The sequence below is a fragment of the Rhinolophus sinicus genome, linkage group LG12 (assembly GCF_036562045.2).
Source record: "Rhinolophus sinicus isolate RSC01 linkage group LG12, ASM3656204v1, whole genome shotgun sequence".
NCBI lineage: Eukaryota > Metazoa > Chordata > Mammalia > Chiroptera > Rhinolophidae > Rhinolophus > Rhinolophus sinicus.
Genome location: NC_133761.1, coordinates 4,630,299 through 4,910,318, shown reverse-complemented (window position 1 = coordinate 4,910,318; position 280,020 = coordinate 4,630,299). Strand labels below are relative to the sequence as shown.

The window sequence follows — 280,020 nt, the reverse complement described above, 5'->3', positions numbered from 1 at the left end:
AGCATTGTCACTGGTTTGGCAGCCAGCAGTGTCTGCCACAGAAGCACGGTTTAAAAGTGTTTTATTGCTCTTTCCTGTTTCGCGTTTATCGTCTGCTGATGTACACACGTGTATGATCAGTTTAGGAAGGGGAAACAATTACTTATTACTTAGGAAATAAAATGTGTCTGCTGGAAACACTGTCAAAGCCCAGAGTCAATCACATTTCTTCCACTGAGCTTCAGCGTTCTTCTCTAAGGATTCTTCCTATTGGTCCGATTCCTACCTGGGGCCGTCCAGAGAGTCTGCATAATAACACGTTTGATTCGAGGAGCCATAGGGATGGCTAAGGGGACATGGGTTGAGGCACTAGGAGAGAGACAATTGACAGAAATATTCCCAGCATGCCCTGCTGTCCAGATGAGCTGGCAGCTCTTTGTAGGTGAGGCCAGTGCTGTGGCCCCCACCCCATCCCCCAACCTCTGTCCCCACCCCTGACCTATCGTATGTTACCCACAAGTTTCTCCTGATGAAGATTAGCTCTGACTCCAATTTTCACACCAATTTCTACATGCAGGACTGGCTGCGTGGGTGGGGTGGCAAGATGGGGTTTCACCAAGTGAAATTACGTAATAACTAGGTGACACAGTTTTTTGAAAATGTGTCCCTCATGCAAAATGCAAGAGGTGGCAACTTTCCTGCACAGAACTGCCCGAGAATTGAGTTTGTTATTGCTGAGAAAGAGATGGTTATTTTGTTTTCTGCTGGACTTTTTAATGTCTTGATGCTTGTAAGTGGATATAGATTTTTATTTGTTTATTTTTTATTGCCTCCTTTGAAGTCCTTGAAGACGGATGTGCCCATTCTGAATTTATTCTTTGCCCTGTGCAATGAAATGCCATTTAATTTTATCTCTCCGAATGTGTTCTGTTCTTCCTGTCCTCTTTGCTTTCTTGAAGGTTTGCAGGGATGGTTGTCTCTGGCCCATATAATCCCAAATTATCATGCGCTTATGGAATTCATGCCTTATCATATATACATTTGGCAGCTGGTTTTCACTTATCGTTTGATTCCATTCCTCTAGTTAATAGCAAGGGCGCATGACTTTTGAGAACGCCGAGGTGTACTTAATTCTTGATCGCAACTTACACATCAGGAATCAGTTGCCGGCTTCCACTGGGTGTGGCATGATCAGGCATTTTTTATTACAGACAGGGATGTGTGTGCAGTGCTTGAGTGAGGAAAACACATAAAAGAGAGAATGCAGCTTGTTAGCAGGGCCAGCGTCTGAGGAACTGAGAGCATTTTCATTTACTGAATTGGTAAAATTATTGGCAATATGTTGCTTTCAGAGAGGACAGAGAAGACGCAGGTATTTCTCGGGCATGTGCTATGACGGAAACTAGTTTTCCTATGAGGTCAAAGTCAGAGGGAATGGGTCCTATTTACTCTTTCCCTTTCAGGAAGCCTGTTTCTGGGGAAGTGGGAAACAGTCCTTCTGTAGCTTCAGCCCCACTGGCCAATTCTAGGACAAGGTTACGGGGGCCAAAACACCCAGGAAAGGAAAAACCAGAGCAGCCATTCAGTGGTGTCCTGAAAAGAGGGAGTGGTCAAAACACCTTGGCCACAAACCTGCCTTGACCCCACCTCCACCCGTGACCTCACCCACCACCCAAATGTACCTGGCGTTGTCTGAGACATTTCAGTGGTCCAGGGCAAGCCCAGGGGCAGCTGGTCTCTTTGTTTGGCTGAGAGAGGTACAGGGATATAGGCAGATGGGATATGGAGTGGGAAGAGGGTTCCAATGGCCAGAGATGTCAGCTGCCTTAAGAAAGGGACGTTTGAGAAAAGAAAAAGATGCTTAAAGAAATAATTCAGGTGTGGGCATGGGTATGTGTGATTTATTCCTCTTCTTTGTAACTTTGAATAGCCTTTGGAAAGAATACTTAAAGCAAATAAACAAAAACAAACAAAAAAACTACATTTCTCTTCCAGGTTTTAATTGATTTGGCAGAGGAGGGGGTAGTTTGGGTGCTATATGTGTGATAGCTTGGTTTTTTTTTGTGGGTTTTTTTTTTTTTTTTTTTTTTTTTGATGCTTATGGGGTGAGAGGAGATTTAAGTGCAGATGGGGCAACCAGGGTTTTAGTTAAATCCAGGTTACAGCGATAGACGGAGCTCAGAGCCCTTGAAGGTGGCTCAGGTGAAGGCGGGCAGTGGAAGAGCTGTCCTCGCAATTTTCTGACCTAGATGTGCCCCCTCCTGAATATCCTGGGGCTTTGCACGACTGAGCGCTCAGCCTTAGCTGTGTTTAGCTGCTTAGATTCGGGCGTTGTTTGTTGCTGCAGCATAATGTAACCTATGCTATCTAATACATAGGTGAAACATTTATCAAACATTTGCTATGGCTAATTTTACACAAGGCCATTAGGATAAATGATGGCAAAGATACTTGTGAGCCCTGTTTTCATTTAGCTAACTAATGATGATACATACTCAAGTACAATTTGCTCCGGGAGAATCGAGCAGGGACATTTAATATTGTCTGGGGTCAAGAAAGCCTTCCTAGAGAAAGTAACATCTAATCGGAATCTGGAGAGTGAATGCTAGTTAGGAACCACGCAGACTGGTTTTGAGGATTAGGTGATACGCTGTATGTGACGCTCCTGCCAGCTCAATAAACAACTCCATGTCTCACTTTAATTTTTCCAAGTGCTTTTACCTAGATCTAGTCACCATCTTTCCAGAATAATGCAAAAGTCACTCTCCTTAATTCTTAGCACACAAAATCGTCTCTCTATTCTGAATCGCTATTCCCTCTACCTGGAATTCTAGAATATCCAGACTTACTTTAGTATAGCCATCTGTATTTTACGGGCTTCAGTGATAGTCCAGACCAGGCATGAGTCATTCCATCTTGTGATTTAGAAAATATGTCTTAGAGACTGAGTAATAAACTCATAAATGCATGGAACATTTGGATGAGAGACCCAAAGGAGGAAAAATCAAGGTTCCTCTTGGCAAACAAATCATCTTGATACAAATCTGTAATAAGGTGTAAAAACCAAAGGCTCTGATAAGCAGCATGAAGTAATGGATGAACAACTCAAAACCAGATCCCCACGTTTGGGATTTGCAAAGGAAATGTCAGAAGACCTAGCTGAGGGCTTAGGGACCTCTTCCTCACTGAAGGATGGAAGGAGGGAAATTATCAAGGTGAATTCTTCAGAGATGCCGTTGTATTTTCGGGGCCAGCTAAGGTTTGTAAGCATCTTCAATGAAATCTTTCCAAGAGGTCTGAAGTGTGTCCCTACGGTTGAGTCTGATTCCTAGTCAGGAAATGCAGAGGTCAGAGAAAGGCTGCTGTGCTGCTTTGGGGGGAACCTGGGGGGCCCTGCTGTGTGGGGACCCTGCTATGCAGGTGTCTGGAGTAATGTCGGTGCAGAGACGAAGCTGCTGAGGGAAAGGAGGGAAAGGGGATTGCCCTTGTCATGGCGGTTTGCAGTAGGAGAGGCTGGGATTCAGAATCAACAACTATCGGTGTGTGATGGGTTCTGAACTCACGGCCCAGTGCTTTCTGAACTTAGCGTGGCACAATGGAGGGGGTGCTGGCTTTAGGATGCCCCAGCCTTATCCCCCACTCCTCTGCCAATCTGTTTTGTGACCGAGGACACTTTCCACTCTGAGGCTCAGCTTCCCAGGAGCTAGACACCTGGGAAGCAGGCACGGCAGGATGTATTCTCCTCACCCCGAGGACCAGTGTCAGGGGAGTGAGGAGAGAATGTTCTCATCTGAACGTTGCAGTTGCCCCACGAGATCGGTTATTGTCACCACCCTCGTTTCGCACATAAGACAACATGCTAGAAAGATTACGTTATTTCCCCAACCTGCGCCGCTGGCTTAGGTGAGAGCAGATTCCAAACCATGCCGCCAGCCTCCAGACAACGGATCTTTCCACTTCTGCTCACACATTTGCGGCACAAAAGCTTGGGTGTGATTTTCAGAAAACGTGAAACATCATCTTCACCAGAGTGAAGCCTTTTCATACTGTAAAAAACGTGTAAGCCATTCTGCTTCCTGTAGCATCTGTCCAGCTGAGGCCACTTCACAAAGGGAACGCTATGCAAAAGGCCACCAGTCTTTACCTCCCCTTGCCTTTCAGGAACCAGTATCTTCCCCCCTTTCTAAAGCAAATAAAATATTCCATCAGTGTAGCATAATTGAATCAAACTGTGAGAATTCAGCTCTGCCTCTCATTAAAGTGAGACCACGCACTTACTTTGTCATCATTTGGGGACAGTTTCCCGGGACATACCGGATCCTGACCCACCCCAAAGCCTTCAATCAAAGCCATCTATTAGACTCCCAAATTCTTCTTTAAATATTATTAAGTTTATAAAATTTTGAGTGGGATGGCTTTGACCTAGTATTCCAATACAGAACAACCCCATTAACTGAGGTGGGACCAATCCACAAAAAATGGAAACCTGGGCTTGAGGTGGGCTGAAGTTGACTTTGTAGTGTGTATTTTTCTAAAAGTCAAATGTTTACAGTTACGTGAACTCATCTTACTTCTGACGTTAAGTTCTGTTGGCACTTATTCCCAGTTTTCCCTCGGCTTGGTCCCCCTTCTCTCCATCTTGACTGCTTCCTCAGGAGCTCGGTCACCATTTTGGTCCAATTGCTCTAGCCTCCGATTTTGCGATGCCCAGATCAAACCACGAGCTGTCCTTGCCTATGAATTTATCTGTGTCCCTTATGCGAGCATAAGCTCCTATGAGGTTGGAACCATCAGAAGGTGTTATCAGGAAAGTACCTGTCAGTGCAGAGTAGATTCACAGTCTGTGTCATTTGGAGGAATAAGTAAACAGCGGGACGCACCATGATGAAAGCACACGTGACGTTGGAGGAGGCTGCAGCTCAGATCATAGTGACTGTCCCAGCGAGTGGTTTCTAACGTCACGCCATGCTTGATCCAGCTCTGTGACTCCAGCACGGCTACGTGGTACCTTGGACGTGCTAAGTGCTCGGCGAATGTTTTTACACCAATAGTGAACGGTATGGGACATGCTGGGTCTGGCTATGAGCACGTGGTTTTCTAGGAGCTAGAATCAAGTGTGGCCGTGGGGCTGCAGAAGGATTGCTCGGCAAGTTCCAGTGACCTAAAAGTGAGTCCCACTGTCTCCGTTTTTGTCCTCTTCTCTAGGGTCACCTCATGCAGGATTGGGAGAGAATCAAAACAGCTGGGTGATTCCATTAACCACCAATAATCTGGGAATGCTGCTGAATGCTTTTGAAACTGAAGTAGCAATAACTCCCCATGGGTCCATTAACCTGCAGCCGAAATTTGATTATGTAGAAATACCATTAAATAAAGAGCCACAGTCCTCAGTTAATTGAAAGGCAAACTTGTGAATTATAAGATCATTCTCTTTGAAAGGCTGAATATTCCATCGCCCCAAGACCATTGGGACCACTCCTGAGTGTCCAGCTTGAGGTTCATTTTAGAGAAAACACATTTCCTATAGGGGTACTTTAGAAATCTATTTGTCCTAGAAAACAGCTTGAAATGGGAAAAATTAAAACCTTTGGAATGAGACCTGGGGAAGGCGTTTTAACTCTTGGATCTGCCACATGCTTGCTCTGTGACCGTAGGGAAGTTACTTAATGTCTCTGAGTTTCAGCAGTCGTGTCCGTTAGCCGGAGCTGGTGGCGGCGGTGGTGATAATAATATGGTCTTCCAGTCTGTGAGGAAGGTGGGCACATAAATAGATTGTTGCCGCACAAGGAAGGGAGTACACTGAGGGAGAGAGTGCTGTGGGCGCATCCATGGGGACCACCTCACCTGGCCAAGGTTAGGAAGGGCTCCCCAAAGAGACACCACCTGAATTGAACCATGAAGCATGAGCAGGTGCACGTAGATTAACGGGGGGCCACCAGTACTAGCCCTGACTATATTTATTAGTACTAGTGCTGATCACTAAACAAGTGAGGGGATGGAGGTCGGGTTCCTGGTCAGAGTCCCGCCCTTCCTCTCTCCCTCCCCGACTTCTTTCCATGCTTCCATATTTATTTCCCTCCATCTTTCCTATGAAAATTCCCATAATCCTTCTCATCTTGGCATCAGTAAAGCCTGAAGCAAACTGTTGGCGGCATTTCTCGCAGGGTTGAGGGGAACAGATCTTGTTCCGTCCCTTCCGGATGGTGCCAGTTCCTGCAGAGGACAGGACATAGTCTCCATATGCCTCCGCCTCAGGCAGATGGCGGGGAGTATTGTGTGTTCCCACTGGGAGCTCACGTTCCCTCCTCCAGAGTCTCTAAGCGCCCTGTTGTGGAAGGCATCCAGCAGCCTTTGGAATACCTGCCTTTTCCAAACACAGGAGCATTCGTGAGCCACAGAATCACAAAGCTGACCCATGTCTGGGTGGGTCTGAAGCACTAGGGACCAAGGTCCTGTGACAAGTGGCTCCTGAGAATCTCTTCACCTCGTGCATTGTGGGTGGGTGGGTGGGGGTTACCACTATCTCTATGGATTAGGAAACTGAAGGGCAGAGGGGCCTGGTAATTTTCCTAAATTACACAGCAAGTATTGGGTAGACAGCGACCACAGGCTGGGTCTCCTAAGTCCAAATCCAGTGCTCTTTCATTACGATACATTGAAACATATTTACAAATATCTAGATTTTGACCAAGTGTAGATAAATAGTCCAACAATTTGATTATATTTTTACTTTCAGTGTTGACTTCACTTCTATCTAAATTAACAGCCAACCTCTTCAATACAAAATCTCTGTCATTCTCCATCTTCGGTGGGGGCACAGCTATCAACCCATCATCCAAGCAAAAACCTAGTAATCATTTTCAACGCTTCTACTGTTCGTATCCACCCAATCCTCTGCCCACTGCTTACAAGGAGCTCCAGGTCCCGTAGCTTTGGCTTTACAAATACCTCTTGCATTAATCTCTCCTCTCCTTTTCCCTCCCCCGATCTACTGCCCTACCTTAGGTTCTTGCTTGTCCAGTAAAACACAAGGACCTGCTGACCTGGCTGCCTTTCTGGGGAGTTTCGTGAATCAGTGCTCTGTGCATCTACAAGGTGGTATTTCAACACCACAATAAACCCTTTAAATGACCACTCATTTCCTAAGAAAAGCAGCTCTTTACAGCAGAACGTCCCCGAGCCAGACATGGTGCCACCGTATTCAGACACATCTCGAATCTGCACAACTATACAACAAAAGTTTTGTTATCCCAAATTCCCAGTGAGAAAGTGGCAGAGCTGGACTCCAGTACAGGAGGATATGATCTGTCCAGTACAGCACACCAGCTACCAGATAAAACCAATCTCTTTCGCGTCAAATGTGGCCTTACTTCATGCCGCCAGACACCCTTGTATGCTCTGCAGACATACCTCCCTTTCCTGTAGTTCTCCAGTCTCTCCACATGGTTTTGTGTTCTGTGGCTCCCCACGTGCTGTACCTCTGCCTGCAGAGCTGTTTCTTTCCCACTGTCCTCCCCCCTCAGCAGCTAAGGTTAGAACTCAGGATTTTCCCACTCCAGGTTCTTTCCTTTTCCACCATGAAGACCTGCCTCCCTCCCATGTGGACCATTTTCACTTCCTTCTGGGTCGTGATGCTGTAACTGGCATGAATGCGAATGGAGAAGGGCTCCTGGGCACTGCTTCAATTGGTCGTTAATGTAAAGGGATAGGCCTCTGTTGGCTTCTTCTGGGAAATTATTTCAAGATTTAATTTTTAAAATGTGAAGGAAACAGGACTTGATTCCCTGGTCAGACTAATTATTGCACTCCTCAGTCACGTCAATGCAATGGCTTCAGACAAACCACGTTTCTCCCACCGAGCCCAGATCAGAGGGGGCTCCATGTTACTTTGAAGGGGAGTCACTGCTGGGCTGTGCTGTTTCTTGAGGAATGAAGCCCTCAGAATTAATCTGTTAAGTATTTCTGTGTGGTGAATGGGTCTTGTTCCCAGCAGTGGATGACTCAGAGAAAGACAGGACATATGTGGTATGTGTGTACCACGCTGTCAGGCTTGTTGATACCAAGTTCAAGGACCAAAAAAAAAAAAAAAAAAAAAAGCTCAGTGAAAAATAAGTTTGTCTTTACAAAGTCATTAAAAGTGAAAATGCTGGCTGCTGACCAAGGCGCCTGAGAATTTAGAACCCAACGTACTCCTGCTGTGTGATGGAGAAGGGACCTGGGTGTGGAACCCGGGTGCTGTGCCTCACAGGTGAGCGGAATGTCGCGGTACTGACCTACAGCGAGGGCACCTGATTCTGGTTCAGGTCTCTGCAGAGCCACCAGGGGACCTTTGGGTTGTCCCCTCTCCTCTCTGGCAACCACATTTCTGTTCTGTGAACAAAGGGGAGTGAACTGTCTTCCTAATTATCGCCGTTGAATCTACCCACACGCTACTTGTTTTCTAATTTAATGTTTTTCTTTTAATTTAACTTAAATCAATCCGATTTAAAGGCTTTCCTATTTCCTAAGGAATAATATCCATAAAATCATGGGTTTCATTTGCTAATTACATGTTTTCACATTGTATCAGTTAGAAGGTCCATGGGGGAAAGCCATTGAAAATCATTCCAGCCGTCTTGAGCAAAGCAAGTTTTCAGTGGAGGGATACTGGGGCCTCAGGTAATTTTCAGGAGGTTGGAAGGTCGGGCTTGACGGCGGTAGGAATCAAGGAAGCACTGATTGACCAGGCAGAAGCCCTGCAGCACAACCACCCTGGTCCCTGCAAAATGCCACCACCATACCAGGGCCATGGCGTAGATGAGACCATCAGCCACCCTCCAGCCACCACTCTGCCTCACCTGCTCAGAGTTAACAATCCTGGCGAGAGTATGTGGTTGGCCAAACCCAAGTCACATCTACACCCTACCTACGTTAGGACAGGGGTGGGGACAATGAAGGTGCAGTCCCTTCAACTTCCGGAGGTAGCCAGTGACCCCCAGACAACTCAAAACGGGAGATTCCCCGGTAGGGAGTTGCTAGTTGGAAGGGAGATTGAAAGGTGAAGAGTGGAAAAGAACACAAAGCTAAAGAAAACACCAAAAACAAATATTGATTATACTTATTAAAATAAACAAATAACTGTGAACATAGAAAGTCCATTCCTGTGTCATCACATCATAAACTTGGGTGCCAACTCACCCATGTACCAACCCTCAGGAAGCACTGTGCCAGTTCCTCTCTAAGGACTGTGCAGCTTTGCCCTTTATTGTGTACAAGTGAGCACCATTGTATTAGAAAACATAGACTCTTCTGTACCTTTCTGCAAAAAAGATGACCTTTGGCTATTTCTGTGTGCTTTGTTTGGTAGCTACTCTTTATTTGCAGCTACAGAACCTGTATAGAACCTTTCGTTAACTCTCTCTTTGACCTTCCACTTCCATTGACAATTTTCTGTAAGGATCACGCCCAACCATTAGTAGTAGTTTTTTGGGGAAGGGAGTGGGTCGAAGTGGGCGAAGGCACGTTTTACCTTTTTATTTAGGTAGGATTTAAATTTCTCTATAACAACTACATACTTCTTTAGACACTTTAAAAACAATATTTTTAAATGATGGGTTGAGCTATATATGTACCAACTAGTCCTGTTTCTAGCTCATCTATTCTGTTGTTTTCAAATCTTATCCTCCAAGCAATGGGGAACCATGGATGGTTTCTGAGAAGGACGTTGACCTGGTTACAACTATAGGAATTCTTGACTGAACATCTACTTGTCTTGTTCTGTCTTACTTTCCTCACCTACCCTTCCTAGTGCCTTCATAGTCCCTTCTTTTCTCCCCAGCAAGCAGGGGTTTTCCTTTAATTTTCTCTTAGTCAAACACTCAACACTCAAGTTTATTTCTCTCTTAAGGTCTTTGTTGTTTTCCTCTTTTCAGACAAAAATTGTTTTCTGAAGACATATCTTCTCTGTGGCTTGCTGAGCCTCCGGAGAGGTTGCTTACAGCAACTTACAGCTAAAAAGATTTATCTCCTCCTCCCTCCCCCAAGGTGGTGAGGGTTCATGAGAAACACCAAGCCTAGAACTAGGAGAGCAGGCTCCTGGCCCTGACCTGGGGCTGGCCTGGGGTTTCACCCTCTCTGAACTCCAGTTTCCACACTGCCTATGTGGAACCGTCAAAGCAGAGATCCCGTCTAGTCGTGTTCATCTAAGATCCCAAGGCCATTATAGGACATTGCAGCCCAATTGATCATAGAGAAAGAACTGTAATTGGTGCCTCCATGTCTTTGTATATCGTATCCCTCTACCTGGGATGTAGTTCTCCTCACCTTCCACCTAGCCAATTCCTCCTCATTCATCTAATGATTCAGCAAATGCTGAGCACCTACTAAGTGCTAGGCGCTGCCCTAAGCATGGCAGTACAACACTGGACAAGACAAATACGGCTTCGTTGCAGCTTGCAATAAATATAGTGGGAAGACAGACATTACTCAAGTAACCACAGAAATATGACACTCGTGTATGTGTAGTGATGGCACTTATTTGGCACAATGAAGAAATGTAAGTGGTGCTATGAGGCAGAATCAAAGGGTGTCCTCCTCTAGGGGAATCAGGAATGTGTTCCAGGCAAAGGAGGGGCGAGTTTGACATGTCTGAGGAAGAGAAAGACAGCCACTGTGGTTGGGGCACGATGAGTAAGGGGAAGATGGTGCTAATGAGCCCGGGAGGCAGGCACGTGGGCAGGGGACTGGTCATGAAAAGCTCTGCGGGACGTGGTTCCGAATCTGGGTTTTCTGATAGTGCAGTGGGATTTTAATCAAGGAAGTGACTTATGCTGGTGCACATGTTTAAAATATCACGTCGTCTTCTATGTGATGAATGAATTGGGGGTTGCAGTAATAGGAAACGGGAAATTATTTACAACACTCTTGCTGTTGTCCCAGGAGAGGAAATGATTGCTAAGACTAAATCATGGTGGAAAAGATAAGGGAAGTGGACGGACTCAAGAGGAAACCAAGATGTACCTTGCATCTCAGGTTTTCAGAAAGCCTTTTTGAAAAATGCCCCCAGCATTTGTATACACACATGTGCACACACATATACATATACTTGTATATACACATGCCCTCTGTGCCAGATAGTGAATCCCTTGTGGAACTTGGGGCCGCCATGGCCAGAGCATCTGCTTTTTTTTTTCAAGGAAACCCATTTGTGTAAGCTATACTGTGTGTGTGTGTATCTCTCTGTCTCTGTCTCTGTCTCTGTCTCTCTCTCTCTCTCTCTCTCTCTCATTTTATATATATATATATATATATATATATATATATATATATATATATATATATAGTATATATATGGCACGACTCAGTCCATGAACCACTGGTTTATAACCCTTCACCTAGACAAGCCCCAAGAGGTCACACAGAGTCCACTGGAGAAGGAAAAAAACGGAGACCAAGGACACAGCTAAACATTCCACAACGCACAGGATAGTCCAGAGCAAAGAGTGACCCGCTACAAAATGTTGTTAGTATCCAGGTTAGGAAACAAGAAGCCCCGCCCTAGAGGTCGGCCCTGCAAAATGGCGTGGCAAACGGTGTGAATATGGATACTTGTAATACAAGGACAGAGTGAGGAGTTGGGGACAATGCAGCCTGGTTTGCCACGCTCCCAGCCACTCTCCTTAGCCAGAGGAAAAACTCACATGGTATCTTTCCAGCCCTCTGCTTACAAACCTTTAGTGGTTCCCCATGACCTCCAGCCTCCAACTTGGAGACTTAAACAGATCCCATCATGAGCTTGTCTTCTTCACCAACCTCGCTTCCTGTTAGTCTCCTCATGATTTTATATTCTGGCCACACACACACACACACACACACACACACACACACTCACACTCCTTTTTTGATTTAACAACAGGCAGCTCAGATCTTCACTGGAGCTGTTCTCAGCCAGTTTCTCCCGTTTGCCCTCCCCCTTGCCTGTATGCACCTTGCCCTCGTCCTGAGACCGTTCTGTCAGGGGTCTCTTCCCCGCTGAAGCCCTGCGTGCCTCTTCCAGGCAGGTTTGCCCTCCCCTCCTACATTCGTCGTGTGTCCTTTAGTTAGTTCCTCGCTCACACTGGGCTCCAGTGCTGGTTTTCCTTCTCCATCTCCCAGGCAAGAGGGTGAGCCAGTGGAACAGAGCCTCGCCTTACGCGTGTCCACAGCAACCGGCACAGAGGGAGTGCTCAGGGGACAGTTTGACATGTGCGACTTACAACCCCATACTCAGGGCCGTGGGAGCACAGAGGAGAGGATGTACCCATGGCCGGCTCCCTGCATTTGTAAATTCCCTTGGGTGTGGAATGCCTGCCTGGCGGGGGCTGAGCACCGTGCTGTGCACAGGTCATTTTTCTCCTAATGATAAATGAGGCACTTCAGATGTAAGTTGTTTCTATCAGTCATTTACACCTTAGTATGAAGCAGACCCTTCCTGGCCTGCCTTTTGGGGATGTTGGCATCTTCAGTTTCTTTCCGTGTGAACTTAAAAGCTTGTTCAGGATCAAGCATCAATGAGCAGGAGGGGAGGGGAGGACAGGCAAAGGGGAATCAGCTTCTCTGAAAAGGTCAGGTTAGCCCCTGGGTCCATGCTGGCCTCTCTTCCCAACTCGGGGTCTTTCCTTGCACATTCTACCCCTCTGATCCTCTAGGAGACCAAGAAGCTCAGCAGGGAAGTTCCCTCACAAAGTACTCCATCCTGGGCCTGCCAGAGGCAATTTATTTAGTTGTTTATGTGCTGACACACAGCCCTTATTTGGAGGGAAGTGTGAGCAAACAGACCGGAGGCGGTTTCTTTCTTCACAGCCTCCCACTGGAACAACTGTCACTCCTTCCCCCGCCCTCCCCCTCTCCCTCAGTGTGCTTTCGTGCCAGAACCCCAAGTGGAGATCACAATTCTGGTTCTGAGTCCTCGCTTCACTACTGGCCTGGTTTCTTCATCTGTGAACATGGGCCAGAGTCCCCGTCATCTCCTGCACTAGGCAGTAAGTTCAAGTCCATGTATCCGTTCAGATAATGAGTTCAGATAAGGCATCACAGCTTTGTTGATGGCAGGCCCTGCAGAAATGCCTACGACAGAGTTTGTGAAAAGCATGAAATGAACAACGTGGAAGAGTGATACAGGTGTGGGGTGTTATTTCAGAAGACACTGTGTTCCTGCTCTGGACCTAAACCTTGCTAGTCCATGGGGGTGGGTTAGTTTCCTGGAGAGGATTGTGGTGCAGGGGTGACATGTGTGCTTCTGCTCCAGCCAACCCCGTGGCAGACATGACTAATCAACCCCAGATGCCATCTCAGTATTCTCAACACCAGCTACCTGGGAGCCACTGACCAGCAGCCAGAAGCTGAAATCTATGTGCCATTATAGGAAGAAATATCAAGCAAATTCAGCATTTTCTTTACAACTCAGTGGCCCGTCACATCTGTAGAAAGAATATATTTTTACTGACCTCACAGATTTCCTGTGATAATTAAGTACCATTAAATGGTAAGGGGGATGGGGGGTGGGAGATGAGGGTAAGGGGGAGCAAATATATGGTGATGGAAGGAGAACTGACTCTGGGTGGTGAACACACAATGGGATTTATAGATGTAATATAGAATTGTACACCTGAAATCTATGTAGTTTTACTAACAATTGTCATCCTAATAAATTTAAAAAAGTATTGTAGAAACTATTACATGGCACATAGTAGGTACTTGATCAATACTCATTTTAACCCCTTCTCTTCTAGTTCTAAATAGACCTTCCTTCTGATCCTTAGTTTTACCATCTCTAAAATATCATTATGGATGCCATTCTCACAAGGTTACCTTGGGGATTCAACATGTTGCCCCCAGGTCATACTGAGGTAGGAGGTCTGAAGTCGGGACTCTGTTGTCCCAACGCCCCCCTCATAGTTTACTTTCCTCACAGCTATAGCTGTTGGGTCCCAGCTGAGAGTCCCCCCTGCATCAGTTTCCCCGCCATCCTCTGGCTTGTTTGGAGAATCAGTCAGGGTGAGTAGGGGAAGGGTCATTTTCTCCAAGCAAATGAAAGTGCTAGATCTTGGTCCAAAGTGTGTGTGTGTGTGTGTGTGTGTGTGTGTGTGTGTGTTGCTGGGCATGGAGGCCAGAATCCAGATGCTACTTTGAACTCCTAGGTGTCTGTCCTTCCATCAGCCCCCTCAGGCTCTTCCCTACCCCAGGGAGTAAATGGCCCCACTTCATGTCCCTTTGGGAGGAAAGACTGGAGAAGAGGCCAGCCGTTCTCAGCCTTCTCACCTCTCCGGTTATTTCTTCCTCCCTAATGGACCCCGCTGGGGCCAGAGCAGGGGGGTTAGCAGAGACTCCAGGGCTCCACGTTTAAGGAGGCCCTTGCTCTCGGGGCTGTGTGAGGCCCATCCTGCCTGTGGGAGTCAGCACCTCCTTAAACGGAGCACAGGCAACTCCATGCTTGTCACAGACTAGTCCCCTAGGTTCCGTCAAGTAGGGAAGGAATGTGATAAAAGCATCATGTGCCAGAGGAGAGCATTTGAGGAGTCAGGCCTTCTGTAGTCACATTCCAACCCCACCGCGAGAGTTGCGGGATTTTATATAGCTTAACGTAACTATATACATATATGTTTTTCCTCATTTGACAACTGGAGATAGTCAGAGATAGTCAGAGTGGTGTTGGTGTGAGGATTAAATGAGGGGCTGCGTGAGTGATGACCAAGGATGCGTTAGTTAAGAATAAAGGCACGGTTTTTATTAGACTGCGTGGTATTGAAAATAACAGGGACACTAAGAAAAGAGAAAGGGATCAAAATCCTATGAGATGTTGGTGCTATGTTGAGTGTCTTATATATGTTTTCCCATTTTAAGCCTCAAAACTATTCTGTAAAGCACAGTGATCCCCACTTTACATGTTAGGAAATCAAGGCTGCAGAGGGTAAGGAACATGCCCCAGGATGCTCCCTTGGTATGAAGAGGGTGCAGTATTTAAACCTATGTCCCCCAAATTCTTTGCGCTTTCCTTCTACCCTGAAGCCACCTGTGAGTTGAAATCCACGGACTAGCTATGTGGTTCCTTCAGCTGCCTGTTCATTAGAATCAACTGTGGGGCTTCTTATACAGACACTTGCCGGAGCTCCACTGTTTGCTAGAGTTGGCTGGAAATCTGTGTTTTTAACAAGCAGCCCTGGGTTAGCATGAGCTGCCAGGTCTGGGCTCCCCGCCGGCCGGGTGACCTGGGAGGTCCCTACCACCGCACACTGCCTGATGCAGCCTCAGGAGAAACTAAGATGAACGTGATGATCAAATTGCAAGAATAAAGCGCCTGGCTAAGAAAAGACTGGCACTTTCTAAGGGACATATAATTAAAGCCCAATAGATTAACATTTCTTTAAGAAATGAGTAGTACAAAGATTAAGGCACATCTGATAACGGCTTCTTGAAGGGCTGCTCAAAGATTTATAGGCAGAGGATAAATCAGCCCTGACTAGAGAGAAAGAAATGGGTCTTATCGCTCAATCTTGCAGTGGAGAGGGAAGCGTGCAGGAAAGGAGAGCTGGAGACCATCAAACAAGACACCAGAAGGGCTCTTGCAAGTGTAATCCTAACAGGGCAACAGAAAATCCCTTTCAAGGGAGCGGGGAAGCTTTGATTGTCAGTCAGGAATCGAGTGGCTCGGGGCGTCAGATCCCGTTCTTGGGCGGGCTTTTTATCACACACAGAAAATGAGCAAAGGAACTTAGAGTAATTAGGAGGTAATGAAGTTGTCAGAATAAGCTATTGACCAGAGAGCAGACAAGGGAATAGATGAAAAATTTAAACGTTTCTAATTTAGCCGACCTGGAAGCTTCGCCTCCTCTGTCCGTATGGGAATTATCCTCAGTGTCTAATGAATGAGCTTTTCTGGGCAAAGCGGGGAGCAGCCCAGAAGACAAAGGAAGAAGGAGTGAGAACCAAGGTCCAACATGGTAATAGTGATAGCAATAGAAATGATAATTAATCCCTTACATTTTTATCCCTCTTTACAACGCACTTGAACACATACCTTGTTCAATTTGCACAGGAACCTAAGGGAGAAACATCTACAGATGTAAGTATGGAAACTCAAGGTCAGAGAATGCTCCAAGGGTCACACACTTACATTTACTAGAGCAGGGCTGAGACTTGAATTCTGCTCCTTCCAGCACAAATCATGTGTTCCATCCAGTACAAATGAACCCGGGGGCCACAGAGGGTATTGGAATATAGCAATTGATAGACCAGTTAAATTTGACCTGTGTGGCTAAAATGTCAAGAACCATGGCTCCTTGCTTTTTCCATCTTTCCTTTCCTGCCTCCCTGGTTCCTTCTTTCCTCTCTTCATTGTTCAAGAATTTTAAACGAAGGAAGTGATTTTGTCTGAGAAGAACCTGGCTGCCCTCTGTTTATTCTGGCTGGTGCTGTTAGTGGGGAAAAGAAACCAAGAGAATAATCATTTATTCAGTCCAGGTCCTGTGCTCTCCCCAAAGGATCTCACTGAGTCTCAAAATCGCTCTGCAAGAGACGGATACGTGTCTTCTCTGTAGCCGGTATACTAACCAAGACCCTGGAAGAGTAGGCGGTGCCCTAATACAGCCGCTAAGCTGTACAGCCCCACTGGGGCTCTCCAGTATGCAAATCCTTGTTCTTTCACTGTTATTTCTACTTGCCAGACCATCGTGGCTGGAGGACAATAGGCCACAAGGTTTGTAAGAGGCTGCAGGAATACCCTATTATGCGCTGCTCACTGCTCACCCCCGCGTGGTATTTTCCAGGCAGAGTGTGGCCAATGGAAGCCATTGTCAGGAGATTAAAGGGCAGAAGGACAGGAGCAGGCAGAGGCTGTATCTCCTCTGTGGCTCTAGCTCTTTCCAGAAGGCTCTTCTGCACTTTCCGTTTTTTGTAAGTAGAGTGGGCTTTGCCAGGTGGGCCCAGCCGCTGTGCTGTAGTACACGCCTCCCGGCTCTGTCCCTCCAGCCAGGTGATGAGAGTGGCTTCCTGCTGTTGCCCAACAAGGTCCCAAACTTTCGTTTTCCCCAATTCTCCCATCAGTGGTGTCATGTATGCCCTACATGCAATTCCCTCTGTGGACAATAAATAAGTAATTTCTGTGATCTTGGTTGGATCCTGAGGGATACATCAGGGGTTACAGTCAGTGAATGACCCCTGTTCTCTTTTCCATGCTCATTGTTTTGCTGTGCTCTCGAGCCCCCATCAGAATACAAACATAGGCTCATCCCTGGCCGCTGGCCCCTTCTGACCTCTCTGATACCTCTCCGCACTCTCTCATCAACTCTTCACTTTGCCCCAGGGCCTTTGCACTGGCTGTTCTCTCCCCTCCTCCCATCCTCTGCTCAGGTATCACCTCAGTGAGGCTCCCCTCCATCCTACTTAAAGCGTCAGTGCACCCCTGCATCTCCTCCTATAGTTGTTTTATTCCCCATAGAGCTTATTGTTTTTGAACAGACTCTGTCATCTTCTTGTTTGTCATGTTTATTATCCATCATCTCCTCCTCCTACACCAAGTTCCATGAAGTCAAGATCTCACTTCTTCTGGTCACGGATTTATCCCAAGTACCTCGAACTGGGCTAACACACAGTGGGTGTTCACTGAATATTTGCTGAATAAACAGGTGAATGTTTTATGCAGAATCTCAACGTCCAAAGCAGAGCAAAGCTGAACCTTTCTGGCTGAAGCAGAAGACAGGCGCTGAGACCTCATACTGCTCACAGCCCACCCTTCTCTCTGGGATGCGCTGTTTTGGGCCTAATGGACTCCTTTTAAAACCCACAGCCGCAGGGGCCCCAGACAGCCCCAGGTTGTTTTTGTCTGCATTCCTACTGTGGGTTCATAACTTGTTATGATATGCTACAAAGTTTGTCTCACCAACACTTCCCCTGACTTTTAAGAGGCGATATCCCCAAAAGATGGTTTGGTGGGCAAATAAAAACATAGAAACAAACAGATTTCTTTCCTGCAGTATTTCTCAGTCTTTTAATATACTCATGGGTGTGGCGAACTTCCAGGAGCTTCTTAGAATATGTATATTTGAACACAGAACCTTCTTTCTGTGGAACGTCTGGTAGGACACACTTTGGGAATCTGCTGGCTGTTAGTAGCCTCCAACTTGTTACTGTGGTAACTTAATCTCCATAAATATTTAACTCATAATGCATAACTCAGTTTCTAATACAGTTACCGTGTTTCCCTGAAAATAGGACCTAGCCGGATATCAGCTCTAATGCGTCTTTTGGAGCAAAAATTAATATAAGACCCAACATTATTATATTATATTATATTATATTATATTATATTATATTATATTATATTATATTATATTATATTATATTATATATATTATATATTATTACATTAATTATATTAATTATATTATATTACATTATATTAATTATATTATATTACACTATACCTGGTCTTATGTTAAAATAAGACCGGATCTTATGTTAATTTTTGCTCCAAAAGACACATTAGAGCTGATTGTCTGGCTAGGTCTTATTTTCGGGGAAACACGGTAGTAACTTGATATTAATCTCACACCTCCATTCATGTTATCACAATTAGTAACCATCCATTATAGAATGATTGACTGTAGGTGAACCTTACCACACGTTAGTTACATTTCAGTCCTGAGAAGATGTCGAGATGCTGGACATGTGGGATGACCGTTCCGATCGGATTCAAACAATCTGCTCCTAGTCCTGGCTTTGCCACAGTCGTGTGACAGGGGACAAGTGACAGACTCCCGAGCCTCAGTTTCTTTTTGGTTAACTGAGCTGTTTAGACCCAATCTGGGTGTTGAAGCTAATAAGGTCCCTCAGACCCATAACAAGGCTGCTCAGAGACGCACCCCGAGTAGCTCTGCTGCCTTTACCTGGTTCATACCAGCTGACATGCATTGTTCTCTCGCTGTCTGCCTGGCCTTATCCTGATGACCGTCATAACACCCACAAAAACTGGTGACACATGCGCTAAGTAAATGAAACAGTAATGAAGTAGAGACTGAATGGAGATATTTTAGTCTATGTAGTTTTTAACATTCTCTATGTAGCAGCATCCCTACACCCACAAACACGCCGAATGTGTATGCGTGTGTATGCCCATGTGTGCACGCCCGTGAGAGAGAGAGAGAGAGAGAGAGAGAGAGAGAGAGAGAGAGAGAGAGAGAGAGAGAGAGAGACTGTGTGTCAGGACTGAAAACCGATATGTTACAAAAGCTTAAATGAGAGTGTGAGCGCATATAAGCTGAAGATGTTTGGAGAAAGAAGAGACGACCTTCCTGAGGAATCTCGTCAGGTCAGCGGCTTGAGGGTGTCCCCTCCTCAGCCACAGTTTTTCCATCTATAATGAGAAGCAGTTCCCAAAGGGTCAGAGGAAGTCAACAGCCCAGAGGTAAAATGTCAGTTGGATTGGCTTGGTTGTTCAGAGCTCAGACTAGAAAAGTGGCAAGAATATTTCCTTCTCCAAATTTTGCCTCGAGTCCCTGACAAATCAGATACTAGTTTAATGTCCTCACACTCTGGGTCTAGTCCTTCCATGTGGTGGCAGCTAATAGCTGAGCCCATCATTTTGTGAAGGAGAAACAGAGCACTTGAATTGAAGCAGGTCAACCCACAGTATTTCCGATCTTTGAACCTCTCTGAATCCTATAGGTGACATATCAAATACATCTAGAGATAAGAATCTAGCGTCTATACTTGACTCATCTGGAGATTATAAAGATGCTTCCACAAATATTAAATCTAATTGTGTAGATGAAACAGCATCAAATAGAGACTTGTCCAAATTCTCTTTTCAAAACCTAATGAGGTTCTGACCTAGCAAGATGGAAACCAAGATTGAGTTCCAGCACTTGAGGAGAGATTCTGAGCTAAAATCCTTAAAAATGTGCCATATGTCAAAGCCAAGGTTGTAAATCTTAGTGTAACAGGCAACTGCAGGGTCACGAATCTGAACCCCATGGTAAATGGGAACGGAGAAAATAGTACAGACAAATCAAGAAGGATCCTTTAGGCAAGATCCGGCCCTCCCACTAATTCCCCATGACATTCAACAGGTCCTTTCCACAAACTAGGCTTCTGTTTGCCATTTGTAAAGAGTTGGAACAGGATAAAACATGGTAGATGCATAGCATGGATTCCTCTTGTTGCAAAGATAGGTCGTCATCATTCAATCAAAGCACTGCCCTCCACCAAGCTCAGATTGTACCTCAGCATCTTTCTCAACACTTTGCTTCAAGAAACCATGCCAGAGGTGGCCTGGGCATCCCTGAATCAATTAAAAATTCCTTCCAGTGCAAACATGCTTTTTAATTCTATGAAAATAGGCTTCTTTGGGTTAAAGCACTCTGGTAATCGCATTTTCCTTTCACCCCATCACTGCCTCCTCCGTGTGCTTCCTTCAGGTTTAGAATTGCTGCCCCAAATGTCCTCACCATGAGCCATCCATCTCACGGCATTTTCACCTGAAGGTCACCTACAACCCAAAGTCCTCGATGCGATGAGCAGTCTTCCCGATGAAGAATACATTGTGAAGACAAAGTCATGAGTGTTGACAGGCATCTTAATGGCTAAATCGTGGCTGCTTTTACAACCAAACACATTTTTAATTGGACTTCCTTGGAGACTACCTCCTCTGTGATGTCTTGAGGAACGTTCTTGCCTGGCATCCTTGTGTGAAGGGCACATCACAGCTCTCCGTGCTAATTATCCTCTGGAGGAAAGAGGGGAGAGACCTGGCCAGCAGCTGGTTTCACAATCTAGGTCACCTCTCTGGAGTTGGTATTTTGTTATTTCAATTTCCTCCAGTTCATTATCAGGAGGAACCTATAAACTCCTGATTAATCGTGCCCTCACTGAACAGAACACTTGATCGCCAGTGAACTTTTCAGAGCTCTCTGCTCAAAGGACAAGAAGCAAAGGAGAGCAAAATGAGTTGATCAGAAGGAATTCAGAACAACAAACGATGTGTAGGGAAAAAGCGTATATGACCTTATGGCATTTGTTGTGTTATTCTGTAATTTTTTTGTTTTAGTTGCATAAAACATCAGCCATGTTTTTGCCCATGCTTCTGTGGGTCAGGAGTTCAGGCTGGGCTCAGCAGAGATGGTTCATCTCTGCTCTACATGTTGTCAGCTCAGGCAGCCTGACTGGGGCTGGAGTATCCAAGATGGCCTCATTCATGTCCGGGGACTTGGTGCTGGCTGTTAGCTGGGAGCCTCACTTCATCTCTGCCAGGTGTCTCTTTCTCTCCAGATGGTCTCTCATCAATCAGGAATCTAGACCAAGCCTTTTAAATATGGCACCTGGATTCTAAGAATGCACACCATTTTCCAAGCTAGCATTTGTACTCTCCCTGAAACATCAGTCTCAGAAGGAGCATCAGGAAGTTGTGGGCACCAGTAACCATGGGAAGGAAAAAGAGTCTTTGGTCCTTACTCTTCCCATTGGGATCTGATGACTCCCACCTCTCAGGCTTCTTCCGGTTCAGAGATGCAAAGTAACTAGGATGCTTAGACAGGGAAAGTATTGCGTAGCCTTCATTAATTTGTTTTCTTTGGCATATTGTTAGAGCAGAAATCTCAATGTGTGTCAGTGTGAGCTTTCTCCAGATTTCTCCCCAGTACATAGTATTATGGGGTGTAAACCATATGTCAGTGAGAAGTCCATCCTTCAAATCCACTGCCCACATGTACTGTCTCTGAGTTTATCTCATTACCCACCTGGCTGCAGACTCCAACAGCTGTTCAATTTCCCCTAAAGAATCCACTTGTACCAAAGCATTAGTGAGCAATGTGGAGTAACTGACAATTATGGAATGGAGAAAATTTACATAGCACAACCCTCAGCAAAATTACGAAAATATATGTATCCCCTGTTATGCATTTATCTTTCCCAAATTCCCTTCTCCACAGGATCCCTGGGAGCCCTTTCCCTCTTCTGTTTCCTCCCCCTCTGCCCACGCTCCCTGGATCCTCTCTCTTCTCGGCCATATGTTACCAGGTCCTTCAAATCCATCTTACCTCTGTCATCTAGAACAATGCAGCTCTTTCCTCCTAAATCCCTTACCTTTCTCAGTAAAACATTTGTTTTTCTGTTTTGAGAGCTCAGCCCATGAAAACCATAAGGTAGAAAAGTGAAGGCCTTCTGGCCCAAGTCTACCCACCTATCCCACCACTGGAATTACCACTCACGTCACAACTAAGATGGCAGCAACATCCCATGACACTAGGAGCTGGTTCAGTGGCCCACATCAGTTCATTTAGTCACTTAATCAACAGACATTTTTGGGGCGTCTTCCTCTGTCGGACATTGTGCTAGTCACTCATACAAAGGTGCACAGCACGTGTCTGCATGGATCTCACCTTCTGGTACATGGAAATGAACAATGAAAGCACGTAAACAGAATAATGCGTATGTGCATGTAAGTGATAGGAGCGAAACAGAGTGCTGTGATAGGAAATAGGAGACATTCTGTAAATGGGGATTAAGAAGGCCCTCATGAGGATGAGACATTGAGTCTGAAATCTGAAGGAGGAAAGGAAGCGTCCCTTCTCTTGCCAAACTCTTGTCTCCATCCTGCCGTCTTCTTCTCAATGGAACAAGCCCAAGGGATGCTCAAAAAGCATAAAAAGATAATATCAACTTGAAGGACTTTAAGCTGGAGAAGAACTTGGCGTGTTCTGAGGAAAACGGGTGGAGGGACCTGGGGAAATGGCTCAGAGTGAGGCTGGAGGCAGGCCGAGCCCCGACTCCTTGGAGCTTTGTGGGCCAGGCGTGCCTCCCCGGGTTTCGTAAGGGAAGGAGAGGCACCGCAAGGAGTATGGAAATGGGGATTTATTATAGGATTAGACCTTGCACAAGTGTGGGAGGTGCTGGCAAGTGGGTGCCTGGAAGGAGGGAGTTGAAGGATCAGAGAAACAGTCACTAAAGCGCAGGCGTGGTGGACACATCAGAGCTTGCTGGGAAACCCCAAACCACAGGCACGTCAGGTCCCAAAGTGGAACTGTGTGCGAAGTGGGAGCTCAGGAGCGGTCTCTGGAGCTGGCACCTCTGGGCAGCTGTCAAATTTGTATAACTGTTGTTCCTGTGAGCAGTAGCCAGGTAACTGGGTCATGCTCAGCTGGGAAGGTGAGCGGTTTGCAGAGGAGAGCGTGGACAGGTGGGGCCTGCCGGCCTTCTGTGTGCCTGTTCACTGCCATGTATACCCATGACCGCCCGCTGATAGTAATGGCTCTGCGTTCCGTCCCCCCTCAACTTCCTCTCTTGGCCAACTTGAAACCAGAACCACAGACCGTGTTTCCCTGAAAATAAGACCTAGCTGGACCATTAGCTCTAATGCATCTTTTGGAGCAAAAATTAATATAAGACTCGGTATTATATTATATTGCATTACATTATATTACATTACATTAGACCTGGTATATTATATTATATTACATTATATTATATTATATTATATTATATCATATTATACTCAGTCTTATGTTAAAATGAGACTGGGTCTTATATTAATTTTTGCTCCAAAGGATGCATTAGAGCTGATGGTCCAGCTAGGTCTTATTTTCGGGGAAACACGGTAGCAAAGGGGATTCTGGGAAACACAGGTGAGGGTGTGGAATTCATTCTCATGGAGAGGAAAGCCCACTCACCTCTAAGATCCCAGAGCCTTTATAGAAAACATCAGTCCTTCTCTGCCACGTACCTGACCTCCCTTCTTTCTCCACTACCACGTACATCCCTTCTACATCTGATTGTTAGTAATAAAGATCCTAAGACCCAAACCCTTTGACTCTATGGTTGGCTGTATTATAGTTCCTAGATATTGGCTACCTTCTCCATGGAAGGATCATACCTTCTCATCCTCTGAAAATCGACCGGGTCATGTGACTTCCTTGGACCAATAAAACATGAGAGAAAGTGGTGATTGCCACGACTGAGCTTTAGGAGCCACGTGTGGCTCCTCCACACTTTCTCCTCGGCTCCAAAACCAAGCTGGAGGATGCTGCTTCTGCCCATGCCCTGGATGAACAAGACCAACGAGCAGAGACTCAGCTCGCTTGGAGCTGATAGTAACATGAACAAGAACAAGATGTTTGTTGTCAGCCACTGAAATCCGGGGGTCATTTGTTACTGCAGCTTAAGTTACCCAAGTGAAGGTGTTTTCTTTATAACCTGTGGAATAGAGTCAATGCCAGTGGGTAGAAGATGAAACATCCCCTTTCAATATGCAGAACAATTTTCTGTCAATGAAAACGGTCTAAAAACAGAAATGACTGCCTCGGTCAGTACTAAGCTCCTTAACAATTGGAGTATTCAAACAAAACTGAATAAGCACTTGTTTCCAGTATGACACAGGGTTATAATAAAGAGTCTTCTGAAAGTCAGTAATTCTTGGTATTTGGGAAGAGATGTGTTCTGGAGGCAAACAGGCTTATCAGAAAGCGTATCCCAGACTTATCAGCTAAGTCTGGAATTCCTTTTCTGTTCTCCTATGCCATGGTTTTGAACCTGTTGGAGTCTGCCTTCTCTGAATATGTGCTAGTTAATAACAACAACAACAATAGTAACAACAACTGGCAACTATAAGCACGTGGCTATGCTCCCGTTTCCCGGCACCATCTCTTACCACCCTCACAACAGCCCTGGGGCAGTTATCACTGTACCCATGTGCAGATGTACAGATGGGGAAACCGAGGCTCAGGAAGCTGAGTAACTGAGCCAAACTCACACAGCTCGTGCCTGGCAGAGGCTGTCTGGCTGTAAAGCTCAGCTCTTGACCTCGCATGCACATGCTGCCTCCCTGTGTAGCTCTGTTCCCTGGGTCCGTAGGAGAAGCTGAGCGTGAGTTGACCCCTTTCTAGTCTTAAGAACACATGCTGTGGGCCATAAATGTCCGAGAGTGAGATAGAAACTGTGGGAGTCACCATTTGAAGCAAGGATAAGACTATGTTGGCACATCTCTCAGAAGCGCCGTGTCTTCCAAGCACCTGCAGATCCAGTGTGCATTCAGTGTCTGTTAAAATCATCTGTGTAGCCTTGGTGCGGTGACCAACAGCGTAATTTATGGACATGATCTGGGTCACAGATGGAAAAAGTATTTTACTTTATAGGTCAGTTCTGGTTTTTTATACGTGCCCTCCTTGCGGGCTGTGTTGAGAAGGATCCTGAGGGATCCTTAAGAAAGCGTGGCATCATCAATAGGCAACATCTGCTAAAAGAAAGTAAAAAAGAAGCTGCTCCATGCCTACCGAGCATCTGTCATCCTATCCTAGGGAAAACCACCCATACGATCCAAGGAACAGAGCTTCTTGGAAAAATACTAAACTAATATTTAATTCATAAAAAGGAACGACAAAACTAATGTTGTTCTAGCACCTACTATTGGGCATGACTTATTTCACTACTCCTTACTGCACAATGGAAATTAGTGCTCCCATTTTGTGGTCTAGAAGATGAAGCCTTGCAGATGCCAACCAGCTCTTCGTGACATCCCAGCTAGTGATGGAAGAAGCAGGGTCCCGCTTTAGGTCTGATGGACTCTTGATGCTACACCCCACCTGGAAGCATCCCACCTTCTAAAATGCTCAGAGCTCAATAAAATGTCCCACTAGTTCAAGCCGTTGCTTTGCCACCATGTGGCCCGAATCCAGGATATCCAACACCTTTCCGTTCCTGTGTTTACTCCTTCTCACTGGCAGAAGCCTCCCTCCTCGCAGAACACAAATGGCTATGAGGCCAGACACTTGGCGTTGGGGACAAGATCGTGCCTCCCAAAGGTGGCAGGTTTGCATCACGACTTTACATATGCTCTTGGCACTGACAGCAGGAGGCAGGCAGGAGTGTGCCTCTGCCAGGTGACAGATATAGAGCTGCTGTCCTTAAAACTCTAACAAGAGACTAACCCTCCAGGGAGACGCCATGCAATAAATAATTTTTGCCATAACACATTCCTTTCCTTTGCATAAATTTAACACCCCGCTCTCTGTACAATATGTGCTCTTCCTGCTAACTCCCCATAGACAGAAATAGCTACGGTAAGATGTGATAAAAGACAAGTGGCAGAAAGGAAGGGGGACACGATGTATTGGAGAACTTGGCGTTAGTGCTGGCTTCTCTACAGTGGTTGTTATTTTTTGCATTCTTCACGATGAACGACATACAAAGGACGACGACAATGGGGCAGATCGGCAGGCTGATGGGACACCCAAAGCATGACATGAGCCGTAGTTTGGGACTCGAAGAGACTGGTTCTCTGTGTCCTCTGCCACATGTTACCGGACTGCCAGCCTCTGCCTCCCTTCTCTCCGTCACAGCAATGGTTGTGGGCTACTCCCCTCCCCCTAAACATACAGACCTGGCACGAGCCTCAGGAGCCGATCCTGCCTCCAGGGTTCTGAGAAAGTCTAGCAAAAGTTATTATTCAGTTAGTATATCTCTGGGGTTTTTTGTTTGTTTGTTTTGTTTTTTGGGGTTTATTTGGCTCAGTTCAGGTTGTTGTGAACTTCAAAGGGGATAGACAAATACACATGGCATGCTTTCTGGAGATGAGACCACTGATGCAAAAGTCTGCCTTCTATGTTCCACATCTACCTAAACAATCCGTCCTATGTTTCCTATGCCCCAAACAGGGCCTTTTGGCACCTGGAATACCTTTACCTGTTTGGTGGTACTCTGTGCTCCCTTTGCTCTAGGTAGCCTGGTCTAGTACGTTGGTGTTCTAATCTCTAGGGAGGTAGTACTGTGTTTGAGAACAATCCCTGGTCCCTGCAGACAAAGGCAGCTGATTGGGTAAGAGCATCTGCTCCATATTCCCTCACTGCCAGAGTCCTGGGAATGGCATCTTTTACATTGTCCTTCTCCCGTCCCATGCCATTCAGTTTGGGAATGCCACTTATATGAGTAGTAACCCATCCTCTACCTCTAAGCCTCAGTGTGAGCACATAATCTGTACACGCCATGCCCCGAAAATCAGACGACAAGGACGTCTCCAAGGGACGAGCACACGACTAAAGAGGAATCAAATCACTGGCATGGAATTGGCCAGAAGGTTTTTCAGTTTCAAGTGACAAAATCTTCAACCTGAGCTTGTTTAGCTGCAAAACAGAATATATGGGACTATGCAAATTGAAAACCAAAGGTAGGTACAGTTTAGAAATCGCTAAATCAGGGCTTTCAAATGAGGACCAAGGTATCGGTCTCTCTGCATTGATTCTGCTTTTCTTCACTCCCTTGTCCAGTTCTGCATTTCCCTGTGTTGGCTTCACTCTCAGATACCCTCCCACTATGTGATACAAAAGGCGCCCACCAACAGTTCCAGTCTTAGGTCCTATCACATTGGCTCTCTTTTCTCATTCCTCCACACAAAGGCACTAGCCACCTAACATGGGACATGTAGGAAGTCCTATGAAGAGTTGCCTGGCGTATTGTGTGCCTCTCTCTGGTGATGAAGTGCACATGGAGTTTGAACATGTGTAGACGTTGACTCCTGAGCCCTGAGCTTGTTACCACACTGCCTCTTACCACAATGCTGGTTGGCATCAACGGTCAAAAGAGTCTCCTGGCTACAGCTCTCATTATCTCAATAATCCAAGAGAAGCCATACATATTGATGGGTAACACTGATAATGAAGACTCTGTTGCATTCCCATGATCTGGGTCCCCATTCTTATCACGCAATTCCTGTCAAGGTCATATATGTGTGCCAGTTATGGTTGTGGCTGCCGGCCTGGTATATCAGTCCCCAAAGACTTTGTTTCTTTAGAAATTGAAGCTGTATGCTTGAGCCGCAGCCAGTGTTGGGGTTGTTGTGTGCTGGCCTCGCTGCGGGACGGTCATAGTCTGCCAGACTGGTGGGTCATTGAGTCCCAGACCCAGCTACTGAACCCCCTGTGTGACAGCTCCCCTGACCTCCCCTCTAGCTCAATGCACCCAGATCGATTACACTATACCTCTTCTCCCCTATCCACTCTTCCTCCCATGCTCTCATTTTCAGTAGCTGGCATCACCCTCTTTCCGTTTTCCCAATCCAAAAATGCAGAGGTCCCCCTGACTGTCGGCATCCCTTCACCCCCATATACAGCCCATCACCCAGTCCTGGTGATCCCACCACCAGTTGTTCTCAGGGCCACCCCCTTGTCTCCAGCCCCACGTCCAGCATTTGTGCCTAAGCTTCCATCTTTCACCCCAACTGCAGGTCTGTGTGTCTCCATTCTTGCTCTGTTCCAGTCCATTTTTCACACAGCCACCAGCGCGTTCATTTCAAAGAGCAGGTTGAATTGTGTCATTCCCAAACCCTGTGTCCTCCAGTTTCCCCCCATTGTCTCAGCCTTTGTTCATCCCCTAGGTCTTAGATTAAGTGCAACTTCCTCAGGTCACTTTTCCCTGATCAATTCCATAGCATTTAGCTTTAACCTTCATAATGTTTATCAGAACTGGGGTGTATCTGTTGTTTGTGCTGCTCCTTATTTACCACCTGCCCTTCCAGGTAAATGAGATTCTACAGAACACGGGTGTTGTGTCTAGTTTTCTCCTCCTATTCACCCAGCACCTGGTTCCCCACATAGCTGATGCTCAGCAAATATTTAGTGAATCAGTTTATGAATGGATATCACGGCACATTCAAGCAGTGTCTAAGCAGAGTCTAAGTAGTTATCATTCTGGAACGTTGCAAAGAGAAATGTCTGTTTTGAAGGTTGGACTAGATAATTCCTAAAGCTCCTTCCAAGTAACCCTTTTGGGTTCTTTCTTAGAGCCTCATTGGTCCTCATGCTAAAAAGTAGTCACCACTGCTCAACGTCACAGCTGCAAATGCAGAAGATACAAGAGTAATGTCCGCATTTACTAAATTAACCCGTCATAGGAGGTACCATTAGTGGTTATATTATGTCATTCAGTCAGCCTTTTCCCATTCTGTTTTCAAGCATTTTTCTTCTGAATATGGGAGAGGGGACAAAATTCTGATTTCCCATCATCTGAAAAAAATTAAACCTACGAACCCAATAAATTAGAGGATGGTTTTAGGCCTTTTGTAAAAAGGATTCACCAAAGAGGCTCCTTGAAACAGCAAGTTCTCTGAGGGCATTTAAAATTGGATTTGATTTACCAAAATTTGACTTGCACATAACTATTCAGGAACATATAGATTGCTTAAAAGGAGGTACATAGGGGCATAACTACCTTTAATCTTTTATAACAAAGGCAGCAATTAAAATCGCTTTTGCTAAGCAATTTTTGAAATGGAGCCTTCGATCCGTTTGCTGGCTTCCCCTCCCCAGAAGACTCCCCCTCTCCCACTCACTCTTCTCCTAATGAAATGAGGTAACCGTTTTGGATTCTTTGTAGAATGCAGTTTCTGACAGAATTGCACTCCCGTCTTATGGATACTGAAAAGACCATGCGAGGGGCTTAATTTTATTTCCATCGCTCATTGTTAATACAGTCCCTTCTTATTCTCGCTTCTCGGAAGCATTGTTAGAGAGAAATCGATTTGTTGGTTATTAAAAAATGGTCTATTACTACGGTATTAGCTGGACTGTATTCCCCAAACACAGTGTCATTTTCGTTGCCTGAAAACGTTTGCCCTTTGTGTGCGTGTCTGTTTGTCTGCTTTATTTAGCTGGTGGTGCGCAGTGCCTAATAAGGAACCCTGACGATAGTTTGTTCCATCTCCAGATTGAATTTCTTTATAGATCAGCCTCCGTAATTCATTTCCCAACTGGTTCTAATCAATACAGCTTGACTCGGCTTAAGGTTAGAGAAACTAACAAAACCACGGTACTGATTGGGTGTCTCAAAGCACCTACTTCATAACGGCTCTCTCTGAGGATGACATGTCACACTGATCCACAGCCTCTGAGTAGAGTCGGGCCCGGAGCTCTGCCCAAGTCCCAAAGCTGTCATTGTCTTGATTTCTTTGATTTCATGAAACCAGAGGCCAGAAGGCTTTTACCAATCGGCATGGTGAGGGAGAAAGATGAGGAATGGTGCCTCACGTTGTGCTAAGAATTTGCTGTCAAGCTTCAGTGGGTGGGTCAACCATTCCGAGATTCCATTTCATATTTACAGAAGGCGACAGCGGGACCTGTTGTTATCTAAGGCCTCACTGAACTCGGAAGTGCTAAGACTCTGGGGAGTCAGAAAGATGTGCTGTATCCCCAAGCATATGCCTCACTTTTCGAAATGCACCCTAAAGTGACTGTCGTTTAGATAAAGGGATGGAAAACCATTGTTTCTAGATCATGGAAAAAAATCCTTGTCCTCTGCTACGAAGATTCCAAACCTAGCTCTCGTGATTTCTAGCTGTGTGGCTTTGGCCAAGTCACATTCTCTCTCTCAGGCTCTGTTTCCTTGTCTGTAAAATAGGGACATGCAATTGTGCCCTTTATCCATTCAGGGGATACCATGAGGGTCAAATGAGGTCACAGATGTGAAGCACTTTGGAAAGGAAATCAGAATGCATGCAAGAGACTATTAATTGGGTGGCCATGGAATTGGTAGGAAAGAGGCATGTACATCACCCCGGAGCGTCATAGATCTGGCTTCCACCTGCTCCTCACTCTCCCAGCCTCCCCACGATGTTGTAGTTTATGCTGGGTCAGAAATCATGGCTGTTTACAAGCAATGTGAAAGCAGAGCTCATCAGTGCAGGGAGTGACGTCATCCTGAGGGAGTGCCGCAGAAATTCAGCCAAGTCAGAGCACAGCCGGCCTGTCCACCCTGCCAGGGCGAAGCCCTAATACCCATTGGTCAACCAATGAGTCAGCCAGTCACTGCTCTGCCTGACAAACCAAGAGAGCAGGGCGCACGAATGTTCCAGGCACGGACTCAGCAGTGACGATGAGCTGACCCCACAGCTTTTATGTCAACGGTGGCATTCATAGACTATTCAGTGAGGTTCTAACATGAGGCCACTTAAGCTTTTTCCCTAAAATACTACTTATTTTTATTTCTTAAATGGGATATCTATTGTCCCTGGGACCTAGAAATATAATAATATTGAGCCATTATTTCTTTTAAGCACCTATAATGTCCTGGATCCTTACTTTGGGCCAAGTTTCGTACTGGCCATATTGCATAAATGATATAATTTACTTTTCAGAACATCTCTGTGAGGTAGGTGTTCACTTAGTAACATTTCTTGAATGAAGGATGTAATGAGTGAATAGAGTTACATTATAAACATGCCGAGTGCTTTCAAAAGCTAGGCATTGTGTTGTCATTGGAGATTGATAAATTAGCATAATAATCAAGGTAGCTGTCGTCACTGAGCATATGTTCTAAGTATTATGATCTTCGTTTTTAAATAAACAAACTGAAACACAGAAGATGAGTTAATTTGACCAAGGTCACACAGGAAGCTAATGTCAGGTCAAGAGATCAAAAGTAACACTGGCTCTGCCACAACAGAGTAATAAATATAAACTTACCTTTCTGCCCAAAATAATGATAAAACTATATAAAGTGTATGAAGCAACTGTTTTCGGGCATTGGTCACCAAGCTGCGTAGGACTGATCCCTAAGCAAAGAGAATCACACAAGATGAAACTCATGTTTGACGTGGCTCTCTGCTTGTTAGTGCTTCCCGACAAAGAGGTGGGAGCTGCAAGGGATGCACGGCAAGTTGTATGTGTGTGTGGGGGTTCCCCCTGCATGTGCAAAGCAAGACTCCACAGACTGTAAGAGGGAACAGCTGTTGTGGGCTGACAACTGAAGGACAATCGTACAGGTCATGAAGAACAGGGAGGTGTTGGACCTCACCGAGCCCCCTGAGCATCCAGTTAAGACCTCAGAAAGGCCAAGCAAGGGTCAATCCCTAAGATAAGGGAAAAAATGAAAACACACCAGCCTTCACAAAGTAGAAAACCAGGCCTGGAAAGTTGAGAGGATCTCCCATAATTTAATACCCCTGAAACAAACAAACAAAAATACTCTTTAAAAGAAGACAACGTGATCCAGATTTCCTATATCTTTTTAAATGGACAATGTATATTAAAAACTTGATAAACATGTAAAGAAGTAGGAAATCATGATCCATAATCTATAGAAAAATAGGTCAGTAGGTACTCATACATCGGAATTAGCAGACTTTATAAATACATTCAAGGATGTAAAGGGGAAGATAGACAAAATGATAAAAAAAAATATAAGGAATCTCAGTAGAGAAGTGAAAACTATTAAAAAAAGAACTGAAAATTGTAATACTTAAAAGTTACTTAATGACAACATATTAGAGACGACAGAAGAAAATATCAATAAACTTGAGATAAATCAATAGCAATGATACATTCTGAAGAATACAGGGGTGAAACATTGGAGTAGGTTAGCTCTGAAGCCCCATATGCCTCTGCCAATCTGTGTTTCTATGATCTTTGTTTCTGTGTACTGATCTAGATTAGATATACCAAAGTAGCAAGGTCTTAAACAAGATTGAGGTATATTTCTGTCCCTCCTTTATGTCTGGAGGTAAGCATTCGAAGGCCAGTAAGAATTCCCAGCTGCTAGAGACTCAACCCCCATGCTTGCTGACTAGCCGTCCCTTGGCCATGCCTCTTGTCTGAGTAGATACTTCCCTACATGGATGGATAGATGTTCCAGGCAGCAGAACTGAGACAGGGGAGAGCTAAGTAAGGGGGGATGCCTCCTATATTAAAGGACATAAGTGTAAATGTCACATGACATTCCTGTTAATTTCTTATTGGCTACATCTGGCTGAAAGAGAGGGCAAAGATTCAGACTGTACTCTGGGTGGCCACGTGCTCTGCTAAAAGAGAGATTCTGATATTTTGGAAGACCAGGGTACTAAAGAGTCTGCCAAAATCAGAGATTCTACATGAGGCTTCAGTAAAGAGATGTGTCAGAGATGTCCAGTATGACAAGAGCTATGCTCTGCAAAGGGGCATCTGGCTCGTAGGCTCCTCTAATTAATAACCACAGAATATACAGAACCTGGACCATCTCACAGAATCTCAGGTTGCAAGAGAACTTAAGTGTTGTGTAATCAAGCCCTTTGTCTGCATAATTTCTATCGCGTCCATTGTGATTGCTTCCTGAATTCCATGTACTTACAGGCAGAATGGGTACCTATTGAGCACCTATGTCGAAGGCATGCACAGCCCTGTATCAAGCCCTCCATAGCCACCCTGCTCTCAGGGAGTGCACAGCCTCGTGGGAGGAAGAACAGACCTTCCCGCGCTGGTCTCACGATTGGTTCTCACAGAAAACAGTGGGAGCAGAAAGAAGGGGACCCTACTCAACCTTCTTGGGTTCAAGAAGGGCCTTTTGTAGGAGGGCCCCAAACTGAGTTTTGAAGGATGAGCACCAGGCATAGTGTCCGGCGTGGAGGAAACAAAGGCGGTAGTCACATCATCTCCAAGGGATGATTAGGAAGGAAAGAGGGAAGGAGGGAAGGGAGGGGAAGGCAGAATGTATTGCACTGGGGAAAAAGATCACTAGAGGCTTTCAGATTGCTAATCTGGGAATAATTAAAACTGATCTTAGGCTGAAAATATATACTCTGTACCCAGTCGTCTATCAAAGGACACTTTGGTTGTTTCCATGTCTTGGTCACCATAAATAATGCCGCAATGAACACAGGGGTACATATATCTTTACGGATACATGTTTTCCGATTTTGGGGGTAGATACCCAGAAGAGGGACTGTTGGGTCATTTAGTACCTCTAGTCTTAATGTTTTGAGGAACCGTCATACTGTTTTCCGTAGTGGCTGCACCAATTCACATTCCCACCAACAGTGTACGAGGGTTTCTTTTTCTCCACAACTTCTTTAACTCTTGTTATTATTTGTCTTGTTGATGATAGCCATTCTAACAGGTGTGAGGTGGTATCTCATTGTGGTTTTGATTTGCTTTTAAAATAATACCTTGATCATTAGTGCTTCATAAATGTTAACTATTGTTAATAGATGACGATGATTGATGATGATGATGGTGATGATGGTGATAGATAGATAGATAGATAGATAGATAGATAGATAGATAGATAGATAGATATAGATAGAGATATCTGTGTGATTAGTTGTTTATGGTATGTCTAACCCTACCACATTATAAGGAAGGGGCAGGAACACATTTTACAATTATGGAGGTAGCCTGGAAGAATGTCTGGAATGGAGAGGTGCTCAATAAACATAGATTGAAAGGGTGAAAGTGGAAGCTGTCGCTGGAGAGGGAGGCAGGAGACAGACCACCTTATCAGCTGTGCTAAGAAGCTTGAACTTTTCCTTCAGGTCTCATCTAGGCTCCTGAAGGGGAAATAAAAGTGATCTGATTTTCAGCATTGCTGAGGCTGATCTGGAGGGGAACAGCCTGTGGGAGGCCCAGGGACCTGTCATGCCAGTTGAGTGAATAGTTGATGAAAGGTGAGATTGAGGAAGGGGCAGAGTGAATAGTTGATGAGAGGTTAGATTGAGGAAGGAGCAGCCCAGAAGGAAAAAAGGCAGCACTTCCCTGCCTCCTCCTTATCATGAACACACCTTTCCAGGACCATCCCTGTCCCCCAAACACATGCACCTAAATTTCATTGACTGACATTTAGAGAAATATAGCCTGATCTTCTAACTGTAGACTCTGAAGAATGGAAGAACCCTTCAATATCAATCAGGTCTACTCAGAGATGTTTAGAAACAGGAAAGATCTTAGATCCTAACTACTACATGCTCGTAACTTGTCACGCAGTTGAAACTGGAGCCCTGATCTTTTCTGAGTAGTAAACTGATCTTTCCACTCCCCCATGGATCTCAATCAGGGGTAAGTTTGCCCTCCCAGGGCTGTTTTGCAGTGGCTGGAGAGATTTTTGGTTGTCACCACGGGGGGTTTCTGCTGGTAGGTAGACGCCAGGGATGCTGCTAAACATACCACCGTGCTCACGACCTGCAGAGAGTCATCCAGCCCAGAAGGGAAACCAGGTAAACCTGCTGTGTGTGAGAAGTCACGCTCTACTCAGCCAATCTCAGAAACAGTGTATTTTGAAGCAAGGAGTTTGTATTGGAAATGATGTATTTATTCACTCTTCACACATTTATTATTGAGTGTCTACTAAGTTCCAAGGGCTGTTTTATTTTCCAGCTTTATTATGGTATAATTGACAAATGAAAATTGTACATATTTAAGGTATACAATGTGGTTTTGATATATGTGTACACTAGTTAACGTGTCCATCATGGCACACGATTACCATTTGTGTGTGTGTGTGTGTGTGTGTGTGTGTGTGTGTGTGTGGTGAGAATACTTTGCTAAGATCTACTCTGTAGCAAATTCCAAGAATACAGCACAATATCAACAACCATCGTCACCACACTGTACCTCAGATCTCCAGCACTTACTCAGCCTGCATGACCAAAACTTTGTACCCTTGACCACCATCTCCCCATTCCCCTCACCTCCCGCCCCTGGAAATCACCCTTTCACACTCTGCTCTCACGAGTTCTGCCTTTGGAGAGTCCACATTCAAGAGAGATCATGCAGGATTTGTCTTTCTATATTTGGCTTATGTCACTTAGCATAATGTTCTCCAGGTCCATCCATGTTGTTGCAAATGACAGGGTTTCCTTATTTTTTAAGGATGAATAATAATTATATATATGTGTATATATATATATATATATATATATATATATATATATATATATATAATCAAATATATGTATATATATTTATATATGATCAAATATTATCTATATATAATAAAAAAGACAAACAATAACAACTTAACAACTGTTGGTGGACACTATTGGGGGGAATGTAAATTGGTACAGCCATTATGGAAAACAGTATTGAGTTTCCTCAAAATATTAAAAATGGAACTACCACGCAATCCAACAATCGCATTTCTGGGCATATATTCAAAGGAAAGGAAATCCAGGCACTGTTTAGACTCCGTGGATACAGAATTGAATAGAACAGTTGAAATCTTTCCATCCTGAAATTTATTTTCTAACGACAATCCTGACTATAAGTAACATCAGCGAGAAAGTAGACACCATGCAAAGCCATCAGACTAAGTGAGCTTATCTAATAGGAAAATATACAAGGAGAAGAGTGATAAGAGCAGAAGAGTTTAGAGAAAGAACAGGAGCCAGCCATGGGTCTGGAGAGGCCATGGTATAGGAGGAGAACCAGGAGGGTGTAGGTTTCTCAGAAACCGAATAGAGAAATTATCTCAAAAAGGAGAGAGCTCTCCACTGGATCAGGAGCTGTGTTTACAGATTCTGGCTTTATTGCTGCCCTCCAGTGAGATTGGGTCACTAGGCTTCAAAGAATCTCAGTTTATCATCCAGAAGCTCCATTTGTTTGTCCTGACAATGGGACCCCTTAATGTTGTCATGACAATACAATCAGTGAATGAGGATGGAGTCTCTCTGTAAATTGCTTTATGAATGAACTAGACCATCATGCTGCTACCCAGAAAAACTGCATGTCTAGATATTGGTTTGATGTTTTGTTTTTGTTTTGTTTTTTCACTTGAAACCATAACAAAGTGAGACTACTGATGGGAACAGAAGGCAGATCTTTTCTGATATGGCCCATATGACAACATCACCAGAAACAACTGATAAAAGAGTGGAGGGGATTTTTTTTTCAAGTTCACCCAGAATGCTTTGGCCAATTATTATTTTTTAAATTTATTTTTTAACAAATTCATTTAATGATTTGTTTCCTTGACATTGGAGTAGATTCAGCGTGGTCTGCAATACTCCTCCATTGTCATGCAGGGGAAAATTTGAGGGTATTTCTCCAAAGGAACTTTGGGGGGCTGTTGGGAAAGGGCAAATGGATGCTGGGTAGGCAGCCAAAAATATCCACGAAGGTGATGACTCACCCTTCAAATCTAGGAGTAACCTTAAATAGCAAATGTTTATGTCACACTTACCATGTGCCAGGCACTGTTCTAAGCACTTTACACATATCTATACATTTAATTTTTACAACCTAATGAGATGGGTACTATGGAGATCCCCATTTGCAAATGGGAAAACAGGTTGAAAAACTTCCAGAGGTCATTGGGCTGCTAAGAAGCAGAGCTGGCATGAACGCAGAGTCCGTACTTGTGATCACTCACCTATGTCCCTTCTGATCGTAGAGATGAGCTGACAGTTATAACCTGGTGAAGGGACTTAGCCGAGCTTCATCAGCTGGTCAGTGATGGAGCAAGGACAGGCTTTCAGCTTCTCTGTCTCAGCACTCAAAATGATCAGACAATTTTTTTTTTAATTAAAGATTTTAGGAATTTTTAGGAAATACATGAAGACATCTGCGAATGGAGGAAAAGGGGAGGGATGGAGGTAGGGCTGCCACTGGAAGCTGCATAATCCTTACCCCAGCAAGCCTCGGTTGGTGTTCCTCTGCCTTACCTTGTCCCTGGGCTTCCAGCTTCCGGGGGTGAAACTGCATGGACTGGTCCGTGCCTCGGAGACCCTGTCAGCCTGGCTTTGCTGTTGTCCAAAGGCTAAGCACCCATGAAAAGTGAACGCCTCTGCCTCCAGCCACTCTGCTCATTACAATTCCCTGAGTACAGCCTCTTGGGCGATCGTGGGGAAATCAGCCACTGAACCAGACAGCCAGACAAGTGTGTTTCCCTCTGGAAACCACATAGGCTACAAAAGAATTAACGAGGACGAGTTAGAGTTGTCAGAGCTTGGGGAAGTCAAGCTATTTTCTACCCTGGAGCAATCTGTTAAGACCATAGAAATGTGGACAAGTAACTGGAAAGCACTTCTCAGGGAACAATTTCGGACCAGTGAGCAATACAGAATGATTGTATGGCTAAGCCTTGTCCAGCCTTATTACCTCCGATCCTATTTCTGGCAGGTCTCTGTAGAACCATCTAGTGAATACCGACTCTCAACTGGGCCCTACGTGGGTTCTGCCTGGGGAGTTAATCCTCTTTTCTTTCTCTGATTCCCGCTCCTCCCACTTTGCCCAGGAAAACTCCAAGATGAAGTGGGCCATCAGCAAGGCATTGCAATTCTGACCGACTCTGATTCATAACAAACAAGGAAATGTATGTCTATGCTCGGGCCGACGGGAATATGTAGGCAAGCGTGGAACTGTTTCTGTATCTTTGCCCTTTAAACCAGATCTTGGAACTTACATTTCACACTCAGCAAAGAGAGAGTTATTTCTTATATACATTATTTTGTGCTTAACAACTGAACAAAGAAGATCACCAGGCTCACCTACTTAATAAGAGAGAGAGAGAGAAACAACTTTATTGTTGAACATTTACCAAACTATATGGATGGATGGATGGATGGTCAGTATATGTGTATTAAGCTTGAGGTTTATAGAAGTATTGAAGGCTTATAGTGAAGCAGAGAAGACTTATTAGAAGGTCACTAGAATTATTGTTTAAGGTATATTGAGAACCTACTATGTGCCAGACACTATGTGTACAGCTCTCAACATGACAGGTGGGCCCAGATTCCTCTTTTTGCCTAATTTCCTAATTTCCCATTCTCACTAAACTACCTGTCTCTCCCTGTTCAATAAATGACAAGTGCCTGATCATCCATGGTTAGACATTGCCTTACATTGGACACGGTCCCTTGTCTCACACTCATTCATTCATTCATTCATTCATTCATTCATTCATTCAACGAATATTTATTGTGCATATACCATGTGCCAGGCCACTGGGAATAGAGCAATGAACAAAAAGATAAAAATCCCTTTCTTTTTGGAATTTACATTCAAGTGGGAGGAAACAGACAGTAAAGAGACAACCATGACAATTATAAAATAATAGTAATAATAAAGCTAGGTAAGTAGAGTGGGTGAGTCCTACATTCAATCAATAAATAGTTATGGGTGCTGACTGCGCAGGAGATGCAAAAGGAAGCTGGGACTCATCTGGATTTCAAGGGGTGAGGGGCTGGGAGGAGAGGAGACCAGGGGCTGTGCCCATTCAAGTAAGGCCACCTAGAAAGGTGTGGTCACTTCTACCGAGAGGGCAAGGAAATGGCATAAGAAGTTAAGAATCTCGAAGAAGGTCTTTGAGATTCAGGGGATCCTTACGGTGAGTCTTGAATTCATTCTCTGAGCAGACACCGCAGGAGACTACATGCCAGGTGGTAGGATATTCTAACGTACAGCCTTGCTACTCGAAGTGTGGTCTACAGGGCAGCTGTGTCAGCGTCACCTTACAGGAAATGAAGACTCTCAGGCCAACCCCAGGCCTTCTTGTACCAGAATCTTCATTTCAATGAGCTGCTTGGGTGATCCCAGAATCTCTCTGGATGGCGGCAGACACCATTAACTTTAAAACCCCCGAGGGGAAAGTCCTCCCTTTCAAGGGTTCTTACCCCTGAGCTGTGTGGGGTCCTTAGTAAATATTCAGCTGTCACACAAACGGATTAATTTTTGACATTAGAATTTTTAACTCGAACTTGACAGATATGGCTGCCTTAGTCACAAAGCCCGGAAAGCTTAATCAGAGAAAAGAGAACTTCCAACTTGTAAGTGAGGAGGCCATGGAATGGATTTCCCCGCCGGGTGACAAGTTGGCAGGTCTGGCCTCCTGCAGATGGCTGGCTCTCACAGACACAGCACCACCTATCTCACACGTATGTGTTGGGCTTAGTGTTCTTTCCCGAGGCAGAGGAGACAGATTTGGGGAGAGAGGACAGCGGGTCTTCAGAGAGAAGGAGAGAACAGTGTCCCAAGTCCTCGTCAACAACAGGCTCTGTTCTTGAGGAGCAGCCAAAACACTTATTTCTCACCAAAATTGAGTCATACTGAAAAAGCAAGAAGTGGAGCCAAGATGCAAACTTTTCCCAAGAACTTTCTTCCCAGACCTTCAGGCGGGTGCCACGTGCCCAGGTATGTCCTGTGAGCCATTCCTCCTTAAACGCCCACCCCCAACCCTAAATCTATAGCAAGGAGCACAGTCAGAAGCCAGAGGGAGGAAGTCTCCCCGGACTGGGGTGACGGAGCCTTAGATGGAGGCCCTGAAACTGGCAGTAATTGTCTTATGCTTTGATGTAAATCTCTGAAGCTCATGCCTCGGAACCTTGTGGAAATACCCATCCTCGGCAATGTGCACTCTTTGCTCGTTCTCCTGTTCCCTTCCTCCGCTGTTATCAGGGCTGGGGGCCCGAGATCTACTGGATCGTCTGAGGTTGCTCTAATGGACGTGATGAGGGACAGGTCAACGCCAGGAACTGGGATTCGTCATGAGTCACCCTCTCTACCTCCAGCGCTCTGTGGTCCTTGCTTCTTTATTCTCGTCTCCTCTAGTTGATCTTACCCACTCTCCTGGATCCACCTATGTCTCTATCCTGCTGACTCACAGGTTTGTGTCTCCATTCTGGGCATCAGCTGCCAATTCAGGCCACGTGATTGATTGTCTCAAATGCAGAGCGTCCTCAACTAAACACGGTGGCACCTCTGTTCCATAGGTATACACACGTACATGCACACGTCTGTGCACACATCACACTCAACAGAACTGGAGGTTTGTCAGGTGTGTCAAAGCTCAGAGACGGTCATCCAGTTACTCCTGCTCCGAACTTGGCCTTCATCTGTGTGGCTTCCTTTCCTTTTTTCCCTACGAGAAATGGATTGCCAGCCCACCCTTCTCACAGCAGCCAACTGATGTATCTGGAATGAAAATCTGATCCTATCACTCCTTCCTTTGGGCATTTTGATGGCTTCCCATTGTGCCTAGGATAACTACCCCTGTCCCCTGCTTTCTTTTGCCCCACTCTGCATGCCCACACTTCTGTCCTTCTACCTTTTGGTTTACACAGCTGTCAGCCATACAGGAAAGGACCAGTGCCTGATTCCTCTTTTATCTCCAGCACTGAACACAATCCCTGGCACATGGCAGGTATTCAGTAAGTGTCTGTGGGGCGAATGAATAAGAAGTTAATGATTTCTTAGTTTTTACCAGGAGTTGAGACCTGAGATAATGGGGTACAGATAAGTGTGATTAGTAGAGATGGACAGAAAAATGATGCAGAAAAGTGGTGCTCCTGGAAGAAGGGAGGGCTTGTTTTTATCCCCATTTCACAGGTGGGAAAACCAAGGTTCAGGAGATTCAATATATGACACACATCGAAACAAGACTAATAAACGGAATAAGAATTTGAACTCAAGCCTAGTTGATTCTAAAGGCCCTGCAATTTCCTCTCTAATAATAAGATGATGCCTGGTTATTAGGCCTGGTTATTAGAGCTTGGGTTCAAACAAGTTCTAGCATGACCCAAGCCTCTGCTCTTAACTATTCCTTGAACGTTTCTTAACCAACCTCAAAATAGATGACTGTAAAGCTTTCTCTTTTACCTTCAAAATACCTTAATTCTTGGGACTATAAGCATGGTCCTGGGGCTAAATGCATTTCCTAATGAACCTTGCTGCTGGTTCATTAAGGCTCATTGAGGCTGGATGCCTTCTCAAACTCCATTTACCTTACGTGCCTGAGGATTGAAGCAGGGGCTGCAATGGGAGTTTACTGTCTTAAGTTCCTTCCTCATAAGCAGGCCTGCAGATGACCCTGGGAGAGACCAGGGGGGAAAAGTGGAGCACTTGGTTTGCACTGGTGTTGATGCCGGATGCCAGGGGAGGGAGGATCATTGGTGCAGCATTTTATTGATGCACTCTGCAAGCTACAAATAACCGTGTCTAGAAAACTGACGGCTTCTTCAGTGATTTCTACAGTGTGGAGATTTGAGGACTACCTATCAAGAGATGATGCCTCAGACAGAGCATCTTTTTCCCTGGGGGGGCCACTGACTATGGAAATGGTGTGGTTGGTCCACCATTTATGTGAGACAGATGATATCCTGTCCAGGTGGCAGAGGCTTGATCCAAAACTCCATTTACCCCCAAATGCCCTTTCCTCACCTCACCTCCTTCAGAGACATGAGGACGCTTCAGTGTTTGATCTCATGCAGAGGCTGAGAAAGTGATTGACTCACTGGTGTGATTTACCCCTTAATTTTCCCCACAGTTTTCCCACGAAACCGAAATATTGTCATTAGAGCTACAACTCGAGTTAGACAGCATTGTAAAATTGAAAGATTATGCTCTGTCATTAAATGCTTTGCAAATATGACATTTAATGAATGCATGCTATCCCACTGAATATTTAAATGATTAGAAATTAAGATTATTTCTGTTTTTCACTACTTTAATGCTGCACTAATTTAATACTTTTATATGCATATATCTCTGTCAAGGTCTATTATTATTTACTTAGGAGAATGTTCTGGAAATGGATTACTAGGTCAAAAGTCCTAAGGCTGGTAGAGATGTACATTACTTAAATTTTTGAAAAACATGTGTCCAACCTCTAAGATTTTTAATTTTTTTCAAATACTTCACATTTGAGTTGCTGTAAAACCAGGTCTCCTCTGCCCCCTTACCTGTGCCATTGATTTTTTTGTGCCTCTAATAATTCAGCACATTGGGTTACCCGTATTTCCCTATTTTAAAAATGTTTTATTGTATTTATTCGGGTGACATTGGTTAGTAAAATTATATAGGTTTCAGGTGTACAATTCTATAATACATCATCTATATATTGCACTGTGAGTTCACCACCCAGAGTCAGTTCTTCCATCACCATGTATTTGACCCCCCTTTTCCCTCTTATTTCCCTATTATATGTAATCTTGCTAATGAGTCTATAATTACATGCTGATGTCGTCTTTTAGAATTTTGCAACTGCCACCAAACATCTGATCTGTCCCTTTCAACACTGGGTCAAAAATCAGTATGTCTTCTGAGCCTCTAGCTGGGTCACAGTTGGAGCAGACCACGTGGAGCCTCTCTCTCTCTGGGTTGAACTGAAGCAGCTAATACTCACAAGCACAAATGTTCAACCAGTTCCAAGCCTATGTCAGTGCATCATGGGTCAGGGGCTGCCCATCAGGATGTATGTGAAAATGGTGTGAGATCAACCCATTCATACTATTTCAGCAACAGTGTCCAGAATGAAAAATTACCTGACATGGGGTGGGGGGTTATGTTAGCTCCTGGGCATTCCCACTTCTTCCAGGCAACCCCCTCCAAAAAAACTCTGGAGAACACAGTGTCCTAGGATGTTTCTGGACAAGCAGTGATGTCCACTCAGAGGAGATGATATTTCAGCTGAAGACAGAATGACAAGGACGGTCCCTCAAGGAAGAGCTGTGTGGAGGACTTACAGTCTCCTGGGTGCAGGGCTGAGGGGCTGAGTGGAGAATCTGCCAGATTGCAAACAGGGCCTGGAAGCTGTGGCAGGTGGAGCTGAGGTACCAGCTGGCCGGAGCTGACAGGGAAGCAGAGTGGAAACAGCCAGCAGTGGGCGGATGCTGTTTTTATGACATTTTCTTCAAGTGGTTTTGCTTTCCGTTCTAAGATTTTGTTCGTCTTCAATCCAACTTAGAATTTGTTTTCCCATTACTGATGATGTTCTCTGTCATATATTTGTTTATCCCTTTTAGCTCATGCCAGAAGGATTCTTACCTACTACAAACATAGGGGCGTATTTGTGTATATGTGTGTGCTCTTTAAGAACATCTGATGCTACTCAGGGTCTGGGTGGGAGATGATTTGCATGTCCATTTTGGGGCATTTCAGGAGAGCAAGGCTGTCCCTACTCCCCAGTGTGTGATGCAATGATACGGAAGGGTCATGGGGGCTTTGCCAGATTTGGTCAAAAGATGCACCCTGTTACTAATGAGTGAGGCCTTAGGAGTCAGGAGACAAGGGTTCAAATCCTACCTAGCTCAGCCGCTGTGTGACCTTGGCCAACTTCCTTTAGCTCTACAGGTCTCCATTTTCTCATCTGTAAAACAAAGATTCTCTAAACAAGTCCAGAAACCCACTATGATGTCCGTCCTGGTAATGGAAGCAAGCCCTCTGCTACAGCAGACATTTGAGTCATCAGGCTGAACCCCTTCTCCCACTCGTCTCCCATCCCCGTTGTCATCGTGATGAGACCCCACTCCCGCTCTCCCTGACTCTGAGCTCCGGACCTCTAACCCTGTTCTATATGACTGCTTTCCCCCGCAGGTGTCTCCATCCTCTCGAGTTCCCAGGCAGATGTACTGATGCTTTGGAGCCAGCGTGCACGCACCTCTCTGGCAGAATCAGCCCGAGAAAGGAGCCCCGCGGTTTGAGCGCAAATCCAGGTGGGTAGGTCAGAAAGTTTACATATACTTCCTGAATTCTGTTTCTCTGCCTGTTGCTCAACTTACTATCTTTTTGGAGCTTTGGGGAACATTCCTTTGTGACTCAGCTGAGTTCTGAGCATAAAACTGGAGTTTTATTCAGCATAAACTAAAGCATTGAAGACAGAACAGCAGTCACTTGGGACTGAAGTTGGGAACACTTACTCCCATTCTCTGAGTTTCTACTGGCGGCATCTTTCTAACTCTCCCCAACACCAAGCCCTTCCACTAGGGCACTCAGGAAGGGAGAAGCCACTGAGCCTCCCGGCAGCCCCAAGAGACCCGTGTTTTCTGCACGTGATCAACTCAGAGAAGTAGCAGACGCCTCCCCCTGCAGAGAGGCTGGAAGCTCCAGTCCACCACGTTCAGCGTGGCGGAGGTGGTGGGGGGCGGAAGCTCAGGTTGTAGCCGCACGTCTAAACCACAATTTCCAAGCAGCCAGTTCCATCACAGAGGTGATAGTGTATTTCCATTTCTCTGACTCTTATGTATCATTTCTTAATTTGTTCCAAACTCTGAGGATACACAGGTGTTATTTTTTGCGCTCCTTGAGATCCCATAGATTAAAGGGTTTGCCTGGAACCTTCAGAGATGGGCACTGCAATTGTCACTAGGAGCCAACATACTGCAGAGACATTGCTTCCGCCATGGCCAGCGAAATCAGTAAGCTCTCCATTTGCCGGGTGTCCACCTGTGGTTTGGAGCATTTGCTATGGTGGCTGCTCGGATGACTGTTAAATAACACTGGACCCAGACATTAGCACGTCCTCCTCAGGCGTTGCTGGCTGCCTCTGACTTAGCCAAGTCCAATGAGGCGACGCTCACTGGTCGAGGAGAGTCTTCTAGGCAGAGCCTCCGTTGAGGGGCTTTTTAGTCGACAGTGGGAGGAATACATTTTTCCTTCTTTGACTATGTTTCTCAGTGAGGACTATAAGCCAGGACTGAAACTAGGAAAAGTGACTCAGTTCCATGTGGGCTACAGAGGCACTAATGTATGAGGGTTAGACCTTAAAATGGCCCTGCTGGGCAGGGGTGGATCAGCCAGCCCACACCCTCAGAATCAGTCGCTCCCACACTGATACACGCGCCCAGTCATGACTTCCGATTGCAGAGACCCAGACTGCTGCTGCATCCACCCATGACAGGGTGGGGGAGACCTCACTGTGAATGTCAAAGGGAACCTGTCACCGTAAGCTTCCACTTCCAGCTGCCCTCTCATTCCTCAGTTTCCCTTTCCAAGAGAGGAACAGAGACTCACCCAACCAGGGAGACTGAGGGAGGGGCCACCGGCATCCCATGCTCTTGTGCCACCCGCCCTACCGTTGGGGGTGGCCAAGTTCAGTTCAAAGGGAGATGGGTCAGGAGCCCAGGTTGCTCACACAACCAGTGTCCAGTCTCACACCCTGATGTCTCCATAATAAAACACATATAGTTTTGTAATTTTCCAATTTGCAAGCAATTAGAGACTGAGGCGGTGGCATGGGCTATTGCTGCTTCGGACCCCAACAGTGGCTTAGCGAGTATCGGCAATTATGAAGGGACATCAGGGAAAGTGCACCTCGGGGGCCGCTGCTTGGCCCACCTGCTTCTACACCCAGAGACCACTTTTTATTCAATCCCTACAACTTGAGAAACTCTATGCGCTGAAAGGTTGAAGGGCGTTCCTCTGACATGATATAACATTATATGATAATTTAGCTTTGTGTCGTATATGAGGCTACGTGCTTTATTGGCACCGTCCTATAAAAGCTTCACCCAAGTCCTACGCGAAGTTTCTATTTTATCCCCATTTTACAGATAAGGAAACTGGCTCAGAAAGGTCAAATGACTTGTCTAGGGCCACAATAAAAGGAGGCAGAGCTGAGATTTAACCTTATCTCACTCTGACTCGGAGTTCAGACCTGTACCCATTTCACCTGAGGCCTTTCCTGAAAGGCGAGTTTTAACACTACAAAGAACAAAGGATGAGGTCTCCACTCTAACACTGAAACCAAACCCACAGGACGTTCCAACCAACATTGAAAGGGTTGATGGCAGAAGTTAAAACAATGGAGAAGATGTGGTTCATACGTACAATGGAATATTACTCGGCCACAAGCAAAGATGAAACACTGCCATTTGCTACAACATGGACGGATCTTGAGATTATCACGCTAAGCGAAATAAGTCAGACAGAAAAAGTCGAGAACCGTATGACTTCACTCATATGTGGGATATAAAACTGAAAACAACAAAGGAACAAGACAAACAAACAAGCAAAAACTCATAGACACAGACAATAGTTTAATGGTTATCAGAGAGTAAGGAGGGAGGGGGATGGTAGAAGAGGGTAAAGGGAGTCAAATATATGGTGACGGAAGGAGAACTGACTCTGGGTAGCGAACACACAATGCGATATATACATGATGTATTATATAATTGTACACATGAAACCTATAGAATTTTATTATCTGATGTCACCCCAGTAAATTTTTTACAATACTATTTATGTTAACACACACACACACACAAAACAATCGAGAAACTCCATGTCGTCAAGGGCCAGGATAAACAGGAAGGAACTCATATACGTGATTATAGAAATTTAAGCACTAACTTTACAGAGCTCCATTTATTGATGTGTGGGAATTTGTACTAGGAAAATAACTATAATAGGGCACAAAGACATATGTTCGAAGCAGCTCACCAAAATATTATTTGTAACATTAAAGACATAACCCAAACAAACATAAATATCCACCCCTAGGAGGGCTGGTTAAATGCACTGGGGTAAATCTACCTGACACCCTGGGCCTCAGCCATTACAGTGATAATATGGATTTGTACATATTGACTCGGAAAAAATGTTAAATGGAAATGTCACGTTACATAGGAGTGTGCATAATGGAATCTGATTTCTCTGAAAAATATTTAAAAAGTATGAGTCTGCTTAGGAAAAGGCTAAAAGGACCTGCCAATCAAATCTCAGGACGGTTAGGAATGAGGACCCTACAACCAGGGGCCCCAGCTCCTGTTCTGGCTCTTGCCTGAGACCCTGGACAAGTTCCTGAACCCCCCCAGCCTCAGTTTCCTCACCTAAAAAGTAGAGACTGCTCCTCTTCCTTATGGTGTTGACTTGAGCATGAAATGTGCTGCTGAATCTCCCGAGTAAGCAGAGAGCATGGCACGTGCTGGGTGCTTGGTAAATGGTAGCTATTTTGATATTTCTGCGGGTACCTGTTCCAGTTATCTAGTGAGGTGTCACTACCCCAAACATAGTGGTTTTAACAGTAACCATTTTATTTTGTGTCATACATCCAGTGGGTCCCAAATTTGGACAGAGTTCAGCTGGTTCTTTCTTCTCGGTAGCATCCCCTGGGGTCGTTCTTGGAACTTGACTGGTTGAAACGTCGCACATAGCTCCCCTCATGTGTCGGGAACCTTGGCACGTGTGGTTGTAAAGCTAAGGTCATCTGAGACTCTTGATCGAAGCCCCACACATGGTCTCTCAGCATGGTCCCCTCAGGGTGACTGGACATTTTACATGCGACTGGCTTCCCCTAGAGCCAGTGTCCCAAGAGAAACCAGTAGAAGCTGCCTGGCTTTTCCTAACTTATCCACGGGACACACATAACTTCACTTTCTATTGCGTGAAGTAGTAATAAGCCTGTTCTGATTCAGCGGGAGAAGACATAGACCCCCTGGGTCAAAAAGAGGAGGGTCAAGGTCTCATTGCAGACAAACATATGGGTTGGGAGGTATTGCTATTGCCATCTTTGGAAAAGATAACTCTACCACAGAACCTATATCCGTATATCTTAGTGCTTTGCAGACTTATAATATGTACCTCTATAGTCTAGTACATGTCTGTATATACAGTGCCAGAGGCACACTTTATATAACTAAACACTTGAGCACAAAAATAGATATGTGTAAATTCTGTATCGGTTTGAGGAGACAGGCCTGTTGCATGTGAAGTCTGAAATGTTTGTGTAGGAAAGCGACGGGAAGAGGGAGGAGACGCTCGCTTGTATATATAGCGTAGGTTCTGGCCTTTGCAAGAAGATGATGTATTTTATTTTGCTTCCCCTGTTGCTATGGTATCTGTCACTTTATTTATAACCGTATCTGTTCAGCTGCACCCATGCACTTGAGAATCTTTCCTGCGAGAACTCCAGTAGGCACAGGAGACTCCCTCCCCCTGCCCCGTCCCGCCCCAGGTCAGGGTGGGAGGATGCAGGCCAGGGTGTTCCTGCGTGTTCTCTTTCACTGCTCTCCCTGGGTTGCCGCCCCAGTTCCCCACACCCCGCAGACAGAGAATTCTGCCCTACACTGTCTCCTGAGCCCCCCTGTGGATTGAGCCACTGTCCCCTCCTTGGGACACTGCTTGAATTCACTCATTTGCTTGGTTTCCTGCCTGTCCCTGTCCCACTGACCCATTTCCTCACCCCACCACCAGATTCCCCTGAGAATACTTGGTAATACAAATGCTCCTCTCGGGCTCAGCTTTGGGGTACCCAACCTGGCTCACTTTTGAAATGAGAACCCTCTGCAGTGTTGCCTAACTCTGTGTCCCGTTTGTTTCTAGCATGGCACATCTCCCAATTCACAACACTGATTGTTTATGAATCTCAGCCCCTCAGGCTGTCTGTTTTATGAAGACAGAGGCTCTTTCTGTCATGTGCATTGTTTTCTGTCGTAATATAGTCCTTGGAAGAGGAAATATGGTCACGAATTTTCTTAGATGAAGGAATCATTGCATGAGTATTTCTCTGTGATGCCCACATTGACAGCTTCACTTTTGCTCTTGGTGTTGCCTAAGATATCCTCCCTATCATGCTGCCATCTAAATCCATCACTTCCTGTAACCAGTAACTACATGCGTGGAAAATGGCCAACCTCACTGATTATCAAATTGAATGAACATTAAATCAAGCACATAAAGAGCTCTTGCAGTTCCCTGATGAAAAGACAAATAACCCAATCAAAAATGGGTAAAGGACCTATATAAACTTTTCTCCAAAGATATACAAATGGTCAATAAGCACGTGAAAAGATGCTCAATGTCATTAGTCCTTGGGAATATGCAGACCAATACCTCAGTGAGATGCCACTTCACACTCGCTAGGATGGCTGGATCGGAAAGTCAGATAATAACAAGTGTTGGCAAGGATGTGGAGAAAACGGAACCTTCATACACTGCTGGAGAGAAAGCAAAATGGTGCAGCCACTTTGCGAAAATGCCTGGCAGTTCCTTCAAGAAAGAAACAGAGTTAATATTTTCCCCAGCAATTTGCTCCTACATGCACACCCAAGAGAAATGAAAATGTGCCAACACATAAACTCATACACCATTATTATTTGTAGCAGTGTTGTTCATAATAGTGAAAAGGTGGAAAGAATCCAAATGTTTATCAACTGATGAATGAATAGACAAGTAAATGTGGTCTCTCCACACAATGGACGATTATCCGATCCTAAAAAAGAATGAAATGCTGATGCATGCGACACCATGGATGGTCCCTGAAAACATTATGCCGGACCAAAGAGGCCATTCACAAAGGCCACATGTTGTCTGATTCCATTTATATAAAATGTCCAGATGTTGGAATCTCCCCCTCAGTCTCAGTGTTCCAGTTACATTATGTATGCCCCTTCCCCACCCCCTGTGGACTTGTCACATGTGCAATGGAGGTCTGGACCCCCTTTAGGAGGGGGCTGCCTGAGGACAGAGACCAGAGCACATGCCAAAGGTGGATGAACCCATGAATAAACAAATGAGTGAATGAGCTTCAGAACCAACAGTCCCCAGCCATGAAACCCTCCGTGTGCCATCCAACCTCTCCAAGGCTCAGTTTCCTCGGATAATTAAGGAAGGCAACAGAATCTATGATATTGTTTTTGAATCTATGTTTTTTTTTTCACCCGGCCTCACTGGCCTCAAAGACTTTATCCCAATGTACTCATTCAACACAAGTTCATTAAGTAGCTTATGTGCGTGGTATTGGGATAGTCTGTGATCAGTGTCTCTGCTCTCATGGAACTTACCAGTCAACAAAGAAGTTACCTGGCAAAACCTGGCTCCACGGCTGTGACCATGATGGAGCTGACATTGACTGAGAGCTTGTGTGGCTTCAGGCCCCAGGAGACGGGCTCTGCGTGCAGCATCTCATCACGTCCTCCCGGGAGCCACATGCATCAAGTACCACCGCGATTCCTGTTTTCCTACTATGCAAACTGAGGGGTCAGGCCATCCGTGTAAGGCAATGGCTAATAGCTAGTGGGCCTGGGATCAGACCTGCGTCGTCTGTCTTCAGCCTATGTCCTTTCTCTCTAGGCTGTTTCGGGCCCCATGGGGAGAAGCCCAGGGAGCTGTGGGAACCACTCCACACAGTGCAGTGCCCCAGGGCCCAAGAGCAAAGCCCATCTGAGGACGGTCACTATAGCAGAGCGCCAAGTGCAAGGGGAGGACAGGCCAGAGACTGGCAGGCACTCTGCCCTGCCGTGGGTTTGGACCTGGCCTGAGTAGACCGAGAACTTCTCTGGGGCAGGCTCAGCCAGTCGGGCCTGGAGCCGTCCTAACCCATTACCTGCAAGTACACCTTCCTTTTTACCTCCTGCCTCCTGGTCCCAAGGCCACTCTCAGCTTAGCGATTGTCCTCTCTTTAGGTTCCCCCGCCACCATTTTTATTAACCAGACCTGACAGTCACAAGAATGGAGCCATCCCTTGTTTCCATAATCGTTTGATGAGCACATAATGAGAACCGCTTATCAGATAAATATGCTGCAATTAGCCTGGAACCACAATGCCATCTGTGTGTTTTTAATGCCCAAATGCAGTTGAAATCGATGGCAGGAGCTCTCCTGATGATGTGCAGAGAGAGGCAGGATGGCACCTGGAGGGGGTCTCAGGCTAAGATGTGGCCAGGTGGTCAGGGCAGAAAGCTACAGTCTGGGACCTCTCCTGTGACTCAGTTGGGGGGGCTTTAAGGTCAGCTCTGGCTGGGGAGGAGCAGAGAAGAAATTGTCACCTATTGAAGTGTGGGGACCCTCGGGAAAGAAAGGTGGATACTGACACATCTGTTCTTTCTCTAATCACTTTGTTAATTGGCCCTTGAAGGGGAATCCATTGCATTGGATGGAAACACAGTGAGTTGTTTGTGGCAGGCACTTGATAAATATTTTTATGATTGAATTGCATAGAGGTTCCTAAATCCAGACTGGCTCTCGAGAAGTCTTGGGCAAGATGCCTGAGCTCAGAGAGTTCCTTCGAGCATCCCACATAGAGAAGAGTGGTTGGGAAGTAGAAATGATCCAAATTTGGGCGGCATGGTTTTGTTAAGCTTGATTTAGGACAATTAAGTATTAAATTGTATTGGAAGATTACTTCGATCCCTGGGCAAAACCGCGAAGCTGATGTAGTTTGTCCTTTGAGACACCCCCTCCTCTGTTCTTTACTTCCTCGCCCAGTTCCCTCTTTCTGAGTCCCAAGGTATTTCCTGGCAAGCCAGTTAACGTGTCAAAAATGCCCCTCCCTTAGCAATGACGTTTGGCTGCATGTAATAAAACCCCAACCAGGGCGACTTTGCCAAGTGGGCATCTGGAAAGGGACACACCCTACCAGAAATCAGAGAATTGAAACTATAAAACAAGGAGATATGTTTCCCACTCAGCAGACTAGTAACGACCTAATAATTGTAGACTGTGGAGAAACGAGAACTTGCACAATCACTGTCGGCGATGTAACTTAGGGAAATCACTTAGGAAAGCGGTTGGATAATATCTGCTAGTGTTGAAGGCGAGACACTGCACAGAGCTGCTACTCCTCTGGTCAGAGTGCCCTGCGGGGAACCAGGCAAGTGAGCAGCAGCCTTCATGCCCAGGGTGGAGAAGCCAGCATCCTTTGCAACAACAAGTGAAAAGAAAGAATGAAAGAAAGGAAAGAACACACCAATCCATCAACAGATAAATGGATAAATTGTGATGTGCCTGTGAAATGAAATCACTCCCTCAACAATTAAAATGAATGAACAAGGCATTTCATCAACATCATGGTGAATGAGAAAAGAAAATTACAAAAAGAGCCATGTATGAATCCCTACAAACGTATGTAAATGCTTTATTATACACAAAGCAAATATATGGATTGTTTATGGAGCTATATATGTATAGCCAAAACCTAAAAAACGAGGTTTGATAAGCTGTGCACAATTTTTGGATCCGGATAACCTTGGGAGAAAAGGAGAATTGAATGGAGGGGCTTCCATTTTGTATTTCTTTTACTTTTTAATAATTTATGAAGAAAATATCTGGATGCAGGGCTTTCTATTTTTTAGCATGCTCTGTACTTTTCAGTACATTTCATAATTTAACCATCTGAGGGAGGTAGGCAGATGCTTTCATGTTGGCTGTAAAAACCTGGGCAGTGGGAGAAGCTGGTGGAAACAAGACCCCCGTTGGCAGGAGGAAGTCTCCAGCCTCCTCCAAGGAGCCAGGTCTGGCCTCTCCTGGCTCATGAAGCCTTTCCCTAGGTCTCGTGTTTCAGATTTCAGATGTAATCAGCACTTCCACGTGAAATCCCACATATTTCTGATCACCTGGCACTTTCTGGAAACAAGACCAGCTTCTCTGGCGTTTAAAGATGTTGTTTTGCTTTAACTTTTACATACCAGGTGGTCTGGATTCTTAGCTAATACCTTGAAAGGATGTACAGAAGAAAAATAGCGGAGTGCAACAGAAGTGTTCTACAGCAATGATGTGGAAGGGAAAAAGAAAAAAATAGGAAAGTTTTTATGCAAGTGTCCGACCCCTTAACCTACTGTGTTTTAAGTGAAGTCAAATCTCTGACATTTGCAGTGCAGCGGGGAGGGGAGTCGCAAATACTTCCTCCCTGTCTGCATGGCTGACTCCATCCTGTTTGAAAAGTAAACTTCCATAAGCATAATCTTCTCAGGACGACTAACCTCACCTCATAGATAAACTCATCTGCATTAATATTACTAATAACGGCTGTTGATATAGTGCCGACTTGTCACGCGGTGCACTTGACATAATATACATTATCCCTTGTGATCTCCACAACCGCCCTTGGAAATGTGTATGTTTGTTCTTATTCTGTGAACGCAAAGAGGGGAAGACATGTGCCCGAGGGCACATGGCTGGTAAGGGGCAGAGCTGGGACTCAACACACAGCGCGGTTTTGCATGTCTGTTTCCCCCTTGTCCTGCTTTCTTCGTAGTAGTGACCTCCATCTGGAGTTATTGTATTGTTTCTTACATGCTTGTTATTTGAGTTCTTCTCCTAGAGGGTAAGCCCTCTGGGGAGCAAGAACTTGGTACTTATGACTAACACTGAGTAGGGACTCATGAATGTTGGGGAGGGAGGGAAGGAGACGGAGGGGAGAGAATGGACCAGCCCTAACCCAGGCCCCTCTGACGCCAGAGCCCTCATTCTTATCCCAGCATCACTTGCTGTCTCCTAACGAGTCCTCCACGCTGCCCACAGTCTGACCCCTGCCTCTCAGGAAACAGCATCAGAGAATCGTCTCTGCATTTTGTAGGTTTTTACCAGCAAGAACCTGCCCGTTCTGTGTCCCCAGATGGTGGCCTCCCTGAGCAGTGCACTGTGTGTAGTCCACCTGCTGACAGAATTCCGCTGGTAATACCACAGTCCGTCCCTGATGCGGCCTTGTGTGGGGATGAGCGACATTTCCCGCAGGCACCGCCGTCCATGTGGGTCCCATCGAGAGTCACCTGACCCCCAGGAGAAGGCCCATCATGTACCGCTCTCCCTGAAGAGTGTGCTCTGATTCCTCCGCTGATTGACAGATGAGGAATCTGATCCCTGCCCAGGCATTTCAGCTCGCTCTTCAGCAACTACGTGGAGCACAGCCGAGGTCTGGAACGCAGCATCTGATGAATACTGCTTCTCCGTGAATCACGGACCACCCGCTATAGGCAAGCATTGTCATGTGTGAGAAGCACCTGTGACTGGGACGTGGAAAGAGCTGTAATCAAAGGAAGAATAACATGCCGCAGGGTGCAAGAAGGGGCTGATTAGTTCTGCCCCAGAGGAGACATGTGAGTGGGGTCTCGGGGGTGTCTAGTGTGTGCCAAGTGGAAGGGCAGGCATCCCTGGCAGAGGGAAGAGCCATGGAAAAATCTGGAGGCTTCAACTGCCCAGGGATCTCCACAAGCGTTTTCACAACAAGCCCCTGAAATTGGCAGAGCAATTGAAATCATCCCCGATGTACAGATGAGGACACTGAGGCCCAGAGAAGTCAATTAACTTGTTCAAGGCCACACAACCATGCGTGACAGAGCCTGGCTTGCACTCCTTGTAACAAGCTTTGTCAGGTCTTCCCGCTCATCTGGAACAGGCCTACACGGGTTTGTTGGTTCCTTCTGAGGCTCTGTTCCAACTTCAGAGCTTATCATGAAATGAACTGAGCTGGAGCGGATGCTACTGCAGAGAGAGACGATAGCCAGAGGAAGAGAAGTGATTCATCTGAATCAGTGGCATCCTTAATTGGCACATAAGCAGGAGAAAGAGGTCTGAACAAGTTTAAAATTCTGGTTTGAGCCCTGGCTCTGGCACTAGCTTTTAAAGTGGTGTCTTAGGTCTATTGTTTGCCCTCTGTCAGAAGGGCTGAAATCTGTTGTCTTGACTCTTCCAGCTTCTAGAGCTGCACAGTCCTGTACCCCTGGGCTCCTGGTCCCCTCCTCCCCTTTCAAAGCCAGCACGTGGCCTCTTGCTTCAGTCATCACATCATCTTCTCCTGTGGTCACATGTCCCTCTGATTCCCTCTTAGAAGGACGCTCACGAGTACATTTCAGGCCCAGCCCGATAACACAGGATAATCTCCCCTTCTCAAGATCCCCAACTAATCATGGTTTCAAAGTCCTCTTCTGCCGTATTAGGGGACATGCACAGGTTTCAGGATTTAGAGGTGGCAATCTTCGGAGCCTACCATAAGTAACCACCAACTTTTCTGAGCTTCAGTTTACTTAAAATTGGGATAATGGTGCTTACCTGATAGGGTTGTTAATATGAGTTATGTAAATGAAACTATGCACTTGAAAGCATCTAGCATGAGGTCTGGAAAAGGGGAAGTGAGCAATAAACACTACTTGGATTTTGGGAATCCTCTTGTGTGGCCTACGTGAACGTGCCTCCTGGGTAAACCCTCCTACAGTGCTGCTTCTTTAGGGGTTGGCCCATCTCCACCTGCTTCCGCTGGGGAAAGCCTCTCTCGGGGTCAAGAAGAGCCTTCAATTTCCAACACGCAACCCATGTGACTCTATGACAAACCAGACTCGTCTTTCTCTGGGTCTTATGTGAAATGGATCTTGTACTTTCATTTTACCAAATAGGAATTGCTTTACTCTTAACTGCTCTTTCAACCTTTAGGGAAAAGTAGTGCTATTTATTTTTTTTTATTCTCAGAACCTTTTTAATATGAATCTGCCAGCAGATACCCATGGCTTCAAATAACTCTCTAACATCAGATCTTCTTCTTTGAATAGTCTCTCTCTCTTTCTCTGTCTCTCTCTCTGTCTCTCTCTCTGTCTCTCTCTCTGTTTCTCTCTCTGTCTCTCTCTCTGTCTCTCTCTGGAATAAATCTTCATTCCCTTCATTTATTCTTGATTCATTCCAGTAGACACACTTTTCGTACTGCATTCTTTAATCAGAATTGTGCTGTTGACCTATTTTAATTAGATCGCTGCTTAGAAATGTAGTCAGCACATTATATAACCTGTTTTCTTCTTCCAGCTGGGATTTTAGCAAATGCTGTCTGTCTGTCAAGGTTGACAAGTCAGCTGTGAGCCTCATTGCACCAGGTCTCCAGGAGCAATATCAGGTGTGGAGAATTTTCACAGAGAATTTCTCAGGACTCGGATCCACTCAGTGGTCTGGCTAATGCAGGAGGCTAATGCAGGAAGGGGGGGGAGAAGCTGTCAGAAGAGCCCCCACTTGGTGGCCCCACCAAGCTGTGCTGGCCGCTGTGTTCTAACTAACGTGCAACCTTGGACAAGCAACTCAGCTTCTTTTGTCTCAGTTTCCACATCAGTAAATGCAGGGAAATTCACTTTCCCCAATACTGCTGTGAAAATTAAACTAAATAACATACACATAGTGCCTGGCACAGTTCCAGAGATGCCTATGTATGGACACGCATCTATTTATTTATCTACTTATCTACATATTTATCTACATTTAGACCTATATATACCTATCCAGATATACGTCTAGGTCTCAGCATAGGTATAGCTATATATAGATACAGATGCAGATAGATAGAGAAAGACATAGAGAAAGAAATAAAGACAGAGAAAGAGGTAGAGATAGAGAGATGGAGGTAGAAATAGACAGAGAGATAGAGAGCGCGCACACGTGAGAGAGAGAAGTAGCTGTGGCCATGGCTATAGATGTTTGCTCTCTCCCATCCTAAGAGTAGGTAAATCATCACAGGACATAGTAATATACTCATCAACCATGTATTTACTTGGTCAGTCCATAACCATTTATTGAGCGTTTATTGTGACCTAGACTCACTCTCAGGGATGTAAAGATGGGGCCACGGTCTGGCCCCCCCTTTCTTGCCAGCCCTGCTACTTGTCCGGTGTGGCCCGTGCTGTCAGAGCCCTGCCCATACCTCTGGTCTCACTTCCAACCGCCAGCATCTGTATTTCTTTTCCCGACTGACGTCCCTTGTGCTGGAACCCTCTTCGCTGATGACATGGAAGACAAAGTCTGTGTACCTGAGAGTAGCTCCCAGCTGATGATGGTCGGGAGCTGGTGTATCAACCCCAGCAGTCCTGGGCCTCCCCTTGAGTGTGAGAGCTCCCAGGTGCGTCCCTCAGGAGCTCGAGGGGTGACTTCCCCTATGGGAGGAGCTGTGTTAGGCACACTGGTGATGTGTGGACGACACTCTCTGTATCACCCGCCTTGCCTTCCCTGTCTGCCTTCTCCACTCCCCCACGATTGTTTTCTTTGCCTCCCACATAAACTGCTGGCTGTCAGATGCTGCTGCAGGGTCTGCCATGGGCCCCTTCTCACTGGTTGACCCTCTGTGACAGTCGGCCACTCAGATACCAGTGTGCTAAGGGAAGGTGGAGCCACCGACTGGAAGGGCCCCTGAGACACCTGTGGGCCGGGCCACCCGGTGCCCCTGGCCGGCTCACCTCACTACTGCTCTGTGAGAGAGAAACTGAGATGTGTAATTGCGTCTGTTTGCTACAGCAGCCTAACCTTTAATTCTAATTAGCATGCACTCCAGGAACTCTCATTGAAATGTGGAGAAAAATATAATGCCAACAGTTAGTATCCAATAAATGCTAAAAGTGTGTACAGGTTCTTTCTTTCACACATTCCCTCAGATAATGCCCTAGCTCCATGAGATGGGTGACTAGCTCCCCTTCACAAATGCCTGTCCGCTAAGCCCTTGCCAGCAGGCTTCTTTCAGTCCCTGAATGTACCCGAATGGACCGGCTTTCCTTGGGCTTCAGGTTTTCTATCTGCCTGAACCTTCTTCGGCCACTACCAGCCCACCTTCCCTGTCCCAGCCCAAGCTGACCTCAGGGATCCTCGGGTCTCAGCACACAGCCCTCCAAGAGCCTTCCTCATCCCCACATGACGTCTGCCCTCCTCGGACTTCAGAAAGCACGCTCTGTAAGCTTCTTGCACTTGTCTTTCCTGTCCGATGGATTACCTCTGTCTTGCTCACTGCCTGGTAGACAATAAATGCTCAAAACATATTTTTTTTCAGTGACTAAAGCTCAGAGAGATAAAGAGATTTAGTTAAGTCACAACAGGTGAAAAGCAGAGAATGCGACCTGGCTACCTGTAGATCCAGGACTCAATTTCATTTCCCGCTTCCCACTGACTCCCAAATAGGGCAGGATTTTCCCGGAGCAGACGGCCTCCCATCCCATTTCCTTCCCTCTCTCTCATGGCGCTGACCATATCTGCCCCAAAGGTACTGTGTGTGCCTGTGTCTTAGTTCCTCTGCTAGATGTGAGCCCCTTGGGCCAGGGGCGGTGTCTTTTATATCCTCCTACCCCAGGGCAGGTGCTCAGTAAATGCAGGGAGGGATAGAGGGAAAGACGTGAGTGAGAAAGGGAGGGACGGAGGGGAGGGAGGGGTTAACGAGGGACATTAGTTCCCTAGGTACCATTTCTCCAAATTAATGAATTCTCCCATTCTAGGTTTTTCATGCTCATCCTCGCTTTAACAAACGGTGATGTTGCTGTCAGGCCCGCACAGTGAGGGGGGAAGGCTTTGAAGCTGACAGTTGCAGGTTCCCGTCTTGGCTGTGCCACTCCCAGAGGTATGCCCTCGGCAAAGGTTCGCGCTCTCTGAGCCTCAGCGTTCACACTAGTACAAAGGAACCTCACAGGGATGAGAGACTCCCAAGAGGGCCTGTAAGCGCGTGACAGCATCGTATCAGAGCCCTGGGATGGGCCCTGTGTCTGTCATTCACAAACGGGGCACATTGGGGAAAGCCCTTCTCTTAGAGCCACAATGAAACAAAAGGGTGAGATTCTGATCTCTAACTGAACTCCAGGCAACTCTGCTAAACACTCGGTGGCACTGTGAGCTGGCAGAGCGGCCTCAGCCACACCCACCATCTCAGTCCTCACCTCCCCACGGGAAGGGCGCCAACATCCTTCCCAGGCAGGGGACCTTCTTGTCCTTCTTGACCCAGGACTTTGTCAGGTTCAGCAGTGAAAGGTCTCACTTCCTGGTGAAGCCCTAGTCCCCCAAAGCCTCCAGCCTGAAGGCATAGGTGACGCCCTGTAGAGTTTCTGAATCAATGAAGGAATGTCCAAACAGGCATAAGACAAGATGCTTCCCTCTGAGTGTGAACCTGGTCAATTCTAAACTTTATAAGGAACTCTCTGGGACTAATACTGGGCTGGAGTCAGCCATACCCAAGCCCAGTTAAAGAATGCAGTTGTGTGATCCCAGGAGAATCACAAAGTCCTCTGTACATCGGGAATTATGAGTTGACTGTACCTGCCTTTCTCAGAGGTTGATGCTTGAGGATCAGATACATGGGGAAATGCTTTGCAAACAGCAGAGGCTACAGAAATGGTTGTGCTGATGACTGATGGTTTCACATAACTCACGAAACACCTTTACGGGAGAGTTAGGTGTGAGATTTCAGCTCTGCATGTTCGTTCGTTTTTACATTATTGACTTTTGTTTAGGGAATGTGAGCTAAGCTGAATAAGGTTAACCAGGAAACAACAGAAGCCTGGTGACAGATATACTAATCCGGGAGAGAGGAAAAATCTAAATCTGAATGAGGAGGAAAGTGCAGTTAATGAAAAGTCTGCAGGTTATTTATTCTGGCGGTCAAGGTGGCTGATCTAAGGACCAGGGCCCGACTCTGCCTTAGAGCAAGGGTACATGCCAGTCTGTGACACACACTGGGAATGCCCTCTCTTTATTTACATAGCCAAAATGCAGCATAGGGCTCAATTGTCCTCTAACCTGAAAAGACTCGCTGATGTTATCCTAGAATCACTGAGTAAAATCTGAACAGGCCTTAGGATACCACCTGGAGCAGATATGTGCTGCCATTTCCCCCTCTTATGGTGCTCACAGAAAATTGTTGGCCTGCTAAATTTAGATAGAGCCTCTGAATCCTTCTCAACACACCAACGTTTTATTTTTTACATGAGCAAGGGAGACCCAGTAAGTTTATGTGACAATCCAGCATAGTTTTCTCCTGTGTAAGCTTTGTGGAAAAAAAAGGATCCAAGAAAACAATTTTAAATAAGAATAATATATATTTATTTAATTGTAGTACTATATAGTTAGTCAAATTTTAAAAAATTATAGGCAAAAAAAATTAACTCTTCATCATTCCAAAATTGTCCCTAATCTTCGTGAACATACAAATTTCTATTTTATCTAGTTGTAATCAGCATGTAGTTTTTATTCTCCCTCCTGTCTGCTTTACTCACCATCACTCAGTGCATGCAATTGTGTGTTTCCTCTAGAGAATTTTTATTTTAATGGCTGTATATTGGTTCATTACTTTGCTGAACCAAATTTTCTCTGTGGTTATCGTTGCTAAAATCTTCTGTTGTAAATTGCATAGCTTGTGAACAACTTTGTACGATGGCTTCTGTGTTAGTTTGCTAGGGCTGCCATAACAAAGTCCCATAGATTGGGAGGCTTAAACAACAGAAATTGATTTTCTCATAGCTTTGGAACCTGGAAGTCCAAGGTCAAGATGTTGGCAAGTTCGGTTTCTTCTGAGCCCTCTCTCCTTGGCTTGAAGATGGTCGTCTCCTTCCTGTCTCTTCCCTCTGTACCCATTACTGTCCTAATCTCCTCTCAGAAGGACACCAGTCACATTAAGGTCCCCACTTTAACATAATGGCCTCTTTAGAGACCCCATCTCCCAATGTGGTCATATTCTGAGGTACTGGGGGATTGCACTTCAACATATGAATTTTGGGGGAATAACAATTCAACCCACAGCAGCTTCTTTTTCATTTGGGGCATTTAGACCTGGAGCAGATGTCATGTGTTTCCTGTCTTGCAGCCTCTTGCCCTCTACCCATGGTGCCTCTGTGATGTGACTGGAATATAGGGAAATTGATACCCAGTGGGCAGCGCTTACAGAAGGAGTGATGGGAGATGGGGCAGTGCTAGCAAAGAAACCCTTCTTTTTCCCTCCCCAGTAAGCGGTTCCCATCTGCAGTGTCTGGAAATCAATCCAGCTGCACTTTTTTTGTGAAAATATAGCTGCCTCAGTAATGTGCCACTTTGCACTTCCCTCTCCATCTTTCTTACCTTATTTCCCACGTTCTTGCTGTATTATTAACCGTGTGTTTCTGATGCTTTGACATCTGGGAGCTTGTTGACCCTGGATGGTCGGCCAATTTCTAGACATACAAGTAAATGACTCATCTGTAGTGAACATGTCTTTCATATGCAAACCAACCAATCCTGAGCCCACACGCACCCCCTTCTCCACTCTGTTGGATTCTTACACTCAAGTCCATTATCCACCTGCCAGAATCGCCCCAGGGCCCGGTGCTAGACAAGCAGAGGCAGCCCTGATGCCCCAGAGCCCAGGGAAATTATTCAGACTAGCCAATCCTAAACCTGCATACCCTACCTCACCTGCTCCTTCCCATAGAAACCACAATAAAGACTTCTGTCCCCACGTCCCCCCACTCCTTCTGTATCCTGACCAACACTGGTGCTTCCCTGTGTGGCCCTACATTGCATGGTGTGGTCACCCCTGCCCCCCACCTTCTTGGGAACTGTGAGTAACAAACCATGGCAGTCATCTCCTCATCCGTTGGCCTCACCATACCTGAATAATAATAAAACTTACATTTTCAAACACCTGCCTCTCACTATTCTGGTATTCTTATCCCCCATAAACCATTTGCCCTCAGGCTGTACCTCAGCTGTTTTTCTAGGAAGACTGAGCTTAGGCATTACCCAAAGGAAAGAGGACATAGTTTCCTTGCTGGCCTACTAAGTGCCAAGCAATGTACTCAGACCTTTATTGGTTTAATTTCATTTGAAGCAATCCCAAGTAACATAAACCAAAGAAAATAGTTTTACAGATCTGGTTGCATATCGCCTTTCTCCAGGATAATTGAGCGATATAAGATTGTGTTTCTTTCCATTCTTGACAACCTTTGTTGCTGTTTATCCAATAGGTGTTCAGTGTTCAATCGGAAATTAGAAGTTACTTTTATTTAATGTTACCTTAATTGCTAATGAAGCTATGCACTTTAAATAGGATTTATTTTGTTTGTTTGTTTGTTTTACTGCCCACATGACACATCAGGCATTCACTTCTGCCCCAACCTCAGGCCTTGGGACACGGCACTCTTATGGGGACTTACCTTGCTGGTGTACTGGAGTCAGGCTCTAGGCACTGGCCTCCCAGAAATAGTAGGGGCCCAAATCCTGACCTTTGTGCAGCCAGAATGTCATGCCTGAGTGTCTCTGATCCTGGGACCTGCCCCCCAGCCTCCAGGCCCTTTAGCAAGGTGAAGCTGATAGAATCTCACCACCTGCTCCACCTGAGTGCCTCATTCAGGACCAGGATCTCCTTTACCCACCACTGACTTCATCCTTAACCTGGGATGTGAGCACCTACACCTGGGGTCCTTTGAGCTCCCCCCCTCCTGAAAAATAATGCTGTCAGTAAAACGCTTTGAGATTCTTCCAAGAATCCTAGATTTTCGGCACAAGGTGTTATTATTTAGTTGATGAGAAACAAATATCCACCTAATAACCATAATTATATTGTCAAAACTCCTTAAAATATCCACTCTGCTGGGACCACAGGGATGTCAGGAGTTGTATGACTTGTAAATTGGAACATTACGGTGAAATTAAAAAACAAAAGTTACGTTACCAAGTAATTCATTGGAATCATCTGATATTTCAGCGATAACCACCAAGCAATTTCAGGAACATGCAATTATTTGTTCACTTGCTACTCTATGGTGCGTTACTCAGTAGCTGCGTGGTTGACTGGGCTTTTGTAAATGGAAGAATCGTGAATAACAAGTCATTAACAGATCAAAGTCTAGTGGGACTTCAACTTGCTTTGTCTGGATCCTCTCCTGCCTTTGGAATCAAAAAACTCAACTTGACAACTGGCCCTCTGCACGTCTGATGGCTGAGGCCGCTGGAGTGTGCCAGGCACATAACGGAGGCTCAGTAACACTGATGGGTGAGTGGTTCCCTTGTTATCTGATGTCGCAAGCCTCTGTTTTTGTACGTTTACCTCTGTTGCTGAAATCCCACTTTTCCTTCTGGCAAACCTTTAGTTATCCATCAAATCAGTCCAAGCGTGACCTCATCTGCAAAGCCCTTTCTTACCTCCCAGGCAGATTTCAGTGTCCATTCCACAGTGCACTGCTATCCCGGATACACCCCTCGCTTTAACTGAAGAGAAGTTGACCGCTCCCATTCCGTTTCCTTACCGTACAGGAAGCTCTCTGAGGGCAGACATCACCTGCCTGCCTGCCTTCTTTCCTGTCTCCCATGAACAGATATTGACTAAGGCCCTTCATGGGTCAGGCGCTGTACTGGTCTCTGGGGATAGTGGCAAACAAGCTAGACTTGGCTCCCGCCCTCATGGACTTCTGGTTTAATGAAATGTTATTGGACATTGCAGTGTGAATTCCTGGTACAGACTCTGCTTGGTTAAGTCAATATTTGAGGAAGGACTGATAGAAAGATGGAAGAAAGGATGGTTGGGAGGGAGGAGGAAGGGGCAGGAGGCCTTGGAAGGATCTGTGCAGTGATGCTGGCAGAACACGACATTTTACTTCACGTTCTGCAGGTGGTTATATGGTGGCAGAACGAGGACCAATGGCTGAGAGTTACAGGAAAGCAAATATGCCCATTGTTCTGTATCAAGGAATATAGAAACAAGAAGCTGAATAGTATCCCATTGAAGATGTAAATGCTAGAAGGTTGCTTATGCTAATGCCTGTCCATAGCAGGTTCCAGAAGAAAGGAAAAGATGGAGGAGAAAGTGAGTCCCAGAATGTGATTGTAAAGCTAGTGCAGCAAGAACTTAGAAGTACGTAAAAAAACAACTCTAGTTTTTAGTTTACTTCATGTTCACTTAGTAAGGAAGACAACTCAATCGGCACAGGCATCCCTGTGGTCTCTGCCTGCCTTGAGAGTTTCTGGCCATTGTCCAGGGAGGTGACGTGACTACAACACTGAAATCACAGGCATCTTACGACAATAACTGACTAAGAGTAAAGACTCAACGAGATTTCCCAAGGTCAACGTGGGGATCCTGCTGCCTCTGAAGCTGCACTTCTCCCACAGCCAGTCCCCTGGGTTCCAGGCTACGGGAGCCATGACGCAGGACGCCACAGCATTAAACCCGCCCAGAGGCTACACAGCTGTCAATCAAGACACCCTGAGCAGCTTTACAGGAAGTTTCATATCACTGCTTTGCTTGTCTTTTCACACACGGCCTGATTCTAGCCCAGTCAGAGCAGTGATCCTGCTGTCATATTTGCCCATCTTCAGCTTCAGCATGCACACAGGATGGCTCCTTTAAGAGCTCCAACTGTGCGTCCCCTCCCCGCCCCCCACCAAATTCATATGTTGAATTTCTAACCCTGGCACCTCAGAATGTGGCTGTATTTTGAGATAGGATCTTCAAAAGTAATTAAAATTAAATGAGGTCACTGGGGTGGGCCCTGATCCAATGTGACTAGTGTCTTTATAAGAAGAGGTTAGGACGCAGACATACCCGGAGGAAAGGTCATGTGAGGACACATCTCCAAGCCAAGGAGAAAAGCCTCAGAAGAAACCCGACGTGCCACCATCATAGACTTCTCTCCTCCAGAACTGTGAGGAAATGCATTTCTATTGTTTAAACTGCCCAGTTTGTGCTATTTTGTAACTGCAGCCCTGGCAGATTAACACAGGCAGCGGTGCTGTGTTAACCTGTGTTAACACAGGAACACACTTAGTCATCGAGCATACGTGTCCCCTATTATCTGCTTCACTGGAAATCCCTTGCTATTGGATTTTCATTAATGACTTCATTTGAAAACACTACCACTTCTTGCCAAAGGTTGTACCAGGAATCAGCTATGACCAATTCCCAAGAGAAATACGGTTTCTAGAAAACAGGCGCAGGGATTGCCTCCTTCTCTGGCCTGTAGAGTCTCCTTGTGTTCTAACACGTCTTTCTGGTACTCAGTTCCTATTGACGTGTTTATCTCCCCCACTGGACCACGGCTACCTATAATGCAAGTGTTCTGCTTTTACTATCCTGGTGTGTGCTATATCACACACACACACACACACACACACACACACACTACAGAGTTCCCACTGCAATAAACATTGGCTGAATGGATGAATGTCCACCAAACAAGTTCCTGAGAATAATTTATTTTCCAGTGATCATCTTCTTCCATGAGAGAGAAAGGAAAAAAGGCCAGGGCCCACAAATCTACCTGTAGTCTGGATTCCTGGACTGGAAGCAAGTTTTCTCTATATCTGAATCAGTTGGTCTTTGGTTTTCGCTGTGCTTTGTGTCGTGCCCGTCAGTCCCCTCTAAGACTGGATGAGCTCTGTGTAGACTCCATTTTAAAAGGGAGCCTCTGAGACGTTTAAGGAGGAGCTAGCCTGAGACCAGACCTTGATGTGTGGTGGTCGCAGCCCAGTACTCTGTCCCCACCAGCCTCCCCAAAACAGCGTCTCTCATTTCTGTCTCTCTTGTTGCTGTAATGTCTGAGTCTGTTCCCGCTGCTATAACAAAAACGCCACCAATTGGGGAGGTTATACACCAGAAACACTTGTTTCTCACAGTTCTGCAGGCTGAGAAGTCCAAGAAAATGGCTCCAGCAGCTTCAGTGTCTGGTGAGGGAAGATCCACTTCCTGGTTCATAGATGGCCAACTTCTCACTCTGTCCCCGTGTGGCAGAAGGGGCGAGGGAGCTCTCTGGGGTCCCTTTTACAAGGACACTCATCCCATTCCTGAGGGCTCCCCCCTCATGACCTAATCACCCCCCAAAGGCCCCGCCTCCTAAGACTGTCACATTAGGCGTGAGGTTTCCACGTACCAATGCTGAGGGATACAAACCGCACAGTCATCTGGGGCTGGACCGCTGACGGCCGGCGCTTGCTCCAGTCCAGCTCAGAGAGCCCTGCCATGCACATCTGTTTCTGCTCAAAACCCTCAGTGGGTCTCCCAACAATTGTTTTCAAAACAATGTCTGAAATCAAAACCATGCTTCGCACAGTAGCTTCCATTTTATTTTAGTTACAATGCATAATTTATCTTGCAATTTTCAACAGCGTTAGAGGTAGACATGCCATTTTAATGTTTGTGGGTATAAAGGAGGTTAAAAAAGCCAGTCCTGTTTCACAAAGTTCCCATTTCTTGGGATGCCTCCCAGCCCATACGACCTCGTTTCTGCCTTCCTGTCTCAGCCTCAGCCAGGACACTCACGTTCCCCAAGCCCGTGCATGCCGTTCCCTCTACCTGGAACGCCCTTCCACCCCTCTCTCTTTGGTCAATCCTGGTTATTCTTCAAGGCATTACCCTCATCACCCGAGCAAAGCTTGCCAGGTTTCTCTACCAGCATCTCTATCGTGTCCCTGTGATACGACCAGGTTTGGTCTTTGCTTCTCCAGCTGTGCCGCCCGCCAGGCCTCGTACAGAATCAAATACAGGGTGGGCTCTCCATGGTTGTTTGGTGCATGGAGGCCCGGGAGCCAGAGTGAATGGGGGACACATTGGAGCTGAGCGTCCCCCTGGCACTCCTTGAACCATGCAGTTCCACTTGCCTCACAAGTCTTCTGAGGCCTCTGGAAGTTCCCTGACCCGTGTTTTATCTTCCAGGCGGGATGGCCCATCAGGGACTCCCTGTTGTGAGACATATGCCTAATTCACTTACGTCAGCTCAAATGACTTCCCTGGGCGTGCTCCGCTCACCGAGCCTTTGTGCTTGCTGTTTGCTTGCCACGTCTATCAATAGTGTCTGTGATTTAATCAAGATATATGGGCTATAAAAGAATTTACAGTATTGGCGCGTGTATGTGCTGGGTACAGAGCAGAGCCATCAATCGTGCCTGAAAACTTGTCAACACGGTGAAATGACCAGAGGTCTTATTTTCACAACTTTGTAATTCTCTTTGAACAACCATCAGAAAAGTGCTCCATCCAGAAAATATGTTTCTCTTCTAATGTCAACTCCAACTACTACTATCTACATAATAAAATTCACCAACCAGGTGCCCTCGGGAACAATCCCTGCTAGTGTGGACCCAAGCAATGGGACACAGGGAAATGGAAGGGATGGAGACAACATCGGATGGAAGCGGGAGTAGCACAGTCATGACACAGAAAGCACAGTCTGTCATATGCAAATGGATAAGTCGTAGCTGCATATTTTGTGTACTTTGTGTACTCCATGGCGATCATGTTCCTGGATCTGGTCTTCCACGCTTGACCCAGAGACTCCACTGTTGGGGTTCCTTTCAACGTGAGGAACTTCCGAATGGTGCAGTACAAAACAGTGGACGAAGAGATATGGTTTGGATTCAGAGATGACCTTGGGCAAGTGACTCAAACTCCCTGACCTTCAGTGTTTTCATCTATTAAATTTGGCTCATCATAGCACTTATCTCCTAGAGCCGCCATGGGAATCTAGAAGAATACTTCCGGGAAACACAAAACGAAGGGCCTGGCATGTAGTCAACACATTGTGATCATAACCCACGTGTGTAGATGCAATAAACAACAAAACAATTGTTTATAGTAGGAGAAAGATCAACAATGTCCTATAGTGGTTCTCGGTAATGGTCAAACTATAATTAGTAAGTTAAAAAAGACTTTCCGGATGAAAAGTAGAATATGCAAGATTCTGCAGACAAGCAGACCTGAGTCCCAGACTCGCTACATTCTAGTTTTGCAAACGTCTTCCCACCTGTAGACTTAATCTTTCAAATGGTGTAATACACTTCTCCTCATGGGCTTCCTGTGAGAATTAGAGTAATGACATACAGAAAGCGCTGGGCTTCACGGCTGGCACATGCTCAGTAACGGGCTGTTGGGAGCACTATGCATCCTATTAATATATTAATAATATTGGTTTTTGCTAAAGGCACAGAAGGAAGAACACTGCACGAAAAGGAGACCCCGAGTTGGAATCCCGCTACTTTTGCTACTACAGTTAGATAATTATTTAATGTTTTAGCGTCTTCAATTTCCTTGAGGAAAAGCCAACATAAGAGTGAGCTATTGGGTCTGCTGCTGTGGGCATCTGTGGCTGCGTCCTGCCTGGGCACTTCTGAAGGGTGCACAGAATATCCCTTCTCACCCAAAGACCAACTAGGAGAAACAGGATCCCCCACTGTAGAGAGCTGCGCCTCTGGGCATTGACACCCTGGATTTCCAGGTTGCCCATGGGAGCTCGCTGAGTAGAACCACCCCAGCCTCGGGGCATCAGAGTCCACGAGAAAGATGCATGACATGAGTTGACAGAAGCACCAGCAGGAGGGGCATTCATTCTGTATGGCACCATCCCCCTCCCCGGGGCCGGGACGAGGGACGAGGGCAGGAGGACGTGACCAGAGCACAAGGGGGTCTGACCCTTTCTATGGAGCAAGGAATCTTGAATTGACTCAATGGGTTAGAACCAAAATGTTCCCTCCCAGTTCTACAAATTTGGTTTGTCTTACCCTGAGTGCTTACAGCAACGAAGACCAGGTGTTAGGCGAAAATGTCTTTCAATCAAGAATGTGATGACAGATTTCTGAAAACATCTGGATGCTTGATGAAATTTATATTCAGTTTGCTCGCCTTCACAGACACAGTTACATACATATACAGAGAGAAAGAGAATGGGATGGAAGACAGAGGGAGAGAGAGAACCCCTGAGTAATATCAACTAGGGATGCTTGTGTCCCCCTAAAATCCATATGTTGAAGCCCTAATCCCCAATGCAATGGTATTTGGCGGTGGGGTCTTTGGGAGGCAATTAAGTTGATATGAGGGAACTGGGGCTCTTGGAAGAGGATGAAAGAGACCAGCCAGTGTTCCCTCTCTCCCCACACCATGTGGGGACACAAAAACAGGTGGTCATCAGTAAACCAGGAAGAGGCATTCCCTAAGAAGCCGACCATACTGGTACCCTGAGCTCAGACTCCAGCCTCTGGAACTGTGAGAAATAGGTATTTGTTGCTTAAGCCCCCCAGTCTATGGTATTCTGTTACGGCGCCTGAACTGACTGGGGCAGGGGAAGCCCAACCTCCACCTGCCTCCTCCCACCTGGCAGAGTGGAACTCCCGCTTTTAGGCTGGTGGCGGGAGGAAGCCCCATGTTACAGACGCTGTGGTATAAGGGTCGGGAGAAGAGACGTCTGTCTATTTATTGATCTTCAACTAAATCATCATCCAAAGGTCTTTGAAGTCTCTCATTTCAAAGCTTTGAGAAACCCTCTCTGTTAGAATAGGCGCACAATTGATTTCACCTTCGGAGCAGTCTGAACTTTTGTCGTAGGAATATCCCCTTTCAGGTGAGAAAAGAGGAGCGCTGCCCTTCAACTCACCCCTTCCTTTCTCGCTGCCCAGATCTACGCACACTTAGAGCAAAGACCTTCTTCTCCAGTTGAGAATTTTAAGCTGCTCTTGATCCTGGAAACTTGCTGACTCTTCATGAAAAGTTGCTTGTATCATGAGCAGAGCTAAGTGTCTGCAACTTGCATTTCCTAGAGAAAGGTTTCTTTCTTTGTGTATATTAGAATTTAACATTTTTCATTTGTTCTATGGTATGTGTATATGGGGTCCGTGTGATCATTTTCTCACTGATTATCAGGAACTAAGACCCTGGAGCTTCAGAGATGACATGGGATCCTGACCACCATCTCGGGCTGTAAGAGAACCTACAGTTAACCCATAGCAGATTGCCAATGTCCCACACATAGTAAAACAGACTCAGGCAATCCGAGAACACGCTCACCGGCCGAGCATTGTGCGTGGTGTTTGGACATTCTGTTCTGATGGGATTGTCCTGCTGGCAGACACAGCACAAGGCCAAGGCATATGAGACATGGAGGGCACCTCTAGGGAGTACTGGGCTTTCTCTGTAAAGAGCAAATCTGAAATCAGAGGGGACGCCTCCGCAGTTAGGACACAGAGGGGACTCTGTGCCATAGAGGGAGAGGTACTCAGCGTCTCACCCGGCTGTTGTGGACAGGAAGGCTGACATCTGCTTAGTGAAAGGGCCCAGGAATGTCCACAGGCCACTGAAGCTGGGGCCAGTCCCTGGGGAGATGTTCTTCCTGCAGAATATGAAGGTGGGTTGATCCTCTTTTCAGAAAGGCAGTTACCCAGAAAGGTCGGTGCTTCCCGAGTTAAGTACCCAGTAGAGACATGTCCAGTGAAAACCTAGGTAAGTGAGAGGTTCCACCCCAGCATGGGATGGGATAGCGCTCCACTGGGAACCCCCAGGCGGCCTCACACATACAGGAGGGAAGGACCCAGGATGGCAGACGGGGCAGGGGAACCCGGCGGTCACCCCAGCGGGGCTCACAGGCAGGCAGCCGTGATTAGGATTTCCTTCTTTTCTTTCAAAGTACTTACCAGTCCCACTCCTTTCATTTGCACACTGACCTCTCCTTAGGAAGCTGCCAGAATACTGAGGGCCAGGGTCTTCCACTGCAGGCCGATGTGTGGTGTGTTAGCCTTTTAGTTGAAAAGGGAATAGTTAATGAAACCCGTATCTCCGTAAACATAAGTCATCTTTTTCATCCTTCCCATCTTCCTCTATGCCATTTAATAGAGAAATTGAATCTGAGATAAGCTTTTAATTAAAAATCTCATAATAATATACAAAATCCAGGAGATGAAGAAATTAAATACTAAATATGGATTTCCCCCCTTTCTCCCTTCCTCTCCACGTTTCCTGCTTTTGGGCATGTACAAAGTTTATGAGAATAAGAAGAAACAGAGGAACTTTTAGCTCATAAAGGTCAATGCTGGGGAGGGTTAGTGTTGTGGGGTGAATGTCTCATGACCTTTGAACTCCAGTCCAGGACCAGGCCCAACTGAGGGGTAAAGAGGCAGACCTGCCGCTTATTCTCGGGGATCATCCACCATCCCAAAGCCCACCCACACCTCCCACCACACCCACCTGGCCTAGGTGTCCTCTTGGGAAGTTGGTGCAGCACCCTGCTCTGCTTACCATTTTCATGGTCATCCCCACCCAGCTAGCAATACCCAAGACCGCTCTGAAGGCAAAATCTGCCCCTTCTAGCGCTCCCTTCCCAGCCCCAAGCACATTCCACAGTAAGCTTTCAACTAGCATGTGTTGCATGAATGGAATGCATGCACGAATGAATGCAACATATCTGGGTAGGTAAACCTAAGTGCACCAAAGGCCGAGAGCAGGAGTTGGCAAACTTGCACTGCGGAAGGCCAGATAGTAAATATTTCAGGCTTTGCAAGCCATATGGTGTGTGCCGTAGACACTGCATGTGTGGGTGGGTGTGCTGGGTCTCCATGGCACCGTTTACAAAACTGGCTGTGAGTCAGGTTTGGTCCAAGGGCTATAGTTTACCGACCCTGAGGCCTAAAGAATTGCCTTTTTAATTTGGACGAAGGATCAAGTTTGGTTATTTGTGTTTTATGTTTTTTAGAGTGACAACCAGTTGTTTTGCTGACTTATATCAGGTCTGCAAGGAGTACTGGGTAGAGGGCTACTTTACTTAATCCTCTGGAAAATGAGGATGAGATCCGTCCACTTCACATTTCTTGATTCAGCCTCTCACCCTCCCACCTGAAGAGCAGTGCCCTTCTGTGCGGAACCAAAACTGAGACCAGCTTGCCGTGCAGACTTGACGTTGGTTCACCCGCCCAGCTCTTAACTTTCTCCTTGGCTCAGGAAGCAACCCTAGGCCAGGGCCCCAGCTCAGAGAAACCTAATTTCCCTTTGGGCTCGTTAGCGCAGGCCCAGCCCACTCTCACTGGCCAGGTGGCTCAGGTGGCTGTAGTCAAGAGGGACTGACAGGAAAGAAAACTCGCTGGTAGAGCAGTGGACGCCCCCGATGTTCTTGGGGTAGGTGAGGCAATCTGTCCACGCTCCTTCCTCGCCGTCCTCCTGTCGTCCCCTGTTAGAACACCTCATCTGCCTGGAAGACGCACTGACGAGCGAAGTGACGTGACGGCTGCTAGGCAAGGTCCCTTGGCTTCCCTGAGAGCGTGGCAAGAAGCTTAACAGGCTCACAGATCGTACCTTCTCGTCCAACTGTTCCCAACAGATTGGCTCCTTAGGTGGAAGGATTTCGCGGCAGGCGGCACGGGACAGACAGACGCCTCCCCGTTTTAGTGCCAACAACTTCAGTCGAAACCCTGCATTCTCATCAAACACTTGTCACTTCGCACGTTTTTCATGGGGCCTTTTCACCTACCCTACTGTTTCCCAGATCCGGACCAGTGCAGATGGGTGAAGTTGTCACCTGTCCGAGGTGAAATGAGGAAAAGAGGCATCTGAGAGCACTCTCTTCTTACCACCGTAAGTGCAGCCTCCATTGTTCCTATTTCTCAGAGCGCGTACCAAAATCTTAAGGATAGAATGATGTGTATGTCTCCCTAGAAGCCTGTCTTTTCCATGAGGAAAGGACCATGTTTATGTTGTTCACCTCTGAACGCCCAGCGTGAGGGATAAGTTTCAAAATATGCCCCAGCTGGCAAGGCACAGGGGGTCCCCGCCACTCAGAGCTGATGATGGTCACACATTGTACCAGTGGGTCTGTGCTGATGGTCGGCCTGCCAAAGTCAGGTGCGGGGCCAGAGGGAGGCGAAACTGTCCGTCAGCATTTTTGGGAGGGATGAATGGATGCCGTGTGTTCTTCATAAAGCTAATTAAGGTTAGTCAATTTAAAGAATTGAGTTTTGTTCTAAATGTACGTCCTCTGCATTTTCTGATGTGGGAAATCACTTCAAAAAAATTATGGTGGAAGTAGAGAGGTTTTTATTTTATTTTATTAATTTAACATCTTAATTAGAAACGTTTTTAAAAAAAATTGGAAAACTATGTTAGTCCAAAATTATTTTGAAATATTGAAAGTTTACCAAAGCCAGGATTTAAGGAAACTCTGTCCTACATTATCCTTATTATTAGAATAATTATCATTATTAAGATATAATTCACATGTCATGAAATTCATCCTTTTAAAACGTACAGTTCACTGGCTTTTAGTATATTCATAGACTTGTGCAGCCATCACCACTATCTAATTCAAGAGCATTTCCACGCCTCTTAAAGAAACTTGTTACCTCCTCTTAGCAGCCAGTCCCAATTTCTGCTTCTCCCCAGCCCCTGACAATCACTCGTCTGCCTAAGAGCTCTATATGTTTACTATTTGGGGCATGATGTATAAATGGAATCATAAACTATGTGGCCTTCTGTGTCTGGCTTCTTCTAATTAGCGTAACATTTATGAAGTTTATCTATATGATACCATTACTCACTCCTTTCTATGGCTGAATGTAATGTGTTTGTATGGATGTAGCACATTTGTTTATCCATTCATCGATTGTGTTGTTTCCACTTTTTGGCTGTTATGGACAATACGGCTGTGAACATTCATGTATTTGTTTTCAATTCTTTTGATTATATAAAGAAGCGTACCATTGCTGAGTCATATGCTAACTCTATGTTTAACTATTTGAAGAACCGCCAAACTGTTTTACAAAGTGAATGCACCATTTTGCATTCCCACCAGCGATGTCTGAGGGTTCCCATTTTTCCAGATCCTCACCAGCACTTGCTAGTGTCTGTGTATTATAGCATCTGTGTAAGTCAGTTAGGGCTGCTATGACAAAAGCACCATAGACTTGGGGGCTTAAACAACAGACATTTCTTTCTCCCAGTTCTGGTGGCTGCAAAGTCCAAGGTCAAGGTGCCAGCAGATTCCGTGTCTGGTGAGGGTCCTCTTCTTGGTTTGCAGGTAGCTGTCTTCTTGATGTGTCTTCACATGGAGGGAAGAGAGCGATCAGCTTGTCAATATCTGCACTGCACTATCTCACTGTGGCTTTACCACAATTCTAATGTCTCTGAACAGAGATGGCAACACAGGTCAGGACAGTGCACGACAGGGTACTCAGCATATTCCAAGACCAGCTCTTTGTCTGGCAAAATGACAGAAGAGCTGGAGACGCACACTGACAATGGGGCTCCTCACCTTGAATTCTACTTGTTACAGAGCTTCTGGTCCCCAAGTTTCCAGGGCCCTGTGTTCCTGGTCCCTCTGTCCAAGGAGCAATACCAGTGATTGCCAAAGGATCGTGCTCCCATGGGTGCCGGAGCACCCTGGGGTTGCCATCATGGCCCTCCTTGCACTGTCATCACTGGGTAGTCTTTTTGTCATTTACCGTAAGCCCCACAGAGCAGAGTCCACATCTTGTGCCCTCTGGACTGTTTCTGGCCTCTACCCCAGGTTGATTCCCCACTTGCTCCAACAATCACTGGCCTGCAAAGTAGAAACAGTGTTCTTGCCCCAAATCTCTAGCCAGTCGCTGACAAGCTTCTATATTTAAACCTAAACTCATGACGGTGCAATCACAGGCTAGATCCTCAACTCTGACAGCTCCCTCTCCCTATCTCCAAAAAAATCATTTTGAGTCTGTGCTCCCCGAAACTCCAGACTGCACCTCTCCCAGCTTCCCCTGGACCCAGCCAAGCTCAGACAGAGCAAGTCTCCTTTCCAGCTCTTCAGAGTGTCTGGCTAGACCAGCCACAGTCCACCCCACCTCGCCATCAAAGGGTCACAGGTGATTGTCCTGGGGGTGGGGGTAGACTGGAGTAAGTAGAGGGCCAGTGGGAGAGTGATGGGTGCATTTGGGAGGTAGCCACAAGGGGGAGCTAATGAAAAGTACAGGGAAGGAGTGAGTGGGTCATGGGATCTGAGTAGGAAGAGCACAGAAAAGTGCCATAACTTACAGAAGACATTCGTTAACCACCTAATTTTGGCCATGCACTGCGCTTGCAAGTGTGAGAATGTGGAGGCTGAGTATCCAGTATTTTAAAAACTAACACAAATCATCTCTAAATGCAGCAGAGAAAAAGCTCAGATGCTATTAGAGCTCATATGGCAGGCATTGTAGTCTGGTTAGCCCCATGGCTGTTCCCACCACACCCCATTTTCCCTCACCACCTTCCATTGTGGAGACTGGAGTGCCAGCTACACCCCCAGACTCCCTTCTAGCTAGGAGTGACAATGAGGTGTGCCGGCCAGTAGGATGTAAGGGGAAGACTGCTAGGGGTGTTTGAAAAAGCTTTGCTTTCCTAATAAAAGGAACATCACCATTTGGGATTTCTTCTGCTCCCTTAAATATGTCTATGACTGGAACTGTGCCCTCCACGTTGCAACCATGGAGTGACAAGCACGGACATGAAAAGATTGATGGTGGAATGGAAAGATAACAGAGCACGGAATTTCTGAGGGCTTCTTTGAGCGACCAATCAGCAATCACCAACCTCGAGAAATAATCGAACTGATCTATGAGTCCTACTGGGAGGACTTATGCGGAGATGGTCTCATCTGTGCATCCACCGGCATTCTGTAATGGCTGGCACATCAGAGGGATTTGGTGACAGTGTGATCCACTGGTTAGCAACCCCTTGCACCTCATACAGCTCCCAGCACTCAGTTAAAACAAAAACTGGCTGACGTGCCCAGGCTCGGAGAGGTGAGGACCTGCCCAGCAGAGTAACAGTGGATTGGTTACTGGCAGAGCCGGCCACAGAGGTGCTTTTGTTCATCATGACTGCCCTTCAGAAACTGTCCTTCTCTGGGCTCAGGCAAACAGCATCGCTCTTAACGTACAGCTGCATCCTTGCGAGGTCCCGGGATGCTGCCTCCTCCCAGCATGCACGGCAGTTCTGCGGCAGGGAGGAGATGATAAATTCACAGGATATCAGTGTGCAGAGATGTCCTACACTCCTCCTGGCTCGGGACTATAAATTGGTGTGACCAGCTTTGCAGAGCCCCTGGGCCACCTCTAATAGAGTGTATGCATAAACCGTTCCCAGCCATCCACTCGGACGCTCAGTGTGGGCAGAGAAGACGTGCATGTACAGGCTCACTGTTATGGGCTTTGGGAAAGCGAACACCTAGGAAACTCGCTACCTGTCCTTCCGTAAGGGACTGTGTCAATGAAATACCACACAGAAGATAAAGCAAACGTCCTGACAGACAAGTGGTGACGCAGGCACGTCTCCGAGCGTGCTGCTGGGAGAATAAAGCGAGTTATAGGAAGACAAGAGAGGCTGGACTGCTTCTTTAGCCCACTCGGGCATAACGGTTTACCAGGGACTGGGGGCTTACACAACCAAAATGTATTTTCTCCCAGTTCTGGAGGCCGGGAGTGTGTAATCAGGGTGCCAGCATGGTTGGGTTCTAGTGAGGACTCTCTGCCTGGCTCGTAGACCTCCTCCTGCCTGCTTTCCTTCGCTTGGCCTTTCCGTGGGCATTAATCCCCACAAACCAGGGCTCTGCCCCCACGATCTACTCACCTCCCAAAGGCCCACCTCCAAATACCATCACATTGCTGGTTAAGCTTTCAACTTGTAAATTTGGGGGAGACAAGTAATCAGTCCATATCAACTACCAGGTCCTGTCCCCCACTTGGCAGATGGGGGGACTCGAGTGTGCAGGAAGTCATAGCTGGCCTATGGCCACCCAGCTGGTGACAGTGGAGCAGCACTGTGTTCTCCCCACACCGTGTTGGTCTTCAACACCCATTCCTTTCTGCCCCCATGCGTGTACGAATGTGTAGTATTATTACTTCTTCCACAGCAGTGCAGCTGCTCTCCCCACCCCACGCCCCATGCTTGGGACTCAACTGGGACATTTTTACTCTGCATCCCTCTTCTATCCTTGGGAGGAACTTTTTCTGGTCCATTAGGTGTGCCTGTGCCTTCTTCCTAGAGTTGTTTGCTCATGTATTCATTCGGTCTACAAATGTTTACTGAGCACCTACTATGTGCCAGTCACTATATCAGCAGTGGGGATTCCAAAATAAGATATGGTCCCAGGTCTAAAGGTGTTTGGAGTTTAGGTGTAAAATCCTTACTATGTGCCAGGCACTGTTCTAAGTGCTTTACTGAAATGGATTCATTTAATCCTTACAACATCATCAGCCCCATCTTACAGATTTACAGATAAACAGAGGCAAAGAGGTTTAGGTCAACCTCGCAAGGTCACACAGCTAGCAAGCTGCAGAACCAGGATTCAATTTCAGGGAGTCTGGCTCTAGAGTCTAGCTGTGACGAAATGCCCCCAGACAAAGACAGAGTACTGTGGGGAGGCATGAAACACAAAGCTCAGGAGGCTGTGGGAACTCGGAGGAGGAAGTGTTCATGGAAGGCTGCCTGGAGGAAGGGACCTTTGAGCTGAGCCCTGAGGGTGATTAGAATGTATCCAGGCGAAATTGAACAGGTGTTCTCCAGACAAAGGGAAAAGCACATGCAGAGACCCCGGGTGAAGTGGGTAAGTGCGTTCAGGGCACAGTGAGACGTGATGAGGCAGGGCTAGGAGGATTGAGAGGGCATTACACTTGATCCATTTCAGAATCCTTCACCTTTTTTTTTATGAGGCATCATAATGTAGTTAGTGGGTGAAGTGCCCACTGTTGGACTCAAGGCCGCTTCTTAGCATCTGAACTTGATCTCATGGTATCATTTCCTCATCTGTAAAGCAGGGGTAATGATGTCTCTGCCTCATAGAGTCAGGGTAAAATGAAAGAAGTTAATGCAGACCCTTAGCGCGGAGCTTGGGACATGGTAAGTGGGCTTTGTCACTATCGCCCTTTGGTTCATTCGTTTGTTTGGCATCGTTTTTATGTCTCAGGGCCGTGTGATGGAGGAGGGAGCTATGAGGGGCAATGCCTGCGGCTCATGTTTAGAGCTGTTCTCACCAGAAAGTGAACCCAAGGCCAGTGAGGGGAGGGACGCCCTTCTAGGCTGTCACTTGAAGTAACGCGAAACGTCCCCACATGTCCCTTTCCGATGACAGCAGAGAAGGCCACTGCTGAAAGACAAGGACTGCTATTAACGAGGAGCACAAAGGAGCCAGGCGTATTACCATTTGACTTTGAAGGGGGACAGCCAAGGGCGCTGAGTGGGTCTCAGAGGCAGACATGGCCCGATCACAGACCCTGCTCACGGTCAGCAGAGAGCTGCTCCCCAGGGGCCTCCTGCAGCAGGTGACCCCGGAGTCTGAAGGAAGGACCCAAAGAATGACGATCTCAACGTTATCATCATCGTTGCTGTTTTTGACAGTTGGGTCCTAACTTACATTTCTAGGATGCTTTGCTTTCAGTGGGTATTAGTTTCAATTCATCAGTGTCTTTGAACCTCAGCAGATGCTTGTGAGTCAGCAGAGGCTGGTCTTTTTCTTGCTATTTAGCTTGTACACTGAGGGCCAGTTGTGTGACCTACTTAGTCTAGAATCAGAATCAAGACTCTCCCCCATTCAGGGTCAAGATCTTTTTACAATAAATGCATCCCACCCCTTCTCCAATTGGTCCTGAAGTGCAGTCAAGAACCAGGCTGGTTTCTGCTCATCGTAACGGGTAGAATTAACTCGCTGTCTATGCCGAGAAAGCTGCTGAGCCTGATTGCCCTGCATCGGGGATGCTGAGTGAACGGAGGAGTTACATCCCACCCAGGGGTTCCCAAACTTTGGAATTTGATGTACCAGTGAAAATTTGAAGACTATTTTGAAGATAAGCAGAGGGTGGTCAATTTTGTGTTTTGCAAAGTGAGAACATAAAAAAAAAAAAAGAAAAACTACCATATAATATCACAAAGAAAGGGTATTTCAGCATTCCCTCAAACCACCATCACTACCGCCCCCTCTCCCCCCCAAGGAGGAAGAACTCAACATCAGATCAAGGACTCTCCCTGTAAAACAGGCAAGGTGGGGACCTTAGACAAATGCACAGCCCATTCAGGACTGCTGTGAACAATTGCCCAGGTTGTGCACTGCACAACTCCAGGGTTGGGAGTGCCATTCACAACAACTATTCTGCTTTTGCCCTTCTTTCTCATCTCCCCACAGACGAGGAGAATTTTCTTAGGAGGTACTGTCAGATCAGAGTCGCTTCTAGCATGTCAGTTCTATAATTCACGATATTCTAAGGGAATAGAGACACCATCTGGTCCACAAACTTCCAGGTGTGCTTTGAGGATCACGATGGAGCCCACCGCGTCTTCTCAATGTTCTCTTAGTCTAAGCAGAATGATGCTCTAATTCCCTGGTATGGAGTGTCCTTCCATGCAAGCATTTGTCAAAGACCGTGATTGCAGTGAACAAAAGTTGGGAAGCCTCTGGTCCTATCCATGCACCTCATTTTACAGAGTAAAACTAAGTCCCTGAGATGTCATATGACTTGCAAAGAATATGCAGTCTGTTAATGGCAAAACCTGTTTGCAAGTGGCTGGAGGTGGGGAACCCCTTTGGGCTCTAAGAGCTGACGCTTCAGTCTAACCCCCTTCGTACACCCATCTCAGCACCTAGGGAGCTGCCGTTTACTCCTGGGTGTTTCTTTAAGGAGTGTCTCAAAAAACAGTTTGATCCCCATTTAGACTCCGCCTGAAACGCAAGCCATACACATTTACGTATTCCTGACTCCGTAGCAGGCACTGGGCTTGGGACAAAAGCCTCCTTGTTTAGAGCTGCCTGATAATGAGAGGTGGACTCGTTCTTCGCTCTGATTCTGTGAATCCTTGGGCACAGTTTCCAGGAGTCTCTTGTTCATGTCGCTTCAATGGCTCTATTTAATGACCTCCCTGCATCCGTGACCTTTGCCTTGTAACTCGTGGTTCCCTCCCATTCTCACGATGAGCTCAGCCGTGTGACTTACTGTGTCCATCGGGAATTGGAAGGCTTTATGCAGAGTTTTACTTACAGCCAGCTTTCTGGGGGGATGCGAGACACAGGAAGATTGCCAGCCAGTCTACCTGAGGACATGGTAGATTCGGGCTGCATGGGACAAATAATTGTGTGGGACATAACTTATATGACAAATTATTTGTTGCTTATCTGAAATTCAAACTTACCTGAGCATCCTGTATTTTTATTTGCTAAATCTGGCTACTCTATCCTCGACATAAAGCCTCCAGATGACTTGTCACCTGACTGAAGACTCATGTGTGAGCCCAGGCACCTGGGTCAGCTCAGCACCGCTGCCCAGCTGATTCGCGGGCTCATGAGAAAATGAAATGTGTGTTGTTTTAAGCCCCAGCATTCCGGGACGGTTTATTATGCAGCATTTGCTGACTAATACATCCAGCACAGCCCCTTAGAAGAATCTCTGTTAATATAATGAGCTGTAACAGCAGGAAGCCAGTGTAACAACATCACCAACAAAACAGAACAAACTTGTATGTGCACACACAAGACTTGCCTCAAAAACAACCTTCCGATCACTGTGCCTTTTCTGAAACCTGACACTCCATCGTGGTTTGTGTTACCATTGCCAGCAGTACATTGAGGAGTGCAATGTGTGGTGTGCGAGCTCCCACATACACAAATCTCCAGATCCGGGGAGATGTTGTCATTTTAAATAAGTGTTCACTACTGATCTCTGAAATATACTTTTGAAGCCGAACGGTCAAACGTTCTAGTAAACCATAATAACAAAAGTCAATTGTGCTTCAGACCCTTATGACTTGTAAAACCTTGGCTGGAAAGGGCTGATTGAATGAGAGTCTCTGGGATGACTCTGTTCGGGGAGAATGAAATGCACAGTGACCTGGCCCGCCTTCCATCCTTCCTTCTACGGTAGTTTACTTTTTTCCTTAATATCACAAAGTATATGAGTACATTTTCACTGGGAAAAAAATTCCAGAAATACCAGAATACATAGAAAAAGGCAAGAAAGTCCCGCTTATCCTTCCCCCCCCCCAAAAAAAAAATGGATCTGACCTATTGTTGTGTGCATGTTCCACCAGTTCTTTTTCTAAGCCCTTAAACACATATGAATCTGTGTATACACACACAGGAGAAAATAACATAATCATGGTTGTGAAAACTGCTGTTTTCTCTTAAAATATTTCTTAGGAATAGTTCCACGCAGTGCCTAACCCCTTTTGAATGGATGGACACTTTTTCTCCAATGTGCTGAGAATTGTTTAATCACTTCCGTTTTAGTGGGCATGTAGGTTGTTTCCACTTTTCAATGTTAAAAATAAATTTCTAGCTAATATCCTAGCATGGACATGCTTGTGCGACCAAGAATGAATATTTATTTTGGATTTTTCAGAGCAGTAGAACTCTTGGGCCAAGCATACATTTTAAATTTTGATAGCTATTGTCAAATTTCCTTTTAAAAACTCTTTGCCAGTTTATTTCCCATCAACGTTGTATGAAAGTTCACATTACCACACATCTCCTTGGCTCAGGATTATCAGTATTTAATCTTTGCCAAACTAGGAGGTGAAAAATGTTAATATATTTTTATTTGAATTTCTTTAGTAATTGGAGAAGTTGAGTATTTTTCCATGTTTATTGGCCATATATGTTTCTTCTGTGACTTAGCCCATTTTTCTATTGTACTTCTTGACGTTCTTAATGATTAAAAAAAAGGTTGTTTATATATTCTTGATAAAAATATTTATAATCACTTATTCCAATAATTTTATCACTTCAACATTATTTATTGTGTTGAAACATAAGCTATTTTTGTCACTTTTTAATTGAACGTCTAAATTTAGAGTTTTAGATTTATGGAAAAATTGTAAAGAAACACAGAGAATTCCCATATACCCCACACCTGATTTCCCTTAGTACTAATATCTCACATTAGTATAGTTCATTATTACAATTAAAGCAATATTGTAACATTATCATTAACTAAAGTCCATACTTTATTAACATTCCCTTACTCTTTACCTAGCGACCTTTTTCTCTTCTAGAATCCCACCCAGGACATCACATCACTCTTAGTCTTCATGGCCCCTTAGACGTCTCTTGGCTGTGACAGTTTCTTGCTTTTGATGACCATGGCAGTTTTGATGAGTGCTGTTGAGGTATTTTGTAGAATGTCTTTTAACTGCAATTTGATATTTTTCTCACGGTCAGACTAGGGGTATTGATTTTGGGCTGGAAACCCAGAGAGGAAAAGGTCCATATTCATCAGATTGTATCAAGAGGACATGAAATCAACATGACTCATGACTGTCGCTGTCAACTTAATGCCCTGGCCGAGATAGTTCTTGTAAGGTTTCTCCACTGAAAAGTTACTCTTTTCTGTCCCCTTTCCATATTGTCCTTTTAACAAGACAGTCACCTAGGCACAACCCACACTTAAGGAGTAGAGGCACAAAATTATTTATCTATATCAATTATTGGGAATTCTTCTGCACTGAAAAATGGTCTGTTCTCCCCCACTTATTAACTTATTCAACTATTTATTTATATCGGTATGGACCCATAAATATGTACTTTATATTTTGGGTTATAATCCAGTAGTACTTTATTTTTTTTTGCTTGAATTGTTCCTGCTTTGTCTATTGGGAGTTCTTTTGTTTGGCTCTTGTGTCCCATTGATAGATTCACCTCCATCACTGTGGCTTTTTTTTTTTTTTTTTTTTTTTTTAACACTTCCTTACTTTCTGACATTATAAGACTCATTTTGTATATTTTGTGTCACTGTCTTAGAATCATCTATTTCTCCAAGAAATTGTGGTTCTTTTGTGGGAGAATGGTATTAGCAACCAAGATCTGGGTGGTAGATATGCTTGCTGCCAGAACTTGGTATTGTTAGGTTTTTATTGGATTTTAACCACTCTAATAGGTATGTAGCAGCATCTGTTGATTGAGTTTGAAATTCCCTAATAATGAATGACATTGATCATTGTTCCACATGTGTGTTTGCCATCTGTATATCTTCTTTGGTGAGGTATCTGTTGAGATCTTTTGTCCATTTTTTAAAAAATTGTGGTAAAATATACATAACATAAAAATTAGCATTTTAACCAGTCTTAAGTATACAGTCACATTCATGTGCAACAATCAAATAATACTTATCTCCTAATTTTTTTTTCATTTTCCAAAACTTAAACTCTACACCCATTTAACAATATCTCCCCATTTCTTCTTCCCTGCAGCCTCTGGTAACCACCAGATCATACTAGGTTGCCCAGCTGTACAATCTTAGGGTACTCCAGAACTTCTGCTTATGTAATTTGCATCATCATTTTAAATAAGTAAACACAGTTATAATTCAACGTCTAATTCCCCCTCTGAGGGGTTGGATGAGGGTACAGTGGATTCCTTGACTTTTCCTCCCCTGCACTTTCAATGACTAAGAAAGATTCCAATTGCCTGTACTAAATCCCTTCCTGCTCAGACCTGGAGGGATTTCTCTTTTCCTGAAACACATCCTCTTTAGTGTATTCAGAAGCATATCAGTATTCAGTACAGGGATGGATTCAAGAAACAGGACATCTGATGTGGGTTCAAGTTCGATCTGAAGGTGGTAATGGCCTCATCTCCGGTGGAAAATCGAATATTGGGAGTGCTTGGCAAATACTGGCTGTTTGACAAGGCATTACAAAAACAAGATGCACCCAGGGGGCCATTAGCTGGCTTATTAGCAAGAATGGAAGGGAATAGAGAGAATCCAGAAATGTGGACCCTTGAAGTATCAGAAAAACTGACTGATTCTAGACTCCAGATGGTAGAAAATAAAATTTAGGAAGTTTTTATTTAAATAAGCAAACAAACCTTGCAACAGAGATCTGATTAAGAATGTGGTCTTCCCACTTAACTCCTGCAGAGTCACATACCACACAGTTGAGAGAAAAAGGCATGGAGGTGAGGAAGCAAAGAAATAAAGTCGATGTGAAAACTATATCCAGGAAACATCTTTGGGTATGGCTATTGGCTCATAGAACTGTCTGGAAGCAAAAAGATCAAAAGTCTACTAAGGTTTTAGGAGAACTGTGTTACCCAAGAAACCACAATTTCAGACTAAAAAGATCCTGGATGACTTGAGACTCAAAGCAACTGTTGGTCCTACGACTTTCCATAAGCAAACAGCAGGCCCCAAAATCTGTACAGCCCCCCAGGAGAGCTTCTACCCCACACCTACTTCAGATGTGGTCTTGGAAGAGAATGAGCAAGGAAAAATCCCCCAGAGGCTAAAGCCAGGACCACTGAGGGAAATGGGTGCTGTAGTTCTGCCCAAAGAGCAGAATGAAAATCCAGGGATGACCCCTGTGGTAGGGCCAGGAAGCCTCACAATGCCTGCACTGCAGGATCCCCACCTTACTTTGGATCAGCAACTATTATGTGCCTTCTTTTCTCTCCTTTCGTGAATGGCAGGTTCTACTGTGGAATCCCTGTCCCTGCCCCTCCACTGTACATCAGGGAAAAGAGATAATGTATCATTTTAGTTTACAAGTCCCCAGACCCCTAGTGTCCCCTGTGGTCCTCCACACCCTTTCTCTCTTTCCCACCTCCAGGTTGGACGCTAATACCTAAGGTGATGTTGAGAATCATGTGCTAAATAATGGCAGTATGTCCATTAGCCTGGGTCCCTGAATGATTACGTGGAGCAGAGCCCGCTGCTGACCCACACTGCATGGTGATGCCAGAGAGAAATAAACATTTAATGTGTTAGGATACCAACATTAGGGAGTTATTTGTTACAGCACCTTGAGTTAATTATCTAACTAATAACTTGAGTGCTTATCTCAGGCCACACAGTGACTCAGGAAAAAGTAGACCCAGAGCCCAGGTCTCTTGACCCTAGTCCAGTAAGTTTTCTACTCTTGGGATATGTCTTGTGACGAATATAAAATGGCAGGTCACTCCCCCAAAGCCCACCTGTATTCACTAGAATAATGACACGGCCCTGTTGTTTTTCAGCCGACCGATCTTGTCTAGGTTAGCAGGCATGATGGAGGCATTGTCGGCTGACTCAATTTCTCTCCTTCTCCTGTGTTGACAGATTTTATGAAGGACTGTAACTACACAATCGCCCTCCTCCTTCGTGAGCTCAGATATTTCCCCTGCTTTTATTACATGTACTGTCCTTGCTTGCCAAGGCACTTTTATGACAGTGGGAACGATTGCCTCACTCTTGAGAAACTCAGGAATATCCCTCAGTGCTCCATATAACGTGTCACAATATTTTTAACAGCAGTTCTTCTTGTGTTTTTCCTTGAGAGCCTCTCACCAGCAGCTCCCCTGATGACACTGTGAGGGACTGGAGTGCTCAGACAGTGGGAATCGTCCTTCTCGGAGAAACAGCAGCGATTTCCCAGGGCTGTGCCCATGGCTAGCTTCTCCACTCTTTATACCCACGACTCACAGTCTCCTCGTGAATGTAGAGGCTTGAGGTTAGGGTCTGAAGGTTCGGTGTTTGAAACAAACCTTCCTGACATAGGCTCTGGGCTCAGAGGAGCAAGGGCAGATGTACAGCCTTATACAGAGGGTATTAGCAACAGTGCTAAGTAGTCTCAAGCATTTGTTTACAGTGCACTGTCACGTGTGATCCATTTGGACCTGCTATGGCAGTTTGGAGAGGCACTGTGATTTGGTATGTGATCCTTGAGATTCAGGTCTTTTGGGCCACCCTGGGAAGACTCTGGCACCCCCCACCATCACCCCATTTTATGAGGATGCCTTTGTCTTTCCTTTGTCCTCCCATAATATTCTAAGCTTATTCCTTTTATAATATCTATCAGTTTTGAGAATGGAAGAGCCATTCATCTCTGAATCTCAGACCCCTTAACCCATACCCGGCACATGGGAACAACCCACATGCATTAAGCCAGCATGAAGCCCCTCTAGTCCGGGACCTGTGCTAGGCTCTGGTGACACAAGGGTGGCCGGTACACACAGGGCACCTGATCTCAGAGAGGTCAAGGGCACAGACCAGAAACAAGGTAAAATTACAAAAAAGGGGAGCCAGGAAAGATCTGGGTAAAGAAAGGAGCAGGCAGAGGGGACAGCCAAGTCCTTGATGTGCAAGAAGAACAGCAAGGAAGACGATGCTGTTGGTCGGGATGAGCGGAAGATGAGGTTGGGTGGGCAGCCAGGGACCTGGCCAGGGAGGGACCACGGACTCACTCTGAGAACAGTGGCAACTTATTGGAGGGTTCCAGCAGGTGGGCAGCATGATTTAGGCCATCTTTTAGGAAGACACCTGCAGACTGCTGGCAGGGATGGGATGGCAGTGTTGAGTACGGGGACATCTGGGGGTGTTCACTGCTCCCAGCAGGGGCTGAGGGTTTGGACAAAGGTGTATCAGTGGGGCTGGGCTGTACTTTCCAGGTAGAGCTGCGGGGAGCAGAGTTACCCATTGAGATGTGACATTTTTAAAGCAAGTGCTTGACGTGTGTTACCTCATCCCTGCATTCAGGCAGTGTTTCCGGATCATCCTGTGGCCCTGGCACTAGAAGGAGATGGTAGTAGCTCCATTTCAATACGTGGGAAACTCGATGGCAGAAAGATAAAGGGATCTAGCTAAGGTCTCAGAACTGGGAACATGATACCAGTGTAAGTCCCATGTCCGTGCCATTGCTATTACACGGAACTATCTTCCTCCCGCAGCTCTCAGAGAGAAGAGAGCGTCCAGGGCTTTTTCTGCTTCTTCAAAGTACTGTCACTACGAATACTCATCACCCCTGACATTTCTTGAACTTGTACTATGCCCTGGTCGCTGTGACCAGAGAATGACGTATGTCATCTCATTGAACTCTTGACGACCCTGTGAGGCATCGAATGAAAGTGAGGCTCAGAGAGCTGATGAGCCCAAATGAGTGCAAGTAATACAGAATGCTTACAAGTGTGAGCAAGCAGCGCAGCCAGGTTTTAAAACCCAGCTCTGTTGAACTCTTTCCCACCACGGTTCTCGGTCTCCAGTGAAACACAAAGGCACTTTTCTTTATAGTCTGTGGAGCCCCTTCAGAAATCACATCAACTCTTGTAGGATTTAAACTGCGGGCCAATTCAGGCTCCCGTGACCAAATGACCCAGAGACAGAAGGAGGTGGTGCAGACCCCGTGTGTGCTAAGTTCCTGTTCTGCTTCCTTGTTTTCTGGGAGGAGGTCAGTCTCCCAGCCCAGCATTCACCCCTGGGGGCCAACGTCCAATAGGCACATACAAGCACCTGGAAATATAGCCCAGACTGGTCTTTTCAGGGTGACACAGGAGAAGCACCCCAGAAGGTTATTGAAAACATTGCCCATAAAAGAGAAGAACCATGTTTGCAAGTGACCCAAGACTAAACTTTTTTCCTTTTTTGCCCAGAACGGCGTCCCCTTCATCTGTCTTATATTGTAATCAGATACAACCTTGATAGAATGAAAGCGGACATCACCCTGAACAAACTGTCACTTTACGTGCTTGGAAAAAGCTTCCTTTGTAAAAGGGAAATTACAGCCTTTCTATAGAGGATTTTTCTTAAAAGGACAGGCTGCTTTGTTCCAATGGTGCTGATCTCAGCGCTCTGAGCAGAGGGCTCTTGTAGATGGATGACCTGCTGAAATCTGTGGGGTGTCTTTTGTTTGTAGAAACCTGCATATATTACAGGGAGTGTGTTAAACCTGAAATTGTAAACCATTCCTAGGCAATGTTTCGATTGTCCAAAAATATCAGACAAAATGTCAAATGGCCCCACTTTACATATTGCTTATACACGGTCAGATGTCAGCTGAGCTCTGTGTAAAACACGGTCCCCCAGCTCTTCGTGGGCCCTGAGTTATGCTTCCTGCCCCTGAGCATGGGGATTGTGTTGGGAAGAGTGCTGACATTTTTAGATGGGTATTCCAAATCACACTATTAGACTTGCATTTAAAAGGAGGAACAGCAGCAAAACAAAATTCTTGAGTTAGGTAATGTACTGTAACTTGGACCCGTGGTATTCTGCGATCAGCTGGAGCCTGGCCAAACTTCAGGCAATCAGATTGCAAAGCCGAGTGTGAAAGTATGAAACGTGTTTGAGCAGAAAAACAAGGTTTTGTGTCAATCGAAATACCAGGCATGTCATGTCTCAACATGTAATGTTATCAAAAATTAAGCAAAGTGTTTCATTTTCCTGGTGTCAATTTTAACACTTAACAATATTTTTTGGCGTCGTAATTACTGTTTTCATTCCATCAGGCCTTCTGTGTGCAGGACTGTTTGTCCGCTGTTTTAATGATCACTTATACTTTTGTAGGAGCAGATGGATTGCTTCATTAAACCTGATTGTTTATAGCTAATAATACAAGTTTTACCAAACCTACTAAACCACATATTTGTTTTTCAAGCATTTCTTTCTCACCCTCTTAACATGTCATGAATGAAATCCGTATTGTTATTTTTCATGAAACAGCTATATTTGTGGTGGGGTGAAATGAGACTTCTAAGCTCTCCTCAGTAATAAAAAGAGAGGAATTCCAGTGTGATTTTCTTTAATTTCATTCACAGTGTAGGATGCTTTGTAATCTAGGTTCCCTTGGCATCATGGGGCCACTGTATTGTTTTCTATGAACTAGAATAAAAGTTTCATTAATAGGAAAACTAGGAGTGTCTTCTGTTTTCTTGACCCTAAATAAGGAAGAAAGAATCAATCCTAGAGGTAGCAAGCTGAGTTTGATATTGGCTTAGTAGGAGAGACTTAACTACAGCCAAGAGACTGAAGACCCCGTAATGCGTCTGCTTTGCAGTCCAGCCAGGATTTGCATGACCCATAAACTTGCATTATGAGAAGCTGCTGAGATTTCAAGGTTTATGCCTTCCTGTAGCAGAGACTCACTATTCTAATAGATACTTGCTTCCCAGGGTCGTCAGGAGGATGGGTGAGAGATGTGTGGGGAATGCCTGGGGCGGCACCTAACATCTGGCTTGGCAGCCCCTCCCTCACCCAACCTTCACCCACACCTAAATTGGGTCACTAGCAAAGATGAGAAATGAAAGGCTCACCTGTGGCCCAAGTGGCACGTTGTTCTTGCCTCACTTCTCTGAATGTCACCAGCCTAGAAAATGTTACAGAGCCTAGGTGGGCAATGAGGTGTGGACTGCCAGGTTTCTAGAACGTTGGTAATGGAGCTGCTGGGCTAACAAAGGCAGCTCTGGGGTAAAAGGCTGGAGTGCATTTTGATGCAAATGTATGAAGAGGTGTTTTTCTCTCCCTGTCAAGCCTTCTTTGGCTGAGATAATGAACAATTGAAGCAGCCAGGTCCTGTCCTGAAGCTGCTAATCAGATATGGCACTCAGCGGAGATGGGGTGGCAAGTCCTTCCTGGCTCTGGTGACTTGCTCTGCCTCAGGAAACACCTCCATTGCCACAGGGGGAAACAGATTCTTACGGGAGTGGACCCATCACCTTATTCCCTTCTGGGCGCTAAGGGCCGGTGCCAGGTTCAAGGCCCTTTTCCGCCTCAAACCAGCTGTGTGCTTTGGGGTGTTTGCTCTCTTGAGGGAGGGCTTCCTTGCCTCCCCTGCACACAGGCGGATCGGAGCAGACCTGTGCTTAGCAAGTTTCATGCAGCAACAGCAGACCCCACTTTTCAAGCACAATCTTATGCAGAAATCCGACACAAAGAATGCAAAAGTCGATTTCACTCATATGTGGGATATAAAACTGAAAGCAGCAAACGAACAGACAAACAAAGGCTCATAGACACAGACAACCATTTAGTGGTTACCAGAGGGTAAGAGGGAACGGAGGTGGTAGAAGAGAGTAAAGGGGGTCAAATATATGGTGATGGAAGGAGAACTGACTCTGGGTGGTGAACACACAATGCGATATATAGAACATGTATTATAGAATTGTACACTTGAAGCCTATGTAATTTTATTAACTAATGTCAACCCAACAAATATAATTTTCTTTAAAAAAAAAAAAAAAAGAAACACTCCCTAATAAATAAGGCTAAATTTCTAAATTAGTTAAAACCTGTAGAAGTAGACATGTTTAGGTTGTAATAGAAGCGAGGACTGAGAGATGGCCAGAGCCACCACACCAGGCAGCCCCATGTCACCCCTTGTTCTGGGGGATTCAGTTTGAAAACTTGGGGCACAGATCACCTTGTAGGTCCTTTTGAGCTCTGATATTCTGCGACTCCCACCATTTCTTCAACATGTAATTCCCCCTCCCGCAGTGGGGCTGAGCTGCCTCCTCTCACGGCTCTGGCTTTCCAACAGTCAGTTTTGTGTCTGGCTTTTCTCAGATCTTAAGATGTGATTCTTTTCTTTGAAGGATCCAGAAAGAAGTTCTTTAACAACTGGAAACCAGCCTCCTTTCCTGAGGATCTGGCTCTCTCCTTTGCTCCACTTTGGAGGAACAAGATAATAATATGAACCATTTCCTGTGTTGTTACAGTACTCAGAGTTTGTGTACGTACTTTTAAAGCTTTTACTCAGTAAAAAAAAAAATGCAGAAAAGGGTGAGAGGAAGTGAGGCCACCCCCTTCACCTACAAGAAGGTCCCCAGTTATGGCCCAAAGAATGACCCTGAACTCAGTGAGGTGTGAGGCCACTCTCCCAGCCCCACCACTAAACTTGCTCTCTGAACCCCTCTTGCCTGCATCTCTACTACCTTCCTCCTGTCTAAGGTCTGACTTTCCTCTCTCTGGATGCTGCTTTCAGCTGCAGAATCTCCTTGACTCTCACTTGTGCCCTGGACACTGGCTCTGGTGTCTGTGGGGTAATCCCAACCCACTCCCACAGAAAGCAGCCCAAATCTGGTGTCCTGTTCATCTTGAGAGAATAGGAGGCCCCCTGCCCCCCATACTCATCCTGGGCACCATGTACATTAGATTCTGCTTCATCCTTACAGGCACAGCCTACGTCCCAAACCCCCTAGCTCTATCCTGCTCCAAGCTCTCCCAGTGACTGAGGCACTGCCCCACCCTCCTTTCTAGTAGGACAACCCTATTGCATCCACAACTATGACCTTAATTTCCAAACAGTCTTTGTCATTTGCTACTCTTGAAATAAGCCTTGGAGAGTGTCAGTTATCTGTCAGTTATCCTCCTCCAGTGTCAACCTGCAGATGAAGCGCTCAGCTGGTTCTCCCTGATTCTGTCAAGAAGAAAGTGGGAGAATAGAAGTCAAGAGAGGCAGTTAAAAAGAAAAGAAAAAAGGTGATTTTTTTTAAGTGTCCTGTAGCCTTTGAGATGTGAATCTCATTTGTCCCTATTCTTTTAAAAGGAAACTGGAATCTATGAAGAGGACAGTAGGACACACACATTGGTGACCCGGTATTGGACCAAACTGACCACAGCAGCAACATCAGGTCAGGAAGTACACAGAGGCTACCTTCTCCCAATATAGGAGAAGACAAAAGCATCCCTGCCTACCTAGACAGTATCTGGGAAAATGAATGGTGAGAGGAGAATAATGAAACATGGGAGGAATAGTTCTGAGAGAGTTTGGACTTAGAATGGATGGAGTATTTTCCCAAGAGAGACTGAATTTAACTGAAATAGGCTGTTTTAGATTGTTTTAGTTAGGAAGGGACTGAATTTATATTCTCCCCACCACCCACTACCCCTTACTGTCTCCAACAGCTGGAACAAGGAGGGCTCTAGAGCAAGATGAAATCATCTACAGAGAAAAAAAATTAAGCTCTCATTTTTGCACTTCTGACTTGTCACGTGTACATTTCAATCCGACTACATAAACAACAGCAAGAACGAGATGCTGAGGGAGAGAATTATGGGAAGGGGAGGTTGACATTCTTAGCAGCTAGTGTGCTCAGGGCAGGTCTTACTAAGATGGTGACATTTAAGCCCTGAACCTAAAGGGCAAGAAGGAGAGAGACACACAAAGACCCTAGAAGGAAAATAAATAAATAAATAAAAAGAAAGAAAGAAAGGAAGAAAGAAAAGTAAAGGATTCCTGGCAAAGAAAACAATATGCAAAATGGCCCTGGGGTGGGAAAGAGCTTGTCATGAACTTCAGGAGGTGGAGGAGGAGAGGGACATGACATGGGATCAGAGATGGAAGCAAGGAACAGAGGCAATACGTCCTTGTAGCTACAGTGGAAAGTCACTGAAAGTCTGATGGCATCCAATTCATATATATTTTTTTAAAGATCCCTCTGGTGATATGTGGAGGATATTGTATAGGAACAAGGGAGGAACAGAGGTTCTGTCTGGAAGCTGTGGACATACCCCATGCAAGAGATGGTGATGGCTCTGACTAGTGCAGTGGGGGTGGGGGGAGAGAGAGAGAGAGAGAGAGAGAGAGAGAGATGGATTTGCAAATATTTTGGAGGAAGACTCACCCAGATTTGCTGATTGCTGGTGGGTGGGATATGGAGGTGAGGAAGAGGGAGGAATGAAGAATGAGTTCCAGGTTTTTGGCTTGAACAGCTGGGTATAGAAGCAGCTGTCATTTGTCAAGATGATGAACACTGGCTGTGGAGGTATTAAAAATATGGCTGCAAATTGTTACCCCCCTGCCATCAAGAAATGACTTCTATATCCTCTCCCCTGGAATGTCCTGATGGCACTGAGCAAAAGAGTACAGCAGATGTGGATATGTTGTCCAAGGCCAGGCTATAGAAGAACAGGAAGTGACCTTCTTCTTAATTGGTGCACACATGCTCTTAAGTCCCTGGATTGCTACTATTCCAATTATTATGGCTGCAAAACAAGTTACACAAAATTTTTGTGGTGTAAAGCAGCCACTGATTATGCTCATGGATCCTGAAGAAATTTTACAAGACAGTGTGAAGAATTCTCATAATGCTCGTTTCCACTTGGCCATGCTGGTGATTCAAAGGTTAGTGGCTGGACTGACCCGAAGCTTCTCCCCCTCACAGATCGGGTGCCTTGGCTGGAAAAAGACATCCAGGGACTGGAGCAGCCAGGCCCTTGGGATATCCCTAGCTCTGTGTAACCTACCTGTTCTCGCTAGCATGACAGCATCAGAGTTGCGAGGCTAGTATGTATTTGCTCGGTACTTCAAGGCCCTTCCTGAGAGAATGAGCCAAGTAAAAACGGTATCACCTTGTCTAACCTAGCCCCAGATGTCACACAGCGTCACTGCCACTCATTAGAAGCAAGGCACTAAAGCCAGCCCATATTCAAGGGGAGGGAATTCGACTCAACCCTTTGGGGAATCTATGTGAGGAGACCATAGCTATGGCCAGGTAAGACGTTTGACTGTCTTAAGACCACCATCCTGGAGAGGTCACGTATGGATGCACTCCAGCCAACAGTCCCGTTGAACTCAGGGTTCCAGCTATGCCCACCAAGCACCGGACATATGACGGGCCCTCCAGATCTGCCAACTAAATGCCGACTAGCAATGGAAATCAAAGACACACGGAAGAGCAGTGTCCTTCACCTGAAACCTGCTCGAATTCCTGAGCCCCAAATCATAAGATATAATAAAACGATAGCTGTTTTACAGCATTAAATTTCGAGATAGTTTGTTCCACAGCAGTAAATAACTGTAGCACTGGGGGAGCGTCTATTTTTGGACTCAGAGATGATCAGGGATTGAGAATCAAAAGTTTCCTTGTAAACCTGTTAAGCTTGGGTTACTGTTGTGAAAGGCAGTTAGAGAAGTGAGACTGGAGCTGCCGGGCGGCTGTGAGGAGGTTCTCAGTAGACTGAGCCAGGGCAGCTGCGATTCTGGGGGAAGTGCTGACGTGCACACTGGACAGAGCATGCTTAGACCCAGTTCATTCATTCATTCAGTCATTCATTCAGGGTTTCAGCCTGGGTGAGGTGTTTACCCTCTCTGAGCCTCACTTTCCTCATTTAGAAAATGGACAGTTCTTGTACACATGTGAACCAATATTGCCAGCACCAAGACATTCAACAACCTCTGTGCCTCCACCTTCCCACTGAGACTAAAGAAACAGCATAAACTGAGGCCCAGTATGAAAATGGAAACCCTCCTACCCCCGTGTGATCTTAAGGAAGTAGGAAAGATGGCTATATTATAATTATCTGGTATAATACCTTGAAAAGAACAGTGTCCAAAAACAAAATGTAATTTCTAAATAAAATTTAAAATATCCAGGTCTCAGGTGACTTCATCCCCTCCCCCACCTCCTGTCTTACATTAAAAAAAAACACAACAAAACAAAAACAAACAAACAAACAAAAAAACAAAAAAAAAACTAGGAAGCTCAAGTTATTTATTTATTTATTTATTTATTTATTTATTTATTATTCCAAACATCTGAGAGAGAAAAATCATTTTCTTCTTTTTTACTCCTGAACCCTATTCGCATGCCTCCTGACCCACTGAGACTTTTTTTTTCAGTTGCCATTGACAAATCTGAAAAGATCTCCCCTCCCACCAGAGACTTTGTTTCGGAATAAGGAGGAATGGGGGCCCTGCTGTGTCCTCCTGTCTGTGTCTTCATTTCTCTCCTGCAGGCAACACAGGAAGAGAGGGAGGGAAATGACACATCAGGAAAGGCCCCAGCACGAAACAGCAAACACGCACACTGAAATAAAGTGGGGACAGCGACCTTCTTTCCAAGTTGGGTCCTTGATGGAGAGTGAAAAGCGAGGGCGCTCTGTATTGAAATTTGCTGTGGCTTCTGGGGAGTACCACATGTGCCATTATCACCACCAGCTCCCTCCTTCCACCCCAGAAAAGAACTTCTCTTAGAGAAAAACAAGATCGTAAGGCCAGGATTGTTATTTTCCAGAGGTAAGTCAAAGATGATAAATGCATTACAGGCATTTTGGGGAAAGGGGGAGTTGGCCAGGGCCCCTGAAGGGTGGAGGTGGATGCTAATTTCACATTCTCTGTGAAACCCTCCAGGTCCTAAACATTGCCTGCTCCCTGGCAGAAACACCACAGAGTTTTCCAGGCTGATTTGAGGCTCTTCAGAGGCGGGGAGACACGTTTTTGGAGCCCAGGTACAATGATCAGAGTTTTGTCCCAGCCCCACAGTAACGGGGCCACAGTGAGCCTTTTTTCTATAAAAGAGAAAGGTAGGGACTGGGGCAGCTGGGTGAAGGAGCCGCAGGAGGCCCTGGCGGCTGCCCTGCCAGCCGGATCTGAAGCTCACAGAGGGCTGCTCACAAATGAGCTCAGCCCTGTGAGGTGCCTTTCACCCAACAGCCACTGACGGAGTGTCGGGCATTTTGAAGTAAGATGAATTTATCTCCCAACAGCCTGGAATGGAGGGGGGGAAGGTACAAAGACTGGAGTGACAAAGCAAGACATTGAAAGCTGCTCCCGCTGGTTTGGCAAAAGGGAGGGTGGGGAGGTTCAGGGGAAGAGACAAGTTAAACTTTACAGGCGCCGTTGGGGAGCGTGACCTTCCCACACCACATTCACCAAAGCAGGGAGCTCAGGGTTGGAAGGGACCTTGCTGCCAGCTTGGGCAAGTCTCCTCCCTGAGGGTGGCACCCAACCAGTCTCTGCTGGAGTTCCTTTGCAAAAGATAATGTGTGTGCCACATTTCCAGGGTTCTGAACCCTTTTATCTGCCACCTGCCACCCTTCGGACAGAGGAAGGCAGTGTCTGAATCGTCCCCGCCCTGCCCCCATCACCCTGTCCTCTTCAGGGAATCACTGTCATGTTGCACTGTGATTGGCTTTGCAGAGTGAGCTGCCCATGGGCATGAACCTGGTTTGTGCTGCTTCCAGAAAGAAGGCGCTCTCATCTGGTGTCGGGAGACTGGGGTCTAGTCAAGTTCCCCTCTGCTCTGCACTTCAGGCAAGTTTCCCCTGTCTTTCAACTTTAGTCCCCCACTTGTCACACGAAGGGAGGGACTGGGTGACTTCTGCTGTCCTTCCTCCTCCCCTACCCAGTGAATCTTCCCGGGCTCCACGACCAGAAACTGCACATGGGCTGGTGGGTTGGACCCGCGTGGCTCTTCTGATGCCTGTGGCATTGGTGTTGAAGGGGAATGAAAATGCTTACTCTAGAGGGGCTCAGGGAAAATGAGAGCACAGGGAAGAGGAGACAGGAAGGAATTCCACAGGAACAGAAGGCTCTGGAGAGCGAGAGAGCTGTATGAGTTTCCGATTGCTGCTGGAACATGTTACCACAAACCTAGTGGCTTAAAACAATGCAAACTTATTATCTTATAGTGCTGGAGGGTCAGGAGTCTGAAATGGGTCCCACCGGGCAAAAATCAAGGTGTCAGCAGGACTGCGTCCCTTTGGAGAGGCTGGAGGGGAGAATCCATCCCCTTGTCTTTATAGCTGCGAGAGCAGCTGTGTTCCTTGGCTTCCGGCCACTTCCCTCATCTTCAAAGCCAGCATCATCGCCTCTTCCAATCTTTCTCTCACTCTGACAGTCACACTTGGCCCCGCCTCTTCCACGTCAAAGGACCCTATCATTGCTTTGGATCCCCCTGACAATCCAGGATGATTTCTTTCTTTTAAGGTATGCTAAGTATCAATCTCAATTCTATCGGCAATCTTAATTCTCCTTGCTGTATAACATATGTAGTCACAGATTCTGGGGGATTGGGCATCTTTGAGAGGCTATTCTTTTACCTACCACACCCCAGCTCTTAGACAAGAAACTGTGTAGGCCTGCAGCCTCATTTGTGGCTACTGACCCCATAAGTGGGCTGAGGTCTCCTGCTATAAACTCCCGTAGCCCCTCCCCTGCCCATCAGGGATCCTTGACCAATATATTGTAAATACTTGTGTAATAGCTCTGTTTCTCCTCGGGTTGCAACTTCCATGAGGCAGGAAACAGTGTCTGTCTCCTTCAATTTTCTCCCCCAAGCACATTGTGTATTAGTCAGTGTTTGCTGTGTTAACAAACAAACCCCCTACCACAAAACCTCCATGAGTTAGCAATGATTTATTCACTGCTACAGATTGAATTCAGGTTCATTCCATGTGTTTTCATATTCAAACATCCAGGCAATAGTGAGGACATATTATTTTCTTACAGGGGAAAAAAGCAAATGATTGAGAAAAATAATACGTTCTATCCCATCTAGGATCCAACAAAAATATTATTTAGCATATTGACTAAATATGGTAAGTGAGCTGCATCTATAAAAGAGGGAATGGGCACTGACTGAGCTGTTCCTATATATTACTATCTCTCTTACTTTTCATAACAAATTTACCAGGAGGTCTTATAATTTCTATCTTCAGATAAAGCAACTTTGTGCTGGAGTAAGAATTAAATCTGGTTCTCTCTGTGACCCTAACGTCCGTCCCTTCGTTTGACTTATGCTCCTTGAAGAATTGTGTGGAAAATAAGGCATGCTAAAATGTTGTCTTAAAGGACTGACATTGAGCATCTGAGCATAAATTATTGTTAGTGGTGGGGAGTTTGATCAAGATGAGTATGCACTGTGAAAACACGAAGGAGCTGGTTTGTAAAAACTCTCAAGTCCTGTCTTACAAGCGATGCTTGTAGCAGGAGCTCGAATCCAGGTTTCTCATCCGTTCAGATCCGTCCCCACTCCAGCTCTTTGGGACAAAGCTTCTTTTCCCTGGCAACATGGAGTTGTTGACACGTAACTGGCAAAAATTTCATTTGCTTTTCACCATCTACCAGGATGTGAGAGTCAACGATTCGGTAATCCGATTGTCTGGTGCCGATTTCATTTGAAATAATTGCTGATAAAATCAGAACGAAAACTTCAGCAGATCTGAAAACAGATTATGGCAGAACTCAGTGGCACGATGGGCCCACATGAAATATTGTTTCAGTGCTTGAGATCAGACTTCATATTGAATCTAGATGAACACTGGGTCATGGGATTTGGATTCAAGCCAGGTAGAGTCAAGTCTCCCATTATTCATGGTGCTTGGGAGCTGCTTCCTGAAGCAACTTACCTGTCTTCACCTACAATTCATATTGATTAAAGATTTGGATTCAAGGATGACATCACCTGAAATTAGAGTAATCCTACTGAATACGCCACTTACATACACACGCCATCAGTCATAAACCTCACATCCTAGCAAGTGGGTATTAACTTGCTATAACAGAATAATTTGATTCTTGTTCAAGTTCACAGAATTAGCGAGGGAAAGAGCTAGGATTCAAACTTAGGGGTTTGTCCGGGGAACCTGATCGTCTCATTGGACCATGCCATCTCTTAATCTGTCCTGAATAGCGGTAACCATATCACACAAGTGAGGCTCAACGTCTACCTTGGATAAGCCTATCTGGCTTTCGACACTGATTAGTTTAATTATATTACTGCCACAGTCCACTTCATAAATGCCACACAGAAAAGGCGGAATGTAATTAAAATAACCAGCTATTCAAACAGATGCGCATCTATAAAGCTGCGCACAAATTGAATTTTTAAGCAACATATCATGTTTTATATGCAAAAACATCTCCATTAATTTGTTCGCTCAACAAACATTTGTTAGTCCCTTGGTGCCAGCAGGCACTATAATAGACGCTGGGAACTCAGAGATGGATGTGAGCCAGCATCTATTTTGAGAAGCAGGTAACCTAATGAGGGGCGATGGACCAAGGGAATCAGTGTTATGAGGAGGCGCCCCTCTGCCTCTCCTCTCCTCCCCACCCTAGACCCTCCTTCTCACCCTACAGGAAGCCTCTGACCCCTTAGGATGGAATATTCAACAGCTGCTTCACATGATGCTTATATAGTTTTTAATGACGCAGGAAAATGCTTAGATTTCCATAAAGGATCCCAGAGCAGTAGTACGTGGTGGCAGTGACAATACTCTCACTGATTGCAAACATGCCTTGGACACCTACCATGGGTCCGACCCTGTAGGAGACCCAATTATGATCTTATCTATGATCCTCCCAGGATTCTGATGAAGTATTATTATCCCTCTTTTAAGATGAAGAAAGGGCGGCGATGAGAGTTAGATGATTTGCCCAAAATCCTACCACCGCCCTGAATCAAAGTCAGGATTTGAACCCATGTCTCCCCAACACTTTTCATCGACCACGAAAAGAAAAACCTTATTGCCACTTGACTTAATATTTCCTCGTTGGCCAGCAGAGCATGGTAGAACCAGATTCAAGTTCCCTAATTCTCAGCCAGCCGGTCTCGATTTAATTCAGTTCAGTTAGCTTAGTTGTTGGAGCCATCAAAGGGCCTCAGGCACTGTTCCATACCTGTGCAGGGGTGAGGAAAACGCCCACTGCCATGGCTGTCCTATTGTCTGGTGACTGGGGGTCCCAGAGTCATCCTGAGCCTACAGGTGCTTTGCTGGCCCTGAGTAGACAAGAGACGGGCGAAGGTGCCACTGGTCCCTAGTCCTACTTCAACCAGAAATGTTGAGATCTTTTAGTATTTCAGGGCAGAGGGAGATAGGGACTGAAGAATGAAGGGATGAAAGGAAAGGAAGAAGAGAGGGAGGAAGGGATAGAAAATGTGTTGCTTCCACCAAGAATTTCTGTTCACTTTAAAGCAAAGCCTTGGCTAGAAAGAATGAAACCACGTGGTGAAATCTCAGAGAACCGAATTTGGGGACCTGTGACACATTCCATACATAACTAAATTTCTGTGATGAGGACTCTGCCTATTTAAAGAATTTCTTTGTAATCAAGTACTAAGGAAGGAAAAAAAGAGGGGTCAGATGCATTATGGGAAAAGCACTTTGTATTAGAAAAATAATGGTGTTGATATCCTTTCGACAGATCTTTAAATATAATTTGTCCCTTTGCTTAATTAATTGCAGATTGCAGTGAACATATACTGTGACAAGACTTTTTTCAATTGACACTACGATCTAATGAAATATAGATTATTTTGGACTATTTCAGAAAATGTCTTTTGCATATAGATTCTGATTACACGGGTATTAAAACAAGCCTGGATTATCTGGGTATATTTCTCTTTCCCCCCAATTTCACCCCCGTGGATTTTCAATCTTTTTGTGTCTGTACATGTTAACACATAGTTCCACTTCAGAGTTAAATTATGTAAGAAGAAAGCAGTTTTCAGACATTACGAGAAACATTTAAAAAAGGAGGTGGTGATAATAATCCCCCTAATGGAATTACTATAATTGGTTTCGTCAATGATTCATAACAGAATCAGAAAACAGAAAGAAACATTCAAAGGGTGTCTATTTGAGCAGATTTAATCAAATAAGATCAGACTGTGAGAGATAGAAAGGTAGAAAGACCTTAGCAATAAGTGAGCCTTATTCCACATTCGTAAAGATGAACCAATTATGCGTGGGAATGCTGTGACCTGTACACGTTGAGCTAGTGGGGAAAACTCGGGCTTTGGACAGAGAAGGCCTGAGTTCTGCCTCCAGTCAGCCCTTGGCCTTCAACAAGACTTTTAAACGCTAGGACTCCATCTCCGCACCTGTAAAACTCAGCACAAAGTGACCTAGTCTAGCCTGTCACTTTCCTGACCACCCGCCCACTGTTGTTCATTCACAGCATGTATCGCCATTTGTAATTTCCATATTGGTGTCTGAGCATATTTGTTTAATATATGTCTTCCCCAGGGGAGCAGCAGACGCCATAGCCCCCTGAGGCCACAGCCACCTCGCTGTCGCCCCCAGGGCCCTGCACACGGCGCTCAGCCATTTGCTGAGTGGGTGAAAGAGTGAACGACTGGAACACAGTCTGATCCTCGTGGAGGTGGAGACCATGACCTGGATTTTGTGAATACCAGTCACGGGAATAAATCCAACAACAACACAAAAATGTACACAAGCTTTTTTGGTTCATACAGATTTCAATTTTATTGAAATGGATGTGGATTTTTTTTTTAAATTTTATGTAATTGGCTTTTTAGACCTGATATGTGACAAACTATTAAGTAATTTAACACTTTTTTTCACACTCTTAGCTGCTAAAACCCAGAAACTTGATGCTTTTCATTAGGACAGGAAAAGAATGTTCTATATCTGAAGCCCTCCCTCCTCCAAATTCTCTAGATAATATCTCTAAGTAATTCTCCAAATAATAGTTATAGACATTTTTTCCCCCTAAATGCTGAACCTGGTTCTCTATAACCAGTATTTTTAAATTTTTAAATTTTCTATAACCAGAAACTGTCACATCTCAGAACAAAGCAGCCCAGTATAAATGCATTGGATATGAAATGTATGCAGATGGCTTAAGTAGCACATATTAAAATGTATTTTTCTAAACTGATTACATGGAATAACTTGTTACAAATTCATAGCTGCAACAGAGATGAGTCATTTGTTCATCGCTCCAGCTAAAATTGACTGAGCACCTACGGCCTCAGGAAAACACAGCCCCCAGGGGAGATGGGTGCCCAGCTGGCTGCCATACCATGAAGAAGGCCGGTGCTTGGAGTCCAGTGGAGGGGCGTCCAGGAAGGGCGTGTCGTCAGGATGAGTTCTCCGGTATGAATTGGGGAGCCCTCGGAGGGAGGACAGTTGGGGAACAGGAAACATGAGCCTTTGCAATGTAGAACACTCGTGAAACAGACAAGGTGTCATGCAGCTCACAGCCCTGGGGGCCAGGGACATGTACATAGGCAATTTCATTATCATGATGAATATTTTGACAGCAGAGGTTCAGAGTATGAGATGGCGCCTGAAATATGACAGGGGTAAGTCGTGGCCATATGCAGACCGAAGCTCAAACGATCAGTTATGTAGACCATGCGAGGCTTGCGATGGACCTGGGAAGACAAGATATAAACACATATAGTGATGATTCTCAGGAGAAAAGGGTGTCACCATTTAGTTCAGCGTTCCAGTGGCTTAGAAGCTGAATGGCCTTTGGCCTCAATCTCTTTATCTGTGAAATAGGAATGATAATATCCTTTGGTAGACTCTGCAAAAAAATCTAATTTCAACTACCACCCCAGTCCTAACAATTCCAATGCGTTGGCCTTTTAACATCTCCTCAACTTCCTTCTCAGAATGTGTCCTAATTCTTAGTCCAGAAAATATGGCTTCCTCAAGAAAAGTGCTGTCTTAATTCAGAGATAATTCAGACAGCACTTCCAGCTGGGAAGACACAGCGCAGTTCACTCATGCCACGATCACTGGAATCAGTTTTTCTCCTCAGTCTCCCATCCCTCTTGGCCAATGTTGTCAGGACCTGCAGATTTAGCAAGTTCCCAGACCTGTGCAATGGACAGAAGGAGAGGAAAGATAAAGAATGGAAGAGGAGGAAGGATGGAGAGAAGAAAAGAAGGAAGAAAATGAGGGAGAGAAAGAGGCAGGCACAAGTTCAGCCTCTTGAAGAGGTAAATCTGTCACAAACTAGCAAGAGGGGATCTAGGACTAAAGGTGGCCGAGGTCCTGTTTTTTCCAGATCAGTTCATATCAGATCACTGTGGCCTGGAACAATCCAGAACCTTCCTGAAAGAGGTGAACACTAACCAAGAGCAGGATTGAACCTGACAGATGGAGGGATCCTGAGAACACAGGAGAATCCCTCCGCCCCAAAGGAAGCCCATGCATGGGGCAGGGGCCTGGGGACAGGCTGAGGGCATCTGGGCCACCTCCTCCTGGACACGCTGGACACGCGGCCACATCCTTACGTTCCCTCTTCCCTGTAAAATGAGGGGAAAGAATAGAATCCTCTTTACTGAAATACCATGAGGACTAAAGAGAAAATTCATGAGAAAGGCCTGGGTTAGAATAAGTGTTCCACCCATGTGTTAGCTCCATGATGATTCTGGATTTGACGGAGCGGGTGAAAAGGGAGGGACCCAGGGTTTGCAGTTACCTTAGCATGGCTTTGACGCCTGACTTACTGGTTATGTGAACGGTCCAGGAGGTAATTATTAATTTTGGAAGATACTTAGCGTAGGGGAGCAGGGACACCGTGGTACTTGCTACCTGCCTGCTCTGCATGAACCTCTCTGCGTGGTGACTTACATGTTACTGAAATTTCCGGCACAGACAGTACCTTCTTCCTTGGGTTTCCCTTCAGTCTCTTCATTATGGACACTGTGATTTTTGTTCTGTAGATGAGAAAGCTGAGCCTCAGGGAGGGGCTGTGGCTCACCTGAGACTCACGGAGTGGCAGAGAAGGCATGTGGACCAGGTCCACGTGGCTAGAGGACCCGTGTTGGTTCTGGCCTTCCACTCGGCCTGGCCCGCCCTGCCTCTGTGATGCTCATTACTGACTCCTTTATGTCCTAACAGGTACCTCTTCGGAGGGGTGTCCCCTGACCACTCCACCAGGTGCGTCCCCTGCGTCATTCCTTACCACAGCAGAAGCCCTTTTCCCTTCGGAGAACTAGTTCCAATCCACAATTCCCACTCCCTGTTCACGTCGGAATGGTACAAAGCTGTCATTTCTTGAATACATATTAGCCTGATCGTGTTCAAGCCCTTTTCTTAGATGATCTCATTGTATCTCATGTCAGTCTTACAAAGTCAGCTCGAGCAATTGACATACGCTATATTTCATTAACAGCACTGTGAAGGTGTTTTCATCTTATAGATGATAATGGAACTAGAACACAGGGAGGTTAGTTAACCAACTCACGGTCACAGCGCTGGAAGGTGGCATGTTTGTCTCCTCTTCTAGATCCTAGGCCTTCTGAGGGCAGGGACCCTGTTCCCAAACCGGAAAGAGTAACTGACACATTATATACATACACTCACTAAACACTGAGTCAATAAGGAGATGAATACCAAGAACAAAGAACACAAAAGGGTCATGACCTGGTGATGAAATGTTTCCTCTGTGTTTAGAAACAGCTGCTGTGTCTCTGACCACAAGTATTTATTGATTGACAGTCCAGGTACTGGCTTAGGTGCTATAGTTTGGGAGCAGTGAGTGAGTGTGTGTGTGTGTGTGTGTGTGTGATAGGCTGTTGGATTGAGACTGTAAAAGGTCAGTGGATTCTTTCCTACTTCCCCACCGTGAAGTTCTGGTGGAAGGACCAGAACTTAAACCACCTCTTGCACCCCATGGAGACAGGCCAGCCGCAGAAGAGGTGTTGGGCTCTGAGTGCAAAGAGGAGGAGAGGAAATGATAGAAAAGGGGTAAAAAACAAACAAACAAAAAGACCAAAAAAATGAGTAAATGGGTTAGTAGTCCGAGTCAGAGGAATGTTAAACTCTGATGCTAGAGCAAAGGGGACCATTGGAGGTTATGGAGCACCCACTCAATGAATTTATGGTACATTTTCCCAAACCCCAAGATCAGTTTGGCTGGAGTGAGAAGTGACTGGCAAATTGGACAGGGCCAAATGGAACTGGTCTTGTTGGCTGGATGAAGGATTTTAGCCTTGGTCTGACCCAGTGGCAGTGGAGACCATGGACGGGTTCCCAGCCAGGAAGAAGGGAGCAGGCATGCGTCGTTTGAGATGAGTCTGGTGCAGTGCAGATCGTGGACAAGAGGGAGGCCAGAGGGCAGAAGAGTGTGGAGAGGACAGGGAAAGGAGGGAGAAGTGGGGACTTTGAGATATTTAGGACGGAAATCAATAGGAATTCTGGCAGCGTCACGGTGGGGCTGAAGGAGAGGGTGGTGGTATCCAGGTCTGTGGAATAATGGAGAGGTCGCTCAATGAGAGAGAACAATGAAGGGGAAGGAGAACAGGGGGCTGCGGGAAGAAGAAGAAAATTAAAGCTGATTGGAAGACAATAGACAACTATTTTATGAAAGTCAAAGACGCACATGTAAAATAAGGCCACAACAATCCTTTACTCAGAGATTCATTTGTTATAAGGGCTCTTAGGCTAATCCGAGGGTCCTGTTATAAAAGCAAAGTTGACATCTTGGAGAAACTGTTCAATGTCTAACACAGCTGGTGCCCACGCAGCCTCAGATTCTCAGTTAATTTTAAAGACCTCTTGAGATGCAACTTCTTAGCATTAAGCATCTGCATAGACTTTCCTTGACGTGAATTGTCCTCGTGTCGTTACAACTTAGCTTCTTCAGCAGAAGTGGCATTATTTCTTGGAGCATAATATTCTGTCCTTCCTTACATTTTAGGAAATCTGGAAAATAAACCATCAGAGAAAGAGGCAATTTCTGTGGATTTGTTTTTGTTTGATTGGATGAGAACCTTAATTTTATTTGAAGAGGGACATTAACTTACTGTAACAGTTACCATTTACTGAGCCCCTACCTAGTGTGCCAGCCAATTTACGTATGTAATATTAATCAATCTCAATATTTCTGAAAGGTAGGTATCTACAATTGAGGAACCTGAGGCTAAGAGAACTTAAGTCAGTGGTCTTGACTCTTCAGAAACTAAAAACACTTTAATATTAAAAAAGAAAGAAAGAAAAGACAAAATTTAAGTCACTTGCTAAAGACTATCACACATCTTGGCGTTGAAAAGCTGGTTCCAAAGTCTATGTTCTTTCCATCACGCTTCTGAGGTCTCCCCACTTCTTTCATTCAAAGTAAAACAACAAAGCCTCCTTTTGATTAGCACAGGCGAGAAGCATCACTGTGTATTACTTAGTTAAAAACAACCCAAAAAACAAAAAGACAAACTGTTACACATTGGTTTCAAATTCCTTAAAGCTTAAGTAACCGATGCCATCTGTGAAATTCAGCCTTCCAAGGTTATCTCCCAGACTTCCTCGTTGTCCATAGACTTTCAAAGATAAAACGTAGAAGGAAATCACTTCCATTTACTAAGTAACTATTGTGTGCCTGAAGGGATATTTTCCGTAGACATTATTATCCCCATTTCACAGATGAGAAAATGGAGGCTCTAAGAAAGGGGAAAAGACTTGACCAAGTCACACATACGAGCTAGTAAGGGAAGGAGTAAAGATTTCATTTCCCATCTGCTAGTTCTGTTGTTGGTGATGGGGAAATATTGGCAGAGCTTTCTTTTGTTCAAAAGGGGAAAAGAAAATCATTCTTAGGCTGTCGCATGCTGAACAGCGGAGCTCAATGACTTGTGTCCGTGAATGGACCTCTCGATTTTGCTGACTTAAGCATTTTCTGTCTTTTTTTCATGGACAGATAAACACAGTTTCGATTTGCTCTCAGTCCCAAGGGAGGGCAATGTCTCAGACCAGTACCCAACACTGAGGAAATCGACTGGTCAGAATTTATTTATGGGACTGAGATGATTCTATTTATTCAAGAAATGTATATAAAATACCTGCTATATGTCTGGCCCTGTTCTAAGTACTTTCAAATATTAACTGATTTCATCCTCATAACAACTCAATGATGTAGATGCTACTATATAATCCCATTTTTTTATATTAAAGTTTATTGGGGTGACAATTGTTAGTAAAGTTACATAGATTTCAGGTTATAATCCCATTTTTACAAGTGAGGCAACTGAGGCTCAGAGCGGTTGAGTAACTAGCCCAAGGTCACACAGCTAGAGAGAAGCTGGCTTTTTAGATTGTTATGATCTTAACCACTGTACTTGGCAGCCCTATACATGAGCTAAGTCTAGGTATTTCCTGGGCAGAAGCGTGGGATGGTGGCTTCTGTGCTGATATTCCTTTTCCTGGGGACAGGGATCCACCACTCATAAGCCTTGTTATAGATTTTGTTCCTGCTTAGATGCCCAAAACGATAGCCTCTGTTACTACTAGGTTTGCAGGGTAAAGGAAGAAGTCCCGCCCTCCCTCGTCTCAGTGCAGCGAGGGCGCTGTCCACGCTCTTGGTGCTGATCTTCCTTGAGCTTCTGTTGCTGGAAGGATGAGGCCGGGAGTTCGTTCATGATGGAGGGAGCACACAGTCTCATCTCGATGCTTTACTTACAACAGGCTGTGGGCAAGTGCCGCACAGTGTTCTGGTCACGTTTCATGGAACAGATCATTTAATTCTCACAACAACCTTGTGTGGTGGGGACAATTTTCCTCCGTTTTGTGGATGAGAATTCTGAGACACTAAACAGTTGAGGACCTAGTCCAAGGACATGGGGTTTAAAGTGGCAGAGCTGAGGTCTGAATCCGTACGTTCCATGTCTAGAACCTGCGCTCTCAGCCGCTGTGTCTTCAGCTTCCACAGGGTAGCAAAGGCATAGGGAACGTGTGGCATTTCAGATGGTCGCAACTAGGCAGTGAGACAAGCGTGGGTCCTCCCGTGATACAGATTAGAAAGCGTGGTTCAGGGTGCCCTCTTAGCTTGTGCTGGGTCACTGGCTAGTGAGTGGGAGAAGCCTGATGTGAAATTCTGAGTAAGTGACTCCAGAACGTGTGGAGTCAACGTGATGGAGCAGACTCTGAACCAGAAGCCATGTGTACACGTAACCTGAACACAGATCCCAGACACCCCACGCAGAAAACAGAATTAACCACAGTGGAAATCCAGTAGGTCTGATCCACACATTTAAGGTGAAATCCTTTTCTCTAGTGCATTGCAAAGGGGTTTGGTCATGCTTCTGTTGCCCACTGGGCCCACTCCCCATCGCTTTCAACACCGTTCTCTACTCTGGGAGGTTGACCTCTAGGAATCGCATCAATTGGGCTTCCCCAACCTCTGGCTTCTGTTTGGACTCAGCCCGTGGAGATGGAGAAGGGAGGGTGGAAAAGTCAAGGTGTTTAGTGCCCTGGCTCGCTCTGTGTCCCACTGCTGTTTGGTAGTGGCTGCGTTCTCTACCTGCAGCCACAGCCGCTGTTGTAAGTTTTCCCCTACCCTTCATCTCGGGCAGGTTCTGGGCCTGCTCTCCCCCTTGCCTCTTCAGACTGGCAAGGCTTCCCACTCTTGCTCCACACTGCGTCAGTTCCTTTTGTTTCCCTTTGCCTCACACATACCTTGTAAATAGCCCCTTCATGAAACCCTGTCATGACTCCTGTCCAGTGCACCATTTGTTTCCTGACAGGATTCTGAGCAATGTGTTAACAGATAGGGTGGACAAAGGAAAACACGACAAGCACTCCAGCATGAGAAAAGAAACCCCAGAATAAAAAGTGTTTGAGCCCTTTCTCTGTGTCTGCATGCATTAGCTCAGCTCACCCTCACAAGTGGCCTAGCAAGGGTTGCTGTGATTGCCCCATTGATGATGAAAGGGAGGCTTAGACTTTAAGCCACTCTCCAAGAACAAACAAGGTTGTCACTGTGATGGGTGATTTTGACCTTGGTAGTACATCTGTTCCTGCACCATGACGAGCAGGGACAGACTAAGGAGACCAGACAGTGGAAGTCAGCGTCCCAGGAAAGATCTCCAAGCTGTAGCTGAACCCAAAGAAACATCTTTTGTGCCTGTAAGAAGAAGGGGGCTCTGCCCGGTGCAGATAAGGGTGACCGTGTGTGACTCAGCTCTGCTCCATGACACTTAAGCAGAAGCCATTAGATGGGGCTTCCATGCAAACTCCCTCAGAGTTGAGCAGACCAAGCCAGTGGTGAACATTTCCCCTTTAACCCCTCCCCTCTCACCTTTCTCCGACCTACCTGGAGTGAGGTCGGATGCCCAGTGTGGAATGGGGAGAACCTTTCCTGTCACTCTAAGGTTGATGAAGCAGCAAGATTGAAGGAGCCTGTCACTCTGGTGACATCCTGTAGCCACTGCACCCACCCTGGGCAGCCTGTTTTGGACTCCACGTGGGGTAGGACCAGGAGACAACTGTCTGGGAAGTCATTGACAGCTGGGTTTTCTATTCTATGTCCCCAGATCTCTTCTTCTGACACTGTACGGCCCGATACCATAGCCACTAGCCCCATGTGTCTAGTGGGCACTTGAATTGGGGCTAGCACTAGTGAAGAACCATTTTAATGTATTTAATTTTAATCAACTGATTTAAATCTAAAAAATGGAAGCAGTGTAAGCTTTTTTCCATTAGATGCAACTTTGTCGTTTTATAATTTGGGTAGGACCACATTTTACTTGAACCGTTGAAGTTTTGGCATCTGGATTGAGATGGGCTGTGGGTACAAAACATACATAACAGATTTCAAAGATTCCGTATTTTAAAAAAAAGAGAGAAGGAATGTAAACTATGTTATTAATATTTTTAAGTTATTGATGGCAGGTTGACGTACCCTTCTGGATATATAGGGTTAAATAAGCAATCTTACTAAAAGGAACTTCACCTGTCTCTTTTCACCTCGTTAATGTGGCTACTAGAAAATTTAAAATCCACATGTAGCTCACACATGCCTGTGGTCTGTGGCCACCCCACCCATTCCGTGGGCTCTGTGCTTCATGTTTTACGTCTGTTTATCTCATGGGGCTCTTAAATGACCCGTTTGTGGGGAGTGGTGTTGCCTTCATTCTACAGGTGGGGAGAGAAAGGCCGGAAGAGGCTGCTTTGCACAAAGCACCCAGCTGATCCGGGACAGGCCCACAGCTATTTGGTGCTTCAGCTTGTGCTTCAGGCAGCATGTGCTCCGGGGAAACTTAACACGTAGAACTGAGCACCGATCATTTGTGTGTGTAAGTTGCTGCAGCTTTGCAGACCTGTTACCAGCAGAGGGTGGCTTGGACGACTGGGAGATAATTGATTTAAAGGATAAGATTTGACAGAGGAAGTGGGAACTTCCCCACGTACCAGCTGCCATCTGTGGCTGGATCCTGTCCATCAAGAATACCTGAGTGTCCCTGGGACTCTACCCCATCCCCATCAACAGCAAGCACGGGATTGTGAGGTGTGATATGTCGCCTGGCATAAATCCACACAGGGTAGTGCTGAGGGCTCAGGGTGTGGGAAGGCTAGTGTCGTATTATACAGAACCCAAAGAAGGAAATCCATGGGAGACCACAGGTGGGTTACCGACAAAAGTTCCTTTTGTTTGGAGAAGAAATGTTTCCTCATGTAACTCACTGTCCGTGACACACAACTTCCACGTCAGGTCCGTGCTTCTTTCACAGCCATTTCTGTTAAGATGATCTCTTCATTGTCTAACTCCAGAAAAACACAAGCTGGCATTTTTATATGTGACCTGGATGTGTTTACATTTGCAGTAGATTCTAAAAATGCCATCACCCCCCTGGGTAGCTGTTTGGACACTAAGGTGACTTGGCACTTCCAAAACGATTTTGTTTGTGACCGTTCTGCCAAACTCAGACATGTGCAGTTTTATTGTAGAGCATGCTGCTAATGTGGGCGGAATTGTTTTGTGCCTCTGTGCATACTGACAAGAATGACGGGGTGAGGAGATGGGCATGGACCTCCCGACTGCTGTGGCAATCATGTTTTACATTGCAACAGCACCTTTCAAATCACAGCATCTTACAAAGCACCAGAGGTCATGACAACTTGATGCATTGTTGAAATATATCAAGTCCTTTGGCAGCCCAGCGTCACATATCACCTTTTAGTCTGGGAAGCAGAGGATGGAGGGCTGCTGCATATAGGAAAATAATAAAACACATTTCGATGATGGTTACATCTGGGAACTCAGAGCACTTTCCAGCGTTTCCTCAATAAAATAGGAAGAGAACAACTGCTGTTAGCTATCCTTTTACAAGCTCAGAAATAGAGATCCAGGAAGATTGAGGTTCTGGAAGGATTACCAAGTCATGGGGTCAACTGTGGGTTCCCTGCCCCCCATCCTCCCTGGCTTACCTGTACCCACAAGATTGCTACAGCGCGGCCAGCCAACCATGGGCCTGTCAGTTCTTATTATTTTCCATTACTGTTATCTTGAGTGTTTGTCTTTGAAATAGAGACAGACTTAGCATAGAGAAGCAGCCCACTTCTTTATGCTTCCCTTATTCTCTTGCTCTGTCTTCTTAGTCTATATGTATTTTTTTTCTCTTCCTTTTCTTTTGTTCTCTTTGTTTTCCTCCCTCCCTCACATTCTTCCTTTTCCCCCTTTTATTCACCTTCTACCTTTTTCACTCTCTCTTACCTAAGATCATACTTTACGATCCTCTTTCCTGGGAAGGAGTTGAAATCATAATTGAGATTCCCTTTTGGTGGCAACCAGGTCCAACCCAAGCGGTTATCAGTCTGGTTCAACATGAACTTTTGGGGGCATGCATTTCCACAAGTGGCCACGAGGGGGTGTATGCGCAATATCTGTGGTTTTATTAGCTGCTAGTGCCAGGATGGCTCCCTTCTTGGTGAAAGACGAGTTGGCTAGAAGGCCTGGAGTTTCTATCCTTAATAACGAGACGAGGGAATAAACTTGTAGGGAACATGGATACAGAGACAGGATAGGTGCCTTCAGGTATGTGAGTGACCGGGCTGAAAGGTCGGCTTCCATCCATCCTTAGACATGGGAGGAGTGTGTGTGTGTGTGTGTGTGTGTGTGTGTGTGTGTGTGTGTGTGTTTGCACGTCGGCACGCACACACATGCAATTATACAGTTACTACCTTTGGGTCGCTTAAGTGTCTTGAGCAACAGTTTCTTCACCTCCAAAAGCTAGTGACGTGTGAGCTAGCTGATCTCTGTGCTGCCTTCCAGCTGTATTTCCTTCCGTGTGTTGAATGCAGGAGGTGTTTGGAGGTTGGTTGAGTGAAACAGAAGAGAACCACTAACAGACCAACTGGTCCTCAGTGAATGCTCCCAACTTTGAAGCGTTTCTCTGTGTCCTCTTCCACCTGTTACGCCTTTCCAGTCAGACCGAAGGTGGGAAAATGCATTTCCTGCCGTCACTGACTGGAGCCAGGCTTCAGTCTGAACCTCTTGGTATCTTTCTCCCTGACACAGAAATGACTAATTTCCAGGTCAGGCTGTGCCATCTTTTTGTGCTTGTCTTACATGACAAACTCATTTGTCTCTGGTACCTGGGAAGCTGTGCTATTGGGGGACAGCAGTTTGGGAGAAATGGACTTGAACGAGTGCTGAGTGCTTTCTGTTAACTGACTGCCTGGCTGGGCACTGGGGCTGTGGCGGTGAGCAGGCTCTGAGAACATTCTGGAGGCAGTGGGGTCCACAGATGCCCAGACCCCGTTGTGCTAAGTGTGAAAAGGAGCACAAACAATGTGTGGAGCCCAGAGGGGGGAGGGAGAGTCAGCAGCTTTAAATGCAGTCACTTGATGCTGATGATGAGCTCAACGCTTCAGTTTAAACCTGGCAATGACCGTGGGAGGCAGGTATTTTCTCTCTCCACTCTCAGAAACATCACGTAGCTGACTCAAGATCACATAGCTAGGAAGTAGGCGAACCGGGGGCCAAGCAGAGGTCTCTCTGGCCCTCGGTCCAGTCATATTGGCACTTCACCCCCCATGACACTGCAGGGTCTGGGGTAACTGGGGTGGGGCTCCCCTTTCTCAACAAAAGGAATAGGAAGCTTGTAATGTGAGCAGCAATTTGTACAAACATGACAACTGCCTCAGAGACATACCCCCTCCACATTGGTATATTCTGATGACACTGAGTTTTTGCAGGAGGGTCTGACCTACTGTAGTTAGTGTCACGAAGGCGGAAGGGGGAAGGGATGAGTTTGTCCTCTCTTCCGGGCAGGGCGGGTGGTGAGAGGAGACAGGTGGGGATTCTGACAGACAGTGCCATGCTGGTACTGGGCTGGGGCTAAGGGACTTGCTGTGCGGCAGAGTGGTTCCTGAGAGAGCCGCGTGACACCGAGTGAGGTTGCTTTGAGAAGTGTCCTCTGCCTCTGGCGTTCGAGTTGAATCCCTGACCTGTGGTTCTCAGGAGGAAGGACAGCCACTTTCTTATTGCAGCTGAGGACCGCCCACCCAGGGCAGGTGCAAAGCACCTGTGGCAGGAGTGGCTGTAAAGAAGCCTGTTTTGTCTATGACTCGCCCCTCGTACGTACCCAGGGCAGCCCCTACATGTGGTTGTGTGCTCAGTGAGTACTGGTATGTACCTCTGGTCTAGAAGTCCGAAGACCTGAGTGGGGGTGCTGCTTGTAGGAAAATGACCACCTTTCCCCAACCCGATTTGCTCATTTTCAAAGGGCTCCCAGGATGGCCATGGCATGAAGATCAGAGAGTCTGCAGGAAGGCGTGGAGGTGCCCCCCAGCCAGCAGCTCAGCCAGGTTGGTGGGTGGGGACATTGCCTGAGCATCTCACAGAGACATTCATCTCCTTCCTCCCTGGGGGGCCCACATGGGCGCTCACGGTGCTGGGTACCTGCCCTCTTGGAAGGTTCTGTGAGAAGGAGGGGAGAACAGAAGATTCAGTGCCTTTGCTGTCGACATCCTGGTGCACAGCCCTCCTCCCCAGCTGTTGGCGAGACGTCTCTGCCAACTGTTTAGATGAAGGCGGGGGATGGAGCCAGTCACCAGTGTCACAGATTGCTACCTGGGAGGGCAGAACTCAGGAGGCGAGTCCGTGGGCCTGGGATCCTTTGCTGACAGCTGTGGGCCTTAAGTAAAGTATCACACTGCTCTGAGCCTCGGTTTCCTCATTGGTAAGTGGTGATGAATAATACCTTCCCTACAAGGTGTGGAGAAAACGGAAAATCGTGAATGAAAGCCCCTGGCATCATGCCTGGCACTTAGTAAATGCTTAATTAAAACAGTGATTACTCAAGGTTTGGACTGTCACTGGGACCGAAGGTCCGAATGGAAAGGAGAGTGTAAGATCAAGTGGAGGGGGGTACACCTGAGCATCTGGTCCCCAGTCTTGTCTCCTGGGGCTCATCCACGTCCCAGACACTGTCCTCTCTTCTTCTTTTTACAAGGTGCTGTCAGAAACTCAAATCCTAGAATGTAAGTCCTGTAATGTAGGCATATAAGCCAGAGGTATATGCATTCCATTCTGAAGTGACGGGAGGAAACGTTTCCCCACACATCCTTCCAACTGCCCTCCAGGACTGCTGGCGTAACCCTGGTTTTGAAGATGAGGCTCCAAAGCTCAGACAGGTTAAGTAGCTGAGGTCGCACAGGGAGTCAGAGAGGAACTGGAACTGCAGCCATCCAGGTTGCTGTCCAAGCAGCCCCACTCGGGGCCCCACGTCAGAAACAGAGTCATGTTGTCCCAGGCCCTTCATCAGTCCGCTGGGGCAACACAGACTGTCCAGCAGTGAGGACCCCAAGGGGAAGGGTTTGCTAAGGGCCCTGGAAGCTACAACCCAGGGGAAGGAGAGGTTCGAGAGACCTGGAAAGCAGCCATGCAGGGGTGAGGGGTGGGGAGGGGTGAGAGGGGAGGAACCCAACAAAGACCACCAAGCATTTACAACGTGCTGGAGACTGTTTGGGGGATTTCATTGCGCGTTGATGTGTTCAATTTTCACGATTCTCTTATGAAATGGGTTCTACTATCATCCCCACTTTCAGATGAGGAAACCGAGGCACAGAAAAGTAATTTGCCCAAGACACACAGCTAGTGAGCAGCAGAGCCGTGATTTCACATTCAGACTATCTGTCCCAGAGGCCACACATTTAACTTTCCGATTTGACTGCCTCTTGCACGTTTAGACCAAAGACAGACAGAGAGAAAATTCTTACTGGGGACTCTGAAATGGCACCTTAGGTGGGAGCCAGGTCAGTCTAGGGGTGGAGCAGGGCATGGGGTGTCTGAGAGTGAGGGCAGCTGGGGACTGGGGACTGGGACTCAGAGCAGCTTAGAGCGCCTTGATCTCCACTCTCAGCATCTTTGTTTGAAGAGTGGTCTCTATTTGCATCATTGAGTTGCCTGGGGGACTGGGAGGAAGGCTCAGCCCCGGCAGCTGGCCAGAGTGGCATGCCACTGGCTTATTGTTTCAGCAGACATTTCTGGTGCCCCCATACCTGCCCCAATGCACAGGTGCTGAAGATCCTCCCTGCAAAACAAAATTCCAGCCCTGCCCCGAGATGCCCATGGTCTGATGAAAACAGAATGACAGCTTTCTGTAAGTGAGGGCTTACCAGCCCTGGTGGGTGGATAGAGCCCTGACCAGCTTTGTTGGCTGGGGGGGGGGGGGGGTCCGTGGGGATCTTGGAAGGCTGTCCAGGGAAGGTGACATTGAAGCCAGGACTTGATGTGGGGGTTTGGTAGGGGAAAGAAGGACAGCCTCAGAGACCTTGGCCTGCTGGGGGATGGTTACTCCACAAGCTCAGGAAGTCTGAAGACGGCCTGAGAGCGGGGGAGGAGAGGGACAGAGTACATCAGCGTACACGTGCTTCCAAGGGACTCTCCCCGCGAGGGGATGCGCTGTGGCGTCCCCAATCCAGGCACAGCCGCCTTATGGACGAAGAGAATGACAACCCGGTCGCAACTCAGGATGACAAAGACGCCCTGAAGGACACGCGCTTTTATGTAATCGACCTCGGCACCGAGGGTCTGGGGTAGGCGCTCACAGCCCGGCGCCCAGCGGGGATCGCGAGCCTGCGTTTTTTCCTTGCAAACAGGAGGGGACAGCAAAGCGAAATAAGTTAGGCAAGTCCTGGGAGCCTTAAAGGGCAGGGCGGTTCGCCCGGCTGCCTTTCCCCTGAGCGCGCTGGGCCGAGCCTGGGCTCCCCTCCCTGTCTTCTGCTCCATTCTGACCCCTGACCCGCGGGTACCACTGCACAGCGCTCCCATTGAGGTTGCTCGCTGAGTGACCTTGGACCGGCCGCTTGACCTCTCTGGGCCTCAGTTTCTCGGTCTCTGCCCCTGGCAATGCTGTAACAGCATCGCGGGGCTCTCCCAACGTCCCCAGGGCTGGAGGAGAGCGCGGGTCAGGCGGGAGGCGGCCCAGGCGTCCCCTCCCCGAGGACCGGCCGCGCAGCCGGGAGCTGCCCCATCAGGCGGCCGCGGAGCACAGGGGGCCCAGGGCGGGGGCTCAGCGCGCAGGCGCGGCGGGCTGGGCCGGCGGGGCGGGGCGGGGCCGCCGGGTGGGAGGGGCCGGGCGCTCGGCGCGGCGGCTCAGAGCGCGGGGCGGCGCGCGGAGTGCGGGTCGCGTCTGAGCCGGCGGCGGCTGGCGGGGCTCGCCCGGGACTGCCTGAGGCTAGCTGAGCGCGCCGCCGGTCCGCCCGAGGGCCCGCTTGATAGCCCGCCCGCGCCCGCTCCCCCTCTGCCCGGTGCGGGAGCGCGGGGGCCGCATCCGGGGGGAGCGGCCGCCAGCGCGGGGCACTCAGCGGGCGCCCCCCCCCCCCCCGGGACCCGGGCTGCGCGATCGGTTCCCACCCCGTGCCGCCTCCGCCAGGCCGACCGCCGGGCTTGGCTCGGCTGCGGCGTCCGGCTCGGGTTCCGCGCCGCTGGGGCGCGGGCGCGGGCGCGGGTTGCGGGGCCGCCGCTGCCCGCCCGCCTCGAGTCCGCGTCCGGGGCCCGGGCGGCCCGCGAGCATGGAGGAGAAGTACCTGCCGGAGCTGATGGCGGAGAAGGACTCCCTGGACCCCTCCTTCACACACGCTCTGCGGCTGGTGAGCCAAGGTGAGGGTGCGCGCCGCCGGTCGTTAACTGCCGCCCGAGGCCATTGGGGGCCGGGAAGTGGCGATGGGAGGGTCAGCACCGGGTGGGGATGCGGCGGGCTCGGGAGGCAGCACTGTGAGGATGGCTGGGAATAGACCTCGGGGAGGGTGGAGTGCCCAGGTAGCAATCGGGGGGCATTTGGGTGGGGAGCTGGGGGATACGGGACACCTGGGGAAAGCCAGAGATGTGAATTCGGGAGACTTGGGGAGGAGAGGGCTGGGGCATTGGGATGACACTTGAAGGCAATCCTTGGGGACTGGAGGATACCCAAGGGAAACTTCTGGGTGGGGACAGCGGACATCTGGGGACTTTGTGGGGCGGGGGTTGCATTATCTCATCGGAGGGGAAGATTGGGGGTAGCTCTGGAAACTAGTGTGGTTAGTCTCAAGAACTGGAGAAAGAGCTGGATGAAAATGGAAGGATTTGAGGAGACCAGATGCAGAAGATGCAAAGGGAACAGGTGCTGGATTGTTAGTGAAGTTTGAGGAGCCTGGAGGAGGTCTGGGGGCAGACCCCAAGCCCGGGAGGGCAGGACCCAGCTGCCCTAGTGGCGGAGCCCAGATCCCTCTCTCATGTCTGTATTTCTTCCATGCCCAGGCTCTAGCAGCCCTGGTGGGGCAGTCTGCCCTCCCTGGGGGGTGAACAAGTCATGCCAAGCCTTGCAGGCTGGCTGTTGGAGGGATCCATAGGGGAGAAGAGGTGACACAAGTGCCCCTTTTTGGCTTTCCTGTCCTCATTTTGGGAAGAGCTGAGTGGGCGACCCTCACTGGTGGCTGGCTCAGGGTTCAGAACACTGGCCACGGAGTCTGCTGCCCATGCCATTTTAGCACTAGTCCAGCCAGCTCAGGGTTTGAACAGTCCTGGGAATTGCAGGACAGGGGCACACGGGGGCGAATGGAGGCGTGCCTGCCTGGGACAGCGTCCACTGGCTTGTTCATCCTCCAGCTTCCTGAATAATCTTCTGGGATGGAAGGTAAATGAAGTCTTCTTTCCCGGGAGCAGTCCTGTTCTCCTCCTGTGTCTGGAATTCATGTTGCAGATAATGATGGGTCTGGGGCCCACTTGTCTGCTTTTCTTCTGGGTTATGGCAGAAACATTATCTGGTCAGATGTGTTACCTTTTGCATGGCTCACTCTGTGCAGTGACAGTTTGTCGTCCCCGAGATGAATCGGGTCTGCTGGTCTCAATGCTGGCCCTGGCTCTTTCACTGTCGAAAGTGAACAATGAGGCAGACATATTCTATTTGTACATAGATATCTATATTTTAAAACAGCAATCTCCGGTATTTGCCTATTACAACCAGTTCCTCAGACTGATGGTGGTGGAGAGACTCACTGTCTCCAAGAATTGAAGCATGATATTTGAATTGTTCAGCAGGCATCAGTTTAGAGAGCTTTCCCATTTTGTTTTAATTTTAGGCTCATCTTGCTTTCTTTAATAAAACAGGCTTGTGGAAAGGTAATGGACATGTATTCTTAAATTGTATTCCCGGGCTCTTCTGAACAGTCCTGCAGTTAGGTTTGTACTTCTTGCTCTTTATGATTTACATAGATCTTTTGTTGCCTGCTGGGCTGTCATCTCTGTGAAAGAAATTTCTTTGTACATTGTATGAGATGAGTGGCATTAGAAGTATTCTGGACTGTAGAATCGAGTGAATTTTTCTTCGTAGAGAAGCTGAATCAAACTTACGTTGTACTCAGTTAAGGAAACAGTTTAACTAAAAGTTTAATGAGTTATTTTAAAAGTCAGATTTTTTTTGTGTGCCATAGTATTGTGTTGCTAATACATTTAAAGTTCTTTTGGTGTCTATGTTTTTACTAGTGTTAATGGCCTCCCGTTATTTGAAATAGATAGTGGACAATATTGCTATTTAATGGTTTTTTAGATGTTAAACCTGATTACCTTACTTTTCCATCAAAAATGTAATTCTTGTAAGAAGTGCATTTCTCTCTCCTTCCTTATGTGAAGGAATAAAAGTGCTACTCATGTGCTCTTATTAATGTCAATTTAGATTATTTCTGACTGAAACGTTTTTCCCTTAAGTCAGGGGCTGATATCCAGGATGCAAAGTCCTATCGTTTACAATATTAATGACGCTATTATATAACTCCAAAATTACAAGTGCATTTCTAAAAGTGTCTTAAATCTGAATTTGGATGGTTATTAGGAAGCTTTGATTTTAAATCTGATAACCATCTTATTATTGACTTGAGGAAAGCTTTTTTATTCTTAGCTATGTTTTTTGACTCTGCCTCTAAAGGAAACTGGATTTTTTTAGAGGTTATTCTGAATCTCGATACTAGAATTGGTATTCCTGCGCTAACTTGTACAGAGATGATGGTTCTGCAATGCAAATCTTCATTGTATTGTGGAATGGGTGACATGTCCAAATGCTAACACTACCTTATGTCTGCATAGTATTTTAAAGTTTCCAAGGCTCTTTAAGGCGTCTGCTATCCAGTTCTGTTCTCATGCTTGTATCCTTGGGAGGCTCACATAGATGTCTCCATTTCTCAGGAGAGGGAGCTTTGACTCAGCTATGCAAGCTATGGGCAACTGACATGGATTGCCTTTGAACTCAGGTCTGTTATTGCTACCTGTGACTCCCCCAAAAGGTGGAACAAAACACTTTGCACGTGCTAATTTAAAACCCTGCAGAAACCAGGATAATTAATATGCTTGCTTCTGGGTGACTTGATTTTCTAAATAAAGTTTCTTCATGTGTTTCTCCAGAGGTCTTCCTTGCAGAAGTAACCATTCGTGGTAGATTTAGCCTACAGGATTTTAATGCTCAGGCCACAAGGCACGTTTGCATTAAAGCCCTCCTGTGACCACTGTATTACTTTAGTAATCAACACATTATGATAATGAAACAGTTTATAAATGAGGTGTTGCCACTATTAAAAAAAAATAAGCATTTGTTCACGTCGATCAACATCCTAGCTGAATTACTTTTTTTCTAATAATCTGTAAATAAGAACTTGAGCTGGTGTGACATCAACACAGGCTCCCACACTAATATAGGTTGGCGTTTTATAGGTTTCCAGGCTTGAGTTTTATGGTGGGCATTAGTTGCTGACTTTTATTTTTATTTTCTCAGGATAACTGGTTCTCCTTCCCTCCACCCCTGAAATATTGAATACTTTTGTTTCTTTACCAAAAGTAATGGGTAATGTTTACTTGATGTGAAATCAAATCAAAGAAAATAGGCTTTGGTATATCCCCCAGCCCCCCTATACGCAAGTGCTTATGGAGCGAGTGAATTGACATTGTAGTTTCTTGCCAAGGAGGTTAATTGGAGATGAAAGTACCGTTCCATGTTTCATATTATATTTGCTAGTAGGGGATGTGCTGACTCCTACTAAAAACCATCTTCAGAAATGTCTTACGCATTATAATTTAATCCCGCACTCTGGTATTGCTTTGGATGGTTTTCAGTACAAGCCAAGTAACCATTAAATAAGATTACATAACCCTGTATTTTTAATTATCTGATATAATATATGGATTGGTGGCTGGTTCGCTGCCAAGTTATATTTAGTGATCGGTTACAAGAGGAAGGTCTATTTGTCTCCAATTGATAAAGTTTTTGTTGTTGTTGTTGTTGGTATTTTAAAATGTAATACTCATATTACATCAATTTCTCTAATATTAGGACTCAGCGTTACTCAGGTTATACGTGAGGGGTAAAAATGTATAATGTGAGCATCGTCACTTTGTCCTATGTGCAACTCTGTTCAACAAAACCTGATGGCTTCAAGTTTCCCTTTTGGGGAACTCCTTTTGGAAAATATTTCTAATTTGCTTGAATGTTGTCAGATGTATAAAGTAAGAGAGACAAATGAGACTGAAAATTGCAGAATTATATTACGGGGGGGGGGGGGTACCTTCACACTATAATGTGAGATTCTCTGCTTTATCCAGAGGAAGGTGTGGTTATTTAGATTGTAATTGTATTTCTTAGTGTTACCAGTTTTTGGTTTTGGTGGGGGAATGGATGTGATGACTCACACTTTTAGAGAAACTGTTTCTAAATTTTCTTTAGTGTGTTACAATTCAAAGTGGTCTGTGAGTTACAGTGTTTCGGTATCTGGACGTTAGTTACCAAGTTTAGAGACCCTACCTGCCAGGTCTCAGTGCTGAGTCCTCAGGTGGGGTGGGGAAAACATGGTCTCTGTTCCAGAGAAACTCGTGCGCCCATGTGTGTTAGAGAGTGAGTTTTAAGTTTACAGACGCCCTTTTCTTTCCTAAGGAATGTCTCATTATCCTTCAACTCTCCTTTTGAAATATTTAGTTACTCGATGGTTCAGATTTAACTAAGTCAGCCTAGGAACATTTTCGAGCCGCTTCTCTGCCTGGTCATGTCTGTAACGTCAATACTGGTAACAGACCAGAAATGTAGAGGTTATTAGTGTAATTTTTTAGTTGTAGACACCGAGACGCCAACAACTAAAGTGACTTACCAAGGTGACATTCTTATAAAATGTCCAGGTGGAGGTTCAAACCCATTGTTCTTTCTTCACGTCATACTGACCCGCGGAGGGCTAGAAGGTCAGACTGGGATGGGACAGCCCGTTAATGACAGAAGGAGAATGAAAACGCGGGCCTCATGTGTGCTGTGTGTTCTTTTCTCTCCAGCCTGTGAGGGAATTGAAAGAAAAGTTTCATAGCATCCAATGTTATACTTCCTCCTTCCAATGTCTGCTCTATAAGGTGTCTCCTCTGACCACTTTTCTCCCCGCCATGGGCTCCATTGCCCAGTTTCTAGTCTCCCAGCGGCCAGTTTTCCCTCTGATGGTGTGGTGCCCATCCCTCTGGGGTGCTTGGATGTCTGTCCTCCCTGGGAGAGAGCTTCTTGGGAGGCAGGGCCTGGTCTTACATCTCTTTGTGTCTTCCTCACCCCTCATAATTCTTGGTATGTAGCTCTTTCGAACTCCGATCTTCGACTCCCCCATCCTTTCAGTATTATGTTTTAATTATCATAAAGGAAGAGGAAGAAATGTATTTGGAGTCCAACAGTCGGAAAGAGCCTAGCTCATTACCAGGTTAGAGCACTCAGACTGGGGGTGGGGCAGAAGTCTCTAACAGCTCCCAAATATACAAACGAAAGCTTGTTCCGAGTGAAATGCAGTGTTCAACCAGCGGGAGGACATCCCATGTTCTTTACATGTGGTGGAACAGTTGTGGCCTTTCTCGGGGAGCTAATGAGAAGGTGATGTCAGATCTGCTGTAAATAAGATGTTTATTTACTTTCGTTCTTTCTTGAAGAACTTACCAAGCCAGTGAACTCTAATGCAATTAGCTCTCCTTCCCTACACTCCTAATGGGATTTCTTATGACAGATCAAACCCAGAAATTCAGAGGCCATTGTCACAAGCCAGATAAGCCTTCTTACCTGAAGGACTTGGTCTGCTATCTCAGGTGCCAGGCAGATACCCAAAGCCAGAGGCGCAATTGAGGTGGCAGAGCAGATGCCAGCCGCCATTGGATGTCACAAGGCCCTTTGGCTTGTTGCCATCATTCCTACTGAGTGAAGATGGATAGGTTTGCATTTTTGTTTTTTTACCAGAAAATAGACATAGAGTGTTCCTTGGTATTGGGGGTAATGAACATACTAAAAACTGCCAAGTTTGGGCCTCTTCTGCACCACATGCATCTCGTGCGTTATCTCTGCCCCCCACCCACCCCATGATCTGGCCAGGTAAGGGTTTTAGTCCCCTGCCTGCCGCCTTTGCTTTTTCAAATGAGGTCTCTCAAGCTCACAAAGGGAAGAAGGTGACTTGCCCATCAGATGTGCAGCTCGAAGCAGTCAGGCCGAAGTTTTCAACCAAGCCTGCCACGCTTTGACGGGGACACTAAGAAAAGAGATCCCAGGACAGAAATGGACATTGCCGTTCATTCCGAATAAAAGGTCCATTGTAGCAGAAGCTGGGTAGGAATTTCCACTGGTGATGATGGGGTTTTAAAAGACGTCCCGAAAACGCGTTTTCCCAGAAATGCAAGCTCGCCTTTCCCTGTGCTCTCCAGCAATACTTCTCAGTCTTGAGCAAGCATTCAGGGCAAGGAGTGTTAACTGTGTGCATTTCAGTGTCAAGGAGGAAATAGGAAGACGGGCTGTATAGGAAGTTAATAAGTCAGATTCCTGGTAGAGGTCTGTCTTCGTAGATGTATGGTATGTTTCACGATTCTCAATCTTCTAAAAATAGGCTTAAAAAAGAGTAGTAAGAGCATACAAAACACACACAGCAGTGTTGACTCTGAAGTGGTAGGTGTATTTGAATAAACTACTTAGCTTGCAATTGCTAATAATACTAGTTATCATTTATCAAGAGCATTTTCGGGGTTAGATGCTTTATGTTGATTATTTCATTTAATTATTCTAATAGTCTTAAAAGAGTAAACCATTTTACCTTATTTTACAGGTGAGAAAACTGAGGACAAGAAGGTCAAATAATTTGCCTAAGGTCAGACTGCTAATAAGCGGAAAGCCAGGATTCAGACTCTTACCTGCCCACCTCCAGGACACTGCACACTTCACCTGTGAGCCGTAGGTAGAGGTGGAAGCTTTCAGGGTGGCTGCATTTTCGTGTTTGACTTTGTGGAAATTCTCTGTCATGCAGCTCTTACAATTAATTGCCTGGTATTGGACAGGTGACCTGTGACCAGGCAGCCTGCATACTGCAGAGAGGGGCGCGGACGGTGGTATGACAAGATGGAGAAGAAGCTTGGTGACCAAACACAGCATGAAAGTCTGGTGGATGGCACTTGCATGGCAAACGGCCTTACTTAACAAGTGACGAGGGGGTGCGGAAAGGGCCATGTGATGATAGGGAGCGACAACTATCTAGTCTGTAATCCTGTATAGGTCCATTTCTCAGAGCCTCAGTTTCCCCATCTGTAAAATTGGGGGCCTTATACCTCCTTTGTAGGGTTGTTTTACATGTGAGATAAGTACAGAGTCTAACACACTGTACGTCGGTAAACATTGGGTGCTTAATAAACGTTACCTGCCCTCTTTACAGAGTGGCCTGAGACAGATGTGTGTGTATTAGCGTCACTTTCCAGACTTTAACACGTAAATCGTCTACTTTCATTTCTTGGGAGTAATTTTATGTTACTAGAATGATTTTGGTTTTCCAATCCTGGAACTATGGAAGGACAAACTCATTCTTTAGGAAGCTTGTTTTCGTGAATACCGTGTGTAGAGTTAGCAGCAGCTCTGACTGATTTTTATTATGCTATTCAAGAAGCGGCCCCTGAAGCTTACATTAACAAATGGAGCTTCCACAAACAGTTTTACGACTGTGCCTCTTAAAGCATGTCTGGACATCCAGCAGCCTCTCTTCACAAGCACAAGGTATTTTACTCTGCATTCGTAAGCTTTAAATTTCCATAATTTTTTTACATTTCCATAATTTTTCACCAATCGGCCCCTACTGCTAGAATACCCTTTCTGATCTCTCTTTTTGATGTAAATCTTACATTTGGGGTCACTGTTGGTTCAAGCGCCCGTGGAGAAGTTATAAGGGAGAGGAGAAGGGGCACTTTCGTTCTCCTGGTTTTTTCCTAGTTCTTCATCTATTTCAGGATTTACGCCGTTTGTACTCTGCTCTTTGTCCACTAGATGGCGCTCCGCATAGCTACGTTATCCTCTGTCCACACTGCCAGCTAGCTAACTACTCCTGAACCAATGTTGGTCGTGATCAGTCAACAAGCTTGCATTGCTTTAGATTTTCAGGCAGTGACATTAATTTTTCATAATTCTGATATTTTAAGAGGAATACTCTCTGATGAGTATTTGCAGAAAATCTTGACTCGTTTTCGTTTTGTAGCCATCATGTCTTGAGTGTCTAAGGCGTGCCAGGCGCTGTGGCTGGGTTCTTTTTCACATTTTGCATCCTTTAATCATGGTGACCGCCCTGTGACATTGCTTTGTTGTTCTCATATTACTGTTGTTCTCATACTACTGATAGAGAGGTGCAGGTTAGAGGGAGATAAAACTTCTTCAGGGACGCGCAGCTAACGGGATAGGGCTGACTGTGCCCTAAAGAAAAAATATTCCAAAAGCATCGAATTGCAAAACTTTTCTCAAGGAAAGTGTTAGGATAGTCTGGCTTCTGGCTACTGGCTGTTGTAATCTGTTTATTTTGTTGGGGAAGATTATAATCCTGACAAGTTTTTGCATTGGCATATGACGGTCTGACAAGTAAGTTGGCAAACTTGTTGCAACAATGTTACTAACCTTTTCTGATATCAGAGGGATCATTCATTATGAATTTGTACCAACTGGACAAACAGTTAACAAAGTTTACTATTTGCAAGTGCTGAAAAGGCTGCGTGAAAAAGTTAAACGACGTGGATTTTTCGCCAATTCATGGTGGCTTTTGCATCACGACATTGCACCAGCTCACATGGCACTGTCTGTGAGGGAGTTTTTAGCCAGGAAACAAATAACTGTATTGGAACACCCTCCCTACTCACCTGACCTGGACCCCAGTGACTTCTTTCTTTACCCGAAGATAAAGGAAACTGAAAGGAAGACGTGTTATGACATTCAGGACATCAAGGGTAATATGATGACAGCTCTGATGGCCACTCCAGAAAAAGAGTTCCAAAATTGCTTTGATGGGTGGACTAGGTGACCGTAGTGATATTCAGCAATGAGGTATGTAGCACTTTTTCTAGGATGAGTTAGCGAACTTAGTTGTCAGGCCTCATGTAAGTCAGGTTCTCTGATTTATGTGAGGAAGCGAACGACAGTCACAAAAGCTACTGTGGTCCTGCTTCCTCCTGCCTTCCATAGTCCTTTGACTCGGGTGGGTGAAGGGACTTGATGAGGACCAGATACAAAGCCTGGGAGAGATTGTGGACAGAGCCATGCTTCCGTTTGTAGTCATTTCAGCAGGGCTGACTATGGGATGGGGCCCGTAAGACTCTAGACATTTATATTGAGGTGTCTCATTTCATTCATTTATTGAATTAATATTTGTTGAGTATCTTCACTGCTAAATTGAACTGTTTGCTCGGGGCCAGCTGCTTCTCTGAGCCCGTGTTCCCTTATCTGCATGTGATGGTAATGCCTGCCTCTTAGGTTGTCGTGGGTGAAATGACCGGGATTCATATTTGTTTCGTTTCACTCTAAGTTTTTAACATATAGAATATAATTGTCATCTCTAATATGAGATCATTACACATTTATGTCTTTCTTCCTCGTATGTTATCTTTGATATTTGAATTTCATACATTAGCTCTTGGTTATCTTTAGTGTGGGTGTCGTCAGTGAATGTAAAGAGAAGCAAAATACTTAGAAAACTCCCTCTCACCTTTTGTTTACCTACCACGTGCAAGCCACAGTAATCTAAAAATGATACTGAAATTAGATTGACTATTGGCTAAAAAAATAAAATAAAAGTCGTTAGGGACACACATTTTCATGTCAGGTGAACTTGAGTTCACATCTCAGTTTGGCCACTTCTTTGCAATGTGACGTTGGGTGTGTGAACCCCTCTGAGCCTCAGTTCCCATGTCCACAAAATGGTAATTAAAAGACAAGCCCCTTTGGAGTTTTTGTAGCGTTCAAATGAGATACATACGGAGAGTTATTTCATGTCACGCCTGGCACGTACTAAGTACGGGGTAAATAGTTGCCTTTCTCCATCATCATGAGCGGCATCCTCTTTTATCAGGAATTTGTAATCCAGTGTGGGAGATAAACACGCAAAGGGAACAATTGTAATGGTGTGCTAAGAGAAGAATGCCTCGAGTGTTTAGGGGCTCAGAGATGACCCCTGGCTTATCTCAGGACCAGAAAGGGCTTTCTTGAGTCTGTTCCAAGAGGAATTAGCTGAAGGCAGAAATCCTTGCAGGCGGGGAAAGGACTGGGGCAGGGACGTTTCACTTCTGATCCCTCCCGATTGTTAATTCCAGTCTCCCATATGTTTCTGTAACGTCTTCATATTCCGACTTGTCCTGGTGTATTGTGGTTATTTGTTTTTCTGTCTTCCCCTTTCCAGCCTCCCCCCTCCCCCGCCTCTCCCATTATAAGACCTTTATTGCTTCTTCCATTAAAATACTTATTCGGAAAATGTTTAAACTTAGAGAAGAGCTAAAAGAACAGAGCTAAGAGCCCCTATATGCCCATTTGTCTGGATTCTCCAATTGTTAACATTTTCCCTCATTGGCTCTACCATTCTCTCTGTGCACGTGTGTGTTTTCATGACTCATTTGAGAGAATGGTGTGTGTGTGTTATCTCCCTCCCCTTACTCCTAAATGCTTACATGTCTTGATGTATGTTTTCTAAGAATAAGAGACTTCTCTTACATAACTGCAATTATAGACAACAAGGGTCAAAATTAGGAAACTCATGATTGTTTCGGTCGTGTTACCTAATCCACAGTGCCCTTGCTAATCGTGCCCATTGTTCCAGCCTTGTCCTTTGTAGGGTCCAGTTCAAGGGCACACATTGCACGTGGTGGTCAGGTGTCTTCAGTCTCTTCGTTGGGAAGAGTTGCCTCTGTACCCCTTTGCCTTTCTTGACATGCAGTTATGAATACTACACAGGCCAGTTGTTTGTAGAATATCGTTCCATTTGCGTTGTCTAATGTTTTCCCTGAAATTCTGTTCCGCTCCCTTTTTGGCAGGAATCCCACTAAGGAGTTGGTGTGTCGTCCTCTGTGCATCCATCGGGAGGCACACAGCCTCAGTGTCACTTTGTTCTGTGACTGGTGACGTCATTTGATCGCTTAGTTAAGGGGGTGATGGTTATTTCCACTGTAAAGTTACCATTTTCCTTTTGTAATAAATTCATACTTTTGTGGGGAGATACCTTGGTACTGTGTAAATACTCTGTTCCTCATTACACTTTCCCCCACACATTTTAGTACCCAGTAACATTCCTTAACCTGAATTAGTCATTACATGATGGTTGTAAAATGGTAATTTTCCACCTCAGTCATTCTGTCTACATTTAGTGTTTGACATTCTACTGAAAAAGGAGCATTTTCATTTTTTTTTTTTGCTTTCTTTCCTGCTTCTTCTCTCCCTCCCTCCCTCCTGCTACCTACCACCTGTCTGTATAAGTTCAGGGATTCTTCTTTAATTCAATTATTTGTTCTAATCCTTTACTGTCATTATAGAAGTTAATGCTTAACTTGTCCCAGGTTTGTCCATTGGGAGCCCCTTCACCCTGGGTCTGGGGTCCTCTTGGCACGCTTATACTATATGCTTTTAGAGTTCTTTTTACTTTCTGACAGGATTTCGTTCCAGGCCCATCCTGCGCTGGCTTTGCCCAGCCCTGGAATCAGCCATTTCTTCCCAGGTGCCTGGCTTCTTTCAGGATGGAATGGCGTTTAGAAACCAGGAGGTGGGCTGCTGTGTGCCACTGCTGCTAGGCCCTTTCATCACAGAGCTGGGACGTGACTGGATGTCTGTGTTGTGTGGCCCCTGTTTTCGTGTTAAACTCTAAGCTGAGGGCCAGCCTTTTTTTTTTTTTTAATGAAAGGTCAAATAGTAAATATTTTGTGGGCTGTACATTCTATTCTACTCAACTGTACTGTTGTGGCCAGAAAGCAGTTCCAGATGATATGTAAACGAATGATCATCACCAAAGAACTGTTTAGAAACAGCCAGTCTGCCTGCCCTGCCCTGCTCCCAGCTTCTGGACAGCAGGGACCAGGCCTTAGCTCTGCCCCCCAGTGCCTCCCACACTGGGACACAATCACAGTTATTTGGATGAATGACTTAATGACAACTGTTAGCTGTTTCTACTGCAGACCATTCATTTCTCTTAAGTGGATCTTTTAGGTATTGACTTCTTGTGACTTGCCGATTTGTTGAGGTCCTTATTGGCAAGTCAAGAGCCCTTTAAAAGCATGACGTGCACAATATACAAAGCAATACTGAGAAAAAATAATTTCATAAAGCTCCCGAGAGTGTTTTTCTTGTCGTGATAAAATGGCTACCTTTTTCTTGATCAAGACAGAGCTGTCATGTGCTGCCATCAGCACGGCCCCTGCCCTGGGCCAGCATAACTCATTCCATGTGGTCTCAGCTGAGAGGCACCACTCCAGTGCCAATCGACTGGGTGAACAATCTCAAAATTATACTCCTTTTAGTGTCTCAGAATAGATTTGTTTTCTCACAATATTTTTAGTGTAATGTATTGCTCTGATTTACTCAAAAAAGGGCTTCATTACAGCAGGGAGTGAGCCTGTTGTCAGAGGAAGCACATCACCTGTTGGTGAGGCACGTGGCTGTGACCAAGGTCACCTTGGATGCTGAAACAGACCAGGCGCCTGAGTGATCACGGCAAAGAGCAGGAGCTGAAGCGCAGGTGCATGCAGAGCCGATTTCAAGCGGCTCCGATGACTTGGAAGCAAATCCGACTTTGATTGCTTACATTTTTTTTAATTCCCAAAATTCATCAATTGTAAACTTGTTGCTGAGCAGTTGTCCTGTTTGGAAACAGGCCGGCCATCTGATTGTCTGTCAGAAGCTGCATGGAGTTTCGCTCGGTCCTTTGTCTAGAATCCAAACGAGTGGTTTTCAAGTTATGTGTTCCAGAGAGGCCAGCGTTCTGTGGAAAGTCCTCATCTGGCAGTAAAGGAAATGGAGCAGGCTGCCTCCTTCCCCACCCAGCTTTTATCTCCAGGTCCTGAGGTGCCTGTAAGGTTTGCATTTGCTTACTGAGTTTTCCTGTTTATTGCTTTGTTGTTAAGTATGAAAAGTACTGTGATAAGGAAATTACACTTCGGTGTCTGTCTGTCTCTGACTCCCTCAGAAACACACACGGAGAAAGGAATTTCTCCACTTATTGACACGTGGTCCGTCATTTACTATAGCATCAATCTAGAGCAAATAGGGAACCATCAGTCCCTGCCCTATATTTACATGGTCTACAATGATTGAGAAGCACAAGGGGCCAAGAAAAAAAAAAAGCCACGTTACTTAACAGCCTGTTCATTATATTCTGTCTTGTACTGTCTTCTAGCTCCTTGAATGGATCAGTGGATGTGTTACTTGGCTAATCGTAAGCTGTATGAGCTTCAGGGCCTTCAGCTATGGAGTGCTCATGAGCGGATCTGTGCAAAGTGCCTGCAGTATTGCATGTTGTCAAGAGGTTTGTGACCTCTTGCTCCAAAGTTCTGGAGGCAAACACACCACTTTCCTTCTCCTGGAGCCCCACACAAAACACTCGGCCTGGAGCGGTGCTCCTAATTCTTATTGAAGCATTTATTTAGCAAACTGTCCGTGAAGTCTTGGCTCCCCAGTCGTTGTTAAGTACCACATGACTTCCAATAAAGGATGCAGAGCCGGAAGTCATCTTTAGGCTTGGGAGTCAACAGTGTGGCGTAGGAATAGCGAAATTGATGAGTCAGATTTCAGACTTTTAGACCCTTTCAGGAAATCGCTATCTAGACTTCTGGGCAAAAGCCTTTAGAGAAGACTGTCAGGGTGTGTATGTCTCCATGGTCTTTCCCGCTGGACGGGAGCGTGTTCAGTTCCATTCAATGAGGATCCCTGGGACACCGAGCTGGGTAATACTTGATTTCTGCTTAAAGGGTTTTCAGCTCAGTAGGGAAGCGGCCCCATTAAAAGGCATTTCTACTCGGGGTGGTAAGTGCTGTGATGAAGACCAGCATACAGGGTGCCATGGCCCCGCGTGGGGCTGCTGCGTCATCCCGGAAGAGGTGCCCAGGTGTGACGCTTGGTGTACTCCCAGGGACATCCTGGGCTGCAGAGTGAGCCAGCGCACGTCGCGGAGTCTCCTTCCCCAGCGTGAGATCGGGGGCGTCTGCAGACAGCGGGGCTCTGTCTGGCGCCCACTGTGTGAGGAGTTGAGTCCTGTGTCCTCCCCTCTGTGTTCCCAGCACTTCCTGCAGCCCATCCTCCTGCGTCTGTCACCATTGATCACACTGTCGACGATAATGATTTGTTGGGAGTCATTTCTCCCTCTAGAATCCCAGGTCCTTGCAGACAGGAAATCTGGCCTGTCTTGGATTTCTTCTCCAGCGCCCAGCACAGGGCCAAGGAGACAGCAGGTCCTCAGTAAATGTTTGTCGAATGACCAGCCAGTGGCTCTGGTTTTTGTCCTGTGGGTTAGAGCAATGCATTCCCAACCTCAGGATGCTTTCGTGAAGGAAGAGTGAGTTTCCAGCTCCTGGTTTTAGGGAGAGACCTGCCATTTCTCAGGCAGGCGTGCCAGGCCTGTGCACCTGGCCACATGGGCACAGGCCTTGGGTCTGGGACTCAGACCTGAGGGTCTCCCTCTGCCATTGAAGAATTTTCGGATCTGCCGCACGCCTTCACTTCTCTAAACTCCAGTGCTTTAGTTTGTGATGACGGGAATAATACTACCTACTTCCCAGACTTGTTGGGAAGGTTCCAGGACTACCTGGAGACTGTATATAACCAAATGCCAGCTTTTGAGACCTGGGGCTCTCATTCCCTTCCTGCTGAAGCTCTAGTGCCCAGAATTGTGTCTGATACACAGTAGGCACTCAGTGCTTGTTGAATGAATGATAGACGTGAAAGCACCTCCTGTCCGTCTGTCTGGAGTGTAAGGTAAAAGCAGGACTGGATTGAGAAGCGGGGCTAGAAGGGTAGGCAGGGGTCAGGGCATGGGGGGGCCTACAGATGGCTAAGGAGCGTGAACGTATTTTAGGCTCCTGGAGCACAACCGAGGGAGGTGATGCAGGAGACTGACGTGGTTAGCTGTGTGTTTTAGAAAGATCGTGTGAGGTTGAAAAGTTTTTGAGTTAGGCACTTCAGGGTTATATGTGGTCTTTCCAGACATGTGCTTTCACTAAAAATGCATCCCCTTGTGTCAAGCCATGGTCAAGGATGGGATCCCCCAGGGAGAGTGTGCAGAATCGAGTGAGAGGAGGGCAAAGGGTGGACATGGTTCTTCATGGCTGTGTGCTACTCCACGGGACGCCTGTCATCACGTACCTCGCGGGTTCTGCACTAACGAGCATTGCCAGTGTGTGCGGTTAACACTATGTCCGTTTCTGCCCAATAGTCTGAATTTATTTCTTTGCCACCAGTGTTCTCTTCTCTTTCAAGATGTGTGTTTTAAAAGTAAGCAGTGCCAAATGCAGGTCTTTCTAAAGATGCAAATCCAGTCAAGTCATTCCTTTGCTTACAGCTTTTCAGTGGTGCATCATTTCCTCAGGCTGAAATCGTGTTTCTCAGGATGGTATTCACTGCCTTCCTTACCTGGCCACTCTCATTCCTGTCGCTCCCTCTTTGGTCCTGAGGTTATAACCACACTGGGTTTCTTGTCTGATTCATGAGAGCCACACGCTCTTTCCTGTAAGGCATTCTCTGTGCTGTGTTTTGTTTTGTTCTGTTGTTTTGCTTTTTTTAAAAATGCAAACACCCTTCTCTCTCTTATGTGATTAACTCATGTGTATTAGGGATTCAGCTGAGGTTTTACCACCTAGAGGAAACCACTTATCCGCCCACTCTCGGTTCTGGATTGGATCCTCTGTCTGTCCTTCTCTGATCTCTCAGAGCACTGTGTGTACCTCTGCTGTAGCCTTTATCACCCTGGATTGCAGTCTCCTTCTTCCCTAGGTGCCCTCCCCCCCCACACACACACATGGGGTAAGCTCCTCGTAGGCAGGCAGGGACACAGTAGGTATTCAGTAAGTGTTTACTCAGTGAGTGCTGCAGGGAACCCCTTCAGTTACTCCCTGTGGGACCGTCTCCCAGAAGTTGGATGATTGGTCCCGGTTCCTGCACACCTGAGGGCCCTCTCACCCACATGGTCAGGTTGACTTCTGCCAGCAGCTTATGTGAATGCGCTTAGGTGGGCCTTCGAGATCACCTTGTGAGCTAATATCTGTTAGGATCATTTGTGTTGTCTCTGCGTAGGCGTGGCTGTTTTGGGAGAGACCGAGTAGAAAGCATTGATTTGCTGGACGCTCAGCAGGTCACCGATTCTGAGTGCTTGGCAATGGGCGCGTAATGTACTGAACCAGAAAACTGGGTACTTGGGTTCCGTTTCCCAGTCTGCTGCACGGTCCCTTTCAGGTGGGATTTGTCGTTCCTTGATGTCGCAGCTGGGCAGAGAGCCACTCTGACACTCGGCATCATGATCCAAACAGGAAAGGCACGCTGCCAGAACAAATGTTTTTTTTCAGAACCTGGAGAAGCTCTTGGAAGAGCACTTTTGTCTGGTCTCCTGACGGTTTTACCAAGTTAAGAAAAAAAGATGTCATAATGCCATTGAGTATTACATTAGGTTGGTGCAAAAGTCATTGTGGTTTTTGCAATTGTTTTGACCTTTGAAACCGCAATGACTTTTGCACCAACCTAATATTAATATACAAGTTCAGAGTTGCTGGTCGGATTGGTGAATGTACAGTGGCTGAAGTCGTCCAGAGGACTAGAGAAAATTAATTAGCAACTGCAGCATTTGGATTTGCATCTACAGCCTATAATCAAATTACAAAGCACTGCACAGGCTGCCCTGGGAAGTAGGAACTGGTTGGATTTATACGGCGTAATATAGAGACGAGGGGAGATAGAAGTGAGCTTTCGGTTACCAGGCCCATTTCTGCAAGAGAATTCTCTGTTATAATGCCTGGTTGTCCTGAGCTTCCAGAGTCTCCAGTGCATCTCTCGCTCTCTCTCGCTCTCCCTCTCTCCCTCCCTCCCCCTCTGTCTCTGTGTGTGTGTGTGTGTGTGTGTGAGTCTGTGTGTGTGTGTGAGTGTGTGTGTGTGGTGTGTTGGGATGGGTGAGAAGTGGCGTTAGGCCCTGGCAAAAGCCTGCTGGTTGAGATTCCGATTGTGTGGACACGTGGTGTGGCTTAGTAGCTATCAGAGCTCTCTAGGTAAGCCGTCAGCTGTGAGGCCCTGGGCAAGTACATCCGCTCTGGAGCACTTTCCTCATCTGTAAAGTGGGCTAACACTGCCTGGAGTTGCAGTGAGGTGAACGTGGAGGTTGGGCAATAAAAGAAATATTTGTGAAAAGTTGGTGCCCCATCAATGTTTATTCCTTTCGCTTTCATAAGGCTCTTCCGATCAGAACACGTAGAAAAGAATTTTGTGCATTAAATGACAGGTGTTGCTTTGTTGCTGTCCTAGTGCTTATGCTTGTGGATGATATTTTTTCCTTCTCTCATAGCATTTCTAGACGTCCTTGGTTTTCTTCCTCTCTTCCCCTCTCTGACTTTCTCTGTATCCCCTTTCCATCAAAAAGAAAGATCAACACTGATGACTTTTCTCTTTTGAGTTGTTGTGTTTACTAATTAAATCCTCTGTGCACCTGGCTCATGTTTGAAAGTTGCTGATTATATTTTATGGACCCTTTTCCCCTCCACATTAAACATGTGGTACAATGGTTGGACCTGCCTGGAAGCATCTTCTTCTCAAACCAGTAATTATTATGGTTGCGTTGTTGTACAGACCAAACCCGAAGCGTGATGGATTGTGGCGAGTCCACGCCTTCAGCTGCCATTAGTGCATGTGTTGTGGTCGCAGCTGCCCACACTGGCTGGTAATTGCTGTCAGACTGTGGTGCAGTGAAACCCCGTTGTCATGGCTGCTGGGGGACAGAGAGGAGGGCGTTTTCTGTACTTTAGAGTCTTGGAAGCTAATTAGTCTTTGGAACAAAATAGTATAAAGTGTGTGCATCAGATTCAAGCTCTGAATTTGCATGACTTTGAACTTCTCCTTTATCCTTCAGAGTGCCTTGCTGTGGAGGCATCCTGTTCCGGTGCCTGGCTGCCACCGCCCTGGGTCCCTGAGCTCACCTGCTGTCCTGCGAGCTGCGCTCAAGTCTCATCCCAGAGGCAGAGAGCTGCAGCCTTTGAACCCAGCAGAGACCTCCGCATTGGTGTCCCTATCCGGGGCTGCTGCCGCTCTGTTTCTGGGTCAGGACAGGATATTTTTACACACGCTGTAGAACACAGATGTACAATTCCAGTTTGGTCTGATGTAAGATGACTTTGAGTGTTCCGTATTTTGGAAGACAGTATTGGGTAGTGATTAAGACTGAGGTCTCTGGAGTCAGATTGCTTGGATTTAAATTCCTCCTGTCACTCCTGCTTGCTAGCTGGATGCCCTGGGGCAAGTGGTTTAACCCCTCACTACCTAAATTTTCCAAGTTGAGGCAAAATGTTGACTACAGTAAAAATACTACCGCAAAGGTTTTGTTTTGAAGATGAAATATGCAGACATATGTAAAGCATTCGTTACCTGGTAGGTAGTTGCATTCAGTTAGTGTTAGCTGTTATTATTTTGCTGTTTGGATTTGTCAGGTGCTGTGCTGACAGCTGGGGGTGGGTGTGCGGATGAGTGAGAAGTAGTCCCTGAGCTAAGAAACTGCAGGCCCCTGGGTTTCCAGTGGGACTGTATACAGTGTGACATGCTTTGCATGCAGCATGCCCTGCCCCCGCCCCCGGTTATGCTCAGTTTTGTTCAGAGCGCTCCTTTGCTGTCTGGTATATGATCCATGTATCACCCGTCTTTCCCTACTGGAGTGTGAATCCAGGTAAGCAACGTGCTGTCTGCTCACTGCTGTACCCTCAGCACATGTAACAGGACCAACGTGTGGTACGTGTTCAATAAAAGATCCTGGATGAATGGATGCTGAAAGTGCTATGGGAGCACTGAAGAGAGAACAATGAATTAGACTGGATGGGACAAGGAAAGACATGGAGGTGGTGGTACTCTTTACTTTGGACTTTGCAGGATGAGTAAGAGTTTGCCAGCTGTTTACCAGGTGGACAAGGGCATTTCAGCCAGAAAAGCAGCGGTTTAGTGATATGAAAGTCTACAGTGTGAATGAGGGGAATGGGTTACCTGTTGTCACATAAGATAATCTGATGGGTAGTGCACATGGAGATTAGAAGGATTCACTTTCTGTTTGGTTACTTACTTAGTGGTCAATACCATGTTCTCATCTAAACTCTTGCTTTGCCTATTGCAGGAAATTAAATTTTTTGTAAGATTTCGTATGGTAGCTTCATCTTTTTTGGTGAAGTTAATTTCAGTGACTTTTCATTGGCATAATCAATACAGATACAACTAAATAATGATGGAGAAGATGATGATGATGATGGTGGTGGTGGTGGTGATGATGGTGGTGGTGATGGTGATGATGGTGATGATGGTGATGGTGGTGATGATGGTGGTGGTGATGGTGATGATGGTGATGATTGTGATGGTGATGTGATGGTGGCGTTGGTGATGATGGTGGTGATGATGGCGATGGTGATGATGATGGTGGTGATGATGGTGATGATTGTGATGGCAGTGATGATGGCATTTGCAAATCACTTTCAGTGCTTTTACCAAAGATTTTCACTTGTTACTTCACTTGAGACTCTTCATAGCACTGTAAGGTACATAGAATTGATTGACATCCTGGTTTCTGTATTTGTTCACTTGCCTAGGCCCTCAAAATATGTAATTTACAAAGATACACCAGCCAAGGATCCTTCTATTACTACCAAAGGCCTTGGCTTCTGAGGCCTACCTGGTCTCTTTGTCCTTGACCTGTGCTGAGCAGTCAAGCAGCCCTGGACCCTGCCGGGCCCGGAGAGGAAAGAGTGACATTCCCGAGAAATGTGGTTCGTGCACCCCATTTTGGTTCCCACTTAACTTTCCAAGGGTGGCGATACTTACAGTCCAGAGGCCTCCTTGGCCCATCGTCACATGTGACCTCAGGGTTTGAGAAGCAGAGCAGAAGAAAAGATCAGTGTGACAGTGGTTGGTGAGCCCAAGTACCTCTCCAGTACCATTTATAATCCTTTACTTTTCTCTCTAAAGGCATCATCCTTCTGCAGAACATAAGCTCAGTGAGGGCAGGGTCTTTGTGGTATTCTCTCCTGATACCCAACAGTCAGAGCGGTGCTTGGCACCTAGAAAATGCTCAGTGGACCTTTTGGATAAATGGTTATTAAATGGGTGGTAGTCTCATTTTGTCTACAAGAAGTCCCTTTGCCCTAGGCCCTTATCTGAACTCCTGTTTGTGGGTGAAGGGGAAAGTAGGGAAGTTTACGCTCCTCCCAGAAATTAGAGGTTTGCTAGTAGGTGAGGTGGATGTTATCTCCATTTTTTAAAACAGGTTAAATAACTTGCCTAGGGTTATGTGGTAGGTAAGTAAGTGGCAGAAACACATTGAAACCCAGGTCTTTCCAATGCAGTTGAATGACTTTCTGAGCTCCATTAGAAAGAAATATTAAGTTATTTATATGTAATTTGTGCATATTTAGATATGTTCATCTTGTGTATTGTCTCCCTGATGTTTTCAATATATGAACACAATTTGAATAAAAACAATGACGTTTACCTATGTAACAAAACCCATTCTTATTTGATGTGTATTCATTATAAATGGGCATGCTTAATTGTGGCAGAAAGTGATTTGCAGAAATACTGTTATCAAATCTGATCAAACATGAATCATACTGCACACAAATCTTGTTGTCAAAAGCATCTCTGATGAAAGAGCAATTTGATTCTTTTATTTTCTCTCTCTTTGTAGAAGAGGATGGTTTGAGTTAATCCGTTTGGATGGCATGATTTTTTTTCTTCTCTCTAGTATTTTCACCTCGAACCTTTAGACCTGTGGGGGGAACGATTCTTCCTATATTCTTTCCTTTATGTTTCTCTTGAATGTTTCAACATTTTAAATCATTTAAATATTTGCAGGCAGTGTCTCAGTATATTTATATTTGACCTCATCTGTCAGTGGTGGTTAGTGTATTTAACATTAACTACAGTAAAAGGTCCAAGAGGCCATGTGACGTGTCTCCTTCTGCTCATTGTTGATTTCCTAGCACATAGCGGGTTTCAAATGTTTGTACAATAAGTGAACTTATTAAATACCTGTGGTATTAGATACTTCCTAGAGCTGGACAGAGGAGAGCGGGGAATAAAGACAGTACTCTGCTTTCATGGGGTACATAGGTATGAAAGAGACATGACGAAAATAAAGTGTTACCCACTGTCACACGATCACGTGGGGCCCGAGTGCTGGAAGAGCCTGACTCCTAGGGACGGTTGGAACACCTGCATTCACGGGGACGGTGCAATGGAGACCGGATTTAAAGCTTAAATGGGATTGAAGGAGAGGAGAGGGAAAGCTAGGAGCACATACAAAGTCACAGAGCCCTGACAGACGGCAGTAGTTCTGGAATGGTGAGGAATGCTGGGTGCACGGTTACTGCAAGGAAGGCGGACAGAACGAGGCAGAAGAATCAGCTTGCCTTACTTAGTTGCATCTGAGTATCTGTACTGATCGATGGAATATGGATGCTGCCCCAACAGTAATTGGAAGAATGTTTATTACCCTTTAATGTTAGGCTTAAAGGATTGTTTTAACGTTGTTGGACCTTGTGACACAGAAGAAATAAATACATGTATTTATATGTAATGTATGTTTTTATTAACATATAGTTTTATATAAAGATATGTATTTATATAATTATATATATTTGACTGACTTGTACACTTGCTAATACTTTCATGCTTTTACCATTTTGATCTCAAAAACAGAACTAAGGAGGGAGTGAATTTTTCAGATCCTTTAATTGTTATTGCCAAACTCTCAGATATTCGGCTTCATTAGGTACATGCTGGCTTGTAGGAGGGATCGTGTTTCTCTCAGTTACTGAGCTATGAAAACATTCTCTTACTGGGACTAGATCCTGCCGCCTGGCAGAGACAAGTGGTTGGGAGACCCATTCTAAATTCAGCTGACTAGGAAAAACGCTTCCAAAAAGGATTACATTATTTGGATGCAACATCTGGAGATTAGAGAAAGTTAAGGATATCAAATGTCAGGCTACTGCCAGGCATCGTCTTGAAAAATGATGCCCTCCTCAACCGTAGAGAGAAATGGAGCAAATGAGGAAGCAGGGCTGCTGAGCCACAGAGTGATTTTGTGTGCAAGTGGGAGTCTGGCCATCACCAGGAGCACAGAAAGAGCCCATGTTCCGTTGAGGCCCCTGGGCAGCACTGTGGTCTGACTGTGTGCATGGCAGGCCACTTAGTGGGACAACGTGGGCTCGACTCGGCCTGTGGGCGGTTCTTCCTCGTGCTTAGGAACTGTCTTCTGAGTGGAAGTGGTTGAGTGATTTTGCCCTGCTCATCCTGGGTTAAAAACCCAGCCGTGCCGATTGTTAGCTGTGCATTAGGTAAGTTACTGAGCGTCTTTGAGTGTTCTCCATTGTGCTGACAATTAAAGGAGATACCTGTGTAGAGGCCCCGTAAAGTTCCTGCAGATAGTGGGCTGCTCAGCCAGTGGACGGAAGCGGCTACTGTTATGATGGTTAATGTTTTAAAATGATCATGATCACATTGTAGCTAGTAATGCAGTGAAAGGACTGCTTATATTCTGTGGTCATTCTGTCCACCCCTCCCCGCCCAACCCCTTTACAAAGTCTGTCTCCCTGGCTGGACTGTACTCCCCAAGCAGTCAGGGACTGTTTTTGTTTTATTGCCCACCGCGTCTCTCCCCACGCTGGCCAGGTAGCAGGCAGGTGTAGGGACGGTGGACGCACTGACTCCCTGGCGTGTGGTGGTGACACCCTTGCGGTTCCTTCTCGGGACTCCCCACCGCTGTCTTTTCGCCTCCGTGCTGTCTGCTCCGGGAGTTTGAAGGCTGAGTGCATTCACCACTCTTCGGGGAGAAGAGCTTTCAGTCATAGTTGAGAAGTGTCCCGGCACCAGTCACCTGCTGACGTGCTCCTTCGCCGGCACACCTCCTCCCTGGGGCAGCCAGACTGCTCTTGTGGCCGCCAGACCCGAGCACACAGGGCTTGTGGGGAAAACTTTTCAACAAGTCTTAGCCTGCAGACCTCGTCTTTGACCCGGCGGTGGGAGCCTTCTGCTAATGTCTTTCGTAGCCTGTGTGCCCGCCTGGCAGAACGCTCGCCACCCTTTGCTCTGATTATCTTCCCAGTGCCTGCCTTCCCTTCTCTACTTTAAGTGTCTCAGTCACCAAAACTTCCTCTGCTGTTTCTGGAAGAACTCTGCAGCCAGCGTAGTCCCTGCCAGGTAAAAGGTATTCAATTAGGAGATGAATGGCAATGATTTGGAAGTAACGGGTAAAAGTTCGCTGTTTACTTCTTCTGCTTTTTGAATATAATCAGTACACATACGTTAATCATCTTTCCATTTGTTCGTCTAAAGTATATTGAGCATTTACTCTGAGGTATGGAGGATTTGGAGTCAGAAAGACATCAACCTGCCTTCAGGCTCACAGTCTGGAGGGGGCGGAAACCGGCAGTGACACTTGTGTACCTGCCGTCAGTGCAGTGTCTCTAGCGCTCCATGGTCCTCTGTCTGGGACAGCACTGGAGATCGTTGTAACTTTGGGACAGACCTAGCACATTGTGCTTTCGCTTAAAATGGGCTTGCTTTACTATTTCTCTTTCCCTATAAGCACAGGTCCGTTTTGGTGCCTGCTGCAGTGGGCAGCCCCTGATGGTACAGGTGAAAGTGGGAGCTAGCACAGACCACTGGCGATTTCAGTGGATGGGAAGCGTGGGCATTTTCAGTGTCTTCTTGGGGGTGGGGGTCACTTAGAAGTACACAGATGAACTGTAATGACAGTATTAAAAAGTAATGTAAGTATCTACTGGCCGTGAGGCATTGTTCATATTTATTTTCTGTTTTAGTTGCTTACAACAGTCGTGTATATTAGATGTCATTACTACATTTTGCCAATAAAGAAATAGCATATCAGAGATTTGACCAAAGTCATCCAGCTTCTAAGTGTTGGAAATGTAATTTAAAATCCACTTCTGCCTATTTTTAAATCAGTCGTTCTTCTGATCCACCTTGATGCTCTTAGACCTAACGCACTTGTCTCTGTGTGTATGTGTCCCTTTACGTGTACAAAATGGGAGCTGAAACTCTTACCTGGGACTTGGTCTTTCATTATAATTTCCTCTTTTTGAAGATATAAAATCTTAGGTACAGGATTTAGGCACAAGTCATGTTTTTGTTCTGACACAATATCCACGCAATCTTAGTTTTTTAGTTTCATTGCATTTTAAAAAATTATTATTAATTTTTACTTTAGGGAACATCCAAGTCTTTTCACTTGATCTTAGTCAAAAGGCCGAGAAGTGATACGTCCAAGTCTTTTAAACTCATTTATCTTCCTTTCTCTTCCTGAGTTTTTATCCAGGGCGGGGACTTACTCTGGATTTCTATTTCATCAGGCAGACTTTGTGTATTAGGTGGCAGTGAGAAATACTTTTTAAACAGTTTCCTTTCATATGGTCTCCTCCTGTGCTGGAGTTTTTAATCCCCCTTACACTGTCACAAAGTTAAAATATTTGTTACATTGAAAATAAATTTTACCTTTGTTAGTTTTGTGGTGGAGTTAAAACTGCTATAGAATGCCTACAATTCCCTCAGGATTTTTTTTTAATAGGAAGTCATGTTTTCATATTTAATGATTCTGCCTCTTCACTTAATTGAGGAAAATCAGTTCAGCCACCGAGGTAGGTCAGACTTAGTCCTAAAAACATGGACAAAGGATTTCAAGAAGAGGTAACAGTTCAGTGAGAAGTGGTACAGTAGCCAGCGGGAAAAATGCAGTTCATTGTTGTGGATCTGGTAGTAGATTGGTTATAATCCTTTTTTTTTTCTTTTTTAAGTAAAAGGTTAGATGAAAAGAGGTAATATTGGAACACTTACTATGTGGGGGAGACTGCATTTCACACTGTGTCACTCACAGTCCTTTGTTTCCAAAGAATAGAAACGGACCCTGAGTAACCAACAAAACTTGAATTTGTCAGAAGAATTTGAGGAGCTCATGGGTTGATGGAAGATTCTAGAAGTCGGTTTTGAAATGGGCAGGAAGAAAGGCCAATCTGAAGAGGAATTGTTTGGAAAGGAAACAGAAGTCACCCCACACTCTTCTTAAAAGGCAGTTAGTTCCCAATTATAGGCCTTGGCTGGGGTGAGAAGAAGTAAAGAGCTCAGGAAATAGTTCCTAGAAGAAATGAAAAACTTGTATCATTGGTCAAAGTCACTTAACTAGTTCATGGCAAAAACCAGCAGGGAACTCAGATTTTATGATTGTTTGAGACTCTTTTTTTTTGGGTATTCATTTTTTTCGTTGAATACTTGCTATAAGCAAGGCCCTATCCTGAGTGTAGGCGTTGGGCCGTGATTAAGACAGATGGATGCAGTTATGGTACAGGCGACAGAGTAGCGGTGAATCAGTGATTCACCAGGAATTGGTGGGGGCTGATATTAAGTATATTGCATTTGGATTGAATATTCCCCCTGAGAAATGGAATACGGTGGCTGTACCCAAAACACAGACTTATAACCAGAGGTGGGTTCAGTACCTCTTACTTGCCAGCAGAGACCGTCCTATGTTTCTCGACCTCCCTGGAAGAATAATTAAGACAGCATCTTTAAAAGTGCCTAAAAGATGAATGCATTTGCCTGATATTCAGTAGGTACTCAATAAATGCTGACTCCCATCTGCTTCTCTCCTTCAGCTGTATCCAGCATAGCTTATGGCCAGACAGATGTTTAATTTATAAGACAAACAAAACCAAAGCAGCACTGGCTGAATTCTGAGTCCCTTTTCCTTTATTTTGTATTGTTTTCTTTCTTAGAATTGAGGGCCTCTGCACACACACCTCATAGGTGACTCATGAGCGTGTATAAGGGCGTGATGCCCTGACATTTAGACTCTTAAAGGTCCACATAAACTATCAGCCACGACCTGGTGCTTGTTTTCAGCAAAATTTTTTGTCTTAATATATCATTTCTATCAGTTGTAAAAATTATTTCTGGAAAAATCAAATATAGCTATTGAGCAAGAAACTTAAAAGGTATAGAGACTATTTAAGAGATCTGAAGGCAATGGGAAAAAATTCAACAGATCTGAGATGGAAGTAGATTAGGGGAAAATAAATAGGAAATGATACATTTGTACCCATCCTTCAGGAAGATTTATATCTATTTTACCAGTTGTCCAAAAATGTAGCTTATCAGTCCTTTTGCTGTCTCATAGAAAAGTTGTATTGTAGGAATGTTTTTATTCTTTCACAAATATCATGTAACCGAATTTTCTTTAATGTCCTATTTTTCGTCTCAGAGTAAAATGACCTTGTGCTCACACGAAAACATTTTGGGGTGCTATTGTGTAGTAATTCCTCACCGTTTGATGTCTTCAGCCTCTGGCCTGAGACTGAACATGGAACGTGAGTCTTTTCATTGAAATTCTTCCCAGCACACCTTGTACACTTGACGTGACTGAACTTCATATCGCTTCACTCTTCTGATGTGGGTAGTTACAAGGGCCTGTGGGGGGTCTCAGGAACCACTTTCTGGATCATATATTCATTCCTGGGTAGCCTTCTGTGGCCTCTTGGTTTATTAAAGCAGTTTCACCTTACTGCCAATAGCAGCGCAAGAGAAGAGGCCGGGGCAGGGCTCTCCTGCGTTGTGAGTCTCCCTGTCCCCTGCCTGGGCGTTCCAGGCTGTTGTACAGGACTGCCAATTTAGTGAGTCCTTCCAGCCTTCTCCAGTCTGCCCACCTCTTCAGCCTTGTCCCCAGGTCCTCCCCGTGCACCTTATGCTTTTGCACACTGTTGCTCTGTATTCTTTGCAGACACTCCCATGGATATGTCTAGAAGCTTTGTCTGAGCTGTTCCCATACACACATCCAAGCCCATTCATTTAGCCTCAGCTAAAATGCACTTATTTTGAAGTTCCCCTTGAGTTTTTGACCGAGAAGTGTTTACTGCCTCCTTTAAATTTCATAACACTGCATTTGTACGTTTCTTAAAGTGCTTCAAATATATACGTTGCATTGTGACCACCCGTGTGCAGTCTTTCCTGAAGTGTGTGTATTTCTTGAGAACTGGGTCAGTGTCATTGTACTAGGCAGGAACGTACCCACCATTTACTGAACCCAGGTTGACTGTCTCCAGAGCCCACGTGTGGCTGTCTGGCCCGTGAAACTCCTGCGCAGAGCCGTCAGCTGTGTCAGGGAGCGTGGACAGCATGTCTCAGGCACTCAGTGAATTGTTGTTGAATGAAAAAACAAGTGTTTAAGCTTCAGGGCCTCTCTTTCTGCTGGTCCCAATCCTTTTCACTTCTTAGTTTTTGGCTGTATTCTAGATCTGTGAGGTGGTAGCTTCTAGCCACTTGAAGCCATTTAATTTTCAGTCTTAATTAATTAGTTAAAATGAAATAAAACTAAACATTGAGTTCTTCAGTCACACCAGCCACATTTCAGATGCTCAGAAGCCGTGGGGCGAGTGGCTGCTATATTGGATGGCGCAGACATTTACATCAGCACAGAAAGTTCCACTGGCCAGTATTGGTCCCGGTGGTGTTGGCTGCCTTCTGGGTTATCCTTGTGCACATGTGGCATGACTGTGAGACGTACGGCGGGGACAGGACTACCCTAGAGGACATACAGTGCCATGGAAACCTACCTGTATGTACTGTAATGAAACACTGTCCAATTCGGTGTTTCCCTCGGAGATCACCGCAGAAGCAGTTTTCTGTGGCTATCGTGCCTCTGCACAGTCTGCTAGCTGTTCTGGGGAAACTCTCCTTCACCCAGTGAACCGCCTTCACTGCTCTTTGGAGGGACGCAGATATGTTTTTCCTCAGAAGCCCTGAGCCTGGAGAGCTCGCCAAGGCCCCGCCCGTGGCTCCCAGGTAACTGCAGCGGTCACGCTCCTCATAGGTAGTGACGTGTGGTTCTGAGGCTTCCGTCTGCTGCCTGGACGGTGTCTCCCACCTCCCAGATGGGAGCCGCGTTGGGGCACTTGCTGTGGCTCCGCTGATGTTTGGGTAGCTCCTTCAGACTGTGAATGGTTTCTTCTGCAGGGTCTCAAGTGATTCTGCCTCAGCTAAGTGAGGTCGGGTAATGCCCCCGAGTTTCAGAGAGGATAAGTATCAGGTCGGTGCAAAAGTAGTTGCGGTTAAAAGGTTAAAAATAATTGCAAAAACCACGGTTACTTTTGCACCAACCTAATAACTTACCCACATAAACCATTATCAAGGGGTGAGTTAGGACAGAAGCATCTGAGAACCTCCAACTTGATGCTCCAACTGTCCTAGTTGAACCACACCCGGGTCCTTCCGATGGTGGCACTGCCACAGCTGATCATTTTTCTAACCTCAAGAGGATCGGGAGTTATTATACTATGACTTTTGGTGATCTTTATCTTTAATTCTAATTACATTAATATTTAAAATTGTCATTAAATTTTTATTAGCCTTCTCTTCATTATGTGTGTCTGCTGGCATTAATATGCAGAAATATCGCGGCTTGGCACTTGAGGTCGCTCATTAATCCTACGACTAGGAGTGGTCTCAATATGCCTAATTGTTAGTCACGGGGGCTGAGAGGCCTCTGACCTGCTTTTTGTTCTCTAGCATCATACTAGAAGGAAGAGCTGGGCTGGAATTTGAACCCATGTTTTTATTAGTTTCCATTACTGCACATCTCACTAATTAAACTCTTCTTACCATGTTGTCACTAATTTATACTCTTGTATTGCCGGTGTCAAAAAGCTAGACAGTTGTGCTTGTCTGGGGGCTATAGGTTAATATGCTGTTCTGGGAGTGCCGTGAGCGAAAACAGGTGACCAAATAACCCAGTTAAGCATTCACTTAGGGCTATTTTTGAATTTTCCTCTAAGCAACTCAATTTTACATTCATTTTATGCTTATGTTTTGGCTTCATTTGTTCCCAAGCTTGAGATCATGGAATTTAAAGGACTTGGCTGGCTGTAGTATTTGCACGTAATACCTGTAATGCACTTTCTTTGTCAGAGGCATAATTAACAATATGATTTGTACATTTACTGCCTTCTGGTATTCACAACACAGTTTGTAAACTTAATTAGTTCTTGGAATAGCAAATGTTTTAAGATGATAAACACTTTCCCCCTGAATAATGCGTTGAATGGTTATATATTCATAGACAGTTACTCTGTGCTACTCAAATTAGAATGCCAGTTGGTCGGTTTGCCTCTCAAGGTAAACATCACCTGTGGTTGCCTGCTCCCAGATTATATTGTCTTCCTGTCCTTTCACAGGGGAAATCAGAAATTTAGCTCAGGCAGTTCAGCCTCCGGGATATTCATTATGGTTCCATTGTATAGCAAGCACCTATGCTAATGTCATTTCGCAGGGGCGTTTTTTGCACAGTCCCGGTGGGGTGGGCTGCCCCAGGCACAGCACTGCAGCCTTGCTCCAGGTACCCCCTCCCCACTACCCAAGCACCTCTGGGGCTGAGGGAGCCAGACAGTACACTCAGCAGGTCAGAGACTCTGTCTGCCCAGGAAAGCTGGCCTGGCCTTTTCCTTAGAGCCTTATGACCATTCATAAATCATGGCTCTAACACAGTGTAATTATTTGGGTTTCCAAGCAACATTGCACTAGAAAAATCAAATCAGAAGTGGCCGATGCCGTTAGTTTCGTGGCTCCCAACCCCGAGTCTGGGCTGAGTCACACAGCCTGGGCTTCCCCCCACTTTTACACATGAAGAAATGACGGCTCAGTGGGGCTAAGTGACTTGCCAGAGGCTCCCTAGCAGAGGTCAAGCTCGCCCCCCCACCCCATGACACCCATCCCCCCTGTGCCCTTTACTGCCCTGTTTGTGGCTGGGACCCGCGGGCGCCCTCCCTGAGGCCTAGCCTGGTCCCCGGTTCACAGTGCTTACCACTTGCAGCCTGTTGGTTCCCTGGTACTTTCCAGTCGACTGCCAGGGGATTGCCAAGGTGGCCTGTCAGTCGGGGCGAGTCAGGTAAAGGAGATCACACCAGTTGTTAGCAGGGGACGTCGTGTAAAGAATGTGTTACACGGGTGCTGGGTGACTGAGAAGCCAATGGGGATTAGGAAGTGACACAGAGACAGTAACAGTAGGAGCCATCGCCCTCAGGGCTGAAGGAACAGGGAAGGGACCTACAGGACATTCTCCATGGAGCCGGACCGAGGCCTGTCAGCATGGGCGCTTGGGGAGGGGCTCAGGGCTCTGGGGAGGGGTCCTGGCTTGCTGTGGAGGTTCAGTGAGTGTGGGTCTGGGCGTGGGGGGGGGGGGGTCACTGTCACTGCCAGAATGTGGAAACCCCAGTTTGGTTTGCTGCCAGGGACCGGACACAAAATGGGAGGAGGAAGCCCCCATCAGTCTCCCAGTGCTCCCCAGTGCAGAAGCCATTAGGGACCGACCGGCAGAGGGGATGCATGGCTTGCAGAAGCCTGCCAGCATGTATGGAGCTGAGAGACAATAGCTTAGTAACTGGCATGGATGGTCTGTTTGCGGAAATGAGAGAGAGATGACTTCCGCTTTGATTAATTGAAACGTTGGGTATTCTTAAAAGTCTACCAAGTCTTACTGTGCCTTTCCATGAAGAATATCATCCTTCACTCAACAAATAATTTCTGAATGCATGGCATATATATTCGTGGTGCTGAGCTCGGTCCTGGGGGTGTGGTGGTGAATAACATGGTTTTATGTATGTAGGAGCTCACTGTAACATTCTGCTACCTGAGGCCATCCTGCTCCGCATAGGACGCTATGGATGAACTGAAACGCTCTTTAAGGGAGCTCGTTCCATCTTGGGAAAATGCTGTTGTTGGCATCTTTAGCTCCGTCATTTGAGTGGGAACTCCTTTCTCTAGAATCTCTACCTTTTAGTCCTAATTCTGTCATTGGCCTTTTTACTGACAAAATTGAATCTGGGTTTTGTATGACATACAAAAGTATTTGCATACGAGTTTTATTCTCTTCTGAATCATTCATCCTTTAGGATAAGACTTTTCAGCTGGTTTTCTTAAACTGCTTTTTAGCTTTGTTTCACATTATTTCCTCCCTTACAGAACCTTGTTAGACATTTTTTTCACCCCAATCGTCTTCCCCGGCCTCCAGCCTCCCATGAATAGCGATACTTCAGTTATACTGCATCTCTCTGTGTTGGGCTCCTCGGTGGGCCAGCAACCATTGCTGCTGTAAACATTGGTAATTTCTGGAAACTGGTCGAAGGGGACAGTTTTCTGGGTTCCAGGCCATGTGATTAGTCTTGGTGTTCTCATCTGGGTTTGTTACTCGTTCGTAGACTTGAACGACAAATTATCCTACCTCCTGTGAGTATGTTAAGACAAGCGAGGAGAAGACGCTCAGACATCAACCTAAGATACTTCTCAGTAGTTTTGGTCAAAGTAAAGCTCTGTATTTATCCTTGGACTTGGTCTCATTTGCCCCACGTGGCACAGTTCTGTAAAGTAACCCGTAATCGGTACATTCAGCCTCAGAGTAGATCAGCCAGTTGTCAGCAGATCTGACAAGTGGAATCCACTAGAGTGCATAGTTGTTTAAGTAACTTCTTTATGATAGGAGGACAAAATGAAAACAAACGCATGCTGTTGACTGGCCCTCGTGCAGTTGCTTTTTTGCAAGATCCCTGGATGATTTGAATGCACAGCTTGACCTAGAATGTGAAGCTCTGTACCTAACTTGACAGATCCCGTTCAGAAAACCCCAGGGGAACGTCCACTGTGGACACTGACTCAGAAGGAGAAGCAATGTGTACAGTGACCTGGGATGGGTAACTCTGCCTGGCTTTAAATAGATTGGAAGTTGTCCTCATTTTCAGTGATTGTATGTGTTGAGATGTTTCCTGTCCTCAAAGGCTGTGATGATTAAAGTGTGTTCAGATTATTTTCTGTCACTGTCTTAACTTTCTATGATGATTAAATCTGAGTGACAAAATCTACGTTTCTGTTGTAATTGTATTTTGTTTTTTTAAAAAGTGCTTTATGCTTATTTGGCAGTTTTCAGGTAGCTTAGAAGAACATTGAGTTATGAGGGAAATATGGTATTTTTAGGCATTGTGTATGGTTTGTACTGATATTAACTTGCATATTTGTTTTTTTAAGCCACGTTTTTTATTCTAGCATATCTCTTATGGTTTTGTTGATAGGCCTTTTAAGCAGCAACAGAACAGATCTGTTCTTTGGGATCTAGTTGCAATCCTTGATCATGCTATTTATTTTTAGATTCTTTGTAGAAAAGTGACCCTCTAGATAATCGTGATATGAAAAATATGCTTTACTGTCTTCAGGATTATTTCCCATGATTACTCTGACTCTTTGCTGTATAATGACGGATTATAGTTATGGAACTGACCTATAAATATATACCCATAGCATGATTGTGTCCTGCTTTGAAATCATTTTGAATGGTCTGTCACACTGAGTATGTATTATTGTATACCTAACCAATAGAAAATACTCATTGGTACTCTTATTAGAGCAAAATGCTCATGTTATATGGTTGTTATAGAATATCATTAGTACAGTCGTATTTCTATCTCAAAAGTGTGATAATGCCAGCGGGATAAATGAGAAAGACATTGACTCTTCACACAAAGGAAGTGGGTTTTATAATGAGTGCAGTCTACCCAAAACTATTCTCTGTCTTGGATCATTACTTCAACTAATCATAAAACTTTTTTTAATTCAAATCCTTGCAGGGTTCTAATTGGTGACCTCTGGAGTCTGATAATTGTTGAAGATAGCTGGTCTTTTGCTGTATGTTTAATCATGTTTGCAATTAAAAGTGAGAAATGTGGTTTAACTCTTAGGCAGGTATAACTAAAAATTCAAGTTTTCTTCTTTCAATCCTTAGTAGTTATTCTCAGGCTACCTTCCAATAGTTACTCAAGTCATTCTTACCTTTTTTTTTTTTTTTTTTTTTTTTTTTTTTTTACTGATATTCTCTCTTTTCACTGATTTGTGATAGTATACATATTTTTTCTTTTTTTTTAAATTTATTGGGGTGACAATTGTTAGTAAAATTACATAGATTTCAGGTGTACAATTCTGTATTACATCATCTATAAATCCCATTGTATGTTCACCACCGAGAGTCAGTTCTCCTTCCATCACCATGTATTTGATCCCTCTTACCCTCATCTCCCACCCCCCATCCCCTTACCCTCTGGTAACCACTAAACTATTGTCTGTGTCTATGAGTTTTTGTTTCTCATTTGTTTGTCTCGTTATTTTGTTGTTTTTGATTTATATACCACATATCAGTGAAGTCATATGGTTCTCTGCTTTTTCTGTCTGACTTATGCAAATGAAAACCACAATGAGATATCACCTCACCCCAGTCAGAATGGCTATCATCAATAAGACAAATAGTAACAAGTGTTGGAGAGGCTGTGGAGAAAAAGGAACCCTCATGGGTTGGTGGGAATGCAGACTGGTGCAGCCGTTATGGAAGGCAGTGTGGAGGTTCCTCAAAAAATTACAAATAGAATTACCATATGACCCAGCAATCCCTCTCCTGGGTATCTACCCCCAAAATCTGAAAACATTTATACATAAAGACACGTGTGCTCCAATGTTTATTGCAGCTTTGTTTATGGTGGCCAAGACATGGAAACAACCAAAATGTCCTTCGATAGATGAATGGATAAAGAAGTTGTGGTATATTTACACAATGGAATACTATTCGGTGGTAAGAAAAGAAGATATAGGAACATTTGTGACAACATGGATGGATCTTGAGAGTATGATGCTAAGCGAAATAAGTCATTCTTATCTTGAATTAACCTAAGTTACTGTTTTCTTTATTTAGTTTTTGGGTTCACCAAGTCTTCATTTGACAAATGCCTTGGGTTTTGTTAAGAACAACCTTGAGTTATTTCGAATAGCCAAGGGATTGATTGGTCTATCTTGAAAGGCAAGAACTCCTAGCCTCATTTTCTCTGTCCTCTAGGTCTGTCTTCCTGCCCATCTTTTTTTGGGTGATTTATGTAGAAGCTGAGGCATTCTTTGCAACCAGTTTCAACTGGTTTCAGAACCTTCCTTACTACCAGAGGAATTTACCAGTATTCACCCTTAGGACTGGTAACAGTAGGTGAGCCTGAGCCCCCATGATGGTTGGTCTGCTTCACCACTGTGCCTAACCGCTGGCTAGAACGTAGTTTGCATTGTTGTACATTTATTATACTTCCTCTTTTGCTTCTGCTACATCCCTCAGTAAATAGCAGATACTCAGTGAAGGCAGGTGACTGATTAGTCCTATAAAATTCTATTGATTTATTGGAAGTGGAATTTAATCTGTTAGGTTTGCCTGTTGAGCTGGAAGGTTTTGTTTTGTTTTGAAGCCAGTTGTTTGGTATTTTGGAGAAGCAAAACCCTTGAGTGTCAGACAGTCTCGCAATCAAACTTTAGCCCTGCCACTTGTTAGGAAGAAGGAAAAAGGGGGATGACAGGTCCTCTCGTAACACTCTTGAGAGTTTCTGAGGACCGAATGTGTGGAAAGCCTCCTGTAGAGTGTCTGGCATAGACTGGTCAATATTCAACTTGCTAGAGTCCTTCTTCTCCTTTTAAGGAACATTTCATCTCTGATTTCCATTATTTGGTCTTTATGGTTTTAAAGTTGTAAAAAAAATATTTTGCAACTAGAGTTTATTTTGAAAATTGTTAGAATTTTGTACTAAAATTCAGTAACCTACTCATTTCTCAAGATCTTTGCTCAATTCTCTTGGTTTAAATGATACGATGTTTCCCCGAAAATAAGACCTAGCCGGACCATCAGTTCTAATGAATCTTGGAGCAAAAATTAATATAAGACCCGGTCTTATATAATATAGTATATATTACTAATATATCATATTATATTATACATTATAATATTATTGTATTATATGTATTATATTATCAAATTATATATAATATATTACTATATATTATATTATAACACATATAGTATATATAATATAATATAATATAATATAATATAATATAATATAATAATGATAGGTATTCTCACAATGAACTCATCTCCCCCTAGGTTGTCTGTGTCCCAGGAGAGGGTCTCAAAATCTTTCTGCATTCTGGTTTCCCTCCTCTGGAGGAACTAAATTTGTGTTGTCCTTAATGTGATGCCTGAAATGGATCTGGTCTGTTTCAGGTATAATGGGGCTACTTCATCTCATGGTATTTGTTATACTTCTAATGAATTATACAAAAGTATGTGCTTTTGTAGCATCTGTGGGACTTATGACTTATATTATACGTGAAGCCAACTAAAGCCCCAGATCTTACTGCTACAGCCATCATCCTGGCCCGGGAAGAGGGTGTGTCATGGGAAGGCACAGAGGGAGAGGGAGAGCCAAGCAAGGAAATGCCTCTTTGGCTAGGGAGTTCTCCAGAACAGAATCTGGGCCTGTGGACAGAGGCGTTGTCCTGGGTTTGGGGGCCCAGGGTAAGGAGAAAATAAAAAGGGAGTCCTAGATGAGGGCAGGCCGGAAAGTTAGAAGTGTAACACCTAAGGAGCAAGTCGAGCTAAAAATAAATCATAATATAACGTAATATACGACCGGGTCTTATATTAGTTTTTGCTCCAAAACACACATTAAAGCTGATGGTCTGGCTAGCTCTTATTTTCAGGGAAACATAGTACACTTTTATTTCATCGAGGCAGTGAACAATCATGTCTTATCTTTGTGTTTCTTTTTTGCCATGATGCCTTTTGTTTGGTGAATGGCATATTTAAGGAGAAACTAAGGTACCAGCACACTAGAAGCGCTTTTTTTTTTTTTTGAAGAATTTGACAAAATTTTTACAGTAATTCTGAGTAGCACTCAAAATTTTTTTATTATCTGGATTTTATTCTCTAGAATCATATTGCTTTCAAAAATTCTTGAAATTCATTCTACAATGAGATATCATACATATAAATAAGTCATCACAAATTAGGCATTGTATTAAGAAAATGATGACCTATATTTGCATTATGTTACAGTTTTCAAAGAACTTTGACAAACGTTTTTTTTTTGAAACTTGCAATAACTTGGTTAGTTTCCCCCAAATGAAATAATGATCCAAAGCATCTTTTTCCCCCACTCAAGATCAAATCCCTTTACTATAGTAATACTAAGACAATGGAGGGAGCGGGTTTATGAGTCAGATAACCTGGGGTTAGAATCCTGAATCTGGGGCTGTGGGGTCTCAGCCAAGTCACCGGATGTCTCTAAGCAGCTGTTTCCTTCTGAACGTATCTACTTGGCTGCAGAGTTACAGGGATGAGACACCTGGAAGATAGTAAATCAACTCCAGCTGTCAATATTATTGTTACAATTCTGTTAATTATCCATGATGGGTAGAATTAATGCCTTCCTTCTCCTTTCCCTCTTTATCAACCTTCTTCCTTCCTGAAGGAATTTGACTGTCATTTCCTTGTGTGTATGTTTTAATCTTACGTGTTGTATGTATAGTTAAGGGTATTTTGTGCACAAATATTTGCTCTGCCTTTATAAAAACAGTTCACTTGCAATCGTTCTTAATATTTAGAGTATTGCTTGTTCTTGCTTCCTAGATGGTACATTTGTGTGTATTTATGATGAGTATGTTTGTTCTTATTAGACAATGATATGCATTTCTATTCTGCTGTCCCATTTATTTCTGTTTATGGAAGATTATTTGCAAGATCATGAGCTGTATGAATCAATCTAGTCTGGGCAGGTTTTAGTGTATTCAGCTCTGGTTTGAATCTAATAGGTGTTCAGTTAGATTTGGATTGCTTAAATAAAATAATTCCTTAGTGAAAACATTTGTCATGTTAGAGGTTAAAAAATTTCTTTTCGGGCCAGCAGCCGCAGTAACATTTTAGTAATCTGTCAAATAGAATTTACAATGGCTGTGAACACTATTTATATATCTTTTAAAATCAATTTAAATCCTCCAACTGGGCTGTTGTATTATTTTGAGATAGATTTCTGAATGTTGAGCATGTAGGTATTACCATTGTGACATGGGCTTCTCATTTCATTATGGATCCGGGCTGAGTCCTGTGCTTTAATAAGTTTGTACAGAGTTAAGGTGCCTGGAGAAGGGGGGTTCTGTTTACTGTGTCACTATCCACCCTGGTACTGTATTGTGCAGGCTGATTGGCAGTATTCAGTTATACTTTTCTATCCCTTTTATGAATTTTTATTAAATAGCTCTGAACAGCTAATGAGATGGGCTTTGATGTTGATACAGTTCCGTGTGAACCCCGACTGCTTATTACTACCTGCCTGAGCTTTGGCAAGCGGCTGCCATCCGCATCTTCAGGGTCTCACTTTGCAAAGTGGAGGTGAGAGAGCATAGATTTATTAGAATACAGAGAGATTTGAAGTCAAACACACAGTCCTATACTTGGTGAATCATTGTCAACAAAATAATAATAGTAATTACTTAGCACTGGTGTAATAAGTGGTCTCTAACACAACGTGCATTACTTTTCAGTATTTTGCTGTGTAATATCATTTGCGATAAGCTCCAAGGGAAGCTCTTGGATATAAAGGAGGCATCAGAAACTCTTTAAAAAAAATCACCTTACAAGTCATGGGGCTGTGATATACAGCATGGGGAATATAGTCAGTAATATTGTGATAGTGTGGAACCGTGTCAGATGGTCAGATAAGTTGCTGGACTTATTATGGTGATCACTTCTTTAGGTCTATAAATGTTGAATAACTATGGTGTACGCCTGAAACTCACATAATAGTGTATGTTACCTATATTTTAATCAAAATCTTGAAGAAAAAAGAATCAGGTTACCAAAGGTGCAGGGCTGCAGAGCTGCGTTTTACCATCCCGGCTCCTCTTTCTAACCTCTCTACGCTGCCCTGAGCCCAGGATGCTGACAGGGACGACCCCAGGACTGGATCAGCAGACACCCCCACCCCCTGGCTGCTAGGTGGGTCAGTGCCTACCCAGTGGGGTCACCAGCAGAAGGTTGGCAGGACGGGAGACATTCCTTCTGTTTGGCTTCCTCCGTTAGGTCACCACAGACTGGCTCCTTCCCTCTGGGGATGTCTGTGACCTCTCCTGGCCACCCAGCCTTGCTTCTCCATTCCTGTGTCTTCATTCTTCAGGCCTTGGGGCCGTGACCCCTCCCTTTCTAAGTAACCCCAGAGCAGTTCACCGTTCTTTGTTGCTATTGTTTTAGGCTATCCATACCTTTATATAAGGCCCTTCATTAAACTCCTTTCAGATTACCCAGTTTGAATATCATCTGTCTCCTTCCGGAATCTCCTTCCTTGGATCATTCACCCAGGGAAAGAGCAGACTGTGTGTTAGTTACCCCCTTTTAATTCCTTTAATAGAAGCTCCAGGAATAGGCGGAGTGGCAGAGTATCAGGGTTCCCAGCTGACAGTTTCTGATACTAAAGGATACATTCCTTATGGGCTCAGTTAGGGATTCACTGGCTCGTTAATACATTCTTTCCTGGACCTGTTTTGTCCAGGACATTTATTTTCCCTTACAGAAGCACTGTGTAGTGCAGGCTTGATTGGGTTGTTAGCTAGACAAAGTATTCTATGACTTTCGGTGGAAAGTGCTAGGAAAGTTGGGAATGTGTTGGAATTGGAGTCCCGAGTTGGACTCTTGAGCGTGTGCATGTGTGTTGTTGGTGATGGTGAGTCATTTCCATCATTCGTTCTTCCAGCATGTGCTTGTGGAGCCCTTACCACGTGCCAGGCCCTGGCAAAGGAGTTAAAGGGGGTAACTAACCATCTGTTGGAGAAGACAGACATTAAGTAGGAAGTTACACCTGTGGTGAGTTTCATACTATGTAGAATGCTGCGGTTTTTGGTTAGTTAGTCTGGGGATGCAAAGACAGCCTTTCTAGGAAGTGAAATTTAGGAAGAGACACCAAGGAGAAGGAAGGATATTGATTGCTAAGCAAAAAGTCCACAGATGTGTTTGATCTTGGAGAACAAATTCAAAAGCCTCAGGCAGGTGAGGATGGTGGTTTAGAGCCCATCAAAGGTCAGGGTTATGGGATGGAGAGTGAAGGAGGGAGAGGGACACAGGTGTGCCCCTCTGCGTGCGCTCTCATTGGGTATCAGCAGCAGCCGACGCTTTCTCTTCACCCGTGTGTGACGGGCTTGCATCTTTATACCTTTCTCATCCATCTTCTGTCCATTTCCAATACAGATAAACCCTCTAGTTTAGGGCCTCGCTGGTTGTTCGTCTGGATTGTTTTATTATCCAGCTGTGTTTTAATCTGCTTTCTCTACTTTCTGTCCACTTCATTTTCTGCTCAACTGCCAGACTACCTTTCCTTAAGGTTCTCCCTCGTCATGTCACGCCCCTGCTCATGGCTCTGGGTTACCTTCCTGTTAGTACCTTACTGAACTTAGTATCTCAGTTTTGACATTAAGCCCCTGGCCTGCCTTTTCATGTTTCTGTCCTCATTTCTTCTCTGCATTGGCCAGAGAGAACCACGTCTTTCTCACCTATCACCTTGAACCTGTTCAGTCTTTCTGCTAGAACCTAGGACTTAGGGTCAGGTCCTATGCAGAGAAAGCGGCAAACCTGTTGACCACCCAATGGTAGCGCATGTCTACGCTTGTTCACTGACTGACTCTGTGATCGCAGGATTTGCCATCATTACTTGTCTGGTTTATTTCATTGTATATGGTTAAAAGGGAAAAGGAACAAATCGGTTATGACATCTTAATAAAACCCCATGTATCAGCTGTACAGTCTCATCAGAGGAATGAATGTGAACTCGTGTTCCACAGGGTTACTTCACTGCAGAATTAGTTCCTCACTTCTTTGCCTGGCAAACTTCATTCTTTACCCTTCAAGAATTCAGCACGTATTTGCTAGCTTTTTGAATCCTTTTCTAAACTCCAAAGCTATTAGTCCCTCTTCTGTAGCACTGTGTACAGTGTATTACATTTATCTGTTTATATGCCCCAAATCCCCTGTATTCTAGTCGCAGCACCTAGTAGGATTTCTTCAGTGTATCATAACGTAATCATAGATTTTTGGATAGAATCTAGTCCTCCCTTCCCCGCCAAGTGAACCCTATTGCATTTAAAATATCACTGCATTCTCAAAATAAACCATTTTACATGGAATTTTTAGAAACACATCTGTTGCTTCGAGTGAGGTAAGCAGTGCAGGTAAATTCCCCCTCTCAGTTTCGGTGAAAGAACAGTGTAATGAAGAACTTAAAATGGATGATCGAGAGAGAATAAAGTTCTGGGTTTTTCAGCCAAGATGCAGAATGTAAGCATGCACTCATTTTTATTTTATTCTGTTTCAAAAAAAAATAAATCTTCGTAACTGTTTAAAAATTGATTTTTTTGTAAATTTAAAGGGTAAAATATTCACATAGTTCAAAAACTTAAAACAACGTAAAGAGAGACACAGTGAAAATTCTTCTATTCCTGTTTCATAGCCACTGCATTCCCCCCCAGGCCAATTAGACAACCACTGTTATTAGTTTCGTATATGTAATTAGGGAGATATTTTCTGTGCATATTCAAGTGACTATGAATATATATTCTTATACTGTTTAACACTGTGTATGTGTGTGAACGAAACAGTATATTTGGTGGAGACCTTTTCCTATCAGACCATGGTTTCCTGATCCAGTAAAGTGCTCTCTTACTGTGTGGATGATGGACATTTAGAGATTTCCAGCGTTTTGCTATTAAAGACCATGTTGTAAACGGGTAACTTTGTACGTATTTCACATCTATCCAGGTACTTTATCTGTAGGGTAAATTCGCAGAAATGGTGTGGCTCGGACAAAGGAAAAATGTCAGTCTAGATGTGCTTGATTCTGTGAGAGAATTTTAGCAGGTTTAATGAAAATTGACACATTAAAATGTTTTATGTTGGAAATTTAATTCATTTAAATCCAAATATTATTTGGCTGCCTTGCGAGTATTAGTAGATTTTAATATAGTCAGTAGGCTAAAAATGTAAGTGGCCTTTGCTTAGAAGGCTCTGTACTGGACCAAGGCAAAAACAAAAAAGAAAGGGAAAAACAAAAGCCAAAAAAGACATTGTAACTGACACTAGATTTCTGAGCTGACAGGAATTTGGTGTCCGTGGTTTGGAAACATAGCATTTTGATCCCCTTCATTATCTAAAACCTAACCACCCATTTGCTTATTATTTCTGAGCTGAGGGATGGCATTGGTACATTAAACTGTCTGGTAACAAACATAATCTGGGGATTAGTGAGTCCAATTCCCTATGTGTTTGCCCTTGAAAATCTGATTGGAGTTTTTCTCAGGTTGGCTTTCATTTGCTAACCCCATTAGCTAAAGGGTTATATCCACCTTGGTGGGTGTCAGGTTCCTTCCCCCTTCCCTAGAGAAGGTCAGAGCTGTGGGTTTTGGAAGAGGAAACTCCCTGTTAGAGACAGGCATAAAAATTAGAAACCTATTTCCAGATTTCATAGGTCATACTGTACAGTTCCCCCCTTTTTTTTTGCATTGCCGTTTATTGCAATTCATGGAAACATCAAACTACTTAAAATCCTCAGTCAAGTAGAAAATACAAAATTGTCGATTGAACAGCACCTAGAAAAATAAAAATTTTGACCAGTTTTGAATTTTACAGCTGGAGGGCACAGAGGCCATGATTGAAACCAGCTCTGTTTGACTCCAGTGACAGAATTTGGGACCCCTTCCAGTTCCTGTGGTGTGTTAGGGCCAGTGCACGAAGGAAGACCCACCTACGTTTAATGTGACTTCAGGCTTAAAAAATAAATAAGTAAATAAATAAATCTTAAACAGTGAAATACTATATTTCAGCATAATTCAAAGTGCATTTAAGGTAACAACAAGGTATTTTAGAACGTACGATTTGCAAAGTTGACTGTTTATCTAGAAAGGAAATTCGTTTTTTATATATAGTTTCTTTTCATTTTTATTTTCCCCTTTAAAAATCATAAACATAGCTAAAACTTTAATGTAATATATGGTAAAATACAGATTTTTTTCTAATTTTTTAAATCTTATCTTTGTGACTGTACGTGTTACTTCAAATGTTAAATGTCACTGATGCAAGGAATAACATCTTGAATTCTGATTATGGAATTGAGTATTAAATTGTGCATATGTTATAAGTTCTCAAAAATCATAAAATGCTTGTTACTTGAGAAGAAAATAGGTAGTTAAATTTTGACAAACATATACGTTCATCAAAATTCCTTTCTTTTTTTCTAGGAAGTTTCAGTATACCAAATTTTGTTGAATCTTCTAACTATGCTAAAGGTATTTCCAGAAGCTATTTCACCTCTGCTTTTTACGTTTTTTTTTTATGGAGTTTTCATTGTGTGGATATAGTTGATGAAATCATTATTCACTGATGATTTGAACTCCGTATCTAGCTTCTCCTCTTCCCGGAGATGGTGGAAGTACTAGGTGCTGAAACTTGCAACCTTCTAATTACAGGGTTGATTTTTCTGGCACCCAGACCCCCACTTCTCCAGGAGTCACTCTGTGAACATAAACTCTGATGTGGGTCAAAGGGGCTTATTATGAATAACAAAAGGGACTCCTATCACTCAGGAAATCCCAAAGGTTTTAGGAGCACTGTTCCAGGAACTGGGGATAAAGACCTAAAATATGTATTTTTCATTACATCCTACCTATATACTGACTTTCAACCATGCATTGTTAAAGACAAAATTATTCTGGGACTTGGTAAGTAAGACTTTTTTCAGCACTATTATGATGTATGCCAAGATTATCACTACAGGGGAAAGAAATCAGGCTCACATTTGAATATAGGAAAGGAGGTTGGGGATTCAGAGCTAATGAGCATAATGAGGGGGTCCGTGGATGGGAAAGACACATCAAAGCCCACCCAATTCTTCAGTGGTGACTGAAGCCCAATGTCAGAAGCCTCCAGCTTTAAACATACTCTCCATTTATCCTAAGATGCTATGAAAATCTTATTTTCTGTTTGATGTGACATTAAAAAAAAAAAAAACAAAGCAAAAAACAACCCCAAAACGGTGGAAGAGACTCCAGTGTCCCACTATATTTAGAGTCAGACAAACCTGGGGGTAAATCCTACCTTTGCCATTTATTAGCAAAGGGTTATTATCTATGGGATTTATATATCTATATATCTCTATATACCTATAAGCATCTATCTGTCTGTCTATGTATCTGTCTGTCGTCTTTCAGGGATAACTGGAGAATTCAAGAGTTTAAGTTCTCAGGCTAGTTAAAACAAGAATGGAATCATTTTTTTCATGCCTCAGCCTACCTGATTTTAGTAATTTAGCAGCTTGACCATAGCAACTCCATTTTATTTCTTCACTCTTCTCCTCAGAACTTAGGTACCTTGTGGTCAGGCTATGGAGGGATCAGTCCATGCACGCATTCTTTCAGTCACCTATTTGGTTACCTCTTGTACAGCCAAATGCTATAGGCGATAATGTGAGGAAACAGTATACTAATGTTTTCCAAGATCTGGAACTTGCACACAGTCGGTGCTTAGTAGATGTTTTTTGAATGAAGAAACAGATGTTACCTAAGAGAACAATTTATGTTCCGGTGAGAGAGTATCTCAGCCCACTCAGGCTGCTGTAACCATGCCATAAACTGCGTGGTTTATAGACAACAGAAATGTATTTCTGGCAGTTCTGGAGGCTGGAAGCCCAAGGTCAATATACCTGTAGACTTGGTGTCAGGTGAGGGCCCACTTCCTGGTTCATGGATGGCAGTCTGCCCGCTGTAGCCTCACATGGCAGAAGGGGTGAACATGCTCTGTGGGGTCTCCTTTACACGGGCAGTAATCCCACTGTTAGGGCTCCAACTTCATGATCCAGTTACCTTCCTGAAGTCCTGTCTCTTAATCCCATAGCGTTGGGGGTTAGGATTTCAGTATACAATGTGCTGGGGACACAAGCATTGTGTAGCAGAGTTCCAGTAGAGTTGTGCGTAAGTGCTGCGTGTCTCAGGGTGGCAGGGATCGATTCTCCCATGCCTGCTGACCCCATCGAGGAAAGGGACAGTCGCACATAAAGAGTGGCATTTAATGTGGTTGAATCTTAGAGATGTATGCAATTGAAATAATCAAAATAATGTCCAGATAGAGAAAAGTGCATTAGCCAAGACATGGACCTATGGTTGATCCCTGTCACTTGTGAGGAGGGAAGATGTGGTTGGGAGGTCATCTAGCACTTTTAATGGCATCCTGAAGCATCCATTCTTGATGGGATAAGCCTTGGAGAGCAAGGCAGGGTGATGAATAGAGATGCCAGTGCTTTGTAACACTGAGCTGACAAACCATTCTGCCTTTTCTTTGCTCTTTGGTCAGCCTTTCTCGGGGATTTCAGAAGGCCCCAGGGAACTTATTTTTATGTTCTTGTGTGTTTGTTAGCTAGTTCATTCCCCGTCATTAGCGTGGGCACTTGAGACTTGACTTTGTAGAGACATGGTACATGCATTTCCCCCCACTGAACTGGTGAAGAATTATTGATGAAATGGGAAATATGTCATTACTTGAAAGAATTGTAGCAATCTAGTAGTCCGTATTTTCTATGTTTGATTTCATGCCATAATAGAACTACCGAAAACTCCCAGCCTCTGGAGTTGTAAGCCATACACTTCATGGTTATCTTTTTTTTTTTTTTCCCTCCACAGAAATAGAAAAGTTTCAAAAAGGAGAAGGAAAGGACGAAGAAAAGTACATTGACGTGGTGATCAATAAGAATATGAAGCTGGGACAGAAGGTGTTAATTCCTGTGAAACAGTTTCCTAAGGTAAGACGGGCTGCTCGCCACTGCAGGTGCTGCCGGCTTAGTCACAGCGGAGTCCATGTTTCATTTATGTTCCGTTGCTGTTTTCTTGAGGGGTTTTGCCTTAGCGCAGCTTCCCCCCCAACACCCAGACTTTTACAGTTAATGGAAAGCTTAGTTAGTGATTCTGTTTTTTCTGTTTGACTTTAGTGTGAGTTATGGAGCCCTAAAAAGTTATGCTTACAATGTCAACTATAATTTCATATATATATAGTCACAGGATGTGGAGCACAGCATAGGGAATAGAGTCAATGGAACTGTAACAGATAGATAGGATATCAGAGGGGTAGTAGATTGGGCGAGGGGGTTAGCACTTTGTGAGCGGTGTACATGTCGAGTGCATTGTTCTGTACACCTGAAACTAAGAAAAAAATGAAAAAATAAAAAGTTGTGCTTACAAATCATACTAGCAGTGTGACTTTGGACAACTTTTTTTAACTTCTTTCTTCTTTAGGTTCTTCATTTGTAAGAGAGATTGGATTAAGAATTAAATAAGATTATCGACGTTAAATGCTTAGCACAGGGTTTAGCACATACATGTTCAAAATATTATTTCGCCTAATTATTCTACATAAAGAGTTGTATTTTTCATTCATTGCACATATTATTTTGTGTCACGGCGCACAATTACAAAAGGTGCTTTAAAGCCTCTAGTTTTAAAATCTTGCTCACCTGGGGTTTGGCGTGAATTGATACTCCTTTTACCTTGTTTTTCTTTTTTATTTTCTTTCTTTTGAGTGTCCATCTCCATGATCCATTCATACTGTTGCATGTATCAGTAGTTCATGCCTTTTGATTGCTGAGTAATAATCCATTACCTGAATATACCACAATGTATCCATTGCCTGGCAGTTGTGGGTTATTATAAGTTAAATTGCTGTGAATATTTTCAAGCAGGTCATTGCTTGACCATGTTTTCATTTCTTCTGAGTAAATACCTAGGATTTCAATTGCTGTGTATTTAGTTTTACAAGAAATTGCCATATGATTTCCCCAAAGTGGCTGTACCTTGTGACGTTTCCCGGAACAGTGAGTGCGAGTTGTGGTTGGTCCCTGTTTTCATCATCGTTTGACGTCATCAGTATCTTTAATTTTAGCCATTCTGCTAGTGTATTGGTATTTCCTGTGGTGTTAATTTGCATTTTCCTGATGATTAAGGACTTTGTGTCCTTTTTCAGGTACTTCTTGGCCATTAGTCTTATGCTGTGAAGTGTCTTTTTAGATCTTCTGCCTGTTTCTAAATGGGTTTTATGTCTTCTTATCATTGAGTTGTAGAAGCTTTTTTGTATACCCTGGATACAAATCTTTTGTGAAAGATGTGTTTTGTGAATATTTGGCTCAGTCTATGGCAGGGGTGTCCAAACTGCGGCCCGTGGGCCAACAAATTCCAAAAATGTATTTAGTTTACTTAAATAAACCAGGTGAGGCAATACGTACTTCATCTCAAGTGAGTGGCCCGGCTGTTTGTGTATTTTACCGCATATGGCCCTTGGTGAGAAACCTTGAAAAAAGTTTGGACACCCCTAGGCTGTGGCTTGCCTACTATTTTCTTAACAGAGTCTATGATAAGCAGAAGATTTTACATTTGATGATGTCTAAAGTATCAAGTTTTTCTTTTATGATTACTACTTTTTACCAATTAAGAAACCTTTGCCAACCTCAAGGAAATGTTAGAGTCCTTTATAAAATACAAAATTAGTCTCCTGTGTTTCGTCTAAAAGCTTTATCATTACAGTTTTTACTCTTAGGTCTATGATGCATCTCAAAGTAATTTTTTTGTGTGTTCTGAGATAGAGGGTCAAAATTCATTTTTTTTCTCCATACGAATATTCAGTTTTTCCAGTACCATTTGTTGAAAGATGTTTCCTTCTCACTGATTGTGCCAGCACCTTTGATGAAAATCAGATGACTATGCAAGTAAGGGTATATTGCTGCACTTTCTCTTTCATTGCACTTGATCAATACTTCTGTGGATCCTTATGCTGGTATAGTACTGTCTTTATTCCTGTAGCTTTTTACAGTAAAACGTGAAGTTAAGCAATGTAGTTAGTACCTTCGACTTTAGCCTTCTTTCTCAGGATTTCTTTGATATACGTCCTTTGCAATTCCGTATAAATTTAAGAATTATTCTATTAATTTTCCCAAAACCTTGTGCCCGGATTATGATTGCCATTGCATTAAATCTTTTGATCAATTTAGGGAGATTTGACATCTTAACAATATTGAGTCTTCCCTTCCTTGAACATGGTATATCTTCCCATCTATTTAGATTTTAAGTTTCTATCAGCAACATTTTGTACTTTTCAGGGTAAAGGTCTTATTTGTCTTCTGACAAACTTATTCCTAAGTATTTTGTTTTCAACATTGCTGTAAAATGAATATTTTAGTTTTTTTCCTATTTTTTCTTCTAATATAAAGTTTTGTGCGTTGACCTTGTGTTCTGCTACCTTGCTAAATTCACTTGTTCTAGTAAGTTGTTTTATAATCTTTAGGATACGCTATGCACATAATCGTATCATCTGCATAAATAGTTTACTTCTTCCACTCCAATTTGTATGCTTTTTATTTATTTGGCCTGCATTACTGTATTGACAGAGATCTTAAGTATAAAACTCAAATACAAGTGGAGAGATTAGGCATTCTTCCCTTGTTCCCAATCAATGTGGAAAACATTCAGTATTTTATCATTAGGAATGGTAAGAGCCATAGGATTTTTTTGTAGATGCCCTTTATTAGGTCGAGGAATTTCTCTTCTATTTCAGTTTTGCTGCTTTGATCCCGATGGGGTGGTGATGTTTATTAAATGTTGTTTTATCTGTTGAAATAAACACAGGGTGTTACTCCTTTATACTGTTAATACAGTGAATTTTATTAATTGATTTGTCTAAATTAAGCCAACTTTGCATTCCTGGATTAAACCCTACTTGGTAATGACGTATTATTATTATTATTATATATTTTTTGATTCAGATGCATCTATGTTCATGCATAATACTGGCTGTAATACCTTTGTCAGATTTTGGTGTTAGTGTTATGTGTTAGTTTCATAAAATTAATAGAGTGTTTCTTTCCTGTTTTATCTTTCAAGGAATTTGTGTCAGTTTGGTGCCATTTCTTCTTCAACATTTGATAGAATTCACCAATGACGCTATCAGGGCCTGGGATTTGATAATGAGTTCAGTGTGTTTAATTGACATGTCACTAATTAGATTTTCTATTTCATCTTCTTTGAAATTTTTGTCTGTATGTGTTTTGCAAGGGATTTGTCCGTGTCATCATAATATTTCAGCTATTGCTTTTTCAGATGTTTTTTTGGACCTTATCTCTCCCCATCTTTTGAGGCTTCTATTACACATATGTTCAACCTTTTGATATTCTCAAAAAGGTTCCGATGGCTCTGTTCACTTTTGTTATTAGTTGTTGGATTTTTCTCCCCTTATTTTTCAGATTGGATAATTTCTACTGCTGTATCTTAACTTTATTGATTCTTTCTTATGCTGTCTTTATTCTCTGTTAAGCCCATCAGATAAAGATTTTCTATCTGGTGTTGTAATGATCTGTTGAAGAATTTGTATTTGATTTATGTATAAATATGTGTATGTGAAATTTAAAAAAAATACTTTTTTCTCTGCTGGAACTTTCTAGTTTTTATTCATTGCAGGTATTGTCATTGGCCAAAGTTAAAATAGATGCTTTAAGCCTCTAATTCAAAATCTTAATCACCTTAGACTTGACCTGAATTGATAATCCTTTATCTTGATAATGAGTCATTTTCCAATTTTTTGTCTGTTGAGTAATTTTGAATTGTGTACCAGACATTGTGAGTGTTATATTGTAGAAACTCTGGGTTCCGTTCTGTTTCTCTGAGGAATGTTGATATTATTGCATTCAGACTGCACACTTTGTCTGTAGTTTGTAGGTCTCAGTTCAGTTCTTAGTTTGACTTTTGCATGTATTTTTTGGCATACCTGTTTCAAAAGTCAGCCAGAGATTTTGGCAGATTTTACTCACAAAATTTTGGGCTCCCAACTCTAACTTCGTCTTTCCTAGTATTCCTTCCTTACATTTCAGCACTATGATTTCCCCAACTCTGCTACTCAGGCAAAAAGCTCTAAAATCAGCAAATTCACCCAGGTCATTGCCTTTTTCCAAGTCTTGACTCCCTTCCAGAATCTCCTTGTTTTTGGTAATTCTCCACAGGCTTGGTTTTTATATTTTGTTCAGAGTTTAAGAGTTCATAATTGCTATCTATAGACACTCAGCATGTTAGAAGCTTACTCAACCGTACTTGCAGAATTCAGGATATACTTTTTTAGTAACAGAAAACTGTGTTGTGAACATTTCATAGAGTCACTACTAAACAAAGGATGGCTTATGGAAACCTCAGTACACTGTATGCTCAATATGCACTAGATAGAAAGATGAGCAGACCCTGCCCGTCTTCAAATAGTTCATAATCTAGTACATGATTAATCTATAATTAATAGCCTATTGTGTGTAAGTATGTGAAATAAAATCTCAAATATTGTTTGTTAGTGTCAGCTGTGATGAGAGTAGGGGAAGACAAATTAAAATTTCTGTGTCTAACAGAGAACAAAGTCCATTTCAAGTACTTATAATGTCTGAAGGAGGCTACTTAGAAATCTACTGCTTTCCGAATGCTGAAAAAGGATATTTCTGCTTAGCATAATTGAGCATGCAAGTTTCAAGCCAGCCTTGTATAAAAGGCTAATATAGCACTTCCATCAGTTCTAAGAAAAAGCTTTCATGCTGGTGTCAGTTAATAGACTGAGCGGAAGAAGCTGGCAATGCTTGGCCCTGGGAAGAGCAGTGGGCAGAGGGCAGCTTGATGTGGATTGATGCTGACTGTCTTCTTTCAGCTTCTGGGGCGAGACAGAGTGCTGTTTGTGAAACTGCATCCAATAAAATGATCGCCATTAATTGAATAATTGCTCTGCCCTTCTTTCAGCACTCTATGAAAGGCACACCATTGAACGAGTGTTTTAGCATTCAGACCTAAAGTAGATTCACTCTCTCGAGTTGTATGTCTGAGCTTGTAAAGTGTGAGACTCAAAGTAAACACTGTTTTATGGTGTGTTTTTTTAAAAAAAGATTTGAAGCTGTGGACATTGTTCTCCACCGTTTTCCTTGGCCCTGAGCAGTGACTAGATACAATGGAGTTAATATCAATGGCAACTCAGTGTTGGAACAAGGTGCTCTGTCTTTGAGGTCCTACAGATGCCTTGTGGTTTAGGTTGAATATTCATTCATCTTTTCATTCACTGGTTCATTCTTCAGCGAATCTATCCATCCGCTCACATACCTCACATTTATTGAGGGACTTCTCTGAGCTCGGCATTGTGCTGGGAAAACAAACGTGCTGAAGACAGGTTGTTTTGTCCTAAGAAGCTCTCAGTTTTGTGGGGCCTGCAGATGAATAAAGTAATTAATGTGTATACTGCAGCGTGAGAAGTTCCGTGTTGGAGTGCTCTAAGAAGATGGGAGGAGGAGGAAGGCTTTCCCGAGGTGGCCATCTTGAAGGAGCTGGCTGGGTAAGGGTCAGAAGTAAGACAGGGTGAGGTCAACGTGGTCGTGACAGGGCAGCAGTGTGTGTGGGGGACAGAGAGCATTTGAGAAATTAGGGGCCATCTTGTGTGGCTAAACAGGTTCATTTCAATAAGATGTGCAGATTTTTATGAGGATTTCTAAAGTGATAAGGGCGCAGAGGAAGGGGTAGGGTTGGCCAATGGGTCTGTGAGCTTGGAGTAGGAAGTGGTATTTGAGCTATTTTAGAGCTTGTGTTTAATGACTGGGAACTGTTTCAGGAGAGGCAACGCCATGTGTATACTCAGGCGAGGGTGAAGAAAGAATGCTTCTGCACCATTAGAAAGGGAGTTGTAATAGGAAATTCAATAAGTTTGGTCTCTGTATCGTTTTACATACATGCTCTACTGCTGTGGTAAAATGTCTATATTATATCGTTAAATAAAATAGAAAAACCAACGTGTAGAACAGATAGGATCCCAGTTAGACGATTATTTGGGGGAAAAAAAACAAAACGAATGAGAATCTTAACAGTAGTCATTTTCTGGAGGGTAGGATTATGTCTTTTTTTTTTTCCTACTTTACATGTTTCTGTACTTTATTGTATCAGCAATAACTGAGTGTAACTTTTATAATTAGGATAAAAAAAGATTTATATTTTGAGGGAAAAAGGTGCCTGAGAAAGTTAATTTATGAGATATCTTTATACTGTAGTTATGTTTTTTTTGTTTGTTTGTTTCAAGATTTATTGTACTGAGTTAAATTCTATAGGTTTAGATTAGATTTATTGAATTTCTTAATTTGGTCATTGTTTTTCATCTCTAAGCATTCTAATGTGTACATACTATTTTCAGTAACCTTATATTAATCAACATGGTTTCTTACATTAAGTGTTTTCCTATTATGTGCATATTTTAAATTTATATATATTTGCTGTCTCACAGACGCTCTTCGATTAAGGGTCTTGGAGAGAGAGAAGAACTTACAATACATGTTCTTGCCTGGAATGTGATTTAAAGCTCAGGGAAAACTTCAAACTTGGCTTGCATTTTTCCCTTGTAGCGTGTTGCAGACCATTCAAAACTCATGAATTTACTGCTTAGGTAGAAGCCCATTCCATAGAAATCATCACAACTTTAAAATTTTCCTCAAGTAGTAACTATTTGACAGTCATATCAGTATGTTACAAATGGGCCTTTTCTGCGAGTCCTAATTTATTTTCAGAGGCACATAATATTTTTTCCAGAGGATTTATGTGAAAATAATTTTTATTTTTTGTGTTCAATTGACAGTTTACCTGTAGATATAAAGTGCTGATGTAGTTGTATGTCAGTTTTTTAAAATATATATAAGTGGCATTACCAAAATTAACATGGCTGTCTGGTGAGTATTTTGAGACTTGTTGACGTCAAGGAAGTCTGGTATTAAATATAACTCCTTGAAGACACATGTGTTTATTATAGGTCACTATGCGTGTCCCTCCTGGCGTTCATTAAATCGTGGGACCCTGTGATGAGGTAGAAAATCCACTCAGAATCACAGGCCCTGAGGAAAGCGTGTGGGCCCATTGTTCACAGTGCACAGCTGCCTTCTGGGTCATCCCCTCCCATCACTTAGAGTGGAAAGAGGAGGGAAGTGAAATGATGAGTGAAAAGGAGGGGAACACATCTTCAGAAGCTACTTTTGTTCTGTTCTCAGAGGTCTTCTCTGGCTCTCGGGATCCTGTGTCACACAGTCCCGCTGTCATTACATTAAGTTGGTATTTGCAAATACGACAGCATTCAAACTACTGTGAAGGGATTTCACATCTTATGCTGTGACTTTTTCCTTATTTTCTTAAACATGCTGATTTGGGACCCAAAAAGTAGCACTTGAACTTAGATTTATTAAGGTGACTCCAAAAACAGCCAGGTATATATTGAAGGGTTCCTGAAATAATTTACTCATGTTGTTTTGGGGGGTTTGTTGTTATTACTACTATTTTATTTACCCAAATGAATAATTATAAAATTTGGGTACGTATAGACCCCCCCACAATCTCATTTCATTCAGAAGACTAGAAGTGGTACTGTATATGTACTTTGGTCATAGAGCAGTGAATTTGGAAATTAACGTCTGTGATGAATATTGTTATATAGAAATCTTTTATCACATTACTGCTTAGTTTCTGAGGGGTGATGAAAGATAGATCTGTAAGTGTATTTCTGAGCCAAAAGGTAGAAACATTTTTAGTGCCTTGAACATATTGCTGGCTTAGATATCTTGACTATTACAGGACCGATTACTGGTCCCCTGGAGGACCACCAAGTTGCATCGATAAAAACTGCATGACTATACTGATATTAGACATAGGGAATAAAGGATTAAAACTTAATCCTTCTCTTCTAGGACTCCCAGCCTAGTGGACTAGAACAGCGGAAATTCATACACTGGACCAAACTATGAGCTGTTATCAAAACAAGTTATTGACCTAATTCCATGAAACCAGGGACACGTAACACACATTGGTCCTGAGAAGCAGCGTTACGGAAGGGGAGGAAGTCAGGGTTAGGAGCTCCCCCACTTGTGTTATGCCCAGCTCTGCCTGCTGGACAGCTCCCCTGGGGCAGCCCACCCACATCTGAGCTTTGAGGTGCCCATCAGTGAACTCATCCCTCCTCTCCTGGGCAAACCTGGCCCTTCGCCTGGGTTCCTTATTTCAGTGAGTGACACACGGCGTGTGCCCTAAGTGCCCATGTCTGAAACCAGTGCCTCATTTTTGTCTACTAGCTTCTCCTCCATTGTGCAGCCACTATGATTTATACATTTTATCCCTTCTATTCCTAAATGTTCATCCATCTCTGTCTCTGCATCCCGTGGCCACCCCTTAATGTAGACTGCTGTCATCCCTCACCCAGGCTACCGTAACAGCCTCTCGTCCAGATCAGTTTCCTGCCTCAGTTTCAAATCCCCAATTCTGTTCTCCACGCTTGCAGCCAAGCTGTCGCAGTCTGGGATTTTCTAGTTAACAATTTCAATCTCGTTTCTATGTGGGCTACATTGCTTGTCTTATTTGTTTTGCCATCTACCCCGCCCCACCTTGCAAGGATATAATCCAGCCTTGAGCAAACAGAGCTAGAAAGTGCATAAGGTAGATTCTTTCAGGTTGTTTATTACTTTTGTACACCTGTGTGTATTTATTTTGCTTATACCCTCTCCTGGAAAAGTTACTGTATACTTCATTGATTTTTAGAGTTGCTAATATCTCAATAAATTGGGCTGTTTACCATTTAGAAGTAGATACTGCGCTAAATTACAATCAATGGACCAACACCAAATAATCTCCACCACTACTAATAATACTTAGTGATTTGTGGTTGACATCCTACTAAATTTAGATAATAGTCTTTTATCTATAGTTTTAATATGTTGCAATAATTTCTGCAGCTAAGAAAATCAATAAAAACTGTGTTGACTAGTGGCATTTGATTTGGGGTAAAATAAACTTCAATTCCACAAGTATTTATTGAGAAGCCGTTATGTAGGGAAAATGATGAATCAAATATGTGTCCTAATCACTCTCTAGGGAGATTCATAACCCAACAGGAGAAACAGTAAATTTCACTAAGTCATATGGAGTACAGACTGAATTAACACAAGAGAGGTGGAGGGACTCCACACAAAGTTAAGGGTGGGAGGGAGAGTAATTTCTGGAAAAAGAATTATAGGTGGCATTAAATTTCATCCTTAAGAGTAAGTCCAGGCTGTGAACAAGCAGAGATCAGGGAAAGGAAGAGTAATTATTGGGCTAGGAATGATTTAATTATGGGGAATAGTAGATGATAGCGTTCATTGGAACGGTGGTGACGAGCCTGGAAAGGCTTCGGTGCTATACTTGGGCATTAGAATTTTATATAGCCAGGCAGGAGCCCTGAAAAACTTATGACATAGCAATAAATAAACAATTAGAATATATAGGAGGAGGTCTTCTGCCTTATAAAAGATCTTTTATTTTTCTGAAGTCCTTTTAAAATTTAGGAATGATTGATTTAAATGACTTTTTGGAATGACTTTCATTCCTGGGAAATTCAATGTGCCATGTAAAAGTGATTGTTATTTTTAGAGATGAGTGTCAGAACCATAAAAATTATTGTCACTTACGCAGAGGTTGATTCAATCACCAACTACCCAGGAAACAGGTGTCTTATTTCTGAGGAGGCTGCTCCATTTCACGTGAATGTCATGGTCCCAAGCTGGCTCTTAAGTTTCCTGCTGCTTGGAGTTTGGCATTTGTGACATTGCTGTAATTCACATGACATCGGTATTCTGAATAGCAACTAAAATGTGGATTTATTCAACTAATCACTGTGTTAGTGGTGAAATTACTGGAACCTGAAATGTCCCATGGAGCTGATAAAAGTAGTGATCTGGCCTTTCCTTTACAGAGAAGGTCAAACAGACCTTCACATTTTTGCCCTTGGGCAGGCGTTAGATGAGGGTGCAGATTATAAACCAAAGCCATTCCTTGAAAGTTTAATTATTTCTCCCCAGTAAAGTCTAGAAAGCAAATGATTGATGGATGTTTTCCAAAGACGAATGTATGCACAACAGTACATCCGGGTGCTAGAAGAATATGCTGGAACGTCTGTTTCAATGTGTACATGTAGCATGTGCTGTTCTGCGTGTCAGGCACCATGCTAAGCACCTTACGTGTATTCATTTATTTAATCTTTAGAACTTTAGGAGGAGGGCATGGTTATATCCTGTTCACATATGAACAAACTAAAGAACAGAAAAGTTAAATAACTTGCTTAGAGGTCTACACGATTATTAAGTAACAGGCATTTGCATCCCAGAAATCTGGCCCCACAGACCGTGCTTATTCAAGAAACTAAACTTTATCAATATTTAGTACGTTGATTAACGCTAGTACCTTTACGGGGTTCACGTAAGTGCCATGCAATTGTGAGCACGTTGCAATAGTGTCCTTAAATAAAGGGGAATGAATTCACAGTGCGGAAGGTGTCACCAGGTTTTAATGACTCATTTGCTCTCAGTATTTTGGGGCACATAGCTGTTGCATGTGCCAGGTTATGGGGTCACGGACTACATTACCTACTTTTCGTGAAACTTACCTAAAGCAGCTGCACTGAAGGTCTGCTACAAACGCCGTGGACATGAGCGAGAACACAGTGGGGCTGCCCCTTCCCTGGGCTCGGGGCCGGCTCAGCCTCCTAACCCGGGAAGAGCGACCGTGGTCCATTCGGGGGTGGCGAGATGAATAATCTTCCCCAGCTGCACCTGTGTCTGTACATGTGGTATTGTTAATGATGAATTTCTCCCCCTAAGTAAATATTCAAATATTAACCAGTGATAAGACGGGTGTAGAATTTTAAAATCAATCAATGTACACCTGCAAACACACATACACACATCTATATAGACACACGTATTATAGTTTATGTATATATGTTATGTGCATACGGTGCGAGTGAGGGCCTGAGTGTGGGGATGCTTCTTCACGGCCTAATTTCAGGTCCTGGGACATTGGCCATCGTAGCCCCAGGGAGCCGTCCCGTTCGCCGTCACCGTGGGGTGCCCTGGGGGAGCTGCTTGCCTCTAGCCCATCTTCCTCACAGTTTCTTAGCTCTTAAGATACATACTCTTAAGTTCATACTGTATCAAAACATATTTCTTTTGAATTCTTTTTATCCTCTCTTTTGTTTCTCACATCCTATTTCAGAAACCTTGATACAAATACATTTTCATTGTTTATCTCATACAGAACTGCATTGTTTTCCAGTCTTTCTCAGATGTCTTTTTAAGCATTTTTGATAAACATTTAGCTTTTATAAGGTGCTCAATTACAAGATGCTGTTGACCAGTGAGGACCCAGATGTCCAAAATCTGCTTCCTTCCTCTGTGCCTGTGTTGTATATTCAAGGCTTTGTTTTAATTGACAACTTAGGTAGTGACTGAGATGATTTGGACATTGATTTTGGTTGGCTTTTGTCGTTCACTTTTTGATGCATGAAACCTCACTTGCCTGTGAAAGCTAGGTGCTGTTGTAGGCAGCTGTTGAGGTACACTGATGGATAAGTGGGGGTCTCTGCCCCCAGATCTCTATGCCTGCCTCCACGTGGGAGAGAGAAGCCAGGCAGGTAGATAGCCGGAACTAGAAAAGACTGTGATGTTTGAGGCTATTGAAACGTAATCTTTTGAAAACGGTTACTTGTAGTTTTTGTCTGCAGTAGAGAATTATATTGCACCCCCCACGTCCCCAGTGACCAGTTCCTCGTGCATTTATGCGTGAGAAGTGCCCTTCCCTGGAGTGTGTCCTGACCCTGCCGCCCCCTTAACTGAGAGCATGCAGCAGGGCTGACAAGGGGCCAGGCCCGAGCTTTAGGAAGAACTGGCAGTTTCTGCTTTGCTGATCTTGGAAGCCATGCCATGCAAACACCCTATCACCCTGAGGCCAACCATGGCAGGAGGAAGCCCCGGATACCCAGGGGCAAGAGAATCAATGAAACCAGCAAGAACTGAGGTCCCCAGCTGACAGCTGCCTCCAACTTAAGAGACATGGGCATGTGCCATCTCTGAAGTGGGACCTGCAGCCCCAGGCCATCTGGCTGTTGCCATGTGGAATTCCCCCCAGGGCCCAAATTGCTGAATTGTGAGCAAATATGTTAAATAGTTATTATTCAGGACCGTAAGTTTTGGGTTAGTGTGTTACGCAGCCATAGTTAACCAAGATAGCATTCAAGCCTAGCTCTAATTTTCTAATTGCCAAGTGGGGGAGGGGGCTGTGTGAAAATGATGTAACATGCCTATGTTGGCTGCAGGCTAGGGTTTTAGGGGGTGGGGGAGGCAATGAGAACGAGAAGGGACCATAATGGACCAAAGGGAATTGCTTTTAGCAAGTATGAGATTTATCCCAGGATTTGATTTTGTCTATGAAATCATAAAGTGCATTGAAAGAAATAATATATAAAAGGAATATTAAGCAGGCCGTGTGATAATTGAGGAAGTCACCGTAACCCTTCTGAGCATGGGGATGCTACCAGTGAAAGGACTTCATGCTTTGAAATTCTTTTCCTCTTGTGCCAGAGAGTGTTTTATATTTTATGATACTGCTGATACAGCTGTGGCTTTCTCAAAATAAAGCAACAATAGACAGGACACCAGGTCCCTGGACCCACAGTTGAGTAATTTATTCTTTTGCTTTTGTTGATTCAGTACATTTTTTTTTCTTCTTCTTTCTTTCTTTTTTTCTTTTTATTTTTTTATTTTTTTTGAGCATTACTGCGTGCCATGCAGTGTATTAAGAATGGAGAAGGGGATTAAGACGTGAAGGAAGATTTCAGCGTAGCGTATTCACATTCCCTTTGATTCTCAGGAACCCAACATGAAAGGAAATGGCTTAAAATACCACTTGGTACGCGTAACAAGAGAAAGCAGGAGAAGCACAGAGACTGGAGGGCGGTGCCTGGAGGAGAAACCCTCTGGGCCTGTTAGACTGATGAGAAAGGCCTGGCCCTGCGTGTCCTTTGTACCTTTGAGTTTGTTCTTTTTCAGTGTAAATTAACTCAGACTTAAATCCAAATCTGGATGATGGCCTGTGCGGCCCAGATGGACGTGTCGGTCTTCTCTGACCTGACGTAACGTCCTTCCCAGAGTCTGGCTGGCCAGCTGCCTTTTCCTCAGAAGCCCCTTGGTGCCCGAGGGCTTTTGCACTCACTGTTCACATTGCAAGAAATTGTCCGATTCCAGATCCTGGCAGAGGACACAGCTCACGGGTAACCATCACAGAGGCCAAACTTGCCTGCTGTTGCCCACTCCCTCTGTGAATACCCACGCTCTGCGTTGTCACTTTCTGTCCCCCTCACTGGATGCTTGCTGCAGTGATCAGACATCAATTATCCTGTATGTTTTACCTGTTTGTCATCTGGCTCTTATTAGTAAACCGTGAAACTCCGCAGGCACTGGTCATTGTTGGTTTCTGTTTTCCACCCGGCACCTGGACCACGCGTGCACCTCCCTCACTGTTGTAATGGGACCGAGGGCTAGACACAGAGCTAAGTACATGCTGCGTTCATTTTGTCAGTATTTAAAAAGCAGAGCAGAGTGGTTTTGTTTCCCTCCCTCCTTTTGTTCAGAATGGGAGATGGGGGGGTTGATCTGGGCAGATTTCATCTGTGACTGCTTTCCTGCCCTCCTCTTGCACCTGGCAAAGCAGAGATTTCAGGACTCTTCCTGGATCTTCTGTGTGAGCACCTGGGGGTGGGGAGGTACATTGGATTCCTGCAGAAAAAGCCTTTCTGAAGGGACCACCTCTCTTAGTTCTGGGCCTTCCAAGGCTTCCTGCTAGCCAGCCCCAGGAAGCAGTCTGTTTCTCTGCAGGTGCCTGAGCCCTCGCCAGGTGTGTGCTCAGTGTTGGCCCTGGGACGTCAGCATTAACTTGCATTCCGTCCAGCTTTCTTTTTGTTTTAAGAGTGAGAGGGGTATCATTTTTCCCTGCTCTGCGTCTGAGCTCAAATGGGTAGTTCTTGATACATGGCGGTTTTAAGAAACCTAACTAAGTCCAGAATCATAAAATCGGAAGCAGGAGAGAGTGGCGAGGCTGGAGATGTGGGCAAGGGCTGGATCAGAGTGGGCCTTTCACAGCAGGTCATTCTCAGACGGCTGGACAGTTGTAGTTTAAACAGAGATGTTACAAGGTCACCTTTGTGTTAAGACCTCTCTGCTGATGGAAAGAGGTAGCCTTCTGCAGAGGGCTAGGTGAGAGATGAGGATGGCCTTGGACTACAGTTGGGGGGCACGGGGGGGACCGGAGAAAGGTCTGTGAGATATTTAGGAGATAAAATTGTTAGGATGCAATTCATTGAACATTTACTAAATGCCCTCTGTGCACAGGTGTTGGAGCAGTGGATAAGAAAGGCCTCATCACTGCCCCCATGGAATGAATGTCAGGTTTCTGCTTGAGTCCCTGCATGGATGGCAGTGCCATTGCTGGGCTGAGACGCTCTGGATGAGTAACATTTGAAGCTATGGAGGAAGAGGTTACAAGTTCAGTTTCGGTGTGAGTTAGAGGTCAACAGAACATCTCTTTGTTAGACTGACCAACTTTTTGGTGAGCACCCAATTACGGGAAACCTTTTAATGGAGACAGTGCCATGTTCTGGACGCTTAGTTGTTTATGAAATGACAGCTTAACTTTAATTGTTCCCCAAGGAACAGTGTCATGTCACAAATATAGTTTAGATCAATTATACACAGCTAGTTCAGAAGGCACTGGGTCTTTACCAACAAAGAACGTAGTTATTGGATCTTATACATTATGCAGTGAAACTCAGATATACTTATTTTATGTTGCTTTACTGTCTTCATAATCATTTGAAAGTTTTCTATTTACAATAGTAACATTTGAAATATAATATATTTGTAATACGATAATTGGCATCTGGAGAAAAATCATTAGTCTTACAAATAACACTTTCACCTTCTATGCAAATTTATGCACAAGTGAAATGATGAATAAAAATGAAAGTTAAAATGTATTAAGTTCTTACTATCTATCTTGCAATCACAGTTATCAAATGAAAACCAAATCCTGACTTAAGTCAAGAGAGACTCTATTTGAAAGGGTTATGGGAAGAGCAGGGATTGGGCTCTTGTGACAGGAGGCTGCCTCTGAGCGTGAGCTCTCGCAGTGGCCGAGGTCACACAGCAAAGGGCTTTTCTTTCATGGGGAAGTGTGAACAAGGCCAGAAAGGTGTGGGGAAGTGAGAGGAATGGGTGGAGGTGGAATGATGGGGCAGTGAACCGGAGAATGTTTTACCCCGAGGCTGGTCCCTGGAAACAGGTGCCTTTCCAGAGAGTTGCATGCTGACCCAGGTTGCAGGTGTCACTGAGGCAGGGAGAAACTTAACTGAAGTTTGATCAAGCCAGGTTAAGGGGTACCTTGTGATGGATAGTGGCGACAAACAGGTCAGCTGATCTTTATTGGAGCAAAGAATGGGAATTTGGAGGGCCTCTGGCTGGCCTCCTTGCAGGTAAACAAGGGGGTCATCCGCACCCCGAGGTCTTATCCGAGTCTCATGGGGAAGATAAGTTCTTTGCAGGAAGCCCTTTCCAGGAATGCCAAAGGATGTGAGGATTTCTCATGGTGTTTCCAGAGCTGGTGGCTCAGGTGAAATGCAGCATTGCCGCTGTGCTCAGCACTTTATCTGTTTCATCTTCATGATAACCCTGCAGTGGATTTACTGACTCTTACAAGCCGCATCGTGGGACATACAGTGACGTCGAGGACTGGACACGCTGCTGGCAAGGGGTGGGGGGGGTGGTAGCGCCTGAGACACCCCCTCAGCAACTCCACAACGAGTGGACCATCAGCATCTCACAGAACTGGTGGCACCTCAGAGAACTATGCTGCCTAAGCCGCTTATTTTTTATATCACCTAGAGTCCAAACTATCTACTGAGCTCATGTGTTCCATAAGCCTTTTCTTGTTGCAAGTCCCGGCCACTAGGGAGTGCTAGAGAATCCATGGAGGAACCGAACTTGAAAACTGAGAGGACAGGAAAAAGGACTTCAAGCCTAAGAAATAGTAGCCAAAGTCTGTGGCCCCTCTTCTTACAAGGGTTTCCTAACAGGGGCACACCTGGTATTTTACAGAACACTTCTGCACTGTGAAGGGCAGTCCCATCCGTTGGTGACGAGTGACACCCTAGACTTTTGCCCACCAAATGCCAGGAGGGACCCACAATCATGTGACCACCAAACATGCTTCATATTTCCACATCCCCCCCGCCCCGCAGGGAGGTGATGTGATCTGCCTTTGAGGACCCGACCCCTTGAACACACTGCCATTGCTGAGTCAGCTCTGAGGGCATTCGGTTGTCCCCATGCTCAGTTCTAAACCTCAGGCTCTCCTGACTTCCAGGTGAAGTTCAACTCCCTGACCAGCCTGGGGCCCTGGGCATGGTCATGTTGTCTCAGTGTGGTGACTCCCGTGGGAGCCTCATGGATGAAGGGAGTCGGTTCTCGGTAAACCCTGGGTATTGCTCTCATAAAATTATATATCTCCACAATAGTCAAGTTGATCGATGTGTTATTTACTAATTTGGCCTAGAGTTTGCACAGTCGACGGGCTGCTCTGGTAGGTGATTTTTATGCATTTTTGTATTTGATACGACAGGCACCCCCAATAGGTAGCAGGATCCCTGTGTTGTAGATGAGGGCCAGACTCATGAGGGTTCACTTGACTAGGGAGATACAACTAACACGTGATACATGGTTGAACAAAGAAGGGGATTAAAAGGGCTTCTGATTGTCAAAATGTTTCATATGCTTTTTGTGAACAAAATACTAAGAGAAGTGAAATGGAGAAAGGAAACTAAAAGCATATAAAATTACATAAAATGTTCTTCTTTCTTATGTAGAATCCTGTGTTTTTAGATTTTATCAAGTGACCTTGAGTAAATCATATCACTCTGTGGACTTCAGTTTCCTCAGAATAAAATAGGACGTTCGGACTGGATGACTTCTAAGGTCTCTTAAGAGTTATTAATTGGGGGAATGTGTAACTATTAAAGATATTATGTAAATGTGACTGTTTGATCACGTAAATTCATTTTTATGCTATCCTGGAAACCCACTAAAATGAATACAAATTAATTTAAAAGTCACAAATCCATGAAGCTAAGAATGAGAGTGTGAGATAACAATAGGCATATGATGTCAGTAAAATTTTGGTAGCTGCAAAATAAATGGGTCAATGGTGATGCCGTAGGAAATCAGAGAAAGCCACGTCCTGAGCTTAATCGGGGAGAGAAAATCAACCAGGACCGTGCTCCTTAGTGCGGGGAGACCTTGGGGAGACTCGGGAATTTGCTAAAAAGGTGGGTTTACGGGGTAGACTGAAAAGAGGGGACTTGGAGGAAAGGTTGTGTGGGAAGTAGTTAAGACCACCGGCCGGATGTTCTTCCCAGCTGATAAAACCAGGCGTCTGCCTTTCTTAACCTCGCAACAGACTAAAGGATTCCTGCAGAGGCCGAATCAGAGAAGCCTCTGGCTCTGAGACCCAGGTAGATACAGCCGAGGGCTGCAGTGCGATTCCACACTAGATGAGGGAATTACTTCCTTTATAAATAAAGGTGTGCGTGCTTACTGATGGGTTCTCAGAATCCTGGCAGCCAGCCTTCTCCCTCCTCTTAGGAGACTGGGAATTCCTCTTCCGGAAGATGCCTCCTCGCCCGAGAGAAAAGAAATACGGATACTGGGGTTTGAGCAGGTATTGATGGAAAAACTGGTCTGCCATATTGTAGTGAGTTGTCGGATCCGATTGTTACATCCTATGTATGAAAGCAGAACTTCCGGTCAGCATTTCAGAGCCTCAGTCTAAATTTTTAAGAACATGTAGCAGAGGACGACCAGTCATCTGAGGAATGCCAACTGCTGTAGAAAGGGACCAAGTCTCAAACATGGGGGGTAAGGCCGTTATCATTAGTAAGTATCCTCAGAAAGATAAGGACTTATATTGCTTCCATATGTTTTTTTAAAAGGCCATTAAAATGAATAAATGTAAGAAAATACTATTAGTAGTTAAACAGCTGGTAGCAGAAATGAAAGACTCAATAGCTATGGATGCTTAATGTAATCAAAGCTCCCAGGAAGCAGAGAGAGAAGATGAAAGAAAAAGAGAAGAAAAATAAGAGACGCTTAGAGACCCAACTCAGGGGGTCCGATATCCAAATAGAAATTCCAAAATGATGAAGGAGAGAAAATGGGGAACAAGAATAAGGTAGGGGTGGGTGGGCTGAGACACTGATTATTTTTTCCCCACTTTGTAGTAGTATTTGGCATTTTCATTTGTGTAGTCCTTTCATATTTTTAAAAGTAATTTATTTAACATTAAATTTTCAAAAGCAAAAGTATAACTGTATGTGAAGGTTAAAAATATATGCTTGAGTATTGTCGAAGGCCAATAAAATTAAAAGTGGGCAAGGAAAAAAATATCATTTTGGTTTTTTTTAAAGTACATGTTTCAGGAAAATTACTTCAATTATCATAGCTAGACAAATAAGAACATTTTTTCTCTTAAAAACAGCAACAACACATCAGTGGCATAGATCGTGAAAGATAGCTGATGTCAAAACAGCAACTTCACAAGTTTGTAATCAAGAATTTTGCCTCGGAGAACAGTTTGTGTAATAAACAAGGCTGTCTTTCTATTTGATACCAAGAAGTATTCTCGATTTACCTTCATTATAGTAAGGCTTTTAAAAGTTGTGTGAAATTTCTAATAATAATTTTCTCATTCAAGATACATTGATTGAGTTTCTATTTTGTGCCAAGCATCGTTCTAAATTATTGATTTCTATGGGCCCATTTAATCCTCAGAGCAGCCCCATGAGGGTAGTCGTATAGTCGTTCCTCATTCCCATTTTTTAGATGAGGATGCTGAAGTGTGGAGAGGTTAGATAACCTGCCGGGGGTCACCAGCTGGCCAATGGAAAAGCCAGGTTTTAAATCCATGTCTGTCTAGCCTCAGAGTCCATACTCTTAATTAATTCACTTCTGCTCTGCTTGTTAAATAAAGAACCCTAAGCATCTAAGCTGAATAAAGTATCCACGTTCCCATAGCTAGTTCTTTAGAAGAAGATAGATGGGATTTTGCTGGAAAGCTTTTGTCAGCCACTGAATGTGTAAGAACACATCTAGGTCAGTGCTCATTGGTTGACCATCCAAGGCTTAAGTGCTGACCCCAAGAACCCAGATGCTCCATGATGCGCGGGCGAGTGCACAGTGCAGGACACCCAACGTCGTTTTTCTCACCTGTATTCTAATCCTGGCACTGTTCACGGTTGGTATTGATTGTATGGAAATTGTCAAGGAAGTTAACCACATTTACAGCTGAAATATAGCCATCACTGAAGTGATTGGTATAAATATCTTTTTTTCTTTTTTTTTAAAACTTTACAATTTTTAGCCTTGTTTTTATTATGTTTTGTGGTTCATGTAGGAGGAACTTAACTATTTGTCATTAATCAATGATGTGTAGTGTATGCTACGGTGTTTCCTAATACTCAAGGTTAAGAAATGACTTTCAGATATGAATGTTACAAATCTGGTTGATTTGTTTGTTTTTCCTAGTTCAACTTTGTGGGGAAACTTTTGGGTCCTCGTGGCAATTCTCTGAAGCGTTTACAAGAAGAAACCTTGACAAAAATGTCCATCCTTGGAAAAGGGTCCATGAGAGACAAGGCAAAGGTAATACAATTGGCAGTGGCTGCTTTTTCAGTCATTACATGATGTACTTTTAGATCACCTATTTTATTAATACATATTGCATAAAAGCTAACTAGAATCTCAAATTATAGTATAAGATATATTTATGATACTGTTTAGAAAATTGGGGCACTCTGGCCAATTTCAGAATAGATAGTATTTTAAACCTACATCTATAACTCTTATATTTGTTTATTAAATAAAATAGTAGTACCCATGGTTTTGATTCTAGAAGCAATATGTTACCTTGTAGAAAGTTCAGTGATACTGAAATTATCATGAAAAGAAATAAAAGCTATCTGTAGTCTTACCATCATTGCCTGCATGTTAGTGTAGTGCCTTGAGGTCTTTTTCTATGCCTGTGTTTCACATAGTTGAATGCATAAAGTATATAATTGTATTTGCCCTTTCTGCCCCTCATTTGATATTCTATGTGTTGTATCAAGTTAAAATTGATTGGGAATTTTTAAATAATTGCTTACACATAGTTGTTCTACTTGGATGTATTCACATTAACTGCTTCCTTTTTTAATAAGCTGAAATTACTGAGTTTATTTTTATTGATCACTTTTTTAAATATGCCAATTCTGAAGGAAATTTTCACATTTCATAATGTGTTGTCACTTATGTTGTTCTCTGTTATCACTTTGCTGTTCTTTTATTGCTAAAAGATTTGTATTACTAAGAACCAATTTACATTTAATGATCACGCACCGTGAAATGTTGAACAATGAGTGTGTCAGACAAGAAAGTTATTTAGACAAAATTCAGCCTCCTCACAAAAAAATATACATATATATAAAAATAAAAAAATAGTCTATCTAAATAATAGCTTTCATAATAAAAGTAGCCACTATTTGTTTATTGAACAGTGACTGTGACTCAGGCAGCATGTGAGACATTTTACATGCATTGCTCTGTATTATCATTGGAAAAATGATGGAAGATAAACATAATTTTAAATGAAATTTTTATATGTAGGAAAACAGATTCAGAGAACTTAAGTGTATTTTCCGGGTTAATTAGTGAGGTTCATAATATTATTTGATTAAAACATGGCTTTGTATCAGACTCACATGGGATGCTGTTTAAAAATACAGATTCCCAGGCCCCAACCTATTTGGGGTGGAGCCTTAAAATGAATTTCTAATCGGTGTTTGAAATGGTTCTAATTCACGGCTAGGTTAGCACTAAGCATTGCTGTCTCAAATGGTGTCACTTTGATTCCCTGCCTCATCTGTTCTGGTAGTCGGAGAAAATGCAACCTTATATTGGTCAGTTGGTCAGAAATGATGTGTGTCTTGTAGGAGAGCCCCCCACCCTTACCCATATTTTGATGAAGTAAAAAGGCCGTCAGGCGATGGGGTCCCTGATACGACCAATGAAACTCATGGACACTGTGCTACTTAGTTTGCTTGTTGTGAATGGAGTTGGTCGGTCGGAAGCATGTTTGGTGGCACTCGGTGGCAGTGATCCGGGCATCCGCAGACAGTTTTACAGGAAGGCAGGAAGTGGCGAAGGCACGTCGTTACCTGGGTGACATGTCCAAGTAACAGCAAGTGCCCGGCTGTCCGTATAAAGAAAGGGAACCTAAATATTGTCAGCTTGCCATCAGCACTTGGTGGTCCTTCCAGATCAATCACGTTGTCATTTCAAGGGCTGGTGGTAGTTCTCTGCTGTGGCACTTCGGACACTCTGTAGTGGCAGTAGCCAGTCCTCCTTTTTGAGAGAAGTCTCTTGGGAAGTAACGCATAAGCTCTCCCCATCACCACGGGCACTTTGTTGATGAGTCCCCTGAGTAGCACAGAGGTGGCTGGGGAATGAGGTGCTTTGGATCTGCTACAGTCGGTCCTCTTGGCTACCTGGTCCCTGAGTGCCTGCTTCGCGTTACCTGGGGCACCCTGTTCGTACACACGTGGGCCTCTTTCCCAGACCACTTACCACCCAGTCACGCATGCGCTCATTTCTAATGTCCTTGCCCACATCAGTCAGTGAATCGCTGTGGGGATTCCAAGTGGCTGATCATTTATATTCCATCAAGACAACCGGGAACTGGGGGAATAGCATACACTGGGGGTACAGTCCACTGAACCCACCGTCAGTGGACAAGACCCCAGAAGCCCCGCCCCCGGATGGCCTTCAGCAGATACTACTGGTGTCCCATCTGCTGTGCCGTAATCAGACCCTCACTGCCTGACTACACTTGAGCCTTTTTACTAGTTTAATTTTTGTCTACAGAAATTCTCAGTTAATAATGTGCTTATTTCTAAAGCGATTCCATTACTTTGTATTAAAATCTCATCCTTTTAGGTTTTCAAAGTGTTCACTATTTAAAGTCTAATGTGAACATAATTCACTTTCTTCTTGTATTTGCTACACTGATAAAATTATGGGAGTCATGACTGATGTGTGCTAGCTGGTTACATGGCATAATAAGCACCAGAGTGCTAGGGTTTGCTGAGTCCTCAGTTTGTGCCAAACATCATGCTGCGTGTTTTACCCACGTCCTCTATGTTACAGAGTACTCGAAGAATCAATACTATCCTCGTTTAATAGTAATTATCATTATTATGATAATTATGGCTGTATTCATCATTGACCGAGTGCTTATTGTATGTCAGACATAAACCTAAAGACTTTTTCTGTCTTTATTATTACAATTCCTTTATCACTAATCTCTCCTAATTACTGTTACAGTAACTCCTTTCTCACTACGACAGCCCTGTGAGCAGTAGGTGCTGTTCATTTAAAATCACCCCTGCCAGGTGAGGAGGAATTAAGCTGCCCAAAGTTATACAGTCCGGGTTGGATTTCAGATTTGAGTGCAGGACGTCAAAGTCTGTGTTCTTCCCCACACACCACATCGCCTCTCCTCATTCACCATGAAATGGACTGGGAACAACGGCTCCCTCTGTGGAATCGTGTCACACCTGTGGTTTTGAGAAGAAAGCCTCCCTGTTCTGTCCTAAGTTTGTGATAGAAATGAAAACGCTTGACTAGGAATCAACGATTATGATCTCATTAAAATTATTATTTTGGTACATATTAGAAAAAGATAAGAAGTGTTTCAGTAGTCCATGCTTTCAAAGATGAACTGAAAAAAAAAAAAAAAGATGAATTCCTGTGCGTAGAATCCAGTTTATAAAGCTTCAGCTATAAAAGGCAGAGTATCAGACCAAATGATTAAAAATGTTCTGATGAGAACAATGAATGAATGGTCTACAGTTGGCATAAAAGAATGGTACTTTCTATACTCAAGACGAATTTCAAAGAAACTGCATAGGATATTACGGTAGCATATATTTGTTCTGTCTTTAATTATTTTTCTTGTTTTCTTTCACTTTCTGACCCACTTTCCATACATGTGAAGGAAACTAGCATTTATTGAGTGCCTACCAAGTGTCCGACAGTGTACAGGGCGGTCTATCCACTATCTCTTTTGCTGGGTGTGTACATAAAGCTGGTCCTTTCGTTTTCTCACTGGCCCTGCATTAATAACACCCAACTGATTTTGCAAATGAAATGTTTGATTACATATAATCTGTCTAAACTCACACACCTGGTGATCAGCATAGATTAGATTCAGGTGTTTCTGACTCAGAATCCCATTCCCTTTTCATGTTGATATCTCTTTTCTTTGTAAGAATTCAAATTAGTTAAGTAACAAAAGTTGAAGCCTTAAAGGGTGAAGTCAGGGGTTTTTATGCCTCCTCGGCCTTTAGGCCAATGCTGGAATTAAACGATGTTGCCAGCAGTTTCGGGCTTCTCTCTCATGAGGTAGGTGTTTCTGGAGAGGCTAGGAAGATTCCCTACATTTTGGGCATCACTTTAGATGTAGGTCCCTACTCATCTTAATCTGTCTGATTTTAATGTTGGAAACAAAGGCTGTTCAAAGACCCAGATTCGGTAACTGCCGCCCTAATGGAAGCTAGTTAGGAAAAGATAATGGAGCAAAACCAGTAGTCCTTTAATTATCTGGGTGTTTTTTCCTTATAATTTCCCCCTGAATTTCATGGTATAAACAACAACAAAAAAGTTTAAAATGTTTATCATAATTATGTAAAATCATGCAGTAAAGTCTGTCATTCATATTGTTCATTGTTTTATCCTCAGATAGAGTCTAGTGTCTGGCATGTAGAAATGCTTTTTGAATGATATATGAGTAGCAAACCAACATAGAAGTGAATGAATGATGTTTAGTCATTCATTCAATAAGTGTCTGTTGAGCACCTGCTCTGTACCACGCGCTTTGCTAGACTAGTGGAATGCCGCACGGAGTGACAGTCGTGGTGTGAGTTCCACGCTGATCACCTCAGTGAGACAAAATGGAAAATGGGCAAGTAACCAACCAGGTCCTTTAGATATTTTAGATTGTGGTAAGTACTTTCTAATAGCGCTGCAGGCACACAGCAAACCAGTGCAGAAGGGAGCTTGGTGGCTTAGCCAGTCCGAGACTCCCAGAGGTCTGTGCAGCACTCTTGTGGGGGTTGAGCGAGGGAGACCCCGAGGAGGAAAGGGAGCCAGAGCGAAGGGCAGAGGGCAGATGGCTAGACGCCCAGGCCAGAGGCAGCAGGAAGCCTTTTGAGTTTTCATAAAGGCCTGGGAGTGGCGGGATCGGATTTATATTTTAAACTTTCTTCCTTAGGTGGTGTTTGCTGTTGATTGACTCTTCTGTGACAACCAAATGCCAGATAAGCTGGGGTAGTTTCTATTTTCTTTTCCTCTTCTTATAAGGACACATTCTTAAACATGGCTTTGCTTTCTGCAGGAAGAAGAGTTGAGGAAAAGTGGAGAAGCAAAGTACTTCCACCTCAATGACGACCTCCATGTTCTCATTGAGGTTTTTGCCCCGCCAGCGGAAGCGTATGCCCGGATGGGGCATGCCTTGGAAGAAATCAAGAAGTTCCTCATTCCTGTGAGTACAGCTTTTCCTGATAATTCATTTGTACTTTAAAGTCTTTCCTTTATTTTAATTCTTGGTCATTCTGATCAGGAATTGTGACTTACATAGCACGTTATCTAGTGAAGCGCTTCATGGACGCCATTGCAAGTAGACCTCACTGTGTCCCTGTGAATTACTTGGTATTATTCCTTCTTTATGTATGAGGTGACCGATTTTTAAAGATACTGAATACTACTGCTGAGGGTACATGAACATTGAAGAGCACTGTCACTTGTCCAAGTTGTGGGACTCCGAGCCCTAAACCCATTGGTGACACTAAAATCACCTCATGAATCCATTGTTCTCCAACACAAACTCAGTAGTGCTCTCTGCGAATTTTTGAATAGGGCCTCAGTTCAGTTATTTTCCCATGAATCTGTTTTGGACTGCATACAATTTTGTGTCACACCTCCTACCACTTTTCAACAGGGCAGATATTTGGCATTTATGTAGCACATTTTATTTGGAATGTGCTTTACAAATAATCTATTAATCTTCACACATTTTTTAGTAAAATGGTAGGGAACATATGTATCAGTTTTGTTTTTTGTTTTTTTCATTTTTTTTTTTTTAATTAAAATTTATTTGGATGACAATGGTCAACAAAACTACAAAGGTTTCAAGTGTACAATTCTATAACACATCATCTATATATTGCATTATGTGTTTACCACCCAGAGTCAGTTCTCCTTCCATCACCATATATTTGACCCCCTTTTCCCTCTTCTCCCATTTCCCTCCCCCCTTTACCGTCTACTAACAACTAAACTGTTGTCTGTGTCTATGAGTTGTTGTTCCTTTATTTGTTTGTCTTGTTCTTTTGTCACTTCCAGCTTTATGTCTCACATATGAGTGAAGTCATATGGTTCTCGACTTTTTGTGTCTGACTTATTTTGCTTAGTATGATCATCTCAAGGTTCATCCATGTGGTTGCAAATGGCAGTGTTTCATCTTTTCTTATGGCAGACTCGTATTCCATTGTATATATACCACATCTTCTTTATCTAATCATCCACCGAAGGATGCTTTGGTTGTTTTCATGTCTTGGCCACCGTAAATAATGCTGCAAGGAACATTGGAGCAATAGGCTGAAATAATGAGAGACTCAGATGACTCTTCTGAGGTCACAATACCCTAAATAAGTTAGAGGAAGAATCTGTATTTACAGTCAAACCTAGACTCCTCATCTTGAGCCTTTCCTGTTGGTCCTAGTGACTTGAAGTTGTCTCCATTTTCCTTTCCTTCCTCCTACTCTGCGAGTGTTGGGTCATTAGGATTTCAGCGTCATTCGTGATTGGTGTTCCTATTATTTTTCTTACTCTACTAGTAAGCTTCAAGTCATGTTTTTGCATTCTGCTTTTGAAAAGTAAGGAAGAGACGGTGTATTTTTAAAATGAATTTACTAAACTTATTTCATATTTTTAAATTCTAAACAACTCAGGAAAAATGTCTCTTCTAAATCTTTTATTCAAACTCAGATACGCTTCTGTTTCTTCTGTCATAAAATCACCCTTTTCTCTCTCAAACTCCAGTTCTTCTCTCTGCATCTTTGCAAGAAGCTGCCTGCCTTTACTGTGTCTGCGACTTACTCACAGTTACTCTGCATCCCACAGAAATGCATTCCAGAACCACCCTTCTTTTGCCAAAATTACTATTTCTGAAATCAGTAATGCCTTTGTTGTTAGTGAATCCCATAGAATTAGGACTTGGCGGCTTGACAGAGTGAATGCAACACTGATTTCCTGTGGCTTTCAGAATACGATTGCTTCCTTATCCTTCTCAGGTTCTTGTACACTTTTTGGTCCCCTTTGTGGAGCCTTTGTCCTCCTGCTGTTAACGTTATGTTCCTGTTCACAGCCATGTGCCTCGCTCTAGCAATGTCTCGCCCCCAGCAATCCTGCTCATTGCTGGCCTTCGTGTACAAATACATTTTGGGGCTAGGGGTTCCCACAGCCACCTTCAAGCCTAAAAATTCTCTAAATGGACTCACAGGACTCAGAAATTCTATTATACTCTATGATTATGGCTTATTTCAACAAAAGGATACGAATCAGAATCTGGGAAATTCATAAATATGTAGAAATGAAAGAACATAATCAAACTAATCATTAGATCAAAATAGAAATCCATACGGAAAATCAGAAAATGCCCTGAGATGAATTAAAGTGGAAACACAACACACCAGTATTTCCAGGATGCATGTAGGTCAGTGCTTAGAGGAAAATGTATAGTTTTAAATGCCTATATTAAAAAAAAATAATAAAGGATTTCAAATACATAAACAAAACTTTCATCTTTAGGGGAAAAGAAAAACAAAGCAAGAAGAAAAATAATAATAAACATTAGACCAGAAATAAGAGAAATAGAGAACAGAAAATAGAGAAGAATCAATGAAATCAAAAGCTGGTTAAGATCAACAAAACTGAAAGCTTTCATTTCTACGTATTTATGAACTTCCCTGATTTCCTTCTTTAATGGACTTCTAATTCATTCCATTGTGGTCAAAGAATGTCCTTTGTTTGATTTTGGTGCTTGAAACATTTTTGAGGCTTGTGTTAGTGCCCAGCGTGTGGTGGTCTAGCCTAGAGAATATTCTGTGTGCACTTGAGAAGCGTGTGTTTTGGGGTGTGGTGTTTTCTCAGTCTCTGCTTCCAGTCTTTGCTACCCAGGTACACTAACGCTAGCGTGATCTTTCCAGAACACAAACCTAAATACGCAACTCCCCTCTTTAAAACAATGAAATGCTTTTTAGTGCCCTTAATTTTGAACATTTCACGTTGTATTTAAAATGACTTAAGGCTTTGCATGATTTGACCTTGGCTTTCCCTCCACTTTGAAGCCCCTATCCCCACCTCGAATTGTTTTTGTAATTCAACCATGTAGCACTGCTTTCTTTTTCCCCGACACACCATCTCTTTGGTTTTATTATATGCTTTTCCCTCTGTCTGGAATACTTTGCTGCCCCCCGTCTAGTTGTTAGTTCTCTCATCCCTAGATGACACTTCTTGTACAGACACTTCTTGTACTCCCCACAGCTGAGTTAGATGACTTTCCTTTTTGAACATTTAGACCTAAACTTTCCTTTTATTACAAAACGTCACACTTTTGTTTATTCATTACACATCTTTCTTGACTCAAGCAGAAAGATGGGGTATGAAGAAAAGGGGAGGACTGAAATATAACTTCCAGAGTTTCTCAGTTGGGTATTTGGATGAGATGATGTATTCAATTTTGTAACTGTTGAATTCCGTTACTTGTGTCGTTAGCCAAATAGAAATGTACAGAAATAATGTGACCACATGGTTCTTGATGTCAGTCAATCTGTCATGGTATGTGTATGTCTTCTTCCTTTGTTAGATTGTGAGTTCTTTAGTTATAGAGACCATGGCTGGCTCCTCTCTTTTTTCTGTGACTTGGTACATCATAGATGTTCAGTAACTACTAACTGAGTTGTAAATAGCAATGCCCATATATCTGTTATATGGTATTTTAATTGTATTATAAATGTTTCACTTGGAAAAATCATGCCTGGGGAAAGGAGTTATGGCTGATGATAGAAAATTTTAGTTTTGGGGAAAAAGTACTATGTGTTTTCTCCTTTTTACAATAATTTATTGATGTGTTTTTGTTTTAACAAACTCAGATCTTGTTTTACGAATTCAACTATTGTCATAACCTTTTTTATTTCTATTAAAAGAGTTTGCTTCTTGTTCTAAATACTTTTGTATTTTTGACATGAGGTGAATTACGCCATCTTCCGTCTTCTCTGTAGGACTATAATGATGAAATCAGGCAAGCACAGCTCCAGGAATTAACATATTTGAATGGTGGTTCAGAAAATGCAGATGTACCGGTTGTCCGAGGGAAATCCACCTTACGTACAAGAGGTGTACCAACCCAGACAATAACCAGGTAGGCGTAATTAATTGACTTATTTTGTTGTTAGAGTAGGATACTGTGACAACAATTTTAATGTTTTCCCAATTTATAGTCAGACAGCTCTATCAGTGTATTAGTGGTTTTCTTTAATCACCTCTTCCATCCTTCCTAATCTAATCCGTACCACTCTTCCAGTTTTTATTTACAATCTTAATGATCTTTTAAAATTAAATTAGATTTTATCTTCTCCCTGCCTACAGTCCTTCAGTTTAAGGTAATCATGTATAGTTTCCTTTGCAGCTAGAAGAAAACCCACACTTCCTGACACACACTTCCGCCACCTGGCACTGTCTACCCCTTTCTCACTTTCTACCTTGCACTCCAGCCAGCCTGGTCCAAAGGCTTTCTGTCCTTAAACAGGCAGAACCCATTTCTTCCCTCATCCTTTGCAGCCACTCTTCCTTCTCCTGGGAACGCCTTGTCTCTAGTCATCTAGCTAAGTGGTACCCTCTCAGCCCTGCTTTCTCAGGACACACAGGCACCTTTCCTGACGGCTCTGTTGAAAGCAGCCATCTCCAAGGCCAGGACTGGGCCACGACACTCTGTCTTCATTACTTTGTAGCACTCATCAAACTGAATTTACCTTTGTTATTTGTTCACTTTTTCACGGGTTTCTCCTCATTATAACGTAAACTCATGAAGGTCCTCGTATGCGTCCCCAATACCTGGCATATAGTAGTCACTCAGTAAAAAACTGTTGAGTGAATGTAGTACAATAGCAAATCCTTGAGGCTCTTTCTGATCAAGTGTTGAACATTTATGGTATTTTTTGTTAATGTAGTTCTTGTCTGTCACATGATTGAATTAGCTCTGTGGTCACAAGGATGTCACCACTTTGGAATTTCACAGTGGAACAAGTTATTCCTGGAATCTTCATGAATGTCACCCACTGTTACCCCTTCAGGATACCTTTCTGCTAAAACTAAATCCTGCATAATAACGGCCTCAATAAAATCTTTTCAGTTTCAAATGAGGGAACTAAACTTAGACTTTTTTAAATTTTTTTTTTATTTAGGAGACGAGGACACACGTTTTGTTTTGTTTCTCTCAGTAGGTCTTCCCCTCATGCTTTGCCTGCTGCTCTGATCTGGGCCAGACAGTTTTGAACCCCCAAGGGTGCTCCCTTCAAAGCAGCTGGCTCATTCTGTGTCATTTGTCCCCTGGCCTTTCTCTGGCCCTTTCTCCCACGTACCAGGCCATCCTCTGTCCCTGAGTTTGACACCAGAAACAGCAGGAAGAAAAGTGAACATAGCAGATGAAATCTGCCTTTCGAAGTAGTAAATAAATGCGTCTTCACCAGAATTGGGTGCTGAATGTGGTGGTTTTGTTCTAGCTTAGGACGTGAGGCCAGCCCGCTCACTCAAGGCCTTTTCTCAGCTTTCATCCAACTGGGGGCATTGTTAGCTACAGTTTCTTTACATAGTTTGCCTGCCCCTTTCTCGCTTCTCTTTCTTGGACTACGATCCCACATGTTGGATCTTATGATTGCACGTCCCGCACTGTGTCAAGGTGCTGGGGAGCTGCAGCAAAGTCACAGGGTTGCCCCCAGACAGGTTCACGTTTCATGGGACTTGCAGGAACTGGCAGGGGGAGGTAGTCATTCATAGTTTCAACATTAGATTGTGCCCTGCTGGTTTTCATGACGTCGCATCTTTGTGAAACTGGTATTTCGGCTTGCGCTGTGAGAGGCAATGAGTAGCCACAGTTAACTCTGCCTGTTGGGCACTACATGGGAGAACATGGGACCCTGGCACCCTCCTTCCCTCCTCCACATTGATTTGCACGTGGTACTTACTCTCTTTGAAATGCAGTGTGAATGATAGCATAGATGCCAGCGGTTGCTTCTGGGACTGAAATATTTTCCTTCAGAGTGTGTGAAGTTATGAGAAATGTGATCAGGAAAACTGAATAGTTAGTATATGGGTCATAAATACAGACGGTGCCAAAAAAATGTATACACATTTTAAAAAAGGAAAACTATTAAAATTGTCATACTCAATATACACCGATAACAAAGGATGAATACAAGTCCCGTTTGACTTCTGCAATGACAAGAGGTGCTCAAAGTGGTTACCATCAGCGTCCAGACACTTCTGATGATGGCGAACTACTGCTTGAGAAACGTTGACCAAAGTGTTAAATCTCTTTAAATATATATATATATATATATATATATATATATATATATATATATATATATATATATATTTGGCACCCCCAGTGTTTCACACAGCTATATTGAAAGATCTTTTTTTTTTATTAAGGTAAAGGTGGATATAGGAGAACGATAACATATTTCTTCTCCTACTAGACACATTTTCAATTAAAAAGCATTTTATTAGGATGCTATTTAAATTGTGTGACTCCCTCCCAGACTTACCTTCTCAGGACGTTCTACCTCCTAAACCGTCAGAACCGTCGGCCTCCTGTGCTTCTTTCTCATTCCGTGTCAGCGGCACGTGCCTTTCCTGAAAACCTAGGGGCTGACACCTGGCACGTATGCCCTACGCCGTGGGCAGAATACTGGAGGGCTTCCCTGGGAAATGAGCTGCTCTTGCCTTGAGGTCCCCAGTCCTCAGCATCCAGTTACTCTTTACCCAGTGCTCTTGGACGGTGTATTAGCGAGCGGCCACATTGGAGTTAAGGGGAGACAAAAGGAGAAAAATATGTGGTTTGTTTTAAAAGCACCTTAATAGGCTTTAGGAAGACAACAACCGAGGCAAATAATGTTGCAGATGGTGTGAGAGCTTCTGACCGGAACTTGTAATTTAAATGCCAGCCAGGGATGGACAAATAAGAGAAGCACTTAGACATACAATGTCAAGTGCAGCATAAAGCTGGACAGATGTACCAGGCCCTCCTGTAGACTTCAGTGCCAGCTAGGGGCAAGTTTTTGACACCTGGCATGCCAGCCGATTTCTTCCTCGGCTAGTATGAGACAAGACCCACCAATAAGCTGAGACAGATTCAGTGGGACTCTCTCCCCACCACACCCTGGGATTTCAGAAGTTTGAATGTTTTGTTTCCTCTTGAAAATCCATCAGCCTATTTCTGATGTTAAGTCATTCAATGTCACACATTTTCCTTGAGCTCATTCTGTGACAGGAATTGAAGTTGCAGAGATGCGTAAGTCATTGATCGTCCCGACGTCAGGGAGTTTTAGAGGGAAATTGAGAGAAATCAGTAATTACGATGGAGTGGTTTAAATAGGGGGCGAGGGGTGTGAGAATTGAAAGGGAAATAGAAACAAGGGTGCAAATAGATGTGAGTGGGGTCTGTGGGTACAAACAGGCTTAGGATGAAGGTGAGAAATGATGCCAGAGGGAGGTCATCACAGGTAGAGAGGCTCAACCACAGAAAGGGTGGGGACTGTTTATGGCTTGAAATTAGGGTGTGACACTGGCAACATCAGGGGGTCTAGAGTCAGCCTGGCTCTGACTGTCTGGCCTCAGGGAACTTCCCTCCTAAGCCACAGTTTCCTCATCTATTACACAGAGATAGAAAATTGAACTCATCCAAAGTCTACTTAATTTTTTTAATGTCTCATTCCAAGTCCAAGCAGTGACGTGATTCATTTACAGATTACTCAAAGTGATCCTACCCTCAGAGCTGAATTCTTACAGCACAGGTATTTGATCAGGCCCTCGATATAGGACCTCATGCCAATCACACATCTCTCTTAAACTCCTTTGGTGTCAGTTTCATTGTTATCAGAGAGGAAGACCTGTGCTTCATAGGCCCTAAAGGAAGAAATAGGGCTTGATAGTTAGACTGATAAAGATTTTGCTAGTTTTGTTTTTGAATAAAAATAAAAAGTAAAAGTATGCTATCAGCCAGAACCATAAGTCCATGACGATTAAAATTTCACTGGATGAAAAGAGAAGTCTCTTGCGCTTTATAAGAGGTTGTACTTTCTCGCACTGTCTTATAGTGTCAACAGTTTCACTGCTCACTACTTTGTAAGTTGTTAGAGAGAAAACAAATTGCCTTGAATCTATTTTATACTCTGTGTCGTGTAAACAGTTGCTCACTAATTTTTTAAAAAATTACACTGAATATTGGATGGTTCCCAGAATAAAGAAAAGAGATAAGCAACGGGTTGTGTAGCAGGTCTGTAACGTCTGGGTCTAAACCACCAGCAGCAGCCCTTGAGAGCTTGTTGGAAATGCAGAATCTCAGTCTCCCGCTACACGCAAACACCTTCTGACTCAGACTCAGCCCCACGCAAGGTCCACACATGGTGAGGATATATACGGAAATGTGAGAGGCACTGCCCTAGAACCACATTTCATGTGGTCCCTACAGGTGCCGGGAGCAGGAGCTGCCAGAGACATCTGTTCCCAAGTTTGGGTCTTCATCCACTCTGACAGTTTCTTACGTGTGTTCTGAGGGTTTATAACTTTGGGCTGGGTTTGCCTTTCCTTTTGTCGAGCCTCTCATTCACCTGTCAGCCTCTGGCAAGAAAAAAGTCTCAAAATGATGAAGTGTCACTCTCTGAAAAACACAGAGATGAAGGAAAGTTGTCAGATGCATTAGGGATTCTCTAGGGAAAATAAATGACCCCTCAGGCCGTTACTGCCTCAGACGCAGACCTCACATCGATCCCAGTATACATGTACTCTTACTCTACGAGACTGCGTTACTGGTGCTAAATGTATAAAATACATATAAATGTGCTGTTGCTACAGGTATAACGTGAGGACTGATGTGAGCTGTACCTTCTGTCTGCTGCCTGTCCTCATTCTTCAGCAAGCAGCCGAAAGGAAGGTATCAGGACAGCATCGAAGAAGTCTACATAATAATTCCCACATACGTAGTGCCTGTTCTAGGTTAGGTGTGTTTCTATCCTGTGTGCAAACCCCACAACTATTTTGCGAGAGCTAGATGTCATTAGCCCCATTTTACAGCCATACTAACGGCTGATTAACCCCATTCCCGTGGAATTTCAAACACTTAAACATGAATCGTCAAAGGAGCTTTTATAGGTAAGTGTCAGGAGCTATCTATACGACTTGTCTAAAATTCTATAGCAGATACCTTGGTATGATTCCATTGATCACATAATCTAATAATGTGGAGGATGATGGAAAGAATTGTGGGCTTCTTGAATATATAAATGTATATCTTTCAATTTGGTGAAACACATAAGTTGATATATTCAAAGGACATATTGACTATTGTGTGGCCCATGTAGCACCTTGGATGGTCCCGATGGGACATAGATAAGGAAGCAGGGGCCTTAATGAGTTTGAATATACATAGATCAACTGAAATGCCACGAATGAGTTAGAGGCACTATCAGTGGAAACTACTTTATCCCTCTAATCACATTGAAGATTTTTCTCGGTATATACTGGAGGTTAAAAGGATGAATAAGACAGTACAGTTCAGAGTGATGGGCATTTGTGTAAATTGTTGATTTGCATTGAGTAGGAAATGTGAGAAACACTTGATATATCCTATGTCGTTTTTTTTCCTTCACAATAACACTAAGAAGTGGGTTGTATATCCCATTTCACAACTGAGAAGACTGGCTTGGAAAGTTCAGACTTTTGATTAGTTTGAATGTTGACAGGAAGGCAGAAGTTAAGCTGTAGGCACAGCCAGGAATTGAATTCAGCTCTGACCCCAGTGTTCTTGGTTTTGACCACCATGTTTTTTGTACCAATTTTTATGGGCTTGCATGAAAAAACAAAACAAAACAAAACAAAACAAAACAACAAAAAAACAAAACGTAATTTGTAATACTCCTAAAAGGAATAAAACAAGTTATCTAGGGGTGAAAGTCTTACTAGATTTTGCTTCTTTTTGATGATCTTGACAGTTTTGAGAAGTGCTAGTCAGTTTTTTTAATAAGATGTCCATCATTTGGGATTTCTCTAATATTTTTGTCATGATTAGCCTGAGGTTATGTGTTTGAGGAACTCAAATGTCATTTTCATCACATGATATCGACGTCACATTATCCACATGACTCATCACTGTTGCTATTACCTTGGTAGACTGACTGGGGTCAGTATTTGTCAGGTTTCCCTGCTGTAAAGTTACTTCCCCACCCAGGATGGAATGTCTACATACACTCTTTGGGAGATTTTTCTCTTTTCTCCCATTTATTAATTCTCTCATTTATATGTATCAGGATGGGCTCATGGATATATATTTTCTGCGTTGGGTTAAAATCCCATACGAATTGTTCAGAGTGTTTCAGCTTTGGCCATCGGGAGTTCTTTCTGTGGCCACTTCGCTCAATTCACATGCCCCCATAATTTGTCCTTAAGTTTTTTGAGTACTTTCCTATTTTCTGGCACTACAAGTTGCTCCAGTACTATCTTGTATGTTTTCTACTCTATTCCTAGAATCAGCCATTTCTCCAAGTAACCTGGTTCCTCCTGTTGGGTAACAGTGTTAGAAACCGAGACCTGGATCCTAGTTCTGCTTGTTACTCCTGGCGTGTTCTGGCTTTGAGGCCCCCTCCTTTAACGGAGCAAAGACATATATAGATATGAGTGTACACTAACCCATGTATAATCACATGTCTATGCATATTTCTATGTTTAACCATCTGCAACTGTAGTAAACTAATCATGAGTTTGTATTGATGTCTCTAGTTCCATCCATCACCATATTGATTATTCTGGCCTCTTCCCCTTGCTTATCGATATCCTTCGCTCCAACGTGAGAGGTGTGGCTCCCACCAACCGCCATCCATTGGTGATTTAGTAGCAGCATACACGTGTAGTGCTGTCAGAATCGTTCGCTTGCACCCACCCCCTCTCTATGGGAAATAACAGTATCAACTAGAACAATGCTTACGTACGGGTGTGTTGGCCTTTAGTCTTACAAACTTCACTCATCCCTAAATTTACTTACTTTTCCTCCCGACTCCTTCAGTAAAGTTGTTTTATACATTTTTTAATGTAGTTGAAATGTTTTGTCACATTTAGCATTTCATCCTAGGAGACCTCAATTTCCTAAGCAATGCATAATTTTTTAGTTTGCGTACATTCAAGTTCACTCTTTGTGTTTTAAAAGTTCTGTGGGTTTTGACAAATGCTATGTGTAATGTAGCCACCATTTCAATTTTGTCACCCTGAAATATTCCTACTGCTTCATCTATTCAACTTTCCCTTCTCCCCTGAACTTGTGTCAATCACAGGTGTGTGTTTTTTTTTAACACATCTATGTCATTTTTTTTCTTTTCTTATATGTCTTGTAATTGGGGTTACACAGTTTGTAGCCTTTTCAGACCAGCTTCTTTCACTTAGAAGCATGCGTTTAGATTTATCCACACCATTTCGTGGATTGTTAACCCATTTCTTTTTATTGCTGAGTAATATTCCATTGTATGGATGTCCCCCAGCTTGCTTGTCCATTCACCTATGGAAGGATTACTTTAGCTGCTATTAAAGCTGCTGTAAACATTTATGTGCAGGTTTTTGAGTGGAAGTAAGTTTTGAAATCATTGGTTAAATATCTAGGAATACAGTTGCTGGATTTTATGGTAAGACCATGTTCAGCTCTGTAAGAAACTGCCAAACAGTTTCAGAAGTGGCTGTGCAATTTTGAATGTCTACTGGCAATGAATGAGAATACCTATTTTTCCACCTATTTCTCCTATCGATTGGTATATTTTGTTAGTTTTGATTTTAGTCATTCTAATAAGTATGTTTTAATTTGCATTTCCCTAGTGACAAATGATATTGAGCATCTTCTCATTTGATTATTTGCCACCTATGTGTCTTCTTTGGTGCACTGTCTGTTCAAATCTGTTGCCCGTTTTTAATTAGGTTTGTTTTATTATTGAGTTCTAAAAGTTCTTTGTATGTTTTTATCACATAACGTGTTTTGCAAATATGTTCTCCCTTTTTGTGGCATGTCTCTTTGTCCCTTGCATCTCTTAACAGTGTCCTTCTCAGTGTAGAAGTCTTTAATTTTAATAAAATCCAACTTTTCAAGGTCACGTAGATTTCTCTTATATTTTCTTCTATAACTTTTATATTTTACATTTAGCTCTAAAATCCATTTTTGAGTTAATTTTTGTGAAAGATGTAAGTTCTATGTCTAGGTTCTTCATATCTTTCTTCCTTTTTTTTTTCTTTTTTTTGCATATGGATATCATTTATTCCAGCTCCGTCTGTTGAAAAGACTATCATTTCTCCATTGAACTGTCTTTGCTCCTTTGTCAGAGATCACTTGACTATATTTCTGTGGATCAATTTCTGGGCTCTCTATTTTGTTCCATTGATCTGTGTGTCCAGTCTTTCGCTAGTACTCACTGTCTTGATTACTGTAGCTTAAAAGTAAGTCTCGAAATCAGATATTCTGAGTTCACCAGCATTTTTCTTCTTCACTATTGTATTGTCTCTTCTGGGTCTTTTACCTTTTTATGTATTCTTTATGTTTGTCCATCTATAAAATGATTGCTAGGATTTTGATTTGGGTTGCATTGAGTCTATACATCAAGTTCGGTAGCATTGGCAACTTAACAATATTGATACTTAAAACCATGAGCATGGAATAGTTCTCCTTTGATTTATTTAATCAGGTTTGTACTTTTTTTTTACATAGAGTTTCTGTACAGTACATATTTTCTTAGATTTGTACCAAAACATTTCTTTAGCTGTTTCAGTAAAAGTTATTGTGTGTGTTCTCTGAAAAAGACACACAGAATGAGTTAGGAAGTGATCCCTCTGATTGGGTTGTCTAGAAGAAATTGTGGAGACCGGATATCATTTCTTCCTGTAACATTCAACAGAATTCACCAGTGAAACCATTTGGGCCCAGTGCTTTCTTTTTTGGAAGATTATTAATTATTGACTACATTTCTTTTATAAACATATTTATTCAGATAACTTAATTCTCCTTGTGTGAGATTTGGTCATTTGTGTATTTCAAAGACTTAGTCCAGTTCATCTAAGTTAACAAATTTGTGAGTCTGGAGTTGTCCGTCATCTTCCTTCATTATCCTTTAATGTCCTTGAGATCAGTAGTGATGGCCCCTCTTTCATTTTATTTTTCTTTTCTTTTTTAGCATGCCTAAAGGTTTAGCAATTTTATTGCTATTTTCAGAGAACCAGCTTTTACTTTGTTAATTTTCTCTTGTTTTTGGAAATCGACTTTTTTGCTGTGTACCTGCTCTCCCGATTAAACTAAAGAAGAGGGAGATAACTGATATGTAGGCAGCATGTTATCTGCTGCCGCTGACCTTATTTAGAGGACGTTGTCCATGGCAGATGGATCAGGCTGAGCCTTTGTTCTCTGGTAAAGCTGCATTGTCTGCCCTCATTTTTTCATAGGACTTACACATTTTCTTCAGCTTTTTTCTTAACTTGAGCCATTCTTGATAGAGCTGCCTGCTTCCTTCCTCTCTGTCTTGGAGTCTGTTTTATGTTAGAAATACATGGCTAGAAAACGTTTTGTTTATTTAGCTTAAGAATGGTGTTTTCCATTACTGGGTCATAGATCTGTCCTGTAAAATGTATTTGATTCTCTCACGGAGTGGTGGCGTGTAGTTTGGCTCCTGGCTGTGCCAGCTATGTGTTCTCAGACAGTTTTAAGGCCGCTCTTGTTCCTCAGTTTCCTTGTTCATAGACGAGCAAAATAAGGCCCACTTCATTGTGTTGGAGTGAAAGTTGGATGTGACCCGGCATGGCACCTTCCCAGGTGTCGTAGCTTCCTGCTCCGTGTCCTAGCCAGGAACTCGTCTTGGGGCTTCTCTGATGTGACCATACTTATCGTTGCTAGACTAGCTGCCTAAATGACTTCACTTTTTTTTTTTTTTTTTTTGGTGGATACCTATTTCTTCTTTTGCTTTAGTTTTTCCTTTGTGTATGGGTTCCTTATTATTATTATATATTTTTTACAGAAATATGGAACATTTATTTTTCTGAGGTATAAACGCATGTGAACAATGGACTGTTAGAAAAGATGATGAATATCGCTAATTTGACCCTCTTGCTTGCAGGGGAAGGGGAGGAGTCACAGCCCGGCCAATTGGAGTTGGGGTACCAAGAGGGACGCCAACATCCAGGGGCGTGCTTTCCACCCGAGGGCCAGTGAGTCGGGGAAGAGGACTTCTTACTCCCAGAGCAAGAGGAGTCCCCCCAACGGGATACAGACCTCCACCGCCACCCCCAACACCAGAGACCTATGGAGATTATGTAAGTGAAGGTACCAGGCATCGACTTTGGTGATCTGATTGACTCAATCCAGATATACCACTGGATGCTGTAACCAAGCGTCCGCTCTTACCTTGCTTTAGTTCCTGAATCCACCCTAGGTCAGCAGCCTTTATTGAGTACCAAATAAGTACCCGGCACTAGAGGTACAAAAAATGAAAAAGAAATAGCCTCTTTCATCAAATAGCTTAAATCTAAGATATGAAAGATGAATTTGGACGGTGGGAAGGTTCAAGATTAGGAGCAAGGAGACATGTTATCCCGCCCTTAGAGGATTTTAATGTAACGCTCTTTCATGCTCCCTCCAGGTTGCCTGTTAGTAATTCAATCATTTAAAAAATAATTGCCTACCTATACCAAGCTATTTTTACCCTGAAGTGTTTTTTCCTCTCAAGCTCTGCTGCTGAATATGGATTCTTAGTGGAAAATCTTTTCAGTGAAGAAAACAAAAAGTTCACAATTTTTAAAATGAATGCAAATCAGCTTTTCATTTTACCATCAATAGTTCTTTGATATGGCTCATAGACTTACTTAACATAAGAGAAAGGAAATATAACAGTGAAACTGAGTGGGGGGGGTGTTGAGGGGAAAAGGGATTTTTTAATAAGAGTACAACCCCCCTCGGATTCTTACTAGTTTCCCATAAAGGAAGAACATTAATATCGGATAGATGTTTTGTGTTAGTAATTGAAAGTATTGAAGAAAGAGGACACGACTTTTATCAAAGAAAGGGAAGCAGTGACAGGGCTAAAATGCAGGAACCAATAGTTTTTCATGTTTTACTTCAGTGAAGGTCTCTTCCTCGGTGCTTAGCACCTCTCTGCACAGTATCCAGATGGTTTCAGACATCACCTGGGCCTCAGATGGCCTCTTCTGCTTCACCTGCAGCCACTGGGAAAATCAAAGTCTTTGTCCTGGACAAACTAAGCTCTTTGTAATTCCTTGATTCTGCTGTGTCCTTTCAGGGCTTCCAGACCTTTGGTCATGCTGCTTTCTCTGCCTACTGTGCTCTTCTCTCTTCATCTGACTCTGTCCTATGCATCCTTCTCAACCGAGGTCAGCTTTCACTAGGAAATTCAGGGGAGATAATAGCTGACCTATTGAGGATCGCTACAGTCGCTGCATCTCTCTCTCCCCCACCTAGACTGTGACCTCTGGAAGGACGAGGATGGATAGCTTTGATCTCTTTAGTCTTGGCAGAGAGTGCATACTGGGAGCTCAGTGAATTGTACTTAACAAATCTCATAATAACTCACTTTCATCATTTTGCTGTCCAGTTGGGGAAGGATGTGGCCTCTAGCTCTTCTCTTGCATTTCTTACAGTTGGAGGTGTTTCTATGTACGAATGTTGGTACCAGACGGACAATGTAGTCATGGTTTAAGCTCTTCCACAAATGCCGAGTCTCTTAATACTAGCAGGACTGGGAAGCAAAGGAAATGTTGCTGGATTCCTTTTAGGCAGGCCCAGTGTCTGTTTACTTCCACCCCGTCATACTTGGAATTCTCTTACGTTTGGATTGATGAAGACGTGGCTGGATGATGTCGCCATAATTATCAGCAAGGGGATAGGGTGGCATGGATCGAGGCCATGCTGTGCTATAAATAGGGTCTGATCAGGCCATTTAACTTTTGTGGCTTCATATCCACCTATTTCAAAAAGCTGTTTATTGCCTTCTTTCCATGCATTCCTTTATCTTTCCACTCAACAAAGACGGATAGAATTCCCACCATGCGAACATGACACACATGTTCTCTTTCTCAGTGTGTACGTTTTAATGAGGCTAGCATGCAGTTAGATGAACACAAAAACTTCTTGAAAGCTTAAAGTCCGGGAAGTAAAGGAAATTCAAGGCACTTGTTTTTCCTATTTGTAGCTCTGATTTTTATTGATAAACGATGGGAAAGGCATTAAAACAATTGATTCACAAGTATTGTGTTGAGTTAATTTACTTCCCTTTCTGCCCATTGCAATGGGTAGTAGATGGCGGCCATGGGGAAGGCCTGTGTCCTTTCTGGAGCAGACAGGTTTGAAAGCTTTGAAGGAGAAAGGCAGCCTTCATTATGTGAGCCCCACGCTCACACCTGGCGCTCTTCCAGGTGCTAGTCATCCCTGTGGCCGCAGTTCCAACACGCGTCAGCACTTCTGCCTAGTCAGCGTTGCCTTTAAACAAAGATGGCCGCATTTACCATCTTCATTTTAATTTGGCAGCAGTGTGGCAGTTTCATCAACTAGAACAACAACGCTCGCACACACAAAATGATTATTTGCTTTCTGAGTATGCTTTAGGTGGGAATAGTCAGAAAGCTGTCGTGGATACATCGTCCCCTTCCCCAAGTTGAAGTACTGTCATGAAGAGTTTAGATCACAGGTGCTATAATTCTCCCTCTTAATTTTGTGTATGGTATGTCTGGGAACATTTATTAAAATTAATAGCCAAGAACAGGAATTTTCCCTGCTTGGCCGAGCGTTTTGTCAGCCCTCTACACAGTTACAGGGAGAGCCTCGGTAGTTCAACACTGCCTAACAAACCTTGATGCAGCTGGTAGGAGGAGGAGACAAGCCCCCTCACTGTCCTCAGCTCTTCACCATCAGTAGCTCTGCCTCTCAGGAAGGCGCTTTTGACCTCACCTGCCTCCACTGACCCAACTTGAATTGAATTTCCTACTTCTAGCCCCTCTAACACAGCTTTGCAGTCTCTGGCATATCCCCAGTCACTGGCCATTGGTCCTAACTGTTTGGAATCCTGAAGATTACTCTGCCTAGGAAGGGGAAAACCCACACTTTAAAAAAAAATATTTATTTGCTTGCTTGTTTCTAGGATTTTTGATCAGGTGCTTGCTCTATAAGATATCTAACTTAGAAAGCCTAGGGTCCTAAACTCAAAAAATGGGTTTCCATTCATGTGACAAGTGGGAAAATTGACGTTGGTCTTCTTAAAATATACCAAAATAATTATTTCATTGAACTGGAATAATCATAAATTAGATTCTAAACTCTATGAGAGTAGGGACACCCCCTCCCCGTTCACCTTTATATTAGCACCTAGCATACTGTGTGGTACATAGTAGGTCTTTGGTAAATATTTGCTGAGTGAATGAATGAATGCTCTCATGTAACATTAATGTATAACTTAATTATTAGCATGTATCTGTGTAGTGCAATCATTAATTATGATTGCATTAGTATATATCTGGTTCTTAAGATTAGAAACGTCTAGGGAAAAGCACTGTGTCTCCTCACTCATCTCTAGCCACTGGCATCGTGGTTGGCACATTGTAAGCATCTAGTGAATGTTTCCTGGACTGGACCTCCCCGCACGGAGACCTGGTCAGTTTTCCTGGTGAAGGTCACCCTGCATCTTTTCCAAGCCATCGTTACTGGAACCGTCTGGTGGGAAGAAATAGGATAGTTGGCATTGGAAAAAAATGTCTTCCCTTAGTTAGCCTTGCCTGCTAGCACTCCAAGGGCAGTTTCAGGTTGTTACAGAGATCAAAGACTGATCCTGTGCAGCTCGAAGGACACAGAGACACCGATTGTCAATCTCATCTCAGTATACGAATGACCTTTTGAGAAGGACGTACTATTGCACGAGAAGCTCCTCTCCACAAGACCCTCTCCTCTATGTTATGTCACATTCTCCCAGCCACATGGTACAACAGGTATCGTGATCCTAGTGTACCATGGCAGCTGAGGGCTGGGAAGTCAGTGTCTTGCCTAAAGTCTCATGGGTGGTGAAGAAGGAGCAGATGGGAGATTCAAAATTCCAGGCCTGTGTTCTCTCTTGAACAAACTGTGCTTTATTAAAAACAACAAAATCCCCAGTGCTCTGCTAGCTGGGATGATAAGCTCTCCATCCTCGGAGAGAACGCAGCAGGTATTGCCCTCGTCAGGAGCGCTGGCAGGTAGCAGCGCTCTGCGTTAAGTAACCTCTCAGGTCCCTGGCGATTCGATAATTCTCTGCTTTCAAGCTACCTTCAGTGGCTAAGTGGAAATTGAGAACGGTTAAGAAGAACGGGATGAGGTTAAGATTTAAACAATATAATAAACAGAGCACTAATATCACATTTATTGGCAAAAATAAAAATAGTATTTTCACTATTTTAAGGATTTCAGAGCATCTCTATCTTTTACAAAGACTTGTCATTGCTTTGGAACTCAGAAATGTAATTTTTAAAGATCTTGAAATACATTCATAGTGATAAAGGTTTTATTTCTGTAGAAGTTGTTTGGTTATATAGAACCAATTCGATTTACTTTTCATTTTCACTTTCCTTTAACATTTAGTACCTGAGGCCATTATTTCCAGAATGAGAAATGAAAAGAAATCATATCAGTTGCCTATTTAAACAAAAAAAATGGGATAAATACTATTCTTTTAAATCCTGCCACAACTCCTGCTTTTTTTGAGAAAGTAACATATTTCAGTCCTTAAGGTGCTCAATATTCTTCAGATTGTGTGTATTAAAATGAAAGTATTCTAATACATTTTAGGCCCAAGAATAAAATTAATGGTATACATTAAAATTATTTTTAGTAAATAGTTGTTGTATGTCCATTGTAAGAATGTACTTTATTAGCTCAAGTGAGAAAGCCTGATAATTTGCAGGTATTTTCTTGTCAAAACGTGCCTATTGAAATTTGATTGATTTTTCTCGAGGTGAGTTGTAAAGGTATGTGTTCATTTATGACGTCATCTGAGCCAGCTGTCTTCCTTGAGTCACTGTCGCACAATATTTTCTGTGTGTGTGTCATGGAGAAGAACCCCGGTTAGTAAATGAATCTTTTTGATTCTGAGAAGATCGTTATTATAAGGGTACATTCGACATACGCAGTAGCTATTTGAGCAGAACAGGCTAGCCCTTGGTGAGACCAACTCGTTCTTTCCATGAATTCTTATCTTTCAAGAATAACTCTAAGAAAACAAAGCAATTCAGCATGATGAACTTCCTTCCAAAAATGAAAAGAGATAGTGATGTGTTTTCAACCATTTGAGTATAAATCAGGACCTTTTCCATTTTTAACTTAGAAAAATTAGACATAATTACAGTACTTTTCATTTCTTTTTTGAGAACAAGAAGTACCTCTTTCCCAAAATGACATCGATTCATTACTTTATGAACAAATAATTAAGTAACTGACAAATTAGTCAGTGTAACCCAGGCTGCAGTCAATGAGAGCACTTTAACAATTCAAAATGTTGGTGTAATTACACAGAAAGACATGTTTGATGCTTCCTGGCAGAGCCCAATTTACATATGAATTTCAAAAGTAAAACCGTATTTGATAAATTGCTTTCGACTCCACACACAAAAAGCCCTTGCAATCTGAATAGATGCATGCTCCTCAGACACTCAATATGGTAGTTTTATTTGTTATCTCTGAAAAATCGTGTTCGTTTTCATCATTTCACCTAACATATGTTAATAACGATGAGATCTAAATCTCTGTCTGAGCTCTCTGGTATCAGCTTCCTGTGTTCATCTCTCCCTAAATGCCCTGCAGGCCTGTGAAAGCTGTGGATCAGGCCGGCACACAGGGCCTCATTCTCCCCCAGAGCCCCGCTTAAGGTGAATGGGACTGCCACATCCCAGGCTCCCAGGGTCTCATTCATTCATCTTCGTTCCATGTGTTCAAACAGTAGCCCACATCTTCTCACTGCTCCATAAGTAAGTTGCATCTCCACTTCAGCTGCATTGTAACTGCATTAGTTATGATGCTCGTCCTCAGGAAACATTCTCACCAACCTCCCAGTGTTCAAGTTGTGTGCTCTGATCACATCCTCATAGCCCCTGTACTTGTCACAATTTGCAGTTATTTGTTTGTATATTCGTTTTCATGTCTGACGCCACCCTAACTTTAAGTCTGTTTACTTTTATTCCTACTACCTAACATATAGTAGTTATTTAATAAGTACTGGTTGTTTGGATGGATGGATGGATGGATGGATGGATGGATGGATGGATGGGCAGACATGTAGAAAATTGCCATAGCCTACTTAGTCACACTTCTACTGTTAGTCTGACTTTAGCCCGGGTTCCTTCCTTTAAATAGTGTATCATTCACATTCTGGTGTCTAATGTCTGATATCACTACTGTCCCCACCCCCTTGAGCCCCAGAACAGAAGAACTCAGTGTGGACTTTTAGAAGGATCTCAGTCTCTTCAGGGTAAAGTTGAGATTCTTCTACGTGACATCTGAAGATCTTCATGACTGTTCTGCTATCTCATGAGCCTCCGTCTCCACACTTTATCACTTTACATTCCATCAGCACCGATTGCAGTTCCTTAAACATACCAGGGAGTGAACCCCGTGTCCCTTTGCACGTGCTGTTGGTTCTCTTCACATGCCTTTTTTGTTTTGTCTGTGCCAGCTCTTTCTACCATCGATCCTTTCAGTGGGAAGCCTTCCTGGCCCGAATCAGGCATGGCTAGTCGCATCTTTGGCGCACTTGGCACTTACCTGTATGTCCACTGACTTGTCTTGGTCCCCAGTGGACTGTGGATTCCTGTAGGGCAGGAACTATGTCTTTTTTTACTTAATTCTTAGTTTTCCCAGCGCCTCTCACAGGGCCTGATATTTTGGAGATATTAAATAAACATGTGGAGGGTGGCCTAACTAATTCTGTCCTTCCATGTTTCATGTGCACTGTTGTTAACCATATTGAAATAATATTAGGGATCTTTAGCCAAGTTTCGCAGACATAATATGGCTCATTTAGGGACCTAATAAATATGAAAGGCAATACAAATTAGTAAAGAGAGCATTATTCTGAGAGGCATAATACTTGGTTTCTAATCCCACTTCTTGTCAGTATCACCACCTATTTCTTTTTTGTGTAAATTATTTAACCTGTTTGGGCCTTAATTTCTAAATGAGCAAAATAGAGATGATGGCGCTTTACCTGCCACACCTGTGGGTTAGACCACATGTTGTCCTAGTCTCATTTCCAACTTGAAAATGTGATAGTGGGTTGAGGTTTTCTGAAACCTACTCAGTTTCCCCTATCAGCCTAAAAATGATTTTTCTAATAAGGAACTTTATTTTCATCAAGTTGAAACCTTGATATTAAAAAGAAAGTCACAGAATAAATAAAACAAACATTTCAATGAGTGGAAACAAGCTAAAATGATTGGGTGTGAATCTTTTGAATTATAACAAGTTTTGAAAACTTTTAAAAAATGCTATTTTTTTTAAAAAAATGTGCACTTACTATTCAAGATGTGTGAACTAAAATTGTCTTAGAAATTCTAATCATATTGTTTTCTAACTCATTTAATTATGACTGCATTAGCCGTCTATTCATAGGAGTATTCACCATTCACCAGTATCACTTGATATCATAATGTTGTGTAATGATTCTAAGCTTTTGAGGCTGAGCTGATGACTTAATCACCTTTAAACATAAGTACAAGTGTTAGGACATTCGAGATGAAGTCATACAAGCTCATCAGAATATGAAAGCTTTTTCAGTTACAACAGGTCTTCAAATAATGTTTTTTTTGTTCAAGGTCATTTCATTGTAATGTTCATGAGAAGAAAAAAAGAATCTGCCCGGGGCCACTGTCTGTGGGATGTGCACATTCTCCCTACATTAGGTGGGTTTTCCTGGGGTGCTCGAATTCCCCCCCCACCCCCGAATACCCCAAAGATGTGCACGTGAGGTGAATTGTGTCTAAATGTGCCCGGTCTGAGTGTGTGTGGGCGTGTGGGTGTATGACCCCTGCGATGGAAGGGCGTCCTGTCCAGGATGGGAGCCCACCTTGCACCCTGAGCTGCCTGGTCAGGCACCGTCCACCGTGACCTTGAACTGGAATGAGGGGAATGGAAACGCATTCTCGTACTTGTTTTTATGACTCTTCCTTAAATGTATGCATAGCTCAAATTTATTTCAGTGTTGACTTTTAGAAGTGTTTTGAGTCTTTCTTTAGAAGTTTGGTGGTGCTTTGTGACCTAAAAATCTGTGACCTGGGGACTTCCTCACAAACACTTTTCTCAGCTCTTTACACAGATCTGTTACAACTTGAAAGTAACACCATGAGATCAGTACACGTTTCAGAGTCACGTGGCTGACTAAGGCAGAGCTAGCGTTCAAAGCCCGGATCCCATGGACCTGGCTCCGGGTCCCATGTTCTTAACCAAGACCCGGTGTTACAAGGACAAGTCAGTTTCAACGAAATCAAAACCCTGCATTTGCAAACGGAGAAACTGACAAATGAGTGGGAAAAATTATTTAATCACTTCAGACATAGAGGCTGCTATACCAACTTAGAGCAAGAGGCACATGATTGAGGGTGACTGGTTTTACCAATCCTTCTGCAGCTACTGAAGGGTATTTCCTCATAGGACAGCTACCATCGCTTAACTTAATCCAGGTTTGAAGAGTCAAAGAGATAATTTAGAACAGGAGCAGAAATCTAAACTTTGGCTTCTGCATGTCTTTTCTGCCTGTTCTCCTGCATCATGGCTCAGTAAAGCTACAAAAAATGAAACTTGCCTTAAAAGCAATGCTACTGTTGCCCTAAGTGGTATCCTCGTCTGTAACATGGCAGTACAGGGACCACCACTTCCTCCTTTGGCATAAGAATGAATTCTTCTGAAATTCTGACAACTAGGAACAGCAGGGATGGCCTTTACGGAAAACCAAATATGTTTTTTAAATGGACGTGCAATTCTTCAATCTAGATGTCGCTTAAAGATTCAGTGAAGTCATACTTCTCCTTTTGAGTGCTCACCTGAAGTTTTAATTATATGACAAGTTTGGGGATTTAGTGCAGATAAGGGCTGTACTGATGGCAGAATTTCCCAACACAGCGACTACTGGCATAATTTTTTGACAGTTAACTAATCTCTAAACTGCTTCAATTATCTTGTTTTCCATAGTGAGAAATTAAATTAAAACAGAGTACAGATTGTGAAAAGGTTATTTATGAAAATGCATTTTAAATGTGAATTGAAAAGCCTAGGGACACCTTTTTATTTTAGATAAAAAGATGAAGGTTCTATAATTTTTTACATCCATTTTACCAGAAGCAAAAATAAGTGCCGTGTGCAATTTACTTGAAATGTCTATCAGACGCTTCACAAGTCATTCTCGTCTCTAAATACTTGAAAGATTGACCTACTTTAGAAATGTAAAACTTGAGGAAATAATTTCAGATTTTAAATTTATGAATATGGAGTTTTTCTGTGTGTGTGTGTGTGGGGGGGGTTCCCTTCTCCTTACTTTAAACAAAATAACCAAGCAAAGTGGTTTATTAAGGGAGCGGAGGTCTCTGAGTCCGTGTCATTAAGGCTGGGGAAGCAAACTGCCTTCCTAATGAGGCCAGCCCACGCAAGGTGGCTGAGCCAGGTGGTTGTATCTGAGCCAATGTGACAGGCATGTCATATCCCTCAGGCGAATGAGCCTAAGGCAGGGAGGGGAACTTGAGAACCGATGGATTCATTCTCTCTTATAATGGATTTCCTACAAGAACCTGCCTTCTTATTTTTGGCGTTTTCCTCGAGCATTTAATGAGCATTCATAGAACTCAGCCATTGCCTTCAAACAGATCAGAGCCTAGGAAAGAATACTCACCGTCCCCACTTTGGGTCCTTCCATAATCTCCTGTGTATTTCAGGTGGTCATTCTCTGTTACCTGGATCGGGGTGCACATAGCCTATTTAGGGGACTTATCTTAGTGCAATCTGATCGCTCCTTTATTTGTCTTGTTTCCCATGACATTTGAAATTATTGATGATAGGGGCCCATGCCTTTTTATCCATAGGGTCCAGCATATAATAAGTAACCAATGTTTGATTTCTTGATATGGAAACAAAGCACAAGTACTGTTCAGAGTAAGAACACCTGCAACTGACTTATATACAGAATAGTCAGGAAGGACAAAGGCTAAGTGCTCGATGGGATGTGGAAAGACTTTCTAGAGGAGACAGTGTTTAACCCAAACAGCGGAAGGGCCTCGCGGACTCAGGCAGGAGGAGCTGGAAGGTTCTCCGCGGAGACTGCAGTGATAGGTACAGGCGTTGACACAGGGGCGGTGTCCGTGTGTGCAGGGGAGGCCGCAGGAGGTTTGCGGGTGGTGTGTCATTGACACGGCGTATTATCATCTTTATACTTTTATTTTGATTCTATTCACTTTGTTTATAGGTAGAATAGAGTGTGAGGTACATAACAGGACATGGAATCTTGAAAGATACTTGAGGTCAGGGCTACAGCAGTATCAGGCTGGGTGAGGACTGAGGCAGTGGAGTAAGTGGCTGGTCCGGTCGCGGCCATCTGGCCATGTCCTCACAGTGTGGCGTTATCCTGGGGAGGCCACCACACTGCAGGGCCTGACTCTCAGGTGTATAGGGACAAGCGACATATCACACTGGTTACAAGCAAAGTCAGGAGCCAGGCTGACTGGTTTCAGATCCTCGCTGTGCCTTTAGTTGCTGTGTGACCTTAGGTAAGTTGCTCAATGGCTCTTTGCCTCAGCTCCTAACCTGTAAGTGGAAATAATTAGGGTTTATCACATGAGTTTGTTATAAAGGTTAGATAAATTAGCATATGGAAAGTATTTTAAAAAATAGTGCCTGGCACGTAAAAAGTGACACAGAAGTATGTTAATAGTTGGCTCAGAAGCCTGACTCTGCAGTTTACCAGCGTGGCTCTTTCAGAACAGACTCTTGTTAACCGTGCCCCAGATATTACTACAGAAAGAGCATAACACCCAGTCCTATGCACACCCTCCAGGATGATTAAAATTAAAAGTATAAATTCAAGTGCTAGCTGGAATGGGGTTCAGTCGGAATTCTCATCTGCTGTTGCGGGAATGTTAATTGGCACAGCTACTTTGGGAAAAATGTTTGGTGCCACCTGTTAAAGCTGAGCACATGTCTCTGCCAAACCCCAGCGATTCTGCTCCTGGAACTACTCAACAGAGGTGCGTGCACAGCTGCACCAAAAGGCTCACGGGAGGGCCATGCAGGCAAAACCAGGGAGAAGCACGCTGTCTTCCGGCCCCAGAGTGGGTACGTAAGCAAGTTGTCGTTTGATCAGACAAACTGATACGTTCAAGCAGCAACAAGGGGCAGATTATTAGGAGACACGGACGAGTCAGCGTAATCGAGTGAAGTGGGAACTACTCTGATCGCATTTATAGAAAGCACAAAAGGAAGGAAGTGTCGCCGATCCTGTTGGAAGTCAGACTAGTAGGTACTTTGGGGAGGACACCCCCAAGGGAGCTCCCGGGGGACCACTGATGGTCCCTTTCTCGTTCTGGGTTCTGGTTACAGAGCTGTGCTTACTTGGTGAAAATACCTTAAGCTATGCGCTTAGGGTTTGTACCTTTCTATGCATTATTTTGTGTTTGACTAAGAAGATCAAACATATGATGAAAAGCAAATATAAATTCTCCCTGGAGAAATGTGTCAGCATAGGCCTTAAATTATTTCTGGAATTTTCCTTCTATAATTGCAAGTACTCAATCAAAAATTGCAGGCATGCAAGAAGGCACCATAAGAAGAAATTAAGAAAACTGTAGAAACAGACCACACATTCAGATAGCAGACAAACTTGAACTAAGCTCGTTATAGTCAAGGATGAGATTGATGATTAAGCAGAGAAGATAAGATTGATGATTTAAACAGAGAACTGGAAAATATAGAAACCATAGGTATTCTAGAACTGAAAAATATAAAAAAGAACTAAATAAATGGTTTTAATAGCAGCTTAGACACCGATAAAGGAAGAGCTAGTGTACTGGAAATTAGATCAGTGAAGCAGAAAGACAGAAACCTGGGCAACAGAGAAATTCCATGAGGCACAGAGGTCTCCAATGGCCACCTCGTTTCCCTTAAGTCCCAAAGCCCCATGTCATCTGGCTCCCGTGCTTCTCTTGCTGGCTCCCTCCCGTCACCTCTCCCCTCGTGACCTTTGTACTTGCTGTGCATTCTGCCTGAAATGCCCTCCTCCGAAACGTAGACAGCCAGCCCTTTCAGGTGTGTGTGCAGTCTCTGTTCTCTAAGGACCCCTCTGGCCACTCTAAGATCTCAAGCCCCCCATGCTCCGACTGTGTTACATGCTGTATTTACATGTGATTGGTTTGTCCTTCTGCTTCCCCACTGGAATGTCAGCCCCATGAGGACAACACTGTTTATTCTGTATGTATCTGCTTAGAACAGTGAGTGCCTGGCACAAAGTCAGGGTTCAACATGCCTCTGTCCTGGGGGAGGTGGAAAAATTAATGTAAAAATATTTAGCATGATGTACATAACATGGGCTTTATAACATTTACTTATCCCCCCTTTTCCCCATCTCTGTGGGATTGTTGGTTAAATTTTATTTTCTGTTTACAGTTTTCCCTTCCCTTGTTTGTGGGGTTTCTGGGTTAACTTGTTTGTTATTTTATTTTCCTTTATTATATTTTTGAACACCTTGTCAAATCCAAACAAATCTAATTCTATCGCAGATACAAACTGAGAGAGAAAAGGCATTCTATGAATAATTGACGCAGACGTGTTTTTAAAAGCTGTGTTTGGATGTGGATGGGATCACCGCTAACCTTGGTCGGCCGTTTCTGTATCTAAAAACCACAGTAGTTAATACCGGTATTTGCCGACCATGGAAATGCAGACATCGCAGTTTAGACAGTTTTAAGAATGTATCACATTCTGCAGAAGACAAAAGCCTGAGTAGCTCTCATGTTTCTCTGGCCTAATAGCATGAAAATGTTAAATGGACTAGATCTTTAAATAAAATGAAACTGTCTTTATTGGGCAAGAACTGTGCCAAAGGACAGCTTTCATACATTGTTTCACTTAATTCGCCCACAACCATTGGAAATAGTAGCCAGATATGGATTATAATTCCCATTGGCATATTATCAAATGGAGGTTCAAGGAGGTTAGGTGACGTCCTCAGAGCCACACAGCTGCTAAGAGGCAGAGCTGGAATTTGAACGCAGGTGTCAGAATCCAAAGACTGACACAAATGTATTTGTCACAGCCATCAGTAAACACCTGGGGGTGTGATTTGATAGTTGAAGTAATGATGTTTTATTTAAGTGCTTATGAGAATGATTCTTATTTAGAATGATCAGTAATACTGTGGTTTTGTCTTTAATTAGAAAATAACTTGTGATGTGTTCGTGTCCTTGGTGATGAACTTGACAAAGGTGTTATTACTCCAAACCCCAGCCAAAAATGAGTTTCTCCAAAGCCTGTTTTTAGCTAATCTCTTTGTTTTATAAACTCAAAACAATCATTCTAAAACTAGATTTAAGTAAGCTTTTAACACAGTGTTATATATGAAAACTTTTTGCATTTTGAAATGACCAGATAGCACCCTAATTAAAGTGAGGTGTTTATGTAGGGTAACTGTCTCTTTTTAAAAGGACCTAAAACTGAAACATTGTTTTGTAAAATCACTATCTTTTGTAAATTCTTCTGTTTGTTTAAAGTGGCTCTTCCCAGCTTAAATGTTATGCTTGATTTTACTTGTGACAGAAATAGAATTAAATAGGTCATGCTGCTTCCTTTATTCTGGAAAGTCTCTTCTTTTCAAAGCAAGATTTCCCTGGTATTTGGCCATGTGTCGGTTGGAGCTTGTAGGTCAGGAATGGCCAGTGAAGACTCTCTACCTGTGTTAGAATGGTTCCCCTTACTGAAGCTCTGGTGTCTTCCAAGTGTCCAGGTCACCCTGTCACTTAAATTCCATTTAGACATTTTCTTTATCAAAGACCAAAAACTCAGAGGTATAGCGTGATGAATTAACAAGTCTTTTTTAATGAGGCAGGAATGTGTATTAATATACATTTATTTCTTGTGCATCTTTGTTCATTGTTTTTAACAATGTTGCTCTGGCTTTCAGAAACAGAATATACAGGGTTCTAAAGGGAAATTTCTTGCTGAGGGCAGGGAATGTAAGACGGATAAGTAATGTTTGACAAAAGAATTCAGGTGAGGTCTCATTATCAAAATGTGTACTGTTTTAATAAATACTGCATTTTATTCTATGATGTCTCATTGATTAGCATTCATCTTAAAGAAGCTATGCTCTGTTTCCTGCCGCTTATCCTTTAATTAGTTCTGTCATTCATTCATGCATTCATCCATTCAGCAAACATTACTGCATGCCTCCTATGTGCCAGGCAGTCAGCGTCCAAGAGGGCAAGGCCTGGTCCTACCCTTAGGGACCTGGCAGACCAGTGGGAGGGAAAGCAGGTGGGGAAGTAACTGCAGGCACCGTGGATGCAAGTTATCAGTTGTTACGGAAGCTCAAAGGAGGGCCTGATAATTAAGCCTGAAGTCTTCTGGTGAAGACCTAAAAGTGAGGTCACAGGGAACAACATGTGTGGAGAAATTCCAGCCTGCATCAGAAGCTGCTTCACGACCCCTAGCAGGGTGCTGAAGCGTGCGATGCAGTGTCCCCGGGTACCTTGCAAAGGGCAAGACTGAGAGGTTTGGGGCTGCGCTCTTATCCCCAGGAACCCAGAGAGGAGTGGAGAGCAGAGGTGTGCAAGCAGGGAAGCAAGGGGCTCAGAAGTGCACGTTAGTGGATAACTGGGGAGGAAGCTCCCGTAAGGAACTCGTAAGAAGCCAGGGGAGTGAGTCAGGAGAGGGTGCTCGTCTGGCTGAGAATGTCGGAGTGATTGTAATGCGCTCACGTTGGGACTGTAGAGGAAAGGTGGGTATGACAGAGATTGAGGAGATAAAAAATAGAGATGGACTGGCCACACGGAAGGACAGTGGCTGGCGAAGCCCGTGGCATTGATGGTGCAGACAAAAGTGCCTTCAGAGGTTTGTGCGGAAACGGTTTCTTAACATTTTATTAGCGATGTGTATCTCCACCACCGCCTCACTCACAGGTACAGGATCTGTTTTAAAAGTGCAACAGAGGGGATAATGACATCTTTGCGGGGCATTTTAATAACATCAGGGAGGCCTGTCAGGCTTCTTCCAGAGGAAACTGAGCGGGTGGCTTGGAATGAACCAGTTTCGACTGCCCAGTCTCCTCACGTGGGGTCCTCTGAGGAATGGCTGGGGAGGTGTCTAGACGAGCCACCCACACTCAGGGCAGGTGACAGGACTGAGTGGAAGCAGGACGTGGTGAGCTTTTCCTCTGGAGGCTTTCAGCCCGGCAATCGAACCAACATGGATTCGTCCCCACGGTGCCCAGGCGCTGTGATGAAGTGTATAAAAGAATAAGTGAGGCACAGTCCATGCTCTTCATCCGTCATGCCAGTCGTTTCTGTACAGCACCCGAGGTGTGTGGGTTAGGTCCAGGGCTGGCATAGCGGTGGATGGTACACTCTGGTCCTGTGTGTGTCCCAGAAGAGGAGACGCATTTGCGTTCCGTATGTGCTGGCACAGAGACTTGTAGGGCGCAACGCATGACCTGAAATAATCATTGCATTTGAGGCACAGGACACAGAGCAGAAAAGCGAGGCCGGCATGTACCCTGGGGTCATGTCACAAAGTGGAATTCTCTGGAAGAAAATATAGAAATGTGAGAAAACACCCAGAGGTTTCAAATGTGAAGAAAATCGTTCAACGTCTCCGCCCCGCTGATAGTGAGGTGGTGAGCTCGCGTCCCGGGTCCTGGCAAACTTGCATCCTAAGCTCCGCTTTGTGCTTGAACTAAGTCTCTACCATCCTCTTCTGTACTAGGCTTAGGAGTCCACTCAAATAATGCAATTACAATGTTTTTAAAGTTTCTTCTGTAGCCACAGGAAAATCTAAAGAGAAATTTCATAATGTCAAATTATGGGAAGAAGAAAAACAAATAACCAGTAGTTGGGAACACTGGCAGAAAAAAACAAAAGGGGGCTGCTAAACCCCAGGTCACCTGCCCTCAGCCAGAAAAGCCTCGTGTTCAGAGGCCCTTACCCAGCTTTGCCACTCTCTACCCTTCGTGTTCACCATCTATTGAGTCCCTTACTAGTTAACTTCCCCCGTTGTTCTCAGCCAATAACCTCTTCTCCTACCTGGAAATGAAATAGCAGCTGATCAACAGGAATTTCCTCCTAACTTATACATGTATTCGCAGTCACACTCCTGTTTTCCTCCTTTTCTCCTGTCGCAATTTTCCTCTTCCATACATTCTTCAACTGTTGTCCATTGAACAAATAATGCTTGTGATAAGAAGGGGTACACCCCCAAAGCCAAATCCAACTGTGAAATCGTCGTGAAAGAAATCCTGTGAGAATTGCAAGTTCAGTCTTTTAAAATCTTTAATGTAAAAATACGGAAGTCAATAATTCAGTAACCTAACCAATTTGAAAATTCAAATTGCTAGCATTGTAACATCTGACAGAATAATTGAGCGAGGGATGAGTGACATATCTAAGTGTAGAGTTAAAACAGTACAGTACTTAAAAACATTTCAGTTATTTAAGAGAGTTCCAGTCATTTACAATTTTGATTCCTTTAAATAAGCATAGAACTAGGATTCTTCACTTGGTAACTTCGTAAAGCCACATGCTTTTCAAGCCACTCACAAATTACTGAAGAAACCATGAGCCCCACATCTGGTAAGAACGGGCAGTGCAGTGACGTAGGCACAGGTTTAACCCTCCAGGTTCACCCTCTCTGTTCCAGACGCAGTTCCCCGGACGAGTTCTAAAGCGCAGAGTGGACCATGCCAATCAAATCCAAATCCACATCCTCACCTGGCTCATCCAGGATCTGGTTTGCAGGTTTCTCAGGGTCATTGCTCCCCCCTCCTCCCTTTGCACCCGGCAGTGTACCCCCAACAAGCTGTGCGCTTCCTGGGATGAGATGCGTTCTCATGTCTCTACGCCATCGTTTTGAACCTGCTGTGCGTTCTGCCTAATTTTTGTCTTTAATGAATGTTTCCCAGCTGCTTTTGCTTTTCTCTGCTTATGAAACTGAGATCTAACAGGGATACTTCTGGGAAGTTTCCCTCTGCTTTCCCTTCCCTTATCGGGCGATCCCATGCCCCCTGAAGGCCCTCCTTTGCCCACAGCACTTCTCCCTGTAGTTGTGTGTCACCTGCCACTTCACCGCAGGCCACTCCCTTCTCCATCTGTGAGATCAGCAGTGTGCCAGGCACAGTGCAAATTATTAAATTATCATTTTATTAAATTATTATTTTATTAACATACAATACAATTATTATTTATAAATTAAAATTATTAACACAATTTATTAAAATAAAAATTATTTTAATTTAATAAGTTTACTTGTTTCATTAGGAACAGCGGCTCCTTTTAATTTCTTAATTTTCTAGAATTATTAGTGATGTCTGCATTATGCTACTTATAACTAAAATCATCTCAATTTTGTTTCGCTGTTTTTTCCTTTGTATCTTGTCTGACAGCTTTCTCCGACCTTGCATTAGTCGTTGGAAGACCAAATTAGTTATCGCCTTTAGTTAACGACAAGAAACCCAGTGGCTTGCATGTTGTGTTCTAACTGTTCTTGACTTTTATTCTTCTTCTATCCCTATTTAATGAGTATTCATTTTATATTCTGTCCTATCTTGTGTCCCAAGTACTGGATACATAGCTCTTCAACAAATACCCAGTTTCTTCTTTGTGGAAAATTATTTTAAAAAATGAGGTCATCATTCATAAATTGTGTAAGCTTTACTCCTACAAAGACAGTGCTATTTCTTCATATTAATGTTTGTTTTACAAAACTGAAAGCATTACAATCTAACTTCTTTTTTAGATCTTTGTGTGCTCCTAAGTCAAATAAATTGTACTCTACTATTGAGCAGATGCCCTTTGAAAAAGAGAATCAGGTAATTACATTAAAACTAGTCCCTGGGCTCACACCTTCGCATGTGATGGCTTTTAGTGTTCTTCATTGTGTATCATTTTAGAGATCTAGGAGGAAGGTGTGTGGGTAATGCTTTACTGTAATAGTTAATAATATAAGCTATCTTTCATAAAGTTCTTAATGTCAGCCATTTTGCCGGGAAACCTACACACATATGTATATGTCGTTTCTCACCCCTTCAGGATACTTACAAGGACTCACATTTTACAGGTAAAGAAGCAGATTCTGATACGTGAGTGGGCCTGCCTAAAATCACTGATCGTAAATTATGGAAGCCCTTCTAAGTCTAGACCTTTTCTCTTACCCCTTAACCACATTTCTCTACTTCAAGAGGTCTGGTGGTAATTATTAACTTGATTAGCATTGATGATACTGATGTTCCAAGCTACTTAGATGTGATTTCTAAGCTCATTTATATATTAAATACCAGTAAGTCCAAAGTCACTATGTAATCGACTAACCCCAGAAACTTAGAAATCAGTGTTAGGGTAGGATTCACACTTTCACGGATGTAAATGTCATTGAGTAACATACCTTATTTGCTCTTCTAGAGTGATTATTTCTCTGGACTTTTTTTGAATTCTACAATACTTTTAAAATAACCATAGTGTGTGTGTTATCATAACTGCAGAGCGTCCTCAGTTTGAAGTCTGTCCACAGAAGTAGGAGGATGGCTTTTGCTCTTGCTGGATTTCCTTTTTATTGTTGAGTTGTAAGAGTTCTTTAAATGTCCTGAATACTAGACCATTATCAGATATGTGATTTGCAAATATTTTCTCCATCCTATGGATTGTTTTTTAACTTTCTTACTAGTGTCCTTTGATGCATAAGTTTTAAATTTCGATGAAATCCACTTAATCTATATTTTCTTTGGTGGTTTGTGCTTTTGCTGGCATATCTAAGAAACTAATAACTAATCCAAGATCACAAAGATTTACACCTGTGTTTTCTTCTTAGCGTTTTATAATTTTAGCTTGTATACTTAGATGTATGATGCATTTTGTACAAATTTATGTATATGGTGTGAGGTAACAGTCCAACTTCATTCCTTTGCATGTAGATATCCATTTATTCCCACAACATATACTGACGAGATTTTTCTGTCTACCATTGAATTGTCTTGGAACCCTTGTTGAAAGTCAATTGACCATGAATGTAAGGATTTATTTCTGTATTCTCAGTTCTGATTTTCTAGATCTGTATCTCTCTGCTAGCACCTCACTGTTTTGATCACTTAGCTTTGAAGTAAATTTTGAGTTGGGAAGATAGATATATGTTCTATCCTGGAGAATGTTCCATGTGTAATTGAGAAGAATATGTATTCTTACTTTTGGGTAGAGTGTTTTGTAAATGTCTCTTAGGTGTAATTGGTTAGTGTTGTTGTTCAAATCTTCTATTTTTGATATTTTTTAGTTGTTTTTTTATTATTGGAAGTGTGACTTTGAAGTCCCTAAATATTATTGTTGAATTATCTATTTCTCCGTTTAGTTCAGTTTTTGCTTCATGCATGTTGAGCTCTGTTGTTATAAATGTTTATACATATGCATATATTTATATAATGATTTTATCTTCTTGACAGATTGGCCCTTTTATTACTATAAATAAATGTCCTTTTTTCTCAGGTATCAATTTTTGTCTTAAGTCTATTTTGTCTGATATTAGTATAGCTCTGGTAGTTCTCTTTTGATTGGTATTTCCATGATATATCTTCTTCTATCCTTTTTCTTTCAACTTATTTTTTATCTTTGAATCTAAAGTGTGTCTTGTAGATAGCATATGGTTGTATCATGTTTTTTAACATGATGCCAATTTCTGCCTTTTAATTGGTATGTTTAATCAATTTATATTTAGTATAATTACTGATAAGGTAGGACTTACATCTGTCATTTTGCTATTTGTTTTCTGTACGTCTTAATCTCTTTTTTATACCTTTCTACCTCCTTTTGTGGTAAACAGATATATTTCACTGGACCACTTTAATTCCATTGTCATCTCTTTTTCTACATTTTTTATATTATAAAATATTTTTAGCCTGCCCTGGAGCTTGCAGTTTATATATTAGCTTATATTGGTCTTTTGCAGATTTATACAAGTTAATGTCAACAGTACACAAAATGTTTGCTTCGCTATAGGTCCATTCTCACCCCTTCCTACCTTTGTGTTGTTACTATTGTACAAATTACAGTTTTATACATTCTGTGCCCATCAACACAGATTTATAATTATTTGTTCATTAGTTGTCTTTTAAGTAAAATAGGAGAAAAAAAGCGTTAAAACAGAAAATACATTTATTCTGTCTTTTATATTCACCTAAGTATCACTGTTCATTATTTTTTCATGTAGATTCAAGTTACTGTCTAATGACCTTTTACTTTACCTGAAGAACTCCTTTTAGTATTTCTTGTAGCACATATCTGCTATTGATGTATTCTCTCCATTTTTGTTTACCTGGGAATATCATAATTTTTCCATTTTTGAAGGATAGTTTGCTGGATATAGAATCCTTAGTTGACAGTCTTTTTATTTTGGCATTTGGAATATAGAATCCCATTGTCCTTTGGCCTTCATGGTCTCTCTTGAGAAATCAGCTTTTGGTTTTATTGAGAATCTCTTGCACATGATAAGTGTTTTCTCTCTTGCTGTGTTTTTCTCTTTGTCTTTCAACATTTTGCAGATGTTGTATCTCAGTGTGGGCTTCTTTGAGTTTATCCTACTTGGATTTGTGGAGCTTCTTGGATATGTAGATTAAAGTTTTTCATCATATTTGGGAAGCTTTTAGCCATTATTTCTTCAAATAATCTTTCTGCTCTTTTCTCTCCCCTCCTTGTGGGTATCTGATTACGTATATGTTCATGTTTAATGGTGTCCCACAAGTCTCTGAAACGCTGTTCATTTTCTTCTTTTTCCCCCCCTTCTTTCTCAGACTGGATGATCAATTTTCCTATCTTCAGGAGCACTGATTCTTTCTTCTATCTAGTTATATCTGCTATTGAAACTCTCTGGTAGATTTTTAATTTTTAACTTTGAAATTCAAGCATTTCTTTGTATTTAAAAAAATTATTTTCTATGCCTATATTAATATCCTTTATTTGGTAAGGCATTGTTCTCATACTTTTCATTAGTTCTTTAGACACCGGTTATCCTTGAGTTCCTTGAACATATTTCAAATAACTGATTTAAAGACTTTGCCTAGTAAGTCCAATGTCTCAGATTCCTAATGGATAGCTGCTATCGATTCCTTTTTTCCTTGTGTATGGATCATACTTTCATTTTTCTTTGCATGTCATGTCACTTTTTTGTTGTTGTTGCTGTTGTTGTCTAAAATAGGACACTTCATATAGTATGTCAACTGTGAAAACCAGATTCTCCTTTTTTCCCCAGGATTTCTGTTTTCATTTTGGTTCAGTGACTTTTTCAAACTAATTTTGTAAAGTCTGTATTTATCATGTGTTGCCACTTAAGCGTCTCCTCTCTGTTACTTTAGAGATCAGCTAAAGATTGGGCAGGGAAGGTCCTAGTCTTTGTCTAGAGCCTATGGGTGTCTATTGGAGCTAGTCAACTACAACCAACTCTGCCTTAGGTTTGCCTTTCCTTCTTGTACTGAACCTCCAGGTCAGCCCAGGGAAAGAGCGCAGGGCCTTCTCAGGTCTCCTGGGCATGTACCTGACACTGTGCACGCATATACTCTTTTAGATTCCCAGGAACGTGTCAGAGCTTTTCAAAGGCCATATGGACATCTCATTCCCCTATTTTTTTCTTATTAGCCTGTTGTTTGCTCTAGTTTTTTTCCCCACCACCTCAGGTAGCAGAAATCTTAAATAATTGCCTCTGATTATTTTTTTCAAATACCCCTAGAGCAAAAGGGTTTTGCACGGGATGAGCTCCAAATCAGATCAAATAAAGACATCCCTCTGGGAGTGGGGTTTTGATATGGCTCCACCCTGCTCTGCCCCCTCCAGTGGCCTCTAGCTTGCTGGTTTCCATAATGATTGTGGATGTTGGATTTCAAGGTTCATGCAGAGCTGGGACTGAGGGGTGAGAATAGAACAAGTTAAAACATCGCAAAGCTTGCTGTTCATACCAATATTCTGCCTTTCTTTCTTTGTTTCTTTCTTTTTATTTTTATTTTTATTAAATAAATGTTCCCTAGATCTCTGCAAGCCATTGGTTAATTTCCAGAACTGTAAAAATGTTGATTCTGACAGTTTTTGTTAGTTTCTCTTTGCATTTCGCTTTTGGAGGTTCTTACTCCATCATTTTCACTGATGTCACTCTTATGTTTTTCTTTACACTATAATTAGATATATAGTTAAGTGATAGCTGAATTAATAAAGATTCACTAAAACAAGAATGCTTCTTTCTTTCTAGAAACTTCTCTGAATGTTTTTATTCTTCTGTTATATTTTAGGACTATGATGATGGATATGGCACTGCTTATGATGAACAGAGTTACGATTCCTATGATAACAGCTATAGCACCCCAGCCCAAAGGTAAGAGTCAATCTTTATGACCAGACCCCATAACAGACATTTGTGCCCTTCCGTGTTTATATACTCTGGGGAAAGGATAATGATAATCAGCTAGGGAGGGTAATTTGACTTGGTCTGCTTTGCTGTTTGTTTTCTTTAATTGTGGAAACACTGTCTGTTCTACCAAGTAGCATGTATTACTCTTCCCACATTCACTGCAGTTTTAATAAGGCTTGGGAAATAAAAATTGCAGTTTTATTTACTCTTACAATTTAAGTGTTCAGTATGTTCTGAGGGGGAATAATGTCTAAAAGTCTGTGGTTCTTCAGGTCCTAAGGTCCAAAATCCCATCTGAAATGTGTAAATATCCTACACTGTCAGTACCTGGGGAAGGAAACTCCAAACGTTTTGTTTCGTATTCGTAGGAGATTTCCTTTTCCTACGCAGGAGCAGCAGTGCTCCTGTTTGCTAACAACTTCCAAGTCCTATTTGTGAATAATGAGTTAGTTCCCATTCATTTTCTAAATAAATATTTACCCAGAAATAAATGTGTTCTCAGAGGCAAAAGAGAGTTTTATAGTTACTGCTTCTGATAATATACCTTGATGTTCATTGGTGTATGAAATCAGTGTTTATTCTGTTCAGAATGTTTTCCTAAAAGCGTCTTGCTTTATGTTTACTTCTTAGTGGAGGACAAAGGTAGACGTACACCAAATAAATTATTAGCTTTATGAAGCATAAGAAAGATGGACTATGTAGTTATTTTGATGAAACATAAATTCACCTTTGAACTCAGACAATACCAGGCAAGCTTTGAGCAGATGCTCTTACGTATTAACTCTCATACTGAGGTTGACAGAGATATAAAATTTTATTTTCATTCTGCTCGTGTCAATTTTTTTTTTCTTATGTAACTTGTAACAATTATGTGGTCTTTAAAGGCTGACTCTCAACTGGTCGTTTTTGTTGGAAGCTTTGTGCACGGAACAGTAAGTGATGTCTGAGAATTCCACGTTGTTTTGTAGACATCAAGGGTGTGATGCACAGGAGAGAGATGAGGCAGTAGAAGGAATGACCACATATTCCCGACTCAGGGACCTGGGGCAGCATCAGGGAGCCATCGAAGAGTTACATGCAAGGGCATGACGTGTTTCGACTTGGATTCAGATAAATTAACTAGATGGCAGTATGGAGGTAGATTGACGGATGTGAACCTAGAGGCAGAGACCAATTTAGAGGTTGATACATTATAAATTATAAGCCCTATAAATGTCAGGGGAGACTCACTTACAGAAACATCTTGTATGACAGCCAACTTACCTTCTTTGAAGTGAGCTTTTCAATGCTATAACTCATTTTACTGAATGAGTAGAGATAGTATGAAAATTGCCCACATTGGCAAACATAGAAACCACTGCCAGGAATTCTGAATATTTATTTAATTCTCATGACCTGTGAAATAGACATCAGTCCTTTTAAAGGCAAAGAACATGGTGGTTCACAAAAATGAGGTAATTTGCCTAAGATCGTGCAACTTAGAAGCGAAGGAGCCAAACTTGGATCCCAGGTCTGGGTGACTGTGTGTGTCGTCCTCCACTGCGCTCGCAGCTGCTCTGTTGTAAATCCAAGTGAAGCAGCTACGTTGTGGAGTCGCGGGAGGAAATGGTGTTAAGCACTGTTAGCTGGCGTTGCCATGACAGAAAGCCACAGGCGGGTGGCGCAAGCAAAGAAATGTATCTTTTCACAGTTCTAGAGGTTGGGAGTCCAAGATCAAGGTGTTGGCAGGTTTCTCTTGAGGCCTCTCCTGGACTTGCAAGTGGGCGGGGCCCCTATGTGTGTCCTCATGTGCACGCATCCCTGCTGACTCTGTGTATCCACATGTCTTTGCTTATAAGGACACCAGGCAGATTGGATCAGGGCCCTCCCAAGGCCTCATTTTAACTTAATCCCCCTTTAAGGCCTGTCTCCAAATGAAGTCACATCCTGAGGTGCTGGGGCTTAGCGCGTCAACATACGATTTTTACGGGAGGGACCACAATTCAGCTCGTAACATGCACAGTTCTAGCATTGGTTGAAGCACAACACCATATTCTCAGAATTAGAAATCTAGTATAAACTGGTTAGGGCAGCAAATATTCGAATCATCCCTGGGATCAAATAGTGGGCATTAGCAAGGATATTACAGTCACCATCATCTGCAGTTACTGAGTCTTTCCTGTGTGCTTGGTACCGCTTCAAGGACTTCATATAAATTCTCCTATCTCTCAGCATGCCCTGAAATCTTGCAAAAGTCAAGTTTAAGCATGGCAGTCCCTCGCATACAGGTTCAGAGAGGTCAAATCGCTTACGCAAACTCGGAAGGCTGAGCAGGGGTCAAGTCCACCTTAGTCCGAAGCACCCTCTTTGTGCCCTGCTCCATCCTCTTTCAGCTCCCCTTTGTCATGTTTTTTATTTCAGTTGCTACAACTAATTCCTATTAGTACGTGCTGTTTACAGTTTTCAAAAACCTGATATTTGGTGATGCTTTCGAATCCCTTAGGAATCATGCTTCCATCTGAACTGGGTGTGTGTTGCCTTAGCAGACCTGGCCTACCTTAATTAAACCTAAGAAAGTCATCTGTGCTGCATATTGGTGTTGTAGACCGAGACTAACGAAATCAAGAACTTTGTTTTTCCAATTTTACATTAGATTCTTCCAGCAAATAGCACTTACTGCCACTATGCTCAAGGAGCACTAATCGTCGCTAATTGATACTACCACGTAACACGTATCGTTCTGCAGTCTAAAATTCCATGATTTTCACATTTCAGGTTTTATAAAATTAATTCCATACTTCAATAATTCTCTCAATTCAAAATATGCTATCGTTATACGAGTTCTGACAATTAAGTTCACAAACTTTGTTGCAAGGATGTTGCTAACCTTTTTTGATCTCAGAGGGATTACTCATTATGAATAATTACCAGCTGGACAAACAGTTAACCAAGTTTACCATTTGGAAATGCTGCAAAGTCTGCGTGAAAAAGACGACCTGAACTTTTCACCAACAATTCATGGCTCTTGCATCACGACAATGCACCAGCTCACACGGCACTGTCTGTGAGGGAGTTTTTAGCCAGGAAACAAATAACTGTATTGGAACACCCTCCCTACTCACCTGATCTGGCCCCCAATGACTTCTTTCTTTACCTGAAGATAAAGGAAATGTTGAAAGGAAGACATTTTGATGACATTTAGGACATCAAGGGTAATATGATGACAGCTCTGATTGCCATTCAATAAAAAGTTCCAAAATTCCTTTGAAGGGTGGACTAGGTGCTGGGATCGGTGCATAGCTTCCCAAGGGAGGTACTTCGAAGGTGACCGTAGTGATATTCAGCAATGAGGGATGTAGCACTTTTTCTAGGATGAGTTCACAAACTTAATTGTCAGACCTCATATAGTTCTGTATTACTGCAGAATTCTTTACTTGGCATTTTTTTAATGTTACAAAGCTGTTCTGAGAATGTTCTTTGACACGTCTTGATGTATTAGAAGGAGGCCCGAGCAGAAGTTAAAACCGCACTGTCCACTGTGGCAGGCCCCTGCCCATGTGGCCGTTGAACACTTGCAATGTGTCGAGTCCAAACTTAGTATGAAATAAAGAGTCTAAAACACACATCTCATTACAATGAATATCACTTCTTTTTTCTTACTTTTTTTTTTTTTTTTTTAATGTATGTAGCTATTACAGACCTTTAACTTACAAATTTGTCTGGGGAAACGCATAGTTAGAAGCCTGGCTGTGTGGTGTCTCGGATCAGGGCACAGACGCCCTCAGGGAGGCAAGTTGACACACTAGGCACAGAAAGAAAACGAGAGAGCGTCAGTGGTGTGCATCGTTTTTAAATTTCTGTTTTGATATCTCGTGATGTGTGTAGGATATAACTTAATACTATATAGTATACATTATACATAAACAATTGCAGTTACAAGCTCAAAAACGGTTCTCTTTCTGATGGACGTGTGTCATCAGAAATGCTTGGAGACCTGGGCCATAGTGGTTACAGGTCTGACCAGACCTGTGTTTGGGTCCCACCTTTAACATGTACTGGTTATATGACTTTGGGCAGGCTGTTTTGCCTTCTAAGCTTCAGTTTGTAAAATGTGTAACCTCGTTTTTTCTTTAAAGGGTCGACCCGAAGGTTGAATGAGATGGGAACGCCCACAGTCAGTGTGAATCAGGTGGGGGAGGTGTGTCGTCCACCAGGTCTTCTCTGCAGGGAACTACCTGAGATGACTTATGTGAGGCAGTTAGCACATTATTTAAGGGAGTCAGCACTGAGGAAACCCTTGTTCCCACCCTCTGCCCTGCAGCTCTAAATTACTTCTGCTTCTCCTTTCAGGAACTAGGAAATCGGGAAGGACTGTGTGAGGAAAGGATTTACAGGGAGAATGGGAAGAGAGAGGCGGGGGACGTTCTCCCCACAGAGATGGTCAGTGTGGATATTCTCCATGAACTTGGATTAGCCAGACCCCCTTGAAAAGAAAATAGAACAAGATAGTAGGTGGTGTGGCTGGCCACTGGGGTAGTTACCATCTGCTGTGTGTGACAGGTTCCTTGTAACAACTAGTAAACTTCATAAACCATAATCATTTTATGAAAGCGTTGTTGCGGAGACCATGGACTCTCTCAGGAGGCTTTTCACTTTAGGATTTTTTTTCTCCCAATTTTCATACACCCTGTGTTAAAATTAGAGTACCAATGAGAATCCCTACAGACTGATAGAGAATTTGGTATAGTTCATTTCCCCATCGATTTTTGTAATGACCTCGATAGTGCTGGTATTGTAGTGTAAAACAAAGCGTTGTTTATCTAACTTCACACATTTACGGAGTAACAAGCTGTCAACGCAGTGCCTGTGCAGAGAAATAGGAACTATTCTTTACAATATTGGAATTTTCCTAATAGACACTGGCTCAAAATAGTTATTGATTAATTCCTGTGGACACTCAGCTCCTGTGTAGCTCTCGGGAGTAAGAAAGAGCAAGTGATAAATGGCCTCCGCCCTCAGGGACCTGCCCCTCCCCTGACATGACTTGAGCCTTGGCAGAAATCATGGTTTTGACTCCTGGAAATTCATTGTAAACATATCCATCTCATTCTAAACTATGTGGAATTAATTTTCATTTGCCGCCTTGTTTATCATTCTAATAGCAATCACAGCTCACAGTATGGTGACTGTAGTTAGTATAATAGTGCATTGACTTCTAGAAATTTGCTGAGAGAGTAGGTTTCAGGTGCTCTCATCACACAGAAACAGGTAACTGTGAGGGGAAGGCAGCGAGCTTGATGGTAATAACCATGTCAAATCATCGTGTTTACACCTTACATATAATTTTTATTTAAAATATCATAATGTTGTGGTCTGTGTTTCTGAATAGCTGTAAGTTCTCCAAAGAAATATTTGATTCCTGTAGTGATAACAAAGAAAGAACAAAAAAGATTTCAAAAGTGTGCTGATAGCCCCCTGAGCGTAAGTGGATGATTATGTGGGGAAAATACTGAGTTTCTAGATGGGTTTGATATTGACATACTAATTTCCCATAGCACTTTGTGGTTTGACTGTACTTTCAAGTACATATTTAATTTCATCCTCCAAAATCGCTATGATTTTCAGGAAAACACTTAAAATTGCTGAAAAAGGAATTAGGAATAATAGCTGCCAATTTTGGAGAATCTATTAAGTCTAGCACTCCGCTGTCTGTGTTCATTATACATATTATCTCATATTTTCATAATGACCATACATTCTGAGTTTTCCTTGTATGGAAATTGAGGGTTGTGATGTTTAGCAATTTACTCGAGAATGCACAGCTGCAAAGTGCTTGAGCCGAGGCTTTGTCAGACTCTATTAGGTCGGTGCAAAAGTAATTGCAGTTTTTGCAATGATTTTTAACCTTTTAAACCACAATTTTGCACCACTCTAATAAAAACTGTTATCCAGCTAAGAAATTAAAAAAAAAAAAATTATTAATTTATTGGGGTGACAGTGGTTAGTAACATTATATAGGTTTCAAGTGTACAATTCTATAGTACATCATCTCTATATCACATTGTTTGTTCACCACCAAGAGTCAGTTCTCCTTCCATCACCATATATTTGACCCCCCAGTACCCTCTTTTACCACCCCTTCCCCCTGCCTTACCCTTTGGTAACCACCATACTGTTGTCTGTGTCTATGAGTGTTGTTTGTTTGTTTGTTGCTTTCAGTTTTATATCCCACATGTGAGTGAAATCATATGGTTCTCAATTTTTTCTGACTTATTTCACTTCGCGTAATAATCTCGAGATCCATCCATGTTGTTGCAAATGATAGTATTTCATGTTATGGTGGAGTAATAATCCATTGTATATATAAAATCATTAATTTGCTTTTGTGACAAAGCAACACCTAAGCCTCTTTAACCCAACAGGCAGTGTAATGGAAGGTGTCAGAAGCTGTGAGTATTCTTGGGGTGTTTTCAAGTGCCAATTCCAAGGAAAGCAACGAGACCAAAATTAATGTTGCCAAATGCCTGTTCTGTGGTTTGCTGTTGCTTCTGTCGGCAGCTTTAGCATTATATGTCCAATAATGTCTTCTGAAGAGCCGACCTACCACGGGCTGAAAATAATTTGGAATTTTCTCTTTGGAAACAGTGGCCTGTTGTTCCGTTTAAGATGTAACCCTTTAAACATCAGTACGACTGTCTCTTGGAAGATACTGCTGTGTTGTACCAGGGCTAGTGGTTTTGGAGTTTAAAAAGCAGTAAAGGTTTGGCCTGGGTTAAGAGTTTATTAACCATGCCTTAATTAACATTGTGGTCAAATATACTTTTACCTAGTTTTTGGCTACTTGCTGCAGGAACCTCTTAGCACAAATAGTATAAAGTATTGACATACACATACTTCTAACACAGTGTTATGTAAACACTGACGGAAAAAAAGAAGAACAAGAAGAAAAAAGGTGAGGGCTATAGCAAAAAGGTGAAGCTCCAACCTAAAAGGGAAAAAGGATGGAAGAACCCGAGGCCGAAGCATTAACATGCACAAGTACCTCTGATAATAATTGTTGTTATTGACCATCTACTGTTGTGTGTTGGTTGCATTAGGACAGATATGTATGGGGTATGGGCACACACACACACACCCTCTTCTTAATTTTAACCTTCAAAGGCAGATAATCCCCATTTTACTCTTGAGAAAACAGACACAGAGAGGCTCAGTGAGTGCCCCAGTCACACACTCAGTGACACTGCTGACCCCAGTCCATTTGCTTTGCAGTGCATTGTTTTTCAGAGAGCACACCTGTCACTGCTGTTTCACAGCATGGTTTCAGGTGGCACAAAGGCTGACTTTTTACAGTAGTAATGTTGTGTTTTTAAAGTTATTGTAAAAGATAGCATATCAAGCACACAGTTGTATGAATAGTATGGCTGTAACTCAGTTACAATGAATGCATTCCAGTTATAATCAGTACAAGTGACGTTAAGTCACAACCAGGCAGGTGGGGTTCCCAGGTGGTAGAAGTCCTGAATGTAGGTCCTGAAGGGCTGAGGTTGGGCCACCACTGCGCCTGGCGTCTGTTTCTCTAGTATATGAATCAGCCGTTGTGTGTCACGGTGGAAACCAAAAGCTGACACAGTGAATCTGTGAACCGTGACTGGGCTGCACCCTGACTTACAGCGCCCTCCTACCAAACTTGATCCCTCGACTGCATTGAAAATAAGCGAAGAAGTTTTATAGTTTCATCAGGAAATTCCTTAGAATTAAACTAATAGAAAGAAAATAAAGGTTCATTAAGTGAATAAACTTGGAAGGAATAAAATATCTTCTGGGTACTTATCAAGCCCCAGCTACTAGTCCGTTAGATGATATGTATCATGGTTACCGATCCACGTAATTGCCACGACCCTCTCTAAGGTTGTCAGTCCTTAATTTCACAAAGACGGAAGCCGATGCTCAGAGAATGTGAGCTTGAGCCGCGTCACAAAGCCAATAAGTCAGGCCTGACACCCAGTTCTCTGTAAGGTCCATGCCCTTTTGCTTAACTTGAAAGCATACGGTAAGAAACAAAACCTATTCCTGTGCATGTAGAGTACCAGACGCCCGTAGTCACCATGTGACACCTTCACGCATGCTCTCTGCCTGTGTGGAAGCACACGGCATGGCAGAAGCATGCCACTGTCAGCTCACTCTTTAATGTTCTTGAGAGTATGTGAGATTTATCGCTGAGGAATTGCAGAATAATGGCTGTATGTGCAAACAAAGTCCGCCGGGGACTTGTACTACATCATTTAGACTTAGTGCTGCCATCTGCTTAATAGCATGGAGAAGACTGCAGCAGTGTTATGATCAGCCATTCAGAGCGGTGACAGATGCCGCACTGAACATACCAGGCCATGCGGCTCGTTACTAAAACATACAGTATGTGACAGGGTTCCGGAAAAGTGGATATGTTGGCTATCAGACCCCCAGTTTTAAATCTTTATACAGAATCGTAAGGTCTGTTAGGTAAAGATCTATTCCATGAATCTCCTTGTGTGTTTTTTCCCTGTGTTTCATAAACTCTTAAAATGTATCTTTATTGATGTTTAGAAGAATTTTGTTAACAAATCCTGCACTCTTTTTAGTGAAAGAAAATGACATCCCTTTTGTATAATTACCAACTCTTAAAATTAGGTGGCATGATTTAATGAAAAGACTGTGGGCTGTGAAACCCCACAGACCTAGATTTGAATCCCAGCTCCATCACTTCCTCAGCTGTATGATTTGGGCCAAGTTACTTCACTTCTCTGATTCTTCTTGTGTTGTCTGTAAAACGATGGCAGAGCTATTTGACTTGTAAGAGTATGATTATCTGAGACAGCAGGTGTAAGTTCCGCAGTAGAAGATCAAGAAACGTAACTGAGGTCACATGTCCTGGGTGCCACATGCTGTTCTCAGCATTTGACAGCCTTATAACGGTACCTCCCTATTGTTACCGTTTTATAGACGAGGACATTGAGGCACAGATATTTTGGAACTTTCCGGAGGTCCACAGAGAGGAAGTGCGAGAGCCAGCACGTGAACCCCGGCAACCTGAGCCCTGGGCATCACTGCCTGTCTGTACCTCCTGTTGTGACCTTACTTACGGCCGCGAGAAACTTTAATATAATATAAATATTATATTATATATATATATATAAATTAACATAAGATCCAGTCTTATTTTCGGGGAAACACAGCATATAATGAATGAGTGTTTGACAGTGTAAATACACTAAGGATAGGCAGTTCCCAGCAAATTTAGGGAAAGACATAAGACATTTTAGATATGAAACAAACAAAAAAATCTATGCATACCAACTTGGCCAAAGTAATATAGATGAAACAGTACGTTGGGTAAGGCTAGTCACAACTCAGTTAGTGAGAATGAAGTGGGTTGCCCTTGACTGAGCCAGACTGCCTGGCTTTGGGGCACAGCTCGGCTGTTTGCTAGTAGTGTGAATGCAGTCGAGTTAGTTAACCTGGGCTTTTGGGGGTACTGATCACAGTGACTACCTCACAGCGTTGTCATCAAGTTAAATGAGTGAATATATGGAAAGCACTTTGAACCGTGCCTGGCACGTTGTAAGTGCCATCATAGCACCCATTCAAGTTCTGTAACCCTTTACCTAAAACCCTTGGGGCTCAGTGTCTCAGATTCAAATTTTTTGAATTTTGAAAAGACGTATGTAATGTATGGTTACATCCCATACATTATATGACTGCAGTGCTTCTCCAGGATAGTGATTGACCCTTGGACGGTTCCAAGTTTCTGATCAAGAAAAATGTGATTACAGAGGGATGAGAGCATGTCCAGCAAATTGAAAACCAAGGGGATTTTTGAGAGTGGCAGGGGGTAGTGTTCAGCCTTGGCAGTTTGTAATCCTACCAAGTATAACAATTCACGTTGAACTAGAATGAGTCAAAGGATTAATACAGAACCGTTCTGTCTGTTAGAAACCATCACATTCGCTAAACCTCTCGACCTGGCCTCATGTCCTGTCACCTCTCCTACAGTCTAACCTTCTATTGAATTGTCCAGTTGTGGTTCATTTGTAATTTACTCAATTACACATTAACTAGATCTCATAGCATGAATTATGAGAGTAAATTTAGTGCCATCGAATTTTCCGTGGCTCCTTCAATTATTTTCTTGACATATACTTTTTAAAGGCATGCAGTTAGTTGGCATACTTCTATAAAAAATGCCACGCGGTTTTTTACGGTAGACTTTTCCAAAATGGTGCAAATAGGATTGTTGGCTTTTCTTTACATTTTCCTCCTTGCCAGATGGCTTGCATCAGCACAGCAGTTCCCTGAGTCGGTAATCAGTAGTGATTTCCTCCAAGAGGCTTTCCTGATCTCTCCTCACCTCACACCCCCCTCCTTCCATGTCTGTCAAGTGCTAAGCCAATCTTCTGTGTTGCCAGAATTCTCTCTTTCTGCCTCTATTCTCCAGTAGTACCTCCTAGACTACTGAGAAACTGTCTCCTTTTCATACTGAGAGTCCCTCAATGCCCGGGTCCCTTTTGTCACCATCTTTATATCTCCAGCACCTAGTACAGTACTGAACAGAAAAGTGATCTGTCTGCGTTTCTCAGTTAAATTGATTGCACTTAAGAAGTCTGCATCTGTTTAAAAGTTTCTTTATTGGGAACATGGTAAGAAGTCTGGTGCCCCTAAAAGTCTAATGTGATGATGGACATGGTTCTCAATTCTGGCAGCATGGAAGTCATTTACACAGCATTAAAAAGAGAAAAAGAAAAAGAAAAAAAGGTAGGTGCTCACCTCAGTCTCCTGTTTGCTGATTATTTTAATCTGGGTCTTGGTGTAGCGCAGCTACCTGAAAAAATTTTAAACTCTGCAGACACTTTGGATGAGCAGCCATGGTTGAGAACTGCTGTTCTTGATTAGTAATTAGTATACAAATGAGGTGTTATATATGAAGCCCTTTTCACAGTGCCTAGCATCAGGTAGTTGCTAAGTAAATGTTTGTTTCCCAAAGAAATAAATTATTGGCATGTCTGTAATGTCTTCATTGATTTGTTCAGCAAACTATTGAGTATCTACTGTATATCAAGAACTGTCCTAGGTACTTGATAAGTATTGGTGAACAGAAAGGATACAGATCTCTGCCCTCATAGAGCTTAAATTCTAGTGGTAGTCATAACTAAACATGACAGTCATGTTCAGCTTCATGGAGCAAATACCGTGTTTCCCTAAAAATAAGACCTAGCCGGACAAGCATTTCTTACGCGTCTTTTGGAGCAACAATTAATATAAGACCCGGTCTTATTTTAATATAATATAAGACTGGGTCTTATATAATATAAAGCCGGGTCTTATGTTAATTGTTGCTCCAAAAGACGTGTTAGAGCTGATTGTCTGGCTAGGTCTTATTTTCGGGGAAACGCAGTAGATGGTTTAAGCTTGGAGTTTGCCTAGGGGGATATCTGTGGGAGCAGTGGTCTGTGCAGAAGCCGTCTGATGGCAGTCTCAGGTATTCTGGCATCCTTAAAGTTACAGTTTCCTTCCATTTGAATTTATAATTTCAAATTCTTCTAATAGAAAACTTCATATTTCTCTTTGGAATATATTTTTTAAATTTTTTATTGGGTAATATTGAGGAACAGTGTGTTTTTCCAGGCCCATCAACTCCATGTCAGGTCGTTGTTTTCAGTCTAATTGTGGGGGATGCAGCTCAACTCCAAGTCATTGTTTTGAATCTAGTTGTGGAGGGCACAGCTCACTGGCCCATGTGGGAATTCAACCGGCGACCTTGGTGTTATGAGCACCGTGCTCCAACCACGGAGCCAACTGGCTGCCCTGGAATAAAACATTTTTGAATAATTTGGAACAGAACATTTTAACTTTTCAAGAATGTGTTGTCATAACTTCTTCCTCTCTAAAAGTTATCCCAGTATGATTAAAGGAGCTTGCAAACTTAAAACTATGAAGTTAGCAGGAGAAGACTTGCCTGGACACACTGATACCTTGTTCTATAAGCATCTTTGGTAGGCAAAATTATGGTTCTCGAAAATATCCACAACGTAATCCCCAGAACCTATGCCTATGTTCCCTTACACGGCAAAACGGGCTTTACAGATGTGATTCAATTAAGAACCTTGATGTGGGGTGATTATCCTCGAGTATCTGGGTGGGCGCATGGTAATCACAAGCGTCCTTTAGAAAACTCATACAGGAGGCAGTCAGAAGAGCATGTAGCAATGAAAGGAAGACACTGAAAGCTGCAATGTTGCCAGCGTGGAAGATGGAGGAAGGGGCCACACGCCCGAGAATGTGGGCTCCTCTAGAAGCTGGAAAGGGCCAGGAAACAGCTTCTCCCCTAGAGCCTCCAGAAAGGAATGCGGCCCTGCCAATACCTCAGTTTTAACCCAGTGAGCCTTCTGTCCTATAGAATACAGCATAAGAAATGTGTGTTATTTGACTTGCTAGATTTGTAGTAATTTGTTACAACAGAAATAGAAAACTAATACAGCAACTAGCACCTTGACACAAGAAGAGGTATGTCCTTTGCATATGTAAATCTTATTTATCTTATTCTCTCTGTTCTTCTTCATAAACATCCATCATTTAATAAAAAGTTATGAGATAAGAAAATATGACCCAGAGTCAAGAGAGTAAATAGTCAAAGGGAACAGAAAGCCCAGGTATTAGAACTGCCAGACATGATCTTAAAAATGTATCTGATAAGTAGGCTGAAGGATATTGTGCAAAGCATAGAGAAAGTGGGTGAACAAATAGGAATTCAGCAGGTGGAAACTGAAGAAAGAGCCAAGTAGAAATTCCAGAAATGAAAAATTACAATATTAGAGATGAATAATTATTTCAGTGGGCTTATTAGATTGTACAAAATAGAGGAAATTATAAGAGACCTTGAAGAGAAATGATCCAAACATGCACACAGACACACAGACACACACACACACACACACAGAGGAGAAAAAGGCAAGGAGTAAAAGGAATTTAAAAAAGAAGCTGTAAAATCAATCACATGTCATCCTAAGAGCTACCGAGGAAGAACAAATTAAACCGGAGGTAGTAGAGAAAGGGAAAGAATAAAGATAAGACTAGAAATTAATGAGATTGAAAACTGACAATGAAGAAAATCAGTGAAGCAAATGTTGTTTCTTTGATCAAATTGTTAAAATTGATAAACTGAGTATGACTGATCGAGTGAGAAAAAAGAACTAGAAAACTGAAATTACGATTAGGAATTAAAGCGGGAACATTGCTCCAGATTCTGGTCACAAGAAAAGGACAGCGAGAGGATGGCCAACTTTATTCCAATGTATTTTACAACTCAGAAAAAGTGGACAAATACTTTTCAAAAACCCAATTTGTGAAAATTTACACACGAAGGAATAGAAAACTTGTATCGTCCGGTATCCATTAATGAAATGGAAATATCCGTAAAAAACCTTTCCCAGAAATAAAACTCTGTGCTTAAATGGCTTTCTTAATGAATCCTGTCAGACTTTTAAGGAAGAATAATAACAGTATCACACAAAGTCGAGATGAGACCACTTCCATTGCCTTTAATGTGGCTACAGTAACCCTCACACCCAAACTAGAGAAGGACGTTACGAGAGAAAAACTACAGACCAAGATCCTTCATGACACAGATGCAAATTCTTTTACCAACTTATATTAGCCAACCAAAAATAATAATGTATAAAAGGTTAATTTATCATAACCAAGTAGAGTTTATCTCAGCAATGCAAGATTTGTATAATGTATGAAAATAAATCAATATAATTCACATTGAATAAGTAATGGAGAAAAATTATGACTTCTATAAATGCAGGAAAAAATTTGACAAAATTTAGCGCGCGCGCACGCACACACACACACACACACACACACACACACACACTCTAACATCATACTTAATTGAAACATTTAATGCCTTCCTGCTAAGACTGGGAATAGACAAGTTGGCCCACACTCACATTCAGCTTTGTACCGGAAGACCTATTCAATGCAGTAAGGCAAGTAAAAATGAATCATAGGCATACAGATTGAAAAGGAAGAAATAAAACTATCTTTATTCACAGATGATATAATTATATAATCAAAAATCCTAAAAGATGCACTTAAAAAAAACACTCAAACTGATGTCAGTTCCTCAGTTGTAATACAGTCAGTCTACATATCATGTATTTTCATACATTAACAATTGGAAGATAATGTCTTAGAAAGATCATGTAACAATTGGAAGATAATGTCTTAGAAAGAGCATTAAAAATATAAAATACTTAGATCATTTTTAAACCACTTACTGATATATATTTTATATGCCATAAAATTCACTCTTTAAATGAATATTTGAAGGATCCCATTTTGGAGCGTTTTCATCATTCTGTTCAGTTTCCTCATACCCGTTACAATGGTACCCTTTCCTCGTCCCAGCCCTAGGGAACCGTTGGTCTCATTTTCATTTTTATAGATTTCCCTTTTCTGGATATTTCATATACATGTAATTAAAGTGTATTTTACATCAGATATTTTTCACTTTGCAGAACGTTTTTGAAATACATCCACAGTGTAGCACTCATTAGTATTCCATTCCTTTTTATTGCTGGATGGTATTGCGTTTGTGGGTGTACCCCATTTTGTTTACACATGTCCTAGGTGGTGGGTAACTGGGGTTGTTTTCACCTCTTAGCTGCTGAGAATAATGCCGCTGTGAACGTTTACGTGCTGGTCTTTGTGTGGACTTGTTCTCAGCCCCCTTGGGTAGATATCTAGAGGTGGAATTGCTGGGTCCAATGGTAACTTTATGCTTAACTTTTTAAGAAACTGCCCCACTGGTTTTTGGTGTGGCTTTACCATTTTCAATTCCCACCAGTGATGTGTGAGGATTCTTAGGGATAATTTTAACAAAAAGTGTGCAAGACCTCTAGACTGACAACTGTTAGTGACACATTGCTTATAGAAAGTAGTGAATACCGATCTGAATGGAGATGCCCCGTGTTTGTGCATTGGGAGACTCAATATTGGTAAAGTTGTCGATTCGTCCCAAAATTATCTGTAAATTTAGTCTAATTCCAATCAAGACCCCTGCAGGCTTTCTTTTCTTTTCTTTTCTTTTTTCTTTTTTTGTACAAAATGACAATCTTGTTCTAAAATATATTTTATGTCAGAGAACATAGAATAGCCAAAACAATCTTAATAATGAAGAACATTTTGGAATTCTCTACTGACTTCCAGATTTATAAAACCACTGTAATGAAGACATTGTGGTCATGTGAAAGGATCTATGACAGATCAATGAATATCCAGAAATAGACTTACACATAATTGCTTTCAAGGGCATGAAAGCGATTCAGTGAGTAAAGAATTGTCTTTTCAGTGAGTAATGCTGTAACAATTAGATATAAGTGTAGGTGGGGATAGCGTTGATCCCCCCCCCACCCCCAACCCACCCACACACACCTCTCATTCTTTACCAATGTTAATTTGAGATGGTTTATAACTTCAGATTGAAAGTTAAATTTATAAAGCTCCTAGCAGGAAAAATTGAAATAAACACAAATCATAGCAGAAAAAACTTCTAAATTTGACTGTATCAAAATTTAAAGCATCTCTTAATCAGAGGACATCATTAAAAAGAAATGGATAAGCCAGTCAGGCAAAACATTTATAACACGTATATCTGAGGAAAGAGTTTATCTAAACTACATAAAGAAACTGTACAACTCAATAAGAAAAGTATAAGCAACCAGTTTTTACAATAGGCAAAAACCTAGATCAGAAAGTTCATTAACGTATATATTCAAATAGGCAGGAAGAATATTTGAAGTGCTCAAAGTCATTGGTCATAATGCAGATGACATATTGAAACCTCAGTGGGGTACCATTCCCCTCCCTCTCCAGTGGCACCAAATGTTGACAAAGTCCTAAGGCAACTAGAACTCAGATTTGTATACAATGGCACAACTATGGGAAACCTGGCAGTCTCTTTTTAAAAGTTAAATGTCTATCTACTCTAGAAACCAGTAATTCCACCCCTAATAATTTTATACAAGAGAAATGAGAACACGTATCCAGGAAAATCTTTATGTAACAGTCTTCAGAGTAGCTTTCTGTCTTTTTTTTTTTTTTTTAATTTATTGGGAAAACATTGGTTAGTAAAATTACATAGGTTTTAAGTGTACATTTCTGTATTGTCCATATATCACATTGTGTGTTCACCACCCCACAGTCAGTTCTCCTTCCATCACCATATATTTGACCCCCTTTACCCTCATCTACCACCCCCTTTTGGCCCCCTTTTCCACCACTCCCATCCCGCCTTACCCTCTGGTAACCACTAAACTGTAGTCTCTGTCTATGAGTTTTTGTTTCTTTATTTGTTTGTCTTGTTCCTTTGTTGCTTTCAGTTTTATATCCGACCTATGAGTGAAGCCATATGGTTCTTGACTTTTTCTGTCTGACTTACTTCGTTTAGCATGATAATTTCAAGATCCATCCATGTTATCACAAATGGCCTTATTTCCTTATTTATGGTGGCCAAGACCTGGAAACACCCAAAGGATCCTTCAGTAGACGAGTAGATAAAGAAAACTTCTTAAAAAGTGCATCCAATCTAATGAGTGAATTGTTTAGTGAATTGTTTAGAAGTTACCTGCTTCTAGTGTCACTAAATAGTAGATGAGCATGTTACCAGGCAAACCAGAGGAGAAGAAGGTAACAAATGCTGTGTGAAGGGTCCTGTGAAGGGAAATGACGTGGTGCGTGCTGGGAATAACTAGTTCCTTGTGAGGCTAAGGCCTGGAATCCAGCCCAAGGAAGGGGCACGAAGTGTCCAGAGAAAGATCAGTAGAGGCCATTTTGTGGTGGAACTGAATAGCAGGCTCAGGAGTTTTTCTAGATTTCTTGGCGCTCAGAGACAAGATGGTACCCATGGCCACCATGATCCAAGCTAACATCATCTTGCTTCTGGAGAAGCAGTAGCCTTCTTGCTGCTTGCCCCACCCCCACTTGTGACCTCTGACCGATCACTTCTCCATACTGCAGCTGGAGTGATTTTTTTTTCAAATGTGCTATAATTATTTGCTCTCATAATACCAAGCAATTTCCCTTCATAACTGCAATTTTATAGCGAAGTAATTCTCTGATCAGTGTCTTTTGCTTTAAATTTCTTGACTGTCATGTCCCCCAGTTCCTAGCACAGTGCCCAAAATATAGAAAATACTCAATTACTATTTACTGAATAACTATGGAGAGCTGCAATTTTACTTCACATCAGTAATTTTAAAACAAAGTAGGTATTGCTATCTGAATTTCTTGAGGTTGACTTTGAATTTAAATACAATTGCTATGGGTAGTGTAGTTTAAAGTATTTTAATTCTACATTTTTAAAGAATGAGACTGAATAATTTGATATGCAAATTGATGCAAGTTAATGTGCGACCAGATTTTCCAAAAATACTGAAAACCATTTGCTAGCTTAACATTGCCTCACATGGTTGCTGACAATCCCATAAAAAGTCAAATGAGGTTCCTCCCAGTCTCACATACACAAATATTTCACATCACAATCACGTTTTCTTAAAAGGGAATAGATAGTGACTTTGAAGTCCAACTGTCAAATGTACCCATCAGAAATCTCCCCCCAAAAATTCCTCAGTATAGCAGATGGAAGTATTGGTTGCAAAAACAAGTTCAAGATCCCACGAACAAATCCCATTAACAAATGACCTCACAAAACACTGGGAACTGCTCATAAATATTGATAGACCATTCCGGATGCTGTTGGAAGAGCCAGAGACCCCAGTACCAGAAAATGGCAGGCCTTGGCACCTGGCATAGTCGGACCTGGTCTCACAGAGGGAAATACAAATAAATTGGTCATGAACCCAACCTTTATTCTGTTCTCGGTTTCAGAATCATCTTATATTTTTTAAACTTGTAGGTACATATTTTATTCTTTCAAAATTACTTCTCAGCAGCCTTCCCAGCCTCCTCCTCACTTGGGGACCCTTTTCTTACTCTCAATGTTTCCCTGCAACCCCAGTCTATGGTGACAATGTTGTCCTGTCACATTCTAACATGTAGTTTTAATGCTTTATGCAAAGAATTTTCATTAAAAATCTCTTGGCATATCTGTTGATGGTATATGTAATTGATAAAAATTTTAAATCATCTTTTGCCAGAAAAGTGAAGTTATAAAAAAATAGTTGTTGCCTTGTGTTCCTTGGTAAGAAATCTTAGTTTTAAATGTCAGTGTTTCTGAGAAATTAGTTTGATGTTGAAATTAACAGCCACGATAGAAATACTAAAGCTTGAGTCCAAAGTCAGGTCTCACTCTGAATCCAGCTTTGTCATTTATTGTGTGACCTTGAGCAAGCCAAACACAAACCTTATGAAACCTTATGTTTAGTTAATAAAGTGAATGGACAAAATAGTACTTAGCTTCCTGAAAGTTAAATAAAATTGTAAAATTGCAGAGTAGTGGCAAATACAAGAAAGCTATGAGTTATCGTTGCATTTTATGTTAGACTTGTATCACTCTTGCTAAGCAAAAATAGCATCAAATACAACATCAAATTAAGCACTCTGGGAAAAATACCACTTATTTAGAAAGAACCTCTGCTTTAATAATATTGATAACAGCTGTTCTTGAATAAGAGCTTAATATATGCAGGTAACATTATCTTACTTAAAAACCTCACAACATTCTATGGACATTTTATTTTTGAAACTATTGTACAGAAAAATTGAATTAATTTTTGCCTCCACTTACACGCAGAGCAAATGTGGGAGCCTAGATTCTGATAATATGTTTGACTCCAAAGCCTGGTTCTTAACTATTAACTCTGTACTGTCTTCTCAACTGATTACAATAAGATGAGAAACCCGCTGAGAAGTGAAAGTGTGAGCATATCAACAAAGTAAACTCGGCTCTGCACAGACATCACAGCACCAGCGTCAGGTTGTTGCTGTGAAACTGACACAGCGAGCCTCACTGAGACGTCTTTGCGTGAGAGACTCAGGTGTGTCAGAGGAAGGGAAAGGGGCACAGAGCGAACGAAAGAGACGCGGAAATAAAACTCTTCTTTTCACTCTTTCCTTTTCCTTGGAATCTAATCAGAAATCTAAGTTTTTAATTTGGTAGAACCCTCTGTAACCTCTTCAGCAACGTTTTGATAGAGAGGAGTAACAACAGAGGTGTTTTCTGTTAAAATAACGAGGCATAGTTGGATGTCTCTGCATCAGAAAAACAGAGCTACTCAGCGTCCTTTATTTCCGAATCCAGTGCTCTGTCTTTTAGGATAGGATAAGGTCTCAATCAACCATAAAATAATTAAAAAAAAAATTAGAGGTTCATTTTTCTCTTATGTAAGAATGTAAGCAGCTACAGACAAAGTGACAATTCCTTATGGTTACTAAGGACACAGGCCTCTTCCTTCCTTTCTCACCATCCTTAACCCCTTGCTTTGTATCCTAGGGCTTGTCTTAGTCTCTAGGTGGCTGTTGTAGTTCCAGCCACCAAGCGGGGGTTCAGCAGGAAGGGAGAAGAGTAAAAACCCTTACCTCCTGGGTGGGTCCTCCTTCTGTTTGGAAATTTCCTGGAAGCTTTACTACCAGAAGCTTTTGCTCCTGTCTTTCTGGCGACTTCATCTGCAGAGGTGGCAAAGAGGTGGCGTTTTTTGGATTGATACACTGTTTCTAGCACCTCACTCTTACAAGGAGTCTTTTGATAAGAAAGAAAGGGGAAGTACATGCTAAATAGGCAACATTGTGTCTTCCCCTTTAATATATAAATTATTTTCTGAGACATAATGTACAGACAGCAAAGAGCATAAGTTCACACCTACCTGAAGTGTATAGTTCAGTGAGTGTGTGCATATGTGTACACCCGTGTAACCAACAGAACATTTTCTCCTGTGGCATTTTCTTTTGACTATGGGATATCTTACTTCCAGTCCTCTCGTTTTGTCTCCCTGAACTACATGGCTTTTTGAAACAGTACCCCAACACCTTTCCTAATCTTTTGAGAATGTAGTGATTGATAGTCAAATGAGATCATAGTGAAAAGCCTGTGGTGTGGAAAGAATCTACACTTAGAGGGCAGAGCACCTGGATGTCTGTCCTGACGCCACAGCGTTCTAGCCACTTGACTTTAGAGAAACTGCTTGACGTCTCTGATTCGCTCGCTGCTATGCTCTCTCATCACCAAGGCAGACTGAATATTGTTCTTGTGCTTGGAATGCATCTTTCCTTCCTTTGTGTCTGGATCTTCTCTCAGTTGTGAGTTTAGACCTTTCTTCTTCTAGGAAGCATTCCCAGTCACCCCAGCTCTGCGTCCCCCAGAACTCTGGCTTCCCAGTTCCACCCTGCTCCATTGGCCTGTTTGCATGTGTCTAACTTGCACACTGAACTCACCATGTTTTATCACAAAGACCAGATCTTGTTCACTGTGGCATCACCCATGCCTAGCACGTAGTAGGTGTTCCATAAATGTCTGTTGAATAGATGTTGAATGAAGAAGGTGGTGTCTGGGCCTTGGGGCTTACGGGCATCTTCGTGTGAATGTCAATGTGCCCAGGCCCATCCCCAGGCAGGAGTGGGTGCAGTGGGTCCTCCGTGGAATTAGGCTCACCCAGGACTCCCAGGGCACACGCCCCCCTTCTGCTCCCTGTGTGACCTTTTTCACTCTCAAACTCTGTGCAGAACAGAATAAGACAAAAAGGATTCTGAGTGTCTCATGAGAGCTTAAGGTCAAATATAAAACAAGAACTTGCTGGCAGGCCTGCTCAGGTGTGTTACTGTGACAGGGGATTCAGGCTTCATTCCTGGAAATCTTTGAAAGTGGAAAGAGAATCATCTCTCTCAGATAATGAAGACAATTTAGCCTGAAGGCCAGGGGCTGGGTCAATGACCTCTCAAGGTCAATTTCTTCCCTTTGGTGCAAGCAAAGTACCAGTAAGTTCCCATACTGTGTAGTGAGGTCAGATTAGAGGTATTTCACAGTAGAGAGGCAGATCAGCTGTGAATGGCAAGCTGTGTCTCTGACTCTCCGGCAAACTTATGTTAGAATTGAAAACCTTTTTATTTGGCAAAGTAATTGTTACGTCTGAAATGAGGCTTTGCAAACTTAATGACAACAATAGGGTTAAGAATCATGGTCACCATTTATTTTGTAGTAAGTGGCAGGCCAGTGAAACGCCTTTTGTGTATGTGAACTAATTTAATAATTACTCATTCACTCTCACCCTATCATACAAGACACATCTGCAGTTGACACTTACTGAGCGGTAACTGTAGCCAGATACTTCATTCATTCCTTCTTTCAGGGTTTTTATTGAGCACTGTTTATGTGTCAGACGTTTCTACAAGCTGGAACTCAAAAAGATTAAGCTTCCTGACTGCACTGCTTGTAAATGGAAGAACAGGATTCAAAACAAAGTGAGATAGTTGGATAAAGAAGATGTGGTTTATATACACAATGGACTACTACTCGGCCATAAGATGAAATAGTGCCATTTGCAACAGCACGGATGGATTTTGAGATTATCATGCTGAGCGAAGTAAGTCAGAAAAAGTCAAGAACCATATGACTTCACTCATATGTGGGATATAAAACTGAAAGCAACAAACAAAGAAACAAAAACTCATAGACACAGACAATAGTTTAGTGGTTACCAGAGGGTAAGAAGAGGGTAAAGGGGGTCAAATATATGGTGATGGAAGGAGAACTAATTCTGGGTGGTGATCGCACAATGTGATATATACATGACATGGTATAGAATTATACACTGAAACGTATATAATTTTGCTCCTCAATGTCACCCCAATAAGTTTAATTAAAAAAGAAAGCAAACGAAAAGAACTGACGTCAACCTTTAATCCGAAAGCCTGAGCTCTCTCCATCTGTGCGTATTCTCTGAGTGATCTCATGCCGTCCCATGGTGAGAAGTACCTTTTATGTGATGATGGTTCCAGATCTGTGTCCCCAGTTCAGCCCTCTCCCCTGACTTCTGGATTTCTCCTCCCAGCGGCCTCGCTGAGAGGCCTCTCAAACCTAACACGTCCCCAACTGAACTCCTGACCGCTCCCTGCCCAGAGAGCTCTTTCTGCCCCATGTTCTTCCCCTCTCGGTAAGTGGCAGCACTCTTGTTTCCTTGGAGCCATGGAAACATCTAGTAACTCCCCATTTCACTCAGCAGAAAAACTAACAAACAAGAAACCAAAGCCTTTCTGTGGCCCTGTGACCCTACGTGATCAACCTCTGCCTTCTCACTGCCACCTCCTGCTCGTCCCCTCTGCTCCAGCTGCACTGCCTTTCTGATCCACAAACAGGCAAGAATGTCCCCACCTTTGGACTTGGGCCTGTGACAGTCCCTCCACCCAGAATACTGTTCCCTCAGAGTGTCTCTACAGCTCCAGTCTCGGCCTGTACGGCGCCTTATTAGAGAGGGTTCTCTGACTAGGTTATAAAATGACAACTTCATTCTGCTTCTTTCAGTCTCTCTCAGCTGCTCTTCCCCTTTGCAGTCCTCCTTCTTATCAAGTATTTAGATATAAACAGTTCATTGTCTGTCTCTGCCATTACAATATACGTTTTATGAAGGTAGTGAATTTGTTTTGTTTCTTAAATATTTTTCAGTAAATTATATCCATGAGTGAATAAATATACGAATGAATGAATAAATGCATGAGTGAATGAATGCACGAGTCAATGAATGAACATCTGAGTGAATGAATGCATGAAATGCTTGGCTCATACTCTTTGGCTCAGTAAATGGCTACAATAGTTGAAAGTGGTGGAGCCCAGACTCACTGAGTCCACAGTTCTCTCTGTGCTATGTAGTCAGGCCTTTGCACTTACAGCAAGGTGGGCCTCAGTTTGCACATCAATGGCAGAGGGAAATGTGTAGCTAGAACAAAGACAAGACTTCCATTAAGTTACATGAATGTATTTCTCTTATAAAATCTATAGAGATATAAACTATTATTAATGTCATAGTAAAATTCTGATTTTAATAGCCTGTGTTTTACAAAAGAAGATGATTATGAAATATTTAAATACAACAGTTTCATTGATTCTTTTTACTTTCCAGTCTATCATTTTAAAATCCTGTTCGACCCTGAAAATAAAGTGGGAGACGAATTTTCAATTGCAATTTTAAAACTGTTTTTATGGTGTCTGTACTTGACATGGACACATCTCTTAAAATAGGATTCCGTGTAAGCTGAAACTTTTGTTAACTCTTGTTTGAATCGGGACCAGGGATAATTCCCCAAATTGTTTTAAGCCCTGTTTTTCATTTACTCTTTTTAACCAAATCTTATTTCCGAGCTTAAGAAACATTGGAACATAAATTTTAAATTTGCCTGTTTTCCCTCCCCTGTGAACCTCGTTCTCCTCAGCAAGGGAATGTCTAGTGGTCAGGTTACCAGTATGGACTCTGAAAGGTCTGTAAACCCAAAATCAGACCTTCAGTTTTTGCGAGCTGTCAGAATTATTCAACCTTTTTCTCATCTCAGAAAGAGGGATTCTCTGACTAAAGTGTATCTGGCCCTTTAAATTGAATTTTTAAATGTTCCAATTATTGGCAAATGTATATAATTTTTAATTCTTAAAGAAAGTTATTTATTTCAAATCTAAGTATATGTTTCTGTTTTCTTACATTCCTGGCGCTAGAAAATGGCATACAGTTTGAGGGAACTGAAGCTATTTCCATGTTAAAACTGTTCCTAATGGCTTCAGGGGAGTCTACATATTTGTCTTGTTTACAAGAAGTTTCTCTTTCTCCCATTTTTTTTTTTTTTTTTTTTTGCCTACCTGACCCAGAAGACCTAGGGTTTTTAATGATGGAATAGTGTGAGATGTGAGGCTAAGCAGTTGTGACATTGGGCTCTGTCCCCCGGGCTAACTCTGTGAGTGAGCGCGTCCTCTCTCATCACCAAATGGACAAGGAGACAGTTTTCCAGATGAAAGAATCATTCTTCAGGCGAGTGCATAGTACTGACTCTGCCCTCCTCAGACTTGCTGCGGTCAAGCGACCTATGTCCATGGTTAAAGTTTTTAGTCTCACGACTCCTTTTCACAGCTTCAAAAATGAGTGAGGGCCAGAGTGCTTCACTCTATCTCGTTGATAACTGTTAAAATATGCCATATTCAAAATTAAAGAGAATATTTAAAAATATGTATTAATCATGAAATATATAATCAACCCATTACATGTTAATATAAATAATTTATTTTTATGGGAGATCACTATTTTCATAAACAAAAAATAATTATTAAGAATTGTGGCATGGCTTTAATGTCTGGCTTAATAGAAGCTGGATTTTTATATCTGCTTCTGCATTCAGTCTGATGTGATAGGTTGTTTTCGTTGAAGTATTTGAAATGAAAAATATGTAGTGGGAAAAGGGGAAAACATTTTGATAGCCTTGCACATAATTGTGGATATTCTTTGAAACTCCACCAAAACTTGGCACGTGGTAGTTTCTTAAAGGTTAGTTGCAGTGTAGATCTGAAATCATATCATATCAGTCAAGTTTTCATACTCCATTACGTTAAAATCACTTGGTCTTTGTTACACTTGATGGGTTTCGTAATATCATACATGGGTCATTGGAAAAATATGGGTTTACTGAGTTAGGCATATTTTTCCCATGCTGCGACACATTTCACTATGTAATGTTAAAATATCAGATTTGTTGTTATCACCACCAGGCTGAACAGAGAAGTCTGTAGGTATTGGCTTGCTGTCAGTTTACTGTGGTAAACACTAGTGTTCCAAAATTCTAGTTCATACTTGAAACCTTGAATTTTGTCATTGGGAACATACTGTCAGTTGTTTTTCTTCAAGTGACAGGTTCACTTCATTCATTTTTGAGAAAACATCTGCCAAATATCTGAGCCCAAATAACCATAGTTTGCCTGCCGTTCAATCTTTCACGTAAAAATGATATTCTGGGGCAGAAGCAGCTGGGTGGGCTCCCGCGTCAGCGGTTGCCCAGCTACTTCCCCTGAGGCTCCCATTATACTGTGCGGCCAGCAGGGCTGCTGTAAGCATACCTGTTATTTCATCATGCAGTCATTTAACGGTGATGCGTCATAACTGAGATTGATTAAAAGGGGTAATTTTCACTACTTCATCAAGGACATTTTTGAAAGAAACTCCCTAAAAACAAACAAACGAACAAACAAAACCCAAAACCCTACTCGTATGATTTGGTGCTACTGCCTTGATTCTTGCCAAGCTCTAACAGTTTTACGCACCACCTTTGGTACAAATGTCAGCACAGAGACACGGACAAATGACGTCTTATTATTATTGTGAAAATAGTTTGACTTGGTGCGTGCTCTGTAGTGTCTCGGGGACTGAAAACCACTGCTCTAGGCCTTTTTGAAGAGGAGTATGTATCAATGCTCTGAGGGAGAGAGATGGATTAGAGATGGATCCAGCCACAGAGGAGAATAAAGCAAGTTATCTAAAATGTTCTAAACCTCCCGCAGCCTTGCCAGCAAATGAATGGCAATTCACAGGGTTCAATGAATGGCAGTTCACACGGTAAGCTCCTCGAGGGCATAAGTCTCCTAATTGTGTGCCTGCCACGCAGTAGGCACTTCGAATGCCCAGTGTGCCTACGAAGAGGCGGCTCCCCTGCCTCACACATCAGAGCTGTCCTGTTTAACTGTGGGATGCCTGGGTGAAGGGGGGCAAATGATTATTGATAACTCTATATTTAGTCTGAGCACACTCAGAAAACACAGAAGACAGGAGTGAATGAAGTTGTCGCCATCTCTTTTCCCAGATGAGATGATAGTAGCTCAGTTAGTAGAATAGCTCCTAGTAGGAGCTCTTGTGAACAAATATCCAGGAGGGACCACAGTGAAGCAACGCGTGGTCAGATGATGAGACTTTGTAACTCTTCTTCCATCCAACTCGTCCATCCTGATTCTGAAACTTGCTATTTGGTATCTTCCTGCAGAAATATTATTAAATGTTTTGAAAGCACTATTAGATAAGTAAGACTTATTGAAAGCAGATTGGATTTTTTTTTTTTTTAGCCAATTACCCTGAAGCAATTTCATCTTTCAGCTATCTATCTATGATAATGGGAAAATAAGAGTAGTCCCAATGTGTCATTTTAAATATTGCTTTTCATTTATTCTGCTTTATCTATAAAAAAATTTTAATGGTTATATAAGCATTAAAGCCTTCTGAGTAGAAAGCCAGTATGGAGCTATTATCTGGGTTATGGGTGTTCAGTCCTTCAATTTTTCCTGTCATATAATAAGAATTTGTTCAATGTTTGCTAAAATATTCATTTTTATCATAATGATTACAGATAAGATTTTTCTTAAAGGAATGAGCCAAAATAATCAGGAAAAATGTCAACCCTTTTTATGTTAAATTCAAACAGCATAGAAGTTATGGATTTAACTTATGGATTCACTACCCCTCCCACCCAAAACAATTGTCACAGCCATTGCAACAAAGCATTGTTATTACAACTATCCATTGAGTCATGAGCACTCAGTCCTTGGGTTCCTATTGCTCTTTCTTTTATCGCCTTGTTTTTGGAATGCTACTGTGTGCCAGGAATAATTACTATAGAGACAAATATTAATTAGACATAGTTCCCAAATCCTGGACTTATTTTTCTTACCTGTGAAATTAAACAATATGTCAACTTCAGATGGGTTTTGAAGATTAAAAGATTGTCTAAATGCAGTGTAAACTAAAAAGGACTTAAAAAAAGAAGATTGAATCAAGAAGTTGAACTCAAAACATCTGCCTCACCTACCGCCCTTCTTAAAATCCCATAACATGACAGCAAAAAGTTTTGAAAGTTTCCCGAGAAAGCGGAAGCAAATGAAACCAGATCTATGAAAAAACCAAACAAAACCCCAGTTAGAAGGGTACCGTAACGTTACAGTGTTTTAGGGGAGACCGAACCCCTCCACCCATGGCTGTAAGCAAGAAGCATGCTGAGTCTTGGGGTATTTATGTCATAACCCAGCTCAGCCGGTTTAGCCTCTAACCCATTAGGGCTCACTCAGCAGTGTTTATTCCCAGAGTAAAGCTGTAACCATGCAAAGCCACACCTCAGGTAGTACCACCCAGAGAGGAAGCCCCAAACACAGGAGACACATTACTTGCATATCTCACCCGATATTCTATCCCTTTTCCACAACCACCTAAAGAAAGCTGTTTTAAACAAGGGGTAGCACCCACAGAGCAGCAGACTGAGAATCTCAAATTGAACATATATCCAAAATTTACTAAGAATTTAAAAAACAGATTCAACAAACTGAAAAACTAACTTGAGAGAACAAACTCAAAGAATAGAAGGTGATTATAAAATAAATAATTTGTCATATGGACAAGAAGACATCACATCCATAAAGCCATAAAGACCAAATGAGTTAAGGAATTGAGAATCAAAAAGTCCATAAATGGTTAAATAAGCTGCTCAACAGCACTAAAGCATGAAGAGCTATCAAGTACGGTAGAAAAATGGAGAGATACAGAAGGTAGAGCCCAGTACATCAAAAGTAACCAAGCTGGGGTTACCAGAATGGAAAACAAAGAGAATTAAGGGGGGAGGGGGAAGGAGGAGAGAGAACTTTTACAAAGAAGAAGAAAAACACTCAGAAGTTCAAGAAAAACACAAGTTGTTATTCACACCCAAAGGGCATAGCAAGTGCCCAAACAAATGTGAACGTAACAGGAGATAAGGACAACATTAGTGCTGTGAGTGAACAGACGGGGGTAACTTTCTCGCTGAAAGGATAAACCCCAGCTCCTTAGACTTACAGGTAAGAGGAGGCAGCATAGCGTGGGAAGAAGCATCAATTGTGACATCACACAGACCTGACTTACACGTGGTCCTTCTTGTTCAAGTTCATCCTTGGACAGTTTAATTAACCTTCCAGAGCTTCAATTTTCTTGTATATAAAGGAGATAGAATAATACCTAATTTATCAGGTCATCATGAAAAATATATATACACATACTGTATGTAGCTTTATATCTGTATCCATCCATCCATCCATCCATCCATCCATCCATCCATCCATCCATCCATCCACCCACCCACCCATCCATCCATCCATCCATCCATCCATCCATCCATCCATCCATCCATCCATCCATCCATCCATCCATCCATCCATCCATCCAACCATCCATCCATCCATCCATCCATCCATCCATCCATCCATCCATCCAGCCATCCATCCATCCATGCTAGTAGTGCCATGTGTATACCTGGTGAACTAGCAGAGCAATTGCCCTTCTTCAAGAGTTAATGAACTACTTGCAGTCTGACCCGCACTCGTGTATTATTTCTTCCTTCCTCTTCCAGTCCCTCGGCCATTCATGTGCTATGCTCCTCCTTACCTTCTTCTCACCTCCCAGTAAAGGTAGGCTCTGACCCCAAGGTATTCTGGACAGTCTTACACTCACACTTGTCACCTGTTCTGTTGAAAATGACGTGTTCAGCTGGGGTAGCTTCTTGAGAGCGCAGGTCACATCTCATTCATTTCTGCATCTCCGTTTTTCAGAACGGTATCTTTCCCATAGTAAGTGCTCAAAAATGTTTGCTGAGTACATGACCACACTCAGGCTTAGTACTTCATTTAACGATTTTTTCAAGTTTGTTCAACATTCAAAATATGGAAGGAAACCGTGGTGTATAATATCCTGGAAGCCAAGGAAGGACAGAACATCATGGAACAGGCAGCAATCGGCTATGTCAGAGACTACTGATGAGTCACGTGACATGAGGACTGAGAATTGACCATTCAGTTTAGCAACTTGGAATTCACTCGTTATCTTGACAAGGGATGAAAAATTTAGGAAGAGTAGTGGGGATGACTGTAATTATTTGAAAGGCTAGTCAGCATAATACTAGAGGGAAGGAGTGAAACTAAAGAGGAAATCATGGAGTGGGATGTATAAAACTGAAGCAAGGTGGGGAAATTTAAGTTGTTGATGATGGCAAGATGTAGGGTGTGACATTGGAAGTGTCCAATGGCTGAAGGAGACTAGAGGTGAGATCAGTGGACAAGCGTTGCCCAGGGAATTGAGAGACTAGCTTGCGGGCAGGATCCTCTTCCCACATCCTGATATCACCTAGACTTAGGACGGTGATTCTGGTGGGAGATTCCAAGCTGGGTGTTAGTACAGAAGAATGAAGCACCATGGTCTTCAAGCGTAACCACAATAGTGGCTGTGGTGTATGTGGATTGGGGGAGAAAGGGGTTAGCAAAGAGAGTACTCACCCTTCCCCTAGGCCCCATGGTACAGGGGCTGTGGGAGGTAGAGAAAAAACTGGAGAGGGCTGTGAGAAAGAGTCGTCATTTGAGGAGAACCAAGTTCCCATCGAGGAAGCAGGTAAGAGACTGCCCAAAGGTGAGGTTGAGAATATATAGGGGTTTTGTCAGTGATGAGCCATAAATTCCAGAGGGCATAGTCTAAGACTTGCTGAGTCGGGTGGGAACTGAGGTGGGCAGAATTTTACAAGGCTGGGGATGAAGCTTAACGGAGAAATCTAGAGCTTCCTGAGATGGATGTAATATAAGCAAAGGGCCTAATGACACTAGTTCTGGTGACTTCCAGGTAGAAATCTGTGGAGAGGCTTGGAGAGATTGGAGAGATAGGGGACAAATAAATGTCCGGAGTTCCTTCTTAAATCCTGTTCATAGGGACAGTGTCATCTGGGGACTCTGAGTTGTTGTCCTCCTCTTAAAGCCCTGTTTATTGGAGGGTAGAAGGCCTAGCGATGGACTTGGACTTGGTCCCAGTGTTACAGTTTGCTCCTTAAGCCCGGTCTTGGGGGATATTGACTCTGGTTGATGGAATCGAGGACCTCTGGGAAAACCAGGAATCATGCTGAACATGTAGACTCCTTCAAACCCTGACAATGCGTTGGAACATGGAGGAAGGATAGAAGAAGGCCTGGGGGACCCTCATGCCAGTGAGAGATGCCTGCTCCTGATCTATGGAGGGAGGGGCTTCCCTGGAGCCCCTCTGATGGAGGTGAGGTGTATTCGGCCTATTATTAATATTAAAGGTTGTACCCATCAATGGAGAGTTTCGTAGTGTTTTTTCCCCTTTGCCGTATGTTGGGTTTTCAGTTTATCCTTGGGAAATAGGACATGTCTTTGGTTAATAGACATTTGAGGTACCCGAAATGAAATGCTGTGAAAGCAATTCAGATGGGACTGACAGGTATGACAATGGGGGCTCAGCTGCTCCCAGCTTCTCGGCTTGATGACAGTCTTGCAAGAAATAATCAGAAACTGGGTGAAATGATAGAAAATGTCAGTTTAAAGTTTTCACTTGTCAGAACTAAGATTGTCTTATCACCAAACCGCTGCTGGACCAAATTATGCTGGCTTTTATCCTCCTGTTCATTGGAGAGCATTCTTCACCCCAGTTTTTTTTTTTTTTTTAGGCTGAACTATGTTGGAGCACTTCACAGACAAATTTCCCATCTATACTGATGTTCATTACCGCTCAGTTCATTTAGTAAAGGAGACTGCGTTTGGGCAGAAAGCAGTTGTTCAACTCTTCTGGTGGTTAGTCTCAATGCCTATCATAGACAGCCCCACGTTCAACAGTGCGGACCTGTCTCAGTGCAGGAAATTATTTTCAGTTTTATGAAGAGGTTACTCTCATTTTATCTGTGCAACAAAGATAAAATTCTCAAGAACATCAGGTTTTTATTTGTCTAAGCAGCCATCACGATATAACTGCTGACCTTTGGAAAGAAGACTGAGATTCATTTAATTTAGTGCTGAGTTTCTAAAAAGCATTAGCCAGTTTATTTTCAACAAAATGAGAAGATGCTGTGGATGAGCCATTGAGAGTGTTAGGCCCCGGGGTCTGAGCAACATCTGACAGATAAGCCAACAGGACTCCGTGAGCGGACGGCTCTCCCAGGGTCACCCAAGTTTAGACTCAGATGTCTTGACCAATCTTTGACACTGATGTTTTATCAAAAGGTTTGTTTCTAAATTTCCATCCTCAAGGTGAGAAAGATAATCGATTTTAGTAGCAATTCACCTATTTAAAGCTGTGAAATCTTAAGACGTAGGAAAGCCATATTGTTTCTTTCGTTGTTGCTTATTTTTGCAGAATTTTTTTTCTTTTTGAATATGAAAATTTCTCTGCACCTTTTTCAGCTAGTCCCTCTTCTTTTCTCCTCATAAATGTATGTTATGTCTTGAGAGAAAATTAGGACTACAGAAAGGGAAGGGAGGAATTTGAGACCAGAGAGGGAATTGGAGCAGTTATCACTTGTCATGATCATGTGGTGGGGGTTTCGTGTGGACCCTGACCTCTGTTTCTGAGCATGACGAGGGCCCATGGAAGCGCCAGGTGGAGCAAGTAGGACGTTCGGGAAGAGAGAGGGAGCAGCAGGGCAGGTCAGAGTACAGCGGGTGCCATCACAGTCCACCTCTGGCACAGGTTTCAGCACGTGGCAATGGCATCCCGAGCTTTGAGTCGAGATGCCGCCACTTACAAGCTGTGTGACCCTGGGCAGGTGGCTCACCCGCACTGAGCCTCAGCTGCCTCGTTAGTAAAAGCAGAGATTTGATGTAGATTAAGTGAGACCAGCACATAGAGAAGCTATCTGCACTGCAGGGGGCTAGCTCACAAGGGTTCCATTCCTCTCACCCTTCCTTTCTTGCAGGTTCTCTAGGAATGCCAGTTCTCAAACTGAAGACTTTTTTAAAAAAACACACCATGTGGCTGCATGTGCCTCCTTGGAAACATGGCACACTGCCCCTTGGTGTAGTCGGTCAGCTGTGGGAGTGACTGTTCTGTTCTCGGCAGCGTTTAAAGGAGCCCGTGGAGCTTAACACAGCGCCTTCCAGACAGCTTCTGTCTTGTCTCCACGCCAGGAAGCCCACATCATAACCGGTGTGCACACCGTAGTTAGTTCACAGTGAGGACGTGATTAAACCAGGATAACCAGGTCTGGCCTATAGATAGCACATGAAGGGAGCATTTTGTGCGAGGAATATTCTCGTCCAGGCACTTTATCAATACCTATTAACTGTATGTGATGGACGTATTTGTAGACACACAAGTTTTTCAGCCCGTTTCCTGCATCTGTGCCTCACATACACTGTTCCCTCCTCCTGGAGGTCCCTGAGGCTCTGCCCAAGGCTCTGTCCATTCCTTGTCCCCTCCCCAGCTTAGCTCCCCTGTCCCCGTCTTTCAGAACGTTGCTCAAGCATCACATTCTCCAAGAAGCCAGCATGACACACCAGTGTGAGGGACGTGCCGCTGCTCTAGGGTCCCAGTCACTCAGTTCATGTTTGAGTGACAGTCAGCAGAGGGATGAGAAAGGAGGAAAGTGTGACGTCATGGGGAACTGGCCCAGCCGCGGGACATGGGGAGCAGTCTCTGAGGAAGCAGCATTTAGGCTGAAGACTAAATGGGAGGTAGCGTGAAAGGAGAGGAGAGAACATTTCTGGCAGAAGGAGGAGCAGACGTGAAGACACATCCCCACACGCTCGAGGAAAAGGGAACAGATCCCACTGCCTGCCTCTCTCTCACAGGAATTGTCGTTCTGCGCTTAGTCGTTGGAGTTGGTGGTTAGCCTGCTGTCGTTTACTGAGAAGGAAACTGGGAAAGAGAGCCAGGGGTGGGCTGAACCCACGAGTGTGTCACCTTATACTATTCTCTGTGAGGCTTTAGGTGCCGTCCTAGCTTTTCTGATCTGCAGCATGTTCCTCTGTAAAATGGGATGACAGTTGGACTTAGCTCAGGCCTGTTGTGATGGCTGCGTGGGGTCTCGGCCGCCGGCAGACAGCGACACTCGCAGCGTGGCTCATACTAGTCACATGGCAACTCCCTCAGGTGTTAAACAGCTGAGCTAGGTCAGTTTCCATTTCGATTAGAACCCCTGACTGATTGCATGAAGTTGGAATAATGAGAATGTTTATTTCCATGACAATCCAAGGTAACACATTTCCCTACTAAGTAAGGTCGCGTGGCGAAGGGAAGGCCTGAGCGGGTGAATGGAAGCTCTTCCTTCGACATTCAAAATAGCATCACAAAGTAATTACATCAGCTATGCTTCAGTAATCTAGATTTTCCACAGATTTGTTCCTGCGAACACTTATGCCTAATTCAAGTACGCTGTGTGTACGTTGCCTGTTCTGCGCTGTCTGCAGAATGGCCCTGGTCCCAGGACCCCTTTCCCGGGTATTTCAAGGATGCATGCGCCTTGCAGAGCTCACAGCCCGAGAGGGTGCTGGCCGGGACTGGGCCGCAGGGAGCCTTTCGCCCTCCTGTGACAATCCTCATGGACGCCAAATCCAGTGTGGCAGCCCCTTCCTGATGCTGATGTGCTCGTGCTGGGGAAACGAAGCATTTCATCTTGGTACTTGTTACTGTGTTACAAAGGGAAGTGCCCACAGTTCGTACAGCATCGCGTTTTCTGGTAGATGAGGGCTGAAGAGGAAATACAGGCCTGGCCTCCCGGAAGCGTTCCATCTGTTGGAGAGAAGCTATGGTTGTCCTCCCCTCTCCGCTCCCACAGTTCCCTGCAGGAGCCCAGCTTTTGTTCTTGGCACAGGGTGCTGTCATTGGACCCTGCACATCTGTCTGTGCTCCAGACTCAGTCCTTCCAGGACAGGTCCCATCGTCGTGTCCCCCGTCCACACAGTAGGCTCTTCTCTGTGCTGACTGGCCGGTTGCTGTGGTTAAGGTGCCAACACACTTACTATGTATTAAAGTTGGGGGGCTAAGAAAGGGGCCTTGGTAACCGTGAAGTCTGTGGCCTCTGTGTTAGAGATTTGTCAGCTCAGTGGGGACTCCTGTCAGTTTTTAGCCCTGCCCTGTATTCGTTTTCTTTAAGTTGTAGGTACTTCCTTGCACGTGATTTAAACTCATGGCCGAGTAACATTGTCCTGTGTTCTCACCTGTTTCCTTGATGTGTTTTGTTTCATTCACTGCAGTGGCGCTGATTACTATGATTATGGGCATGGACTCAGTGAGGAGACGTACGATTCCTACGGTGAGTGAGAGGCCGCGTGGTCTGTCAACACAGGGGACGTGCTTGTGGAAGCACCTCCGCTCCCTTAATTGAGGGGAACGCATACAGACACTCAGACTGATGTAGCAGCTTCCATTCAGGTCATCTGTGCCTATCTAGCTATTTTCAGAAGCTCCCTTAAGATTTAAATTTACTGTTTAAAGAGGACTAAAGACACAGACAATTGCAGGAATTCAGATTCGGAACCTCGGTTTTCTGTTTGAGTTGATTGCCGTGTGTGCTGATTTTCTCATTTATAGAATCATTTGCCAAACTGCTGCCACTTGATAGCATGGGTCGTTTTGAAGTGTCTGCTTCTTGGCAGTAAAGGAAAATGAAGCAGTTGAGACTCCAGATCTAAAGTGATTCTCTCACCCCCACCTTTATCTTTTAATTCCTCACCAATCTCAGATCCTCTGAAAACATTACAGTGGGTGTCATCCCATAAAGGTTACATAAGCACTGAGCCTGGGGGCAGCTGGCAAGGTCTCCATGGCTTACGGGGAGACCGCCCAGCCCTTCTCAGTTCAGTGAGGAATCCATGTCCAAAGTCTCAGAATGCAGGATGACGGGTTTAATTAAAAGAATTGGTGGCAGCAACATAATGACTGCAAGAAGCTCTTTTGCCGCAGGGCAAGGAGCTCAGAGGACAGGATACTTCAATCAATTGCAAAGCAGATCCCATGCAAGTGAATCAGGATTCTGGTTAATGGATGTTGTGACATTTCTCTGAGCATAACTGAAAAACCATTTGCCAATGTTCCTTTTGAAGTGCATTTTGTTATGTCACCTGCCCCAAGCTGTGATGACCGCACTGTGGATTTTGTTGTTGTTGTTATTCAAAGCAGACACTTAAGAGAAGCAAGTTGGTTTGTTGACTGCTGTACACTTAAATTGATGCCCGTTAGTGTGAGGGGATGACGTTGATTGCATGTTTGTGTCAAAAGAAGAGGTCATTTTAAGCATTTTTCCTTCGCAGCTTTTTTAAATTGGTCTCTGTGGACACATGACTTTCAAATTGCTATGTGTTGCAGCAGAGGTGTTAACTGCTTGTTGTCACAGACCTTCCATCACTTGGAAGTCCTGAGGTTGAACCTGTTTTAATTTCAGGACATAAAGATGATAGAATGCCCTTGGTTATGAACGCCATTGTCCGGTGTGGATTTAGTGTTATGAGTGAAACGTGGGTGACAGTATGTCATTAATTTTCTTTCTTATTCATGAATTGCTATTGAGGTATAAATTTCCACCCACTACAACTCTGACCTAGCGTTTCTAGGGAAGGACTTAAACAATGCCGCATTTCTCTTCCCCAATCTTCCCATTCCCATTTTGTTCTCTTGTTTGTCTCTTTTTGCCTTCACAGATTTGTATCTGTGTTTTCTTTGCTTTTGCTTTAGAAGAAATCTAAGTGATTCTTTTCCATTCTCTTTTCCATTTGTAAATGCCTTAATGTTTAGCAAAGGCAGTTCAATTTGCTACCTGAGCTGTGAGCTTTTGTCAAACAAATGACCAAAAGGAACGTTCTCAGGAAGTTGGCTGCCATTTAAGATACAAAACAATCATTTTTCTTCCCATGTTGATGGTGCGAATGAGATGACCATTTCCCATTGTCTTCGTAATTTGTTTTAAAGTAAATTTCCTTGTGTGTGTGTTTTTTGTTTTTTTTTCCCCAGTACATCCAGGCTATGTATCTTCAATATGAAATCTACTGCTGGTTCAGGGCTAAGTTAGATTCTGAAAAATGGCACCAGTGGGAACCCTGGCAATGATCTCATTGTGATTCATCTTATGATTTTAGGGCAAGAAGAGTGGACTAACTCAAGACACAAGGCACCTTCAGCCAGGACCGCCAAGGGCGTCTACAGAGAGCAGCCGTACGGCCGATACTGATTGTACTGTCGTTGTGACATAGCCAATCTCCACCCGTCCTGTGTACTGTTCAAAGTAATTTTTTTCTACGAACAATCCCTTTTTAAATAAATCCAAATGCTTAAAATCTGAATGGATGGAACTTAAAACTACTTTGTTGAAACATCAACTTGGGCAGAAAAAAAAGAAAGATATGTAAACTTTTGTTATTTCCAGTCTGTATATGAAAAAATAGGTCATCAAAAGGAAAAAAAAAATAACTTTGATTAACTAGTGTTAAACAAACAAACAAAAAATAGGTTTACTAAATATGTTAATCCATCCTTTAACATAAGCCTCACCTTTCATTTTAAAGGTTTCCATAGAATTTAGTTATTTTATCTTTCAGCCATATGCTAGTTTTTTTTTCTTCTTGCCAACATGCGTAAAAAGAGAAGCCAATTACAAGTGCAAATAATGTGGTATTCTTTTGTAACTCAAGTCTTGAAATGTTCTGTAGTGTTAAGCAAAGTTTCCTCTTGCTTGATACTAAATAAACTTTTGAAAGAAATTTCGTGTGTGTGAGCTAACAATTTCATGTTTTTCTTATTTAAAAAGGCCTTCATAAATAGTTGTAAACAGGGAAAGAATTCATTTAACAATGCTTGTCATAAAAGGGTCACACTAAACATTGTACAACTTATTTTAAAAATGGTATAAAATTAAATGTACCATTCTATACTCACCGTAGATATAAATGCTGTCTAAAGAGTCCAAATGGTATCAATCTGCTTGAGTGGCACGTTAAAACGACGCAAAACCCAATCTTGTTTAAAAACTGGTTTTAAAATAACGACTGATTTTTCTGAAAAAGATGTGATCAGTTTTCATCTTGTTGAGCGTTTTTTCACTAGTGCAACTTTGGATTTTTTATGAGAATTTTGGTACCTTAATGAACACCTCGCTCCATGCTGGAAGCAATAAGCACAAAGCTTTAAAAGACATTCTGACTAATTGAGGTCGCACTCGCCAAGGCTGAGGATGTGTAACCCTTAAACGGTCTTCATTTTCAAAGGTAAATAAATCAAATAAGATTTTAATCTCACTTAATTTATCTTAATATAACTAATAAAACCAGGGAGATTACAACTTAGCAAGTTTCATTATCCATTTTAGAAAGGTTTTAAGATCACCTAAATTCTCATTTTAAAAAGTTTAATTTGTTTCAGTAATCTAAAAAGCCTTAGTTTAGTCAGTTTAATTGGGGCCAATTATTCCCTATTAAACAAATGTAAAACCTCATAACTAGTTGTTTGTAATACGTTATTTGGTCAGTAATTGAGGGCACGTCTTAAAACTGACAACTATTTAATAAAGTTATTCTTTAATCATTTGGCTTTAAGTTTTTTTTTTTTTTAAACTGTAGATTATGTGAAATGTTTAATTTTTATTTCTTCAGGGAGTTCCTTCTCTTTGAGTAAACAGGTCTTTTCTTTTGGTAGGAAACGTCAGCCATCTTGGAAAGCTGAAGGAGCTGGTTGTATCCCTGGAGCAGACACAGGTAAGTAAGTGCCTTTGCGCCAATTATTTTGATGTGCTATGGAAGATGAAGGCAATTTCATGCTTATCTAAAGTCGGGTGGAAAACGTCCCATGCTGGTTCCTATTACCAGCACTTGTGATTATGGCAAATTAACTCCTCCAGTCAGAAAAGAAGCTTCCTGAATGTAAACAAGTCAGATCCAGTCAGCTTTGTTTAAGCTGCAGAGGTGGGAGGCTCAGGTCATCACAATATTTAAATACTGGATTACTTTCTTCTATAAAAAATCTAACAGTCTCGTCAACCTCATGGAAAAAATTTCCAAATTATTAAGGAAAAGAGTAGTTTACCAAACCTAATGTGTATGTAATATGACCCCCATTTTATTTTTTAAAAATGGACTGTATACCCTGTATCTTCATAGGCAAGAAATTACCCGGGTATGCGGGAAATTTTTTACAGCAATTATCTTAGGCTTGTGGAAGTATGATTTTAGGTGTGTGTGTGATTTTCTATCCTTTCTGAAATTTGGAAAACAAAGTATTACTTTTATAAGATAAATATTATGAAATGTGTTTTATAAAATTATTTTATATATATATATATATATTTTTAATCTAGGTATCTGTGAAGCAAAGGTATCATTCATTTAGTCTCACTTTTCAGATAGTTGTTTTGTGGTTTTTTTTTCCTCTCTCTATTCCATCAGAAACACTGCTTTGGCCATGACATTCCAGAGTCTTGCTTTTTAAAGTATTTGTATTTGAGCTGTGCTCCTTACTGAGTGATTTTTGGGCAAGTCTCACTTTGCACATCAGCACAGTAAGAATGAAGCTTATCTCAGGTAGTTGTTCTTAAGAATTAAGTGAGATAATATTGCCAGAGCCTTTTGTAACCTGGGAAGTGATCCAATAATGTGAAGTTGAATTGTCAAAGTTGAATACATATATTTAATATGTGTGGGAAATATGAGCTTTCCTTTTTTCATAATAGCCAAAACTAGCCTGAAACATTTAAACTACTGTGAGGAAGAAAATAGTTATCTTCCCTGTGATAGACTGAAATAAGTTCATCGCCTTTTGTTTTTTGAGGTTTTTTTGGTTTTTGATTTTTGTTTTTGCTTCTTTTCTTGCACAGAAAGGGACTGTGGCATTTAATGCTTTTTTCAATGTGTGATGTTATTCCCTGTTTCCCCAAAAATAAGACCTAGCTGGACAATCAGTTCTAATGGTGTCTTTTGGAGCAAAAATTAATATAAGACCCAGTATTATATTATACTATATTATATTATATTAGACTGGGTCTTATATTATAGTAAAATAAGACCCAGTATGTTATGTTATGTTATGTTATGTTATGTTATGTTATGTTATGTTATGTTATGTTATGTTATATTAGGCTGGGTCTTATGTTAATTTTCACTTCAAAAGACACATTAGAGCTGATTGTCTGGCTAGGTCTTTTCGGGGAAACAGTATTGAAAATTTTCACTATTTTCTTTCTTTCATACATATATACATATACATATACATATATATATGCATTTAGGAATTGGTATGTTGAATAATAAATAAATGTAGGTTTCTTAAATCAGAAATTAGGGATTGGTCCCTAGAAGGTCAACTCCCAGGTCGTCTTTAGAGCTGGCTCATAGGAATTGTGCAATTTTATGTTTATTTTCATTTTTTAAAAGCCTCCCTAGCTTCATTGGAGTATAAAAAGGGGTGGTGAGCCCGAAAGCTCGCAGGAACCACCAGGAACACTAGTGAACAGGAATCCTCCTTGTTGGCTTCCAAGGGCTTCCCTCAGCTGCCCTCTACTCTACCAAGCCTTACATTTTCCTGTTTCAGCAGGAAGACTCTGCCGGGATAAGCAGTCGTCTGTCCCTATGAGCATATTGCATCGTTCCCACATCTTTCCCCTCGCCTGTGTCTGCCCCCTTGAAATTTATATTTTCTCACTTGACAACCTTACCTGAGCATGAGTTCTATGCTGGGTGCAAAGGAGGCCGGGGGCATGCGTAGATGTGTAAGCTGTGGACCTTACATTCACGTGATTCCAGTAGCGGAGTGAGGAGCTGACAAACCAGTACTGCTGCCCCGTGTCTTTGCCCCTGGAAACCTGGCCCGTCTGCCAGGGCCTGGCTCAGTGCCCTCTTCCATGGTGTCTCCTCCAGTCAAGTCGAACCATCGTCCCTCTGTGCTCTCTGGAAGAGTATGCTTAGTTTATACTTCCTCATTTCGTATTGATATTATGTGACTTACCGTGGTTACAAGTTGTCATTATGACCAAGCATGCGCTTATCGCTTTCTACACATGATTTCATTGAATCCTCGCCACTATAAGAAGGTAAGTGTCACCTCCATTTACAAAGGATGACACTTAAGCTTCAAGAGGTGAAATCACTTAGTTTGTAACTGGTAGAGCCAAGATTGGAACCATCCACATTAACCCAGAGTCTTTGGTGTTTAAGGGGGTTCTGACTGATAACCCCCTCGTTTCCACCCCCTCTGACCAGATTCCTCCCTGGTGAGTCTTTGACTGCATGTAGGTTCCAAATCTTATATTCAAGGTTCTGAGTTGAATCAGTATCAGTATTCTTCCACGTACACTGACTGAGCCTCAGCTGTGCTGCAGGCAGTAGAAATGTGTGATGAATGACCGAGTCTCGTCCTTGAAGACACCACAGTCTCCTGGCGAAACGGGCAGGGAAGGCACCGCTAGGGCTCTGACAGACATAGACTAATGGAAGAGAGACATGTATGCCAGGCGGGGTGGTTAGAGGCAGCTGAAGGTGCCAGCAGGCCCATTAGAGAGAGCAGAAGATAACCACACAGGGAGGGTTTTCTTGGAAGCATTCATATCCCAGCTCCATCATTCATCAGCTCTGTTACCTTGGGTGAGTTACTCACCCTCTCTGAACTGCAGTCTACACTGCAGATTCCCCATCCATAAAATGGGCACAACGATATCTTCCTCAGGATTGCTGTGAAGATTAGAAGCCTGCCTGGCACAAATAGAGGTGTTTGCTCTTATTGGTTGCTTTATATAAATATTTGGAATTATAAGAAAACATGGTCGTGGAGAAGCTTCAGTTATATTAGGTACTGTGTTTCCCCGAAAATAAGACCCAGCCAGACAATCAGCTCCAATGCGTCTTTTGGAGCAAAAATTAATATAAGACCCAGTCTTATATTGTATAATATAATATTACATTATATTATATTATATTATATTAGCCCCCGTCTTATATTGTAGTAAAATAAGACCAGGTCTTATGTGAATCTTTGCTCCAACAGACACATTAGATAGAGCTGATTGTCCGGCTAGGTCTTATTTTCAGGGAAGCAGGGTAATTCAAGGAAGTGGGAGATGCTGCTGTCTGGGTAGGCCAGGGCATCGAATGAAGGCTCTCGGGGTCCTGCTAAGAAGCTGGGTTCCACTGTCAAGTGCAGTCTCCTCTTCACCTTGACTCTGGCCGTACCCCACTCCCGACAGACAGATAGAGCCTTTCTCAGTCTGCGTTTCAACAAGAGCTTTACACAAACCTCTGTTTGCATGGGTTATTGATCCAATAGCCTTAAAATACAGGGGCACTAACCTCCTCATCATCTCGTCCCATCTCTTGGCACAGTGTTCGGTAGGGTAAAGGTTTAGCAAGTCAACGACTATGAAAGAATGACATTGTCAGTGTAATCGATATGGCTCCTAACAGGCAGTGTTAGGAATAGTTAGCAGAGTCGAAAAAAAAAAAAGAAGAAGAAAACCAAAATATGTCCTTTATTTAGTAGGTTATACATGTGCTTGGCACAAAATCCAAACTTCCAGAAGAGAACACAGTGCAGGGTTGGTCTAAATTCCCACCCCTGTCCCCAGCCACCACCCAGAGGCAGCTGTTTGTATTAGTTTTGTATATTTTTCTAGAAATCATCTATGCATAGGCAGACCACAGACTAATAATTAATTATTACTATTTTTATTCTAATTATTACTGTTTTTAGTTACAAAACATTACATGGTTTTCCAGTCACTTTAGAGTATATCTTAGAGTTCATTGTCTATCTTCACTATAAATCTACCTTTTTATTGGCTGAATAATATTTATATGAATGAACCCTAATTTAAACAACTGTTGATAGGCATGTAGCTGGCTTCTGATATTTTTCACTTATTAAAGACAATGCTAGAAAGCATAGCCTTGAATCTCTGTTATTGTACACATTTGTGTAAATATGTGTAGAATAAATTTGTAAAGTAGATTTATTGAGTCATTGCATTTTTCAGTAGATATTACTATATTGTTTCCCCTAACGCTAATGGTGTATCTTAGCATGCTTTCCTGAAGGAAAGTTGAGCCCTAAATGCTGTGTGTCTTCATTACTCTGTACAGCCGTTAGCACTTAGGGCCCCACAGTAAATTCATCTGCTCAAAGTTGGTGTAAAATGCCTTTACACCACACGGAGGCTGGCATGTGGTAGGCTACACCCCTGTACAAATGAATGTGGCAGTGTGGGTGCGTGGGGTCCTGTACAGACCTCTCCAGGGCGCTTGGCTGTGTCTTAAGGGACAGCTAAGTGGTACAAATCCCATAAGCTTTCCTCAAACTCCTATTGGTCTCCTCTCTCCACTGGAGGCTGTTTGCATTAGCAGGTGTGGTCTGAGGGCCGGCCCCTCACTTGACAGGCTTTGTGCTAAGCACGATGGAGGAACCGGGGTGAATGAGATGGGACCTGCCCTTGAGGGGGCCCTGGTCTCTGAGGAAACAGGACCCCAGCGGGCACCTCATTCCACAGTGTCTGCCCGCCTTTTCCTCTTCTCTCGCCATCCAGAGCCTGCCAGTTCTTCAAAATCTTCCCTCTCTCCTTATTGCCAAAAGGACCTTGTTTTCCCTTCACTCTGAAAGTACTGGTTGATACCGTGTTTCCCCGAAAATAAGACCTAGTCAGACCATCAGCTCTAATGCATCTTTTGGAGCAAAAATTAATATAGGATCCAGTATTATATGTATTTTACATTATATTATTATATTTTATTATATATTATATTATATTATATTGTATTACATTGTATTATACCAGGTCTTATGTTATAGTAAAATAAGACTGGGTCTTATATTAAGTTTTGCTCCAAAAGACGCATTAGAGCTGATAATTCCACTAGGTCTTATTTTCGGGGAAACACAGTAATACTAGATTTGCAAACAACTGATTCTGAACTGTCCTTAATGTCTTGTGGCCGTCCTCCATCCCCCAGAAGCACCTCCAAGGTCAGAAATAAGTTCGTCCCACTGCCTATACCTTATAGCACTGGGTCATCAACCCATTCAAGAAATATTCCTTGACTACTTAAAACAAAGCCCTAATCAATAGATTTACTCTATTAGATGTTTACCTTTCTAAAGTATTTGCCTTTAAAACAATAGCTTGCGTCTGACTCATCCCTGCACACTGACACTTTGTGCAGGTGACACCGAGGCTCACTGTGCTTGCCCTGTGCATGATACAAGGCTCGGTGAAGGACAGGTGATTGAACCCTGTCTGAGAGACGGCTTGGAGGGAAAGGCTCCACACAGAAGAAACCTGACCGGGTTCTACAGTTAAGTTGAGGTTTGAAGCAGGGAGGAGAAAACAGTCAGATGTAACAGGCTGATTGATGCCGGTGGGACCCGTGTTGACCAAGGCACGCAAACTCATCATGTGTTTGGGGACACATGAGCAGTTGCCGGGACATAAGGTGCGGGTGTCTGGAGAGGCAGGAAGGGCTGGGTCACACGCAGATGTGAACGGTGTACTGATTGCTTCAGGTCACACTTTGTGTTGTCAGGTCTCCTGGGGACAAGCATGTGTGACCAGAGCTGTGAGGAGTAAGCGTGGTGAGGCCCACATCTCCACTGTCATTGGGTTTTGTTTTTCTTTTCCTTCTGATTGCCACTTGGGTTTAGAAAAACAGTTTTGTTGTGTATGAGATCTGACAATTAAGTTGGCGAACTTGTTGCAATGATATTGCTAACCTTTTTTGATATCAGAGGGATTATTCATTATGAATTTGTACCAACTGGACAGACTGGTAAGCAAGTGTACTATTTGGAAGTGCTGAAAAGGCTGCGTGAAAAAGTTAGATGGAAATCACCTGAACTTTTCACCAACAATTCATGGCTCTTGCATCACAACAATGCACCAGCTCACACAGCACTGTCTGTGAGGGAGTTTTTAGCCAGGAAACAAATCACTGTATTGGAACACCATCCCTACTCACTGATCTGGCCCCCAATGACTTATTTCTTTACCCGGAGATAAAGGAAATATTGAAAGGAAGACATTGTGATGACATTCAGGACATCAAGGGTAATACGATGACAGCTCTGATGGCCATTCCAGAAAAAGAGTTCCAAAATTGCTTTGAAGGGTGGACTAGGCGCTGGCATCAGTGCACAGCTTCCCAAGGGGAGTACTTCAAGGGTGACCGTAGTGCTATTCAGCAATGAGGTGTGTAGCACGTTTCCTAGGATGAGTTCACAAACTTAATTGTCCAGCCTCATATAGCACATCAAAGTACCTCGTTAGGTCTTAGTAAAAAATAAAAATAAATATATCCAGAAGTTGAGTCTCTTAGATGAAACAATGCGAGGGTGTGCCAGCGTGTATCCATTGGAACTCATTTCACATGGTAATACTTGAAGGTCCATGTCCAATAAATGCCATAATAGGTCCAGTTTTGACCATCATACTATTTTAATCATTCATCTGCCTTACAGAACACAAATATTTTATGTCCTTAATTTCTACAGTTCTCGTTCGCATTGTCGTATAATATCCTTATTCCTATTAAACTTCCACTTGCCTGCTTCCTCTGCCTAAACCCTGCCATTCCCAATAGAGCTTAAATATTAGTTTCTTGATGTGTACAAATATATTTCATTTTCCTCTCTTTCAGGAACTTTTCTCTAATAATGGACTGCTTAAGAATAGTCAACTCACCAACGTGCCTAGTCAGTAAATGAATTCACTTGGGAACTTGAAAATCATCTTAGTATTCTTTTTTTTTTTTTTTTTGCACAATTTTGTGTTCTGTGAAATGCTTTATAAAATGGTATGCTTTTTCATTTGGAAAGCCTATTAAACAAAAAAAAAGGAAAGAAAATCAATCTTATTTTGTTGTCTCCTAATAAACACACCCAATGCTTTGTGTATTACGTAATAAAGGCTGCCCATTCAAATCTCTTCCTCTTTACTATTAACCAAGGAAAACAAAGTCCGGTGATTTCAGCGCAGCTCTAAATTTGCACACTTGGTAAGTGTGCATGGCTGCAACTCACTGCAGGAAGTCAAGACTCTATGCATATTTTGGATTGAGAATGATTTATCTGTGTCAGTTATGGACCAATAAATAAGAAAGTGTTATGCCACGTATTCTTGCATGTGCAAGGTTAATTATAAAGGCTTCTGTGGGGAGCAGAGTGGTACAGCCAGAAGAGGAAGCTGGTTTTCATGCCTCTGTGTAATTTGTTATGGAACAGAAAGGTCATAATCCCTGTGGAAGTGTTATTATTCTGTTCATTCTCTCATCACCCTTTACTGGAGCATTGTGATTTTAATTCAGTGCGCCCCGGGAGGATGTGTTTTATTCCTTCTGCTAGGAGCGCACACAACATGTTTCCTAGTCTTGGAATTTCAAGAACAGTCTCGTGCATTGTTAAATTGTCACTTTCTTACCTCAAAGGCATCTTTCCTCAAGGCATCCGCTTTCTACAGTGTGCGTGATGGGAACATTGTGTTAAGCACAGAACAGCTTCTAATAGGTTCGCTTTTCCTCATCCTCTCAGTGGTGCATCCTGAAAACATGGTTTTCTACTCCTGCAGTCTGTACCTTTACGTTTGTCACACACACACTTCTCCATCTCAGAAGTGCAGGGAACAAAACCTGTATGTTGGGGAGAGGGCAGAGTTGCACTGCCCTGAGCCGGCGGGGGAGGGGGAAGGGTTTGAGTCCCGAGCCCACGGAGCACACATGTGGGAAGGTGGGTGCAGATGAGGTCAGCTCAGTGTGCCCTTCTGTTTGGAATTCATTTTAAACAAATGGGAACTCGAACATACGCGTATACCAGACTGTTGTCAACGGAAAAGAATTTGAGCTCCCTTTTGCTTACAGCCTTTTCAACTCACAAGTCATAAGCCTGGAAGTAAAATGCCATCAATTCCAACTTTGCGACTCCTGATCCCTGTCTCACTACCTTAACTTTGGCCTCTGGTGTTACTGCCCGCTTTACTGAATCCATTCAACACATGAATGGAGATTTCAGATGCTGGGCTCTGCCCTAAGTACTCTGGAGTGAGCACAGGACAAAGCAGAGGGAGTCTCCGCCTCCAGGAGCTTACATTCTGGTGGGAGGAGACAGACCATCACCCAGGAAACCCACCTGACCCTGGCCCCCAGGGCAGACTTCATCTTAGGGGACTGTAGCTCTGCCTACAACCCTACCCATAGGAGCGCTCAGTGATGTCTGCAAGGTAACTCCTCGGGTTTGGGGAAAAAGCAAAAACGGAGTTGTTCAGAACAACTCAACAGAAATGCAACTTTCCTTTTCTCCGGCTGAGCTCATTTTGGTCCATCTCAGACACCCGGGTTCCTCCTTACTTCTGTCTTGTTAGCAGCAGCTTTTCAACCATGGCAGGCTGAAATAACCATGCTAGCATTTGATTTTAAAGGATCTGAGCGACTTCCTGTGGTTTTAAAAATAACAGCTGATGGCTTTCCCAATGTGCATTTAACTTTATTAGACCCTAAGGCTGCTTTCTAAAGGGTTGTCTTCATGGAGTTGTCAAAATTACAGTTGCTACCTTGCCGAAAAGTGTTCTACTTCCTGGTAATCTGAGGCTTCTGCCCTCCGTGTGACTAAAATCTGCAAAGTGACCCAGGCCAGGTGCTTTTGCATCGATCGGTGGCAAGCTCCAGCAAATGTATGCTCTTGTGCAGAAGCTAACAGTTCCTTGTCTGTGCTCTTGCTCAGTGGGGATTCTAGAGTTTTCACTCACTGCCCACCCTGCCCCGGCTGTCTAACTCTGACCTCTTCCCGACGCCCACCTCTGCACCCACCTAACTGCCTTTAGACCACTCCCAAAAGTGTGTGTTGGCACATCCCATGCAGCCTGCGCCACGTGGCTGTTCCATTGCTCTGCCCTAGCCCCAAATGCTCTTCTCAGACTGCTCCTTATTTTGGCCCATGGACTTCATGACACAGCACAGTCAGAGCCATGCTAACAAGAGTGGGTACCTCCGTGGATTTGTTAGCATTTGCTGCCTAACAAATGGTCCCAGAACTTAACAGTTTGAAAGAACAGACATCTACGGTGTCACACATTTCCTGAGGGTTAGGAATCTGGACGCATTCTGGCTCAAGTGTCTCACAAGGGTGCAGGCTGTCAGCTGGAGCCTCAATCACCTCCAGGCTCCACTGGGCTGGGGATTCTGTGTCTGTCACAGAGTCACTCATGGGGCCATTGGCCAGAGGTCTCCACAGGCTGCCCGAGCATCCTCACGAGTGTGACCACTGGCCTCCCCCAGAGCAAGCAGCCCCAGAGGGACAGTGAGTGAGTGAGAGAGTACGCACGAGATGGGGCCATAGACTCATATCCTAATTCCAGAAGGAATCACATTGCTTCCTCCACAGTTACTGGTCAAACACCAGCCCTGGGACAGTGTGGGACATGACGACACAGCGTGTAAATACCAGAAGGCAGGGATCTCGTGGGCCCTCTTGGAGGCTGGTTCCCAGAACATGTTGGGGGTGACAAGCAGCTTCTCTGAGAAAAATAGGACCTTGTATCCCTGCCCGGCCTGGACACACCAAAGGGGCAGCAGTGCGAACGGACTCAAAGACTTACGAGTGGCATCAGACCAGCCACTGGCTAGACTGTCCCAGGGGAGTTATTTTACCTCTGAATCCAGGTTTGTAGTGCCTACAGTGGGATGTTTCTAGAACACAGTAGGTCCTCAGATCCCAGTAATTGTTACTGGGAAGAAGGGGAAGAGGCTGGGAGGAGGGAGAGCTGTGAAAGGATGAGTAAGGGTCGGGACCCTTGGTGTAATTCAGATCCGGACACTCACCCCCAAACCTGACGGCACATTCCAGGTGGTCATCTCACCAGGCGCTGTCCTCTCTGTGAGGGTGGGGCCACAGCTGCACAGGGGAGCAACCCAGAGGGTCCGAGCCACCTGGGGGGGGGGCAGGTCTCCGTGGGCTGGCTTCCTGGGAGAGGGACAGGAAGATGTGTCACTTCAAGATGCCAGGACATGTGGCACTTGTCTTCAGAGATGACGCTCGTCATGGACACGATGGGCAACGCTGTGTGGACACCCCCCCACCCCAGACAGACTGCCGCTCCTCTGAGCTCTACCACCTCCTGGCTTTGTGGTTTGGGGACAATCCCACAACACTATGAGCCTCAGCTTCTTCAGTTGACAAACTGGAGTGACAGCACCAGCCTCCTGGGGTTTGTTGAAAGAATCCCAGGGAAGCCTGGGTACAGCTGGCCCAGGTCCCTGCAGGAGCAGGTCAGGCTGAGCTGGGGACCAGGGAGAAGGAAGTGCTGGCCCACCTCAAAGGGCCTGTGGGCAGTGAGGGGAGGGGCCCAGCTGGTGGGCAGAGAAGCAGAAAGGGGCAAAAGAAGGAAAGCAGGAGCTGTGACAGCCCTCCCAGGACTAGTGCAGACACTCATCTGCTCTGTAATGACTTTCTATTTTTAGATGGCAGCACTCTGTTTGTGACCTGCTTTGTAAATAGATGCCTTACTGCCCAGATCGGGCCATCCTGGGGACTGCGGGGGAGGGGAGGAGAGGCGGGAGGGGCACTGGGGCTGACCTCCCTCTGTCTCCACAACCGGCCTAGAGCACAGAGCTGCAAGAAAGTCAGTCTGTGGGAGAGTTACGGAGTGATACGCCAGGCTTCACCCCCTTTTCTGGGACTGTTTCCAGGGTATTCACTGCACAATAGTTGTTTGCTCAATTTTATTAAATTTGCGGTAAATGCAACCAAAAAGGTATGAAAGAGGGGTCAGCTGGTCTCAGCCAGTCGAGCATGTTGAAAAGGGTCACACCAGGACCCCTCCTGATCCCGATAGGATGCGTGTCCCAGCTCCTGGCATCTGGCTCTCATTGATGACAAGCAAGGGGCAGTGACAAGGGCCAGCTCTGGGTCAAGGTGCTTAAGGACAGATGTGCCTTTTCTGCCCTAGAAGAGACCGTTGTGCTTCCAGCTGCAGTGAGGGGGGTGGGTGTGAAGAGGCAGGGAAGGTGGGGTGGCCGGTTCAGCTGGGGCTGGTTCCACCCCACTTTGCAGGGACCAGCGACTCCCATGCCCCCTCCTCCCTGCATTCCACGTCCTCCCCTGCTCCACTTCCACAACCTCTAACAACAGTCACTGAACTTCTCCAGCCTCAGTTTCCCCATTGTGAATCTCGGAAACACGGACACTGTCGCTGCCCCATCTGTTGTTCCTCCAGCCACCAGGGCCACAAGGGCTTCTGTGAACCACTCCCTCAGACGTGGGTGGCCTCCTGCCTCCAGGACCAAGGCTTTCTGTACCTCAAGTGTGTGTCCACAGAGCTGATGCCCCAGGAGCGATCCTCAGACAGAGAGGGATGGCATCTGCTGGGTAGACTCACCAACTTCCTTGCTTCCCAGAATGAAAATTCGGAGGTGTGTTTCCCCAGTTTCTCAGAGGAATGTGGAGATTGGGCCCCAGATGCCCCTGGCAGTGACCGCTCATTAGCACACCCTCTCCTGGTCTTTCTTCCTTCTCTTGCTCTCCCATTCTCTCCTATGCTTCCTGGGTCACCTCCCAAATAAACTACAGTGAGTCATCACCACGTCGGTCTATAGGTTCTGTGACTTTAAGCAAAACTATATTTAACACAGCCAGTTTTACCACAGGGTAATGGATCTAAACAGGAATTACATTCGTAGGGCATCTCATTGATGTTATAATAAAACGACATAGCATGAAATGATGTTATTGGAGGACCGGCTCTGTTTGTACCAAATCTGCATCTTAGGGTCTGCTTTTGGGGGAATCCAAACTGTCGTGAACAGAATAACGCCCCTCCCCCAAATATTTCCATACCCTCATCCCCAGAACCTGTGAATACCTTACCCTACACGGCAAAAGAGCCTTTGTAGGTGTGATTAAGTTAAGGGCCTTGAAATGGGGCCATTACCCTGTATTATCACCCAGGTGGGCCTAATGTAATCAAGAGAAAGCTCAACATCAGAGAGAGGAGATGGGAGCATGGGTGCAGTGATGTATTCTGAACATGGAGGAAGGGGCCATGAGCCAAGGAACATGGCCTCTAGAAGCTGGAAAAGGCGGGAAAGGAATTGACCCCTGGAGCCTCCAGAGAGAAACGCAGCACTGCCGACCCCTGGCTTCAGCCCAGCGGGACCAGACCTGAATGTCTATCCTTCAGAACGTTCGGATAATAAATCTGTGATGTGTTTAGCCACTACGTTTGTGGCAATTTGTTATGGCAGCAACAGGAAACTAACACACACGTCTAAGACAACTTGGGGGTCCCTGGGTGTGATCCCAAAAGCTCAGGTTTTGGAGTAAGGCCAACCTGCTTTCAATTTCCTGGCTCTGCTAACGAGTTGGGAGGCTCTAGGTGAATGACAACCTCATTTTCCATTTTCTGATAGATTTCTAAGGTGACTTAAGAGAAAACTCAGCAGGAGCTGGGAGGTAGGAAGAAGCCAGGGCCATTTATTTTTCATTTCCCTTAAATACCAACAACATTTTACATTCTGTAGAGGAGACTCGCCATCTCTTGGCCTCTCAGGTAAAATGTATTGCTCCTATTAGTTTTGTAATTGAATTCTTAAAAGTTGGTAGATTTTTATCATTTCTATTTACTTATTTCCGTGCTTTGTCTCATTTCCCATAAAAGGATTTGGGGATGGTTTCCTGTGATGTGTGTGTGCTCTACAGAAGGATAAAAGGATTCTTCTTGTTTTTAGAAGATCCATCTTTTTTTTAAAGATGAGGAAATGTGGGGAAGGAGCAAGTGGGGTTGAGGAACCGAGATACAGCCAGAAGGAGGTGAGATTGGAGAGCATACGTGTTCCATAAGGCCTAAAATGGGCCCCTGAGTATCCCAGCAGCCAAGGCAAAAAGGGAGTGAGGGTAATTGCAAGGCTCAAGTATCCTCAAGAGACATCCTTCAGGGAGAACACACAGGAGCACCCCATCAACCTAGGAACAAAGGCAGGAGGGAGTGTCAGGGGCAGAAGGCAGGAAGGTGGGGCCAGGAAGACTTCCTGGAAGAGGCAACACCTCAGCTTCATTTTGTGGTTGGGGCATATTGACCATAAGAAGAAGGAAGGGAAACCTAGGCAAAGGGCAGCATGAGCTGAGCGTGACCGGGAGAAATAGGCAGTAGGTGCTGGAGACTCCAGCAGGTCTGTGTGGCTGCAGGAGGCGGAGATGAGGCAGGAGGTGGGTAAGGCCCTGTGGAGAAGTGCAGAAGCACCTTCTATGCTGCCTTGCCAAGGAGCTAGAACTTGACCCTGGGGCACTGGGTTTAGACGAGGGAAGCGGCATCATGAGATCCACATTTTAGAAGCAGCTGACCGTCTGTGGAAGGGGGAACAAGTGGCCTATGGGGGGCAGCTCAGAGCGCTACCACGAGTCCTACCTTGTTCTTTTCCTGCCCCCACCCCTAGGCTGTGTGATAAATCGTCTAAAGGGTGTTCAGGAAGGAGAGAGAAGCAAGGACCTACATAAGCACACGAGGCCAAGGTTCCCCCCTGATCCATTTCCTCAGCCCTTGTGGCTCAGCACGGTTCCCAGAGCCCAGCCCAGGGCAGGGGCAGCGGATGGAGCCCAGAGTGTGTTTCCAACAATGCAGAGGGACATTTGTCTGCAGTGGCCAGTCCAGAAAGCCCCAGATCCTGCCACCACCCAGAGCCTGGGAAGCTCTGTCCATAGGAGCATGGCCTCCCTGTGGCCAGAGCAGCATTCTTCCTCTCTCCCCCGCCTCCACAAGGTGACACAAGGCAGTGCTTCTCTAAGTAGGCAACCTGCTCAGGTGCTCCCAGGCTGGCCTCCCTCACCGGGCTCTGTCCCCTTGCCCTGAGTAGAGGTCACTCACCACCCCGGCCCCTGCCTGCCCTCCACCTCCTCCCTGCACACCGGTTGTTGTGAAGCCGGGGCAGTGTATTGTGAGGCTCCTAACACATGACACGGGCATAGAAGTGAGGAGAGGCGGGCAGGCTGGCCCTTCCCCAGTGGGGTGGGTGGGGCCAGGATATGACCGGTCCCTGGGATTTCCAGAGCCCTGCTCTGTCCACCCTCTAAGCTGGTGGCCTCTATACTGCTCAAGCCCTCCTGGTTCCCAAAGCAAGGACACCCTCACAATGGAGGGTGCAGGCTTGGGAAGTGGGGGGGCGACCGTCCACACTAGATTGGTGTGGGCTAGAGTCCTGAGCAAGGCTGGGTTCAAATCGGCCTGGAGGACCTCGGCGAGGACAGAGGAGAGCATCACAGGTGGACGTCACAGGTAAGCTGCTTCTGCGTTTCTCTTCACACCACACCCTTTCTGGAGTGCGCCCATCTGACTGTCTGCAAATTTGGTGCCTCGAGGCTAGGGTTGCCGGATTTAGCAAATAAAAATACAGGACACCCTGTTCCATTGAAATTTCAGGTAGGCAGCAAATAAGTCTTCAAATACAAGTATGTCCTTTGCAATATTTGGGATACATTTTAATCTAAAAAATAATTCATTGTTTATCTGAAACTCAGATTTAGCTGGATGTCCTATACAGTGGTACCTCAGTTTTCAAACGTAATCCGTTCCGGAAGACCGTTCGAGTTCTGGAACGTTGGAAAACAGCCGACAGGGAGGCTTCAGGATCTTGCACTCAGCGGAAGCCGCGTCACACATTTGACTTCCAAGGCGTGTTTGAAAATGGAAGCATTTACTTCCGGTTTTACGGTGTTCATAAACCAAGATGTTCATCAACAGAGACGATCAAAAACCGAGGTACTACAGTATTTCATTGGGAAATACTACATTCGCGGCTCTCCATTTGTTTTGAAGCATCCTCAGACCCTTCAAAGAGAGATTCGGCTTTGGATCCAAGCAGAACTCACTCCCACAGCATCAACCCCCGGGAAGGAGATTTTCCAGCTCAGTGTGATGAGGAAACTTCCAGCAGAGTCGTCTGGTGATGACTGAATGACTCAGTTTCCCAGGAGGCAGTGGGGCCTGTCTTGCGATGGAACACTTTCCTCCCTCCTATAATTCTTATATGAAGGCTCCCCTGGACTTCTTCAGCCGGGGACTCATCTGTCAGGAGGCTGTGCACACTCGGACCTTCACCTTTTTCTTCCCTCTCTAGGCAGGACAAGAGGGAGGCGATGGTCTGAGAAAATATTCCATTGCTGCAAAACCCAACTTTCCCTTGGGAGACAGGGGGCTGTCTCAACCTCCAGACTTGGATCATCAGGGAGGCAAAAGTCTTGGCAAGTGCTTTCACAGGCTCCTTTTATCAAGCTTAATGAGGAACCAATTCAGTCGCATATAAAAGAAAACCCCAAACAACTGTGACTTAAACAGGATAGGAGTTTGTTTCTCTCTCACAGAAAAGAGGTCTACCAATCAGTCAGATAATGTAGCACAGGCATATAACGACCCTACAGAGCTCCTCGGCTCCTAGGCTGCCTGTTCTCCACCTCAATATGAGCTTTCATCTTAAGAGTCACCTCACAGGCCAAGAGGGCTGCTGGAGTTCTAGCCATTGCATCCACATTCCCTGCTGGCAACAGGATGCAAAAGGAGGGACAACACAGTAATCGATCCCAGCTGACTCTGTTCCTTTCTCAACCTTCTTGAAATTGGACACAGCATTTTTATTTCTATCTTCTTGGCCAATACTTAGCAGTTTAATCAATCCTGGCTGTAAGGGAGCTGGAAAATGTAGTCTTTTAACAGAGCACATAGCCTGAATGAAATAATGATATGGAGGAAGAAGGAGAGAAAGAATATTGCGTGACCAACAGCATGTAGCCTCTGCTACGAGCAACAGAAGGTGCCATTTTGATGTCCACCAAACTGACTTCTAAGTTCTCCGTTGTCTCTGCTCTTGAATGGGCAAGATGGGGTCTTACCTTAGCTCCCCAGCCACCCAGGAATTCAGGCAGGTGCTGGATTGCTACGTCTCATGGTGGATTGCACACGGCCAGCAGTCTTACAACATTTTCTCCAAATGAAATCTTACCTGCATGAACACGTGGTGAAACTGGAACGGAGCTGGTTAAGGTCATGCCCTGGGGCTCACCTAGGACGCCCTCCTCAGCTCAACCCTGGCAAACCCAGGCTGCAGGAAAGAGCCGGGAAATCATTGGACCCGCCAAACTCAGAAGCTCCTGCCCATATGAGGCCTAATGACTTTTTGGCTTGGTGACCACAGGGGCTCGTTTCTCCAGAGTGACCTCAGAGAGAGGCCTCCCCGTTTTCTGGAAGATTCTATCATGGGGTCTCCTGCTTAGAGGTAGAGGATCCCTCAGGGCTCAGCTTTGGAATTAGGATTTCACTGTTGCCAAACTGAATGCCATTGAAAGATAAGACTCCAGGGGGCGCTCAGAACTCCCCCTGGGTCAAGGCCAAAGACACAGAGAGCACAGGCCTGGGGTTGGGGTGAAGTCTGAGGTGGTAGCGCTCCTTCCTGTGAGAAAGTAAGGGTTTTAAGCCACAGTCTTCCCCATGCCCTGCCTGCCCTTGTCGGCACTGGGGTCCTTAAACCCTGTCTTGACAGCCCCACTCCTACTTGAGAGAAGGCGGCCTCCTCACCCTGCCCCACTCACTTGAACAGCTGTGAGAATGGAGGGTGCAGACCTATCATGGCCCTTCGGGTCTGCTTAGAAATGACGTCTTTCAAGTTCTAGCTAATCCAGTCCAGCTCACGAGGTTCAGGTCCTGGGCTGGGGAGCTGGAGCCCGTCTGCTGGCTGTGGGTTGTGTCTGTTTCCATCTGGTTCACTTGGGCTCCTTGATGGGCAAATGGAGGAAGTGTGTGGAGCACGGACGTGGGCATCTTGGGTTCCCAGCCACTTCTAATCTTTCCACCAGAAAAGACCCAGCTGGGGACCAGTTAGCAATAACACCCCAGGTGCACGCACTTCAGGGGAGAGCTCATTCTTAATGGTAGCTCCTCCCTTCCCAGGGCCAGGAGCAAGCTGCCTCCCCAGGAGAACCCTCCCTCCTCATCCGTGTACCCTCAGGGCCCAGCATGCACCAGCACATAGTAGGTGCTTCATTCACGCTGGGTGAGCGAGGTCCTGCCAGGGTTATGGTCGGGGCCCACTTAACGCGTCTTTGCCTTGGGTGACAAACACCCACAAGGGAATGAGAAACTGCTGTGGAAAAGACAGTTGTGTCCTCTTTATTTATTCATGTGTTTACTCATTTATCATTTATATTCTGTCTACCCCTTGGAAAGGATTTGAGGAGTCTTACAATATTAAAACACACACAAAAAGAGCCCCCACCCAAAAAAAAAAGAAAATCCTACACAAAATAAAGATCATTTACAAGCAGCAGAAAAAATACATGTTACAGGCCAAAGTCGCTTCTGCCTCTGAGCTGTTAATTTAGCTCCCAGGTGCCTGGGAGGTAAAGCGAGAGCAGATATTTCACTCATGCACACGTTGCCTTAGCTCGTGGAGGAGGCCAAAGGGACACTGCACCCCACCCCACCCCCATGGCCCCAGCTCTGGCTGTCACTCATCTGTGTGTCTGCAGCCCCTCCTTCACGGATGACGGGAGGGTGGGATGATACGTGCACAGCACATGAAATGTCTAGTCCAACGGTTCTCCTCCTGTGACAACCAGCTGTGGGGAGCGTGTGCCCCCGAGACGGTGTGACTCGTCATAGTTTACATGGCAAAGCTTGTGCTTCTTTTTTTTTTTTTTCTTTGTTAAAATGATTGAGAACAACTTGAAGAGCATCACTGTAGCTCGTTATCAGAGGTCAGGGAAGGGTTTTTAGTGAGAACAGGGGGCAGCATTTGTCTGAGTGGCTCTTCCGTTGGTGATGGGCCACGTAGACTGCCCCCTCCCACGGGCACACGCAGCCCCGGGAAAGGCTGGGAAAGGACATTTAGGACCTGGCCGAGGCTCTTCCTCTGTGTCCTGAGTGCTGCTCACTGGGGAGCTGTCAGAATGGCCTGGGCCCGCCTGCACAGCTCCCGTGTGACCAGGAAATGCCTCCAGTGGATGGGGGGTGGGAGGGAGCGGAGGGGTGACGGGGACCTGGCGAGAGGGCTGCCCCCGAGCTGGGCTCCTCCTACTGCTGTGGGGAGGAGCTTCCCACCAGGGGACTCAGCCACAGCTGAAGGGAATCTGTGGGGACCATTAGGAGGCAATGAAGATGGATGAAGGGCCCTACATTGAGGAGCAGCCAGGGAGCTCTCTGGCTCTGGAAGGCCGGGACTGCTTGCCAATCAGCAGTCCCGGCCACCACATGTGGGGTGCAGGGTCTATCACCCACTTTGACCATAACCCATCACCCTTAGGAGTGACCATCCTATCTAACCATCACTGTGAGAGTGCCACCCCTCTCCTACCCCTCCTCCCGAAACAGCACTGAAAATGGTCTACCTTTGCTTACACACCCCTGGTGACGGGGAGCTCATTAGCTCTTGAGGCAAGTGACCCTCCATCCAAAGCTCCAACCTGGGTTTCTCAGTCACGGCCCCACAGCAGGATCAGCTGTGCCTGGGCTCCACCTTGCAGGTTCTGATTCAACAGGTCTAGGGTGGGGCCCAGGCAATCCTTGTTTTACCTGTGACAACACTGAGGTCACAGAGTGGGTAAATGGGGGAGGCCAGATCCACATGCAGGTCCCTGACCCCCCCTGATGTCCCATGGTCCCACTCCTCTGGCTTCTCATGCACTGAGGGGGTGGGGTGGGGGCGACAGGCCTCGGCCACCAGCTCTGCCCAGGTGCCGCTCACCACTGGCCCAGCCGTGTGCTCAGTGCAGAGCGGATGGACTGGGCCCCATTCTCTCTGTGGCCGCTGCTCCATCCCAGGTTATGAAGATGCACGGGCTTGATTAGTCTGCGCTCAGGCCCCGATTCATCATCTCCCGCACACCTTTCAAAAAGCCCTGTGCGTTTTAGGAAGAACAGACTCAGTGTCACACAGCACTTTTCTGATTAGAAGGAACAGGCAAGGCCACAGAATCCACCTAGGAGTCTAGAGTCCGGCTCCTTTTGAAAGCTTCCAGGGCAGGGCAGGATGACTGGACTGTAATGATGAAAGATGACCCTGGCTGGTGGCACTACACTGGGGGCCGTTTCCAGGGTCTGAAGGCTCTCGTTGGTTCAATGACATGCTGGTTATAGAGCGCCTGTGAGGTGTCTGTCACTAGGGAGGTGTCCGCAGTGTGGCAGGAGTAGATGGGGGACTCTGATTGGCTGTGAGGGCGCCAGGGTACCCCATGCTGGCCACCGGCGGGACAGTGGTCGGGCAAAACAGAGGGGGCCAAGGCTCGGTCCCCCTGAAAGGAGAGGGCTCAGGTTCTGGGACATGGCAGCAGATGCATTCTCATGAGCAGGATCTGTGCTCTGTAGGCGCCTTCGCCCAGGTGGGCCACCGGCTGCCGTGCCCCTGGCCTTGTCCCTGCGTGCTTGGCTGACTGCACCTGAGTTCTGGGAGCAGTGAGCCCGTGCCAACTCCTGCAAACTCTCAGGTCATTTTTCTCTGCAGCAGCTCCTGTGACCATTATATCATTAGCCTGGTGGACAGTGCACCAAAGGTTGCCCAGCTGCTGGTGGTGCAGATAGGGGGCCAGCTGGGCAGCAGGTCTGAACACCCAGGCTCTTCAGCCCTCCCTGGACATCGTGGGGTTTGGTGGGGTGCTGCCCGTCCAGGAGATGCTCCTGCACCTCCTTGAGGAGCAGGGCCATCCTGGAGGCCAGCCCTCACTGAGCCCTCTCTGTGATCATTGAGGTACGCCTGATTTCACACTTTCACTACCCTGTATATTTGTGTTGTGTAAACCCATTGCATGGAGGAGAAAACTGGGCTCAGAGAAAACAAGAACTTGCCCCAGGCTACGCAGCCAGTAAGGGTCCAGATGGCAACTCAGAAACCTGATCCCCGAGCTTAGACCCACATCTGCCCGCCGTGGTGCTGCCACCTGGGGTCTGGACACAAGACATACTCGTGTCAATCTGCATAAGCACACAGCTCACTTTCTTGGGAGCAGAATCTCGCTTTTCCCTCCCAGGACCAAAGAACTCTGCAGTTATTGCTTCAGTAGTGACGCTGTTCCTTAACCCTTGTCAAGAAGATCAACTAGCCAAGCTCCATCGTTCTAGCTCTCCGCAAAGGTCAATCATTTGACAATTATCAAGTCTTGGGGCCCAGTATTTATTTTCCTCACTGGCCTCTTTCATTTCTCTTGTTCCTCTGGTAACCTTATGTCAGGTGGGGACGAGGTGACCCCAGTAATATTAAATTCTCTGTCTCACTGGCTTCAGGGAGGTGGTTGGGCAGGAATGGAGGGAAGGGCAGGCCACGGTGCTTCAGGAGGCCCCACGGGGCACTCAGGGGACTCAAATCTGAGTCTTTCCCCAACTTTGATGGCCTTGACCTTCTGGAAATGTCAGGCCAGTTCTCTTATAAGTATCCCTCACTTCGGGCTGATGTCTTCTGAAGGTTGGGTCCTGGCCACGCACATTTGGCAGGGATATCACAGAAGTGACAATGTGCTCGTCCCATCACTCTGAACCCTTGAGTAAGATGGGATGGCCTGAGCTTCTCCACTGTAATGACTTCCCCCTTCAGGTGATAAGCATTTTGTGGGGAGGTCACATTCAAAACAAGCGCCTCGCCTTTTCTCAGGAAGGCCTGGTTCCTCTGAGAAGAGAGTGGTATCTAGATGCCAAGATCTGGGGGAGAGTGTGCTTGACACCAGTGCAGCGTGGCCACCAGGCACTCCTCAGACATTTACGTCCACACTTATTTCTGTATCTGCCTGTCTGTATTGACAACCCCAAGTTTATGCTGATATGTCCATTTCTGATCCAACATCAGAGAGTTTATCGTACCGTGTTTC

At 43.8% G+C, this 280,020-nt stretch overlaps 1 protein-coding gene across 4 annotated transcripts; it reads left to right on the top strand.

Annotated features, from left to right (window-relative positions):
• The first annotated feature begins 115,535 nt into the window (after nucleotides 1-115,535).
• On the top strand, nucleotides 115,536-266,310 carry KHDRBS3 (KH RNA binding domain containing, signal transduction associated 3). 4 transcript variants are annotated; one of them, XR_002136731.2, is made up of 11 exons: nucleotides 115,536-115,668; nucleotides 160,133-160,251; nucleotides 179,965-180,081; nucleotides 184,868-185,014; nucleotides 188,814-188,953; nucleotides 198,945-199,140; nucleotides 221,352-221,434; nucleotides 255,438-255,496; nucleotides 257,316-257,449; nucleotides 258,868-258,926; nucleotides 265,839-266,310. XR_002136731.2 is itself a non-coding variant. In XM_019724292.2 (9 exons), the coding sequence occupies exons 1-9, from the start codon at nucleotides 115,581-115,583 to the stop codon at nucleotides 257,405-257,407; spliced, it is 1,041 nt and encodes a 346-aa protein (XP_019579851.2). In that variant the 5' UTR covers nucleotides 115,536-115,580; the 3' UTR covers nucleotides 257,408-257,936. The 4 variants fall into 4 exon arrangements, 2 of the variants coding, with proteins under 2 accessions (XP_019579851.2, XP_074172452.1); XR_002136730.2 differs by having other exon boundaries at nucleotides 257,316-257,461; XM_019724292.2 differs by lacking the exons at nucleotides 258,868-258,926; nucleotides 265,839-266,310 and having other exon boundaries at nucleotides 257,316-257,936.
• The last annotated feature ends 13,710 nt before the right edge of the window (nucleotides 266,311-280,020 follow it).

What these genes read in the sequence shown, in the direction of transcription:
- KHDRBS3 (XM_019724292.2), top strand. Translation starts at nt 115,581, where the DNA reads ATGGAGGAGAAGTACCTGCCGGAGCTGATGGCGGAGAAGGACTCCCTG. An exon ending in CTGTGAAACAGTTTCCTAAG is followed by an intron (nt 160,252 to 179,964) that starts GTAAGACGGGCT and finishes TGTTTTTCCTAG; the next exon opens with TTCAACTTTGTGGGGAAACT. An exon ending in TCAAGAAGTTCCTCATTCCT is followed by an intron (nt 185,015 to 188,813) that starts GTGAGTACAGCT and finishes TCTTCTCTGTAG; the next exon opens with GACTATAATGATGAAATCAG.